General features: G+C 50.0%; 1 protein-coding gene across 1 annotated transcript; it reads right to left on the bottom strand.

Annotated features, from left to right (window-relative positions):
* Positions 1–50,321: 50,321 nt before the first annotated feature.
* NCK2 (NCK adaptor protein 2) lies at positions 50,322–190,857 on the bottom strand. The gene is made up of 5 exons (XM_036263158.1): positions 190,801–190,857; positions 115,654–115,831; positions 91,719–91,960; positions 69,107–69,825; positions 50,322–51,814 (listed from the first exon to the last, which is right to left on the bottom strand). Exons 3-5 carry the CDS (start codon positions 91,942–91,944, stop codon positions 51,620–51,622), a joined length of 1,140 nt encoding a protein of 379 aa, XP_036119051.1. The 5' UTR covers positions 91,945–91,960; positions 115,654–115,831; positions 190,801–190,857; the 3' UTR covers positions 50,322–51,619.
* Positions 190,858–288,358: the final 97,501 nt, after the last annotated feature.

Here is a 288,358-nt window from a genome sequence, read left to right on the forward strand (position 1 = left end):
AGACCAGGGCCGGCTGCCGGTCATCAGCGCGGGTCCTCGACACAGGCTGGAGCAGCTTTAGAGGTCACTGTGAAAATGTTGACACCTGTGAATTATGTCTTCGAGAACTTATCTTTATATGGTAGGGGAGGGAGACTTTTTTCAAACAGGAACACTTTGGTTGAAAGGAGCAGATGTGTTGCTAAGATTTAACCCCTTCAACCATCATTTCCTGAACACAGTTTCCGCGTTTAGGTTAGAGACGGCAGGGCGTCGGTCTCGGCAGTGCGGTGGGACGCAGGCTAGGGGCCCGGTGGGACGCAGGCTAGGGGCCTGGTCGAATACAGGCTAGGGGCCAGGTGGGATGTAGGCTAGGGGCCCGGTGGGACGCAGGCTAGGGGCCCGGTGGGACGCAGGCTAGGGGCCTGGTCGAATACAGGCTAGGGGCCAGGTGGGATGTAGGCTAGGGGCCCGGTGGGACGCAGGCTAGGGGCCCTGTGGGACGCGGGCTAGGGGCCCAGTGGGATGCAGGCTAGGGGCCCGGTGGGACGCAGGCTAGGGGCCCGGTCGAATGCAGGCTAGGGGCCTGGTAGATGCAGGCTAGAGGCCCGGTGGGACGCAGGCTAGCGGCCCGGTGGGATGCAGGCTAGGGGCCCGGTGGGATGCAGGCTAGGGGCCTGGTCGAATGCAGGCTAGGGGCCCGGTGGGACCAGGCTAGGGGCCCCCTCTGCGTGTACTCCCGTCGTCGAGAGGGTGGCGGCCTCGAAACTATCCCCATGCACCACTGTTAAGTGACGTTCTAGCCGCCCTGTTGCTCCTGAGCAGCGTCTTGCGTTTCCAATCCAGTCTCATTTCACACCCAGTATCACTTTTACATGTTTTATCTTTCCTCGTAGTCCTAGAAAGAGCTTCATTCCTTCGGATGGAGTTTGGTGAAAGACTTTTCCCTCCCAGCCGATGCCACGTCCCTGAAGTCACCGGGGAAAGCCCGCCTGTCTGGGAGGCCCCCTCCAGAGTGCCGCCCTGCGACTGCGGTTTCGTCCCCATGTCAGAGCGCCCCCTTTCTGCAGCGGCATGTTTGCCAGCCCTGCAGACACAGGCCTGGCGCCAGGAGGGCCGACCCCAGCCGCAGCTTCTCCGCCAATGAGCCCTGTGCCGCGGGACCGTCCCCTTCGCCCGTCCCCGTAAGGCTGGTGAGGGGCCAGGCGATGATCCCCCAGACTCTGTTCTAGCTGTGAAACTTCTAGAATGCCCAGTTAGCACCTGTGAGGTTCCTGGAGGTTCTCATACCACCTCCCACCCGAACACCTCTGCTTTTCTTTTTTTTCCTTTATTGATTTTTAGAGACAGGAAGGGAGAGGGAACAATGATTGGTCGCCTCCTGCATGCCCGCCACTGGGGATCGGGCCCACAACCTGGGCAGGTGCCCTGACCGGGAATCGAACCGGCGACCTTTTGTTGCATGGGTCGACGCTCAACCACGGAGCCACCCGGCCGGCACCTCTGCTTTTCTTAATGACGAGGTCAGCTTCCGCAGAGGGCCAGGCGGCGGGCAGCAGGGCCTGGCGGAGAGCTCTGTGTGGGATGCCGATGGCTTTGTAAGACAAGCGGAAGATTTCTGAAAACTTCCTGGGGTCCCTGATTTTTCCTTAGGCCATCATGGACCAGTCCTTCCTGAGTTTATGTCCAGGTGTTAAACCGGAAGGATCCAGGAGCTCATCCGCTGGCCCTTTCGCCTTAGACCTGGAGGCACAGATGCTGCCCCTGGCTCGCCTGCCTCTTGCTAGTCTCAGCATCTGGGCAGGACAGGGCGCCAACCACAGCCGCCGTTCTCCCCGCTGCCCGGCCTGCAGTAATCCCTCAGCGTGCGGCTCTTCCACCCCGGAGCAGAGAGGACTTGAACCGTTCCATCCGCTTCAAAGTGTGGGGGTCGCCAAGCTGCCTCGCTCGAGGCTCGAGAGCTGCTCCCTTCAGAACCCCCGATTGGGGGGTGCCGAGTCCCAGCGCCGCCCTCCCGGGACGGGAGCTTCAGAAGGTGGGCTCCGGCACTGCTCCCTGTGCCCAGCGCTGTGCTGACACGCGGTCACTCAGTGAGCAATGAAGGGGACATCCCATCACTTTTACCCCTCCCCCTTCTCAGTCTCTGTCCTAATCGCAGCACGTCTCCAAATCCAAGGCACGAGTAACGAGTAACAGTTTGGGTATTTTTGTTGCCACCAAGTAAACCTGTCTGTCTTCTCTGCTCTGGTCTGTGCCACCTCCACCTTCCAAGTGAGGACGGGGCCCTGCCGCAGGAGGGGCATCGGAGTCCCTCAGGTGGAGTCCAGTAGAAGCTTATAATGCCCGAGCCCACTTCCCTTCGACCAAATCAGCACACGGCCGAGTCCTTGCCTGTTCTCCCGCACCTTGCCCACTCGACCTGCCCCAGCGCCGCGGGTCGTCTCACGTGGTCTCACACTGACTGCTCCGTGTACCGTGTCTGCTTCATTAGTTCTGCAAAATCCAAGCCTAGTTCCTGAAGTTCTTTTTTGAAGGGTTCATGACCTTGGCATTGCTTTTCAGTGACACTCCCAGGAGCTTCGGAGACCGGAAGCATTTCAAAGCACACACTCCCTTTGGTGACCTCAGCAATGCCTTGGCCTGTGGGACCTCGGCCACCCCGGCAGGCACTGCGCCAGCCCGCAGGGCAGCAGGAAGGAAGGTGGAGGGACGGACACTGGCCAGCAAGGCCATGCGAGCCTCTTTCTTTTTTCTCTTCCGAAGGGGAAAATCCAAGATCCTCTTTCTTTGGCCACATGCTCTTCAAGAATGTAAACTCGTGAGGCAGAAGGGAAGTGACTCTGGGTCAAAGTCCACCAGTGGGTGCCAGACCTTCGGTGGGGGGAAGCCACAGGGTTTGTCCTGCCTGCAGTCAGCGGCCGGCTGGTCTCTCGGTCTGTGGTCTCCCGTTGCCCAGCAAGTCTCTCTCCCCAGGGACAAGAACCTCTGTATTTCCTTGGGGTGAGGTCACAGGCCAGGCCCGGGGGAACTGCGCAGGCAAAGCTCAGTCCCCAGCACCCATGGATTGGGGCCTTGGCCTGGTGTTCGTTAAAGGGAGGCCACCACTCCAGGCCCCGTGCTTTAGAAGAAAGGAAATCATAAAATGCTGGATATTGTGTTTAAAAAAAAAAAAAGCAGCAGTCTCCCCACAGAAATAACGGCCTTTCATAGTGGAAGCGTGAGAGCCGGTGAGAACCTCAGCCAGGTGCTGAGGGCGGGGCCCAGCTCCTGCCCCTCCCTGCCTGCCGCTCGCAGGTCCTCACCAGGCCCCCTCCAAGCCCCCTTCCCGTGGCAGTTATTCGTGGCCACACAAGCCAGGAGCACCCCCTTCCCAGAGTTCCAGCCGCGGTTTGGTCCCTCTATGATCACTTCCACTACATTAAATTTTTTCAGGCATTAACTTTACACCTCTTACTCAACAAACTTTTTAGGCTTGTTAGCAGCAGTTTCCAGGTGTCCCGTCTCCCCCTTTTCCCACCGTCCTTTTGGAAATCTTGTTAAAAACAACAAAAGCAAGAGAAAAGCCCCAGGCAGGGCTGAGACAGGAGGCAGGTGGGACCTGGGCGAGCCCCAGGGGCAGAGCTGGACCCGGACTGTTGAGGGTGGGGGGGTGCTGCAGTGGGAGCTGTGAGCATCCTCCGTGCCCTGGAGCCCTGGCACCGCTCTGGCAGACCCTGCTCCTCCGGCAGTGAGCCCACCTGGCGCCGACGCCAGGCCGCCCGAACTCAGAGCTGTGGGCTCCTGGCTGGGCCTCCTTTGGCTGTGGGGCTTCTTGCCTGGTGCTTTATTCTAGGCTCACAGAGTGGGGAGAGGGGGCCAGGACCCCCACTCCCTCCCAGGCCCCACATTGGAAGGAGGGGCAGGCATTCTCCCTCCTGTTCTAAAGGAAACCCAGAAGTAAAACAGTCAGCAACTGGGTCTGTAGTATGGAGGTGGCGGGAGGTGCATCTTGGCAGAAAACTGTGGGCAGGAAATGGGGAGCATGGCTGGGTGACCCCACACCCTGAAGCAGTCGTGAGTTTCTGCTGTCCGCCTAGGAGCACACCTCAGGCCCACAGAGACAAGCGTGGTCCCCTGCGGGCGCCCCTGCAGGAAGTGAGCTTTCGGGGGTTTGGGCTCCCTCCGGACCCACACAGGGGCCTCCTGCCCAGCCCCTGCCTTCCCCGCTGTGCCTGAGCAGGGGAGAGCACGGCAGAGTTCCGGGGCTTCGGGGGCGGGTGTGCACGGAGCCGTGGAGAGGACCCAGCTTCCCTTCAGGTCCGGGAGGAACCAGCATCGGCCTGTCCCAGCCCTGAGCCGGGGGGAGGGGAGACGGGGAGGCCACTGAATAAGCGACTGAGGAGTGGACGAGAGCAGTTTCTGGCGGTCGAAAAGTCCCCACTGTGCAGCAGGACTTCAGTCCTGGTCTGTCCCATGCTCAGCGTCCTCTGTCACACTGAAAACTCCTTGACGCTGCTTTAGCAGACAGGGACCCCCTGCTCCAGACAGGCCAGTCCTGGCGCTCCAAGGTCATTCCCGGGGCTCCAAGGTCATTCCTGGTGCTCCAAGGTCATTCCCGGTGCTCCAAGGTCATTCCCGGAGCTCCAAGGTCATTCCCGGGGCTCCAAGGTCATTCCCGGAGCTCCAAGGTCATTCCCGGGGCTCCAAGGTCATTCCCGGGGCTCCAAGGTCATTCCCGGGGCTCCAAGGTCATTCCCTGTGTTCCAAGGTCATTCCCGGGGCTCCAAGGTCATTCCCGGAGCTCCAAGGTCATTCCCGGGGCTCCAAGGTCATTCCCAGAGCTCCAAGGTCATTCCCGGGGCTCCAAGGTCATTCCCGGGGCTCCAAGGTCATTCCCGGGGCTCCAAGGCCAGCCCCTGTGCTCCAAGGTCATTCCCTGTGTTCCAAGGTCATTCCCGGGGCTCCAAGGTCATTCCTGGAGCTCCAAGGTCATTCCCGGGGCTCCAAGGCCAGTCCCTGTGCTCCAAGGTCATTCCCGGTGCTCCAAGGCCAGTCCCTGTGCTCCAAGGTCATTCCCTGTGTTCCAAGGTCATTCCCGGGGCTCCAAGGTCATTCCCGGAGCTCCAAGGTCATTCCCGGGGCTCCAAGGTCATTCCCGGGGCTCCAAGGCCAGTCCCTGTGCTCCAAGGTCATTCCCTGTGTTCCAAGGCCCAGAAGGCAAAGGGAAGGGGTGGCTGAGGCTGAGGACAGGTGAGGGACAGCATGGATAGAGGCAGGGATGTGACGGGCTCGGGGAGGAGACAGATCACAGGACACTCTGAGACTGAAGGGCAGAGGGAGCGCAAGCATCTGGTGAACCACATGCGGACTGAACGCGGAGGCCTGGAGGGTGAGGATGAGCCTGAGTCCTGACACGCAGGACTTCCCGTTCCAGGGGGCACTGGCCACGTTCTGCAGGAAACAGGACCCGCAGCTCAGGTGTGCAGAGGCATGGAGATGGCTGAGAAGTCCAGCCATGCGCTGTCGCAGGCAGGGACCCAGGGGAGTGGCGGTGGGATTCAGCCCCGTCCAGGGCCTGAGAATCAGGGGCCCACGGTCAGTCCAAGGGCCCGCGGAGCAGGAGCCACCTCCAAGCGGGGAGAAGAGGGACGTTCCAGCTCCAAGGAGCACATCCCCTCCCGCTGCGGTTGTGTCCCATTCGGACAGGACCGTGCCCAGCTGCACTGGGGAGTCCTCTTCACTCCGTGTACAGGTTCAAATGCTGACCTTGCCCGGAAACACCCTCACAGACATCTGGAAATCACGTTTCTGCTCAGCCTAGTCAAGTCGACCCCAAATTAATCATCACAGGAGAAATCAGAACCGAACCCTACCGCTTCCACCTGGCAGGATAAGCCTGGGTCCCGGCCCCCATCGGGGCTGAGGCGGCGGCCCGCCCATCCGGCTGGCTGTCCCGCCACAGGGCTGCCCAGCACTGGAGCTGTGGCCGGCCTGGGCTGTGTCCCGAGTGTCAGCTACACACCGGGTTGCCCCCCTGGCGTGGCTCAGGAGGCTGGGGTCATCCCCGGCGCCGTGAGGGTGCTGGTTGGATTCCGAGTCGGGCACGCACCTGCCCGGGTTGGGGGCTCCATCCCCTACCAGTTGGTTGCTATTTCTCTCTCCCTTCCTCTGTCTGAAATCAACAAAAACATATTTTAAAAAGTACACACTGGATTTCAAAAACATACTTTTAAAAAATCTAAATTTTTATGTTGAATACGTGTTGAAATAAAAATATTTTGATATATTGAGTTAAAATATATTATTAAAATTTGTTGCAATTATATGTTGCTATTGGAAACTTTTAGGTTACATTTGTGGCTTATGTTATTTTCTATTAAACCAACACTCTCTAGAAGGAAACGCAGATCCCCTTGCACACTTTTTAAAATCCTAGACCCTAGGAAAGGGCCAGAGGAGCTTCAAGAATTGTCTTTTTAGGGCTCCCTACTCTGAACCCCAGGCCCTCTTGGTTCTCAGAGTCAGGTGCCCCCCAAACAGATGCTACCGTCATAAAAAATATGTCTCCTAGAGTGATCCCTCCAAAAAGTTCCTTGGAAAATGGACTCCTCAAATGGCCTGGAGAGATGGCATCAGAGACCCGCCCCCCAAACAGAGACACTGGGGTTCCTCCTCCAGCTGGGTTCCCCCTTTGGGGCCTGTGCTGGGGTGCAGAGCGAGGTCACCCCGGGGCATGCTAGTCTGATGCCTTAGCTTTTCCTGTCACAGGAAATCTCCGAGCTTTTGTATATTAATAGGCACTGTGACTTCTTGAGACAAATGTTTCTGTGACTTTTTATGTTTCTTGAGGATGGATTCCTCACGCCTTTTTGAGCATTCATGAAACATACATCAGAAAGGCTGTGTGGATACTGATTTCCGAATGTTTCCTAAGGGTCCTCTCTGTCCCCTCCCCTCCTCCCCTGCCCCACACTCCACCCCATCCTCTCCTCCCCTGCCCCACCCTCCACCCCCATCCCTCCTCCCCTGCCCCACACTCCACCCCATCCCCTCCTCCCTGCCCCACACTCCACCCCATCCCCTCCTCCCCTGCCCCACACTCCACCCCATCCCCTCCTCCCCTGCCCCACACTCCACCCCCATCCCCTCCTCCCCTGCCCCACCCTCCACCCCATCCCCTCCTCCCTTGCCCCACACTCCACCCCATCCCCTCCTCCCCTGCCCCACACTCCACCCCATCCCTCCTCCCCTGCCCCACCCTCCACCCCATCCCCTCCTCCCTTGCCCCACACTCCACCCCCATCCCCTCCTCCCCTGCCCCACACTCCACCCCATCCCTCCTCCCCTGCCCCACCCTCCACCCCATCCCCTCCTCCCCTGCCCCACACTCCACCCCCATCCCCTCCTCCCCTGCCCCACACTCCACCCCATCCCCTCCTCCCCTGCCCCACACTCCACCCCCATCCCCTCCCTCCCCTGCCCCACACTCCACCCCCATCCCCTCCTCCCCTGCCCCACACTCCACCCCATCCCCTCTCCCCTGCCCCACACTCCACCCCCATCCCCTCCTCCCTTGCCCCACACTCCACCCCCATCCCCTCCTCCCCTGCCCCACACTCCACCCCATCCCCTCTCCCCTGCCCCACACTCCACCCCATCCCCTCCCTCCCCTGCCCCACCCTCCACCCCATCCCCTCCTCCCCTGCCCCACCCTCCACCCCATCCCCTCCTCCCCTGCCCCACCCTCCACCCCCATCCCCTCCTCCCCTGCCCCACCCTCCACCCCCATCCCCTCCTCCCCTGCCCCACACTCCACCCCATCCCCTCCTCCCCTGCCCCACCCTCCACCCCATCCCCTCCTCCCTTGCCCCACACTCCACCCCATCCCCTCCTCCCCTGCCCCACACTCCACCCCCATCCCCTCTCCCCTGCCCCACACACCACCCCATCCCCTCCTCCCCTGCCCCACACTCCACCCCCATCCCCTCCCTCCCCTGCCCACACTCCACCCCATCCCCTCCTCCCTGCCCACACTCCACCCATCCCCTCCTCCCCTGCCCCACCCTCCACCCCCATCCCCTCCTCCCCTGCCCCACACTCCACCCCCATCCCCTCCCTCCCCTGCCCCACACTCCACCCCCATCCCCTCCTCCCCTGCCCCACACTCCACCCCCACCCCCTCCTCCCCTGCCCCACCCTCCACCCCATCCCCTCCTCCCCTGCCCCACACTCCACCCCCATCCCCTCCCTCCCCTGCCCCACACTCCACCCCCATCCCCTCCTCCCCTGCCCCACACTCCACCCCATCCCCTCCTCCCCTGCCCCACACTCCACCCCCATCCCCTCCCTCCCCTGCCCCACACTCCACCCCACCCCCTCCTCCCCTGCCCCACCCTCCACCCCATCCCCTCCCTCCCCTGCCCCACACTCCACCCCCATCCCCTCCTCCCCTGCCCCACACTCCACCCCCATCCCCTCCCTCCCCTGCCCCACACTCCACCCCCATCCCCTCCTCCCCTGCCCCACACTCCACCCCATCCCCTCCTCCCCTGCCCCACCCTCCACCCCATCCCCTCCTCCCCTGCCCCACCCTCCACCCCATCCCCTCCTCCCCTGCCCCACACTCCACCCCCATCCCCTCCCTCCCCTGCCCCACACTCCACCCCATCCCCTCCTCCCCTGCCCCACACTCCACCCCATCCCCTCCTCCCCTGCCCCACACTCCACCCCATCTCCTCTCCCCTGCCCCACACTCCACCCCCACCCCCTCCTCCCCTGCCCCACACTCCACCCCATCCCCTCCCTCCCCTGCCCCACCCTCCACCCCATCCCCTCCTCCCCTGCCCCACACTCCACCCCATCCCCTCCCCCCCTGCCCCACCCTCCACCCCCATCCCCTCCTCCCCTGCCCCACACTCCACCCCATCCCCTCCTCCCCTGCCCCACCCTCCCCCCATCCCCCCTCCTCCCTGCCCCACACTCCACCCCATCCCCTCCCTCCCCTGCCCCACCCTCCACCCCATCCCCTCCTCCCCGGCCCCACACTCTCACCCCCCCCTCCTCCCCTGACCCCACACCTCCCCCCCATCCCCTCCCTCGCCCGCCCACCCTCCCCCCCATCCCCTCCTCCCCTGCCCCACACTCCACCCCATCCCCTCCTCCCCTGCCCCACACTCCACCCCATCCCCTCCCTCCCCTGCCCCACACTCCACCCCATCCCCTCCTCCCCTGCCCCACACTCCACCCCATCCCCTCCTCCCCTGCCCCACCCTCCACCCCATCCCCTCCTCCCCTCACCACACTCCACCCCCATCCCCCTCCTCCCCTGCCCACCCCTCCACCCCATCCCCTCCTCCCCTGCCCCACACTCCACCCCATCCCCTCCCTCCCCTGCCCCACCCTCCACCCCATCCCCTCCTCCCCTGCCCCACACTCCACCCCATCCCTCCTCCCCTGCCCCACCCTCCACCCCATCCCCTCCTCCCCTGCCCCACACTCCACCCCCATCCCCTCCTCCCCTGCCCCACCCTCCACCCCATCCCCTCCTCCCCTGCCCCACACTCCACCCCATCCCCTCCTCCCCTGCCCCACACTCCACCCCATCTCCTCTCCCCTGCCCCACACTCCACCCCATCCCCTCCCTCCCTAGGAGAAATGGCCGAGGTTACAATGACACTGATGCTGGATCTGAGAGAAACCAGAACTGCTTCCACTAGTTTCTGGAGTATTTTCTTCACTGCTATTTGGCAAAATGGCACTTGATTTAATAAAATGAATTTGCTGGTATTCAGCCAGGTGAGACCATTTTTCTCTGCCTGGTTTTGACATTCTCTGCTCCAGATCTCAGAAGAACTAAATTGCCCTCTGATTTATATGACTGTAGGAGATCTCAAAATAGATAGATGTAATGTGTGTACTGGGAGTCAGAGAGAGCACGTTATATCAATGCCTAATTCATTTAACTCGGGAGAAAACACAATCAATTTCCTCAGACAGCTTTAAGATTTGCAAACTGTTGGATTAAGGCCCTTATTCAATAATCATTTATATCCTCTCGCATGCGGCTCCGACTCTCCGGCGTGTGGGCGGTGCGGGAGCCCGGCCTGGGCCTGCTGCAGGGAGCGGCCCGCAGGCTGAGGTGGGCTGGAAGGACGCCAGGGCGCCGTTTCCTTCAGTCCATGCTGCTGACACTGCTGTCTGCGGCCCATCTGGGCGCTCTCCCCTCGCATCTCTATTCCGAGACCCCGCCGAACCCCATTCCGCCGCAGCTCAGCTCTCCGCTCCTGTACCAGCGGCCCACCCGGCCCACTCTAAACACAAACAAAGGTCACCTGCAGGCTGGTCTCGCCACCCCAGGCATTTTCTGCCTCTGAGTCCAGTCTTGTCAGTTTCCAGGTCACTGGACACCATCTATTTTTTTTTCTTCTTTTTTTATCCTCACCTGAGGACATTTTTGCATTTATCTTCAGGTAGAGTGGGAGGGAGACAGGGAGGAAGACAGAGAGAGCAACATCGATGTGAGAGAGACACATCGACTGGTTGCCACCCACACAACCCTAACCGGGGCAGGGGACAAACTGCAACCGAGGTACTTGCCCTTAGCGGGAACCAAACCCGGGTCTCGCTGGTCCACGGGCCGACGTTCTAACCGCTGAGCCAAGTCGGACAAGGCTGGACAACCATCTATTAACCAGGACGCAGCTGCACTGTGCCCCGTGTGGGGCTGAGCAGGCAGAAAGGGGTTCCTACCGCACCTGTGTGTACAAGGAAGTCGTCGATGTGTTGCTGTTTTTTTAAAGAAGTCCTGGCCTCATTGGGTTGAATTCATTATTTCTCTTTTCTTTTTTAATCTTCATGACAACTAAATTAAAGTCTGGTCCTCACTGGCGCTGGACCACGTGGGCCGCTGCCTTTGGAGCCTTGCTCCTGGCCTGTGTAAGCTCCTGGCACGGCAGCCGGGCCTTCTGGGGACCCGCCTTTCATCCTGCAGACACTCAGGGCCCCCTCAGGGGCCATGCACGGGCAGGGCCACCGCAGGACACCCCCGCCCCTGAGCGGTGCCGCTGACAATCTCATGTTGCAGGTCAGGGAACAAAGGAGCCTCTCAGTTCCCATGAAAACCTGCCAGGTTTCTAGTCAACGGTTTTCCTTCTGGAAATCACTTTCTGTGTTTCCATCCCAGAAGTGAATGCGAAGGAAAATGAGTCGTTGCTGGGACTCCGCACCACCGGTCTGCCACAGGCAAGTGCGTTCCTGCACGAATCTGTGCACGTCCAGTCCCGGGGCTTCCAGCTGCAGAACAGATGTTGCTGTAACGCACACCGCCGCTCGGTGATGACCTCACAGGCTGCGGCCCGGCTGGCGAGGCAGTGCACCGGTCCGTGTCCATCGGTCCTTAGGAGCTGTCCTTGCATTTGTTTGACACATGGGGAAATGACTGCAAGCCTTTTGTAAGGTTTCCTGGCTGCTGCTGTCCCCTGAGTTACAATGGCAGTACCCGCTGCTTCTTGGTGGCCCCACCACAGTGATCACACCCAGTAGCGGCTCAGTGCACCTGTGCTTAAAGAGGGTGAGTGGGGGGGGAGTCTGCAGTTCTGAGTGAAATATATCCCAGGCAAGGACCATTCCTGAGTTCCTACGCAGCGCCATTCTGAGCAAGTCGACTAAGCACTTGTGTGTACGAGGAGCTGGTCACAGGGTTTCAGATGTGGGCTCCGTGGCAGGGAGAAACCACAGACCCAACACGCAGTCGCTCCTGGTGAGCCCCACCAAGACTTACACCTCGCCTGTCGCAGTCGGGAATTTCCTGGCGGGCACAGTGACCGGTCTGCCTGAGGAGCCCCACCTCCCCCACGAGAAGGTGACGCTGCCTGACATCCCCTCGTAACGTTCTCGTCCCTCCATGGCTGCCTGGAAAAGCCTGCGTTCTGCACAGCGCTCTTCTGTTTACTGGAGGGGCTGCTGCCCCCTTCGTGAATGTCCAATACAGCGAATTCGATGTTTAAATCTACGTGGTTAAATTACGTTTCTTTAACATCTATAATTCTGAATATGTGATATTGCCTACTTTCTTCTTCTGCAAAGTGGGGAGGTTGGACTCCTGCCAGGCCTGGTGACAGAGACGTCACTACTCACTCACAGCCTGTAGGAGGCCTGGATCAATTCACAGCATTGCTTCCCTTCCTGCCCGATTCTTTCCCCAGACCCGAGGCCTAGGCCACGCGGAGCAGGGCGCCCCTGCTCCCAGTCCCCGTGAGTAGGCCCCCTGGCCTCTGCCGTTCGGACACCGGGTCTGCTCCTTAGTTTGCTGAGAGGGCCCACATGCACCTGTGCTCATCAGGGTGTTCACTGCAGAGAAGAGAATCCACTTGGGCTACTTGAAGCTTCTAGAAAGGGGTTTATCACAGGCTGCTAAATGGCCTACACAATGCTTGGGACAGAAGAACAGACTGTAGAAGGAGCTCCCTGGAGCTCCCCTCAAAGCTGCCCATTAAGCAGAACCAGGTCACATTCATGACAACTAAGGAGGGGCCTTCAGAGTCATCGGACAGCCCCACACCGACTGGCCTCAGAACCACTCCCCTCTGCTCCTCTCAAACCAGCAAAGCAGATGTCCCGGGCTCTGCTTTTCTGGCCGCTTGACCGCTTCCAAACTGAAGCTGCCATCTGCTCAGGAGGTGGACCCCGAGTGACTGTCGCCCTGCTGGCAGGGGGCTGCAGGGAACTCACCTGCCCCTCCGCAGTCGGGAGGGTACCAGGAACCAGAGTGTCGGGAGGGCTGCTGGGTGAACTAGCTGACCCTCAGCCTGGTCAGTTTCCCGAGCAGTAACTTGACCCCCGTCTATATCCATTTTTATCTCCAGAGTCTGCTTAATCCACCAGGGCTCAAGACACCGTTTCTATTGGCTAGGAACCAGCCACCTGCTGGCAATCCAACCCCATGACTGCTTTGTGTTAAACACTTCCCTGCGCACAGTTCCTCTTCCCCGTGACGCCTTTTCTCCCCGCTCCTCCACACAGTTCCCATTTTCTGACGTGATCCCTGCCCACCACGGCCCAGTTCGCCGCTCTGGGAACAGGCAGCTCCCCGACCTGAGCTGATCAGAGATCTCCTCTTGAATCTACGTGCTCGAAACCAAGAGGGCTGAGTAACAGCTTCTTCAGTGGCTGAAGCGTGGGGGGTCCCGGGCGCTCTCAGAGGCCCTGATTTCTGCCTTGGGGACTGAGGACAGACCTCTCAGCAGCGCAGCACCGCTGGTCTGTCCGCACCCCTGGCACTCTCCTGTCGGCCTGCAGGACCCCGTCAGCCTGGCCTCTTTCCTACCCCCAGTTGCCCTGCCCAGCCTCCTTGTTGGCCCCTCCTCATGTCCCTGGCATCTTGATATTTGTGCTGTTTCTTGACCTCTTTGCTTCCATACGGCTCCTTTGCCCTTTATCTGTGCTTCTCTGTATCACAGGAGACCTGGCTCTACCGGGCTCGGTCCCCAGATGCCCCCCAGCTGGATGCCCGGCTATGGCCAGTGCGGGCTCCGTCCCCAGATGCCCCCCAGCTGGATGCTCGGCTATGGCCAGTGCGGGCTCGGTCCCCAGATGCCCCCCCAGCTGGATGCCCGGCTATGGCCAGTGCGGGCTCGGTCCCCAGATGCCCCCCAGCTGGATGCCCGGGTATGGCCAGTGCGGGCGTTGGAGGGAGGCAGGCGGGAGCCCTGAGTGTTCCCTCCTGAGTCAGTGTCTGTCGGAGAGCCCAGCCCCAGGCTCTGTGACACCATTGTCTCTTTGTCCCAGGCAGCATGATTGTCCACGCAGAACTCATGGAATCTAAAAGAAGCTGTTAGGATTAATGAGTTTAGCAAAGTTGCATCACATAAAATCAAGATACAAAAATCAATCACTTACCTATATACTAGCAATAAACAATCCTAAATTAAAATCAATATAATTTAATGTCACATCAAAAATATTAGATGAGTCTGACGAAGATGAGAGGGCTGTGCTCTGAGCGCTGCAGGCCTGGCCGAGAGGAGAGCAACGAGGCCGATGGAGGCTTCTCCCGGACCGGTCTACAGATTCGAACTGGTCTGACTCAAAGTCCAAGCAGACCTTTACTGTAAAAGTTAGTGAGCCGATTCTAAAGTCTATCTGGAGATGCAGCATAGGTACAATGAGTTTGAACAAAGTTGAAGGATTAACTTGCCCGATTTCAGTAACTGTTGCAAAGCTACCGTAACCAAGGCACCGTGTCACTGGATAAACACTGACAACCAGGACTGAGTCTGGAAATAGACCCACACGTATATACAGACAATTGAGTTTTTGACAAAGGTGCCAAGATAATCCGTGAAGAAAAGACAGACATACAGTCCAGTGGTACTGGAACGGCTGGATATTCATGCACAAAAAAAAAATATGTGTAACTCATTACTTGCACCATATAGAAAAATCAACCCCAGAAGATCACAGTCTTCGGTATATGACAATAAAATTTCTAGAAGAAAGCATAAAAGAAAATCTTCGTAACTCTTAGTTAGGCACCAGATTTCTTAGTTACACACCATAACAATGATCCAGAATATAAAAAAATTAACCTTTCTCTTTGAATGACACTATTCACAGAATCAAAAGACAAGCCACAGGCTAGGAGAAAATGGTTATCAATCATATCAGAATAAAGGACTCTAATCAGAATGCAAAATTTGACAACTCAAGAAAACAAAGAACTCAGTTTTAAAAAGGGGCAAAAGATTTGAATAGATACTTTCCCAAAGAAGATATTTAAACAGCAAATAAGCCTGTGAAAAGATGTTCAACATCATTAGTCATTAGGGAGATTCACCTTAACCACAGTGAGACAGCACTACACACCTGTTAGAACGTCTGACATCCGGAAGACTGGCCTTCCCCAGTGCCCATGAGGACATGGAGAACTGGAACTCTGGGCCGGGTGGTGGGCCTGGAAGATGGTACAGCCACTTTGGAAACAGTTTGGCCGATTCTTAGAAATTTAAGCATACACTTATCACATGCTCCAGCCTTCCCACTCGGCATTTACCCAAGAGAAAAGACAACGTCTACTCATACAAAGACGTGTACACAGATGTTTACAGCAGTTTAATTTGTAATAGTCAAAAACTGGAAGCGACTCCAATGTCCACCAAGGGTAAGTTTCAGGATTCGCCTACAGGGCGCCCTACTCTGTTAGAGGAGGGGTGACCCGCGGCTCTGGGACGCAATGTGGGCGATACAACATAGACACTGGCTGAAGTAAGCCGGACAGGGGAGCGCACGCTGTGTGATTCTAGGAAACGCAAATCCATCTTCTGCAGCAGAAAGTAGGTCAGTGGTTACATGGAGGAGGGGTGCAGAGGAATACAGAGGGGCATGATGGATCTGTTCATCATCTTGATTTGGTGATGTACAGATGTGTCAAAACTTAAAATATGTGCATTTATGGTGTAGCAATTATAGCTCAATAAAGCTGTTATAAAAACAATGAAGTCTGACCATGTCTGTCTTCTGTCAATTTCCCCAGACTGAAAGCCACAGTCCTCACGGTGCCCGCGGGTCCCACTCCTCTGGGGCGCCCCCTACAGCTACTCTGCCTGCTTTCTCAGCTCTGGACAGGCTGGGGCTGTGCTCTTACACACCTGCTCAAAGAATCACACGCGTTTCCACTTTAGGGACTTTTAATGAGCTGTTTCATCGGTCTAAAACATTTGTTACCAAAATATCTATGTGGCCAGGTCTTTCCTTTAAGCCTTTGCTAAAATGTTAACTTTGCAATGAGACCCACCCTGACTATGTTATTTAAAATTAAACATCCGTAAGAAGTACAAATAGGCAGTTTCAAAATAGTCACAGGGATGTAAAGTACAGCATAAGGAATATAGTCAATCATATTGTGTTAACTATGCCTGGTATCAGATGGGTATTAGACTTAGATGATCACTTTGTAAGTTATATAAATGTCTGATCACTATGCTGGTCACCTGAAACTAATATAATGTCAAATGTCAACTGTAATTAAAACATAAAATTAAAAGAAAAGAAAATTACACACCCAACACCACAACTATCACTCTCTACAATCATCTTTCTTTTTTTTTTTATCCTCACCCGAGGACATTTTTCAATATTTTGTTCAGAGAGAGTGGGAGGGAGAGAGAGAAAGAGAGAGAGAGAAACATCAACATGAAAGGGACACATCGAGTGATTGCCACCCACACGACCCAACCAGGGCCGGGGACAAACTGCAACCGAGGTACGTGCCCTTAGCAGGAACCGAACCTGGGTCTCTCCGGACCGCAGGCCGACACTCTAACCACTGAGCAACCGGCCAGGGCTCATTTTTTTTCTTTTCATAGCACTTACCACTCTTTAATAAAATAGGTAACTTGCTTATTTATTATGTTTATGATTTAGTGTTTGTCTCCACCCACCCCCACTTGAATATAAGCTCCATGAAGGCAGAGAATTTTTACTGCTTCCCCTCTGATGTATCTGAAAACATAGCACAGTGCCAGGCACACAGAGGGCTCTCGGTAAATGTTGAAATTGAGGGTTCTGGACAGAGGACAGACATGGTCAGACTTCACTGTTTTTATAACAGCTTTATTGAGCTATAACTGATACACCATAAATACACATATTTTAAGTTTACTTGTTCAATGGATAAGTAAATGAATGAAGCTCTAATACATAGACAGCACTCACTAAGGACAGAGAGAACCTACACAGATAGTTACCAACTCCAGCTCAGCACATGCTGACAAACCTCTGACTGTCATGTTCAGAAAGAGTCTCATAATCTTACATGATTGTGTTTTGAGCAGTAGTATGTGCAGCTATGAATAACGCCAAAAACATTCAAATGTTTGTTTAATGTGGATGATTGGAAATACATTTTGCTAAATTTCTTAAATCAAATGTATAAATAAAGACTCCCCTTTGGTGGCTTTTCCTAGAATACACTGAGCTAGAAAACAGTTACTGATACCTCCAGAACGAAGGCTCATATTGGGCATGTGTTACCCTCGGAGACACTACGGCAGCTTGAGGGATTGAGGACAACAGGCCATCTTGTTGCCCCAGTCAAATCTGCGTTGCTCTGCTGAGATGTCACGTTCACACGGAGAGCACGCTGTTCCATGCAAGCCGGCTTGTAAGTAAGGCGTCTCCGAAGCAATTTCACGACATAAAAGTGTACACGTTCTTTTGGATTTGCTATTTCAAGTTCATTTTTTGTTGTTAGAACAACTCAGCAAAATAAAATTTCAGTTTATTGTTGGACAACATTGTTTCACACATACATCAAACAGGCCAAAACAAACCAACAAAAACTTCATAGACAATAAAGGGAAAAAAAGAAAGCTTTTTATCTTTGGCCTTTTTCACCATCTCATATAAACCGACAGTTTCTGCACAAGAATTGTCTACAGCAGCAGTTCTCAAAGTTCAACGACTCTTACAAGTGCAATTTCTCAGATCCCTCCCAGACCTACAAATCGGGAGTTCTGGGGGCGGGATCCAGGATCCCCACTTAACAAGCCTCTGGGCCTTCGGATGCCGGCTGAGCAGAACCCGGAACACGGCTCTACACACTCAGGACGTTTGAAACAAACTCACTCGGCTTCACTTCTGCCGCCTGGCCTGACAAAACTCAGCAGTGTTCTCTACTTTTTACAGTTTCGTTCTTTCTTCATTTTCTTTATTTTATATTTTTTTAACCAGACAACTTTTTCAGGAGGCCCATTAAAATTTAGATACTAAACTACTTTATTCATTTCTAGTAATCAGCCAAGTTTCAAGTGTAGAGTGAATAAGCCCACTTTTGTATGTTAACACAATAGAATTATTTCCTGGTAATAAAAATGAAGGGCTCGTGCACCTGCGCTCACGTGCACAAACATACACACACACATACACACACCAGCGTTTTTATTCATATAATGTGGAGGGAAAGAAGCTAGATGCAAAAGAATACAGTATAATTTAATTTCATAATGTTTAAAACAGGCTGATCGGCTGTGCTGTTCACGGCCGCACGCGGGGTAGACGGTGAAGAGAGCGGAGACGGGCTGCTGGGAAGGAGGCTGTGAAAGGGCAGAGGGTGAGGCAGGGGCTTCCGGAGCCCCCGCAGTGCTCTTTCTGCTGACCTGGTGGCAGTGTGCATATGAGCGTTTACGCATTTTGTGTAGTTATAGTATATTTCACAATTCCAAAATGTCTGAAAAAGAAAGACAAGTAAAATAGAGCTCAGCACCCACCTCAGCTTAAGAAATAAAATGTTACCAATACAGGTTCAGGGCCTGTGGGTGTCTCCCAGATGACATCTCCCTTCAGCCACAGTAATTGTTCTGCATTTTCTAAAACATTCTGATTTATTTTATTTATTTTTTATATATGTGTGTATGCATACATAACCTTCACTAATATGTATCATTGTTTTACATTTTAACCTTCATGTAAATAATCTTACACTGCATATATCCTACTGAAAACTTTCATCCAAATTGCAAATTTATGTGGATATTTATGACTATAATCATTATTAGAGTTGCATCATATTCTTTTGTATGAATACATTACACTTTAACTAGTGTATTGTTGGTGGACATTTGGTTGTTTACAGTTTTTGTTATTCATTATAAATAGTGTTGCTAGGGACATTCTTGTGCCTTTTTGAGTGTGTGTGTGAGTGAAGTATATATATTGCATATACCAGAAAATTCCATCTTTATGTATAAAGGATATTTTTATGCCATCATAAATTATGGAAATGTATGTATATACATCTACATACATCTATGTAGATGCCTATCTATCTATCTATCTATCTATCTATCTATCTATCTACCTGCCTACCTACCTACCTATCTATCTATGGAATTTCCCGGTAGAAGTCTAGCCATGGAATTCCTAGGTCATACAGTGTGCTCACATTCGACTCGATTAGACAGTGTAGCTTTGTCCCCTTGGAACTTGAATCCATTTGCCTCCCCGCCGGCGGTACACACCGACTCAACCCTGCAGACTGCGAGTGTCCGATGGGTGCGCGACAGAATGGAGATTTGGTTCTGGTCTTTTCTAATGGCCATTGATGTTCGCTCCTCTGCGTGTCGTCTGTCCACACCTTTTGCTCATCTTTATATTGAGTATTTTCCTTTTAAAAGCTATTACTGTCAGGAATGTGCTGAAAATATTTTCTTCCAATTCATAACTTGTCTTTATAGTCTCTGTTTGGTGTCTATGGAGAAATGGAAATTCTGATTGTTCATGGAGTTGCACTGTCGATTATTTCCTTTTGAGTTTATGCTTTTTGTGTCTTCTTTATTAATGTTTTCCCAGCTCAAATTCATGAAAACATTGTTTATGGCGTCCTCTACATGCTCTGCTTTTCACATTTATGCTTTTCATTAAGCTGGGGTTGGTGTTCCTGTGATAGGAACCTGGTCAGGACCGCGACCGTGTGGGTGCTCTGCCTCTCCTGCCGGCCGCAGAGGCCCGTGTGCACTCCCGGACCACGCAGCAGGGGGCGCTGCACTGCCCTGTCTGTCAGTCAGCCGCTCTCTGCCCCCTTGACTTTGGCCCTGCCCTTGAATCTCCTCTCTTCTCCTTCCCAGTACTTTTGATCATTCTTCTCATCATCGTCTCCCCTTTTCGTGGGATGGAAATTGCTAGTAGTTGATTGTTAGTTCTTGTGTCTCCTATAACTTTATCTCTTCTCTCCCTTTTGAGAAGATTGTCTCAAAAGTATTGCCCAACCCTTTTAATAGGTCTATTAATAGGGCCATCTCATTTTTAATGTCCAAGAGCTCATTTGTGTTCGCTCATTGTTCCTGTTGTATAGCATCTTATTTTCTTTTTACAGATACATTGTACTCTGGGCCGGAGTTGGAGGTGTGGGATGAACAGAGATAAGGGACCCAGCTGGGAAAACCTGGGAACTGAGGCAAGAAGCCAGCCCAGAGCAGCACTGTCTCAGAAATATAATGTGACCCAGTTATGTCATTTTAGATTTTATAATAGACACATTTTAAAAAGTAAAAAGAAAGAGGCTTCTGAAGCTAATTTTAATAATGTCTTTGTTTAACCCCAAATACCCAGTATATGATCATTTTAACATGTCCATATAAAACCTGATTAATGAGCCATTTTTTTGGTGCGTCTCACAATTTGGTATGTGCTTGAGACTTGTGTGTGTCTTCATTCGGAAGCCCCACATTTCAGGTGCTCAACAGCCAGGTGCGGGCAGCGGCCACTGTGCTGAGAACTCGGGTCCGGGCAGCTGGACGGAGCCTGCAGGCTCATTTCTAAGTGGCCCGGACGGCCTCAGGAGCTTTCTCTCCAGCCTACCTCCTGTCTTTCGGGAACTCACCCTCTGGAGGGTGGGGCCGGGCACGTTGCTCCATCCCAGCTGCCCGACTGGCACATGCCCACCTCTGCACATTGCCCCTCTCGGACACCATCTGTATTCTTGCCCAGTTCCAACCCTTGGGAAGTGCTGGATTCCCCAGGGCTCACCTCCTGTCCACAGGCCCTGATTTGTGACTGTCGTCTGGGCTCCACTTAAGACCCCAGCATCGCCATACCAGTCTTGATACCACAGGCTGCTGCCCAGCTGACTGGCCTCTGACTGGCTAAAGGGCAGCCTGAAAGGGTCATGAAAGGCTGGAGTCTTCCCTGCTCTGGTGAGTACTGGATCCCCCGGGCAATCAGCTCATCTTCAACACAGACACAGCTTTATGGCCAGCCCTGGTCACGCTCGGCTCTGAACGGCACGGGGCTTGGGGCTGCAGTGTCTCGGGCCTGGGCTCTGGGCCTCTGCCGGGTACAGAGAAGGCCAGGCCGGGAGAAATGCAGCAGGGGCCAGCAGGAGGCAGAAGAGATGCCCGTGTTCAGAGGGCAGGGACCTGGAGTGAGACCCAGGCTGCAGGGAGCCCCGCCTGCCCTGGAGCCCTGAGGGCTGGGCTGGGCAGGTGTTCCTGGTGAGTCAGCCCTGGGCCCCTGCTGCCCTCCCAGTGACTTACAGTTCATACAATAGCCCAATTGTGTCACTGCTTTTAGCCGTGGCTTGGGTTCCAACCCAGGGACCTCTAGGGACAGAGAGAAACGGGGATGAGAGAGGTCTTTGTGCAAATCTATCCTGTAAGAAGGGGCCGCCGGGGGTCATGGAGAGCATGGCTGTGGCCAAGGAAGGACAGTGTTGGACAAGAGGGGATGGTCTCAGCAACTTGCTTGGACTGATGGCCTGTGGGTGTTGGAAAGTGACAAAAGAAAAGCTTATCAAATCCCTGTGGAACTGCCTGCATTTTAAATAGGTTTTCAAAGTACCTTGAAAGTCTGAAGTCCAAGAGAGGGTAGCAAGGTCTCAAGATATTGCAATGATATTTAACCAAGTGAATAATGTGAATTCATTTACCTTTTTTCTATTGTCATCAAATGCAAAGACCTATTTGAGACTCTTTGTAATAATAAATTAAGGGTAAATTAGGGCAGCCAAGAATCTTGGCTCTCTTGAGGCCAACAGCTCAGTCTCCCCTGGAGACAAGTTCAAACCCATTTTTGCAGAAGGTGAAGCTTCTGCACAGTTATTACTTGCACTACTTGACCACAGGTGTGTTCTCACTATACCATGTTTAGAAACAAGACTTAAGGAGGCACCAGCCTATTCGTGTGAGACAGGAAGTTAAAATCGTGCCCAGGCAGAGATGTGGTGCTAAGACGAGTGGAGCCAGCTCTTTCGCCCAAGGTGGCAAACAGTGGCATCTCTTCATGGGCACCAGTTGGCAAGAAGTGCCCTCCAGGTATTAACAGCTTTTTGGCTAAAGGAAACAGTTACAGGAAGGATTTTTAACCCCACACTGTGCTAAAATTCTAAAAGTATACCTTCCCGAAGATTCCTGGCCCTGGCAGAGGGGTCTGACCAGTACCCCAGCAGTGCATGAGGGACCTTTATTCTCTCAAACTTTCGGCAGAGAGCAGGATGGGAGCCGGACAGTGTGGCCCAGGAGAGGATCAGTCCTGCCCACCTCGAGAGCAGGGGAGGCAGCCTTCCCCCACCTGTGGGATGGCGAGTTCTGCCAGGCCCAGCTGTGACCCGAGGCAGGACCGAGTGCTCTGGGCTAGAAATCTGTGCCCGTGCTGCTGGGTGTGGCAGCGCAGGGCACTTGGACATTTGGTAGCTTGGGTGGAGGACCTGCCCAGTGGAGGTCAGCCACACTGAAAGATCAGAGTGCCAAGTGGGGCTGATTAAAAAAAATTGTTATCCCCTCCTGTTTGGGTGGTAATGAGGGGGTGCCTGCGAGCCAGGCGGAGCTGAAACACTGGAAGGAGAGGAAATGCCCGCCTCCGCTCCAACAAACTATGGGTACCGCCCCCGATGTAAGTCTTTTAAACCATCCTGGCCAGGACCCAGATTTGTGGGGAAAGGGAGCACAGCTTATAGAAAAGGCACATTCAGGTGAGAGACCCAAGAGATCCAGCCTCTGAGCAATGGAGGCCTTGTCCAGTGGACTACTCGGGCTCTGCCCTGCCAAGCTTCAGTGAGGTTGCTCGGGGCCAGGCATGACAACTACGCATATTGGCTTGCACCAGAGAACCTCCCAGGAGGCCTGGGACCAACACACCAAGGAGCCAGAATCATCATTGGAACAAAACACAGTGAGCTTCACAAATAGCAGATAAAAAGGTTATTTTTTCTCTCTTCTCTTTTTTCTTTTATATCTCTTATTTCTCTCTTTCCATTTATTGTTCTTTTTTCTCTCTTTTCTATTTTTATTTTTAATTTTTTTCTTTTCTAGTTTTTCTTTTCCTACTCTATATTTTATTTTTATTATTATTACTTTTTAAAATTATTATTTCATTTTTTCTTTCTTTTCTTTTTTATTCTTATTCTATGTTTTTCTCCTTTTATTCTTTCATATTCTCTGTTTTCATTTCTTGTTTTTCCTCCTCTAATTTTTTCAGTCTCATGTCTTTAAGTATTCTTTTTTTATTCAGTCTTTTGTTATTGTTGTTGTTACCATTGTTATTATTGTTGTTTTTTTTCATGCTCGTTGTTTTTTTTTTGGCCTGGTCTTGTTTTGTTCTGTTAGCACCTCTGTAACAGTCGGCATGACATGGTTGGAGTTGAGCCTTAGAGTCAGCAAGACTGAGGGCTGAGCTTACCCTCGAACAGGACAACAGCAATCAAGACCCAAATACAACAGTGGAGCCACACAACTCATACAAGGGACATTCCTAGAATATCCAGCTCAAAGAATCAAGGAGACTACACCATGGGGTCCCACAAGAGGGCCACCACACCAAGACCAGGAGGCATAGCAGTCTTATCAGATACACAGAAACAAACAAAGAAACAGCAAAAATGGAGATGCAAAGAAACAGGCGCCAAATGAAAGAATGGGCGAATCTTCAGAAAAAGAGCTAGATGAAATGGAGGCAAGCACTCCGTCAGAAACAGAGTACAAAATAATAGTTTTTAGAATGTTCAACAGTCTAAAAAATAACAGAAATCATGAAGAATAACCAGTTGGAAATGAAGAATGACATAGCTGAAATAAAGAATACACTGGAAGAGTCCAGCTGGTGTGGCTCGCTGGTTGTGTCAACCCATGCACCAAGAGGTTGCTGGTTCGATTCCCAGTCAGGGCACATGCCCAGGTTGTGGGCCCAATCTCCAGTGAGGGGCATGCAGGAGGTGGCCAACTGATGTCCTCATCATTGATGTTTCTCTCTCTCTCTCTCTCTCTTTCTCTCTCTCCCCCCTTCTTCTCTCTCTAAAATCAATAAAAAAAATATTTTTTTAAAAGAATACACTGGAAGAAATTAATAGTAGGTTAGAAGAAGCAGATGATTGAATCAGCAAATTAGAAGACAATGTATAAAAATCATTCAATTAAAGCAGCAAAAAGAAAAAAATACTTAAAAAGCATGAGGACAGCATAAGGGAAATATGGGACAACATGAATGGAACAACATCCACATCACAGGAATACCAGAGGGAGAAGAAAGTGAGCAAGGGACAGAGAACCTGTTTGAAGAAATATTGACAGAAAATTGTCCTAACCTGGTGAAGGAAAAAGTTACACAAGTTCAGGAAACACATAGAGTTCCAATTAAGATGAACCCAAAGAGACCACACCAAGACACATCATAATTAAAATGGCAAACACTAAAGTCTCTTAAGGGCAGCAAGAGAGAGATAGTCAGTTACCTACAAAGGAGCTCCCATTAGGCTGTCAGCTGATTTCTCAACAGAAACACTACAGGCCAGAGGGAATGTCATGAAGTATTCAAAGTAATGAAAAGCAAGGATCTGAAACCAAGACTACTCTATCCAGGAAAGCTATCATTTGAAATTGGAGGTGAAATGGTTTCCTAGACAAAAAAGAAAGGCTAAAAGATTTTATTATGACCAAACGAGCACTGTAAAAAATGTTAAAAGGAATGCTATAGGAAAGAAGTGAGAGGAGAGAGAGAGAGAGAGAGAGAGAGAGAGAGAGAGAGAGAGACAGAGGAACATAGGCATGAAGAATAAAAAATGGCAATAAATAAGTACCTATCAATAATAACCTTAAGTGTAAATGTATTAAATGCTCCAATCTAAAGACATAGTGTAGTTGAATGAATAAGAATACATGGCTCGTATATACGCTGTCTACAAGAGACCCACCTCAGAACAAAAGATTCACGCAGGATGAAAATGAAGGGATGGAAAAAAATTATCCATGCAAATGAAAATGTAAAAAAAACACACAAAAACAAACTGGGGTAGCCATATTCATTTCTGATAAAACAGACTTTAAAACAAAGGCCATAACCAGAGACAAAGAAGATCACTACATAATACAAAAATGTTTGACCCAACAAGAGGATATAACCCTAGTAAACACATATGTACTCAATATAAGAGCACCAAAATACATTTTAAAACTCTTGGAGGACTTTAAGTGGGAGATCAACAGCAATACTGTCCCAGTAGGGGACTTTAACACTCCACTGACATCACTGGATAGAACTTCCAGACAAAAAAATCAACAAGGAAATGTCAACCTTAAACAACACACTAGATCAGATAGATTTAATTGACATTTACAGAACATTTCATCCCAAAGCTGCAGAATACACATTCTTCTTAAGTGCACATGGAACATTCTCAAAGAATGATGACATGTTAGAACACAAAATATATCTTTGCAAGTTCAAGAAGATTGAAATCATATCAAGTATTTCTTTTTTCTTTCTTTTTTTTTTTTTTATCCTCACCCGAGGACATTTTTCCATTTTTCGCACAGATAGAGTGGGAGGGAGAGAGAGAGGAAGAGAGAGGGAGAGAGAAACATCGATGTGAAAGAGACACACCGAGTGGCTGCCACCCGCATGACCAACCAGGGCCAGGGACAAACTGCAACCGAGGTACATGCCCTTAGCGGGAACCGAACCCGGGTCTCTCCAGACCGCAGGCCGATGCCCTAGCCACTGAGCCAAACCGGCCAGGGCTCAAGTATTTCTTGAATCACAGTGGCATGACACTAGAAATCAACTACAATAAAAACTTTCACAAGCATTCATATACCTGGAGGCTAAATAGCATGTTATTAAACAATGAATGAGTAACCAATGAGATCAAGGAAGAAATAAAAAACTTCCTGAAACAAATGAAAATGAACACACAACAACCCATAATCTATGGGACACATCAAATGCAGTCCTGAGAGGGAAGTTCATAGCATTACAAGCCTACCTCAAGATACAAGAAAATTTCTAATAAACTGTCTAATTCTACAACTTAAAGAATTAGAAAGAGAACAAAAGGAAAATCCCAGAGTAAGTAGAAGGAAGGAAATAATAAATATCAGAGTAGAAATAAATGACATAGAGACTGAAAAAACAAAAACATAAGATCAGTGAAATCAAGAGCTGATTCTTTGAATAGATAAACAAGGTAGATGAACCTTTAGCCAGACTCATCAAGAAACAAAAAGAGAGCCCTGGCACGTTTTTCTCAGTGGTTAGAGAGTCGACCCACAGACCAATGAGTCCCAGGTTCAATTCTGGTCAAGGGCATATACCTTGGTTGCAGTTCATCCCTGGCCCTGGTCAGGTTGTGTGGGAGGCAACCAGTTGATGTATCTCTCTCACATCAATGTTTCTCTCTCTCCCTCTCTCTCTTCCTCCCACTTAATCTGATGATAAATAGAAAAATACCTTCAGGTGAGGATAAAAAGAAATAAAAAGAAATAAAAAGAGAGAACTCAAATAAATAAAATCAGAAATGAAAGAGGCAAAGGAAAAACTGACATCTCAGAAATACAAAGGACCATAAGAAAATACTATGAACAACTATTTGCCAACAAAACGGACAACCTGGGTGAAATAGACAAATTCATAGAAACATACTATCTTCCGAAACTTAACCAGGAGAATCAGAAAACCTGAATGGACTGATAACAACTAATGAAATTGAAACAGTAATGTAAAAACTCCTAGCAAACAGAAGTCCTGGACCAGATGGCTTCACAGGAGAGTTTTACTAAATAATAAAAAAAGACTAACACCTATTTTCTCCAAACTATTCCCAACAATTTAAGAAGAAGAAAGACTTCAAAGCTCTTTTTTATGAGGCCATCATTATCCTAATTCCAAAACTAGATAAAGACACTACAAAGAAAGAAAATTACAGGCCAATATCCCTGATGAACATAGATGCTAAAATCTTCAACAAAATATCAGCAAATCCAATCCAGCATCACATTAAAAAGATCATACACCATGACCAAGTGGGATTTATTCTAGAGATGCAAGGCTCGCACAATATTTGCAAATCAATAAATGTGATACATCACATAAATAAAATGAAGAATAAAAATTACACAATCATATCAATACACACAGAAAAAGCATTCGACAAAATCCAGCACCTATTTTTGATAAAATCTTTAAGCAAAGTGGGAATAGAGGGATCATACCTTGACATAATAAAGGTCACATATAAAAAAACCTACAGCCAGCATTATACTCAATGTGCAAAAACTAAAAGCATTTCCCTTAAGATCAGGAACAAGATGGGGATGTCTGCTTTCATTACTCTTATTCATGATAGTATTGGAAGTCCTAGATGCAGTGATCAGACAAGAAGACAAAATAAAAGGCATCCAAATTGGAAATGAGGAGGTTAAAATCTGTCATTATGCATAGATGACATGATATTGTACATAGAAACCCTAAAGACTCCACCAAAAAACTATTAGATTTAATAAATGAATTTGGCCCTGGTTGGTGTGGGTCAATGGATAGACAGTCACCTTGAAAACCAAATCCTGGTCAAGGGCACACACCTGGATTACAGGTTCGATCCCTAGCCCCAGTCAGGACATGTGTGGGAGGCAACCAATCAATGTGTCACTCTCACATTGATGTTTCTCTCTCTCTCTCTCTCTCTCTCTCTCTCTCTCTCCCCCTCTCCCCATCCCTCCCTCTCTCTCTAAAAATCAATGGAAAAATATTTTCAGGTGAGGATTAACAAAAAGGAAAATAAAATAAAAATAAATAAATTTGGCAAAATTGCAGGATACAACACTAACATCCAAAAATCAATGGCATCTTCATACTCCTATTATGAACTCCCAGAAAGTGAAACTAAAAAAAAAAAAAAAAAATTTCATTTACCATTGCAACAACAACAAAAAAAATAAGATACCTAGAAATAAAATGTCATGTCAGAAATAAGGAACATATTGGAAGATCTAAAAAGCAGAGTAGAGGAAGTTGAGGACCAGATCAGTGAATTAGAAGACAGGGTAGAAAAAAATCAACCAATTTGAAAGAAAAAAATGATTAAACAACAGGAAGATAGCTTAAGAGAACTGTGGGACAACTGGAAATGTAATACTATTCGCATCATAGGAGTCCCCAAAGAAGAGAATGAGAAAGGGTTAGAGAATATATTCAAAGAAATAGTGACAGAAAACTTCCCTAATTTGGTGAAGGAAGAATGCATTCAAGTTCAAGAAGCACAGAGAGCCCCAAGTAAGAAGAACCCAAACAGGCCCACACCAAGACACATAGTAATTAAAATGTCAAAAATTAAAGACAAAAAGAGAATCCTAAAAGCAGCAAGAGAGAAGCAACAGGTTACCTACAAAGGAAACCCCATTAGGCTCTCAGCTGACATCTCATAAGAAACACTACAGGCCAGAAGGGAATGGCATGAAGTAATCAAGGTCATGAAAAACAAGGATCTGAATCCAAGACTCCTCTACCCAGCAAGGCTATCATTCAAAATAGAAGGTCAAATAAAGAGCTTTCCAGACAAAAAAAAAAAAAAAAAAAAAGGCTAAGGGAATACATTAGCCCCAAACCAGCACGACAAAAAATGTTAAAAGGACTGCTCTAATTAGTAGAAGAAATAGGAAGAAAAATATAACCAAACTAAACAAAAGTGGCAATAAGTAAGTACATATCAATAATCACCTTAAATGTAAATGGATTGAATGCTCCGATAAAAAGACACAGAGTAGCTGATTGGATAAGAAAGCATGACTCATTTATATGTTGTTTACAAGAGACCCACCTCACAACAAAAGACTCACATAGGTTGAAAGTGAAGGGATGGAAAAAATTTTCCAAGCAAATGGTAAGCAAAAAAAGCTGGGGTAGCAATACTCATATCTAATAAAATAGATTTAAAAATGAAGACCATAACTAGAGACAAAGAATGCCATTACATAATATTGAAAGGATCTATTCAACAGGAAGATAGAACCTTGATAAACATATATGCACCCAATATAGGAGCACCAAAATATATTAAAAATCTTCTGGAGGACTTCAAAGGAGAAACTGACAGCAATACAATCATAGCAGGGGACTTCAACAACCCGTTGACACCATGGGATAGATCCTCTAGACAAAAAATTAGCAAGGAAACAGAGACTCTAAATGAATCACTAGACCAAATGGATTTAATAAATATCTACAGAGAATTAAACCCCAAAACTACAGAATTCACATTCTTCTCAAGTGCACATGGGACATTCTCAAAGACAGACCACATGATAGTACACAAACTAAATCTCTACAAGTTCAAGAAGATTGATATCATATCAAGTATCTTCTCAGATCACAATGGCATGAAACTAGAAATCAATTGCAACAAGAACATGCAAAGACATTTGAACACATGGAGGCTAAATAGCATGCTATTAAATAATGAATGGGTTACCAAGGAGATCAAGGAAGAAATTAAAAACTTCCTGGAAACCAATGAAAATGAACACACAACAACACAAAATCTATGGGATGCAGCAAAAGCAGTTCTGACAGGGAAGTTCTAAGCAATACAGGCCTACCTCAAGAAACAAGAAAAATTTCTAATTGACTTTCTAACCTCACAACTTAAAGAATTAAAGCAAACAAAAAGAAAACCCCAGAGCAAGTAGAAGGAAGGAAATAGTAAAGATCAGAGCAGAAATAAATGACATAGAGACCAAAATACAATTCAAAGGATTTCATTGGAAACAAAGAGCTGGTTTTTCGAAAAGATAAACAAGATTGATGGACCCTTAGCTAGACTCACCAAGAAACAATGAGAGAATCCAAATACACAAGATCAGAAATGAAAGAGGAGAAGTAACAACCCACACCACGGAAATACAAAAGATCGTTAACAGCTACTATGAACAACTATATGGCAACAAATTCGACAATCTAAGCGAAATGGACAAATTTCTAAAAACACACAGACTCCCAAAACTGGTCTGGGAAGAGATAGAAAACTTGAACAGACCAATAACAACTAAGGAAATTGAAGAGGTAAACAAGACTCTCCCAGCAAACAAAAGCCCAGGCCCAGATGGCTTCATGGGGGAGTTTTATGGAACATTCAAAAAAGAACTAACACCCATTCTCCTCAAACTATTTCAAAAAATTCAAGAAGAAGGGAGACTTCCAAACTCGTTTGATGAGGCCAGCATAATTCTAATTCCAAAACCAGAGAAAGACACTACAAAGGAAAAAAACTACAGGCCAATATCCCTGATGAACATAGATGCCAAAATCTTGAACAAAATACTGGCAAATCGGATCCAGCAATACATCAAAAAAATTATTCACCATGACCAAGTGGGATTCATTCCAGGGATGCAAGGCTGGTACAATATTAGCAAATCAATAAGTGTGATACACCACATAAACAAAATGAAGAATAAAAACCACATGATCATTTCAATAGATGCTGAAAAAGCCTTTGACAAAATCCAGCATTCATTTCTGATCAAAACGCTCAGCAGTGTGGGAATAGAGGGGTCATATCTAGACATAATAAAGGCCATATATGAAAGACCTACAGCCAACATCATACTCAATGGGCAGAAACTAAAAAAATTTCTCTTAAGAACAGGAACAAGACAGGGATGCCCACTTTCGTCACTCTTATTTAACATAGTACTCGAAGTCTTAGCCACAGCAATCAGACAGGAAGAAAAAATAAAAGGGATCCAAATTGGAAAGGAGGAAGGGAAACTGTCATTATTTGCAGATGACATGATATTATACATTGAAAACCCTAAAGACTCCATCAAAAATCCACTAGACTTAATAAATGCATTTGGCAAAGTAGCAGGATACAAAATTAACGTCAGGAAATCAATGGCATTTTTATACACCAATGATGAACACACAGAAAGAGAAACTGAAAAAACAATCACATTTACCACTGCGGCAAAAAAAATTAAGATACCAAGGAATAAACTTAACCAAAGAAGTAAAGGACCTATTTGCAGAAAACTACAGGGCATTGAAAAAAGAAATAGAGGAAGATATAAAAAAAGTGGAAGCACATTTTTATAAAAAGAAGTGTTCATGGTTTGGAAGAATTAACATCATTAAAATGTCCATACTACCCAAAGCAATCTATAGATTCGATGCAATCCCCATCAAAATACCAATGACATATTTCACAGAACTAGAACAAATACTTCAAAAGTTCATATGGAACCATATAAGACCCTGAATAGCCACAGCAATTTTGAAAAAGAAGGACAAAGTAGGTGGGATCACAATACCAGATATCAGGTCATACTACAAAGCAACTGTAATCAAAACAGCCTGGTACTGGCACAAGAACAGGCATATAGACCAGTGGAACAGAACTGAGAAACCAGAAATAGACCCAAGGCACTATGCTCAATTAATATTTGACAAAGGTGGCAAGAGCATACAATGGAGTAAAGACAGCCTCTTTAATAAATGGTGTTGGGGAAATTGGACAGCTACATGCAAAAAAATGAAACTAGACCACCAACCACCATACACAAAAATAAACTCAAAATGGATAAAAGACTTAAATGTGACTTGTGAATGAATAAAAATTAAGAAGAAAATGTAGGCAACAAAATTTCGGACATCATACGCAGCAGAATTTTCACTGATACATCACCTAAGGCAACAGAAACAAAGGAAAAAAATGAACACTTGGGACTACATCAAACTACAAAGCTTCTTCACAGCAAAAGAAACAATCATCAAAATGGAAAGGCTACCCACTGTATGGGAGAACATCATTGCCAATGATACATCAGACAAGGGGTTAATTTCCCAAATATATAGAGTACTCATACAACTTCACAAAAGGAAGACAAAGAACCCAATTAAAAAATGGGCAGAGGAGCTGAATAGACACCTCTGCAAACAGGACATACAAATGGCCAAGAGACAAATGAAGAAATGCTCAACATCACTAATCATCAGAGAGATGCAAATTAAAACAACAATGAGGTATCACCTCACACCTGTCAGAATGGCCTCCATCAACAAATCCACAAACAGCAAGCGTTGGCGAGGATGTGGAGAAAAGGAGACTCTAGTACACTGCTGGTGGGAATGCAGACTGGTACAGCCGCTGTGGAAAACAATATGGTGTTACCTCAAGAAATTAAAAATTGAACTTCCATTTGACCCAGTGATCCCGCTTCTAAAAATATACCCTAAGAAGCCTGAAACACCAATCAGGAAGAATATATGTACCCCATGTTCATAGCAGCACTATTTAAAATAGCTAAGATCTGAAAACAGCCCAACTATCCATCAGTAGACGAATGGATAAAAAAGCAGTGGTGCATATACACAATGGAGTACTATGCAGCTGTAAGAAAGAAAGATCTCTTATCCTTTGAGACGACATGGAGGGACCTGGAAAGTATTATCCTAAGTGAAACAAGCCAAGTAGAAAAAAGACAAATACCACATGATCTCACTTATATATGGAATATAATGATTATAACAGTCTGAGGAATACAGTAGACCCGGAAACATGGAAGTAGGGTACAGACTGACAACCCTCAGAAGAGGGGGTGGTTGGGGTGGGAAGAGATAAACCACAGAACTTATATGCATGTGTACATAACCAATAGACATGGACAACAAAACCGGGGATGGGGCAGGGGGAGGGGGTGAGGGGGATGCCAATGGGGTAAGAAAGGAGAAACATCTGTAACAAAAATAATATTAAATAAATTAATTAATTTAAAAAAAAAAAAAAGAAAGAAAACTATAGGACAATGAGAAAAGAAATAGAGGAATATACCAACAACATGTGGAGGCATATACTGTGTTTATGAATTGGAAGAATTAGCATCATTAAAATGTCCATGCTACCCAAAGCAATCTATAGATTCAGTGCAATTCTTATTAAAACATTATTGGGATATTTTACAGATCTAGAACAAATATTCCAAAAATGTATATAGAACCAAAAATGATCAAATAACTTCATCAATCTTGAGAAAGAACAAAGTTGGAGGCATCACAGTACCAGGTATCAAACTATACTACAAAGCCATTGTCATCAAAACAGCCTGGCACTGGCACAAGAGCAGACATGTAGACCAATGGAACAGAACAGAGAGCACAGAATCTACACACACCATTTTGGTCAATTAATATTTGACAAAGGAGGTGAGTATACACAATGGAGTAAAAATAGTTTCTTCAATAAATGGTGCTGGGAAAACTGGACAGGTGCATGCAAAAAAAATGAAACTAGACCACCAACTTACACCATACACAAGAATAAACTAAAAATGGATAAAAGAATTAAATGTAAGTAGTAAAACCATGAATATACTAGAAAAACACATATAGTAAAATCTCAGACATTTCAAGTAGCAGAATTTTCACCAATACACATCCTAGGCCAAGAGAAACAAAGAAAAAAATAAACAAATGGGACTACAGCAACAAGTTCTGGCAAGTATGTGGAGAAAAGAAAACCTTAGTACACTACTGGTGGGAATGCAGACTGGTGCAACCACTATGGAAGCAGTATGGATTTTCCTCAAAAAATTACGAATGGAACTGCCATTTGACCCAGTGATCCCACTTCTGGGAATATACCCTAAAAAGCCTGAAACATCCCTAAGAAAGAACATATGCACCCCTATGTTCATAGCAGCGTTATCTACAATAGCTAAGCTCTGGAAACAGCCCAAGTTCCCAACAGTAGATGAGTGGATAAAAAATTTGTGCTACATTTATACAGTGAAGTACTGTGCTGCTGTAAGAAAATAGGATCATTTACCCTTTGCAACAGTGTGATAACCTGATTATTAACGTAAGCTAAATAAGCCAGTCAGAGAATGACAAACATTACATGATCTCACTTATATGTGGAATCTAATGAGCAAAATAAACTGACAGGCAAAATAGGTGCAGAGTGACAGATCTCAGAGGGGCGGGAGTCGGGGTCGGGGGAGAGGGGGGACAGGAAGAGCTTAACCAAAGAACTTACATGGATACAGACTATAGCATGGGGAAGGTCTGGGGTGGGGCGGGGCTGGGTGGAGTGGGGGCAAAGGTGGGGGAAATGGGATACATCTGTAATACTGTCAACAATACCAACAATAATAAAATAGAATTATAGCCTCTATTGTCCCAGTTTTCACCAGCCTGTAGGCTTCACCTTGTGCCGTCCCAAGGATAGCTCTGGTTTCTCTAGCTTCAACCCATTCATTAGTCCTGGGCTTCCGGCCCCACTGTTTCCCCGAGTTCTTCAGAGGGTACTGGGTGAATCTCACCTGGCACCTGAGCAGACCCAGCTCCTTCCAGGGAGGCCTTTCTGGTTGACGGCCCCGCCTGGACTCAGTGCTTCTGTAGGGATGGCTTTTCCTCAGCTCGTGTCCTCCGCGGGGTCACATGGACAGCCATGGTGTGGGGCGGGGACCATTCTCAGACAGAGGACGTTCTCCTCTTCCTTGTCCCCCCTTCCCTCCCCCATGTATTCCATCGTTCTTGCCAGGTCAGGAACCCTCGTGCGAACTCCCTTCTCCCTCACCTCCTGCCACACGTTCACAGAAAAGTACAAACCTTAATTGTAACTTAAATGTGGGGCCTTCGCTCCTAACAAGAAGCTCGGCCCTGGGGAAAGCGGTATGAGGGGTAACAGGATGCAGAACCTGGGCTCTTTTTATCCTGCATCTTCAGCAGGGGTCCCAGAGGCTGAGGACAACATGTAGGTGCCACCTCCTAAGGCAGTCCGATAGGTGTCCTATCCTGAAGCTAAGCACATGGAGTTCATGGAACCAGCTTTGTGACACCCTCATCAATGCCGGGGAGCAGATTTTGGTGGAAGAGGTGAGGTGAGGAGTATATAGGGCGGGGAGAAAGGGCTCCGCCCTCCCCTCAAGCAATGTGTTTGGAGGTCATAAGGGCCACTTGGAGAGCTGGACTTCCTATCCCCTGGAGTCTGGGGAAGAGAGAGATTTTTGATTCCCACCTGTGAAGCCCAGCGGCTGGAGTCTTCTTTCCCGGGTGGATGAGGAGCACGGGCCCTGCTGGCAGCGATGGGCACCTGCTGGAGGTAACGCACACAGGAGGACAGCCATCCCTCAGAAGGGAGCCAGCCTGGGCTCGTGGCAAGAAGGATCCACCCGAGAGGACTGCCAGGGGTGAGGGAGCCTCCACAGAGGGAGCTCGAGACTCCAGGAAGAGACGGCAGAGGACAGACATGGCCCTCACGTCCCCGCAGGGGGACTCCAAGAATGCTCCGAGGTGCCCTATGGGACAGAGCCCGCAGTTCTCTGTCCCCGGATCCTGATCCTGCTGGGACCTCCTGCAGGCCCGGCCCTCCTGCCCGCGCCTCCCGCTGCCCTGCGGATGAGGCGAGAGGGCGCAGTGAGGAGCAGGGACGAAGCCGCCACTGTCTTCTTCCACGGGCTGCCCCAGCTGCGCCCGGCCTGGGTGCTGTCCCTGGGACCAAATCTTAGAATTCCACTGGATGGGAATTTTTGATTATTGAAACAAAACTCATTTTGTGACTGAAAGGGCCAAAATGTTATGAAACTTGTTCACTATTTCATGCACAAATAGGAAAGAAAGAAGAGTAAGTTGGAAGGAGTCATGGAAGAATGAATCAAGTTGTTTCTTTTTTATTTTTATTTATTAATTGTTTCTTTTACAGATGTTTCTCATTTTTCCCCCATCGACACCCTCTTCTCCTTCACCCCCGCCCCACCCTCAGCTTTGTTGTCTATGTCCATTGGTCATGCATACATGCATGTAAGTTCTGTGGTTTATCACCCTCCCCTTCCCCCGAGGCTTGTCAGGCTGTATCCCACCTCTATGTCTCTGGGTTAATTTTGTTCAGCAGTTTGTTTAGTTCATTATATTCCACAAATAAGTGAGATCATGTGATATTTGTCTTTCTCTGCTTGGCTTGTTTCGCTTAGCATAATACTCTCCAGCTCCTTCCATGCCGTCTCAAAGGATAAGAGATCTTTCTTTCTTACAGCTGCATAGTACTCCATTGTGTATATGCACCACAGCTTTTTAATCCACTCATCTACTGATGGACACTTGGGTTGTTTCCAGATCTTAGCTATTGTAAATAGTGCTGCTATGAACATAGGGGTACATATATTCTTCCTGGTTGGTGTTTCAGGCTTCTTAGGATATATTTCTAAAAGTGGGATCACTGGGTCAAATGGCAGTTCAATTTTTAACTTTTTGAGGTAACATCATAGTGTTTTCCACAATGGCTGCACCAGTCTGCATTCCCACCAGCAGTGTACTAGAGTCCCCTTTTCTCCACACCCTCGCCAACACTTGTTGTTTGATGATTTGTTGATGGCGGCCATTCTCACAGGTGTGAGGTGATGCCTCATAGTTGTTTTAATTTGCATCTCTCTGATGATTAGTGATGTTGAGCATTTCTTCATATGTCCTTAGCCATTTGTATGTCCTGTTTGGAGACGTGTCTATTTAAGTCCTCTGCCCATTTTTAATTGGGTTCTTTGTCTTCCTTTTGTTGAGTTGAGTGAGGACTCTATATATTTAGAAAATTAACCCCTTATCTGATGCATTATTAGCAATTATGGTCTCCCATATAGTGGGATTCCTTTCTGTTTTGATGGTTGTTTCTTTTGCTGTGCAGAAACTTTTAAGTTTGATGAAGTCCCATGTGTTTATTTTTTCCTTTGTTTCTGTTGCCTTAGGTGATGTATCAGTGAAAATTCTGCTGTGTATGATGTCTGAGATTTTGTTGCCTACATTTTCTTCTAGGATTTTTATGGATTCACGAGTTACATTTAAGCCTTTTATCCATTTTGAGTTTATTCTTGTGTATGGTGTAAGCTGGTGTTCTAGCTTTTTTTTTGCAAGCATATGTTCAATTTTCCCAACACCATTTATTGAAGAGACTGTCTTGACTCCACTGTATGCTCTTGCCAACTTTGTCAAATATTAATTGAGTATATTGTCTTGGGTCCATTTCTGGGTTCTCTGTTCTGTTCCATTGATCTATCTGCCTGTTTCTGTGCCAGTACCTGGCTGTCTTGATTACAGTGGCTTTGTAGTATAACCTGAAATCTGGTAATGTGGTTTCTCCTACTTTGTTCTTCTTTGTCAAAATTGCTGTAGCAATACTGAGGGCAGTGGGTGCTGTTGAATATCTAGGACACCGTGTTTCACTACAACCCTGACCTCTAGGCATCAGGGTCAGTCTCGGTGTGAGAAACCGCAGGGCCTGGGACGAAGAGCAGGGAGGGCGAGCTCCCTTTGCCATCACACACTCGCTCCCAGCGCGCTCCACGCCTGCCCGGCAGCGGGTCCCCGCACTTTGTGACTCAAGTGTCAATTCTCTCATTCTTCTTCTCGCTCTGTGCTTGCATTTCTGTGGGTGGTAAGGTGTGTATACGGCAACTTCACTTTTATTTCATATATTTTTGTTTATTCCTATTGTTTAGTATGAGAAGAACTAGACATACCGATACATAGGAAGAAGCTCTTGCAAATCCCTGCCTCTCAAAGTCCCCCCCTTGGCTAGCAGGTACTTACAGGTCTTTAATTAATTGCACTTTGCCACAGTTTCTAGATAATCGGTTTTAGACTCTGTGAGACTCCTGCTGAGCTGGGGGAGGATCAGTTTGCTGGCCCCCATCTTTTTGCTACTTCACGTCACTCTTTGTTTCTCTGTGGGTTAACTTTGTGACTTCCTGAAATCCCCACTTTTAACCCTGTCTACCAGCTGGTGACAGATCTCTCGTGCCTCCCTCTGCTCTCCTCCCCTGGTCACTCATCGGCGGGTCATCTGTAAGTTTACTTGTACATTGTCCAAGTTGGCAACAGCCCACGATGTCCAGAGCCCCTACACTGCTCATGCCGTTTCCGTTCCCTGACTGCAGTGTTCTCTCGGGCCTGAGAATACTGATTTTGCTCACTTTAGAGTACATGTTGAATTAGCTCTGCTTCTGTAGTTGTTAGTTCCACTTTGGGACCTCAGCATTTCTTTTTCTTTTTTTTTAATCCTCACCGAGGATATTTTTCCATTTATTTTCAGACAGAGTGGGAGAGGGGGAGAGAGAGAGAGACAGAAACATCGATGTGAGAGTGACACATTGATCGGTTGTCCCCCTGCACGACCCCAACCAGGGCAGGGGACGAACCACAACCAAGGTATGTGCCCTTAACAAGAATCGAACTTGCGACTCTCTGGTCCGTAGGCCAGTGCTCCAACCGCTGAGCCAAACTGTCCAGGGCAAGACTTCAGCATTTCTTATCATGTATGTTTCCTTTAGTTTTTGATTGATTGATTGATTTAGGTATTGGTTGTTGGTCACCTATCTGTTGAATGCTAGTTTTGCTTAGCCTATCCCGCCTCAGATTATTGGTAGGAAACCTGGAACTTATCATTCCAGAGTTGGGGATGCGTCCACTAGGTACCCCACAGAGGTTTGGGCACCCCTACATTCCACGCTGTGCTGAGCACCAAGGCAGTGGAGCCTCTGGGCAGGCCCTGTGCCATCAGGAATGTGCTGGACTCTGACCCGGCCTGGGCCAGTCTGGAATGCAGGAGCTAGCAACCAAGAAGGGCAGTTGCTGACATTCAGGGAAGAGCTTGACCTTATAAAGTAGTCATAAGTCACCAGGAAAGACGGGACCTATCTCGGACCATATCCTCCCGTCCCCCAGCTCCAGGCGGACCCCATGCCATCAGACTGCATTTGGGAGCTGGTCATTCATTAAATACTTATCGCGCGAGTATCTTACAACAGACCCTGCCTTAGTCCATTCAGGCTGCTCTGACACAGGAATTTATTTCTCACAGTTCTGGAGGCTGGAAGTCCTGCAACCGGGTGCCAGCAGAGTCCACGTCTGGTAAAGGCTCTCTTTCTGGTTGGCAGACGGCGGTGCTCACACAGTGGATGGGGGGGAGGGGACAGGTCTGTTTTATGAGGCACTGATTTCATCCGTGAGGGCTCTGCCCCTTGATGTCATCACTGCCCAAGGCCCCATCTTCTAGTACGATCGCATGGGCTCGGTTTCAACATATGGGACTGGGTGGACACAGACTTCGTTCAGCCTGTAGCAGACCCTGCGTTGACCTCTAAGGTTGCACAGACAAGGCACGCTCTGCACGGCTCCCATCTCACGGGAAGCAGGACGTGAGCGCAGTGCGGACATCGCCACAGGGAGGTGGGCACAGGTCCCCCTGGGGTCCCGCATGGGGGAGGGGCCAGTCCACACCGGGGAGCGCGAGTCCAGATCCCAGCCTCGAAGACAACCTGGAGTTAGGTGAGGGAGGGTGGCAGCTGGGGGAGGCAGGGTGAGCTCCCGGCGGAGGGGAGAGCAGAGCCGAAGGTAAGGAGCTCGAGGGAGCACAGCAGACCAGGTGTGCAGGAGAGACTGTAACAGGACCGGCTGCAGAGGCGGGGGGCTGAGAGGCAGGGACAGCAGCTGGGGGGCCGCAGCTGGACAGTGCTGGGTTCCCAGTGCTCTGGTCTCCATCATCGCAAAACAAAGCACCCAAACAGTGGCTCAAAACAATAACAATTGTGTGTGTTGCTCACGAATCAGCAGTTTGAGCAGAGCTCATGGGGAAGGCTCATCTCCGCTCCGTGTGGGATCAGCTCGTGGGCTGACGAAGGGCCGGAGGATCTGCTTCCAAGAACACAGGGCTCCCTTCTCGGGTTCCAGCCGGTGCTGAGGGCCAGGAACCGCGGCTCCTTCCACACGGGCCTCCCGGGCCTGGCCTCCCTCAGCACCGCCGCGTCCCGGCCTGCGCGCCTCAAAACAAAGCGCGAGGTGGGAGCCCGTGGCCTTTATGACCTCACCTCCAAAGATCGTGCCGTGTCCCTTCTGCCTTATTCTGCTGGTCAGGATAGTCGCAAAGGCCGCCCAGCTTCAAGGGGAGGGACCTAGAGCCGTGTGATCAGGGCCGAGAGGAGAGTGGGGGGAGCAGGTATTTTTAGAATCCAATCTCCCCGTTCAGCCCGTGTGTGGAAGACGGAGTGTGAGGGCTGAGGCTTAGGCAGGACATCCATCAGGACTTATTCGAGCGAGGACGGAGCAGAGTGGCGAGATGACCACGTGCCCCAGAATCCCCTGGGCCTGGGGGTCAGAAAGGGGGGCTCGGGATGAGGGAGCAGCAGTCCGTGTGGGCGGGCGCTCGCCCGAGGCTGGGGTCCCGTGTGCTGTCTCCACCTCAGGCAGGGCGGGGCCCCTGTGGTCCGAGACACCCGGGGGCCACTCACAAAGGCCTCCTGTGTCGCTGATCGACAGTGACACCAGGGAGACTCCCAGCACTGCAGGGCCCACGGAAAGCCCCCCCCCCCCCATGCTGCAGAGGGGAGCCAGGCCTGAGCTTTTAGAACATGGAAACTCAGGTGACCGTGCAGGGAGCAGCGAGCCTGACCTCCGAATGCCTGGCCACCCACGTGGTAGAGGGCCGAGAACATTCAAGAATATTCAGCATTCTTCTTAAGAAAGTGCTTGTTTTCAAATATTAGCTTCAGATTGCCCTTCAATGGTCAGAAACTGAAAGGTGAAAATAATACTCATAAGCTTGACTGGGAAAGGTGAGAAAATCACTGGGGAGTCTCCTGCCTCCTCTTTCCCAACAGCGACAGCTGTGTGTCTCTTGCTCACTGACCAGCACACACCTTCCTCTGCACCAACCTCAGAGCACACCTGTGCTCTCCCCGGTGCAGGGCGATGCCTTTACCTGTCACTGCCGCCAGCATGGCGCGGGGCCCGTCCCAGGCTCAGACCTGTGCCTTAGCTTGGACCCCGTTATCTTGGTGCTGCAACTCGGTGGCCGCCAGCAGGATTCCAGCACCTGGCAGACCGTGGACGTGCACGAGGACCCCGAGACACGCATGCTCTCAGGAGCCTCCACTGAGCCCCAGCACGGACACTGGCAGGCAGGCCTGCCTTGTGCCTTTTCCTGCTGCCAGGAAGACGGAGTCTTCAGGATCTCAAGTGGCCCTGGCTGTGGCGCAGCCCAGTGGGAAGGTGGTCGAGCCAGTGACAGTCCGAAGGGGCCTCTGACTGCTTTGCACTCCCTGTAGTTTGAATGCTCTTCCCAGGTTGCTCCCACGGTGTCTCCAAGCCTCAGTTCCGTTGCTTGTAACGCCCCTGATGCGCTCGGGTGATATCTACGGTTCCTCTGGCTCAGATGCTCCCAGGGTGTGCGTCCACACCTTTCCAGGGGGAGACGCAGCGGGGCTGACTGCCAACGAGAGTGCAGGAATCGGCCAAGGTCATCCAGATGAAGCCGCTGTCCTGACGTTCTGCTCTTCAGTCCTCAACGCCGTTTCCTCCTCCCTGTGCGCCCCACTGCACCCCCTCGGACGTGCAATTCCTAAGTCCTGTTTGCAGCCACACCAGCTGTTCCCCCAGTTTGTGGCCCTCCCAACGCAGACACCCACATTTCCCTCTGTCTTCAATTCCTCTTTACTTTCTCCTTTACCAATCTGTAACTATAGTAGAGGGCTTTTTATCTCATGTCATTTGGTCTGGCAATTGGTACTTTAAAAAAAAATGTTTAAAAAGTAAAAAATAATTAAGTTAAAGTTGGGAGTTCTAAAAAATTATATATATGCTTTTGACCATGTTATTTTAGCTTCCGACATCTAAATGGTATTAATTCCGCAGCCTGTCCCCCCTTCCTTTGCGAACGGGTGGCTGGTTGGGATTCTGCACTGTTTTCCTTGCATAAGTCACTATGAAGCCGCCTCTACAATTTCCAGTTTGGTTTTCTTTAAAACTGAGTGAGCACCAAATGACACTTGAGAAGCGATTTGAGCGCAATTGCATTCTTACAACAACGTGTAAGCCTGGAATAAACAGGTGCTAGAACAGCTGTGAGCCCCTAACAAACAAAACTGCCTCTTGTCACGGAGAACAGTGGAGGGCAGGCCCGTCACTAGTGCTGGCCGCCTGGGGTCCCCGGCGCTTCTGAAGCCACTGCACTGCTTCGTCCCTCCTCCAGCCCCTCACCCGCGGCCTTCTCAGGCTGTCCCTTCCAGCTGATGGCCTTGCCTCTGTCACTGGAATGACCGTGAACCAGACAACCCCACGAGGGATTCAGCTGGAGGCCGGATGTGGATTTCAGAGTTGCCGCTGTAGCAGCAGGATGAACATGAAAAGAATCCGGGACAGAATGAGCCACTACGCAGAGTAGCTGCATCTGGTCAAGTGGAAGCACGCAGATACCCTTGAGGAGCGAGCCAGCAATGGGCCCTGGGGGAGGGCGTGGGCTGGGGAGCACCCGCTGTCAGGGGACAGCCGGCCCTAGGCAGGGCTCAGACCGCCTGCCTCCCAGAGACCCAGTCATAGTCGGAGCTGGGACCTCTCTGATCGTCTAAGAAATCTCCCAGCTGAGAAGGCAAACCCTGAAAATTATGTCAACACTATTGGGGTGACAATGATTTCTTTTGTAGTAAATATTTCTTAATCCTGGGAAGATTTTGAATTAACTATAGAAATGTTTAAGAGAATTAAGCTAAGGCACTAATATTTTTGAGATAAGAATATTTGTGCATAGTGAGTAGTTTCTGCACTTATAATATTTATGAGAATTTGGTGTGTTAATTTAAAATATATAACTGAATTTAGACTTTTAAATTTAGGTTGTAATCTTTTAAACACATAACAACATCAGAGCTTTTAAGAGGGCCTAAGACTCAGCATAATTATAATTCTAATTTATTAGATTTCCAAGCATTACTTAAGTACTTGGAAAGGTTTGTTTGCTAATTAGATAACTTAAGTACTTAAATAAGAAAATTGAATTAATAGACATAAATGTAACTTAAAATACTTAATGGGGTTATTTAATACATTTAAAATGAAACTAGATATTAATCAAACTAATGAAAAGTGTTGTTAAATGCTGGGTTTATACATAGAATTAAGAGGACTGGTAAGCTGCCCAGCCGGTGTGGCTCAGTGGTTGAGCATCCCATGTACCAAAAAGTCGCTGGTTGGATTCCTGGTCGGGGCACGTGCCCCTGTTGCAGGTTTGATCTCCGGTAGGAGATGCGCAGGAGGCAGCCGATGAATGTTTCTCTCTCACATGGATGTGTCTATCTCTCTCTCTGTCTCCCTTCATCTCTCTCTAAAATCAACTAAAAAACACATTTAAAAAAATTGGTAAGCTGAATTAAAAAACTTAAGGGAGAACCAGTGATTGGTAACTGTGTTTTTTTAAAAACTCTCTTTTAGATAATCTTTTCTATATTCAAAAGCTATCCTTGAGGACACAAAATCTACCACTGACAGCCTCCCATTCTTGGGGAGACGGAGCCATCAATCAGACAGGCACCCATCCCCGTCCGGTGACCAAGTCTTCACATACCGACTCCATCCACCTCCCTTCTTCCTTCTAGGTAGCAACAGAATCTTGCTCATTCCATCATTGCCTAGTCAACCTCCTCGTCCCTCCCTCCTTTGGGTGTCGCTTTCCCACATCATCAGCTTTGCACCAGCATGTAAGCAAACTAGCACAGGGACCAGCATCTGGACCTGGTTGAAGGAAGAGCTCCCACACGTGTCAATGAGCAAGGTGTCCACGGCGTGCAGGCAGATGTGTAGACCCTCTGGAGTCAAGCTACACCACTTGGGCTGGGTGGGCGGTGCGGTGTGAGTGGGTGAAGTTCATTCAAGTCGAGAGAAGTAGATGGGACAGTGATGAGTAGGGAGACAGAATTGCCTTTTTATTGCTTACCTTGGCTGACTTTAAATGTTAATTATTTTCTAGGATCCACTTCTTGTTAAGACTAATCTCTAGTTTCATGATCACTTGCTTTCAGATTTAGGCTTTTCTACATTAGTGTAAACTATGCATCACACGTATGGGTCAAGGGAAACAAAAATTAACTTTTCAAGGCAGTGTAATATAAGTTGAGTGTACTTGTTGATGTCATGACATGTGTGGGTTTGAGGCTCTGTGGTGACACACAAGCTATCACACACAGTTATAGATGTGAGCTCGAGTTCTAATGGTGTGACATTCTCCTCTAAGTTTTATAAAAATGTCACCATAGTCATGGCCATCAGGATGGCTACTAGCAAAGAAACAGAAAATAATAAGTGTTGGCAAGGTTGTGGAGAACAGGAAGCCTTGCGCACTGTTGGTAGGAATGTACAACGATGCAGCCATCGTGGAGAACAGTGTGGGGATTCCCCCCAAAATTAAAAATAGAACTACCATGCGATCCAGCAATTCCACTTCTGGGTATATGCCCAGTAGTACTGACAGCAGAATCTTTTTAAGAGTTATTTTTAGCCCTGGCAGGTTTGGCTCAACTGTGGATCGTTGGCCCATGGACCAAAGGGTCTCAGGTTTGATTCTGGCCAAGGGCACATACCTCGGTTGTGGTTCCGTCCCAGGCCCTGGTCAGGGTCATGCAGGAGGCAACCAATTGATGTGTCTCTCTCATGTTGATGTCTTTCTTCCCTCTCTATCTGAAGATAAAAAAATGGAAAAAAGTGTCGTTGGGTGAGGATTAAAAAAAAAAGAGTTATTTCTATACCTATGTTCATATCAATACTACTTACAATAGCCAAAAGGTGGAAGCAACTCAAGTAACCATCAGCAGACAAATGGATAAACTAATGTGGTCTAGCCATACAGTGGGACAGTATTCAGCCTAAAAAGGAAGGACATTCTGACACTTGCTACAGCATGATGAACCTTAAAAACATTATGCTAAGTGAAGTGAGCCAGTTACAAAAAGATAAATGCTGTAGGATTCCACTCACGTGAAGTACCTAGAATAGCCACATCCATAGAGACAGAAGGTGGAATGGTGGTTCCCAGGGGCGGGGCAGGGGAGGAGGGAGTGTCCGATGGGGACAGTTTCAGTTCTGTGAGGTGAAGGTTTCCGAAGAAGGATGGTGCTGATGGTTACGCCATGATGTGGATGTAACACCACTGCACCATACAATCGAAAGTGACCGAGATTAATTTTATTACGTGTATTTTGTTACAATTTTTGTAAAAAGGTCACAGACCACATGTGGAGTCTACTTTGAGCGATTTTCCAGAAGTTCTGTGGTAGATTATTTAGTAAAGCTAAGAAATAATAGCTCCACTGAATGAGACCCTGGCTCGTTTTCGGATGACGTGGTCTGACTCAGGATGGAGATGGGAGAGCCAGAGGTCTGTCCCCTCCAAGGCTGTGGGTGCAAACTCAGGTGAACCAAAGTTCCACTGGGACCTAGAATATACTCTCTTTTAAAAACAATTATTAATCCTCACCTGAGTATATTTTTTCCATTGATTTTCAGATAGAGTGGGAAAGAGGGTGGGGTAGAGAGAAGCATCCATGTGAGAGAGACATGTAGATTGGCTGCCTCCACACCACCCCGACTGGGCCAGGGATCGAACCTGCAACCCAGGTACATGCCCTTGACTGGGAATCGAACCTGAGACTCTTCGGACCAAGGGTCGACACTAACCACTGAGCTCACCTGCCAGGGCAGCAACCATGTTTTTAATTGGCATTTCTGACGCAGGCACTGACTAAAGACAAAGTGTTTCCTAATACCCCCGGAAACCAAGCAGAGTTCACAGCAGAAGCCCTTCTCCTAAACATTTCACAACAACCAGTACAACCAGTTGAACACTGGCTCTATTCACTCGGTTTTGCTCCACACAACTTATAATACATAGACTTTTTTTTCATGTATTCTTCATTCAGATAATCCATTTCCACTGTAGAAAATTTGGCAAATATAGTAAGTGTGAAGAAAATAAAAATGTCTCCAATTCTTCGAAGTGATTTCCAGATAGTTTTGTGTCCCCTACAGTGTGGGTAGACTCTCAGTGAAGAACTCAAACACCTGCAGCAAAGAGAGGTCCCTAACCCTCCAGCACCTAATGCAACAACCACTGTGAAACACTGGTGTGATCTGGATGCTATTTCGATGTCTACATGCTAGTCGGGATATATTTTAGTTGGTTCCATTATTTCCAGGTCATGCCTTATTTTATTGTTCTCTACTCTTCATGGCCCTGGAAGGGAAGGAACCCTTTGTTCTTACAGAAATGAATACTGTCAGCACCTGAATTCCACCTGTGACTCGACAGAGTTCTAGGTTGAAATCATTTGAATACAGTGTCTGTGGCTCCATAAGCCCATGTAGTCTGCAGACTCGGATTACTGGCATTATTTAGGTAATAATTTAGCATAGTAATCTATTTTCCCCTTTTCATTAAGATCATTTAAGAGCTGTAAAAAGGTTCCAAGCGTTTTGCATTAGTGTGCAGAGCAGTTCACCTTATCTGCACGGATGACAAGGACTGACCACTGCAACATCCTTAAACAGCTGTGCCGAGTGCAGTTCCCACCAGGTCTGAGGCCACTGCGTTTCAGAACTGGGTGGGGTCACAGGCTGGCAAGGGACAGACCCCCAAGGTCGACGGGCTCCATGACCATGAAGTGGGACCACTGCCTCTCCACCTGTGCTTGCCCTCACCCATCAGTGGGAGCTCGAGTGGAAGGCTCTGGTTCTCTGGTTCCCAGCTCTGGCTGCACAACCTGCTCCCCAAGCTGAGGAGACGGCCGGATGGCCAGATGCCCACCCCCTGGGTAGGAAGCCACGCATTTAAAAGAGCTGTCCAGCCCTGGCCGGTTTGGCTCAGCGGTTAGAGCGTCGGCCTGCGGTCCGGAGAGACCTGGGTTCGGTTACCGCTAAGGGCATGTACCTTGGTTGCAGTTTGTCCCCGGCCCTGGTTGGGTCGTGTGGGTGGCAACCACTCGATGTGTCGCTTTCACGTCGATGTTTCTCTCTCTCTCTCTCCCTCCCACTCTATCTGAACAGAATATCGAAAAAAAAATGTCCTCTGGTGAGGAATAAATAAATAAATAAATAAATAAATAAATGAGCTGTCCAAGTTCAATTTTATATTAGCTGTTGGGCTCCATCTTCGGTAACAACTTACTGTCCAGTAACAGGACCCTCCAGAGATGGAACATGATGAGTCTTTCCAGTTAGCGTGTATGGGCTGGTAGCTACGATATGAGAAATCCAAATAGAGGTGAAGGCAAATGGCTATTTAAAAAAAAGAACCACCTTAGGCATTCAAGATCAGACACTCTCTGTAGGAGCCACAGAAAGGGCTGTAGGGTGGGCGCGGGCGGTGCTGAGTGAGCAGTGTGCATGGGAGGTGCGGGCCGGCGGTGGGCGCAGGCGGTGCGGGGCGGGCAGTGTGCACGGGCGGTGCGGGTCAGCGGTGGGCGCGGGCGGTGCAGGGTGGGCAGTGTGCGCGGGCGGTGTCCTCACGTTCCAAGGACACTGCACAGCACCCCAGTGCAGGCCCCAGCAGCGCGCCAGGATCTCCAGGGAGCGTGGTGACAGTGCAGGGGTCTGCCCCTGGCGCCCCCACGTTGGGACTGGAGCGGCTGAGACCCGCAGAGGAGCGTTTGCACCCCTGGCGCCCCCACGTTGGGACTGGAGCGGCTGAGACCCGCGGAGGAGCGTTTGCTCTCGGCTGGAGCTGGACCCCGCTGGGTCCGACTGCGCGTCCAGGCAGCAAGGGCCGCTCCCTCCGCCGAGAGACCGCCGTTGAGAAGAGCATCTTAGGAACTGAATGTGCCCCCAAATTCATGTGTGGAAACCTAATCACCAACGTGATGGTTCGGTAGGTGGGGCCTTCGGGAGGAAATCGGTGGCGCCCTCACCACTGAGACCGGTCCCCTTAGAAAAGGCCAGGGAGCTAGCTGGCCCTCCCCACCATGTCGGCCGTCTGCATGGGACAGGGTTCTTGCCGAACCAGTCTGAGCTGGCACCCCGATCCTGGGCCTTAAGACAGGGGCAGAGGCTTTCTGGACGCCAGCCGCCTTATTCAGCGTTCACACGATACTTACAGGCCACCGTGGGCCAACTCGGTGAGAGGCAAGGGCTGCGCACGCGAAACATACAGGTCTCCAACCCCGGCCCTCCTCACAGGTTCCTGCTTTAGGAGAGGTCACTGTTAGGGGTGCACGGTGAACCCCTCAGCTACCCGAGGTAAGAATGTAGGGTGAGCGCTTTGAAGGCTCAGGGTGACTCCGGGTCTGGGCTTCTCATGGAAGATGGGACACATATTTAGAATGAATTTCTTGCAGCAACACCTCTTTAAATACTTCATCTAATTTCTAAAAAGCAGCGTGGTTCAGTGCTGACTGCGGGGTCATGCCACACTGCGGGTCATGCCACACTGCGGCCTGCCGGAATCCCAGCTGTGGCGCCCGGGAAGCCCGTGGAGGACGGGGCATCCCTGGGCTCCAACGCAGGGGGAAGAGGTCAAGCAGGCTCCGTGCCGCACAGGAGGCCGGACTGGCACGGACACAAAGCCCACGGTGCTCCACCTGCGGACCCTCAGTCCCGGGAACCACGTAGGTGCAGAGGAGCCCCAGTGACTTGTGAGCAAACCTCCAGAGAAGCTGAAACATTGCCTGAGTCCCAGGGTGATGACCACCCGGCACCCCCACCCTGCCTGGCTTCGCGGAGCTGCCATGGTGGGTGAGGGGTGCTGCTCCCGGGGCAGCAGCTGGCACCAGGCTCGGCGCTGAGATGGAAGACTGCATTACTCACACTAACAGCAGATCAACAGCGCTGGGTTCTCATGACAGATGGCCAAAACTCGACTCATGTTTACTGAAATGTAATAATTTAAAAGAATTCTTTCAAGCTTTTCTACCCTCTCAGTTCTGAACTTTGGTCTTAAATGATGTTGGCATTCTGGCACAGGGCAGCAGAAACAGTAGGAAACTATATTATAAGCCAGTCAGCACACAGAAACCAAAGGCAGATCTGTACTATTACCAAGAGCGCATCTTTGGAAATGTGTTTCACTGGATACAAAGGTTCTAATTTAAGATGTTAGTTTGTGATACAGTTTGGGACACAAGATCAAGATGGACAGTTTCTAGCTCTCTAGAAACATGATTTAACGGCGTTGGGCGTAAGCCCTGTGTGAAGGGCCTGGCACTTCTGCACTGTAATTAGGGGGCTGTGGACTGACCTGTAATATCCTTTGCTGTCTGTGCACAGAGGCAAGGGGACAGCAAAAGATCTGTCAAGGAAATCTCTGGACATGCAGGAAGGTGATGGCATTAGCCAGCTGGGCAGAGCACAGGCAGGCAAACGCCAAACCACACAGGACCTGTGCCTTCCCCCGCCTCCACCCCACCAACAGCTTCGTCCTGGGACTGTCATCCTCCCCCCACTGGTCCCAGGACGTCCCCGGGTGCTGGATGCTGCACAAAGAGTCATTCTCTACCCTAGGCAGCTGGAGGGCTCTCACGGCAGTTTGGGACACGACTGAAAATAATTACAGTTACAAGCCTTCAAGTTCCTGAATTCAAAACACGCATCTGTATGGTGTCGTTGGTGTCTTCCAGCACTGCCGCGTAAGACCGCCTGGTGTCCCCGGGTCGCCGTCCAGGGCAGCGACCTTCAACCCCTTTCACCTCAGGCACACAAACACTAACGACTAAAATTCTGTGGCACACCAAACAATATGTTAGTTTTGCCAATCTGACAAAAAAAAAAGGTATCATTTTGATTATTTCACAAAGAAAAAAATAATAGTAATTACCTACCCTTTTTGCTCCAAAGCGACCCTTTAAAAAATCAGGTGCCTACACTTGTATATGAGGATTTCTGGTACCATTAACCAATCAGAAGCAAACTTGTTATGTGATGTGACCAGTAAGATACAACTCTATTCTATGACCTATATATTTATGGTTCAAGAAAGGCATTCACATGGAGTGGCTGTTGGGTTGGCTGATGTCATTTTTTTATTTGACAATCTAAGGGAAAAGACATCAGTACCCCTGACTAAAGAGTCAGGTATTCATGTTTTAAAAACTTGCAGCAGGGGCTGAAAAATGTCTGATCTAGCATAAGATAAAAATGAAATACACAAGAGTGAGACTTGAGAGTCAGGAGGGTTTGTCCCTTCCATGGAGAAGGTGTAGCACCGATGTATCGTCTAAGGTCCTGATCTAGACATTCACCTGTATGTCTATTCTCATATAACTGGGTGGCCCCAACCAAAGCTACCAGATACCAAACTTCGAATTTATCATCAAATTTCTAGTATGTCTAAGGCAACGAAAATACATAAATAACTCAGAAATGACAGAGCTCGGGCAACACCTTATTTCTCCTGGACACCCCCTAGGCTGGGGTTGGAAGGGTGTGGACATCTCTGAGTTTGCAACCCTACCCTACCCTACCATGTAGCAGCCATGTGCCCTCCTGCATTTACTTCGTGCCTCATTTTCGCCACCTGTATCATGGGGAGGACAGAAGCACCCGCCTCCCGGGTGTGACGAGGAATAACAGGATCCCCCAGAGGGCGTGTTCATTTCATCCGCTCTCATTGGCCCACGAGGCGCACACGGCCTGCACTGCGCCTGGGGCCCGAGGCTGCTGCCTTCAGCCGGTGCTTCCTGCTCGGGAGGGGAGAGGGGGAGGGGGGAGGGGGGAAGACGCATGGAGGGGGGGGGGGCAGCGGCGGGAGGGTCTGGCTGACAACAGTTTGCTGAACCGATTTCTAGCAAAGTTGAGACCACACTTGAGATTCTGGTTTCTCTTGGAGTTTCACTAATTAAAATTTATTACTTCAATATACAAAAATGCAGTGGTAGAAAAGGAAACGCAACGATGACTGCGGACCTCCTCTCGGCCTGCCCCGCCGGGCTGAGCGCCGCTGCAGGCGCTGTTCTCCGGCAAACACACGCACCAGCTCAGCATAACACTTTTTTATTACAATATCCAAAAACTGAGTATGCAAGTTCAGGAGGTCTCAAGACCCCTTCTTCGACTGTAGGAATGTGCCATCTCAAGATAGTCTATTTAAACTATAAAGAAGTTCAAATGTAAAGAAAAGAGAAAACATAAACATTCTGTGTGTCTCTTACTACCAATTACATATTTTTGTGAACCCTGAAAAACTTCCCTGTAAAGCAAATAATATATATATATATAAAATACATATATATATATATATATAGTGTGGGGGTGTGTGTGTGTGTGTGTGTGTAACATGTTGGTAGCTCCCCTTCCCCAAAAGATCAGCTGTTTTCCTTAATCATCTGTATTAGTGTCAACAAATGGCTACAGATACATATTACTTTGAGAATTAAATACATAATTGTGAATTTAAAGCCAAAGGGCAAGAGGGAAAAGCACTATGTGGATGGCACATCTGGGGGTAAATCACCAGAACACCTCTTTCCGAGTCACCGTCCTCCTGCAGACTGACCTTCAAGGATGTCCTCTTATTGCAAGCACAGCCCCAAGGCACTGGGCAGCTTCCCCACTGCTGTGTCACCTGCGGTTGCAGTACTGCTACCAGCACACGTGTGCACTCCCTGGACAGTCTGGGAGCCAGGTGAGGGCAGGGACCAGACGCGCGGCTGGGACGGGACCTCTGCCTGTGCTGCCTGGGGGCGAGGGCCCAGCACTCTCCTGAGCGGCCACCTTGGGAGTGCACCACAGGTCACGTCATCAAGGGCCGCTTCGGGGCATCCCAGCGGCACCCAGTGTCTTCTCACTGAGACGTGCTGACAGTGTGAACGGGTTGAACAGACTGAAGCTGTTTCCAACTGAGAAGAAATAAAGTGAACACACTCGCCCCCCACCTCCCGTTCGGGAGCGAGTGGTCTGGGGCCTGGAGTGAGGGCCTGGGCTGGCAAAGAGGGCGCAGACGGAAACAAACAGCCTGGACAGAGAGACCAGCCAGGCAAAGGAAGCCAACAGGGACAGGCCACTGGGCAGAGCGCCCCGGCAGAGGCGCCGAGCCGACCACGTCTTCGTGGGCCATCCGCGGGCTCTGGGGAAGCGAGTGTGGCACGGGGCCTGGAGGGCAGGGCGGCGGGAGGCATCACTGCAGCGCTCGGACGAGGTAGAGCTTCTCCCCGTGCTCGCTGGTGAAGATGGGGGCCTTTTTGTAGTGCTCCACCAACTCGTCCATGGTGGGGAACCGCCGCTGCCCGATGCAGTACACACTGTCCACGAGCTGCACCTTGAAATGCTTGTTCTTCCCTGATGCTTTGAGAGACACGGAGAAGTCACTGGGCTGGGGAGGAAACAGAACACACGTTAGGACCGGGCCCCACACCGGACTCCGCGGCCACTGGCGAGCAGGCCTGGAAGCCGAAACGCTTTGCCCTGGCGAGCCTGCGTGACCAGGCCCAGCTCCCCTGGGAACGACCGCCTGAATCTTCCACTTACCGGATCCACACGGCCTCAGAGCCCAGCAGCCAGGCCTCTGTTCTAGGGTCTGAGTGCAGAGAGGAACAGAACGGCGTCGGGGACTCGGAAAGACCCCAGGCGTCCACGGCTCTGCTGCTCTGAACAGCAGAAGAGTTAAACTTTGCTCCCCAGTTTCACTGCTGAATGTTTTAGCTGTTTCAGGAGACTCGTTACGGAACGTTCGACACCAGGTTTAACCTGGATGCTGGAATAACGTGTTTTCCATTTCCCAAGCTATTTTTTATAAGCTGGGCATTTTAAAAGGGGGTTTGTACATTGGCAGCAGCTAAAAGCTTTTCTTTCAACTTCTGTGACTATCAGACATTCAACCATGAAGATCTTCTAATTCTCGGCTATTTAAAAAGAAAAACTTTAAGAGGAAAATTCTAGTTGCATTTTAAACGTGGTTCATAAAATCCCAGCGCGGCTGGACAACGGTTCCAGCACAATTTTATGGAGACATGTTTAAGTCTGTGATTCTGCCACTGCCTTACTTAAGAAAGACATAAATATTTTTATTAAAATTGGTCTTTTATCTCATCTGTTGAAAAACATGCCGAGAAGACACTGAATTAAAAATATTCTTTAGTGAAAAAAGTATTGATTAGTTCGATAAAGAACAACTGTTCATTGAATATGAATGACGCAGCAGACAGGCTGTGCCGGGGATGTGCACGTGTGTGCACCATTCTCTGCACGTACCGCAGAAGTAGCCACCCAGTGGGCACGACAGATACATAGAAGTAAAAAGGTTGATACATGTACAGTTGCAAACTGTGGTGGTTCTATGAAGAGAAAGGAGAGAAGAATACAGGGCAGGGTAGGCTAATTTAAATACGAGTGTGGGGGGTCGGGAAAGGCTTCTGAAGAAGCTGGAGAGGAGCCGGAGCTGGGCGAGGGGCGGGGTTGGGGGGACAGAGGCGGAGGGATGCTGGCCTCGCCCGCTGGCCTCGCAATGAAACCCAACCGCCCGCCGTGGCTGTGTCACCGGCCCTGCCTACAGTGAGAGCCGCTCAAGGAGACGAAAGTATGTGCCAGCCGCCCCATTTTCACTCCTGTTCATGTTCTTTGAGTCCGGCTCCCCCCACCTTGGTCAACCATCCCTACAAGGCTCAGCGCACAGGTTCACGGACGCAGCCTCGGCACTCCCAGACAAGAAAGCTCTCCCGCCCCCGGCCTCTGAGGCGCAGGTGCCAGCCTTCCAGGCAGGACCACGGGGCGTTCCAGTAACTGCTCTGCGTACACGTCTTCATGACGCACGCGCCAGGGAGGGCACAGCCCCTCCATCGCTGTGTCCCACAGAGAGCCCTGCAGATGCGGAGCCTCACACTGCCCTGAACCTCCAGGCCAGGGCCCGCCTCTCCCAGCGGCCGGAGCTCATGCTGCTGAGGACGCGGCGCGGCCCCCGCCTTGCCTCCCTCCCGCAGCAGCGGCACTGAGCGTCCTGGCCCCGGTTCGTTACTCAGACTTTACAGACATTTCATTAAAAGGGTGCAATTTTTGTAGAGCAAGAGATAACCACATAAACAAGCGAATGACAACTCAAGGACACAGTGTCTCAGAAAAGTCAGCTCTGGAGAGGGCTGCCAGACTCCCACCACTCACCACTGTTGGCATAAAAAGCGTCAGAGACCATTATATGCACAGTTTGCACTCATGTAGCCCTCTGCCCAAAACAGACCAAATAAAAACAAACCTTTGAGGTACCGGGTGGGATGGAACTCCAGGAAGGCTTATCTCTGGCTCAGGCCTCAGACTATGTCTCAATTTCAGAATCGTGGCCACTAGAAGGTGGGGGTGGGGCGGCAGGGAGTGGGGAAGAGAACACAGATCTTGAAAATGATTTCCCCCATTCAAGACTCTTAGAAATGAGTCATCATGAACCTTGATGTCACAGATGACCCTGGGGCCCAGTCCCACCCACATAATATTCTAACGCACCGGCATTCTGAGCAGTTGCTCAATTACAGTTCTCAAATGGTGAGTCTTCTCCCGGGCTGCACAGACGGAGGCCAGCCGGCCTCGCTGTCCTCAGCACAGCCATCAGAGGGTTGCCGTGTGGTTCTGAGAACAGAGCACACTGACAGGTCCCTGCACAGGAGCAAGGCCCTCACCAGCGGCATCATCGCTGTCGCTATAGTTACCGATTCGGAGAACGTCCCAGCCAGTCATTGCGTCCACAGGACGCAGCAGCCAGGACTGCTCAGCCCTCTCCGGAGGGCTCCCGGTGCTCCGTGAAGCTACCTGTCGTTTCAGGCCTAAGTACATCCACTCTGTGCCAGGAACATCTGCCTTCTTAGATGAAAATGGAGGGCACTCCCACTTTAAAGTTTGGCACAAGCCAGGCACCGTGCTAGTTTTATAGATACTTTAATGAATTCTCAGCTAATGCGGCACTGATGTGATGAGTCAGTCTGAGTCTATGGTAGACCTAATAGACCTAATTCTCATTAAGCCGAATGATCGACAGATGACTTCCTGGACAGGGAAATTTGCTTTTAACTTCAGCTCCTTCATTTCCCATCGTGGGCAGCGTGTGCGCCACAGCCGTGAGCCAGTGGTGCAGAGAAGGGGACTTTAACTCAGGGGCTCCTGACAGGAACCTCAAAGTTAAGGACACAGAACCAACCCAGCGAATGTGCGCAGGTGTGCCAAGTACATGGGGACTTCCCACGTCAGCCCGAGCAGACTGTCCCCACACAATGCGGGTCCTGGGCTGCCACGAACAGCCCCACTCCAGGCCTGAAGATGGGGTGACCAGTGCTCCTCCGGGTGCTTCCAGACCAGCAGCAGCAGCATCGCCTGGGAACTGTCTGGCCCCATCCTAGACCCCGTGAATCAGAAACTGTGTGTTTTAGCCCCCAGCACTGTGTGCTAATGAGTCCGCCAGGGGGTCCCGACACAGCTGCAGAACAGAAATGAAATTTGGGCCAAACACCAGCAGTGTTTTCACAGGTTCAGGGCACGAGGAAAAGGAACGTGATTTATGGGCTCTGTGGCCCGGAAAGAGGATGTTCCACGGCCAACCTCAGCCCGGCGGCGGATGCCTGTCTGGTCCCGTCCTCAGCAGACACTGCTGGTGGGGAATGCCTGTGCGGACAGCTGGGGCCCGTCGCTGCCCTTCGGACTGAGCCAGTCCCGAGTCTGACCAACTCCGCTTCCAGAGACAGCGCAAGGCGGGGTCATTCTGCAGAGGGTGGCGCCACAGCCCTGCCCACGCCGGCCGTGGCCCTTCCAGGCCTGGCTTCCTGAAGCAACTTGGGGGAACTGATGTTTTCGGACCACGCACACTCACCTCTACCGGCAGGGGTGTGCTGATACTAGGACTCAGGACTTTAAATTTAAGCTTCTCAAAACATGTTTTAGCTTGAGCATCTACAATGACAAAGGGCATCAAACTGAAGACCAGCTCAGCATTCCCCCTCCACACCCTCTGGTGTTGGGGTGCTGCTGATCTGAACGCACGGGCCCCTACGAGGCAGCTGACGAGCTCTCCCCATGGGGGCACGGAGCGGAAGCCTGGCGAGCGCCCCTCAGGGGCAGCCACCGTGCCACCCGGGTTCCTGTGGTGGCCAGAGCGCCGGACTCGGGCAGTCCTCCCGGCGGGCGGGGCAGAAGCAGACCGCGGCTGTGTTCGAGTTCCGCAGTGTAGAGAAGTTGGAAGACGGGCATTCTCGGGTGTGGACCGAAAGAAGACAATGGAAAAAGAAGAGCTACAGTATTGGCCACCTACAGAATTCTGAAACAGGCAACACTACACTGTACCGTTTAGGTCTCACACACAGGTTAAAACAGTACAGAAAATGCTTCCCACAGAACCAAAGGCAGCAGCCCCTCTGTTGGGAGGCGGCAGTCAGAGGCCGATGTGGGCTGCGGAGTCGCTGCTGCAGGGCAGACAGAAGTGTCCTTTCTTGACCCTGGCCTGGGTTAAACAAGTCCTTTTTAAATGAAACTTTCCGTGTGTTGTATGTCACAGCAGAAGGGTGTAAAGGTGCGGACGCTGGAGTGAGACGCCTGGCTCAGTGGCCAGTCGCGTGGCACCGGTCACATGCATGTTAAGTGTTTCCCTTGGTCCTGTCCACCTGGGTCAGCTCAGGCTGCAGAATGGATTGCCATGAAGTGGGTGTTATTTCTCGCAGGTGTGAGTCCAAGATCAAGTAGCTGGCAGATGAGGCACCTGGCGGGTGTTGTGTACGGCTGTCCTAGCTGCTTCCAGCAGGAGGACTCGTCCACATGACCAGGCTGGGAAGCGGTGGTGTGCCACCGGACAAGTCGCACCTGCCCACACTCAGCTGTCTGTCACAGCTACATGACCGAGAAGCGGGAGGGCTGTCTGGATTACAGGTTCTGGAAGAGGCTGCCCGGGCCCACGTTCCGGCTCCTTTGTTTACGAGCTCTGTGACCTTGTGCAGAGTGTCTGCTTTCCTTTCACAACTGCGAAACAGAGATACTTTCTGAAGCTGGGGCGAGGCTGAGACAGTTCAATAAACACCATAACGTCAGGAGGGCGTCTTTGGGGACAGCCAGCAAACACTGTCATGTGGTGGCCCTTCTTCAAGTCCCTTTTAAGAAACTGTAACGGCAGCAAACAGCATCGCATCAATTTTTTAAGAGATTTCTTTCCAATAAAACCTCTAGAAAAGACTCACTTCCCAAACGACTGGAAGAGGTCTCCATCCTTGTGCAGAACAGCACCTTTTACTCCACGCATGGTCACACTGTCAGCGTTACGTGTTTATATCCGTCTCTCCTGCTAGACTCACCTTCTTGAGGCTCATTTCTCTCTCATTTGTATCTATTCTGAAGAAGATCAGGGCCCGTACATAAGCACACAACAGGTGGTTGCTGAACTGACGGGCAAGGAATGACAGACGCTCACGGACCCGTTCTATGTGCCACGGGCCTCCGCGGCCGCCCGACCTCCAGTGGGCCACGAACGTTACCGACACGGTGCCACTGTGTGCTCTCTCTTTAAACAACAAATGGGAAAGCAGCATCTCCTGAACTTTAATTTTCCCTTCCCACGGTGGCCTCCCTTATTAGAGCCCCATTTTCTATCTGGGGCACTGTACTATTTGTCTATTGCTGTGTTCAAATTACCCTACAACTCAGTGGCTTAAACAACAAACACTGGTAATTGCAGTTTCTGTGGCTCAGGGCTTGGGGAGTTCCTTAACCTTGAACGAGAACCACCTGACTGCCACGGGCTGTGGTTAACACACTGGCTGAGGCTGCGGTCACCTGCGGCTCTGCGGGGACAGAGGACCTGCTTCAGGAGTGGTCCCTCACGCAGGAGGTCTCCCCGCGCCTCGGGGCCCCCGTGGGGCTGTCTGCGAGTCTTCACGCCACAGCAGCGCCTCCCCGTCACGCGGTCCCAGAGGGTGATGCGGAGCCCTGGACGAGCCAGTCTGGAAGTCGCCTCTGCTCCCCAGTGCCGAGTCATTCAGGGTGGCCCCTGCCGAGGGGGCGGTGACCGGGCTCCACCCTCTGAAGGAAGGGGCATCACAGAACTCGGGGACATCGTTTTGGGCCATCACAGGCACCACACTTGGTTAAAACTTCCCTTAGCTGGACTCAAATCCAGCCAGAGGCAGTTCTGAAACCGGCTTCTCTCCTCCCTCAATCCCTAAAGCCCTGCCTCCCCCTCTCCAAGCACCACAGGTGCTCGGTGTAGCTTCTCTTTGCTGAGACCTGCGCTAACTTTCAACGATCTAACATCAGACCACTTCCCGTCATCTCCTTCTGTTCTCTTAGGAATGATTCTATTCTCACAGTTTCTGAACCCGGAGGTTCTGAAGAACTGTCAGTATAAGTCACTCATTCCTCCCTCCTGCTTAGGAAGTCATTCTCCAAGTGGAATGTGAGGACAGTTAATAGGTAGAGAACCATCCTCTCTCAGGGTTTTAACTTCCATTTCGTCACTGTTATTGTTTAGGCTCAGGCACCCTATTGGACAGCAGTCCCTATAAGTACAAGAAGCTGGCTTAGCTCCACAACCCACATGGGACCAGGAGGCGGCAGCTACGCGCTGACGCTGGATTCGCGATGGGCCTGTGTCTCCACTCGCTGGCCTTATATCTCCCTCTCTGCAGTTTCTGCTCACAGGCGAGTACTTTTAGAAAGAAAATCGAAGAGGACCCTCTTTGACACTATATAATTGAGTAAGCCACATGCCCTGATCCGGTGTCTCTCTCCTTCACCGAGGTTTTCATCACAGTCTCCTCACTGGTAGGAGACGGAGCTGAGGACAGAACACCCTTCATTCCTCCTCCATCCGCCCGTGTGAGTGCGACTAGGACTTTCTTCCCCTCTCGTGGCCACGAGGAAGCACCGGGACGAGGGACCCTGCTCCCTGGCATCCTGACCCGTAACAACCGTCACACTTCCCTCTAGCTTTGCCTCGGACTGCGGGAAGACGGGCGTGGAAATGCCCTTTGTGGGGTTCGCCCAGTGGCCTGGGGAGTCTGGACCCAGTTCTGCTCATGCTGCTCTTCAATCACCAGTGTATACACGTATTTAACCCTCTTCCTGTCCCCAAAGCCATATGATTATTTCCTTTTAGTTTGGTAAATAGGTATCTTTCTGTCTTTGTTACTTCTTTAAGTACTCCTGATCAATGTTCTCTCTGTGCTTAGCTCAGATAAACGATGTTCAATCCAGCATCTTCCCATATAACACAACGCTATCCAAAGGGCCAAACTGGCTTCACCTGCCACGTTCAGGGGCGCTCAGATTTGAGCATCAGGATCACTGGGAGGGCTGTTCAAACTGAGGTTGCAGGGCTCCACCCCACAGATTCCGATTCAGTAGGTCTGGGTGGGGCCGATAGTCTATTTCCAGCAAGTTCTCTGTGGTTCAGGAGCCACACTTGGAGAACTACGGCCACGGAGGCTGAAAACATTTTACACGCGTGTCTCCCACTCGTTTGCGGGACTACCTGGGCTTCATTCTGATTGTTCCCAATGACGGTAAGACAGTGGGACCTTCAGAAAGATGGAACAGACTGCGAAGGACGACGGAGTGAGCAGGCCGCTCTGCGTTCACTCCCGCTGCTGGGCCTGCCCACTGGGTGGCGAACAATGAACTGCTTTTGGCGCCACACACTCCGAGGGGGCTCTGCTTTCTCACTCAGTGGCTCCAGCCACACCCCAAGGCCATGCCAAGGAACTGCTTACTAACAGAACGACGAGAGACATCCCCAAACACGCAAAAGGCGAAGCTGAGATGAAAGTTATACGTTGATGCAAATCAAAACTACACGGACTGCTCCTCAGCACAGAGAATGCCCTTCTACCAGCCTCTTGTAGTCACCCTGCCCCCACCCCTTACCCCTGGAAACCACTAGTCTGTTCCCCATCCTTACAACATTCTCATTTCTGCAATGTTAATAAATTGAAGCATACAATAAAAACAAACCAACAGACAAAAACAACAACACTTCATACCCTAGTTATTATGAAAACAAAACAAAACTGAAAAGCAAACACAGTCGGTGTGGATGTAAGAAACTGGAACCTCATGCGCTGCTGGTGGGAACGCAGACTGTGTGAGGCCGGAAAACACGGCGGTTCCTCAAACGCTCAGACAGCGAATTACCACTTGGTCCAGTAACTCCGCCGCTGGGCACAGACCTAAGGGAACTGGTATGTGTACCCCCATGTTCGTAGCAGCAGTACACGTAATCGTCCAAAGGTGGAAACTATCCAGTGTCCATGGAAGGACAAATGAACAAACAAAATGTGGTCTATACACAATGTAAGGAATATCATGCAGCCTTAAAAAGGAAGCAAATTCTGACATATAGCATGAATGAACCTCGAGGACATTATATTACATGAAATAAAGCCAGACACAAAAGGACAAAGACTGCATGATTCCACCCATACTAGGTACTTAGAGTCCAAGTCCCAGAGACAGGAAGCACAGGGCCGGGGGAGAGGGGATGCAGTTCGTTTTTAATGGGTGGAGAGCTGCCATCGGGGAGATGGACAGTTCCGGAGGTGAATGGTAGTGATGGTGGTACAACAGTGTGAGTGCACTCAATGTCACTGAGCTTACACTTAAAAATGGTAAAATTTGATATATTTTGCCACAATAAAAAAACATTTTAAAAAAAGTTTGTGCTAGTGGAAAAAGATGTGAAATTCTGGTGGAAATGTCAGAATCATGACCGAGGAAACCCAAGTATCAGGATGGGCGAGGACACCTGCTCTTCCTGCGGTGGCTCAGCGCGCAGCTCCAGTGCCTCCTAGCGCGGGCGCAGCCGGTAGAAGCCACGCCCACTGCCCCCGCAGCGCACTGTTTTCCTGGGGGGCTGGCAGTCCAGACTCAGTTCCTGAACCAAAACAACGTGCTCCCCTCTGGGTGGCGCCAGGCGGCAACGATCCCTGTATTTTACATTCTTCTGGGAACCACTATTTTTTCTCGACCTTTCAAAAATGCTACCATGATAATTGACTGGCTCTGAGAATACTGGAATATTGGTTAGTAAATACCTTAGAAACCATCTCTGCTGGACAAGTACTTTCCTTGTACACATCTGGAGACTAATGTAAACGTTTCCCGGGGAATTCCTTCTACAACTTGCAAAGAAACTGTTTCAAAGGACACCTGGCAGCGGCCCGGCAGGGGCACAGGACCCTCCGTGGAGAGGCGAGCCTGCCTTCCAGGCGCTTGCCTGCGTACAGGAGAAGTTTACCAAGTGCCAGCCAGAGCTGAATTCAAACATTCCTCCATCTGCTCAGGTCCCTGAGCGTCTCCACCCTCTTAAGGCTGGAGGCGGCAACAGCGCCGAGAAACCACCCTCGCAGCACGGACACCCCTGTGCGCCAGCCTGCTGGGCGCAGCTGCTCCCCCACCCCGGGATCTCTGCGCCCCTGTGCCCTGTGTGTTGTTAAAATAAAACAAAAAGCACAGTTCAAAGAAATCCTAACAATTTCCATCATTTTCTCTCATTGCCAGTCCAGGGGAGTGGTCGTCAGACTCCTGGGAGCTAAGTCTAACTTCTGCCTCTTCTATAAGATAAAGGGAGGTCTCAACCTAGAGCGCAAACACATTCACAGGTATATCTGTAGCGACAGCTAAAAACAAACCAAGCAGAGTAAACAAATAACAAAACAAAACAGGGTTGGCACTGGAGCTGCACGTTTTAGCCACACAGGCCTTTCTAATAAATCAAGTGCTAAAAACACTTTACCCGGTTCTTGAAAATGTACATTGCAGCTTTAAATGTTTTTGGGGGAAACATTTCTAAAAGGTACTCGCAATTTTATGTGAGAACAATATAAATACTTAGGTAAAGGGCAGCTAATGATCTGAGGAATTTCGATGAAATAATTTCTATAGATAAAGTATTTACTTTGACATATTTTCTTTTTCAGTTGAAAGGGCTGCTCTTCAGTTACTGGTGACCACTCGTCTCCCCGTGGTGTGCCGGCCTGGAGGGGTGGCCCCCGTGGCAGCGGCTCTGAGGCAGAGGCCAGCGCGTCTGCCCGAGCTCACTTGTGCGTTCCCACAGCCCAGGGGGAACGGGACAGACGGCCGCCGGGGGTTCACTCCTGCGTTCGCACAGCCCAGGGGGAACGGGACAGACGGCCGCCGGGGGTTCCTAGCACTCTGCTCTGGTTGCCTGCCGGTGCCCACGCTGCATCCATATGCACGTTCTGGATAAATCACTCATCAGTTAACGTGAAGAACATTTCCTGGAGCCCATGAAGGCGGCAGGGATTCGGGGACCAAGATGTTGACATAACATGCACTGTCCCTGCTGACTCGGCCTCTCAATGGGTAGCAGTGGTGACTGCAGGGGAGCGTAAGGCTGCGGTGTGGCCCGGGAGCAGCGGCCAGGGCTGCCTGGCAGGGAAGGCTTCCCAGACGCAAAGGTGACTAGAATGAGACCCGAGGATGTGTGTACATTAGACTGGTGGGGGTGGGGTGGAATGGGGGAGGGGAGCTATATTCTAGACTTTTCCAAAGGTCTGGAGGAAGAGAGCCAAGTCCTAGAAGCTGGGGCGGGAACACAGGCATAGGAGGGAGAGGGGGGTGAACACTGAAGCCGGAGAGATGTAAGATGCCTACAGAGAAGCCACCAAGCTGCGGTCGGCTACACAGTGGGCCCAGCCAGACACCAGCCGTCACCGTCAGCCGGGACTGGACCGCTCAGCAGACCTGTGCCTGCCGTGCTGACGCGTGATATCAGGTGAGTTTCAGGTAACAGACTGCTCTCCATTCTGCCTTCCACATTTACGTCCCCCGCAAGCAGGCTTAGTTACAGGTACCCCACATCACTTTACTGAAGACCTACATGAACACCCGTCTTCGCTAACCAAAGACTCCGAAGGGAATTTCTGCTCTCAGGAGGGAAAGCTAAAGTGGTGTTCAGGGGCGGCTTTGCTGCAGCCGCCACAGGGCGCGGGGAGGCGGAGCAGGAGGGGCCGCGCCGAGCTCCTTCGCCAGAACCACACTCATCACGGCCCCTCGGCGTCCACCAGAGCCGAGCTGCGTCTGGGCATCTGGGCCTTATCCCCACGGATTCCATGCCTCCCTCAGCAAGCGTGTCCCAGGCAATCAGAAAAGCCCAAGAGAGCTCGTAAGGGTGTTTCGTTTTAGCGACAAACTGGACATCCTTAGGGTTTCGAGGGTGGAGAACAAGTAGATGTGGTCACCGACCCCGCCCGCATCCGCCACTCACACTGCTGCCACCAGAGAGACAGGCTTGCCAGTGGCCAGCGTTGCTGGGCTTTGCTGGTCGCCCAGTGGTCTCTTCCCCGCACCAGCAACGCGAAGTCCTCTCCTGTGGACTGATGGGTGGACACAGCGTGGGGTCTGTCCAATCACCTCACACTCACGGAGAAATCAGTCTTTTTAATAAATGAAATGTGTGATTTTTAGCTGTTGAGCTGTCTGGTACGACCTAGTAGGTTATTGTGGGGTCTGGGAACGCTCACTCGTTTTCCCACGTACACTTGGGGTACACGCTTCTTCCCTTCCACCACTTGGGCTCACAAAGGTTTCACAGGAACCTCTACCTTCAGAGCATTAAACTTGTATTTACTTTCTTATATTTATAATATAGCAGGGAAAATACTCCAGCCCAAGTCCTTCATAGTAAATGGTGGTGTTGAGGCTAAAAAGCCAAGATGCCCAAGTGCCTTCGTGTTACTGACAGGCCAGGTGTCCCTGCCAGTGACACAGTTTGACGGCCCCTGTGATGAGGGCCCGCAGCCCGGCCCCCAAGGCCCATTCGGAAGTCCCCTGGGGGCCTGAGGAACTGTGAATAACATCTTGGGCAGGTTCCTGACTGATTCTATTTTAAGAACCAGCTTTAAATAAGACTCTTGTCTCTTTTCCCATATCCCAGTAAATGGGGTGGGTTTTTGGGTTGTTTTGAAAGGCAAGTACTGCGGAGCCAGCTAGGGTGGAGGCGGCGGGGGTCACTACGGCTGAGGCCCCGGGAGTCAGGTGGACAGATCAGGTGAGGAGGGCCTCCCACACAAGGGCCTGCACTAAAGGATCGTTTAGGTCCTTTCTGTTTTGAGAATTAGATGTTTCACATTAGAAATCCTATAAAAGTCTAGGCTTAAAACTTCCATTAGCCAGTGAGCAACAAGCCTGGCAAATAAATAAAACTCATTTTTATTTTTGCAACTGGAAAGGTGCTCACAGCAAGCTATACTTTTTCTTAATATTAGCCCATTTACTAGGGAACATCTAGAAATCACTGTGCCCAACTATGGATTTCGGAGGCTGGTGAGCAAGTCACAGCAGGGAGACCTCCCCCCACGGCCCGTCGCCTCAGGTGCCCAGGCAGCCGCTCTCCTCCGACAACCGAACTCCTTCCTCTTCACAGAACACAGAGCAACTAGTTAGTGACCTAACTCTAAATAGCTCAAAAAGAAACAGGAAAACGCTTTATGAGAAGTATATCATTCAACAAAAGCTGACAGACAGGTCTACATAAAAGTAACACTGACAACAGAGTTATAATTTCCACCTTTAAACATGTGTATAGTTCTAAGAAATGTAGTATTCTACAGAAACGGAGTTTAAATTGCTACTTAATGTTTGTAAAATCACTGAGCTTGCATAATAGACACAGTGGTTTTCAAAGTGTGGTCCCTAGGTCAGCATCACCAAGGAAGGTGCTAGACAGGTAAATGCTGGGCCCCAGGTCTCCTGGCTCTGTGCGGAACCGCGTGCGGAACCGCGTGTCTCCTGGCTCTGTGTGGAACTGCGTGGCCGGCACCCAGGAACCTCTACTGTGCAAGTCCTCAGATTCCGGGACACTTACCGTTTGAGCATCACCGACCTGGAGAGACAGTGATGAAACTGCCTGAAAACTGAGTCCTGGTTAAAATTAGGATTTCTATAAGAAATATACAGGTGAGGCCAAATTAGGTGTACAGTTGTTTGTATGGAAAATAATATAATATTTAATAAATAATAACACAAGAATAAACACTGTGTTTCACCTACAACTGTAAACCTACTTTTGTTCCACCCTGTAATTTGAAAAATAAGGCAAGGAACTACGCTAATCTTTTATTCTGTTCTTTCTGATCAAATAATTTTATTTTTTTCCTTTTTTTTGTCCTCACCCAAGGACATTTTTCCATTTTTTGTTCAGACAGAGTAGGAAGGAGAGAGAGGTAGAGAGAGAGAGAGAAAAACATCGACGTGAAAGGGACACATCGAGTGGCTGCCTCCCACAGGACCCAACCAGGCCGGGGACAAACCGCAACCGAGGTGCGTGCCCCTAGTGGGAACCGAACCCGGGTCTCTCTGGACTGCAGGCCGATGCTACAACCGCTGAGCCAAACCGGCCAGGGCTCAAATAAATTTAATAGATTAGAAAAGAACAAGAAGTCTGGCCGGGTGGCTCAGTGGTTGAGCGTGGACCCATGCACCAAGAGGTTGCTGGTTTGATTCTCGGTCAGGACACATGCCGATGTTGTGGGCCCGATCCCCAGTGGGGGGCATGCAGGAGGCCGCTAATCGATGTTCTCTCTCATGGATGTTTCTGTCTCTCTTTCCCTTTCCCTTCCTCTCTCTCTAAAATCAATAAAGGGGGAAAGAAAAAAAAACAAGGAATGAAATACAACTATTAGTGTAAACACTATGTGCATTAAATTAAATCTGGCAAGATAGTGTTTCTCTATCAGAAACAATGTGTTTATGACAAAACATTAGTATCTGTACACTGCTACTGTGGGACACAAAGATGAGGGAACAGGCAAAGTCCTGGGATCTTTCAGATTTACAGAGGAACTGGCTTCCTAAACTGCAAGCTGATGCTACAAACTAGTCACCTCTACAGACCTCCTCCTCACACCCTGTCACTTTCTGAATAACCTTTCCAAAAATGGAGGTTGTAGCAACTGCAAAAAAAAAAAAACACTGATGACCTACACAGCTGGCCAGAATCCGAGTTCTCGTCGTTCCTGATCGTAAGTACAGACTTCTTAGCACAGCCATGGGACAGGAGTGGACAAACACCCAGGATCTGTGATGGGCATGCAGAGGACAGGTAGGACCTGTGAATTTCCTAGATTTAATGGGTTATAGATTAGCAGGTAGTGGTATGATCATTAAATATGGAGAACAAGAAATGATGTTATTTCATCTTTACCTGCTAAGGATGTGTGACAACTGTAGATGAGAGAGGAGAGCAAGGGAGGAAGAGAGAGAAGGCAAAGGAAATAACAAACAATAGGGATTGAGATTCAGGAGGGAAAACCATGCCAGGGTCATTTGGTTGGTTCCTTCATTTGCTGATAAAACATGTGTCCAGCAGATGCCACACCCACGCCACTGACACTGGAGGTCAAAGGATGTGGCAATGTTTTTTATTGTTTTTCCAAAATATGCACTTCTCCCCTCAAAAAACACGCATTTCCTAGGACTCAGAGTTGGGTATATTTTTAGTTTTCAAAATAGAAAAGTATTAAATACTTTTAAATGCAAAATCCCGCCAAGCAAGGGTCGAGCTTATTTGTACGGGAATCACTCAGGTACCCTGAAAAGTGACACACATCTGGGACATGCACTCGGGCGGCCGTGGCAACCTCAGTCAGGGGAAAGTGCCAGGCCCAAAAGCTGCAAGGGAAAGGGTATTCAAAGAAGATGCCTCTGAGTCCTGCAGAAATGCTGGGCCATTCGCAACCCCTCTGGCCGGCACACTGCGAGTGCTGTTAGATTTTGAACTTAAGCCCTCATGTTGGCCTGGTGGTGACTTTGAAAGCCAGGCTCTCATCTTCGAAATGCAAATGAACAGGAAAAAAGACAAAGGAGGAGAGGAAAGGAGATGAGAGACCCTGGCAAGAGGCAGAGGCAGTGGTCAGCAGAAAGGAATCGATGGGTTCGTCCATTTGTCCATCTGGACAGTTCCACAACAGCCGCAGACTGGGAGCAAACCTGGTTAGGAGCAAGCAAGGCAGCTAACCTGGTTAGGAGCAAGCAAGGTAGCTAACCTGGTTATGAGCAAGCAAGGCAGCTAACCTGGCTATGAGCAAGCAAGGCAGCTAACCTGGCTATGAGCAAGCAAGGCAGCTAACCTGGCTATGAGCAAGCAAGGCAGCTAACCTGGCTATGAGCAAGCAAGGCAGCTAACCTGGTTAGGAGCAAGCAAGGCAGCTAACCTGGCTATGAGCAAGCAAGGCAGCTAACCTGGCCTACTTCTGCCGTCAGGAGAAAAGCAGCAACATGCCTCAGCCCCCTGCAGCATCACTTTGACATAAGGCAGGCAAACGACAGCAGAGACGCCACATGTCACAGCAAGTCCATCAGGACAAGCAGCCCTGCACGAAATTAGGCCACACGGCAGTCTTTAGACCGCCGGTGCCACTGCGGGTGCGGAGCTGACCAAGTCCCAGCGAGGCGCTTTCTAGCCCCACAGCCCTAGAACGGAAGGCCCCAGCTCGCTCTTAGAGTGTTGTGGCTCGTTATAAATTAAGACGGAACGCAAACAATTTGGAAAGGCCCCCGTGTAAAAGGTTAAAATAAAATGTAAACAATAATGTTTCAATTATGCAGAAAGTCAGCTTATTCTCTGATAATGTGAGACAAACAAGACACTGGAGCACATCTCAGTTCTGAGATGGAGCCCACGCAATGCAGATACCTCCCAACCCAGAAGGACTTGGTCTCTGAGTTCATCCTGTGGACTGTCCCACGGAAAGCAACAGATCCTCCCTGAGGCCAGCAACGCGCAGGACGCTGTTCTCACCCACCCCTTTCCAGGGACTGTCTTTACCCCGAGTCCTAGACAGAAGCAGCAATGAATGGGGCTAATGTCTACACTGTGGGGTTGCTTCAGCCCCTCTCCATTCTAAGAAGCTCTTCAAACGGAAATTTTCTAAATCAAGATCATACTTTTTGACTTTGAATTATATTTATCCCTTAAGGGCTCTGGAACAATCACTTTATATTATAATTGGTTTCCAGTACTCCCTCTGAATTTCTGCTCAGAAGAGTTAAACGCGCTGCTGTATTTAATTCTTTTAAGCCTCAAACATGATCTAAAGAAGCTACGCACAGAGCTTACGTCACATGAAAACAATTCAATGTGATGTCTTGCCAGGAATGATAAACTCTGGCGGCTGGATAAGAAAATCTCCGAGTTCAGATTTCAGAGGTAGTTAACGTCCAGGCCTGCTGTGCTCGCCCAAACACACCCAAGGCGGCTGCCAACCCCACGAGCTGCTGACCTCGCAACGGGGTCTGATTTCCACCACTAAGGGGCTCCTCCTGCCTGGAAAAAGAACACATCATAGCTGCCTCTTGAGTCTCCGAAGGGGACAAACATTTATGTGGCCTTAAATCCTCGCAGGTTAATCAACAGGAGTCTTGACTATGCGCTCACTTATTGTAGCATCAACCTTTTCAGAGGACAATTACAGTACGTAGGACATACTTACTCGTTGTATAGTTTGTATTAAAAACTGAAACTGAAGCCTGTCAGAACCAATACAATGTAATCACAATGAACTCTTGTTTTTGATTTTTTTGGGGCGGGGAGGAGGTGTCTCACTATATGGAAGGTGTATTTGCAAAGAAACCTACAAAACCTTTGAGTAGTTCCATAACACTCATGCATGTGCATGCACACACATGCACACACACACACAGGCTACTTCATGTGATCCTGGCCCAGTTCCTCCACATAGGCTCGGGCACATACACAAAACACAGACCCCAAATCTGTCTACTGCTGCAAGTCAGATGGCTTCTGACTTCTGACCGAGTTCCCACACAAACTCATCTCTCTAGAACTGCCCTTTTCAATTTTCTTCATAAATGCTTCAAAAGCTCTTCAGCAGTGCTGTCTGTGGCAGAGATGACCTCAGGCTGATATCTATTACAAAGAAAAACCACCCAACCCACGCAGGGCTGTGCCAGAAACCAGGTGCTCTCCGCCGAGAGGCTGACATGCCTGGGAGCCAGAGGGAAACAGTTAACCAACAGGCTGGGAGGGGTCACTAACAGAACAGGAAGCCAGGAGAAAATGATGTGCAGGTCTGTGGAACAGAAAAGGGGAAATCTTAGTGAAGAGGCAAACCAACCTTCTATGAAGTAAGAACATTTACTTACCCTTCATAAAAGAATACCTCTCCTGCTCTGGCCGGTTTGGCTCAGCAGTTAGAGCACTGGCCTGCGGTCCAGAGAGACCGGGGTTCCGTTCTGGCTCAGGGCATGTACCTCGGTTGCATTTGTCCCCGGCCCTGGTTGGGTCGTGTGGGTGGCAACCACTCGATGTGTCCCTTTCGCGTCCATGTTTCTCTCTCTCTTTCTCCCTCCCACTCTATCTGAACAAAAAATGGAAAAATGTCCTCGGGTGAGGATAAAAAAAGACACCGCTCCTGGGGAGTAAGTGGCCATGGTGGACAGGGGAGTCACTACACTCAAAGCCGAGGTAGTATGCTACAGAGCTGCATCTGGTGCAGGTGACACAGGCCCATCCTGTTCCTCTATCTTAATATGAGCCCCAAGTATTCTTTTGCTATTTCCAGTCAGTTCAGACAATTTGAAAAGGGACCACACCATGCAGTACACACACACACACACACACACACACACACATTTCCTGCTTCCTGGGCACCTCGCGGCCCAGGTCACTTACCGAGGACTCGCTGTCCCTAATGAGGAAGTCACCCTCGCGGCCCCGCTCGTTGAGGGCGCACTCGGCCTGGTGGCGCGTCACGTTCCCGTAGTACCACTCTCTGCCCGCGAAGCGCCCGCTGCCCGCGGGCCCCGGGGAGCTGATCTGCGGGGCGTGCGCCGGAGGCAGGGCCGGCCCGTCGCTGAGGACCACCACATAGTTTTTGGGGACAAGGCCGACCTGGCCCCGGGCGTTTTTGCACTTCCACCACTCGGGGTCGTTCTCCGGCTTCTCGATCACCTCCATGGTCTCCCCCTTCTCGAAGTTGAGCTCCTCCTCGGTGACGGAGCTGAAGGGGTACAGCGTCTGGACCACGTGCAGCACGCGCGCGCCCTGGCCATTGCTCAGGGGCGCGCCCCGCCGCAGGCTCAGGAAGCTGGGGGACTCCGCGGCCGCCTCGTCCACCTCCTCCAGCACGTAGTTGGAGGGGAACCAGCCGATCTGCCCGTTGTAGCTGCCACGCCACCAGCCGTCGCTGCACTTCTCCATGACGGTGACGCGCGACCCTTTCACCAGGGACAGCTCGTCCTCCCTCTCGGCCACGTAGGCGAACTTGACGAAGGCGGGGATGTTGAGGTCGTAGATGCGGTCGGCGCCCCCGTTGGCGGGGTACTCGGCGTCCGTGCTGGGCGTCGGGGACGCGTCCCTGGCGCTCGTCTTCCTCTTGGTCTTGCCCAGGCCTGTGGAGACACAACAGGGCTCAGTGGGCACCGGCACCCGTGGCGGGCCGCTGGCACGGTCAGGACCCTGCCGCCACCTCCACCTCCCTGCCCATGGCACTCAAGGGGGATCCACCCTGGTTGCCCACCAGGGTCACGGGCAGGAGTCACATGTTGCCAAGTGACTACAAGCTGACAATGACTAAAACTAATCTCTTTCCGTTACTCTGAAAAAGACGCCAGAGCACCAGCAGCACAAACAGTAGATAGTTCCCTTCTGAAACGATTCAGAATTCCTGTCACTCAGAACAGCAAGGCACAGAGTCCCAATGTCTCCAGGGTCTTGCACTGGGCCGGAAGCTGGACTAGATGAGCTCAGACCTGCCTGCTCCCGCCCCCCCCCCCAAGTCCACCCTCTCCTCCACCCCCAGGTCTGCTGGGCAGAACACCATACCCCTCTTTCTCCTCATCTGGCAATTCTTGTCCTTCAAAACAGAAGGCTCATTTCCCACAAGAGGTTGTGATGAATGAACAAGAAAAAATTCGCTGATACATGAACTCTAAGGCAGAAATTTTCTTACTGTGACTAAAACCCACTAGTGGATCATAAACCCTTTGAGTGGGTTGTGACCAGCCTGTATGTATGGATAGCTTTTTTTTAGGGGAATAAAATACAAAATATAAAAGTGCATCAAATACAGTATTGTTGCTTCAGTTACGTGTGTGAGTGAGGGGTTGTAACATGAGACTTATTTCTTCCAGTGCACTTGGAAAAGTTTGAAAAGCCCTAAGGCAAAAATGCTTTAGCCTGATGAGAAAGCACAGAATTCTGGAACCTTCTGGAGGAGCCTGGAGGAGGAAGGATGTCAGCCCCAGCGCTGAGGTGTGCCACTGGAGGGGGGGGGGGGGGGCCGGCCATGCCTTCAGTCTTTCTGGGTAGGGGCTGCTCGCCCACCTCCTAATTTAGTCAGCGGGGAGATTATGATGGCATGCAAACTGCAGCCGTTTGCAGATTTTGGTTTTATTTTATTTTCCCAAGTGACACTAAAGCACGTTAATGGGTAGATTGTGCCTCTCTCTTTTTATTCTTTAAACCAGAGTCAAGACAGAAATGATCCTAAGAAGGGCCTTTGCTTCTGCTTCCTTGCCCAGCAGGAGGATCAAGAGGAATCGGATGCTGCACCGTGATCAGCCTCCACTGTGGACGCTGGGCGCTGCCTTCCAGAGCAGACCGGCCCAGGTCTAGGATTCTGCTGCTCGGGGACCCGTGCCCAGTTCAGCGCCACCAGCGGAGCGAGGCAGATGGAAAGGCACTCAGATGGCACATATGAGGGGATGGCACACAGACGTGAAGTGGTTTTCAAGTAAATACACCAATTCCTGAGGCTAACGGCTCCACTGTTCCTTTTGTGCCACGGCAAGTGCACGGGAAATACAAGAGCAAGCCAGGGTATCAGACCAAGCTAAAAATTCAGATTTCTATTTAAGTGTTAACATGCTGTCCTGGATGGCATTGCTCAGTGGTTAGAGCGTTGGCTCACACCAGAGGGTCACAGGTTCGATCCCTGGTCAAGGGCATGTACCTGGGTTGCAGGTTCCATCCTGGCCTTGGGTCAGGGTGTGTGTGGGAGACAACCAATCGATGTGTCTCTCTCACATGAGGTTTTCCACTCTCTCCTATCGATGTTTTTCCCTCTCTCCTCTCCTCCTTCCCTTCTAGCCTCTAAAAAAAATCAATGGAAAAAATACCCTCGGGTGAGGATTAAGAAAACAAAACAACAACAAAAAGAGTTCACTTGCTTTACATGAAAACATGAATCTCTAAATCTCAGAATGAATCCTTTCAAGTGATTTCCACCTGGGATGGTTTATGCAATGAGGGCACTGCACAGGGTGACCCCACAGCTTCGCAATCGAGGCTTGGCCGCTCACACCTCAAAAAGTAGTCTGCACATAGAAGCAGCAATGACTAGGTACCGACCCATTTTCACTGGTAACAAAGATGTCAAGACATAATATTTAAAAATGACTTTTTAATAGACCTTTCCAAACTTACAACAAAAGCCATTTGAAAAAAAAATCCGCAGACTGTGGATGAAAAGGGGCCACATGCTAACCTGACGGGCCACATGCTAACCTGACAAGCTCAGGGGGGCCTGCGCAGTGGCCTTGCAAACTCAGACCTAGAGTGACAAAGGAGGGTCTGAAATTAACACTCTTTAACTAAAAGCAGTTTATGGCTGGTAGTCATGTCCTAGGCTGGCATCTTCCCTGACAAAGGCCCATCTTTACCTTAACTGAGCCTGTCTATTGTCTTTTTGCACTTACGATAACGTATCTTTAGACTGTCAAAGTGATTTTCCTTTTCCCGGACTCCTCAAAGCACAGGCACCTCTCTGTGGAGACCACAAATCCCCCCATTGTTACCGCGTTCACTGTTGACTGTTACTATCCTGTGCCTACCTATGTAGATGGACGTGTCTATCATTCTACTTTTCATCCAATCCCAGAGGTTTTCCTGCTTTGCTTTCTCCCACCTCCCTACTGTATCACCAATGGATTTCATGTAACTCGCATCTTGTCTTTGGATCATCATGTATAAAATAAGGTGCAAAACTGCCATACTCTGGGGCATTATCTCAATCTGTTGAGGTTTTATTTCAGGCAACTGTTGACCATTTTGGCTCAAGTACACTCACAAAATTCTTCACGGGTTTCAATGTTTCTTATGCTGACAAGAAGATCAAGCTTTAGAATGTTCACCAGGACACAGAGGAGTCATCATCAGCACAGCAGACAACGACAGACCTTAGCATAACATTGTCGGAGACACTTTGCAACGGCTTTACGAAGAGTAGGCTACTTTGCTGACTTTTTTCAAACACAAAATAATTAATTACTTCAGCCACCGAGGTCCTGGCGGACACCGTCCTGAGACTTTGGGGGAGGGAAATGAACGAGGCAGGCACACGTTCCCTGCCCATACGGAGTTTTCTCTTCTCTATCAAGACCAGAACATTCTACATAGCAACCACACCATGAAGAACTGACCTGTTTTTCTCTAACGTGATCTGAACAGTCCCTGAGGCAACTCTGGGGTAGTGGGGGTTACAGCAGAGTGACAGGCACAGTCCCAGGGGAATCCCTGAGCAGGTCACTTGTCAGCTGTGTGCTCCTGGAGTTACCTACTCTCTCTGTCTTCATTTTCTTACCCATAAAATGTGGATGAGGATGGATCAGGTGCATTTTTTCTCTTACAATTTTATGTATTTTCCCAAAAGAGAGGTAAATCCTCACACCCCTTTTGCAAAGTCTCCGGGCAGCTTTATCTACTGTAAGTAAATAGAAACTGACCCCAACTTGGCAGACCAGAAGAAGCCCTAATTGACCAGCTGTACCTGCCCCCTCTCTGACCAGATTTTGGAAGGAGACACTTTCCCTTGGGCCTTGCCACCTTGGCCCCATCATGACTTCCTGTGCACCTGGGCCGTGGACGGGAACTCCCCGGAGTGGGCCCGCATGGCCTGGCCATACCCCTACCCTTCACCTCCACCATCTCCTCTCTCCCAGGTGCGGGGGCCCAAACCCTGCAGGGCCCAGGAGCTCCAGCCCCCGCCGCACGGGACTTACTGAGCACGGGGGAGCAGTGGTGTGTTTTAGCAAGATTTGGGACTTTAGATGACGTGCTTTACATTACTTCTCGAGGTCATCATAAAATCCAACTGCACGGTTGGAGCTTTTGCTGCAGCGGCTTTGGGTAAATCATATCATGAATGAGAATATCGACAATGCGGCCATTAGAAAACCTTTGCAATTGCTGACACACTGTATCAGGTGATGGCAACACTGTTTGAGAAGTGATATTTTACTCTACAGTCTGTCCAATTATGTATAAACTACAACAGCTTTACTCGATGAAAGAAGAACAAAGGACTGTAAATCACTGTTTAAAAGAAAAAGACACTGTCTCATGTGGCATGAACGCAGGAGTGACCAGGATTTTAACTTCTACACTGAAGGTCAGGCTCTGAAAGCATTTCAGTTTCCTCAAATCTATAATTATAAAATTGTGCATTTAAGATCTAGAAGAAATCCTATCTTGCTCAGCTGTTTCAGGCTATTGCTGTAGGGAGTGTTCTGGGGTCCTGTGCATGTGCTGCCCAGGAGACTGGCAGGACAGAAGAACCTAAATCCCTTGCCCCCAACAAGCCCCCCAGCAGCTCCAATGATCTCCGCTCTACCATGGGTGCAGGCAGGAGGGTGCTGGGCAGTGTGCGCCACAGAGGAGGTGGGTACAGTCTTGGAGAGGCCAAGAGCTCACCCCAGGTCCCCAGGCTAGTCAGCAGCCAGGCCGGACAGTAAAGGTGCGCACCCCTGAGGATGGGCTGCCTGGAACGGACTAGGCTTGTGGCCAAGGGAGCACATGAACAAGCTCTTTGACGGAGCTACCTCCATAGCTGTCACGTCAAAGACCAGCCACAATGTGTGTAATGCACTTTATCTGCATATAATAATAATAACATGTGCACCATCAAGAATGGTATTTCTTACTCTGTGAGCAGACAACATAATTTTAAGTGGCAAATAGCTGAGATGGATTTAAAAGGCATACCTCATTTTATTGTGCTTTGCTTTACTACACTCCACAGATGTTGCATTTTTTACAAATGAAAGGCAAGACCCTCCACCGGCAAGGAGACCAGGACCACTCGCTTTATTGCGGTGGTCCGGAACCAACCTGCAGTATCTCTGAGGTATGCTCGTATACTTTTCAGCTTTTATGACAATTTTGTGGCATCAAGCTACTGAATCTCTGATCCTGAGTTACATTTTCATTGACAATAATAAGCAGATTTTAAGTTTCTTGAATAAAATTACATACATTCAAGACTGAGTTCTAATAAAAATCTGACTATGTTATACATTATTAATGTTAAGTGATTTTAAAATCAAAATCTTTTATATTCTCCTTTTAAGAGAAAGGCATGTTATAACAGATGACTTTAAAATATGCTCTGGCACCTTCCAGCTGGAGTTCTGCAGATTTAAGATCAAGTCAAACAAATTTGATCCTTCAGAAACATATTCAAGCCAATTCATTTAGATATAATATACTGCGCACGAAAAAGGGCCACATTCTCCCTCGGCCAGTTTGGCTCAGGGGTTAGAGCATCAGCCCGAGTACCAAAGAGTCGAGGGTTTGATTCCGATCAAGGGCATGCACCTCGGTTGCCGTTTGGTCCCTGGCCCTGGTCAAGGTCATGCAGGAAGCCACTAACCAATCAGTGTGTCTCTCTCATATCGATGTTTCTCTGTCTCTCTCCCCCTCCCACTCTGTCTGAAGATAAATGGAAAAATATCCTTGGGTGAGGATTAAAAAAAAAAAAAAAAAAAAAGAGGGGGCCGCATACTAACCCTGACAAGCTTAGGGGAGGCCTGAATGGTGGGCCTTACAGATTCAGAGGCCGAAAGTAACCACACAGGATGGTCTGAACATAATTCCTAACTGAAAGGGAACCTCAGTGGGTGGTCATGTCTGCTGACCGGAGCTTCCCAGACAAAAGTCAATCTACCTTAATTGAACCTGTCTCTTGTCTTTTGCATCTAAGATAAGTACCTTTAGAATGTCAAGGTAACATCCTCTTCCAGACTGCTCAGGGCACACCCACCAGTGCAGGAGACTGCAGAACCCTCCTTGTTACCTTGTTCCCCACACCATCTCCGTGTGCTGTAAATGTTACCTGTTCTGTACCCACCAATGTAAAAGGAGTACATGTCTCTCCATTTTACCCTTTCTCCAGTCCTAGAGACTTCCCTGCTCTGCTTTCTCCTGTCCCCTTAATCTCCCTCTGTGGATTTCCTGTAACCCTTCTTATGTCTCCTTCTTTGATTCTGATGTTTAAAATAAACTGCAAAACTGCCGTTCTTAGGAGCATTTTCTCAATCTATTACGATTTTGCTTCCCAGCAATTGCTGTCAGTTTGGCTCAAATTAACTCATAAAAATTCTCTACTACTGACTTATGTAGGCAGTATCCAAGTTTTAGGAGCTCTATGGCAAAGAGATTTTATTTTTGTTACTAATCAGATCTGTAACATAAACCAGATTTAACTAGAAAGCTTTCTTGTACTTAAAATGCCATTTATACTAAGTCAACAATAGAGGTTATTAATTTGTGGGGGTTCCCTCTTTAGAGTTAGGACCTATTATTAAAGTCAACTAAAATTACGAAAGATTTTTGTTATTAAATGCTAGGGAGAGCTGACAATATTTGATTAAGGTAAAAAATGACCGAAATAAGTTTTCATATAAGAGTTAGAATTTAATGTTTGACTTCGAATAGCTTTTCATATTAGTATATGTGCATATAATTTGTATTTAGTAAAAACTAGATATACTGGTAAGATTCAGAGAATATCCAGTTTTAACATTTATGATAAAAATGCCTCACACCTGTGAGCGTGGTTATTGTCAACAAGACCAGTAGCGCGTGTTGGAGAGGTGGTGGAGAAGAGGGAACCCTCAGCCACTGCTGGGGGAATGTAAACTGGTACAGCCACTACGGCAAACAGGCTGGCGGTTCCTCAAAATATTAAGAATAGAGTTATCGTATGATTCAGCAATCCCTCTCCTGGGTATATACCCCAAAAACTTGAAAACATGTATTTGCAAAGATATATGCACCCCTGTGTTCACTGCAGCATTGTTCATGGTGGCCAAGACACACACAACCAAAATGCCCTGTGACAGAGGACTGGATACAGAAGATGTGGTACATACGCACAACAGGATTCTACTCAGCCATAAGAAAGACCAAATACTGCCGTTCGCAACAACATGGGCAGACCTTGAGAATATTATGCTGTGTGAAATAAGTCAGGCAGAGAAAGCTAAGAACCATATGACTTCACTCATATGTGGGCTATAAAACTGAAACCCTTGGACACAAACAGCAGTGCAGTGGTTGCCAGAGGGAAGGGGTGGGGGGATGGGGGTGAAGGGGCCTAATACATGGTGATGGTGACAGAAGATTATTTGACTTTGGGTGCTGGGCACACGGTGCAATATACAGCTCTCGTATCATAGACATCCACACCTGAAACCTATATGATCCTATTAATTACTGTCCCCCCAATAAATTTTTTAAAAAGAAAAGATCAGTGCAGTGATTTCCATCTGCTCGGCAGCCTTCTTATTCAACAGAAGTCCTCTTCCGTGGCTTCTGCAGGGCTCCTCCCCACCCGCTGGAACATGGGGGCACCGAGACTCAGACTTGGCCGAGCTGCAGTGCGGGTGGGCCCTGTCTCTTGGCCGCCCACACTTGCAGGGGTCCATGTGAAGAATGAAGGAGACCAGGGAGAGAGAGACAGAACCCACATGACAGGAGTTGAGTCCCTCGCGTCCCAATGATGTGAGATAAAGCTCTTTAAATTTTCTCCTTTTCCTCCTTCTTTTTTTGCTGCATCTGCTTTTAAATTGACTTCCCATCACTTCAATTAAGAGCTCTGGGGGGAAAAAAACTCCCCTCCCCCAACTCGCACCTCTGTCCCATTCCAGCTCCTTCAATATGCCACACTTTATTCCCACTTAGAAATGTGACAGGCATTTAAAGTGGCATCCCCTCTTATCCACAGGGGGACACGTTCCGAGATGCCCAGCCGATGCCTGAGCACAGAGAGCACCGGACCCTGTGTTATTGTTTTTCCCTATACATGCATACCTATGCTAGAATCAAATTTATAAATCAGGCACAGTAAGAGACTAACAGCAGTAATAAAACAGACCACTTTTAGCAACGTACTGTAATAAAAGTTATGGGAATGGCTTTGGGCCCTTAGTGAGTGAAATAAGGGCGACCTGAACAGAGGGTGGGCACCGCCGGCTAACCCAGACGGCCCCTGGGTGGCTGCCGCACAGGCGCGGATGCAGCGTGGAGGGCTCCTGTCCGCGTGGGACGGAGCAGGACACACTACTCAGAACAGTGCACAATCTAAAGCTTATGAACTGTTTATTTCTGGAACCTTCCATTTAATATTCCCAGACCACAGCTGACCCCAGGTAAATGAAACTGTAGGAGGCAAAACCGTGGTTGGGGGTGGGGGTGGGAGGGCTCATACATTTGGGTAAGTTGAAAAGAACATAGGAATACAAAAAAACCTCCATAACGGACTCATGCAGGCGAGGGGGTGTCTGGTAAAGCTGAAAGTCCGTTATATAATAGGTGTGTTTTCCAAATGCATATGTTAAAAAATCGACAAATTAGTTTACCTGTTTTTACTTATGTAGATACGTTTATGTAGTTAAAATTAAGTTACAAATAAAAGTTTAATCTCACAGAAAAGTTTTCTATGTGTATAACTGTAACTTTAAATTTATACTGAACAGGTCTAGGAAATGTGTGCATTCACCAGGCACCGTGAGTATACATGCACGCGGCTGGGGCGTGGCTGGGGCGTGGCTGGGGCGTGGCTTAGCGCACGTGGGAACATGCAGCACCGTCACAACTCTGCAGAAAGTCACCCCAGGAGCCAACAGAACCAGCTACCGTGCGATGCGGTGTGATGATCACTCCTCAAACACTGTTTAGGACTGGTGCGCTTGGACTTAAAAAGGCAGACTTTGGTTGTAGGTATGTAGTATTTCTTTATGTCAGCAAAATTACTAGTTTTTCCACTATATGGCCTATTCACTAAAATTCGTTAAACATAACAGTGAATCAATAACAAAAAATAACCTGTTAATTTAATTATAAGCAAATCTTGGTTAAACGCATTTTAAAATTAACAGGGTGTTCATTTTCACATATGGCACATGGACTGAAATCGTGTGGTAAATCCGAAGTCCGTTAAATTGAGGTCCGCAAAATTGAGAGTTTTCCTGCACTTTGTGAGCCAGGTTTGGGGTGGGAGTGAGGTGGGGTGACGGTGAGACAGACACCACCACCTGCGATGACTAACCGCTGGGCTGGCGTACTAGTTTCCTACCCGGAGTCTTGGGTTTAGAATGTTTCCCACAAGAGCCATAATGAGAACTCTGTGACACTGCACGGCCACAGACAGCAGGCCTGACCCAACACCTCTGACCTCAGTTTTCTGGAGGCGCTCAGATTTGACTCAGGATGGACCCAAGTGACTTCACTATGTCGTTTCTTAGGCACGCTTGTCAGAGAAGCCCCCGGCGCAGCTCACGGGAGGGGCAGGCTCATCAGTATAAACCGATTTCAGACAGGCCGTGAGCTGGGTCGAAACAGACTCGAGCACCTGCTCCGTCAGCCTCTATGCCTTCTGCCTCACAGGGGCTCAGGCCACCAACTGCTGGACTCGAACCACCTCAGGAGAGAGTGTGTGCCGAAGAGAAGACAGGCCACAGGGGCTGTGAGTGACCTGTGAAGGAGGCATTGGGGCCACGCCCTGGAGCTGGGACATGGGGCCTGCCCTGCCCACAGCCAACAGCTGTCCCTTTGGCTGGCAGAACTGCATCAGGCAAAGCAAAAAGCTTGTCACCTGACTCTTCTGCTGGTAGAAAACACTCTCATCCGGCACCAGGGACTCAGCACTAGGAACTGGATATGCTTAAAGAAGAAATACCGAGTCCCAGCCACTGCAGAGACAGAAAGGACTCAGGCAGCCGTGACAGGTTTCGGTCTTCCGCGTCCCTCTGGGCACCAAGTTCATTCCCAGAAACCCCGCCCGTGCGGGGCCACAGCAGTCCCACCCACACGCCAGGTCCTGACAGCACAGGGAAGAACACACTCTCTGACAGCCAGGAAGTCTAGAACCAAAGAAGGATGGGCATCAAGATGGGCCTGGAAACGTTCTTCCTCTAGGAGTTTAAATCTAGCTTCTAGAAAGGAAAACCAATGTCTTTTCCAAAAGCTTAGTCCATCGGCGTGTCCCTGACGGGTCGCAGGCCATGTGGCCAGTGGGAGGGCAGTCGGGCTCGCGAGCAGGGCTCCGGCGTTCGGTGACTGCCACTGCGGGCCCTTTCCTCCCAGGACAGGGTCGGTCCCAAGATCCGCTCAGTACTGAGCAGCAAACCCCCCAAGTACCTGTGACACCAAGCCCCTACAACCCTTCCTTCCACCCTTCACCAGAACTTCGACGCCCTCCTGTGTGCCGGACCCTCACACACCCGTGAGGCCAGTGGCCAGGCCGGAAGACCCCGCTTTAGCTGGGCTGTATCTGGGGGTCCGAGGTACACTAGCTCCTGAGGCACCTCTTCTCTGCTCACCCCCAAACTGGAATAAATGGAGGAGATGGACTTTCATTGTTCCTAGGCATGTGCACATCAGGTGTTGACCCCTTACCCTGTGAGGGGGGAATCTACTGTGTGCCCGACAACATTCCCGAGTCCCGGAAGGAGGAAGGAAGGAGACCCCTGGGCTGGAGGGAGCTGCTCTCCCCGAGGCAAACCCACGAGGACTGGGGAGAGGCCTCAGAGGAACAAAGGAGCTAGTCACCATCCCCGAGCCCCCGCCCAGCAGGCAGACATCGGAGGAGCCAGATCAGAGGGCCGGGGTCAGGGGCACAGGGTCACCATCACACAGGTCTCTGTGTCCAGGACTCTGCAGTGCAATTTCCAGCCTTGACTGAATACTTAAGCCTGAACAAAATGGGTTAGGAGTACAGGATTCTCTATCAAATGTCAAAGTCAAACGGTAACACAGATGCCAATGAAAAGTTAAAAAAATTTTAATTAACAATACATATTTAGTACCTCTCAACACACATACCCGGATCCATTAGCACAAGCATTTTTGAATATGCAAAATGGCGTATGAGACGTGGCAAGGGTTAGATGTGACATCCTGCAACGTTACCTAAGGTGTCAACACTGGCCAGAGTTGAGCACCTTTCCAAGACCATACCTAAATAAATGAAATGTGGTCCCTAAATGGACAGCACGTTCATGCGGGTGGCCAGTGGCTGGCAGGCAACTGACCCAGACTCCAGCCCATTCTCAGACCAGGTTCCACGCCCAGCCTCTGCGCCTCTGGCTTTCGACCTGGCCATTCTGCACCATCTCCACTCCTCAGTTTCTTCGCTTGTAAAATAAGGACACTAGTGGCACTTCACAGGGCTTTAATGAGGGTCCAACAACTGAGGATCACACTTAGCATAGTGTCTGGTGCCCAGCAAGAGCCCAAATGGTAGCTGCCACTGTGTTTATTGCCATTATTACATCATCTAAGTGTTTCCGTTCTCCGTTGAGGACAAAGGCAGGGTCAATGGAGACGAGAACAGGTGGTGCTTTCTCAACAGAGACGCTGCGCATCTGTTCTTTCCCAGAATGTGCCTGGGCACGGGTCTCACCTCACTGCTGCTCTTTGGGCTGAGACATGGACATGGACAGGCACAGAGGGACGCTCAAAACTGCAAAACGGGCCTTCATGTAGACAGTGCACAAAGAGCCCATTTCCAAGTCAGAGTAGGCAGAAAGGCTTGAGATCACATGCTGCTTTCAACAAGGCAAACGCTGGTCGCCAAGATGCAGGTCCTACGGAGGTCGCGGCTGGCTCCCTGCCTGTGCGCCAGGAGGGCCTGGCGGCAACCGGGCTCCTGCCTGCAGCTCCTGCCCATCATCGGTGGCTTTGCGCACAGCGCCCGGCCAGGACTCAGGCCGGCTCCCGCCTTGGCTGTGAAGAATCCTTGCCGCTTGGACAAGTCACTCCACCTGCCTGATCTTCAGAGAAAAGCTCTGGACCAGGTTATCTCCAGGGCCCTTTCCAGTGTTCTAAAATCTAGGTATAGCCCAAACTACCAACTGAACTTCACTTTCTCAACTGAACTGCACGCACGTGGCTATGACATAGGAAGCCAGGAGAACCACAAGCGGCCCTCTGCACCTCACAGACATCTGTGGTCACTGCTGCTTCTTAGCACATAGACTGCACACTGCAGACTGAGTCCACTTCAATCCGTAGCATAAGAACAGCCGCGGTTTCCTACTAATTCACACTCTACTTCTAAACCCCCACTGGTAAAATTTCCAGCTTAGACAATCAAACCAAAAATGCAGGAGGGCCGGCTTCCACGAGGAAACCCCGGAGGCCACAGCCTTCAGATGTTGCAAAGAGCTGCCCCCAGGTGGCTCCGGCTCTGAGAGCTGCCGGGGACACCTGTGTGTTCACAGAACCCGAGTCCAGGGGCGCAGAGGGGCAGTACTGAGCTACGGGCAGAAAGCATCGGCAGCGTGAAGGGGCTGCTCACCCGGACCGACCTCCAGACAAAAGAGGACTTGAGTAAATGCAGGCAGACATGCAGAGAAACACCCAGCCCACCTGGCTAGGCCCCTCGATTAGAGCTGTCCGGGCAGGAGCCCTGCAGATGCCCACACCCTCCCGTCCAGGCGGCAGTGGCGCGCCGGGCAGGGCTCAGGGAGGACGTCCAGCAGGTGCCCACAGCAGCCTGGGCTCGGCACAAGCATCACAGCACATGCCAGCAGACACTCCCTGTGCCCGCGGGCCCGTCCCCAGGGACAGACATGAAAATGTGAGAGAGGAACATTCGAGACATATGGACAGGGTCTAAACCAGACAGCCTGCCATCTGGGAAAACACAGTCAGGAACTGCACAGTGGAAAGACTTCACTTGAATTTCTAGGCATTTTGAGTTTGTGTCTCTATTCTGAACTGAAGGCTACTTGAGTAACTTTCATCAGGAAAGGGTGTTTAGAAAATCGGAGTGAGTATGATAACTTTAATAAGCAACCAAGAAGCCAGGTGCTGGGAAATACCTTGCCAAAGATGCCTGTCTTCCTCAGGACACAGGGATGAGCAGTTTGGTTCACGCATCCACGTAAAACTGAGCACCAGCTTCCCTTCCCTTCCCAGGGGCGCAGACCCCTCACCCCTTCCCAGCCCCTCCTGGGAAAATGGGCTTTTCTCCCATTACTATTCCTTCTAACAATATGCCTCTGCTTCCAATTATCCTCCCACTATTCTGTTGTGAGTTGGTTTACATTTTTGGTTCTAAATACTTGGAAGCTTATGATATACAAAAACAAATCCTAGTTTATTTGGTGGCTGGCACCACGATTACTGTAAAAGTTTCCGTATTATGTGGGCAATACGTTTGCCAGGTCACGGCTCGGAACAAACTCCCAAGACAGAACGCTGCAGGACCCTAAACCGTGACACCTGGTTTATGATTCACGTCCTGCAACGGTGGACCACAGGACAGAGAACCGAATGGTACACTGGAAGCGTGACGGCGGCTCTGAGAACCTGGGGTCCCTGTCTCCACATGCGAGAGGTGACGGGCTGTTTAAGGCAAAGGTGTCAAGGCAAACAGACCAAGCGGTGAAGCTCTGCTTTGGCGCTGCGGGGGCGGGGGGGGGGGCGCAGGGCTGTGGGTAGAGCTGCGGTGTGCCAGGGCTGCGGGCTGCGGGGGGCAGAGGGCAGGGCTGCGGAGGGTGGGGGGCTGGGTGGGGGCAGGGCTGCGGAGGGCGGGGGGCTGGGCTGTGGAGGGCGGGGGGGCTGGGTGGCGGCAGGGCTGCGGAGGGCGGGGGGCTGGGTGGGGGGCAGGGCTGTGGAGGGCGGCGGGGGGGGGGGGGCTGTGGAGGGCGGGGGGCTGGGTGGGGGCAGGGCTGCGGAGCGCCCTGGAAGAGCCAGGATTCGCAGCCACTCTTAGTTCAAAGTAAAATTGTCTTTTAGTTTTTATCAGAAAATCCACTTTTTAAATTTATGGCTATAACACCCGAAGGAGGGTCAGAAATTGTCAAGGTCCTATTGATATATTTGTTAGCATAAAGAAACAAATAAAAAATTGAGGTATTTTAATCTTCTCACATGCGACACACTCTCCACGGGCGCTCTGGCTCTATTCCTTTGTGACGTGAAGAACCAGTTGCTTAGAGATGCTTAGAGAGTGGCTCGGTTTAGGAAATTTGTTTAAGCAACATGCAGGCAGATGAACAGTCCTTTTCTCTTCTTGAAGAACATCCAGCCCAGGAAAGCAAACCAGTTCTAAGGCAGACGCAGCCTAAGGACTCGATCCTCTCCCGCGGCTGATGAGACACACAGAACACTGCACACCTGGGGAGCGGCCCACGCAGGAAGAGCCGGATCTCGCCTGGACTAACTGCCCCTGACAACTCGCAACCACTAACAGCAAGAAGCCACCTGCCTGTGTGATGTGATCTTGATCATTTATGTGTATAAATACTGATTGCAGACACACTGAGTATTTCTGGGTGATGAGATCACAGGTGATTTTTTATTCTCCCAATTTGTTTATAAGTACGCCCGTCCAAATGAATGGCTGTCTAAAACCCGGGCACTTCAGAGAGCACCACTCTGAGGCACAGCTGTGGGCAGCCTGTGTCATACAGAGAAGCCCTGAAGCAGAGACGGCTGGGCACTGCGGGCCGTGCCACGGTGCGTGTCTGCTGTGGACAAAGCGGCGCTGCAGTAAAAATCAATTTATGAGAAAGGAGATATGTGCCTGGGACATTTTAATCAATGGCTCCTGCTCACCTCCCAGGAAGGAACCAGCCAAAGCCATTAACAGGTGACCCGTGGGGCAGGGGGCACGATGCTCCCTGCAGGAGCTGGTCCCCAGCATTCGAGGGGCCACAGCAAGCTGGGAACCAAGACAGCCACGCGTGTGGAAGCCAGGGGTGACACCACACTGATAGCAAGGCCAAGCAGCTCTCATTCCCACCCCCATCGGGATCCCCAAGTCTGACAGCAGTCGACGAGGATGACAGAGTGGAAGTCAGGCAGACTTGGTGTGAATTCTAACCCCATCACTCACTGTGTTCCTGGGCACATCACTTACCACTGAGTCTGTCTTTTCTCGTGAAACATGACTATGTTCCTTGCAGGGCTACCTGAAGATTAAACATGCATGTGGGCACTCAGAGAGATCATACTGCTGCTCACTCTGAGAAATGCACATAAAACCAGCCTAGGAGTCTTGATTTGCATGTCTCTGCTGCATTAGCTCTTGTTTGGCTTCAGGGTGTGGGGGGCACATGACTTTGCAGGGAATGTGGGCCGGGGAGCCTGCGGACCCCTGGGCACGGCCGGCACCGGGCTCCCCAAGGGCTTCCTGCCAGGGACGGCTATGGGGACGGCTCTCCAGAGTGGATGGAACTGAAAATCTGGCCGAGGTCATACCAAGCTGCGTCAGAAATGGAAGTCCTCACTGTAGACCTTAAAGAAGAGTATTTGTACAGAGGTCCAAAAATGAAAAGTCACTTAAAAATAGGAAGTACCTTATGACAAAAATCTAAATTTTGTGTCTCCTAAAGTTGAGATTCATGAACATTTTCACTGAATGTCCAGCCTTCACCTCCAATCAAGTGGGTCTGTCCTCAGGGCCCAGTTTCTCTTCCTACTTCCCTGATTCTTAGTCACCTGCTGCCATTCACTCAGGCTCAACACTCTTCCCAGGTAGCTCAGCAGGTTAGAGCATCGTCCGGATATGCCAGAGTTGGGGGTTCGATCCCCAGTCAGGGCGCATACGAGAATCAACCAATGAATGCATTAATAAATGGGACAACAAATCGATGTCTGTCTCTCTCTCCAATCAATCAATAATTAAAAATCTGAAAACCAGAAGTTCAAAAAAAAACAAACCCTTCCTTGAGTTACTTGTGACTAATACTTCCAACTATTCCATATGTAGTAAACACAGATGCTGGGTTTTTCCTTCAAAATCCCCCAGATCTTCACCCTCGGTTCCCACTGCGGAGCTCAGGACTTATGTCACCCTGAGTCGCTCTGAGCTCTAGTGCCCAGCCTCCTGTTGATCGACTGGCTCCCTCCAGGCCCTTCCTGATGCCTGGGACCAGGAAACCTACCAAACACCCTGAAGGTCTGCTCCTCTGTCCACCATGTGGGAAAACTTGGGGCAGGGTCTTTCTTCAAATGCCAGCAGGCCCAGCGGTCAGGGCCTTCAGAGTGTGGCACACCCCGATCACTCAGGACGCCCCAGTGTTCTCCTTCACTCGGCCGGCTGGCTCGGTGCCCTTCAACAGGCCAGTGGCTTCCAGTCTATCATCACACGTGCTCTCCCTCCCTCCTCGCTCAAGTCTCTACCTGGCCCAGCTGTTCTTTACATGAATGACTACATGCAGTTCTCAACAGTTTCACGACACAAGGACTCACTTGTCCCACTTTACAGATGACGCAGCCGAGGCTTCGCTTTCAATGGCTCAAAGCCACTCATCCAGTAAGGGCAAAGCCTGGACCTGAACGTGCCGCCTCCCTCAACTGCCAGGCTGTGCTGCTTCCCGGAGGGTGGGAGAGGCTGAGCTGCATGATCCAGCCCAGTTCTCAGTGGGTTGGCAGGGACGGTCCCTGTTCCAAGGAGGTCTGCTCATGCGTGCCTGTGTCCTTTTCCTAGACAAGCTTCAGAAAGTCAGGGATAAATCTCATGCTTTCTTTCTTTTTGTTTTTTTCTGTTAATCCTCACCCGAGGATACTTTTCCATTGATTTTTAGACAGAGTGGGAGGGAGGGAGGGAAAGAGAGAGAGAGAGAGAAACATCGATGTGAGAGAGGCACATGGATTGGTTGCCTTCCGCAGGACCCTGACCAGGGGCAGGGATTGAACCTGCAACCCAGGTAGGTGCCCTTGACCAGAAATCGAACCAGAGACCCCTTTGGTCCATGGGCTGAGGCTGTAACCGCTAAGCCAAGCTGGCCAGGGCTCATGCTTTCTTTTTACCCTACCAGAGGAGGAGAGTTGGCCAGGCTCCCACTTCTGATCCGAACATGCTGTTACGCCATGCTGATCCCCACATAATGTGCATCTCTATTTCAAAGTCTTTGGTTATTGCTTTCAAAGGTCACTTGGCAGCGAATAAAGTGGCTCAGAAGGGATTTCCAAGGGACGGAGAGAGTAAGAAATAACAGATTCAGACCCCCACAGTCACAGGCTGTGGCACTGAGTACCCACATTTCATTCGCGAATTACTGCCCAGGTTCAGACCTGCTGAGGACATTTATGATCACTGCAAAGACCCACGACCCTGCAGTGTCTACATGAAAATCCCCCGTAGCCCGTACAGCCACACAGGCTGTGAGCAACAGGACATCGTTTCTGACCACCATCTCCCTGTCTCTGTTATGACAAAAAGCACGGATTAAACTGGCTCCGAGCTGTCCGGGCTGACCCAACATGCGAGCTGGTGATCCGGAGAGAACGTTCTGAGTCAAGTTCGGGGGGAGCTCGTTCTGATGGAGTACCAGTTGGACATGTCTGTACCCGGTGTTATTCTGTTCCAGGTCTGATCTCACAGGTACTCGGGGACAGCTCTCATCTCTGAAGGGCTGATGCCAAATTTCAGGCACTGTAACACTGTACTACGCGGACAGAGCTCAGAAGCCTCTGCTACAAGCAGCTTTGTATCCTGGGGTGGTCTCCACACCACTCTTACGTGTTTGTTTTAATGTACAGAAAAGTTACGAGAGCAGCTCAGAAACACTGTCTTCCCCGGACCGCCAGCCAGTAAGTTGTCAACAGGATGTCCCATCGCTTGAATGTTTTGTGTGTATTTCCACAAACAAGGACATTGACCTCCACAACACAACCATCCACATCAGGAAATTAACACTGATACATTATTACCTTTAACTCTGGGACCCCACTCAAATTTCACTAAGTTTTCAGCTATAAAATAAAGAACTTATCACTAAAGTTTCCTCTAACATTCTAAGTGCCTGTCTCTGCCAGAGTCCTAGCAAATGCCCACCCACTAAATCCTGATATTCAACTTGGTATAGTCAAAAAAACCCTTCAAGTTTGAGTTGAAGTCCCCTCTCTGTCTCACACCTACGACTGACTGGCAGTGCATTCCTGGGGAGGTCACGTAGCCACTCCAAAGTCAACCTTCACGGACAGGCCTCTAGGAGCCCTGTGAATTTCACCCAGAGGAACCAACCCTCCTCGTCCAAAGCATGAGCTCAAACCAGTGCCATGCGAGGGCTGATTCAGTCAGTCGGCAGTGAGCCTGGCCTGGTCACTCAGGTGGGTTTCTAATGCCAGGTTTCTAATGGCCTAAGGTACGGTCACACTGGGACAAGTGCTCAAGGAGCAGACCTGGGGGGCAGGTCACTCTGGGCTCCAGATACCCAGGAAGTGGTCAGCAGCGGGCCCGTGTGCCTGGAACAGAGGTGACGGAAGAACCGGATCGTTTTGTGTGACTCAGCACCGGGACTTCGACTGAGCACACTCCCGCTCAGGCTGTGTGGGCTCCTGCTGCATCATGAAGTAGGCTGAAGGGAAATCTTTGGCAGAGACCTCCCTGGGAGCGGCTTCCTCATTTCCGAGATTCGGCAGCGTGCTTTAACACACCTGACCCACAGGACTGTGTGAGGCAGGCTGCACGTCCAGGCCAGACGGCAGCCCAAGAACACTCACCCCTGAGCGGAGAGCTGTGCCCTCGGAGCCCTTCGAAATACCCTCTGGGCGCTGCCGGCAGAAGGCTCTGAACAACTGCCCGTCCTCTGCGGCTAAGTTCTCTCGTACCAATGAGCACGACAAAGGAGAGAACTGACAGAGTTACCACGATCTGCAATTGCAGATAGAAACACATTTATAACACGGCACCTGCCAGGGAAATCTCAGCGTGGATGCAGGAGTTAGGAAGATTTCCACAGCAGAGCAAACCACGAAGAGGACGACACCACAAGGAGCTACCAGGAGTCAACATCTGCAGTGTACTTTCCAACGTTCCCACAGAGGTAACACCGGTGGGTAAGTTCCGCCGCCTGCACAGTGGGTCTAACTCAGACTGTGATCCTGACAGCACACAGGTGACGTCAGGCACATGCGGCTGTAAACACGCGACTCCACTCCTGCAGCGCCAGAGACCGCTGGGAGGTGGGGGCTGCAGAAAGTGCTCCCCCTCCTCTGGGCAACGATGCCATGTCAAGCCTGGCTGAGGAGACAAAGGCTCTCCACGTGGTGCTTCTCGCCAGGATGCCTCCTCCTCTTTGATTTTGCTCAAGAGGGCGATGAAAAACTCACGCCGAGGGAACAAGGCAGGGCTTTGGGGGAGCACGACAGACACATCAAAACAAACAAGGGGGCACAGCGCCGCGGTGACGGAAATATCGGCCTTCAGACTGAGTGTCACCTGGGACTCATAGATATGGATGTTCAACATACTATTTCATTTGTGTCTTTATAATACATATTGCCCAGTCCAGGCGTCTGCAAGGCCACGAGAGCCAGGCGGAGAGCTGTCCCCCTCGGAAGGGCGCTCTACCCGCAGCTCTGGAGGGCAGTGACAGCCACGGGAGAAAGCAAAGAGAAGCAAACTCTGAATCTATTTAAGGAAGAGCTTTCTAACAATCTGTGTTCTCCAAAAATGGAACTGGCTGGCTTAGAAGTAGAAGTGTTCCGGCAGAGCGGGGTGGCCATCTGTCGGGGCGGGCACTGGGCCCAGCACCCAGCACCAGGACAAGGACAGGCGGGGAGCCGGGCTCCCCGCTCTGAGAGCCCGCAGTGCGCGACCTCGCTGAACTGGCCACGCCTCTCGTCACAGCTCATGAAGAAACTAACTCCGGGTCAGATGTGGTTAACAGTTTCCATTTGAGGCTTTGCCTTCTCTCCTTCTGGAAACCGAAGGAGAAACGACAAGGCATTCTGGGAACTCCTGGCCATTCGGAGTGCCCGCTCTGCCTGCCTTACTTCTTGGTGTTTCATTCCATTTCTGCCATTTCATTCTGTACTGGGATCTCGAGAATATATTTTTTTAAAAATGAATAAGAAAGAAGACAAAACAAGTCAATAATGTTTAGTAGCTCCAAATTTTTTTTTTTTTAATCCCCACCAAAGGACATTTTTCCATTTTTTTGTTCGGATAGAGTGGGAGGAAGAGAGAGAGGGAGAGAGAGAGAGAAACATCGAAGTGAAAGGGACACATCGAGTGGCTGCCACCTGCACAACCCAACCAGGGCTGGAGACAAACTGCAACCAAGGCACGTGCCCTTAGTGGGAACCGAACCCAGGTCTCTCGGGACCACAGGCCAATGCTCTAACTGCTGAGCCAAACTGGCCAGGGCCCCAATTTTTTTTTTTTAAAGGCACTATGGTGAGTGAAAAGCTGAAATGGGGAAAAATAAAATTATGCTCAGGCACTTTTAAAGTATTTATGTATTCATGCTACCTACATTTCTTTACCATAGTCATTAGGAGTTATAAGCACAGGAAAACAGTGTTTCTTTCCAGTGCCTTGCTTGGAAAACAAAGATGAAGGGATGTTAGTTCAGTGGAGGAAGAATCATTGCTCGTGGAAAATGGACTCGCTACGCCAGGCTCAGAATCTCTGGCAGCTGGCGAGCCGCTTTGACTCCCACACGGGCCTGTGCTTTGTGTCTCCCTCCAGGTCACGGGCAAAACCTAATCCACAGCATAAAACACTACCCCCTGACGAAGGCTTTAAGTGGTTTTGAAGAGTTAGTAGACTTTTCAAGATTGCATTGAAATGAAAAACAAATATTTTGCAAAACCCACTATGTTCAGTGTATAATTTTCTTTCTAGCTTCCCACCTGTCACCCTTTCCCCTAAATGGGGAAAAACAAAAGGTCCTCTTATTAGAGATAAAAAGGAGAAACTCAAGTAAACATAACATGAGTGATGACACTGACTTATTTCAACAGCAAACTTTACGTGACGACGAGCAGCCTCACACAAACATGATACTCACATAAAGCAGCAGCAATTATTCTTTAAATGGCAGGTCAGGCCCGGCCGGTGTGGCTCAGTGGTTGAGCACTGCCCATGCAGCAGGAGGCTGCCAGTTTGATCCCTGGTCAGGGCACATGCCCAGGTTGTGGGCCCGATCCCCAGTGGGAGGCATGCAGGAGGCGGCCAATCGATGTTCTCTCTCATCAGTGTTTCTCTCTCTCGCTCGCTCTCCCTTGCTCTGTCTCTAAAATCAATAAAGAAAAATAAAAAAAATGACAGGTGATTTCAGTTATTCTTTTTTTTTTTTTTTATCCTCACCCGAGGACATTTTTCCATTTTTTGTTCAGGTAGAGTGGGAGGGAGAGAGAGGAACAGAGAGAGAGAGAGAAACATCGATGTGAAAGGAACACATCGAGTGGCTGCCACCCACACAACCAACCAGGGCCGGGGACAAACTGCAACCGAGGTACATGCCCTTAGCGGGAACCGAACCCGGGTCTCTCAGGACTGCAGGCCGACGCTCTAACCGCTGAACCAAACCGGCCAGGGCTCAGTTATTCTTTAGAAAGGCTCTCAAAGCTATTTTCTGAAGCAGTAATTACGCTAGTAAGTCTGATACGCATACAAAATACAAAGGCAAGGTTGGCCCTCATTAGCTTCAGGTGATTCAAGGTGGTCTTTCCCATCTCCCCCGACAATGGAGCAGAGAAAGGCACGTGGGGAGAAAGCTGGTTGAGAGGCTACCAGAGTGGAGCTCCCCCGCAGTCGCCACTGAGTGACCTCGATGGCCTTGGACAGTGCACTGGTGCCCACCCAACTGCCAACGCAGCTCACTGTCCAGGACTGGGGCACGATTGCCCCGGGCTCAAGGGCTCCTCGCTGTCCCCTCTGGGAGGAAAGAGCCGATGGAAGGACACAGGCAGAGCTGCTGAGACGTCTGGAGGTGTGACTGCACTCCGGGACCCTCTCAGGCTGTGCCAGGAGGGAGGACCGTGGGGGGTCCAGACATGCACGAGTGTCAACTTACATCCTCCTCCAAATTCGACATCTCAGGACATGACAAAAATGCTCTCTCTCCACCCTGGTTTCTTAATTTTCAGAGATTAAAACAAAACAAAACACTCGAAGGATGTCCACATATAAAACAGATTTTTTTTTAAACAAACTGTAAAGAGGAACACTCTCTCCCCCAAGAGCACCGAGCAGGTGTCCTTGCTCTCCACCGGGAAGCGGAGTGGCAGGACCTGGTCCTCTGCAGCGGGCACTCACCGAGCGTGTCCTTCAGGTTCTTGACCAGGGAGCCCTTCTTCAGGCTGTTCTTCCTCTCCACGTAGTTGGACGGCACATAGCCCGTCCTGTTGGCGGCATTCCGCACCCGCCACCACGTCTTCGAGTCGTCCAGCAGCCACAGGCGTTCGTTCTTCTTGATGTCGAGCTCCTGGTCCTGCTGGGCGGTGTAGTCCCACTTGGCTATAACAATGACTTCTTCTGTCATCTTTCATGGAGTCCTTCTGCCAGCAAAACATTTGGAGATGCTATTAGAGAACCAACCAAACACTTTATCCTCTGCATCAACTTGAAGTATTATCAACTGACAGCTCTTATTACAACTTGGCAACCGGCTTTCTCCTGCGTCTTGAAATACTCAACCCTAACATGACCTTCTCTCAATAAGCTTCACTATTGTTTAGAAACAGCAACCTTATAAAACAAATCTTAACTTTGCACACTGGGACTTCCGCATGCTCTGCCAAAGACAAAAACAAGCTTCCAAAAAAAATCTAAGCAACAATACAAAATGAAATGGGTTCATCGATGAAGCAGCACCAGCTCCTTATAGCTGAAAGGTTTATATCCACTTTCTTAGTATATGTTGAATTTTAAGAACGTATTTAATTTAAAAAACACACACCTGAACCCTTCCCATAAATTAAAATGAAAATAAATGTGGTATTAATGCAACATGGTACCTGCACTGGGTTCTGAAACACTGGTGAAAGGCAAACAAAGTCTAGTTACTGGCAATGTGCTAATGTCACTCTTAGTTGTGACCACTGTGCCATGCTTATAGAAGATGCTACTGTACTGGACGAAGGGTCTAGGTACCCAGCAATGCTGTCCACCTTTGTGACTCTCCTATGAACATAAAGTATTCTTGAAACCTGCACATGGGTGTTTATGGCAGCTTCCTTCATAACTGCCAAAGTTTGGAAGCAATCAAGATGTTTTTCAGTAGATGAATGGATAAATAAACTGTGGTCTGCCCTGGCCATTTCTGCTCAGTGGTTAGAGCATCGGCCCACAGATCAGAGAGACCCGGGTTCAATTCCACTAAGGGAACCTCGGATTGCAGTTTGTCCCTGGCCCCAAATGGGGTTGTGTGGGTGACAACCACTCGATGTGTCTCTCTCACATCGATGTCTTTCTCTCTTCCCCCCTCTCTCCCTCCTGCTCTATCTGAAGATAAATGCAAAAATGTCCTTGGGTGACAAAAAAAGAAATAAACAAACTGTGGTCCATCCAGATAATGGAATATTACTCAGTGATAAAAGAAAGGAGCTACCAAGCCCTGAAAACCCACGGAGAACCCTTCAGTGCGCACTGCTAAGTGAAAGAAGGCAATCTGAAAAGGCTGCACACTGTCTGATTCTCACAAAGACCCTCTCTTTGACCAAACTTGAGTCAGGCTTCTCTGAATCGCTTCCCTAACGAGGCCTTCACTTTGTACTTCCATATCCGTATATACATTGCTCAGTTTTTACAGGAATCATGCTAAGCTGGTTTGGCCAGAATCCTCCGCCCTCACCCAGGTGCAGCCTGGTCCCCTGGCCAGCCTTCAGGAAGAACCTGTCAGGTCAGTGCAGCCAGAATGCCCCCTATAAGGCTTCCTCCTGGGGACTGTCCATCCACTTGCCCCACTGCTCCTGGGCTGCAGGCTCCCACTGCTCCTTCCTGTGTTTGGGGTTGAGCCCAGCCTCTCTCCCCGACCGCCTGTGAACAGTCTGCCCTACCGTGCTTAACAAGTACCAAGGCTGACTGGTGGCATTCTGGAAAATGGCCACAGGAAGTTTCCAGGGGCACTGGGCTGGAGGGGGAGGGGTAGCTGGCAGGGCACACAGACCACAGGTCAGGGAAACTACTCTGCGTGGCACTCTAACAGTGAATACGATGTCATCCCACATTTGTCAAGACCCATACACAGTACAGTACCAAGAGTGAACTGTTCATGTACCTATTCTAAAATTAAAAGTTTACTAACACCAACAGGTAAACACAGCCTATCACATGTCCCGTGAAGTCAGATCTGAAGGCAGTAAGTAGCAGAGGTTTACCTGAATGACACCTGAATGATAACTGAATGTAACTACCAACGGTCTCAGCAGCTCCATGCTTCCAGGCAGAATATGGGCTGTATGTTTGTTTGTTTGTTTATTTATTTATTTTTTGTGGTACGTGCCCCTAGCGAGAACTGAACCCAGGACTCTGGTCCAGAGGCTGATGCTCAACTGCTGAGCCAAACTGGCCAGGACTGTATGTTATTTTATAGGGATGACTTCAAAATCACGGAGGCAACCTATGCACCTTGATGCTATGACGGTGTGAGAACCATTTAAAAATAATATTCTGCTAGATGCCATAGAAACTGATAAATAGGGCATGTTCTCCTCTTTCGTAAATTAAGTTGAAAATTTAAAGGTAATAAACCTTTCGTGAAGGAGGCCACGTTAATAAAGCTCATGTATAATGTATACAACAACCATTCTCGAAAGGTAGACAATTCTGTGATCTACTTCCAGAGAATCCCCAGTCCATACACGTGGCTCCATCCTGACCAAGCTTCCTGTCACGTTAGATTTGGAAAGTCATAAAGGTAATTTAAAAAACATAATAATGAGAGCAATAAAATGGGATTCAGAGATTATCCCATTTAAAATCCGGGTTTGTTTCTTAATTTACAATTTTTAAAAGAGTTTTTAACATGAACAGCCCAATCAAAGCAATGTGTTCGTTCCCTGCGTGACTTGGGGGAGGGGCTGGCGGCGTCTGCTTCCACGCACTCGGACGTCACGCGGGCCGTGGGGAACACCGAGCCTGGGCTCCCACAGACCCATGAGCAGCACCCCGGAGTGGCCTGCGCATCAGTTCCCACAGCCTGTGATCCCAACAGCCCTGGGAAGAAGGGAAGAACCCAACCAGAGGGAACTGAGGCACAGGCTGCACGCCTGGTCACCAGACCCGTGGCCTGGAATGAACCCCACGTCCAGTCTAAGAAAGAAACGCTGCGTGTGCGCCGGTAGCTGTCCCCGTGCAGGAGACAGGGTCACAGAGATGGCGGGACGTGGTCGGCCAGGGCCGGGATCTGAGCCCAGGCCTGCCGACTCCCACGCTGTGCTGTGCTCGCTCTGGGTGGGCGGGCGGTGAGGGTCAGGTGCGGCCGCGTGGTGACAGACTTATTCCAACCCAGGGGACCTGTGATTGCAGGACAGGTGAACGCTGAAAGCTCCTAGGAAAGAACGGTAGCTCCTTGGCCACAGCAATGGGTTTTGAACCTATTCTAAGTGATTTACGGCGGCTTCCCATCAAAATTAAAGCTTCGGGGGCCTGCCACCAACCAGCCCTCGCTCCGGGGAAGTCGGCGATCACCAGGCGCTTCACCCCAGTACTAAGGACGACGAGCGGACAACAGCTCCCACCCCAATACAGCCACCTATCAACACCCGGCTCACTTCTGCACTTCTAACCGTCGGCCAATCACAGCCACCCACTGCGTAACAGGTCAACCAATCCACGGACACTTCCGCTTCTGAAACCCAACCAGTACCCGACCCCGTATTTCCCCTAAGCTCCCCGCAAAGGAGCACGTGTGCAGGAGCCTGGGGCAGGAACACATTACGTAGCAGAACTAAGAACACAGGACTCCAGAGAGTAATTTTAAGTTAAAAGTAAACAGGATACTATTTCTGGATGTTTGCTTCTTTAAAGCCATTTCAGTGTGAAGTAGAGCACCCTCCCCTCGCCCACACCAGCACCCTGTATTCCTGCTCACACTTACTCTTTCTTCTCTCCGCCAACAGGGGCTGGAAAGGCTGGGGAGGCCCCCTCTGGAGGGAGCTGCATGGCGGGCAAGGGGGCGGATGTTACCCGAGACCTTGGGAAATGTTTCTAGCAATCAACTTTCTTTGTAAAAACCACCCTGTTAACTGCATCTCGCCAGGTTATGGCTGGGTTACATACTCCTCATACTAGCTGGTGTTCCTACAACATCCAGAAACGGTCCCAGATACTTCCACAGGGGTCTCGGGGGTCAAGCTGAACCACTTGGTCGTAATAACAAATGCAGGGCAGGAGTCAAGAATCTGGGATTCTAAGCTGAGCTGAACCACCTGTGTGTCCAGCTTGGACCCCAGCTTATTCTGTGACATGGGACTGACCATTCTTGCATTGCCTAGCCTCCCAGGGGCTCAGGAGCCACGTGATGACGAGGTGCTGGAGGGGGTGGGGTTCGGTGTCACACAGACACGGTTGGAGCCCTGTTATGTGGTCTTAGCCCAGCCGCCTTCCATCACAGGGGCAACTGCACTCCGTGAGGAAGGCCCTGTGCACACCACCCCGCACAGAAAGGACGCAGGATGGGAACCACAGTCCTCACTGACCCCTCTGCACTCACAGCCACTTTATAAAGGTGAGTGGGCTGTGCCCTACAAACCCTTCCTCCTGCCGGGGTTACAGGGCACTGACCAGCAGCAGCCAGTCGTGCGAGGCACAGGGCTCCGTGGGGAGTGGGACGGCCAGGTGTGCTCTCTGTGACTCCAGCCCTAGGCGAGGGAGCACCTCCCTGTAGACACCAGGCTGGTGGCAGGTGGCTCCAGCAGCAATGGGCCACGGATGAGGAATTATGCCCAGGCCAGTCCAGAAAGGGAATCCTGTCTGGCCTTTCCCTCACTATGACAATGTTTTCCTCTCTTGGAAATATTTACTTATAAATGTTTTCAAATAGTGCATTTGCCTTAGGAGATATCAAAGAAGCAGTCTCAGAAGCGACTAAAATACCCTACACGTTCTTTACTGAAGTTTCCGGTTGTGTGGCAGGTGAAAGGCTGCCAGATGCCAACGAGGTGGCAGGAGTTGGCAGGAACCCGTGGCTTCCTGTGGGGCACACCGAGGCCAGCTGGTGGCTCTTCACAAGCAGAGCCACTAATCACAGCTGATACACTTCTGTAGGACACGATACAGAATCCAGTGGCCGTTCCAGCGCTGAGGATGCTCAGTAAGCTGTGACAGCAAGGTCTTCCTACTCCCGAAGGCACCAAGATACACCACACGTAAAAGAGAATATAAACCTTAGTGCTGGGCTCAACACAGGACTTTTCCATAGAGAGGGAGGAGCCAACACCAGCTGCTGCCATGGGGCTCGGGGGCACCCGGCCACACACGGGAAACCAACATTCACCCGGTGTCCTGCGACAACTGTCTACACGGGTTAGCGCATCGGCTGTTCACCACAAACCTCTGAAAGAGGAATTACCCAGATACTCTTAATAAGTGAGGAAACGGGTGAAGAAATATTAAACAGCTTGCCCAAATCCACAAAGCTGGAAAGGGCCTGAGATGGGATCCAAACCCACTAGAACTGCCTGTCACAAAGTCGGACCTCATCTGTCACCCTCCACGGCCGGGTAGCACCCTTGGGAGCAGAATTCTGTAGCACAGCTAAGAAGAGAAACCCCAAAGGTAAGGTCGATACACATCAACAAGACTGAACTCGTTTCATTCTGATGAACTGTTAAGTGGAAGTACTAAGGGAGGGACAGCAGGAGCTCCGGTTCTCCAGGTAGATCCAGGAAGGGTCTTATTTTTATCCTCACCGGAGGATATTTTTCCATTTTTTGTACAAATAGAATGGGAGGGAGAGAGAGGAAGGGAGAGAGAGAGAGAAACATCGCCGTGAAGGGACACATCGAGTGGTTACCACCCGCACGACCAACCCGGGCCGGGGACAAACTGCAACTGAAGTACGTGCCCTTAGCGGGAACCGAACCCGGGTCTCTCCGGACCGCAGGCCGACGCTCTAACGGCTGAGCCAAACTGGCCAGGGCAAGGGTCTTATTTTTAAATACGTCATCAGGGGAGGGGAAAGGAAGCCTAGAATAACTGAAAGGTAAACACAGGCCACGTGGGGAGCAGGCCTCTCCATACGGCTGCTGGGGGCGGACCGCCACCTCTGCAGCCGCTCCTGCGAAGGGTGCTCGTGGTACAGCAAGGCTGACTCGCCAAGACCCTCGACCTCTGCTCCACGGGTTATTTGGGAGAGTATCTTTTTTATGATTTGTTTTCTAACTTTACCAGATAACAGTCCAAGCCTGTGGCCTGTAAAGCCTCTTCGTCTCTGAGTTTGTGGAGGTTGTTTGTGGCACCGACGCGACCCCCTTCTGTAAATGTTCCTCTCCAGTCGCTCAGCCCCGAGGCGGGTGACCGTGGGGGAGGTGCACTCCAACCACCATTTCTGTGTCTGTAAATGGGGTCAGGGCTTCTGTGAGGATGAAATGCAACAACGGAAAGATCAAGTTCCGGACACCTGGTCTGTGCAGGGTACATGTTGGACGTTCCTACATGTGGAGGACTCACTGGCCTTGAATGACGCTTTTATAGGGGTTCAAAACCGCAGTAGATCATTTAAAACCAGGAAACACAGAATCACCGAAGACGAATGCTCGAAGGCAGCGCCATGCAGATGGGGTGCCACGCACTGCGAATCCTGTTCAGGAAGGTAACAGAGACCCCGGCTCTCGGGTGACCCCAGCTCCCACGGCAACAAATACTAACGGCACAGCTTTTCAGCCCAAGAGACGTTCATGTGTCCACAGCACTGACCAGGATGTGTCAAAGACAGGAGGTGTAGGCGAGTTATTTTCAAAACAGAAATTTAAAGTATCTGTTGATGCTTATTCCAGAGAACCAGCCAATGAAACCCTCCTGCCCGCCTAGTCCTGAAGCTCTGGGGCTCTGGACAGAGCACTCCTACCTCTGGGCTCCTGCCAGGCCTCTGCTCCTCAGGCTGCTGGTTCCCCTGCCCATCAGACACCCCAGTATCCCAGAGCAGCACTGGCCACTTCTTTTTTGAATCCTCAGACCTGAGGATATGTTTTTATTGATTTTAGAGAGAAGAGGGAAGGGAGAGAGAGAGACATTGATATAAGAGAGAAACATGGATCAGTTGCCTCGTGTACACATCCTGACCAGGGATTAAACCTGCAGCCTGGGTATATGCCCTGACCGGGATTGAACCCACAACCTTCTGGCAAATGGAACGATGCTCCAATCAACTGAGCCACTTGGCTAGGGCCGTTTATCACTTTTTGAAGAGTGATTACAGGACGTATTAGCAGAAGCTCAAGCACACAATATACCACATGATTTCTTTTTTAAATTGTGGGAAAATATACTTAAAATTGGTCAGAATGGAAATTTTTTGGTGTATATTCAGTGGCATTAAGTGCATTTACATTGTTATGCAACCATCACCACCATCTGTCTCTAGATACTTTTCATCTTCCAAAACTGGAACTCTGTTCCCCAGTCACGCCAATGCCCACCCCTTCCCCTGGCACCCACCTCCTACTTTCTGTCTCTGTGAATCTGACTATTCCAGGGACCTCACAGCACTGGAATCATCCGGCATTGCCCTGCTGTGTCTGGCTTACTCCCTAGCATGATGTCCTCAAGGCTCTTCCACACTGCAGCACGTGTCAGAGTCCCTTCCTTTTGAAAAGCCTGGACGATATCCCACTGTATGTATGTGCACATCGTGTCTGTCCATTCATCCATCCAGGGCCGCCTGGGCTGCCGCACCTTCGGCCATCGTGCCTAGTGCTGCCATGGATACAGGTGTGCGAAATCTCTCCAGGGCTCTGCGTGCGATTCTTCGGGGTACATACCCAAAAGTGGAGTTGCTGGAGCACAGGTAGTTCTAGTTTTAATTTTTTGAGGAATCACCTAACTATTTTCCATAACAACTGCACACCTGACATCCCCACAGGCAGTGCACAGGGTTCCAGCTTCTCCACAGCCTCACCAGTGTTTTTATTTATTTTGTTTTTTTGACAGCAGCCATCCTACTGGGTGTGAGGCACATATAATTTCTTAGGTGAACCTTCTTTTTACTGAATCCTGAACAGGATTTGTTACTCAGTGGCAATTCTCAAGAAAAACCAAATGTTATACTTGATAATAAATCTAGGGTTTTCTGCGATCCTTTTTTTTTTTTTTTAAGTGGATACCTATTTTTTTTTATCCTTACTGCCAGAATCAGGCAATAACCCCTCATTAAACCACATTAAGAAAAATATCTGCAAATGTGAGTTTATCAACCAGTTCTCGAGAGTTAATCACCAAGGCTCATATTACTCAGCGCTACAGAGCGAAATGCCCGGGCACACCGTATTCCAAAGACGGGACGCCATCCGTGGCCCCAGCCATGCTGCGGGCGTTTTACAGAGACGAAGCCGGGAACTCTGTTGCTCAGCTAACTGCTGGGAACGCTGTTTTCTACACATCATTTACCCCTCAAGCCATAAGAGCATCCATGCTGCTGACCTCTCTCAGTTTCCTCATGGCGTCCTAAGACATCCATCACACTGGGAAGGAGGCTGAGGAAGGTAAGTGATGCCTGAGTACCATCATTTTGGAGAATCACTGTCAATTTTATTACACAGTATTAATGGTAAAACAAGTAAAACTCAAATAACTACCCTGGAGCTGAAGTCGACACAGCCCACGCCAACCTGGGACACAGCACAATGATGAAGTCGCGAGACAGACACCAGCAATGGGGAAAAAAAATAGTCCCCAAAGTCAAATTCATAAAACAGAGTAGACAAGCGGCTGCCAGGGACTGTGGGGGTGGGGACGTGGGGAGAGGTTGGTAAAAAGATCAGTCTCAGCAATAAGACCCGAGGATCTGGGTAAGATAGGCTGACTCTATAGCTGATAACAGCATTCCGTAACTGACACTGACTCAGAGCAGAACTTAAGTATTCTCACGAAGAGAGAAATACATGAGATTACGGGTGCATTAATGAACTAGAGTGGGAACCTTTCACAACGTACAATATACCAAACCACCACGATGCGTTCTTTAAATACCTTGCAACTTTAGTGATCAATTCTACCTCAATAGAGCTGAGCTTAAAAGGAAAAAGGAAAAATACCCGTTTATGAAAATGAACACTGATGTCTGGTGAAACTGACCCTCCTCTAAAACGCTGAGCGCTGTCAGACAACGCTGCCCACGCCCACGGAGCACAGATGGCCAGCACTCACCACAGTTAGGGGCTTATCAGGCATATTTTTTTCCACAACCAGAAAAGTAGTTGTAACTTTTATAACTCAAGCATCTATTTCATAAACATTAAAATATAAATGTCACAAGCTTCTTCAGTTCTTACTAATGAATTCATCTACATTGATCAATACCTGACCTTTGTCCTCACTACCTGCTATTCACCGTTCTCTGCCCAATTCGGAAACACACAAGGGTGAAATAGGAAGGCAGTGATCAAAACACATTTCTGTATTCCTGGGTCTGCTAATTCTCAAATATGATTAAGCTACCAAGATCATTCAGATCTACATAGCTGATGTCTACATTCCCAAGCATTCTATGGTTTAGATTTTCCAATTTAATGGAAATTACAGAAAGCCCCCCTGTGCCTTGCCCTGGGGCTGGGGACCCTCACCCCTCATGCACAGCAGGGAGCCTGGCCCAGGGCAGGCGGGGACCCGTACATGAGCGGGCACAGGGACTACTCTGCACTTAATCACTACTCAGGGACCGCTACAATGCTTTCGGAAAAATAAATGCTGATATCTATCCCAAGTGTACCATTCTTTAAAGGAAATCTTCCCTATCATTCAAGAACGCCAAGTGAGGAAATAAAGATTTCTAACATATGTCCTATTTTTTACAATACATTTTATTTCTTACAACTGTCTTAGTTTCCCCTATTAATAACCTCTTACATCAGTGTGGTACATTTGTTACAATTAATGAACTAACAGTGATACATCATTGACTAAGTCCCTATTTTACTCAGATGGCCTTAGTTTTTCTCCTAATGCCCCCCCACCTTTTTATCCTGGGACCCCCATCCAGGATACCACATTACTAGTTGTCACCTCTCCTGTGGCTCCTCTTGGCTGTGACAGTTTCTTAGACTTTCCTTGTTTTAATGACCTTTACAGTTTTGAGGGCTATTGTCAGGTGTTTTGTAGACCGTCCCTTAGTTGGGATTTGGCTGATGATTTTCCCCTCTGAAGACTGAGGTTCTGGGTTTGGGGGGGAGGAGGAGCACAGAGGTCAAGTGCTACTGCCGCTGCATCCCAGCAAGGGCACCTGCTGTGAACATGACCCAGGTGTTATGTCACCGGTCGCCTGGTGAGGTGTGTCTGCCAGGCTTTCCCACCGTGAAGTCATTGTTCTCCCTTCCCACACTGCTGTGCGGAAGGACATCTCCAACCGCACCCACGCAGGGAGGGAGCTGTGCTCGCCTCTTGAGGGAGACACCTGCAGAAGGGCTCCGCAGTTCCGCACAGGTGTGTCTCCCCTCCTGTGCTTAAATTTATCCCATCACTTACGTCAGTATGAAGTTACTGATCTTCATTTTATACTTACAATCCAATACTTAATTATTTTGTTGCTCAAACTGTTCTAACATTGTCTATTGAGTGCACTTGCAGTTGGGTGCTGGGTCCCTTTGATATACCATCATTGTAAGTATGTGTGAGTGTGTGACTGCGAGTGTGTGTGAGAGTACGTGTATGTGACTGCATGTATGAGTGTGTGTGACTGAGTATGTGTGTGTATATGAGTGTGCATGTGTGTGGCTGTGTGTGTGTATGCGAGTGTGCATGTATGTGCCTGTGTGGCTGTGTGTGACTGTGTGTGTGTGTGTGTGAGACTGTGTGAATGCAGCTGTGTGTGTGACTGTGTGAGCATGGCTGTGAGTGTGTGTATGTGACTCTGTGAGTGTGGCTGAGTGTGTGCGTGACTGTGAGTGTGTGTGTGTTTTGAGCACATCCTTGCTCTGGCACACAAGACACTGCAGGCTCCCTTGCATCTCTTCTGCTCTAGTCCCAGAATCAGTCTGGCTGATTGGACAGTAACCAGTAGTGTCTACAGCCCGCTATCGGCCCATGTTACACGCGAGATCTGCGTCACTCTGGTCCAGCTCCTGGGAAGCGGCATCGTCAGAGAAGAGGCTGCTCTGTGCGTGTGCTGGTGCCTGATTTCGACTAGCCTTCCCTCCTGCTGAGCAATGTCTGTACGCATGCCTTGCACAAGTGACCTAACTTCCCCCTGCAGTGTCCACCCCGTGCCTGTCCCATCCCCTCATAACCACGGCCCCTCTCCCACCACCCGCTTCTCCCGGAGCCGACTTCCTGGGGCGCGGTCCCATGCCCACCTCCTCACTGACCTGTGCCAGAGCCTCCGGGTCCCACCTACAGTCTCTGCTGCCAGCAGCACTTCACGTGCTCCAAGCCTATTTCCCCTTGACCTGAGTGAGCCAAAGCTAAGTAGCACATGGCAAGAGCACTCAGAGATCTCAGCGGCTCTACACAGTCTCTGAAGAGACTGCCAAAAGTTCCAAGGGGGCGTTCACACCTAGCCCACACTGGCCCGGGCAGCCGGCCATGCAGCGGAAGCACCCACAGCCCGCTGCCCAGCCTGGCTCAGACTTCTGACCGCTGGCAGGCCAGCCGCTGGTGCTGGCTTCCCACTCCATGCCCCTCTCCCCCTCTGCAAGGGTCTCTGTCACACCTTTCTTCTCCACCTGCTAAACTGTCCTCTCTTTTCTGCAGTCTCCGCTGGTCAAAACCAGAAGCGGTTAGAAGGAAGCGTCTACCCATACCTGGGGCACTGTGCTGTCCCTTTTATTCCTGGGCTAGCCTCTGGGTCACCCAGGCCTGTCCCTGCATACTGGATGCCACCCCCTCTTGCCTCCTGAAGGAATCCGCTCCTACAGTTATCTGCCTGCTCCACTGCGTCAGGAGTGTTTCTCTTCCCAGCCATCCTAGCTGCTGGGTGACAGCTGACAGGCCCGTCAGCCTTTCCTGAGCGCGCCCTGCACCCGATACCTCCGTCACACAGCCCTGCTCCTGCTCAGGCTCCTGACCGCCCGATGCAGGGGTGGCGGCTGTCGGGGCTCTACGCTGTCCTGGCTCTGAACCATCTCCACGCAGGCTGCTCCCAGACGCAGGTCTCACTGCTGCTCTCTCCCTGAGCACAGCCTTCTGCTCCCACCCACCTAGCCCACACCTCCACCTGGACGGCAGGGTGACTTCAGGGTTAACACGTCCACACAGAACTCTCCCTTCTCTCCACCAAAAATGAGAGACAGCAAACCAAATAAATAACAACAGAAACCTCCTATCTCCCAGTGTTCCCGTCTGAGCGAACGACAGAAGACAGCCATTCACCCCGGTGTTCATCCGGCCAAAAGTCTCAGACTCCTCTCTCACTCGCCACCCACTTCATCGCAACCCCAGAGGCTCAAATGCGTCTGGAAACCGACCAGGCCCCGCCCTCCACAGCCCTGCCCCAAGCCAGCAGCACCTCCGGCCTGCCCCCGCCCTTCCTCCTCCGGTCTGTTTCTATCCCAAGCAGCTCCAGCCGGTCTCCCCAACAGCATTCTTGTGACACTGTGAAATGACAGTGACTTGTGTCACTACTCTGCTCCCACCTCCCGGTGGCTTCAGCTTCCCAGTCACCCCCGCCACACTGGAATGCAACCCAGAGGCAAAAACAACACGGCCCTGGGCTCTGCCCAAACTCACACCCCTGCTGCGCACACCCAGCTGCTTCTCAGAGCCGCCAGGTGGGCTCTTGCCTGGGGCCCTCACACCCCTGCGGCCTGCATGCTCTCCCAGACCTCCCGGCTCCTGCTCCCTCTGTTCAGGCCTCTGCTCAGATGTCACCTCTCCTGCTCCTCCTCCCTTTCCTATCCCACTCGACTACATCCCAGCCCCCCACCAGGGCTGCAGCCTCCCCTCCACACCTCGGTCTGTCTTCTCCCCATGACGCTGCCCAGTACGTCACACATAGTGTACTGACTGCCGGTCCACTCCTCCCCCAGAGTACTTCTTTGAAGAAAGGACTCTGACTCCCCGTGCACAGGGCCCTGGGAAGGTGTGAGGTACGCAGCAGGTAGGTGCAGGAGTGTGGGTGGGCTGCCCAGGCCTCCTCCACAGGAGCCCCACGTGGCGCCAGCCATCTGTGCTGAAGTCCTCGTCTGTGACCGATCCCAGCGTCAGGCTTCATCTCGCCCCATCTCACCTCTGGCCCCTGTCACTGCTGTTCTACACAATAAGGGCTCCTGACTCATGATGGAAGCCATGGAGTGTTCCAGTTAAAATGCTCAATTTCAGCCCTGGTGGTTAGAGCGGTCCTGAGACCTGGGACCCGGGTTCGGTTCCCGCTCAGGGCACGTACCTCAGTTGCAGTTTGTCCCCGGCCCTGGTGGGTCGTGCAGATGGCAACTACTCGATGTGTCCCTTTCACGTCGATGTTTGTTTCTCTCTCTCCCTCTCTCCCTCCCTCCCACTCTATCTGAACAAAATATCAAAAAATGTCCTCGGGTGAGGATAAAAAAAATTTTCAATTTCATATGTTCAGCCACTTTGAGTAAAAGGGTGAAAGTACATGAAATATACATTAATATTCATGAAATGCAGATCGATAGCGAACGTGAACCTCCCAGCTCTTTCTAGCACTCGTGCAGCGGCAGATAATAAAGACAAAAGTTTGGCAAAGCTCATTAAACCACTGAGAAGCACCATCTAGGACTAGACCCTGTACCTGGCAAAAATAAGCACTATCAGTAAAATCCCAGCATTTAAAAACTTTGTACTTATATTTACCCCCAAATTTAAAGAAAAAGGCTGCTGAGCACTGAAACCACAGATGGACTTGGCCCTTTGGCAGCGCTGCGGGGCACAAGGCCCCTCAGTCGACGGCACTCAAGCTCACAGTGGCACCCATTGTCCACACAGCAGAAGGCTGCTGGAGCTGAAAGACAGTCTGGGTTCTCAAGTGGGCGTCATTGATTTGCATAGAGAAAAACATAATGAAACACCCTTGCAAAGAGCTGGCTGTCAGCAGCCCCGTGATGCAGACCGGGATCTGGACTACCAAACACTACAGTTCAAGGAGGGAGACCCACAACTCAACTGAAAAGCAGGCAAAAGACCACTGCACAGAAGGGCACCAGCGGCGAAGGAACAAAGGCTCAGCCGCATCCGGGGGAGAACAGAAGCGAGACACCCCTACCCCCGACGGGACACGGAACACGACTGAGGTGCAGGCAGGCGCGGATCGAGGGGGGCAGGGGACTGTCACAAGGCAGGCACCGCAGGAGAGGACTGGCCCTGTAAGCCGGGCTGCACGCTACTCAGGACAGCGCTGCTCCGACAGTCAAAGGACAGAACAGGTGACCAGCAATGGGAGGGGCAGGCGGTCTTAAGCCCTCGACCCGGCTGCTCTGCAGTGCAGTGTAGACAGCTTCCCCAAGTGAGGCCTGGCGACCATGCCGCGAGCAGACAGGCAAGGGCTGTCCACACAGTTCCACGTCTTCAAGCCCCAAAACGAGCCATCGACACAACCGTGTTTACACGTACGTGGTGAAGCTAAGTTTGAAAAGGAGAGAAATGGGGGGTTGAGCCAGGTGCCCCAGGAGAGTTCTCAGTAAGTTACGCAGACTCCCCACCCTGAGGGTGGGCTGCGCCTAGAGCCTTGCTCCTGAGGAGGAAATGACTTCTGCGAGGAGAACCCTGACAGCATGGCCTCCGCGAAGTGACCTAGGTCAACAGCACCCAGAGTCAGGTGGCCGCCGTGAGCCCTGATATGAGAGGACATGGGTACTTTACCTGGGATCTTCAACCCCAAACCCATAACCCTAGTCTAGTGATTTCCAACCCGTGAGCCCCAAGGATTTTTAAAACACGCTGCAGTGGACTATGCAGTCCGGGCACTGGCCCCTTTCCCTTAGACTGGCAAAGAAAAAAGTAACAACAGCCAACACAACAATAGCCGTCTGGTGTGAATGAATCAAAGTTATACCTATTTTTTTGTCAGATCGACAAAAAATACATTTTTTGGTGTGCCACAGAATTGTAGTAATTAGTGTCTGTGCCATGAGATAAAAAAGGTTGAGAATCACTGCTCTAGTCTAATGAGGAGATGAACGCCAGACAAACCCCAAATGTGGGACACCTGACAAGTGCTCCTCCAAGCTGTCAAGGTCATCAAAAGCAGGGACGGCCTCGGACGGGGCCTGGGGACCCGCAAGCAGTGCGTTCTCTGCTGCGGGCAACACTCCTTGCTCTGCAGTCTGTGCCTGGTGTGAACGTGGCCACCCCTGAGCCTTCATTATGACTCATGTTTGCACGACATATCCTTCCGCCCTTCAACTGCCAACACACTATGTACACACAGGCCTATGTACGTGCATCTGAGTGTGCCAGGATGGGACGGCGGACACAGGCTCCTCGGAGGAAAGGTACTCAGCGTTGGAATGTGGGAAGTGGGGGAGGCATCTGCAATGACCCACACTCAGGGGCCTGGATGATACCAAGGAGTCAGAGCCTGTTACCAGAATCCCTTCGGAATCTGCCTCTAAGTTGGGAATAAGAAATTTCTGGTCTATTAGTCATATTTTTGCATTAAAAAGCCTGAGTGATCAAGTATTGCGTATAGAAGCCTCTGTAAGTTTCCCATTCCTAAGACAGTCAGAATGACAGGCCTCCCCACAAATCATGCACATGGCCAGGAACACGGCCAAGGGGACAGAGCTGGGCGCCAAGGTCAGCCTTCAAGGGACAAGCGCTCCTAGCACCCAGCTCTGTTCTAGGGGATGTAATGCAACCCTTTCCTAACCAGAAGGCCCGGGGTTCTCACAGTGCCAGGGACTCCAACCCTGGCCGACAGGAACCGAGACCAGGAAAATGTCCTCAGGGTGTGACGCGACTGATGGCAGGGCTGGCGCGCGTGTTGCCTCTGCAGTCACAACCGTGTCCCACTCCTCGTGTCTCTGCAGGTGAGCCGGACGTTGGCTCCCGGGGCAAAGGGAAGGGCTCTGCAAAAGTCCCCACGAGAAGAGAGGTGATTTCCCTTCCACACAAACAACAGACTGCTGGGGGTTTCTCTCCTGAGCCTGAGGAGCCCACCGCCCCGAGTGGGCCCCAACGCGGGAACACGAGGCGTGGAGAGGCAGTACCAGCACTCTCATTTCGGGATGTTCTTAGCACCACGATGCCCAGAGATGCGTCCTGTTTCCTCCTGGTATTGTGTTAGATTTCTGTGCCTAAGATCAGTTTCCCTTGAGGCTTAGCTCACCAGAAAGATCAAAAATCAGAACTGCCAATAAACGCTACCAATTAGTTGTGGAATAAAAATGTTTTAAGCCTCATGAATTGTCTAAAGTGTGAACATATGAAATTCTCACATGGAGAATGGCAGATTGATGCAGACACACAGATGTCCAGGCCCTCAGCTCCTCCCGATTCCTCAAGAAAAACGTGCATTTCAAAGTGGCCCTGAGCAGAGAGGGGCATTGGCACCTTTGGAAGACGGGAACACTGCACGCGAGTCACCTTCCCCGCCGTCCCTCTCCTGACCTTACCTGGCTCGCTCTCGAGCATGGAGGGGAGATCAAATCCAGGGTCCACAAGAGCAGGTTCCAAACTGGCAGAAGAGAACGCCTGGAGATGCTTTGAAAATAAGCACTTTGCCCAGGCTTCCCTGCACGAGGAGGAGGAGGAAGCAGATCCAGGACCAGCGGTTCTCACCCGCATCACTCCCCTGAACCTCGGGGGCATTCAGCACCAGCTGCCCGGGCCCAGCTGCCGGTGCCAGGCGGGGGCTCCGGCACGCAGCCCGTGGGCGCTGACTCACAGAGCTCCCGAGGCCTGTGTGCCGGCTTCTGGAGAGTGAGGAGTGAGGCAAGGGCCATGCTCTCCATCTGTCCCGGGCAAGCGATCGTGTGTCCCGCTCTCTCCATGCCTGGCCCCACTCAGCTGAGAGAAGCCAGCAGCATCGGCAGCTCGTTGCCCGGGGAAATCCTAGTCCCCTGTCCTGGAGTCGAGACTAAGGGGACAGATGAGCCCGGTGTCTACTGCAGTTGAGGGAGGAGGAGGTACAGTGGCGTCTCCCACACCTGAACACTTCCCCAGAGAATTCTGGGGGGTGTAGCAGCCAGGGTTGTGGTATCCAGCTGTCCAAGCAGTCTTGTCCCTGAATTCCAAGATCACAGATCCGAACTCCTCTAGTTCCTCCATGTCACTAAGAGACCTGAGGTCAACACACAGCCTTGAAAAGCACAAAGAGACATCAGTTCCTCCACTGCGCACCGCATGTACACACACACACACGGCACTCTCCAGAGACCTCTGTTCCAGGCACACGCTGAAGAGGTTTGGGATGTGACCACTGGGAAAATATGACCAATATTTTACACAACTGTCTTGAACAGGAGCTTCTGGGTCATAAGATGTCATATGAAGATGACCTGTATTTAGCTTCTCCCACAAAAGAGGCCTCCACCAGACCCAGGGGAGGCAGTCCTGTCCCAGGCTCCGGGGATCAACGCTGTCTCTGCTTCTTCTGAGCTTAACATGGGACGTCCCTCTTCATCTTTTGGGGGCAGAGTCTCAGACCTGACGCATTTCCCACTCACGCTGCCTGAGTGCAGGGGTGGGGAACAGCAGAAAGCGGCCTTCTATGGAAACAGAGCGCTCTGCTCCCTGCAGGGGGCGGGGCTGGCCGGAGCCCACACAGGAGGCGGGAGAGCCAAGGTGGATAAACAATCAGGGTCCCCCTTACTTCTTCCAGAAAGCAGTCAAGCGGAAATCCACCCAATTCACTTGTCGGTGTTACTGCTCGTCAAGCTCAACTCTTTGAGGCTGAGAAGGCAATGTCTTTACACAGCCAGATGCCCGGTGGGCCGGCAGCCACAGCAGCCACGGCCGCCACGGCAGGCACAGCCACCTCCCCCTCAGCAAGGGGAGGCACACTAGTTCCCATTCAAATTTGCTTTGGTTAATATCTGCTTGTTAACACAGTGTCGGAAACCATTCCCCTTAATCTGTGATCTTTTGTGGTCTGATTTATTCATAATGTTTTCATAACCATTTTAACATTTTGGTGTAGGTATTGTTTCCAAAGAAAACATTTACAATGTTATCATAAAAGTTGACAGGAAAATCGATTCTGAGAGGCAGAAATTTAAAATTAAAGATGCTTTCTTGCTCTCTCCACTGAGGCACACCAGTGACAGGAGCAGGTGGAGGCCAGAGGCTGGGGGCCACCAACCCTCCCCCACGTTCCAGGACCACCAGGCACGTCTGCTGTGGAAGGCAGCATCCGACGCTTTCCACACCCACCCTGCCCTTCAGATCAGCACACGCTGGTCATAGGGCCATAAAGTGTTCTCAAACTGCCACAGCCATTTATTTTTTCAACTTTATTAAGGCGTACTTAATACGTAGAAAGTCACACACATTAAGTGTGTACAGTTTGATGAGGTTGGACCTATGCACATACCTTGGTATCATCACCACAAAAAGGTGATAAACATCCATCACCTCCGAAAGACTGACCTGCCCAAGGTCTCAGCTGCTAAAAGCCCACATCCCCTACCCTGCAACACACACGAAGCAGAGATACACTTTTGGGTTTTTTGGAGGAGGGAGCTCAAGAAAAAATGCTTTACGTTTCTGAATACTGGAACTGCAGCCATGCTCTCAGTGGGCGCTCGGTGGACCTGGGTCCCAGGGTGGTCCCGTCACATCAGCATCACCAAACGCCTGCCCCAGGGACGCACAGAGGGACAGGCAGAGCACTGCCAAGTCAGCGCACCTGCAACCGTGCGCACAGCATCACGGGTCACATTACACTGTTGTGCCCAGGGTGGCCAGTAAAGTAACCTCTCCTGGCGCATTTCCTCCTCTTATAAAAAGGTGGAGGCCTCTGCATCACCTGGTTTTAAAGAGAATTTATGAAAATTCCTTTGTAAACATCAAGGCACAATTCGAAATAGTGGAGAATGACTGGGATGTTTAGCTGCAATTTTATGAAGCTTCGCTCTGCACAGAGGTGCTGTGGGGGGAGAACGAACTCAGATGGATTCAAGACTTGACAGTTCAAGACCCAACACCGTAAACTCCTAGAAGAAAACTCCTTGGCACAGGTCTTGGGGATGATGTTTTTGGATATGACACCCAAAAGCAAAGGCAACAAAAGCAAAAAGAAACAAATGGGCTACGTCAAACCAAAGAGCTTCTGCACAGCAAAAAACTACCAACAAAATGAAATGGCAACCTATAAAACAGGAGAAAATCCTTGCACATCATGTATCTGGCAAGGGGTTAATATCCAACATACATAAAGGACTCCTACAATTCAGCAAAAATCCAAACAACCCAGAGCATCGGAACAGACATTTTTCTAAAAAAGACACACAAAAGGCCAACAGGTACATGAAAAGATGCCCAGCGTCACTACTCATCAGGGAAACGCAAAGCAAAACCGCAGGGAGATGTCCCCTCGCACCCGTTACAGTGGCTACCATGAAACATACAAGAGGTAGGTGTGGTGAGAATGTAGAGAGGGGAGAACCTTAGTGCACTGTCGGTGGGAATGTAAACTGGTGCAGACACCATGGAATACAGTATGGAGGTTCCTTTAAAAATTAAACATTGCCCTGGCTGGTTTGGCTCAGTGGTTAGAGCGACGGCCCGTGGACCGGAGAGATCCAGGTTCGGTTCCCGCTAAGGGCACGTACCTCAGTTGCAGTTTGTCCTCGGCCCTGGTTGGGGTCATGTGGGTGGCAGCCACTTGGTGCGACTCTCTCACACCGATGTTTCTCTCTCTCTCTCTTCCTCCCTCTCTCCCTCCCGCTCTATCTAAAGATAAATGCAAAAAAAAAATCCTTGGATGAGGATAAAAAAAAAATTAAAACTAGAACTAGCACAGGACCCAGCAATGCCACTCCTGGTTATGTATCTGAAGTAAATGGCAGCGTGTTTGCAACAGCCAAGGCGCAGAACCTAGGTGTGCAACACTGGAAGAGTGAATGAAGATGGACTGTGTGTATGTACATATGTACATACACATATATGTGTGTGCAAGGATGTGATATATGTGCACGCACATGCATGAGTGTTACTCAGCCACAAGGAAGGACATCTTGCCATTTTCTACAACATGGACGAACCTTGAGGGCATCATCCTATGAAAATAAGCCAGACAGAGAAAGATAAGTACTGCATACTATCACTTATCTGTGAAATCTAAAAAATAAAAAGCCAAACTCGTAGAAACAGAACAGTGTAGTGGTTCCAGGGCCGGAGTGCGGGGCAGTAGGGAGAGGTTGGTGAGGGGGTGCAGACCTCCAGCTACGATGAGTGGCCCCGAGGACCCCAGAGCACAGTGACTGTAGTTGTCAGCACCGCTGAGCAGAACTTCGATGTTCTCACAAACTAAAGGACAGAGGCAAGGTGACGGTGTGCTAATAACCAGATGGTGGAAATGGTGGAAATTTCCTCTTAATGTATGCACGCACCAAGTCTCCACGATGCACACTTTAGGTATCTTACAGTTTCACTGTCAGTTATCCGTCAGTAAAACTTTAAAAGACGATCCATGTGGCCTCCTGCCAACGTCTCCACTCTGGATATTCACCCCAGCATCCGACAGTGTGTGAAATCCAGGTCTTCCTTAGCTCACTCGCAGGAGTCCCGTCACCTACGCCACCGCCTGTCCTCCCCCACAACACCAACACCCTCTGCGCACCAGGCCTCTCTCCTGGAAAAGTCTCCAGGCAGCTCGGAAGGAAGAAATCTCGGGCGTGGCGCACGCTGCTCTCCACGGGCTCCCTCGGCCGGGGCGCCAGCCAGCCTCTGACAACAGCGACTCCCGTCCATCTTCAATCACACGTGGGCAGAGGTGCGTGCGGAAGACCCGTCTGTTAACAGTCCCAGTGAAAGCAAGATCTGCGCCCCGCTCTTCCCATCGTCTGCACCCCGATGGGCACGGGGCAGGGCCAGGGTCTTCGGAGGACTGGGGCGGGGAGGCTCCTGCAGGAGAGGAGAGTGGGGGCGGGAAAGCAAGGGCGCAGGGACCCCACAAGGCCCCTGAGACACCGCTTTGACGTCCCCACATTCAAACCACTTCGCTCAGCGGGGCCCCAGGTGTGGGTCCGGCCAGGAGAGCAGGAGCCTGGAGCACCGCTAACGGGAGCTTCCGGGCGGACGTGCCGCCCCCGCTTCACCAGGGCAGCGCCGCGGTCCTTCCTTCCCAGACTTTCCTGCTGGCTCCTCAGAGACCACCAGCCAAAGCACGTGCCTGGTCTGAGACCCACTGCTGCTGAAATGACTTGGGGACTCTCAGGCCTATCGCCCAGCTGACCCACCAGCCTGCCAATGCCAAGAAGGACCCACATCCCCTCCTTCTTCAACAGCCACTTAAAACACAGCACCTGGCGTTTCCAGACCCCCCCAGGGTCAGGTCAGCCTGCCTCGGGCACTAGGCCTCGGATACGGACACCAACTACAGCAGCTGCCAGAGGGCTCAGCCGTCAGGGTCCGGCCCACCCCACGAGGCGTCATGACAAACAGCGTCTAGAACTGTATTTTATCTATTTTTGTAGCTGCTAAAACAGTCACTGCAAGAAAAATAGCCCAGAATTCAGTGGGTGCTCACAATACATATTTATTATATCAATGAACAAAGCTAATGATTTCCCACTGAACATTTTCCTAAACCACAGAAGTAATTTTTAACAAGTGGATCAAGGATTTTGGTGTGGATCTCATCGACGTGTAAAATGCCAATTCTTTAACATTATACAGGTATAAGTACTTTTGTAAGCATGGCCTCACGACAATGTACGCACGGCTCCGCAGGCCGCCCCTTGTCTGCAGAGTAGGAACAGACCGGCTGGCGCTTGTGCAGAAGATGCCGCCCTGCCTCACACTCTGGAGGGACCCCGACAACAACGCCCAGTCTGTCAGAGCCACTGAGATGAAGCACCTTCTAAAGTAGTGTCAGAGTCCGTTACTGATGAATTACTAATGAATTCTGATGATCAGATTTGAGGATTTGCCCTGGCCGGTTTGGCTCAGCGGTTGGAGCATTGGCCTGCGGTACAGAGATTTGAGGATTTGCACTAACTTCTAGCTTATATTGCCACAAAATACGAGACTGCGTTTATAAATGACTAAGCTTTAAGAGGTTCCTCTGCAGTGACTATTAGAAGAACGGCGTCCCCACAGGCCAGAGGTTCTGTTGTTGTTGTTGTTTTAATGTAAGGGGGATCTCGGCCTGGATGTGAACCACCACGTAAGGTCTGGGAGAGAGAGCTGGGAGCTCCCGGTCAGTAGGGAGGACAGGGGTCATGCTAGTGAGACCAACAACGTCCTGAGAGAGGAGGGCTGGGAGACAGCGCGGGGACAGGGACAAGCAGGAGGGGCCTGGAATCAGGCTGGATCACAGCAGTGCCAAGCTCTGCTTCCAGACCAGGGCCCAGACCTGGAAATCATGGCAGACAGCACCCTACACAACCAGGACAATGTGTCATTTTCTGCAAAAGAATCATAAAGGTTAATGAGGTGAAGACATCCAGGCACTGAACCCTACCCTTATGAAATGCTACATATTAGTTCCGTGCCGTTCTGCTTAGCACACATCAGAGGGGACATGAGTGAAACTAAGGAACACCCACCCGCCCTGGCCGGTTTGGGTCCGTGTTAGAGCGTCGGCCTGCGGTCCGGAGAGACCTGGGTTTGGTTCCCACTAAGGGCACGTACCTCGGTTGCAGTTTGTCCCCGGCCCTGGTTGAGTCATGTGGGTGGCAGCCACTCGATGTGTCCCTTTCACGTCGATGTTTCTTTCTCTCTCCCTCCCTTCCACTCTATCTGAACAAAATATTGAAAAATGTCCTCGGGTGAGGATAAAAACAAAAAAGATTCACCCTCCCCAAAATAAAATGTTCATGGAGAAAAAACCCACTGACAAAAATTTTTATAGTAGCTTTAGACCAAATAAAAGAAAATTCTAATTTATAGAAATCATAAAAAAGAGATTTTATAGTCCAAAGTTATAGATTCCAGAATAATTTAAAATAATATGTGAACAACAGAAGTAAACAAGGTTTTGAAGGAAAGCTCATGATTTGGGTGTCACCCTACCGTGGTGAGACGCTGATCAGGAGGTGAAGCCACCTCGCCGGAAGCTTCTTACTGCCGGCCAGAGCCCAGAGGCGGAACCCCACATCAGCCAGACCACTGCCCAGCACCCCTCACAGCCTGAACCGAATGTCCCAAACAGCCTGTTAGGGCTAAGAAATCCCTGTTATCCAGGGTATGACACTGTCTAGTACCTGCTATTATTGGGACCCTGGATCTCAGAATCCACACGCTGTATTATAGATGTGGTTTTATCTTAACATGTACAAGTAGGTTTCTTATACAAACAGGTAACTTTCCTCAGAATCCTTTATCTGTTGGCATTCTTTTTTTAAAAAAAATGTTTTTATTGTTATTTTAGAGAGAGAGGAAGGGAGAGATAGAAACATTGATGTGAGAGGGAAACATCGGTCAGCTGCCTCCTGCATTCCCCGTACTGGGGATCGAGCCCGTAACCCGGGCATGTGCCCTGACCGGGAATCGAACCGGGACCTCTCAGTCCTGGGATGACACTCCATCCACCTAGCCACACTGGCCGGGCCTGTCAGCATCTTTCGATGTAGACTTCTCTTCCCAGCATCAAAGTTGGAATGAAAACTCTGCCAGACTGAAAGTGTCCCAAAGGCAGTTCTATCTTGGGGCTCCCAATGCCACACCCAAGACGCCTCGACCTGTACAGATGCAAGAACTGCCTGTTGGACTGAAGAGCTGAGCATGAGGGTGTTTTACAGGTGGGAGTTGCTGGCGCCTGCTTCCTAGCTACTCACGGCATCACACCCTAAAGCAGGGACAGTGAACGCGACTTCTCAATCAAGTCCCCTGAGAACGAAGGTATAATACAGCTCAACAAAGCAGGGCTGCATTTATTGCCACTTTACTAATGTACAACCTATTGTGCAGCTTTAGTATTTCAGGCGAAAGCAGCGACTGCTCCCACCAGTGTTAAAGCAGAAAACCGTGGTCTTACCTTTGGGCTCAGCGACGCAAGATGCCGAAACGGAACCGCTCCCAAGGTGACCGTCTCAGCTGGTCACACCGCCGCGGTGACGATGCTGCAGGAATTCTCCCAGCTCTCGAGTCCAGCTCCGATCTCAACAGGGCATCTCGGCCTGGGAACTCTCTTGTAGAAAAGGAACATAGAAAATCTGAAAAGAAACCCATAATCATATGTTAGGACTCCTGCTTGTTTGGTTTTAGTAACTGCTTGAGAAATACCGTTTATTTGCCTGAAATACGTATTTTGATAAACCTCAGGAAAAAAGCTGCTTTGTATCTACTGACATCTCTACCCAAACAAAACGCTCCCACCTCTCACCATCTAGCCCCAGACCAGCCCCAAGGCCTCGGTCAGGGAGGCCACCACACACTGTGGGGAAAAGGGACGGAGAGTGGGGCCAGCAGGCCATAAACCAGAGACCCGAAGTCCCCAAGTCTCTTCAGACTTCCTACCTCGCCGCTCCCCACCCGCCCCTTCGAAGTCTGCCGGAAACCAAAGGGAGGCGGCCAAGTGGGAAGGAAGCAAGTCTGCAGGCCTAATTAAGGGAGACCGGTTGGAGAGAGCACTGAAGGTATTTACAGACTTGTCCCTGTTGTGGAGCCTCTTCCACTGGTCAGAGAGAGGCCACCTACCGGACCCACAGCCTCGTGCCAAAAACACCCTGCAGGATAACATCCCAAACACCAGGAAGTGGGGCCGAAGCCGGCAGTGATGCAGCCCTCTCCCTCCCAGCGTGGAGCCTGCTGTCCCCTCAAGTACTTTCCGTTCCTGCCTCTCACTTTCCAGGGGACCCTGAAGGTCTGTGGACCTCCAAGTGAGTTCACTGACATGTTCAATTACATTTCAAACCCAGGGGGCATCTGTCCTGACAGCTCACTCAAGAGAGATCGATTAATTCACCCCTTGCTTGATTAGGACCCAAACGTTAAATACCCCATAGAAAAATCGAATTCTATTTTAGTCAAATAGAGAAAGATAATTCAAGTAGGACTATCATAAAAATGTTATAAGACAAGTTCATAAATTTTTATTAAAAACTTCATCCTCGCCCTGGCCGGTTTGGCTCAGCAGTTAGAGCATCGGCCCATGGACCAGAGAGACCAGGGTTCGGTTCCCGCTAAGGGCACGTACCTCGGTTGCAGTTTGTCCTGGCCCTGGTTGGGGTTGTGTGGGTGGCAGGCAGTCGATGTGTCTCTCTCACATTGTGTTTCTCTCTCTCTCTTTCCCCCTCTCTCTCTCCTGCTCTATCTGAAGATAAATGGAAAAATGTCCTCAGGTGAGGATAAAAAAAAAACAAAAAAAAAACTTCATCCTCTTTATGTATTCTCTAGCATCATTTTAAAGGGTGCACATGATTTTCATGAAAAAATATGACTTAATGCAAGAGAAAGGTGATAACATAACACAATGGGAAGACTTTCTGGGCAAGCTGCTAAATGTACCCCAGGATGACCACACCCTTCCTTCTGCTAAGTGTTTACAACAGATGACAGGTTCTTTTGAAATGGGAGTTGGGTATCTGGACTCCCATCGTGACCAAGGATTCGCATTTCTCACCTATGGTTTTACATATGCCACTTACTGGAAAAAACACCCAATAAACACAGCCTCCATACTGCTACATTCAATGGTTCCTTTAGACGTAAGTTATACTTTTAAATTTTTAATTGAAAAGTGAATTTGCTAGATGTCCAATTCCCCAAGCCCAAGCTCTCTGGGCTGTCCCCACACGGGTCTCCCTCTGCACTGTGCTCTCGAGAGCGCTGTGTTCAAACCTCCCAACCTGCCGAAGACATAAACACCCACTTTTGCACACGACACGTTTCTCAGGGAGGCTGCAGTATTCGGAACACAGGCCTTCAAAACGCTCCATCCACCACACCCACAGCAAACTACTGAGAGCCACGGGTCCACCAGCCCAAAGCAAAAGAACAGTGGCCTAGATCTCTGGCCTGGTCCTTAGATACTGGTGGGCAAGGCGGAAAAGAGGGATGGAAAGAGCAGGATCTGAACTCATGAAGGAGCGTCAATTTAAGTGACACCCTTTTAAGTTCATTTAAAGGTGCTGATGGCTACCTGGGACTCAAGTGTGAAAAACAAAGGTTGCACTGTTTTCCTTGAAAAAAGCATTTCACTTGCAATCTATCAATGTACTAAGCTTACACCTTAAAAAGAAAAAACACAGCCCTGGCCAGTGTGTTCCGTGGTTAGAGCATTGGCCTGCGGTCCGGACAGACCCGGGTTCGGTTCCCGCTAAGGGCACGTACCTCAGTTGCGGTTTGTCCCCGGCCCTGGTTGGGTCATGCGGGAGGCAGTCATTTGATGTGTCCCTTTCACGTCGATGTTTCTCTCTCTCTCTCCCTCCCTCCCTCCCTCTCTCCCTCCTTCCCTCTCCCACTCTATCTGAACAAAAAATGGAGAGATGTCCTCGAGTGAGGATAATAAAAAGAAAAGAACTGATTAAAACCTTACCCCTTTTTGGGTTTAAGTGAAGTCTCCCATCTGTGTGCAGTGTGGGTTACCCGCTTATTCAAAACCTCTTTTAAGGACAAGCACTTCAAATCAGGCCTCCAGTACAAGCTGTGATCTAAACTCATCAGAAAAGCAAACACTTCTGTGCAAAACACACACTCAGACAAGCACGGTCAGCTACAAGGTCACTAGGACTGCAGGAGGCCTTTATCCAAGAGCTAATTCAAGAAGGCTTGACACGGCGCTGAGGCAGGTGGGATCTGCCCCACAGCGGGGCCTCCCTGGAAGGTATTTCCCACAAGCACCAGGTACATCGCTCTCCCTTTAGAAAACAAAGAGGAGGAGGATGGAGTGGAAAGGAATGAACTCACCAAATGTATCTCTTTTTCTACATTAATTTGGATGCTTAATAATACAAAATTTTACCAGTGCAAAATGCAAGGGATTATCTAGATTCTCTGTAACACAGATTTTCTTTTTCTCAACTGTGTTTTAAAACACTGGAGCCACAACCAGGGGCTTGCCCTCATCTTCTGGGGGCACCAAGCTACAGCGCCTACTTCACCATGGTGGCGGCTCTGGGACTGCGGGGCACGGGCCACGGGCCACGGCACCTGTCCAGAGCTGGAGCACGCCCTGCCTGGGCCCAGGGCGTCAAGGACAGCGGTCCTCGTCCACATCCCCAGGGCCTGCCACAGGACCAGACCCCGCGTGGGGTGCTGGCAGTTTCCTCCCAGCCTCTGTCTGCCGTGGGTCCAGGGCTAAATCCCACCACTAACACACTTTACTCCACTGGGGCCATTAAGGGCTAATAAGAGGGTGCGCCCCATTGTGCTGATGGCACAAAGCCTTTTGGGCAATTGGTTCCATCTACTTTGGAGCTGGCAGATTTGCCCATATGATGCGAACGCCCAAGGTTCACTTCCAGAGAACTCAGGTGATCCTAGCTCTCCTGCCCACAGACTCAGGCGAGGACCAGCAGAGAGGAGCGGAGCCCTGGGACATGGCGCACATGGAAGGTGCCTCACCTTCCCTGCAGCCTCACTGACCGTCTCAGCCACTGGGGGATGCAAATCGTACTATTCAGCTCAGGAACCAAAGCACCAGATACCCCACAGCCAGAATTTAAACCCACGCTTGTCTGATTCCAAAGTCCAGAGTGCTTTCTCCCACAGTCACCACTAAAGGTGACTTCAGTCGAGACTGGGGCAAAGACCGGGTGCCACTGCCACCCGAGTGGCAGCTGCCGTGTCAGCCTCTCCTGTCAGGTGGGGCTGCACTGAGCCGTGGCGGAGAGGTCAGCCCGTGAACGCACACACCACCTTGACTTCCAAAGGCACCGTTTCCCTTAGATGATAACGCAGCAAGAAATAATCACCAAATAACGTTCTCTGACGGGGCTAGTCCTGCACACCACCTGAAGAGTCTCTTTGAGTGGCGTGGCCGAAGTTCAACCCTGGTTTCCTCCCCATGTGGACCGACACCCACAGCTTACAAATGTTTATCGATCTGCTACCCAAAGGCTTCCGGGACATGATCTCAGCTACCTGTTACACCCCGCGCCCAGCGGTCAGGCTGTTACACCCCGCGCCCAGCGGTCAGGGCTGCCTGTTACACCCGTGCCCAGCGGTCAGGGCTGCCTGTTACACCCGCGCCCAGCGGTCAGGGCTGCCTGTTACACCCGTGCCCAGCGGTCAGGGCTGCCTGTTACACCCCACGCCCAGCAGTCAGGGCTGCCTGTTACACCCCACGCCCAGCAGTCAGGCTGTTACACCCCGCGCCCAGCAGTCAGGGCTGCCTGTTACACCCCACGCCCAGCGGTCAGGCTGTTACACCCCGCGCCCAGCGGTCAGGGCTGCCTGTTACACCCCGCGCCCAGCGGTCAGGGCTGCCTGTTACACCCCACGCCCAGCGGTCAGGCTGTTACACCCCGCGCCCAGCGGTCAGGGCTGCCTGTTACACCCGTGCCCAGCGGTCAGGGCTGCCTGTTACACCCCGCGCCCAGCGGTCAGGCTGTTACACCCCGCGCCCAGCGGTCAGGGCTGCCTGTTACACCCCGCGCCCAGCGGTCAGGGCTGCCTGTTACACCCCGCGCCCAGCGGTCAGGCTGTTACACCCCGCGCCCAGCGGTCAGGGCTGCCTGTTACACCCCGCGCCCAGCGGTCAGGGCTGCCTGTTACACTCGTGCCCAGCGGTCAGGGCTGCCTGTTACACCCCGCGCCCAGCGGTCAGGGCTGCCTGTTACACCCCGCGCCCAGCGGTCAGGGCTGCCTGTTACACCCCGCGCCCAGCGGTCAGGGCTGCCTATTACACCCCGCGCCCAGCGGACAGGGCTGCCTGTTACACCCCGCGCCCAGCGGTCAGGGCTGCCTGTTACACCCCGCGCCCAGCGGTCAGGGCTGCCTGTTACACCCCACGCCCAGCGGTCAGGGCTGCCTGTTACACCCCGCGCCCAGCGGTCAGGGCTGCCTGTTACACCCCGCGCCCAGCGGTCCGGGCTGCCTGTTACACCCCGCGCCCAGCGGTCAGGGCTGCCTGTTACACCCCGCGCCCAGCGGTCAGGGCTGCCTGTTACACCCCGCGCCCAGCGCTGCCTGTTACACCCCGCGCCCAGCGGTCAGGGCTGCCTGTTACACTCGTGCCCAGCGGTCAGGGCTGCCTGTTACACCCCGCGCCCAGCGGTCAGGGCTGCCTGTTACACCCCGCACCCAGCGGTCAGGGCTGCCTGTTACACCCCACGCCCAGCGGTCAGGGCTGCCTGTTACACCCCGCGCCCAGCGGTCAGGGCTGCCTGTTACACCCCGCGCCCAGCGGTCAGGGCTGCCTGTTACACCCCGCGCCCAGCGGTCAGGGCTGCCTGTTACACCCCGCGCCCAGCGGTCAGGGCTGCCTGTTACACCCCGCGCCCAGCGGTCAGGGCTGCCTGTTACACCCCGTGCCCAGCGGTCAGGGCTGCCTGTTACACCCGTGCCCAGCGGTCAGGGCTGCCTGTTACACCCCGCGCCCAGCGGTCAGGGCTGCCTGTTACACCCGTGCCCAGCGGTCAGGGCTGCCTGTTACACCCCACGCCCAGTGGTCAGGGCTGCCTGTTACACCCTGCGCCCAGCGGTCAGGGTTCACAGAATAATGAAGGCCACAGGCTAGGTTTCCAAATTATTAGTTGATAAGAAGTTGTAATAAAATTGGGGGAATACCAATTTCTAACTCTCTGACAGCCTCAGAGACATACATGTAGCTTCGGAGGGTGCTGGGGAGGAGGTAACTGGTCAGATGCTGTGATCTGAGGGAACTATGCTCACGGGGGTCCAGGCCCGGCTCAGCCCTAAATGCCCTCATCCATGGCCAGGCTCCCTCACTCCAGTGCCGAGGCTTTGAGGCACATGGAACAAACTTGAACATTATCGAAAATTGATGATGTGGTGCTAAATATGTACTAGAGCTCATCTAAAATACCATGACAGGAAGGTCACAATGCAAATCTTAGTAGGGACTTACATTTTAGAGTCTGCCACCTAGAAATTCTAACAGATAGGAACAGGATTAGTAACGCCATTTCCAATGGTTTGTACAATGTTTGTGTATATCTTTGATACTAACCTCCTAAATATCACAGCACTCCACTCGCCAAAGGGCTGATACAGTGCTCCTCCTAAGACCTTCCCACTAGGCCCTGGCCGGTTTGGCTCAGTGGTTAGAGCGTCAGCCTGCGGTCCAGAGAGACCCGGGTTTGATTCCCGCTAAGGGCATGTACCTCGGTTGCAGTTTGTCCCTGGCCCTGGTTGGGTCGTGTGGGTGGCAGCCATTTGATGTGTCCCTTTCACGTCGATGTTTCTCTCTCTCTCTCTCTCTTCCTCCTGCTCTGTCTGAACAAAAAATGAAAAAATGTCCTCGGGTGAGGATTAAAAAAAAGACCTTCCCACTAGTCCAAACTATGAATTTTGGAATCAGTACCAACACCTTGCTACACACCTCAACACAATAACTAGACAATTGAATTATGCAGAACATTTTAAAAGTCCACCAGCATTTTCTATTAAGCACTCACAGGATTTAATTGTTGTTGAGGTAATCACACCAATAAAAAGCTCAGTGACAAAAATAAACCTTAAACCCTAAACTGCACTTACTGAATGAAACTGGTGCTAACCCCTTTTTTTGAAAAAGACAGACAGAAGGAAAGACAGAGACAAAGAAGACACACACGCAGAGACGCTGAATTCTCCCGTGAGACCATTAGACACACTGGGTGACCCAAAGGCCTCATCTGCCTCTGCATTTGAGCATCGTTTAGACTGTTCTGCTGAAGTTCATGTCCCTCACCTTGGGAGACAAAGGAGGGAAAGGAGGGGCCTGCAAGCAAGGCCCGGGCACCGCAGAACGGGGTGAGCACGTCCTGTTTTCCCGTCTCCTCGCTCACCTACTCCTCCCTCTCACACTTCTTTTCCTTTTCTTTCTTAATAGAATCTTGAAACGCGGGCAGGAAAGCCAGGTACAAGTTGTTGTTAACAGTGGTTACAACTAATAAAGTTATTTTACTTTTAACTTTATTCTTTTCTGTAACAGTTTTACATGTTTTCTTGAGTGACAAAGACAGACAGCTTTTGGGTAAGACTACGTCTGTCCTGCGATTCTCTTCACTGAGCAGGGCTGTGAGCAGGTGGCCGGGCACAGGAGACCGCTCTCCCTCCCAGCAACTGCGCCCTCGGCACCCCTTTCCCTGTCTTGTCTTTAACTAGGATCCCCCTGAAGTGGCTGCTCACCACCTCAGCCTGGGAAGCCCCCCCTTCTTCAACAGTTCACCTCTGGCAACTCCCTTCTACTCCCTGCCCCGCCCCCCACCCGGGCTCAGTGGGTGGGGCGAAGTCCTACCCCCTTCAAGAGGCTGGTCAACCCCTCCAATGAGCACGCCCAGAGGCCTCCAGGGTCCCTCCAACACTTTTCCTTCCGGGTTCCTTCAGCAACTTAGAGCTCGTTCCTTAGAGCTGTGTGCATCCCATCGGTCCCAGTCTGAATTGTGTCCCCCAGATTCAAATGTTGAAGTCCCAACCCCAGTACTTCAGAATGTACCAGTCTTTAGAGACAGGATCTCTGAAGAGGCCATTCAGTTATAATGAGGCTGTTGCTAAGCCATCTGACCGGTGTCCTTACTAAGAGGAGGAAGAGATACCAGGGGCGCACCAGCACAGAGGCACAACCGTGTGAAGAGGCCACCAGAAGGTGACCATCTGCTCTGTGAGGCCAGGAGAGCAGGCCAAGAGAAAACAAGCCTGATCTGGGATTTACGTGCCTGTTGTTAAGCACCCAGCCTGCGGTACTTGGCTATGGCAGTTCTAGCAAACCTACCACACTAGGCCCTTCACCAGGCTGTCGGCCCACAAACAACATACAGCAGTAACCTGAAAAGCATGTCCTCAGTGGAGGCAAGAGGAATGAATGAAGGGAGCACTAACAAAACCCCAGGCAACCCAGTGACTCTCCCACCATCCTTTCTCATTGCCAAAAAAGGAACAGCGACTCCAGTTTTTGCACACCCACTGATTGGTGCCTTTTGCTTCATTGTATTCTGAATCAATGGTTTGCTTCTTGGCTTCACCTACTCTATTATTGATTCCCTGTAAATTATTCCTGTATCAGTTAGTGCCTCCTTCATTTCTGACTGGTCCTTTATTATGCTCTTGAGGTCCTCACGAAGTTCCCTGAAATTCTCACTAAGTTCATTGAGCATCCTTATAAGCAGTGTCTTGAAGTCTGTATCTGTTGGATTGCTTATCTCCATTTTGTTTAGTTCTTTTCCTGGAGTTTTGTTCTGTTCTTTCATTTCGGACATGTTTCTTTGTCTCCTCATTTTGGCTGCCTCCCTGTGTTGGTTTCTATGTATTAGGTAGAATTGCTATGTCACCTGGGCTTCCTAGGGTGGCCTGTTGTAGTAGGTGTCCTGTAGGGTCCAGTGGCACAGCCTCCCTGGTTACCTAGCTGGGCCCTCGAGGTGCACCCCTAGTGTGGACTGTATACGCTTCTGTTGTAATTGAGTCTTGATTGCTGTTGGCATGTCAATGGGAGGGATTTACTCAGGCTGATCAGCTGCAAGGACTGGCTGTGCCCACTGACCACCGACCTCTGACCACCTTGGAGGATCAGCTGTGCAGGGCCCACTACACAGAGCAAGACACACTTCAGCAGGGCTCTGGTACCCACTGAGTCCACTCCTTGAGTGTGTCACTTGTGGAGATGGTTGGGTAGTGATGCTTTGATGTGGTCTGAAGCTGTCCACTGGTTGTGCTGGCTCTGGGGCAAGGTCAGCTACTGCCTGTGTTCTGTCCAGGGCCACCAGGCATATGTACAAAGCAATGTACTTATGCTGCTTCTTGTGCTGGGCTTGGAAGTGCCCAGGTAAAGCCAAGCTGTGAACCAAGGCTGGCTACTTCTGCCAGGCCTGGGCACTTAGTAAGAGGTATGAGGCTCGCTGTGTCAAGATGCTACTTGTTTGACAAAATTTAGGAAAATCTGAAGCAGGAGCCAAAACAGGCCAATCCTATGGTAAAGCCACTGGCAACAGCTTGGGTGGGCCTGAAAGTTGGGTGGGGCAGGGCCTCAGGGAGTCACCAGGGCGGGGCTACCAGTGTGAGCCAGGTTGCTGGACTCCCAGATGTGGCGACTGTCTGCCGCCCCAGGGAAGGGCTCACCAAAGGAACAAAGGCCTCTGACAGCACGTTTGTCCAGAAAAATGCTGCCTCTCCAGTCCTTGCCACGATAACAAACAACTCAGTTTTTTCTCATATTTCTCTGGTGCCTTTCAAATTGTCTCCCCTCCAAGCTCAGAGGGAGCGAGTCTGATAAGTCCGTACACAGGCCTTTTAAGGAGCTGCCTGGGGCTCCAGCCGCCTCAGCCTCCCTGAGCCTCAGTTCCCGCTGTTTTTTCCAGCCAGAAGTGATGGGGATTCTCTTCCTGGCACTGGAACCCTGAGCGGGGCGCCTGGTGTGGGACGGGGACTCCTCAGTCCTCAGGGAGGACCTTCCCAGCCGAGGTGTCCTCCTGATTTTTATCCGCCACATGTGGGTGTGGGACCAGCCCGTCCACCTCCACCGCCTCCGCCCCTCCTACAGTCTCACGTGGCTGCTGCTTTAATTCCGCAGTCGTAGGACTTCCATCCAGCTCGATGTCAGGCGGTTCTGAATGATGGCTGTGCTGTAGTTTAGTTGTAACTTTGATGTGGTTGTGGGAGGAGGCAATACCTCGTTACCTGTGCCTCCGTCTTGACCGAAGTCTGCAGGTTGTGTTTTAGTGGAAATGTTTAACCATGTGCAAAGGCAGAGAGGATATTCCCCCCAGGCACCTAACACTCAACCTCAACAATTATGGACCTAAAAGCCAACTCCCCACAGCCCCAGCCCTCACTACATGATTTTAGCAGTGGTTCTCAACCTTCCTGATGCTGCGACCCTTTAATACAGTTCCCCATGTTGTGGCGACCCCCAACCATAAAATTATTTTCGTTTCTACTTCATAACTGTAATTTTGCTACTGTTATGTCTTAGGTGACCCCTGTGAAAGGGTCATTTGACCCCAAAGGGGTCTCAAACCACAGGTTGAGAACCGCTGCTTAAAGCAAATCCCATACAAAAACCACTTTATCTGTCAACACTGGTGTGTATGACCAGCAGATAAGCACAACTCCATCATTACACCTAAAATAATGGTTTATTCTTAATGTAAATCTCATATCTAGTGTTCCAACTTTCCCAATTGTCTCATAAATGTATTTTTATAGCTGATTTATTTAAATCAAGAGTCAAATAATGTTCACAAATTATAATTTCTTGTATGTCTCTCTCATCCACTTTAAACCTGCTTTATTTTACTCACAATTAGGCGAGGAAACTGGGTGCCCTGTGGTGCAGAACACCAGCATTCTTTCACCCCGGGCTGCGTCTCACGTGTCCCCATCCCTGGTGTTTCCAGAAAGGGGCAGAGGATACTAGGGCTCCCCACGTGGAGGCTCTGTCTAGGGCAGGACCCAGCACTGACCACAGGCTCGCACAGAAGCAAACCCATTCATTGATGGCTTCGTGAATGGTAAACAAACTGGAGATGCTCAAGTACCAGCGGATGCAGCCCTCCTCCTCCCTTTCACTGTTCCCGCCTCCACTTTTTTTAAATAACCAAGGATTTTTTCAAAGTCATTTTTTCTTTACTGATTTTAGAGAGAGAGGGAGAGGGAGAGAGAGAAACATCGATGAGAGAGAACATCAATTGGCTGCCTCCTGCATGCCCCCCGATAGGGATCGGGCCCACAACCTGGGCATGTGCCCTGACTGGGGTTTGAACCGGGGACCTCTTGGTGCAGGGCCCATGCTCAACCACTGAGCCACACCAGCCGAGCTCCACTACTCTCACTTTTAAACAGGATCCTTCCTGCGGTACAGGGCATGGTGCTTCCCTCACTTACCTTCCAACTGGGAAACGTTATGTAAGATTTAAGGCTAAAAGATATAAAATCATCTAAGCATTGAATGATGTCATGCTTTTCTAAAACTTGAATTTATTGGGGTGACACTGGTTAATAAAATTACATAGCTTTCAGGTATACAATTCTATAACACATCATCTGTATATTATATTGTGTGTTCATCCCAAGTCAAGCCTCCATCCATCACCATTTACCCCCTTTCTACCTCCCCCCCACCCCCTTTCCCTCTGGTAATCACCATACTGTTGTCTGTGAGGGTTTTTTTTTGTTAATATGTTTTTATGGATTTTTTAGAGAAAGAGAGAGAGAGAGAGAGAAATATCAACCAGCTGCCTCCTGCACGCCCCCTACTGGGGATTGAGCCCGCAACCCGGGCACATGCCCTGACTGGGAATTAAACCAGGACCTCTCAGTCCATGGGACAATGCTCAACCACTGAACCACGCCAGCCAGGTTTTTGTTTTTGTTTTAATCTTTTCATCTTTCACTCTGCCTCCCAACAACCATCCACTCTGACAGAGTCTCTATGAGTATGTTGTTGGTTTATTTTGTCTATCAGATTCCACATATTAGTGAAATAATGTGGTATTTGTCTTTCTCTGACTGACTTATTTCACTTTTTATAATACTCTCCAGGTCCATCCATGTCGTCACATGCTGTCACAAAGGGTAATTTTTTTTTTTTTCTTTTTTACTGAGTAGTATCCCATTGTGTTAATGTACTACAGCTTTTTAATCCACTCATCTACTGATGGACACTTGGACTGCTTCCAAATCTTGGCTACTGTAGATAACACTGCTATGAACATAGGGGTGCATATATTCTTTCAAATTAGTGTTTCGGGTTTCTTTGGAGATATTCTCAGAAATGGAATCACTGGGTCATAAGACAGTTCTATTTTTAATTTTTTCAGGAAACTCCATACTGTTTTCCAGAGTGGCTGCACCAGTCTGCATTCCCACCAACAGGGCACGAGGGTTCCCTTATCTCCACATCCTCACCAACACTTGTTGTTTATAAATTTATTGATGGTAGCCATTCACTCAGGTATGAGGTGGTATTTCATTGTAGTTTTAATTTGCATTTCTCCAGTGATTAGCGACATTGAGCATCTTTTCATATGTCTATTGGCTTCTGTATGTTCTCCTTGAGAAAGTATCTATTCAGATCCTTTACCCATTTCTTAATTGGATTGTTTATTTTTTTGGTGTTGAGTAGTACGAATTCTTCATAAATTTTAGATATTAAGCCCTTATCAGATGTTTCATTGGTGAATATGTTCTCCCATTCAGTGGGTTGTCTTTTCATTTTACTGATGGTTTCCTTTGCTATGCAAAAACTTTTTAGTTTGATGTAGTCCCATTTAAAAATTTTTATTTTGTTTCTCTTGCCTGAGGAGATATATCAGAAAAAAAATTTTGCGCCCTGGCTGGTTTGGCTCAGCGGTTAGAGCGTCCGCCTGCAGTCCGGAGAAAAAAAATTTTGCTACCAGAGTGTCTTCCTGCTTTTTAAAAGGTTAAAAAAAAAAATGGAATCATCTCATGGGGTAGATAAGCGCTGAGCAGGGCCTCCAGGTGGCCTGGTTTGACAGATGGACAGGTTTACATACCCCAGGAAGGTAGCATTTCATGCTCAAACCACCCTATTGCAAAAAACGATGCCATTTGACACTAATTGCATGCGGATATTAACTATATGGTACTAAGCAATTTTTTCCTATATTTTTCTATAAAATAAGTTGTCGTTTTCCTATAAAAGAATACTCCTATTGGTTTATATAAACTAAAGATTTTCCCACAGCAAAGTTTATCACATCAGAAGCCTTATTCCCTGCCCTTCAGATACAACAGCTCTGCTAGTTTAGAGCCACACGTCAGCTTACGAGAAGGACACTACACCTGCTAAGCCTGCATTTGACTCACATGTGAGTCACAGGATAGAACCTTCCAGAAGGAGCTGCCTTGTCCCCATGTGGGCAGGCTACACCGACAGATGCAGATGTGAGGATCCCTGGGACGGGAAGGGTGACTGGGACCCCACCTCAGTTCTAGCTCCCATCACCGCTTCAGGACACCAGGAGAGAGCTCTGGACGAGGGCAGACACTCTCCAGCTATCGGACAAAGGTGATGGGATAAACAGGCCGGGACTAGCCTGTGGCCTTTGGCATCTGGCAGCTCCTGGGGTCACAGAGAACAATCGAGCTCTGGAGAAAAAGACTGAAAAAGATTTTGTGGGAAGGTTGTCTGTTGTTCATTTTAATTTTGTAAATTATTGGTAACTGAAGCCCCCTACAGAATGCACTGGCTTCTCAGAAGCTAAAAAAAATCTCAGCATATTATCCTATTTTGCTTCTGATGGGTGCTGAACCAACCTGATTTGTTTTGCCCCCTTTTTTCTTTAATCCTCACCCAAGGATATATCTCACTGATTTGAGAAAGGGAAAAATGGGGGGTGGGGGGGAAGACATCGATGTGACAGAGAAACATTGACCGGTTGCCTCCTGTATGCACCCCAACCATGGATCAAATCCGCAACCTAGGTATGTGCCCCAACCAGGCATCGAACCCCCAACATTTTGGTGTACAGCATGACACTCCAACCAACTGAGCCACTTGGCCAGAGCTCTTCCACTCTTCAGTAAGGGTGATGTTCATAGACATTCTATAGTATCACACACACGTATTCCATAAAATAAGGAATGAAAAGGGAGTTGAATACATTCACTGTTTCCATTGAAAAAGGCTAATAGTTATAAAAACTTAACGTACAGAGATCAAATTTATAATTATTCCAAGTGAATAGAAATTTTAATGTCACTGTTTTTAAGGACATTTAGCTGCTTTGGAGTATTCCAAACATGGTCCATGTGTGCTCACCCACAAATACCGGACCTTTCACAGTTCTGAGCCTGTGTCTGCTGTTTCTTCCCACAGTGGCAACAGCTTTACCCCTCCCACTTCCAACCCATCGTCAGCCAAATCCAATCTGTCACTCAGGAGTGGACTCCAGCGGGCCGTCTTCGGGGACTTCTACAGGAACGCCCTCCGCTACTGCAGCAGTCACTCTTTCGTAACCCTAACTCTGCACGGGCACGGCTGTCAGGGCGGCAGAGCCTCCGGAGGGGCCTCCAGTGCCGGTGCTCTGTGGCTGGGCATGTGGCCGGCTCAATACGCGACTCCCATCCGACGTTCACCATCAGCACACTTTCCCTTCTGTAAGTACATGTCCGCTGCAACTGTCCAAAGCCCGGCAGCATCCGGTGCCACAGTGCCCAGAATCCTCTTCCCAAATCTCAATCCAAGAGACCCCGAGAACCCCTTACATGACTGTGCCCAAGCCAGCCTATAAGTATAAATATAGTGCCTTAAATACAGATAATAACATAACTATACCAAAACCACTTACAAACCATATTTCTTAATTTTACTGCTTTAATGTTTCTCCCTTGAGTGTTTCATTTGTTGAATAAATGAGCAATGAGCCAAAGAGAGGGACTGAATCAAAGAGCACTTCTAAATTGTAAAGCTCAAAAACATGTATGACTTCCTATGGCAGCAGCCCAATTAATGCCATCCATAAAGACATTCAAATGCAGTGTCTGGGCTGAAATCCAATTAAGCCATTTCTGTCTGAATATCCCCAAAGAGCCTCTGACTAAGCTCAAAACGGAAATAATCATAAATGCCAGATTAGCTGTGTAAGCACTTCCAAAGCCAAAACCAGACAAGAGCATGGAAATCTACATGCCCAGCCTTCTAACTGGGCACACACACACACACACACAGAACGTGTCAACGCCCCAAGCCCATTGCCCGGTCTTCTCGATAATCCGCGCCCGGTGGAAGAGTCGGAGGAAAGCTCCGATCCTTCATTTACACGCAGTGCGAAACGACAAGCTTCAGTTCCACAACGCAGTTCTGTGCGCAGCAGACGGTCAGGAAGAGGTTTAAAGCTTTCTCTGAATTCACCATTTTACTCAAGCAAGCCTGAAGAGTATACCCTGGAACTAGTAAGTCCTGAAACCCCCGACCGCCTCCATGTATAATTAGTGCCCTAAAGCTGCCAGCAAAGCCAAACCTCTCGGAGAGGCTGAGGAACAGGACAGACGCCTAACCGGCTGCGCAGCCAGCCCAGGTGAGCCACCACCGTGCAGAAGAGGCGAGAATGAAGAAAGGCCCATCAAGAAACCCTTCTTCTCTAAACCCCACTGTGCCCACACGAGGGTCCGAGAGCCGGGTGAGTAGGTTGGCTGCATCTCTGCATATGATGGGAAGGACACAAAGACTTTGCTTTAAGCCGGATGCAAGTCCCACGCTGCACCTCAGTCTACCTGATGCGGAAACTGCTATTTAACCTCAGAGACGAAGTTTCCTTGGAGATGGTATAATCGCCTTTGTACAATAAACTCAAGTCTCACTTACTCAATGAAAACGCACGGCACACCTGCTCGGTGCAAACACGACTGCTGTCCTTCGCAAGGGGCTCGGGTGGGTGAGGGTCCAAGTCACACATGAGATGGCACAGCAGGGCTGCTTTACTGGCTACAAGAAAACTTACCCATAAAAATAATAATAATAATAAATAAATAAAATATATCACCCTGGCTGGTTTGGCTCAGCGGTTAAGAGCGTTGGCCTGCGGACTAGAGAATCCCGGGTTCGTTCCCGTAAGGGCACGTACCTTGGTTGCAGTTTGTCCCAAATGGGGTCGTGTGGGTAGCAACCAGCAGATGTTTCTCTCTCTTCCCTCCTCTCTCCCTCCTGCTCTATCTGAAGATAAATGCAAAAATGTCCTCAGGTGAGGATAAAAAATAAAAATCAACTAAACTTTTCTTGGTAACTTCCAATCGGATGTGTGCTCTCCAAAATATCTAACATTTGCCTTAGAATTTAAAATTTCTGAGACAAGCAAACTGAGTATATATATTAACATAATAGTTTTAGGTAAAAGATAATATTTGATTAAATAAAAAGTAGATCTGCCCTGGCTGGTTTGGCTCAGCAGTTAGAGCACTGGCCTGCAGACCGAGGGGTCAAGGGTTTGATTCTGGTCAGGGGCACACACCTGGGTTGTAGGTCCCCGGCCCCAGGGGAGGTCCCACGGGAGGCAACCACTCTACGTGTCTCTCTCAAGTCTATGTTTCTCCCTCTCTCTCCCTCCCTTCCACTCTATCTAAAAAGCAATGGAAAAATACCCTGAGGATTAAAAAAAAGAAGAAAGTAGGTCTAATCTCATTTTCCTGTGACTAAACTTCTAACAGAGAAACTACAATGTCCCCAACCAAAACCTCCCTTACTTGGAAAATAAGGCTTCCTAACCTCCCCCCATCCCAACAGTGCTCTCCCGCCTAGAGAGCCAACAAGGATATTCTGAACCCCTATTAGCACTGTGCTGGGTGCTGGGCACACAACAGACAAGATATGTGCTTCACCCCACAAAGGAGACAAAGCAGGCAACTGGACAGTAAGAGCCAAAGAGGAATTTGGGGTACCATGGATCACCACCCATTACTTCTGTATGTGACCCATCTAATCAGACAGGGGTGTCCACTGCAGAAAATGGAAATGCTGCCGCTAAGTGCCCGTTAGTGATGCCTGAAACTGCCACACCTTTCAGGCAGCATCACCCCTGCACAGTAGGTCCGGCCTCTCCTACTGCATCCGGGCAGGTGATTTCAGAGGGAAGCAGAGAGCTTGGGCACTCACTAGTCACCCAGTCCCACTTCACCATGCCAGTTTCAGTCCATCATTTTGCTTCTCAAGAGTTCCAAGTTCTGGTTCGGCCACAGACGACCCCTCCCACTCCACCCATCATGGACTGCGGATCTGAGGCACAGGTTCCCAGGCATGCCTCCGGGCTGCTGTACAAACCATGGCCAAGGGCAGTGTGCACCTAGATCTTCCTCACGCCCCTCTGTGGGTGCAGCCACCCAACCAGCGCCCAACCCCCGAGCGGTGCTGTAGGCAGGAGGCTCCTGCTCCCTGATGCATCGAACAGCACCGGCCGTGGACTGAAAGGCCAGCTTCGCTTCCTATTGGCTCAGTCTTTCAGCCAGAGACTTACCACCTCTACAGCTGTTTCTCACCTATAAAATGGATGATAAAGATCCCTGGCCTGTTTGGTTCAGCGGTTAGAGCGTCAGCCCACGGACCAATGAGTCACGGGTTCAATTTGTCAAGGGCATGTATCTTGGTTGTGATTCGTCCCTGGCCCTGGTTGGGGTCATGCGGGAGGCAGCCACTTGATGTGTCCCTTTCATGTCTCTCTCTCTCTCTCTCTCTCTCTCTCTCTTCCTCTCTATCCCTCCCACTCGATCTGAACAAAAATGGAAAAATGTCCTCAGGTAAGGATAAAATAAATAAATAAATAAAATGGATGATTAAGAGAAAAGAATTATCTTGCAGACATGCTATATACACTAAACAGCATAAAAAGAACCCAGAAAAGTTCCAAGTACGTAACATGCTCAAAGAAACCACAACTGTGTTCCCTCAACTACCCTCTCACTATAAAGGGGGAGTGAGCAGAGGGCCATCCTGCCCCCAAACACCCAACCTGCCAGGAAGTTTAAGAACAACCAGCTCTCACCACAGAGAAGACAGGAATCCAAGGGAGAGATGAGAGGACAGCAGGTGGAGGCCAGAAATGTCCCTTCCACCCACCTGCTACTCAACTACCTTTCCTCTGTGTCCTGGGCCGCTCGTCCTCCACGCAGCGAGCGCCAGCTCAGGACAAGGGTCTCTGCTTACCACGCCCCCTCCTCCTCAGTTAATGTACACTGCCTTCTGTGTAACAGACGATGAAAGTGAAACACAAAACTGCCCCCCATCTAGGTGCTGTGTGTACAAGATGACACGGGGCGAGTGGAGCAGGGGCCCATCCAGCATGGCGGGAGCAGATGACCACAGACGCATTCCCAAGGAGACAATGGCCCAGAGGCTTCTAAGAATGACCGCAGTCAGAGGGTGGGCCCAAGGAGAGAAGGTACATTAGCACTAGAGACTGAAGGGACACAGTGTAAGAGGCCCAACCTTTGCTGAGATCAGCCGCACTGATCTCCATGAGGAGAAGAGATGCCGACAGCTTGATGCCCAGCTTTCCCCTCCACTTAGTCATCTGTTCAACAGTCTCTTCCTGATTCTGTGTTTTCCTCCACCTAGAAAATGAGAACATTTGCCTGTCTCCAGTCTTCTGGCACTTCTCCTCCCCTTCAAGGTCACTCAGAGAATATCAGCAGGGATCCCCATCCACCAGGAAATGCCCACACCTCGGCTGAACCTGGAGCTCTGGGTGTGAAGGGGCAAGGCGCTCGCCTACTAACTTTTCTCCATTTCAGCGTCAATTCCTTCTAGTTGACATTTGTTCTATATGCTCTATTTTGAAGATTATTTTTTGGACAAAACAAAAAACTAAATACATGCAAGCTGATCAAGCCTGTTCCTGCAACTGGTCGTAGCTGGCAGCCAGCACCAAGCCCACACAATGGGTACATCTTTCTCAAACAGACCAAACACAGAAAAGACATTTTTTTCTTAGGCCTTAGATCACTGTGGCCAACCTGAGCGTCAGCCTTCGAGGTGCAGTTCACACGTGTATGCCCCTCTCTTCCTTAGTCTATGTCAGTCACAGCCCAGCTTCCTTCACCTTCAGCACAGGAGTTCAGCAACTATGGGCCTGGGAGTTTCATGCACTCACGAAAGGGACCAACTTTTACTCAGCACTGACTGGGCGCCAGGGACTAAGTGCTTCGCAGGCTTCTTCCTCTCAATAATCCATAAATAATGTTTTGATCTAAGCTACACAGATCTTTGGGAACCCGCACTATTCTATCACATCTGACCATATAAAGATAAAAGCATTTCCCCCATCATTTCGCTCTAAATCAGTCCCCAAACTCTACACTTACTTTCTATTAAATTGAGATGGTATAATTTACATACCATAAAATTCACCAATTAAAGTATGTAAGCTAGGGGTCTTATTTTTAAAAAATAAATAACAGAGAGAGCTCTTCATAGTATAAGAAAAAGGGAGAAAAGAAGAAGAAAACAAAATGATTCAAGTGACCCAGCACTTGGATGTTCCCGGAACACTGGACATGCGCACAGGACACTGTGAGCCTCTCTCGGTGGGGCCTTCGGGCGCCGGGACTGCAGGGAGGCCTCCCTGAATGGTCAACTCAGCAGCCGTAAAAACAAAACAAACCTAAGCATTACTCTTCCAAATAAAAAAAAAAAAAATTCAACAAAATGATAAATAAAAACAAATCTTAAAACAAGCTAACCTTAGCTCATAATATTAATTCTATAGATACTTATATTCAAAAACATCTTCTGGAGGTAGGAGATCATTTAATATTGGCTCCGAAGTAGATGGATCACAACTGTAAATTAGCAAAAATGTAGTTACAATTGTGTCCTCCTAGGAATGAACTGAATCAGGTTAACACAGCTCGTCACCCCCAGTCTGACCTGATGCAACAGCCGGCACACCCGCAGCCAGCCCGGCGCCCCGAACCGGACCACAGGTGGAGCGTCCACACCCAAGTGCGGGCTCCCCGGCGCCACGAACCGGACCACAGGTGGAGCGTCCACACCCAAGTGCCAGGCTCCCCGGCGCCACGAACCGGACCACAGGTGGAGCGTCAACACCCAAGTGCCGGGCTCCCCGGCGCCCCACGAACCGGACCACAGGTGGAGCGTCCACACCCAAGTGCCGGGCTCCCCGGCGCCCCACGAACCGGACCACAGGTGGAGCGTCCACACCCGAGTGCGGGCTCCCCGGCGCCCCACGAACCGGACCACAGGTGGAGCGTCCACACCCGAGTGCGGGCTCCCCGGCGCCACGAACCGGACCACAGGTGGAGCGTCCACACCCGAGTGCGGGCTCCCCGGCGCCACGAACCGGACCACAGGTGGAGCGTCCACACCCGAGTGCGGGCTCCCCGGCGCCCCACGAACCGGACCACAGGTGGAGCGTCCACACCCAAGTGCGGGCCCCCCGGCGCCCCACGAACCGGACCACAGGTGGAGCGTCCACACCCGAGTGCGGGCTCCCCGGCGCCACGAACCGGACCACAGGTGGAGCGTCCACACCCAAGTGCGGGCCCCCCGGCGCCCCACGAACCGGACCACAGGTGGAGCGTCCACACCCCAGTGCGGGCTCCCCGGCGCCACGAACCGGACCACAGGTGGAGCGTCCACACCCAAGTGCGGGCTCCCCGGCGCCACGAACCGGACCACAGGTGGAGCGTCCACACCCAAGTGCGGGCTCCCCGGCGCCACGAACCGGACCACAGGTGGAGCGTCCACACCCGAGTGCGGGCTCCCCGGCGCCACGAACCGGACCACAGGTGGAGCGTCCACACCCAAGTGCGGGCCCCCCGGCGCCCCACGAACCGGACCACAGGTGGAGCGTCCACACCCAAGTGCGGGCCCCCCGGCGCCCCACGAACCGGACCACAGGTGGAGCGTCCACACCCGAGTGCGGGCTCCCCGGCGCCACGAACCGGACCACAGGTGGAGCGTCCACACCCAAGTGCGGGCCCCCCGGCGCCCCACGAACCGGACCACAGGTGGAGCGTCAACACCCAAGTGCGGGCCCCCCGGCGCCCCACGAACCGGACCACAGGTGGAGCGTCCACACCCGAGTGCGGGCCCCCCGGCGCCCCACGAACCGGACCACAGGTGGAGCGTCCGCACCCCAGTGCGGGCTCCCGCGCCACTCTCGGAGCTCCTCCCTCCCGGAAGCATTCCGTTCCACAGAACATGCTAGAATCGAGACTTCCGCCTCGGGTAGGAGTCGCTGCAAATCCGGTGACGCCTCACTTCCTTACCACCGGCCTCTCCCACGGGCCTGACAGGGACCCCAACAGGACGCGCACCCAGGCTGCTCCCCATCAACCCCCACGTCCCGAGCCGCAGTGCCGGCGGGTCTCCCTCGCGCATGCGCAGGAGTATTGAGCCCGCCCGCCCGGCCGGCGGCGTGTCCTCCGCAGGAAGACGCCGAGCGGTTGTGCCCCTGCTCTGCACCCGGCAGCCGCTCTGCTGGGGTCCCCGAGCCGTGACTTCAGCACCCACCACCCGGGAAGAGCACAAACTGGGTTTTATTTCTGTGCAGAATAAAAAATGACCCAGGCTTCAGAACCTTGTCAGTACTTAAGGGTCTCCGCCCAAACTGTTACAAAGGCTGAAATAGGTGTATTTTCAGAAGCTATATGACTTTGGTGAGGGCAAAAAGGCATATAAATCAACATCAACGTTTTCCTTGGGGGAGCAGGGGAAGGTGCTGAAAGATGTGAGTCAAAGGCCTAGAAAGGATAATACATTTTTGTGTTAGGGCCATAAAGTTAAAAATCAAAAAGGGACTTGGATGACTTAATCTATTTCTGAAAGACCTGCAGCCACCCTACCACACTGGCAGCCCTGTGAATGGCACCAAACCAACCACAAACAAGGGCTGGAGCTCGCTCACAGTGAAATGTTTAATAAAATGTTTCCTGTCACACCAAGTCCTAGGAGAGCGGCAGACCTATGAACTGTCAAAGTTCGTATCTGTAACTATTCTGATTTATATAGTCCCTTTCCATGGAATCAAATTTGTATTGCATTCACTTGTGTCAAGCAGTGCTGATCATTTTCCCCAATTCGTTTAATTTACCTGGTGGGAGAGGGGGAAACCCAAGGGAAAAGAAAAGAAAAGTAGAGCGGTGCAGTTAGGAACTTCTGGAGTAACACTCGGCTGCTAGGGCCTCTCCTATCATGGGCGAAGGAAAACCAAGATCCAAAGTCATCAAGCTCACATCACAGAACCAGACACTGTCCACCTGGACACGCATCTCTCTCCAAATGACCAAGTGCACACGGTCGATACTCCAGCAGGTGGCCCCGGTGTGAAAACCAGAGCGTGTCTCCCAGTCATCCATTTCACGTTAAAACTGCAGTGAAATGAAATGGAGTACAGTGATACCTTGGTTCTCGAACATAATTCGTTCCAGGAGGACGGTCGAGAACCGAATTGTTCGCGAACCGAAGCAATGAAACCAATAGGAAAGCGCGACTCCACAAAGCGTGACTCTCTCTCTGCACTCACACTGATGACGCAAGCAAGGCGCGCTGGGCCGAATGAACGCCATTCGGCTCAACTCGGCTCATCTCGGAAGTTCGAGTTCCAAATATTTGTTCGGATTCCGAGACAAAAGTTTCTCGAATCTCCATTTGGTCGAAAACCAAGGCGTTCGAGAACCGAGGTATCACTGTATTTCGTAAGATGTAAGAGTAAGGCAATGGAAAGACAGACGAAAAAGTCACGCTATCCCCAGAGTTACTCTGGATATCACCAATGACAAACACTTCTAAGAGCAGCAAAACTGCTCACCTTCCCACCCATCACCTACACTCGTACGTGCCTTTGAACGAAAGCCTTTCACAAATGGATAGTATGCCAAGGTCAACCGTGAAGCCAAGGTGCCCACCATGCCTCCAACACATCAAAATTCAACTTCCATCACTTTCAACCACCCAGCTGGTGTTCCGTGTACATGCACCCAACAAGAATCCTGATTTCTCGAGACTTGTGATCACACAAAATCTGCTTCCCCCAAATACTGGGTTGCACACAAGTTATACCAGAGTAAAACTAGAGTAGAGATTTCTAGTGCGGAATTATTATTCTCTTCAGACAAGCCTGGAGAGAAATTTTGTTGAAATTTTTCTCTTTAGCAAGCACAGTCACTTATGTGCTCCTGTCTTTTCATTTTAAATGATTTATGTTTTCCTAAAGTCCTAGATGTAAATATCTAGTTTCACTGCAAACGAAGGGAGAGAAAGAGAGAGAGGACGGATGGAAGAAAGGAGAGGGGAGGGAGGGGAGAGAGATGACAATGCCTGGTTGAAACTGTTAGGGTTTCTCACCAGGGACACACAGCACGGACACCTGGGGTCCGAGAATTCTTTGCTGGGGGTTGTCCCATGCTTCGTAGAAAGGTTAATAGCAACCCTCACCCTCCCTTGGGTTGTGGGGATCAAAAATGTCTCCAGACATTGCTAAATGTCCCTTGGCAAATGAAGCCACCCTGTTGAGAACTATGGTACTAGAATACATGCAAATTAAACAAACCAAGTTTTTCTTTTTTCTTTTTCTTTAACAGCAAAAACAAGATAGGAATATTAATGTATTTTCTAACTACTTTGGAATATGATTAAAATGTTTAGGTGGCAGTTGCTATAATTACCCCTTCCAAAATAACCGAATAAATAAGCACATTCAGTTTCACTCAATGTCATGATTACTTAAGTTACAATATACCGTGTAATTAGAAGACAACCTTTAAACTGTAGTTTGGAAACGTGTGTAGAGTATGCTATTATTTATTTTTAAATGAAAAGTGTTAAAAATAAGTATATAACTACAGATATATGTATTTGCTTGCATTAATAAGTAATAAGTAAAAGGAGGAAGAAGAAAATCCTTTTAAAAACAGTGATGAAAGGAGGGTGGGGAGAGAAGATAAATTTGCCAAATGAGATTTCTCTAAGGACATTTGGCTCTGGAACCATGTAAATGGTTTCAATAATTATAAACCAGTGCTGATTGTTTTAAAAGTCTCAAAAAAATCAAAAGCTGGATGGAAACACATTAACCAAATTATGTACTGAGTTCATGGCATAAATAGAGAATCATCCGAAAGACTCTGAAACCACAATTGGACTGTACTCTTTCCCTAGCGGGATAAACCCTAGGAGAAAACATCTTCAGCTACTTTCGGCTGTGGAATTGTTGGTAATATATTGATAGAGTTATTCTAAACACATACGTGTTGTGTATAAATAACACAGGATAATCAAGCAAGTAATTATGTTCATGTTCATTTTCAGCATAAGAGAAAAGAGATTCAAATATATAATCAAAGAGGTTAACTATATTGTCCTTTTGAATTAGAAGTATCAGTGTGAACTTACAATAGATTGCTAAAAACGAAAACCACCGTTGTCGACCGAAACGGCTCAGACACAATGACCACCTCAAGAGCCATGAGCGTCCCTAACTCCCAAACCAAGGTCCCCAATTCCACTTCCCACAGCAGGGACCAGAGTCTTTGGAGAGCCAGGGACCTGGGGCTGGGTGGGCACAGACCCAGGCGTGTGCAGGTGGCACTTGCTGCAGCCACAGCCCTGGGCAGCAATGAGGATGTCAGCTGCGTGAAACTCCCTCAGAAATACCTTCAGTCACTAGCTCATCATTTCTCCAAAAACAAACAAACAAACACCTCCCTGCAGCTATGGAGAATGCTGAGGAACAGAACTTTTCTTCTGAGAACTGCAAACGAAGGGCAAGACTGCCCTGCGTAAACACAGCCCAGCATATGGGCCTGAGCACTCTCCTCCGCTCGACCCTGGAGCCCTCATGAATTCCGGGGCGGATGCTGGCTCGGCAAGGCTGCTGCTCCTGCCGGAAAATTCAAACCAGAATGGGCTGCGACCTGACCAGGATTCACAGAACACAAGGGCACAGACTAGCATGTTCCACCCGGTCTAGTTAACAAACTTCAGCTGTGGGAAACCCAAGGGACAAAAAGACCTGGTTACCCCAACAAATCAGTCTGCAATTTTTACACGTAAATAAAATAATTTAAATAATAAAGAAACAATATAAATAAGAGAGTGGAGAAATAAAGGTCATCCAACTGCAGTGTATGGACCTTATCTGGATCTTGGTTTCACAACCCAGTTTGAAATAAGATTTCTGAGAGAGGTGGGGAATGAAAACACTGAAGACATATTTGACAATATTCAGGAGTTACTGTTACTGAACTATTTCCTCTAATATTTACAGAGGAAAGAAACTGGTATGGGACGTGCCTCAAGCATCAGCTGTCGGTGTGGGCATTAGAGACCGGCCCTAACTGACAGCTGGCGGGCAAGGTGCCCTGAGGGCTGTCCACGCTTCTCTCTGCCTCAGAAACCTGTGCTGGGTGGCGGTGCTGGTGACGAAGAAATCTCATTTTACCACGAGGCCAGAGCATGGAAGAAACGTGGCAGCTTGGGGCCGAGAGACCCGCAGGCCGCACTGCCCGTCCAGGAAGGCGAGGGCGAGGCCTCGGGGAGACCGAGCGGGTTCCCAGTGTCCTCTCTGTCCATCGCCGAGGGGCCGCCGGGCAGAGGAGGGCAGGGACGGTCTGGCAGAAACCAGATTCTCACATACACCTGAGCGGGCTCTCACAGTAGCTGCCTCTTCCTTTTGCTTCTGAATATGGCTCCAGAGAAAATCTTGAAGTGTTTTGGTAGTTTGAACCCCACCCCACAACACACACACACACACACACACACACACAGAGAAATAATCAGTTCACTTGATAAAATCTTGAGAACTTATCAGCTGTTAAATATACAACAGATATTAACCTTCGGGGTCCTCTCCAGGCCATGAGGACAGCAGCCGTTTCCACAGCCCCAGCCAGGTGCACCCGCCCTGCTCCCAGGCTGCAGGGAGCACTGGGGTCAGTTCCATTCCAAAGGGAGTCCATCAGACATGTCCTTCCTCTGGAGAAGGCGAGCGACAGGAAACCGCACTGTCAGACGTAAAGAACGAGGCGGCCCAAGGACAGTGAGCAAAGACAAACGTGCGGGCAACGCTGGCTGGTGAGGACTGGGAGAACATGAGCTCGCGACATGGCTGTGGCACCCAGAGACCTGTCCTGCCAGCTCCAGGCTCAGCCGTCCTGGAACTCGGAGCTACTCGGCCCGGTCGCTCTGCTTCTGCGGTGAGGACAAAGGTGGCACAGGAGGCTCAATGGAAGAAGGGACGAGAAAGGCCAATGTTTTTTTTTTATCAGTGTGGCTTTACATCACTTCCCTGGCCTCCAGATGAAATCAACATTCTCTCACTAATGACTAGAATTTAAATCCTGAAGGGGAGAATTAGAGGTCCTCTGCTCTAAACCCTTCATTTAACAAATGAGAAGATGAAGGTATAGAATGGTGGAGCCCCAGGCCAGTTTCAGGGGGGCCCACACAGGCATGTCACTCTTTGTTATGCTACTGAAGGGCATTTTCCTGAGCTGCAGGTGACAGACCCAAGCCTGTGGTCCAATTCCTGTGAATTTCTAATGACAACAAAGCAATTCTAGTGGTTTGTAACGTGGAAGGGAGGAGGTTGGGCTCTGGCTGATTCCCTATGAACCCCTCTGGGCAGGAGCTCCCCTCGAAGCCTGCATGGGGCATGGGCTAAAAGGTCAAAGCAACGAGACCGAATGCTCCCGTCTTGCCCGTGCACACCATCTGGCCACAAGAGGCCCACTGGAGAGTGAACAGCCTTAGAGAAAGAGGCTGAGCCCACTGAAGACAAGCTCCGTCCCTGTTACCCTTCTTCCCCAGGTGCGCTGAGAGCAGAGGCCGCAGGCCAGGGCTCCAGAAGCCCACCGTGGTGCTGAGCACCGTCTCCTGAGGCTGGGAGCAGGCTGGGAGCTGGGAGATGCCCATCGAGTGGTAAGACACCAGCAGCACCGCCGGTGCACTTCCCCGGGCCTGGGAAACGGGCTCCCGCGTGGAGAGGCAAGGAGGGGACAGAGGAGGTGACCCGACTTCCAGGCTGCCTGCCCAGGGACCCACTTACCAGCAGGCCACCTCGCGCAGCACCCAGGCAGGTAACCCAGCCCGTCTGGATGCCCGCCTGCTCATGGCTCTGGAAGCCCGCTCGGCAGGGTCACCACTTTGGGTCGGCAGCGCAAGAGCTGCTAAAAACAGGTGGCGAGCAATCACGCAGGCCGGAGGAAGTGCGGAGCTGAGAGCCTGCAGCTGTGATCCAACCAACAGGTTCTCCTGACTGTCTACTCTGCAGGTTGAGGTATGGGCTCTGATGAAGAAGAAATAGTTTGCTGTATTTTTATCTCAGAAAACAACTTTTCTTGTTGTTGTTGTGAATCCTCACCTCAGGAAATTTTTCCATTGATTTTTTAGATAGAGTGGAAGGGAGGGAAGGTGAGAGAGAGAGAGAGAGAGAGAAACATCAATTGGTTGTCCCACACGGATGGAGACTGCAACCCAGGGACATGCCCTTGACCGGGAACTAAACCACAGGCCGATGCTCTGACCGCTGAGCCAAACCGGGTCCGAAAACAACTTTTGATTCTACCCATTCCATGAACCAGAAACAACCATTCACAGAGCAGAGCCGTAAACTTGGGGTGTCTGGAGGAGCAGCCCCCCTTGCACGCACCGTCGAGGTGCTGCCCCGGGGGCTCTGGCTCGTGCTCCTCTGAGCTGTGACGGAAGGCAAGGCCACAGCCACCTGTGGAAATGTTGTTCCTGCTGCTCATGTCCATCTGCCCTTGGCCATCTGGTGGCCAGGGCTGACCAACAGCAGCCATGTCTGGGAACATCTTAGAAATGCAAATTATAACGGCCCACCCCGATGGTTGAGGCCGAAACACTGGGGGTGACAGGAAGAGGAAGCAAAAATGCCCTCAGGGTTAAGGTGGCGTGAGCTCAAATTCCAGAACCAGCAAGCACAGGGCTGGACCCTCACAGGACAGCACGACAGGCAGCAAACGCCTGACATGGTTTCTCCGCCACGTGTCGCGTTTCATCGCCCGAATTAGGCTGTCACCTAGCAAGAGAGTCACCTTCGTCAGAAACACTCAGGGAAACGTTTCTTCATTTTCAAAGAACTCTCTTATTTGGATCAAAAGAAACAGGTTAATGTTTTCTCCATGAAAAAAATTATTAAACACCTGGTTTCAAGTGTACATACAACCGCAACCTGAGCTGGTCACCACCCCACGGAGCCCCGGGTCCTGGTCAATCAGGAAGGGGGGGCGGGGGGCTGGGCTCTGGGCTGCCTGAGCCTCTGGGACCAGGGAGGGGCAGTTGGCAGGACGTGCGCATTCCACAGACCTCAGTCAGCATGTATCTCAGCAGGAATCTGTCTTTGTCCATTTAGAATCCTGAAAAGATGAACTCGAGGAGAATAAATGTTTAAGAACTCAAGCCAGTGAATGGGAGACCCACTGCCCTGACGAGTCTAAGTCTGAAAAACAGAGCTAATGCAGACCGGTTTTGTCTTAAAGCAGGAGTACTGAACTACTATGACTAAAACTGATTTAAGCTCTTTAAGAATGAAGAAGCGGAACAGAAGGAAACTAGGGAAAAAAAAGTATGCATTCAATGGATAAAGAACACAGACAAACAGAAAGTGGGAACCCCGGGAGAAGGACCCCAGGAAGGTCAGTACATCCCACGTGGCCTCCAGGGCTCACTCCGCCCACCTCCCACAGTCACCACGTATACGGATGGCTGAGGAGCGTTACTTGTCAGGAGGGTTAAGACAAGCAGTAGTAGTTTCAGAATACCTACCCTGTTAATGAGAAACGTTAATTTACATAAAGTGTGATTATAAGTATATAAAGCAGAGAAGAATAATCTACGCAAACAGAAAAGACGGAAAAGTCACGTCCAGGTGGAGCTGATGGGCAGGGCGGCAAACAGAACGCCCTCCTGCCACTCACCCCTCTGCACACGGCTCCTTTAAACCAGTGACAGCAACAGCCCCTGTCTTCCAACCTTTATCGCCAACTCACATACCTGATTAGAGGCTCGTTTTATTCAAAACTGATCACCTTCCTCCCAACCTTCCACTTCCAACCTCCAAAATGCAAATAACAGTGAAAAGAAAGTCAATACTAAGAACAGTTTTTAAATTTTATTTTTCAATTACAGTTCACATTAAATATTATTTTGTGTTAGTTTCAAGTATACAGCAAAGTGGTTAGACAATCATACACTTTACAAAGTGTTCCCCCCCAAATTTCCAGTACCCGCTGGGCACCGTACCTAGTTATTACAAAATTATCAACTATCCAGATGTTGGCAAAAGTCAGTTTTCAGTTCTTATGGAAAAATATCATAATTAAGAATTAATTATATAAGAATTAATAACATAGCCCTGGCCAGTTTGGCTCAGCGGTTAGAGCGTCTGCCTGCGGTCCGGAGAGACCTGGGTTCGGTTCCCGCTAAGGGCACGTACTTCGGTTGCAGTTTGTCCCCGGCCCTGGTTGGTCGTGCGGGTGGCAGCCACTCGATGTGTCCCTTCACATCGATGTTTCTCTCTCTCTCTCCCTCCCACTCTATCTGTACAAAAAATGGAAAAATATCCTCGGGTGAGGATTAAAAAAAAAAAAAAAAAAAAAAAAAAAAAAGAATTAATAACATAAGAATAAAGTGTGTATTGGGTACTCACAACTATAAACATACTTTTGCCCACCCCGGATTCCCCGTGCTGCACTTTACATCCCCGTGACTAGTTTGTAACTATCCATTTGAACTTCTTAATCCCTTTCTTACCCAGTCCCCTAACCCTCCCCCCTCTGGCAAGTCTGTTCTCTGTGTCTATGACACTGTTTCTGTTTTGTTTGTTCCTTTATTTTGTTCTTTAGATTCCACATATAAGGGAGATCATATGATATTTGTCTTCCTCTAACTGACTTTTTCACTTAGTATAACCTCTAGGTCCATCCAAGCTGTTGCAAATGGTAAGATTTCCTTCTTTTTTATAGCTGAGTAGTATTCCATTGTGTACATGTACCACAGCTTTTTTATCCACTCATCTACTGATGGACAGCTGGGAAGCTTCCAGATCTTAGTTACTGTAAATAACGCTGCAATGAACTTAGGGTGCATATATTCAAATTAGTGTTTTGGGAATTGCTGGGTCATAAGGCATGTCCATGTTTTATTTTTTGAGGTAACTCCATATTGTTTTCCACAGTGGCTGCACCAGTCTACAATCCCACCAAGAGTACACGAGGGCTCCCTTTTCTCCACATCCTCACCAACACTTACTGTTTGTTGATTTATTGATGCTAACCATTCTGATAGGTGTGAAGGGAGAGCTCATTGTGGTTTTAATTTGCATCGCTCTGACTATAAGGATGATGAACATCATTTGATATTCTACTGGCCATCTGTATATCCCCTTGGAGAAATGTCTATGCAGGTCCTCTGCCCACTTTTTAATTAAATTGCTGTTTTGGTGTCGAGTTGGCAGACATTTCACACAGCCCACGCCCTCACTGTCCCACCCAGGCTCAAGCACAGCCACTCGAGGAAGAACTCGCTCCCAAACTGGGTGAGCCCCCGGTGCGGGGGGAAGGAGCACAAGAGTCCTAGGTCTGTTCGGTCCTCCGAGAAGCCAGTGACCTGGAGTCAGGGATGTGCTGTGGTTCCATCACAGAGGAGCCAGGCTCACCCAGAAGTACAAGCTCCTCAACCAGCACAGGTACAGGTCTCAGTCTCCCCCTCCCACCCACTCCCTGCCATCAAGGGAAGAGAGCAGGTCCCTGATCCTACATGAAGGGGCCTGGCTGGCAAGAAGCCCTCATGAAAGGGTCTTCCTCCTGCACCCGCAAGGGGCATCTCCCCTCAGTGAGGGGCCAGTGAGGCTCACTGCATTAGTCTGCTCCAGCTGCCGTAGGAAACACTGCAGAGTGAGTGGCTTAAAGAACAGAAATGGATTTTCTCATAGTTCTAGCGAACTGACGTCCCAGATCAAGGGGGCCAGTGATTTGATTCCTGGTGAGGGCTCAGCTCCTGGCTCACACACCTTCTTGCTGAACCTGTCTGGTGTTCTTCTCATAAGGACCCTAATCCTACTATGTCAGGGCCCCACCCTTATGTCCTTATTTAACTTGCCTTAATTCCTTAGAGGGCTCATGCCCAAACAGAGCCACAGTGGGGTTAGGGCTTCAACATATGAATACTGGAGAAGCCATTTCAATCCCCAACATTCCCAGATGGGGAGCTGACCCAAGGTAACACGAGCAACTGCCCCAGGGCTGGGCCCAGAGCTGCACACTTTCCACTGCACTGAGCTGGCCTACCCGGGGCGGGGCGGGGGGGTGTCGAGAGCAGCACAGCTGGCCTCTGGTATGGGGGGGCTGGGAACAACCCCGGATGCAGCAAGGCCTGCACCAGGGAGGGTGGGGGACACAGGGAGGGGTAGGGTGCAAATCCAAAGGGGCAGAGGCCAGGACTGGAAGAGGCAGGACAATAAGACAGCAGTTGAGCTGGACCTAGGCAGGTCAGGCCAGGCTGCAGCCGCCGAAGGCAGACTGTACTCCCTAAGCCTCCCAGTGAGCTGGCAAAACTAGGGTTAGTTCATGTTCACAGGGTTAGTTCATGTTCACAGCCCCAAACTGAAGGAACCTCCGAGCATCTTGAGTCTAGAGAGAAACAGACACAAAGACCCTAGTGGAAGTCAAGGCCAACCCCAAGCCTGGAGGCAGTCTCCAAACCCCGAGACCTTTCTAGACAGGGCCGGCCCTCCAGCCCTGTACCCAGCCTGCCTGTGTGCTGTTCCAAAGCCGGATGCAGTCACTGCTTAGAGCCTGGCACACAGCAAGTGCTCAGTTAGTGCTGTCTGTTCTTGTAACATGGATGCAGAATACGTGTTATTTCTGTAGTATCAGAACTGTTTGTATACATACCTCTTTCTTCCTTATACTGGGTGCAAAGACCGTAATTTACCATTCCCTGCACAACACTAATCATGGGGCCCGAGATGGAATGATCAATACAAGGTTGGAAAAATGGATTAATTAATTGATAGAGAAATATACAATGAGAGAGACATGAGAATAAGGCAAATAAGGCAGAGGTAAATGAGAAAACTGACATATGGGCAAAGAGTGAAGAAACCCACATATATAAAAAGATGCAAAAAAAAGAGAGAGAAAAGATAGTAGATACAGGAAAAAGACAGTAGGGCTTAAATCACTGTGTCTCCCTGGACCAGAAGTATTTCACTGCTACCAGCTGTAACCATTTGTTCTCCTCAGCACACCAGATAAAAACAAATAAATAAACAGACATATCACTTACTGTGAATTAGGCATCCTACACCCAACTCCACTAATTCCAGAGTGGGCTGCACCCCACGCTCACGGGGGGAGCAGGCCGCAGTGCCGGGCGGCGGGGCTGCACCCCACGCTCACGGGGGGAGCAGGCCGCAGTGCCGGGCGGCGGGGCTGCACCCCACGCTCACGGGGGAGGGGGCAGGCCGCAGTGCCGGGCGGCGGGGCTGCACCCCACGCCCACGGGGGCGGCAGGCCGCAGCGTCGGCCGGCGGGGCTGCACCCCACTCTCACGGGGGGAGCAGGCCGCAGTGCCGGGTGGTGGGGCTGTACCCCACGCTCACGGGGGGAGCAGGTTGCAGTGCCGGACGGCGGGGCTGCACCCCACGCTCACGGGGGCGGCAGGCCGCAGTGCCGGGCGGCGGGGCTGCACCCCACGCTCACGGGGGGGGGGCAGGCCGCAGTGTCGGCCAGCGGGGCTGTACCCCACGCTCACGGGGGGAGCAGGCCGCAGTGCCAGGCGGCGGGGCTGCACCCCACGCTCACGGGGGGGCAGGCCGCAGTGTCGGCCGGCGGGGCTGTACCCCACGCTCACGGGGGGAGCAGGCTGCAGTGCCGGACGGCAGGGCTGCACCCCACGCTCACGGGGGCGGCGGGCCGCAGTGTCGGCCGGCGGGGCTGTACCCCACGCTCACGGGGGGAGCAGGCCGCAGTGCTGGGCAGCGGGGCTGCTTCGGAAGATGGGACACGTGTGACTGACACGGGCTGGACAGGGGAGACGGACGGCTCCCACTGTCCTGTGCGGCTGTAAACGTAGCCTCTGCCCTCTGTTCCCACAGGAAAAGCCGTGTGGGGCCGTCTGGGTTATGAGAACTAAACCAGGCAGCATTCAAGTGTGGTCTTCTAGCGGTTGTTTTGGTTGAGTGAATTGACTGCTTTAATTTTATCTTTTGAAGAAAAGGGATTTCTCTCTTATGTTCCTCTACATGACAACATCATGACTAGTTTTTCCTGGGGTCACAGGCGACTCAGGAGAAAGAACCTTCCAACCAGGCTCTTCGGTGGGAAGCGGGAGACGCTCCTGGATTCCCTCCCCAGGCGGAGACAAACACCACGACCAGGCTGTCCAGCTGCACTGCCCACTGCCGCCCCACCCACGGCCTCGCCGCCCTGACTCCGTGTCTGCTGTAGAACACTGGGACGGACAATGTCAAAGCCACCGTAACCGGCCACTCAGCCTGCGGATTCCTTAGGTCCTTCCAGGGGCCACACTTTGCTTCCCTTTGTTCAGTTTTGATGGTGCTGTAGTTTCCCCCAGATTACATAGGGATCGTTTATGGAAAGCATTTATAACGGCCGGACCAGAGATGTGGTCAATTTAAATGTCAGTAATCATTATTATTAGAGGAATGATAAGAGTACACTTACGCTCACCCGTGTTGTGAAAACCTGAACATGTCTCTCCACAGCATACCCCACAACCTTCCCCCGGGGACGAGGAGGCGAGGACAAGCCACTGCCCCGTGCAGTCCCCAGCACAGCCCTGGTCCACGGTGGAGCCACCAGTGCTCCTTGATTTGACCACTCCCTTCAATAAGACCAGCACCAGCACTCACGGGCCTGAAAAGGCTGCTGCAGACAGCTCTGTACGTAAGCAGATTAATCCCTCCTCTCCCCTCACCCCAAGCTCAATCAGCCGGTGGAAACACTTCTCACTGCCTCTGCCATGGGCTAGGAACAGGGACCGCAAAGCTCTATTAAAAGTAACATAGTAAACACTCTCCTGAATAAAGACGGGTCGCATCACTGTCCGATGCCCAGGATGGATTTCAGCGCTCGCCAGACGGCGCTGCAGGAGCGAAGGGCGCCTGGAGATTGCAAGGTGGCCCTGACTGCAGTGAGGCTCTACCTTCCGCAAGGGAAGAGGGGCTGCATTTTGTCCTGCAGATTCCAAAAACATTTCAATTTCTGGCGGTTACAAGGCCATAATAGAAAGGGAGAAGAGAATGACTCCTACTTTCTGGACAGAAAAATACCTGTTCCCGAACCACCTCTCCATGAAACCACGTCACCGGCTCAGGGGCCAGGCCACCTTGCTTTCCACTCCACAGAAAGAGTTGGAGTTTTCACTTTTAATCTTTTACTAGAGAAAAAATGGAATCCGAACATGTTTATGTAGGACCGTTACCTGGGATATTTATTGGGTTTGTTCGTGCCAACGCATTTTACAATCCTCCAAGGAGCAAGGTGGAAAAAATACGCCATTATTCTCCACTCAGGGTTGCCTCCCTCGTAATTCCACCCAGTGGGGAACTGCTACGTCGTAACACACGCCACGTGGGTGCAGCCAGCGCGGCCAGCTCCGCGGTCACTCCGCACCAGGCTGCTTTCACCTAAATAAAAAGCATGTTATGTGTGAGGTAGGGGGGGAATCCCAGAACGTGGGCTCCATTTAATCGCTCACTCTACCTTTTTTAACTTAAACTGTAGCAAAGGTAACTCAACTCAACCTGCAGAACAGTTAACATCTAGGTAACATCTAAGCAGGAACAAATTAATACAGAGACTGCCAACCATGCCCACACCCCTCCCATCTTCTAGGCAAGAGCGCAAAAGTCCATTTAAAACTTTGTTCTTCTCCCTCAAGTCCAGCTAGCCAATCCCTCAATCTAACATCTTCTTCCCTTTCCCCCATTGCTGGTGTCAACCTCCTCGATAACACTCACAGCAGTTGAGACCATACACCCTCATGAACAAGAGTATCAGCCAACACCGGGGCTCAGTGCCCACCAGGCACTGTTCTGAGTGCTCTGTGCATTAACTGTTGCATCTCATCCTGTCACCGAGACCCATTTTCCTGACGGGGAAAGCAAGGCTTGAGCGGTGCTAAGTGGTGGAGGGCAAGGAGAGCCTGGCAGGGGTCTGGTCCCGCACCCGCACCCGCACCCTGAAGCCACCCAAGCTGTCGGTCCCACTGAGACCACCAGGTCAGGAACTGGGGTGTCCCCTGGACTCTCCCCAAACACTCCATCGCTTCCTGCTGCTCTCCCATCTCTGCTCCCATTTCCCCCCGTGTCCTCCCCAAATGTCCAGACTCGGCTCGGGCCACCACTCACAAGACTCCCGCACGACCTCAGCCCACCTCCCTCTCCTTTGCTGAAGAGGTTCTCTGCCCCGAGCCTGGGTCACATGGTACACAGCAGGCCTGATGCTGGCAGCCGGTGTCCCTAGTGAGAGACAGACACTGAGGAGAAACGGCACCTGTGTCGTGAGCTGCCAGGCCACGGAGGTCACATGAAGAACACACAAGCCCAGCCCTGGTGGTTAGAGCGGCGGCCCACGGACCAGAGAGCCCCGGTTCGGTTCCTGCTAAGGGCACGTACCTCGGTTACAGTTTGTCCCGGGCCCCGGTTGGGATCATGTGGGTGGCAGCCAGTCTATGTGTCTCTCTCACATCAATGTTTCTCTCTCTCTCTTCCTCCCTCTCTCCCTCCTGCTCTATCTGAAGATAACTGCAAGAATGTCCTCGGGTGAGGATAAACACACACACAAGCCCATCACACTGTGCTCAGCGGAAACCCACAGACATGGGGGGAAGGGCGCAGGGGGCTCCTCCCACCCTGCACAGAAGACCCCTCTCTGGGGCCCATCTCAGAGCTGTCCAGGACTACCTTCAATGGACGACCCTCTTCCCTTCTGTCCCTCAAGGAGGAACTGTCCCCACGTACATTCCAGGTGACTGCTTAGCCCACCACCCTGCCCCCCAGCAGGCCTCATCCCACCAGCACCTGTGAGGCAGCAGTGAGGGGCCAGCCCGTGACCAGAGCCGGGACCCTCGAGGCAGACACCACGGCCGGTGTGTGGATCCTCGAGAGAGCGCTCAGAAAGGCCGTCTCGCATCCGTGAGTGCGGGCGGCTCTGAAGGCCGGAGGGCTGAGGCGGGACCAGCAGGCCTCTCCACGTGCGCTGCCCTGAGACCAGAGGAGAGACCACCCGAAGCCCCGTGAGGTCGGCTTCACTGTCGGCGTCCCTGTGGGCGTAGGGTCCAGAGGACGTGACCGTCCTCAGTGTACCGCATGGGCTCAGCCTCCAGAAACCAAAGGGGGCGACAGGAGCCCCAGTTTTGTTCTGATGCCCACCAGTCAGCACATGCAGAGTCAGCTGGCCGGTCCCAGGCAAACCTGGCAAATGACATACATTCCCGGTGCTGGGGCAGCCGTGTGGCCTGAACAGAACACCAGCCCAGCCCCAAGGACAGAGGAGCCCGTGCTGGGAGCCGACGCTCCTCTTCATCCCACCCACCTGATGGGGACCTGGGCAGAGGGTGAGACGCAGCAGCCCGTGGGCCCCAGGAGCAAGGCACGCCCAGCACAGGGCAGCAAGATGGACCTGAACCGGGGCCACGTCCACCTGGTGATCACAGGCCCGTCAGCCCCCTCGCAACGAAAAGCACCCGAGCCTCACTAAGTAAAACTGCAAAGACACATAACAATCTAAATGACCCCACGATCCCCTTTCACTTATAAATAAGCCTTTTAGCACCTTGTGATCAGCAAGGAAGTGCTGACATCGCCTAGAGATGTGACCGGAAAGGGCTGTTTCCGAAGAGCAGCCTCCATTTTCAACCTAATCAATGAGCAAAGTGCGAGTTCACATCTAAAAGTGCTTTTTCAAAATCTCTAGCAAGCCTGCCTTGAGCTCTTCTCGCGCACGCACGCCAGAAGTCCACGATGGGCGGGACGCAGGTGCGTCTGTGGAAGATCGAATGCTGCGGATAGGGCGCCCCGTGCGCCGTGAGCACCGTTCTCCGCGAACCTCTGCAACACGACAAGGCTCGGATCGGGGGACACACCACCAAGGCCGAGGGTACAGGAACGCATGGCAGTGTGCACACAGCTGTTACTGGAAAGTAAAACGAGTCGAAACTGTTTTTGGCTAACTACGTTATTTTTATTCATAGGAAAAGGATTTATCTGAGGCCACTTTGCAATAGATTCGCAAACTGCTGACTGTCTTCCCTGGCAGATGAGGCTGGCCTTCCGGCGACACGCTCCATCTGCCTTGGCCCCGCAGTGACGGCTCTCTGAGCTCACCTGTCACACAGCAGCAGGACCAGCCTGTCTTGAAATAAGCTGCACCGAACAGGCCGGCCAAGGCAAAGCCAGGGTGGCCACAGAGGAAGTTGTGATTCATGTTTTTTTCACCTCCCACTCCACCCACAACAGCACAGTCGGTGAGCGCCTGATCCTATATGACTGTGTCCTTTAAAAAGATGGCTGTGTATGTTAGGACTCACAGGGAAATATAATTCTTTTTTTATTTTATTTTATTTTTTCTATTTATCTTTAGATAGAATGGGAGGGAGGGAGAGAGAGAGAGAAACATGGATGTGAGAGAAACACATCGACTGGCTGCCTCCCGCATGACCCAACCAGGGCCAGGGATGAACCCCAACCAAGGTACATGCCCCTGACCGGGATCGAACCCATGACTCATTGGTCCCCGCCCAACACTCTAACCACTGAGCCAAACTGGCCAGGGCACAGTATAATTCTAATGGCCATTTTGTAAGCTTCCCGCCACAGGAGAACCAAGACCAGAAGGACTTGACGGGCAGGAAACGCCAGACACCAGGAATCAAACCACACAAGGAACCAAAACTGCCAAAGAAGCACCTATCACACACCCACATTCCTGCAGACCCAACCCCTGCCCAAGCCCACCAGCCAAGCCCCCAGGCCCACTAACGATGAAGGCCGCCCACCAGTGGACACGCATGCGGATGGGACTCCAGCCCCCGGGGCTGCATCACTGCCCACCCTCGGCTGGTGCTGTGCGGCCCTTCCCTTTGGGTGTTCCCATCCCCCGCCCCTTTTCTTTTTAATCCTCACCTGAGGATATTTTTCTAGTTATCTTCAGTTAGAGAGGGAAAGAGAGAAAGAAACATCAATGTGAGAGAGTCACATCGACTGGTTGCCTCCCACACAACCCCGACCAAGGCCGGGGATGAACCTCAACTAAGGTACGTGCCCTTGACTGGAATTGAACCCGCGACTCATTGGTCTGCGGGCCGATGCTCTACCACTGAGCCAAACCAGCCAGGGTGCTCCTTTTCTTGAAATAAATACAATTCTTCTTTATGCACCGTCTGGGATTGCTGTTTAGCCTGCCCAAGCACCACCAACTACCTTTCAACGTGAAGATGCAGACACATGGGGTACGCCAAGGCACCCCAAAGACATGGCAACCAGAAGCTAGGCAGAGGCAAGAAAGGGTCGTCCTACAGGTTTCAAGGGACTGCGGTCCTGCCACACCCTGACCTCACCCTTCTGGCCACCAGAGCTGAGACAACGCGTTGCTGTTGCTTTGAGCCCCCAGTCTGTCCAGCAGCCCCCGGCAATGAAACACGGGGATGACCCCCAAGGCTAGACTGTGGATATTAGAACATCATCCGAGGGCCATACAAAATTATCACCTTAAAAATTACCCTGCTATCTCTGGTCAGGTTAATTTGGCAGGCGTGTGATGTGAGTGGGTACTGATTTTGTGGGCCTATGAAGCCTATGGGCGGGACAGTCCCCACTCCTGCAAGGTCTAAACAAAGGAGTGACTCTCTTGGCTCCCCTGCACTTGCCCATGTGTCCCACGCCACGTGGAACCCCCACAATGGACTGATGGACCAGCCTGACGTGGTGCTGGACCCGGCTCCGCCAGGGAACGGAAACTCTGGACACTGGCTCTGCTTCTAGCTCCGGAATCTCCAGCTGCACCTCTTCCAGGACTGGGCGAAGGGAAATGGGGCTTTGGAAACCAGAGACGCAATTCCACGCACATAAAAACCAATCACCCTCCCGTGCAGGTCTCAGAAAATTCTTTCTCAAGATACCAGCATACTCCAGTTCCACTGATAACACTTTCATAACCCTAGGGAGAGAAATGCACTGTGCTCGTCACCAGACTCAACAACCACAAAACTATATTCTTTGGAATGTGTGATGCTCTGAAAACACAGCAAAAGGAACTACTTAATCACTTACATAAAATTAAAATCTTTAGCTCTGGCCGGTTTTGCTCAGTGGTTAGAGCGTCGGCCTGCGGTCCGGAGAGACCCGGGTTCAGTTCCCGCTAAGGGCGCGTGCCTTGGTTGCAGTTAGTCCCTGGCCCTGGTTGGTCGTGCGGGTGGCAGCCACTCGATGTGTCCCTTTCACATCGATGTTTCTCTCTCTCTGTTCCTCTCTCTCTCTCCCACTCTATCTGAACAAAAAGTGAAAAAATGTCCTCAGGTGAGGATAAAAAAAAGAAAAGCTTTAACAGGTGATCACCTCCAACGGGTATGTGTTAAAATCAACAGGGACAAAGCAATCGTGCCATGACCATCAACAACCACGACACACACAATGTCAGAACGCAGACATGAAGTGCACAGTACACTGACAAGTGACCAAACACTCTTCAGAAACAATCGGGGTCAAGGCAACCTCAGTGCGTCCACACAGGCCCTGAAGGTCATGACGGAACACTGCAGCCAGGAGCTGGGCGACCCACGACTCCAGCTTCGGCCCCTTCACCACCCGGCCATCTGCACCCACTCCGCCCACCTGTGGAGACAGATCCGGGTGGGGCGGGGCTGTCCCAGGACGGTGAGTATCTTTACCGTCTGCCCTCTCTCTATCCTCATCCTCGGTAGGTAGAAAGTACCAAGCCCATGACTGGCTCATGAAATTGTGATAAGAGTTCTTGCAAAGCACAAACCTAGGCTCTTTTTGTAAGACTCTATCACAGTCCTCTATCAGCAGGTAATCCCTAACGTGCCACTAGCATTTCTGATCACACTGTACATACACCCTGGGTCTCTGGAGATGCCTGCCACCTTCCTGGTTGTTCAAAACAAGCACACATGCAGGCAGGACCTTCAGGAAGGCTGCTCTGTGCAGCCCCCAAGGCAGGAGGGTGGCCCACCACGCTCGGCCGGGTCTCAGAGGCTCCTGCTGCTTCTAAACGTTCTCGTTGCCACTGCTCTTGGTTTAGATGGCTGCACGTCGCCCTGAAGGGAACCCGCTGCCAAGGCATGCCGCGCCATCTGGGTGCGAACTGAGCAGCTGCGACAGGCTCCCCGCTTCCCGGCGGCTCCCCCAGAAACCAGCACGGAACTGGAGGATTTCAGAACCGCCTCTCGGGCTCTTCTGTTCCACTTACTGGCTTACATGCTCTGAGGTCCGAGAAGGCAGCGTTCCGTCCGCTTGTTCGGCTCCTACATCCCAGATACCCAAACGGCCCGGCGCGGAGGAGCGGCCGGTGAGTGGGGCCGGTGAGCGGGGCCGTCACAGACCAAGTCCGCTGCACCCGGGACCTGCTCGGACCTGAAGGGGAGAGGCACACAGCCCAGGCAAAGCCTCGCTCAGGCAGGACCGGCAGAGACAACGTGCGAGGACGGAGCCCTGGAAGTCAGGTCCGGGACGCTCTGTGGCCACCAGCGCTGAGCAGAGGCAGGACCGCCGGTCCCTCCCCACGTCTCTCCTCCCCACACAGCACAGCCCTGTCCAGTCCGTCCACGGGCAGGAGGGGCCCTGGGCTCTATCAGGTCGTCAGGTTATCATCCGACAGCCTCTGAGTGGAGCTAAAGTGACCGTGAAATGAAACCGTCCTCACAAAGGAAAAGAAAGGCAGTGTGAGAACCAGACTCCGAGTGGGGCTCGGGCGTGGGGGGCGGCACCCAGGGCAGGACACAGCCAGCACTCCTCAGGTGGGTTCAAACTAACCGAAGAAGAAGAAAGTGCACAGTACACAGGACGACTCTCCCCACGTTCTCGAAGGGCTCCATCATAACCCTCCCCAAGTGGAGTCTGAAGGGGATGTGGAGGCAAAGGGAGAGGGCAGAGGGTGGTCCCGGCTACAGGAGGCACTGGGGGCTGTGCCTGGTGAACGGACCAGGAGGCCTCATTCGACCCCAGGCTACCACCCTGCCTGCTGATGGCCCGACCATCTGGTGAGGGGTTCCCACACTGGGAAGCACCCCAAAGCAGCTTCTCCCAGCCAGAGGCTAACCTCACAACCTGTGAGCTCTACGCAGGCTGTTTATACACCAGTGGGTGGGGGCTCGCCTGCGGCCCCCCCCCCCCCCACAGTCCTCCTTTCCCTAGGACGGAGAGTGAGGGGGGACGGAGCTCAGTCCTGGGCAATCAGGAGCCCCCCTCAGCCTGAGGGGCAGCAGGCGTCAGGCCTCCAGGTCACCTGGACACGCTCATGTTGATACGGAAGACGCAGGCAGCTGTCTGTATTTAATCTTGGCATTTACACTAACAAGTAAACAGGGAACCGTATATATTTACACACACCACTTCATTCGGCAAACACTCAGTGGGCCCAACTCAGAGTCCTTATCCTCAGACTCCGATTCCGCGGGAGAAGCAGACTCCTATGCAGACCTCCTGCCACAGGCGTGCCGCCGGCTGCCGGTCAGACAGCGCTGACCGCGGGGCTATCACCTGCCAAGCACAGGCTCTTCTGAGACATTAATTACTTTTTATAAACTCAATGACTATCCTCAGAGATAAGTACTACTATTGTCCCATTTTTCAGTTGAGAAAACTGAGGCACAATGAGCCTTACCAGCTCCAGTCACACAGTGCCCAGTGGAAGGCCATGACTCACGCCAGGGACCAGACCCTTAGCACGTGGTGGGTGCTCGCAGGACAAAGCGCATGAGTACCAGGAGACAGATGGACAGGAACTAGGATAGGAGGGAGCCACTCGGTGCAGCTTCAAAGGAGAGATGCCACTTCAGTCCTGCAAGGTGGCGAGGAGCGGGCGGTGGCGGCAGCGGGGCAGCCCGCGCCAGGCACAGGGAGTGATGAGCTCAGCCTGGCTGGGAGCAACCCGGCGACAGTGTCTGTGACAGTACAAGGGCTAAGTGGTCGGAGATGAAGCAAGTCAGGCTGTCAGGCCTTCTAACAGCACTGAGGAGCCCCGGCCGTACCCTCCGTGCATGAGGGCCCAGGGGTCTTCGGGAAAGAGGGGACACGATCAGATCTACAATTTAGAAAACCGCCCGGTCACAGTAACAGAGGCTGACGGGAGGGAGGAAAGTCTGGAAGCAGGCAGACAAGAGGACTGCAGCCAGGTGAGACAAAGGCTGGACCCAGGCAACCAGAAGAGAGGGGCTAGGTCCCGGAGGGCCGCGGCGACATCACCACACTCTGGACCGTGACCGCTGTGTCGGCGTAGCTACCACAGCACCCCTTTCCAAACTCAAAGGCACCCTGGTGTGGATGACGAAGCCCGGTGGCCTTACTCCACACCCTTCGGATATGATGTAGGAGCAGGACTTCAGGATGAGCATCAGAATTTTAACCCAGGTACCACATAAATGTAAGGTGGCTGGGTATGTGTCCTTTCAATATATTTACACATATGAAAACTGTATTATGGAAATGTGGTCACAGGTATCTGAGCATTTATGACAACCAGGCCCCAGCTTAATCCACATGCTGAGAAGCAAAGGTTTAATACTGAAAACCTCACTTTAAAATTATTTCAATTACTCTACAATAAATATTTATTATTTTGGGTTAATCTTGCAATCAGAATTTTTCTCCTATTAAAAAATGCATGCCTCATTTCTAGTGCATGAAAACTATGCTTAAAATCATGCCACATCCTAAGGAAAAGGCAAAGCTAAATAAATGGGAGGAGGACGGGTTTGCAGAAGAACAACTAAATCAAATAGGGGAGGAACAGCAAGCGCGCAGTCAGAGAGCTCGGCCAGCTGTCCGGCAGCGGCTGCGTCTACACGCTGCGCAGGGCCGCAGGCGCAGGGATCTGCTCTCGCACTTCACCTAGGCGGCTGTACCCTCATGTCAGTTCCTCCTTTCGTACTCCATGTACACCTGTACATAGTGAAAACTCCATGTACACCTGTACATAGTGAGTGTGTGTGTGAAACACGTTTGTATTACCGACTTCAGAAAGAGAAGGCAGAGGGAGAAAGAACAAGGATGAGACAGGGGCACATGGACCTGCGGCCTCCTGCGCGACCCCCTGGGGATCCAGCCCGCAGCCCTGGCAGGTGCCCTGACCGGGTCAAAGCCTCAGTGCAGGGACGACTCAGCCAAGCGAGCAGCCAGCTGGGTGCGCTCTGAGCCGCGGACCAGCCAGGAGGCACAGTTTGAAAGCCGCACTATTTGCATGATGCAGCTCCGGGCTCGCCTCCCTTCCCCCACCTGTGCCGCACCCCCAGGCTGGGAGACCAGCTCTCTTCCCTCCTCACCAGAGGCTGGTAGGAGCAGTGTGTGTGGGTCCTCCTCCGCGCCTGGACCCTGGTGGCGTCCTGTCCCAAGACACCAAGCTCAGCTGTGATGCTGCCCCTCTCAGCACACCAAAGAGTGGTGGGTTCGATTCCGGTCAACGGCGGTACCTGGGCTGCAGTTGGTCCCAGGCCCTGGTCCGGTCGTGCGGGAGGCAGCCAGTCGATGTGTTCCTCTCACATGGATGTTTCTCTCTCTCTCCCCCTCTCTCCCTCCCTCCCATTCTATCTGACGATAAACAGAACAATATCCTTGGGTGAGGATTAAAAAATAAAGGCAGATCAAATTGAAAAATAAGTAAGAGCCCCAAGCATTGGTCTTTTCATTCTTTCAGAGGAAATTCTCATAAGCACATTTTACTAACCATTCCTAATAAAATTATTCTCAATAACTGCTCAAATTCTAACAAACCAAACTTTTGAGTTTACAGAAATATTTTCTTAGAGCATATTCGTAAAGTCTTTGTGAAATAACCATTGTCCCAATTTAGACACACCACCAGCAGTTACAAGAGCATCGCATCCCAGAGGGAGGAGCACACGGGGCTCCGGCAGCCAGCCCAGCTGCAAGAAAGCAGGGTCACTCGCGTCCACTAGCCAAAGCCGGCATGCTGACCTTCCTGTTTGCGTGTTCCGTACCTAGCAGGTGAGTAGTCTGCATGACTAGCATGTCACCTGCCGAAGGTCCGTTTCCATTGATCCAAGCAGGGAGGACTAGTGACAGCTCCCTATCTGCCCACTGCAGGCCAGGTGGCACCAGGTCCCCCTCCAGCCGCTCCTGAGATCCTGGTGCCAGAACAGACTGCAGGTGCCGGGCCACAGCCATCCAGCCACGCTGTCCTGCAGCCCAGGGGCTGGACACCAGAAAGCTGTTTCCCAGGCCCTTCACAGCTGGATTCTTAGACTTTGCCAAAGAGAGGCCCTGGTACAACATTAAAAGGCCGGGGTGGCTCAGTGGTTGAGCTCGACCCATGCACCAAGAGGTCGCCAGTTCCATTCCTGGTCAGGGCACATGCCCAGGTTGTGGGCCAAATCCCCTGTGGGGGGCAGCCAATCAATGTTCTCTCTCATTGATGTTTCTCTCTCTCCCTCTCCCTTCCTCTCTCTCTAAAAACCAATAAAGAATAAAAATTTTTAAATAAATAAAATGAAAGGCAGGAGAAAGGGCAGAAACTTGCCACCCCTCTGCAATGCCCACAGCCAGGCGATGCTGTTGCAGCGGCAGGACCCTCCGCCCAGGCTTCCTGCTTGGGGGAGCGGTGGGGAGCTCCTGCAGGGCTCTGGGACTTGCACGTTCCCGTTCTGCTTCTCCAGACCAGGGCCGCAGTGGCGTTCTTAGTTTCTCACCTTGGATAACATCTTCTCCCTGTGGCCCCTCTGCCTCCTCACACTGTGTAACCATCCCGATTAGATCCCTGTCTGAAATACCTACAAGGTTCCTATTTTCCTAACCGAGGCCCCGGAAGGGGTGCAGGAGCAACCCCACAGGCTGGGTACGGCAGAGGTCATCTGAAAAATGAAGCCAGCAATAGTGGCTCCCAGTTGAGTCAGAACAGAAATAAACCAGAGGCTGTTGCGCTCCTCGCCACCTGTCACCTGGTCTGATTTACTGAGGGTCCCTGGAGCCCAGGCACAGCTGGCATCACCCTGCCGGGACGGCCAGCCAGAGAAGGAACACAGCTAGCTCGCCCGCGCCAGCCCCTCCGCGACCAAACCCAGCAGAAAATCCACAAGTTCCTTTTTCTGGTCATGTTCGCAACGTCAAGAAGGTCCTCGCTGTGCCGGGGCAGCCAGGACCCTCGAGAGCAGCCGTCCTCGGTGGGAGGGAGGCCTGCAGGCAGCCGGCACCGGGGGAGGCCCTGAACCACAGCTGAGTGATCCGCACCAGCCAGGCAGATGGCCCTCTTGTCCTGCTCAGTGACAGAGGGTCCTGAACCCCTCCCCTAAACTTCCTTTGGATGTTAAAATTTCAAGATATTCGGGATGCTTATGGAAATAAGGGATAAAACATAGGAAACTGAGTTTGTTACAGAAAACCCAGGCTGTATAGTTGCCATAACTGGAGCAAACGCTGGGGGTCTCCCGCCCCTACCCAGGACATGAGAGGGAAGTGAGAGCTGCAGGTGACATCAGACGGCATGGCCCACCTCCGGGATTATCTGGGCAGGGTCCCCGAGTGCACTCGGCCTTCTCCACACCTACTTCTCCCAGGGGTGGCCTGCCGTGAGGACCTACTTGGAAGTGTGCCAAAACAGCCCCACCTGAAATACGATGGGACCATTTGCTTCAAATCACTCCCTCCGTGGAAGTCATTAACTCTCCAAGCAACTGACGGCCCACAATCATGCCTAATACTGCTTTCTTTTATTTGGTTTTTGTAACCACAAAACCAAAGGGAACTTTGACAACCAGCAATTCCAAGCCTCCCAGTTCCCGACGAGGAGATCATGAGCACGATGAGTGTGCAAAGAAAAGATTCACATTAGAAGAATCTGAGTGACTCAACATAGAGCCTGAAACTCACAGGTCAGGAGGTGTATGCTCTCAGTTATGCAAACCAGGTGCTGAGGTCAAAAGGAAAAGAACAACTAATTTTCAAAAGGGTATAATTAGCTGGTTATTTTTTCCTTGAAAGGCAGTGTGAGCCAGGCAGCTCCTCTGCCTACAGCAGAAGCTATTTAAATCAGCCACAAATGCATAAATAACGTCTAAATCCCAAGGGACAGGAGCAAGCACACAGGAAGGCACGACGATGACAACTGAGAAGAGTAAGCAAGTCGGAGGAAAAATGAGTTTAAACAAACCAATCTGAAGATAAATTTAAAAACGGTTTAATTCTGGTACAAAATAACATCAAGAAAGGGTCCCTATCTGTGATGTGCTTTCCAGTAACCTAGGGGGCTACCGGGAGGACAGGGGGAGCAAGGAGAACAAGCCTGGCCCCGAGCTGCTCCTGAAGCTGGTGACATGTGCCACAGCCCGGGACACTGTCCCTAGACTTCCAAGTCCTCCGCTACCAAAACTCAAACCCCAGTTCCCACCACACAGGCGCCTGTGCACACGAATCACTGAGCACAGCACTGACGCCGCCGCTCGATGAAGGTCACTGACTACTTTTCACAAAATAAAGGTAAGGTATTCAGACAACATGGCAGGGCTTAATTTCTAAATGGAGCGATCTGGTGACGATTTTAGACAGCACTTTTTTTGCAATTATACCTCATGTAAAACTTCTTATGACATATTTGTTTTTTGTGGGTTTTTTTTTTTAATATTTTTTTCCTTTATTGATTTTAGAGAGGAAGTGAGAGAGAGAGAGAGAGAAACATCGATGAGACAGAACATCGACGGGCCGCCTCCTGCATGCCCCCCACTGGGGATCGGGCCCACAACCGGGGCATGTGCCCTGACCGGGAATCAAACCGGCAACCTTTCGGTTCATGGGTCAGTGTTCAACCATTGAGCCACACCAGCCGGACTTATGACATATTTCATTAGAAAAACATAAAACTCAAACTGCCTCAGAGAGGACACACTGTGTATTTCTTACCAGTGTCCCATGATGCCTCACACAAGTTGCTACATAAATGTGAGTTTAAACAGGAACTGCTGTGGGCACCGTTTTCTGTGATGCCCAGGGAGGCCCCAGACAACCTGAGACCCCGCCAACCTCCCCAAGACGGGGACGGGCCTGCAACTGTGTCTCCACCCCTGGCCACAGCTGACCCTACTGGCCCTGGGCACCTGCCCTAACAGATGACGGGATCAGCTCTGGGCCCAGACTCACCCAGTGGGGACTCACACACCAAAACACCAGTGCAGCACCCACTCTTCACAGGTGGCCCCAGTTCTGACCAATGCGCCGGTTCTGTTTTTGTTCAAACAGAAAACACTGCGATTCGGTTGGACCATCATCACCGAGGGCAGAGGCCCTGCGCTGCGTGTGAAGGGCTCAGGTAACCTAACGCACCTGCAGCAGGACTTCCAGATGAGCACGTCACTTAGTGGCCCTGACGTTCTCCGTGTGACCCGAGTGGAGGACCTCTTTTCCCCCGGACCAGCTAAATCAGTTACGGTTATCAGACTACCCAAAGGAGTAGACACTCAACACAGCCCAAGTCCTGCTGTTCCCCGGGAAGCCCTGGGCCGCCTGGTTCTGGCAGGGCGGCCAGGCCTGGACAGCGCCTGGCACCGAGGAGCTGCTCAGATACACGCCGAACGGGGCCTGAGCGTCCAACCTCCCAGGGAAATACGCTGTGCACCGAGCAGCCACCGCGTTGAGTGACGAGCCAGCGTGCCAGAGGGACCTGCTGCAGTCTGCATGCTCGTGCCCCCAAATTCATGCTGAAATCCTAACCCCCAAGGGAGTGGTATTAGGAAGTAGGGCCTTTGGGGTGATTAGGTCGTGAGGCAGGAGCCCTGATGGATGAGATTGGTGCTCTCAAAACACTGACCCCACGGGGCCCCCTGGCCCCCTCTCCACCACATGAGGATGCAAGGTGTCTGTGACCGGAAAATGACCCTCCCCTGACCTTGCTGGAACCCTGACCTCAGACTTCCAGACTCCAGACTCTGCTGTTCACAAGCCCCCGGTCTGTGGTGCTGGAGCACTGCAGGGTTCGGGGAGGGAGGGCAGAGACGCGATGTCTGAAGTGCCGCCGCCGCCTCTTTCTATGGAACCTGAGTTACTGCCCAGCAGGTCACACTGCAGATGGGCACGGGCACGAGGGGCGGTCCAGGAAGAAATGGCATGAGCAGGGCAGGACGGAAGCTGGCACGTCCTGGACAGTGAGAGAGCAACCAGCCAACTAAATCAGTCCCACAAATGGTTCTAAACTGCCCGGAGGAGCACAGACTCGCAGACTCAGGAGCCCCCAGTCCTGCTGGCGCAGCAGCTGGAACCCGGTTGGGGGTGGGGGGTGGGCAGAAGCACACAGGAGCTGAACCAGGGCACACACAGGAGCTGAACCGGGGCACACACAGGAGCTGAAGCAGGGCACACACAGGAGCTGAAGCAGGGCACACACAGGAGCTGAAGCAGGGCACACACAGGAGCTGAACCAGGGCACACACAGGAGCTGAACCAGGGCACACACAGGAGCTGAACCAGGGCACATACAGGAGCTGAACCAGGGCACACACAGGAGCTGAACCAGGGCACATACAGGAGCTGAACCAGGACACACACAGGAGCTGAACCAGGGCACACACAGGAGCTGAACCAGGGCACACACAGGAGCTGAACCAGGGCACAGGTGCAGGGAGGCACCGGGAGGGGCGCTGGCTCCACAGTGACAGGACGGGCTCTGCTGTGGAAACGGGACGGGAAAGATGCCGCTTCCAGAAAGAAGAGGTCAGAATGCCTCCAAGCTCCCGAAAACCAGTGGCACCAGGTTTGCTGTTCTCCTTCCATGTGCTCTACAGTGTGGACCCAGTGCTAGGCCCACGGTGACACTCAAGTCCCAGCTCAGCATAGCTACGGGTCCAATGCTGGGGCAGGGGTGCCAGGGGTAACGGGGTGCAGGGCCCCGGGCCCGGAGATGCAGTCACTGGAGAACCAGGCACAGGACCAGCAGTCGAAAGGATGGAAGTGAGGTGGACAGGGCTCAGCGAGAACCAGGCCCAGGCCCACACCCTGGGGACGAAGGAGGGGTGTTTTACCATCCCTGGCTCAACTCTCACTACACAGGCAGATGAGGCAGGGCGTTAGTTCCAGTCAGTCCACTGGGCCAGGAGGTTCCCTCTGGGCTGAGTAAACAAGCTGAATGTTTGAACTGGGACTTGAGAAAGTTAAAATCAACAGTCTAAACCCATGGTTCTCAAACTCAGGGCCAGAAAGGTCAAGAGTTCCCAAGGGGCGCAGAGAGGCTGTTGGGAAGCCGCCGAGCAGCAGCAGCAGCAGCAGCAGCAGCAGCAGCAGCGCTCACCATTTCCCTCACACCCCACGCCACCCACTCTGCCCTCAGTACACAGGACCCCTGCCCGTCCCGGCGGTCTGCAGGGGGCAGCTCGCATGCTGTGGCTCCCAGGGACTGGCCGCAAAGAGCTGTCTGCAGCCCTGATCCCTGCGGGGCGGCGGGGACAGAGCGGGGACCTGGCCCCCAGCCGCCCTGAGAGGGAGGAAGGCAGCAGAGAAAGCCTCTGAAAACAGCTCGGAGTGATGGGAGCCTGACGGAGGAAGGGAGGCCCGGACACCAGAGGGGCTTTTACTTCAAATAGAAAAACATTAGGTTAGAAATAGTGTTAAACCAAGATACGTGCTTTTTCCTAGAAGGTTTGTGAAGTCAGAGCAGGTCTCAGTAGCTTCCGTCACTGACTGTTTGCTCCCCCAAATCCCGATGTTGGAGCCCTAAGGCCCAGGGCTGATAGCGGGAGGTAATTAGGGTCTGGGTGAGGGCACGGCAGTGCAGCCCCCGACGGGAAAGTACCTGTGAGATCAGAGCCAGGGCGCTCTGCCTCGCTATGACACCTCCAGGACGACCGCTGTCTCCAGCCCAGCAAGTGGCCCCACCAGGAACGGGGTCACCTGGCACCTTGATCCTGGACTTCCCAGTCTCCAGCACTATCAGAAATAAACTCCTGTTGTTCAAGCCCCCAGCCCACGGTATTGTTATAGCAACGGGAGCTAAGACAGCATCTACTTAAGAAACAGTAGCTTTAAAAAAAATTTTCCTTTAATCATGAGGAAAAAATACAAAGTTTCACCTAAGCTATGTGATGGCAAAGAATGAGAAACTTCTCTTGAAATATATGTTTAAAATATAACTTAGCTTCACGTTTCTTACTATAAATTCAAAATGAAAGAGGACAGAAATAGTGATATTAATATCAGATTTGTCAACATTGAAAAGTGAAACTGTAAGTAATCCAAAACAACTATTGAACGCAATAGAGCTTACTTCTCCAAAATGACTTTCTTGAATATCTGAAATATTAAAAGACTAAAATATTTTCAAAAATACTTTTTGAAATATTTTTTGACCTGTGAAAGATGTCTGAATGTGAAGTAATGAAAAATAACCCAGCCTAGCCCTGGCTGGTTTGGCTCCATGGTTAGAGCATCGGCCTGCAGTCTAGAGAGACCCGGGTTCGGTTCCCACTAAGGGCACGTACCTTGGTTGCAGTTTATCCCCGGCCCCGGTTGGGTCGTGCAGGTGGCAACCACTCGATGTGTCCCTTTCACATCGATGTTTCTCTCTCGCTCTCTCTCTCTCTCCCTCTCCCTCCCACTCTATCTGAACAAAAAATGGAAAAAAAATTTCTTGGGGTGAGGATTAAAAAAAAATGAAATAAAATAACCCAGCCTATAAATATCACATGCTGGGCAACATAGCCCATTGTGACTCGGTGCAGGATCAAACTCTCCATCCTGACCTCACTGTGTCACAAATCAACAGCTGTGTTGCTGGAGCACACCTACACCCTTTGAAAATGACAGCTACCCTAGCCTTCTGTTCCTAGGGAAATCACTTTAAATGTGACCATCTGTGATCATACACACACCTGACAGTAAGTTTCAGCACTTCTCAGTTGCAGAAAAACACTATTTCCTCTCTGATGTATATGCCTCAGAAAGATAAAAGCCATACAAACACCGCTCTTTAAAAAGATCTTTAACATCAGACAGAGCTACTGAGTCTGCTTCTAACTGAAGCTACACTAGCAGAAATTTTCATCATGCCCTTAAAGTTTAAAGAATCTTGAGTAAGCCGTGTCCAAAAGATCACATTTTTAACAATTCCAGTTCTCAGAGATTCCTTTCGTGGCCTCGTCCGACACACAGCTCCCGGGCATCCTCACCGGCCCCTCTTACTCTCACACCTCTTCCTTACTTACTAGTTAGTGCTTTACATCATGTGAAACACATGCAAACACGCGTACACAATACCACGGGCCAGGCACCGTTCTCAATGTTTTTTTACTCATTTTAGTCTTCATAGCAATACATTTTCCAGTAAAAGCTTACCGAGAGGTAAGCCAACTCGCCCAACTCACAGATGAGCCGGGATCTGAACCTATGCGCTCAGATTCCAGAACCCTGAATTTAAAATTCCAGAAGACACAAGCTAAAAGTAAACATTAAGAATACAGAAACATCATGCAAGGAAGGGAGACCAAAGCCCACGTGAGGAATAAACATCCTCATTTTTCTCAGGTTTTCCTCCTGAATTAGTTTTATTGGCAAGGCCTGGACGCACACATTCAACGCCTCGTGGTGCAGAAAGAGACAGCCTGGCTCCCGAGGGCTGGAGGTACGACTATGGGGTTTTCTCGGCCACATCAACTCTACCCATGATTCACAAGGCGGGATGGTGCAGCAGTTTCGCCACACACCCCATGCAGTAGAGACCTGCAGCAGAGGTGTCTGCCTCCCACAGCTGAGCTCTTCTGCAAGGCATCACAAGCAGTCACAATTTGTGTGCCACATTTAAACAGTTTGTATCTCTAAGCTTTCTGAGAAATGTTACTCTATTTTTCCTACATTTGCTTCCTGAGAACTAAGAACTGGGGGAGTTACCAGCAGTGAGAGTCATGATTAGTCAACAGAGGGTAGAGAAGAATGTAAAATAAGAATGCATCAGCTGTTTTACAGAACAGGAATGTTCTTAAATAGGGCACAGCCAGCTGGGGAGGGGAGGGTGGGGCCACAGTCTAGGGCTGTCCTGACACGGTATAATAAAATATATATTTGGTCTCGGTCCCGAGTTCCTGGCACAGAGCTGCTAACACCCTCGGAATTTCCTAAGTGATAGGAGCTGCTTTTGTTACCATAACCAGCCCCTTATGACCACACCCAAGTTTATGCTAATGAAGTGGCTCAGGGTGGGCCCTAAAATAGCTCAGGATGGGGCTGGCCAAGGAAAGACTATTTTGGGATTAGAGGGTGGAAACTTTCAGCCCTGCCCCTCAACTGCAGGGCAGGAGTGGAACTGGAGATTGAGGAGGGTGGCATGCCCTGGGAGGGTACCCAGGCTCTGCATCCCCCTCTCCCCAATACCTGGCTCTATGGCTCTCTTCTGTCTGTCTGTTCCTGAGATGCCTCCTTTGTAATAAACCACCTGATTCTGTGAGTCATTCCAGCAAATTATCGAACCTGATGAGGGGACCATGGAGACCCCCAATTTGTAGCTGGCCAGTCAGAAGTACAGGTGGGCCAGGACTTAAGACTGGCATCAAAAGTTAAAGATATAGCCCAGCCGGTGTGGCTCAGTGGTTGATCACTGACTCATGCATCAAGAGGTCGCTGGTTCGATTCCTGGTCAGGGCACATGCCCAGGTTGTGGGCCAAACCTCCAGCGGGGGGCGTGCAGGAGGCGGCCAGTCGATGTTCTTTCTCACTGATGTTTCTCTCTCTCTTCCTCTCTCTAAAATCAATAAAGAAAAAAAAATTTTTTTTTTAAGTTAAAGATATTCTTGTGGACGGAGTCCTTCACCTGTGGGCTCTGTGCTAACACCCAGCAGTGTATCAGACCTGAACTGAATTGAGTCAGAGATGGAGCTAGTCCAGCTGCCCCTACTATAAGGGTCAACACACAGTGGACTCAGAGACTTATGCAAAAAAGGGAAAAATGTCAATCCAGTATCTCACTGGTAATTTTTTATATTGATTGTATAAAATGATACTGGGTTAAATCCATTACTAAAATTAATTTAATTTCTGTCTTTCTACTTTTTTAATGTAATTACTAGGAAATTTAAAGTTATACATTTAGCCCACACTTGTGACTTCACTCTATGAATGGCACTATTTTAAATAGGTTCATTTTCTAAAAATTTAGGGACCGAAACCCACTTTTCATCTCAAATGTTCACATGCAGAAAGCAAGCAACTACCTGAGGATGGGGTGAGCAGTATGAGTAACACAGGGGAGAAGGAATTCATATTTATCACACGCCGATCTCATGCTGGGAACAACCCAGGACCTGGCACAGTTTCACCCTAACAACCCCCAGGGATGGGCGCCCTCCTGCTGTCTCAGAACAGGCGCCCAGCCTGGGGCCAAAGAAGCGGCAGGACGAGGACTCCCATCCCTCCTGCACACCAGGGACGCCGATGTTTTTTGGAAAATGGCCAGGTAAATGTTTCGGGCTTTCTGAGCTGCACAGTTTCTGGGTAATGACTCAGCCTTGCCCTTGCAGCATGAGGGCAATCACAGATCATATGCAAATGAACAAGCCTGGCTGGGCTCTAATAAAACATACTCACAATGGGTTGGGCTGGGTTTGCCTGTAGGCTGTAGTTTGTCAATCCCTGCTCTATACTATAATACAAACAAAAATAACAAGACAACAGGCCCAAAATGGAGTCACTTGCGCTAAGCTCCAGGTCACCAAAACAAGACTTCATTACAGTTTCACCTTTCCAAGAAAGAGAATTTTACCCAGTCAGTACCCACCTGACCAGCACTAGTGAGGCAATCTGCCTGATGGACCCTAAAGGAAAGTGACCTTTTAATAGTCAACCCACCTTTTTGCTGGTATAACTTCCTTGTCCTGCTCCCTCTGCCTAAGTCTTTCCTTTTGCACAGTTCCTTGAAGATCCTTTCTTTTTTTTTTTTTTTTTTATCCCCACCCGAGGACATTTATTCCACTCTTTGTTCAGATAGAGTGGGAGGGAGAGAGAGGAAGAGAAAGAAAGAGAAACACCGACTTGAAAGGGACACATCGAGTGGCCGCCACCCGCACAACCAACCAGGGCTGGGGACAAACTGCAACCGAGGTATGTGCCCCCAGCGGAAACCGAACCCAGGTCTCTCCAGACCGCAGGCCGACGCTCTAACCGCTGAGCCAAACCAGCCAGGGCTGAAGATCCTTTCTAATACCAGAATGCTGACTGTTTCATGAGTCGTCGAATAAAACCAGTAAGATCTTTGAAATAAATATTACTCAGTTGAATTTGTTTTTTTAATAAAACCATGAAGAGAAATAGATATTGCTAAATAAATGATTCTATCCATCATCAGGGCACCAAAATATGACATTTAGAAAGGATTATCTTTCACAAAATGCTGATTAGGTTTTAACTAAACGAGTTACTGGGAAGCCAAGTTCTGCAAGCTGGCTTACTGTTAGGCCTCTAAGCTGTCCTTGGACCTCACAAGTAGGCCATCTAGGTTTTGTCACTGGAAGTTTTAACAGCAAATTACACTTGGTTCAACATGTATGATGCATATGACAAAAATAAAATTAAACACATATATCAAGGGAACACACAGCGGAAAACATGAGATGAAACACAGAGAGTCTAGCCTCCCGGCCAGAGTCGGCCCTGCTCTCCAGTGGGCAGGGGTCAACGGCGTGACCCTGGCACGAACCTGTGCGAACTCGACATGGGGTGTCACATACCTGGGCAAATGTCCCTGGGGTGGTAGGGGTGGCTCTCTCTGTGGCCAAACCCACCCTTTCTCTCAGCTCTCAATGTTGACCAACATTACAGGCAGCAGGAAAATGGAGCAAAGGCTCTGGTAAGTTATTAGACTAATTTAAAAACTTTAAAAAATATTAACTCATAAATCTAACATTACTCAGTACAGATGGAAATAGTTTGGGGTGGGGGGCTGCATGCCCACCAGGAGGAGGGAAATGTTGGGGGATTTAACTGGGGCTGGCCAGGCGGTCACCTGGAGCACCCCGCTTCCCAGTCTGTAGAGGGGCCTGCTGGATAACTGCAAAGGGGAAACACACCACTCGATGAGGTGAGCGGCGGGGAAGCAAACATCAAGTGTGTCCCACGCTGCAGTGGCTCCCAGGGCCCACCACAGGGCAGACACCTCTCAGTCTGGAAGGGGCCCCCATTTCCTGCGCCTCCCACTACCATCCCTGAGCTTACCATGCTCCCCTGCCCACTCCCCGCCCCCACTCTCACTTCCCTCCATCCTTCCATTTCTTTCTCTTCCCCACCTCCCACCTCTTCCCTCTAGTAATCACCACACTGTTGTTTGTGTCTATGTGTTTTGTGGTGTTTTTTTTACTTAATCCTTTCACCTTTTTCACCCAGAAAATTCTTTCATTTTCTTTAAAAATCTTTTTAAAGGGTACACTAAGGAGAGGAAGAACAGGGGAAACTTGCCTGTGTTCAGTCCCCTGCCGCTGGGCATCCAGTCACCAGACTTAGCAGCTGAAAACGACTCATGGTGGTCATCTCATTCCTGCTGGTCTCCTGACTGATGCCTCAACCACAGAGAGCTAATAACCCAGCCAGACAGAGACCTACACACACACACCATTCCGGCTGTACCTCTGGGAGGTCTTCTACCTGGTACAGGCGTGGCAAGTTTACCAAACATATTTGCAACTCTTTCTGAAAACCTTTAGAGATCAGATTACCAACTTGAAGAGTAGTGGCCCATCGCCTCTGGCTCACTCGGCCAGAGACCAAAAAGGATAATCCCGTTTCATCACTCTTCTATGTCCCAAACACGGCTCCAACAACAATCTATTATTAACAAACACTAAACTTGCCCTTAAAGGGGAAAGCAGTGTGCTGTGGACAGTCCATACGCTATCAGGGGCCCTTCAAAGAACAGGCCCCCAGCTGGAAAGTCAACTCTCAAAGGGACAGCAGGGCCAGCCCGAAAGTCACCAGCACTGGCAGAGCCCCTGAAACTCAAGCTCTGTTCTAAAGGACATGGTCATCACGGCGTGTACAAATTCTACTCGATCTGTTGTTACAACAGCGGTGACACTGTTTTATAATCACTGTGAGATAAGGCCCTCCAGAATACATTACTACAAAATGCCTTTGGGAGGGGCTGCTCAGACTGGCTCGCAGAAGCAGTGTAATTCAGGTGAAATTCATATCTGCACACCCCAGAAAACTGGTGTTACCTGGGAGAAGGCATTATGGCCACATCCATCAAGAACCATCACGAGGTCCGCACCACTGAGCTCTGCAACCCCCTGGAGGAACTTGTGCTGAGGAAAAGACTCAGCAGACAAGAAATACCCTGAAAGATGGACACAGGCGCTTCATGTGCTGGAGCACACACGTAAACGACCAAGTCAGAGATGCTGCTGCAACTGCCGAACCAGGCGACACCACGCAACGAGAAAACGTAAAGACTACTTACTACCAGAGTGAAAAAATGCTCATATTAAAAAGAATATAAAACTGTGCAAATGATTACAAATATAAGAACTAATTACAAACATGAAGTTTCTCTTGTAGGATGATAAGGTTACAGGACGCGTGTTCCCTTAACACTATCCCTTTTTTAAAATCTTTATTGTTGAGAGTATTACAGATGTCCCCCCTTTGTGTCCCCCTTGACCCCTCCTCCCTTTCCTGTCCCTCCCAGGCCTTCACACCCTATAGTCTGTGTCCATGGATAATGCAGATCCGCATGTAAGTTCTATGGTTAAGCTCTTCCCACCTCCCCACCCCCTTCCCTCTGAGGTTCCCCAGTATGTTTTCATCATTTAAAGAAACCACACACAGGAAACAGGGAGGGAGGAAGGGAAAGAGGGAAAGAGGGAAGAGAGGGAGAGAGGGAGGGAGGGAGGGAGGGAGGGAGGGAGGGAGGGAGAGAGGGAGGGAGGGAGGGAGGAAGGAAGGAAGGGCCCAGAAAGCCTGTCTCCGAGAGCTCAGTCTCAACACAACACGCGGGTCACCGTCAGACCTTTTAGCCCGCAGTGCTGAGGGTCACCCTGCTCCCTGCTCGCGCATCAGAAGGGAGCCGCCCAGGCCGCAGGCAGCAGGGCGCAGCCCGGGCAGAGGCAGGCTGCAGGGTCCCGCGGACGCAGCCCTGGGCGCTCAGAGGGCCACGCAGGAGGCACGTCCACCCACGCTCAGAGCTGGAGCCGAGGGGGTGGGAGTCCACCCGCGCACGCCCATTAGCCTGCACAGAGAAGATGCAAAGCCAGCAGACTCCAAGGGTCACTGCACACGTGTGCGATGTCACGCGAGGACGCGAAGACCCTCCAAGGAGAAGCTGTCCTGACTAACACCCGGATACCTTAGTTTCTCTAAATCGCTGACCTCTTCTGTGATGGGGGAAAGGCAGCCTGTAGGTTGGTGGCGAAGATCAGATTAGGCAACGCACATGAGATGGCAGGCGCTCAGTCAGGATCAGTGCTGATGCGGTCAGCACACTCGGAACGCCCGCCACGCGCCCATCACCGAAGGAACTCCTGCGGCCGCGTCTGCAAGTCCATGTACTTGGAAGCCCAGAGCAGCAAGGAGGGCCCACTGTCTGCCCACACTCCGCTACTTCACAACTCATTTCTGCTCCCTGCGGGGTCAAAGACTCCAGGGGCCCTTTTGCATAACTTCCCGAGAACCAAAAAAGTCCAATTCTTTTATGTAAGAGATTTTTAAAAGTCACTGACATTTTCTTGATAAAGTTATGATAAACTCCGAAGTACCAAATCCACAACCTAACCTGACCACTAGTTACTAATCACAAATCCCAGAACATTCTTTACATAAGTTATTTTTAGCTAATAAACTGAACATATATGTTCCCACAACCATCAGAGCTCTTTATCCAATTTAAATAAAATTCTTTTTAGAGTTTTCTTTAGAGAACAAATTTTGTTTTATCTACTTGGGCGATGTTTTGTCGTCACTGCACCACTAGGTACAGTCCTGTGAAGCAGCAAGACCACGTGACTTCTGCGCTGCCCGCAGAGACCATCAGGGGCCGGGCCCAGGCTCGATCATCCGCCAGGACAGCACCCAAGTCCCAGGCGGGCCCCTCCTGGACCGGGACATACAGCAACATATGCTCCTTTATACATGAGCACACCAAACAAGAGGCTGCAGCAGAAGGTCTAATAACAACCATAATTTCAAAGTAACAGTGACAAGTAGTTCGAATTTCAACATACACAACCACCGTGATGTGATGTGAAATGACTGGTCATTTCCCTGATGACTGTGGCCACCACATTCACAAAGGAAAGAAATACTAAATTTCAGTTAAAAGCTAGTGAAATGTGAAATAAAACTATAAGTTTTCGCCACCCCCAAATTCATGGACCCCCTGGAACTCATCCACTCCCAGCAGGGCCCCTGGGCTAAAGACTGTGAGTTTGGAGAATTGTTCAGAACTTCACGGTAGATCATGAACCTGGGCCGTCAGATTGAACCCGGTCCAGACTCCAGACTGGGGGCCGCAGGAGGGGCCTTTCAGAGGGGGCTCTTGCGGTGTGGGTCACAGGCCCACTGCTGGGGTCAGGGCAGCCCGGACCCGCGCCGGCTGCATGGCCAAAGCTCTGCCTGCTCCGCTGTGCGTCCTGGGACAGGGCCGCCTCCAACGTGAAGCTGGAAGGAAGCCAAAGGGATCCCCTGTCCAACCCCACTCTCGTGGGAAAACTGTGCCCCAGGACCAGCTAACCCCAAACCCTGTTCCCAGGTGTCTGTTTCCCAGCAGGGTGGAGTCCCATGTGCAGAGGGCTCTCCCACACAAAGCCATCAGAACTCACATGGCAACTTCGTCAGAAAAACAAAAATTTAGGAAAGAGACAAGACTTTTAAAACAATTATCAGCAGTCTGAAGGTCAAAGTAGAAATCATACATTTTACTTTAACCCAGAGCCATGGAGGTAGCGAGACCAATGTTCAACAGCCAGTGTGGATGTTTGTATTCGGTCAGTTTAATACACGAAACGCACTGATACAAACTACATTCGTGGGAAAGAATACACTGAATCTCTCTCGCCTGTGGCGCTCTGGGGAGGGTGGAACAGTACGTAGTCTCCCCACAAGGGGCCTTCCACCCCCCCCCCCAAATCATACCAGTGTTGGGGGCGGAGATATAAACAGGAAAGTGAAATAGGTGACTGACCTCAACTGTGACCTTTCCATACCCAAGGGAAAGGTGGAGGACTCTCCTCCCTCTGGAGAATGAGTCCCTGGAAGCTTCGGTCAGCACTGGAGAAAGGGGGCCTCCCGACCCCCCCCAAGCCAGCTCCCACCTGGCCCAGACCTCCCTCAGGCACACCTGGGGCTGAGCCACACACCCTGCAGGTCTCGAGGGCCACCAGTGCCTGCGTCTGGAGGGAAGTGCTCCTCCCTGGGCTGACACCCCTTCGGGATGTCACCATCTGCGCTCAGGCCGCTGCCCCTCGCTCCCCAGGGGAGCTGCCAAGGGTCACTCCAAAGCAGGAAGCGTCAGGCACGTGAGGAAACCGCGGAGATGTGCTTGGTGGCTCCTATCTGCCCAGACTTGGACAGAATCCACGGGACGCTGCCGCACCCACCCGCTCTTTCCCACACACGCGGCAAAGCCACTCTCGGACGAGCCTGGCATTTAGCTGACCTTGCACAGCAGAGTCCGCAGCTGTCACCTCGGCTTGTCCCCTCTACTAGAGCTCTGAGGGTGTCGCACAGAGGAAGAGGTTACCCAGAAAGCAGAGGATGACCTTGGGCTTACACAAAGTAAGCCACTCAAACGAGACATCAAGGTATCAATCAAGGAGGGGTTACAAGTGTGGGCAGGGTGTCGGGGCAGAGGCCTGTTAGGGGGAGACAAGGGACTGGATGCTACTGGCAAGGGAAGGTAGACAGCTGGGGGCTGACTCGGGACACATCCACGCATCCAGGAGGAAACAGTCAGGGTTCAAACGGAATAGAGAAGTTTTCTCAGCCTTGGGAAGGCATCAGGACCACCTGAGCAGCCTGCTCCGCGGGAAGTACCCCACACCGCCCTCCCCGGGAGACAGGTCAGGAGGTCCACAGCTGACCCCAGGGCTCTGCAAAGCCTCTGGTGACCACGAAAGCCTCCCTCCCACACGGAGCACAGGTGAGTCCCCCACGGGGAATCCCAAACACAGTGTCCTCCTTATCCACGCCAGCCCTCATCCACGGTTTCACCTTCCATGGTTTCAGTTCCATGCAATCAGCTGTGGTCCAAAAACATGAAATGGAAAACTCCAGAAATAAACAATTCATGAGTTTTAAATTGCAAGCTGTTCTGAGTAGTGTGGCGCAATCTCCCGCCCTCCCGCGCCATCCCTCCTGGGGCAAGAATCCTGTTTCTGTTCAGCATCTCCACAGGGCAGGTGCCCCCCACCTGTTAGTCACCGGCTAGCTGTTTGGGGTTTCAGACCCACCGTCACCATATCAGAGGGCTGGGGTGTAAGTCACCCTCGTTTTACCTAACGGCCCGAGGCGCTGGCCGTTCAGGCGGGCGAAGAGAAGTGGAAAGTGCTCCCAGGAGGTGAACAGGTGAGGACAGCACAGTGACATATTCGGCGAGAGAGACCCCAGTCACATAGCTTATTACAGCTACTGTTAGAACGGGCCCGTTGTATGACTAGTAATTGCTGTTCATCTCCTACTGTGTCTAATTTATAAAGAAAACTTTACCACAGGTATCATGGGTGCGTATACACAGTGTGTGTAGGGTCCAGTACCATCCGAGGTTCAGGCATCCACGGGGGTCTTGGAACACCCTGCTGATAAGGGGGACAACTGGAACTAATGGACACTAGATTCAACTCCCTAGAAGTAGCAGAACATAAGCCTCCCTCTGTAAGTGACTCCCTGCCAAAGATACTGTTCAGACAGGAGAGCCAGCTACCCTCCGGCGGAGCTGCTTCAGCAAGGTGGCCGAGCGATGACACGCCAACATGTGTGCCCTGGACACTATGCAAGGAAACGGCACTGACCTCTGTGGTCCAGGACCCCAGGATCATCACGCGAAAAACATTAGACAAACCCCAACGAGGCACACCCCGTACAACCTGCCTGGCACTCCTCCAAACCGCCACGGCCAAGAGGGCCCACAGGAGACATGACAACGAATGTGACGCGGTGTCCCGCGCGGGCTTCCCGGACCTCAGGCACAAATTAAGAAAATTCAAATAAAGCGTGGACTTGAGCTTACAATCTGCGTTGTGCCAATGCAACATTGTAACATACACGCTGACGACAGGGACAGCAAACACTGGGCATGCGGGAACTCTTCACACCAACTCTGAAACTGTTCTGTAGATCTAAAACTATTCTCAAATTAAAAGTTTATTTAAAATATATATGTATTACATATACATAAATACTTATCTATAAAGCATAATATGGATAACTTTCAACACTTACAAACTGTACTTTGGAAAAGTAAGTAAAAACTATTCGACAAAAGGAGATAAACATCATTGATTAGGTTAACGCAAGAGAATAAGGTTATTACATGATTGAAACAGTACAATTTTTACTGATCTTCAGATAACACACTACGTGTACTTCCCATGTAAAACAATAAATATACAACATGAATTTGTAAACAAAAGGAAATCTCGTTCCCCTGAATGAGACCCAAGATAAACTTATTTAACCCACGTTAAATTCTCTCCTACCAAGGTCCCTGAGAGCCAGGAATCAATGAATTCCAATCAATCTTTAAAACTGCATCACAAAACTCATATTAAAGTCTCATTTTTCTCAAGTTAATTTGAACACGAAGCATTAATTACAGTGTACCACAATTTAATTATGTATATCACAAAAACTATTTTACACTAATCCACATCATCAAAAGTGAAAGGCAATGGAAGCTGGTTCAGTGTGAAATGGAGGACAAATCACTAATTATGATTCTAATTGTTTGAATGACTAAAAAGAGCTGAAACAGAAACACCCAAATCGGTCATCTTTGGAAAAAAACTCACTGTCAAAATGGCACAATGACTGGGTACTAGATTAAGTAGAAGTCAACTATTTGAAACACTGCTTTTAAAATAGTGTTTTAGGCCCTGGCTGGTTCGGCTCAGTGGTTAGAGTGTTGACCTGAGGACCAAAGAGTCTCCGGTTCAAATCCTGGTCAAGACCACGTACCTCAGTTGCTGGTTAAATCCCTGGCCCTGTCAGGGTCAGGGTCATGTGGGAGGCAACCAACCAATGTGTCTCTCTCACATCGATGATTCTCTCTCTCCCTCCCTCCCATTCTACCTAAAAAAAAAAACAAACAAAAAAAAAAACAGAAAAATATCCTTGGGGGAGAACACACACACACACACACGAACATCTATAATGAAGTAATAGACAGTTTAAGTTGCAAAGGAAACACTTCAAACTAGATGATCAGTAGGACAATAAATAAAACTGTAAAATGTCTGGGCAGCACTGATTTCCAATAGAATTCATTACTAATCTAGGCAAAGAAGTCATTTGACAAAATAAATCTGTTTTACATTAAAATGTGAAGGCATAAAATAAAACATTTATGCCATTATTGACTTAACAGGGGGATAAGGAAGCCCTGGTGTGCCACCTAACGCCACAGTCCCATGCAGAACACCAACAAGGAGTCTGACTCATGTTTAAGACCTCAGGGACTTCAGCAAATGAACAACATACAGAGAGTTTACATTATCTTAAAATTATGGAGTAGCAGACTCCAAAATCAAGTGCTCGTCCTAAGCAAACTGAGAGCAGGACCCTCACGCCGGAAGACAGTGACAACCCCGAGAAGCGAGCACAGGGCACTGGCCCCAGGTCTGGTGGTGAAAGAGGTTGGCAGCCGGCAAGTGGACCCTCTTTGCTCGGCGGGCACTCCACTCCCTCCAGGGTCCCCTGCACACTGAAGAGCGTCTCAAGATCCTGGAGAAGACAGTACTGCCTTTGGGATATCCGAGATAAATTCCACCTGGCCTTGGGACTGCGCACGTCCCCTTGTGTCTCCCACCAGACCCCACACGGAGGTAGTGAAGTCATTCTGTACACTTGTTAGATCAGAGTTGACTGTGACCCTGTAAAATCACACTGGTTTATAAGCTCCCCGAGGGCAGGTCTCCGTCTGGGCGCACTTCCACAGCCCCTGGCACCCCGAAGTATGACCTGTGCGACAATTTAGTTAGAGCAAAACTGGGACGGCAGTCCGGCTTACACGTCGGATCAGGGGGAATGATGCAGCCTTTTCTGCATCTCACAGACGCTCGTTCAGTCCTCTGACTAGAGTCACGAGAAATAATAGCAACACACATTTACCACCTAAGTCGGTTCCTGCCACTCTGCTTCGAGGAAACGTCTCTGATAAACAACTGCACAGTTCAGGCTTCAAACGGGAATGGCAGAGCGATCGCGGGTCTTTTAAAACATCAGAACCAAGCGCTTTTGAATGTTCATGACTACAATGTCTTAATTTTGGATTGTATATTTTATTAATACAAATAATTTTGCCCCGTTAAAAAAAAGAAGAAATAAGCCTTTGTTTCACCGAACACAAAGAAGGTCAAGAAGGTTAAACATCAGCGGTGCAACTTGAGCCAAATTAGCAGCAGGTAAAAAGGAGAACCCAGCTCTCTACTCCTCCGCACCTGACGCAAGACATTGGACATTCAGATTCGGAGTAGCAATTAATGAAGTTCAGAATAAGACTGTTTTAATCCAGCTCCTATTATAATCAAAAGTCAAGAAGTTACACCCGGCCTGTGTGGCTCAGTGGTTGAACATCGACCCATACACCAAGAGGTCACCAGTTCGATTCCAGGTCAGGGCACATGCCTGGGTTGCTGGTTCCATCCCCACTAGGGGGCGGTGCAGGAGGCAGCTAATTGATGTTTTCTATCTCTTCCTCTCCTTTCCTCTCTCTCTAAAAAGAAGTCAATAAAAACATATTTTTTTAAAAAATGTTTTTAAGTCAAGAAGTCACTGCGGTAAAAGGCAAACATTTTATTTTGAGAAAGGAGATTTTAATAACAAATCCAGGGTCTGCAGCTCCAGATTGGGGCATGTCACACACATCCTAGGCCTGATGCGCCACTGAGGGGGCCTGAGGCCTCTCCTGGCCAGGCACCAGGACCCCTGTGGGCGGCACCGTCCCTGTGACCCACAGGTGCCTCCCCCTCCAGTGCTGTAAGCTACAACGCAGGCACAGGTGACAACTGGAAGTATGCGTCGTTCTTACCCTAACTCCAGAATTGTACATCTGTCCCAAGGGTCACCATTCATTTTTCAGAGGTCTTTCCCAGTCCACTTGAGGATTGAGACAAAGAAAAGAGTAAATACACTTTTAACTACCACCGTCAAGATTAGTTCAAAGACTTACCAAGTGTTGATTCGTAGTTTATCCTGGTGGAAAAGAGGAGATAAGAAGCAACCAAGTGGAAAGGAAGGACTCTACAACAGGAAGCGATGGAACAGACTAGATGTACAGGAAGCCGAGAACCTCGAAGTGACGGCCCCTCCCCGTGCAGCGTCCCGACCCCCCCGTGACGGCCCCTCCCCGTGCAGCGTCCCGAACCCCGTGACGGCCCCTCCCTGTGCAGCGTCCCGACCCCCCGTGACGGCCCCTCCCCGTGCAGCGTCCCGACCCCCCGTGACGGCCCCTCCCCGTGCAGCGTCCCGACCCCCCGTGACGGCCCCTCCCTGTGCAGCGTCCCGACCCCCCGTGACGGCCCCTCCCTGTGCAGCGTCCCAACCCCCCGTGACGGCCCCTCCCCGTGCAGCGCCCCTACCCCCGTGACGGCCCCTCCCTGTGCAGCGTCCCGACCCCCCGTGACGGCCCCTCCCCGTGCAGCGTCCCGACCCCCCCCCCCCCCCGTGACGGCCCCTCCCCGTGCAGCGCCCCGACCCCCAGTGACAGCTGCTCGGAAGAGCGGCCGTCAGCGCCCCGTCCAGGCTGCTCACAGGCACCCCCAGCCCCACGCTGGGGTCAGAGCCTGACAGCCAGATTAGCGTCGTCCTTTCCTCTTTCCCTGGAAAAGGTCTCATTTGTGGTATTTTTGTTTTCTCTCTTCTACAGTTTATTTTTTAGAACTATACAAAGAAGGAAACATGTCTGAAAGCTACCAGATGTGACCAACTCAGATATCAGGCTGAACAGAGACTCAGAAGCTTTAGTAATAACAAATTTTTTTCTATAGACAATCACCAGTTGTCAGGTCTCTGCACTAAGTAGACAGATGTCTTTGATTAGACCAAACTCTGAAAATCAATTACTTATTAAAAGCAAGTTATAAGGGACCCCCCCCATTACTTCCCTGTAAATGAACATTCTAAGGGAAATGAGTTTTTATCGGTTTAGCCAGATGTCAAAATGTTCCCTACAAATCAACATTTCGTATTCATATCACCCAAATATGAAGTAGGAAAATAAAAATAAACAATGTATGCCATACTTTATCACTAACAATATTACAAACCATGGTGAAGTCAGTTATAGCAAAGTGTCTCCTTCACACTTAACTACAGACATGTTAGATAAATTGAACTTAGCTCTCCAAATAGGTATTGTTTCATGTGTATAGAATGGAAACAGAAACCATCTTCAAAGGGCGATGGTGTGGGAGCACACATGTGTACAAGTTTCAGCAGCATTCAGACATCGAGGCTGCAGATATGGTGACATCTGGGGCCAGATAATTCTCTGTTGTGGGGCAGTCCCTACGCTACCCCTACCCCTAACCCTAACATCTCCAGACATGCTCCCAGCTGAAAACCACTAATCTACATACAGAAGTGGAGGTTCAAGTCTCAGTGAAGCTTTTTAAAATGTTAACATTTAGAAGGATATTCTTGCATTTGTAAAAGCAAACTAATTTCTTTCCTTAATCCAAACCTAACAGCCAGTAAGATCCAAAAATAAATGGGATTGTGCACTTATTAATGAGCAGTATGTCGAAATATATTTCTTCCTTGGACTTGTAACCCTCACTGAGACTTTTCTCTTCTGAAAGGTGGACTCAGCGTTCCTGACCGGGGCCGAGTACGGCCGGTGCGCCGCCTCCATCCAGGCACTTGTCAGAACAAGCATCCGACAGCAGAGCGCCTGCTGTTGAGAATGGCATGGTTTCTTTAGAGCCATCGCTGGGTCCTATCTACTGAACCAGGTAAAACAGACCTACCAAGGAAACTTCGAGAAGGGAAGACAGATGGCATAATAAAGGAGAACTAAACACAAGTTAGGACGGTCCAAGGAGGGCAACCACTAAAATGTGTAAAGGGAAAACCACGAGTGCAGGTAATGAAGACCACTGGAAAACAGATGACTTGAAGACAAACGGGGGCGTGGGGGGGACCCGCACACTGAGTGAGTCACCTACAAATGTGAAACCCTGAGGGGAGACCCAAAAGAAAATTCTGTTTTTATTTCTGTCTCTCCAGATTCTGCTCCTAAATGTTTCTTTAAAAAAAGTTTGATAAAAATTCACTATTCACCTATATCAAATTTCCTGAAGTTGTTTCTAAAATAACTCCGAGTCCCTGTTATTTCTTGCTCTCTTAAAAATACTCGAGCAGCTCCCAGATTTTATGTTGGTGTACCCAAGCTGGCACCCATCACTCAGAGCAGTAAGAAAGAAGTTGTTTATCACGAATCCAAGCTCCCTCCCAACCCAGACTTGAAAACAAGGCTACAGCTTTCACAGTGACTGTCCTGAACACGAACACAGCCCGCAAGCGGGAAAGAGAAAGAGCCAGCCTCGCGAGGGACAAACTTCAGATATGTGTTGACTTGCGGCCATCCTTAAGTCTTCCGCCAAAATTCCTAAGATTGAACTGAGGCACGTCCGTCAAGGAAAATCGATGTGGACGCTGACGGCCACTGGCGCCTTCATAGGCTTTTCACTATGACCTCACCTTCTCCTAATATTTCTCACCAGCTGGCTGCCCCACCATTGCTGGGGGAATTACTAGGCTCGCTTAAGTAAATAAATCTTTGCTGGAACAGGCTCCACATATCGAGCTGACCACATGAAAAGCAGCTGGGCTGCAAATCTAACCTGTCGACTGAACGAAGCTGCCCAAGGGGTGGCCCATCTGAAAACCAGTGTCCCTGAGGCTTGGGACATAAAGCAGCCTCCCCCCACAGAGGCACCAGACTCGTAGCCGTATTCCGGGTCCCTCTGCTCTGGGGAAGGCTGCCCGACACTGACGGCCACGAGACTCTCCCACGAACGGAAGGGTAGGTGTAGGACGGTCGGGCTCCAAAACTCTCTTGGAATGGCAGCCAGTGTCGAAGGTCCGGTTGGAACCGTGTAACAGCAGTCTTGCAAAAATCCAGACTGAGGCTTGACCTGGCCTCTCTCCTGACCTGAGGTACATTCCAGAGCCGCCCGGGGATGCAGCAAGACCTGCCCGGGCGTCTTAACAGTGTCAAGGAGAAGGGTCCAGTGTGCTGGGCTCCAGGTTTTCTACGGGCACCGGCCTACAAATGGCCTCCCAGAGGGTCTCCGACACGCCCTCCTGCTGCCTCAGGCCCCAGGGTGGCGGGGTCAGGGTGGGAACCCACCCAGGGCTCTTTATGAAGGGGCACAGTCACACAGACTCATACGCCAGAACCTGCACAGCGGTCTGCAGGCCCTTCTCAAATTAAATGCTGTTACTACAAACCAGAAAGCCTCTTTTCTCCCCCACTCACCCTGCAGATCCCTCAGCAGTGGTTCTCAGTGGGTGGTGCCCATCCCACACAGGGCACGGAGAACTCATCACAAAAGCAAATTCCCAGGCCCCACCCCAGACCTCTGCATCACTCATTCTGGGGTGCGTCCAGACACTGGCCGTTAAAGGAGCCCTCCAGGGGTGTCAATACCCATCTCTGAGCTGGAGAGTTCGCCCCTTTGAGGACCACTGGCCGAGGGGGGACAATAGGACGGCTGGGAGAGAGCAGCAGCAAGGCCGATGGTGCTCAACGTTCCTGGGACCCTCCATGGCGGGGCCTCCAGGCCTACGGCCCAGCCTCGTTCCTCGTATGACCTTCCAAGTTCAGGGCCTCCTCCACCACAGCCGGCAGGAGGGGTCCACTCCTGATCAATGACTTTCCATCCGCATTTTCTGAAACCTTGCACCATAATAAAAGTTTATGGTGCTATTTATGTATTTTCAGACACATCTTAATGAAGAGATGGTGACCTAGCTTAGTGATAGGAGGAGACTCAGAAGTCAGAAGGCCTGAGTCTGATACAGATCTGCTACGTAACCTCACCAGCTGTGTCTAGGGCGCGGTGACCTGCTGGATCCTCCCATATCCTGATCTATAAAGATAAAAACAGAAAGTAACCACACTACATTTTTTAGAGGATTCGATTTGTTATTATTTTGTGTACAATGTTTAGAGCAGTCATTACAATGGGTGATAGGATGTGTGTTAGGGGAGAAGCTAATGATCACTAAAAAAAAAAAAAAATACGACTGTAGCCCTGGCCGGTTTGGCTCAGTGGTTAGAGTATTGGCCTGCAGTCTAGAGAGACCGGGGTTCGGTTCCCGCTAAGGGCGCATACCTCGGTTGCAGTTTGTCCCCGGTCCTGGTTGGTGGTGCGGGTGGCAGCCACTCGATGTGTCCATTTCGCATCAATGTTTCTCTCTCTCTCTCTCTGTCTCTCTCTCCCTCCCGCTCTGTCTGAACAAAAGATGGAAGAGTGTCCTCGGGTGAGGATAAAAAAAAAAAAAGAAAATACAACTGTAGCTTCTGTACTTGTAAACTATAGATATCAGAAATATGTTGAATACTAATACCCAAGAATTATTTTACATTGGTAATTTAACCTCTAGAATTCAAAACACATTTTTAAATATTTATACAATGTACAAGGAATTTTCATTATATGAAACCAAATCGGATTTTAGTTCTCTAAAATTGTTTGAGTGCACAAAATATTACATTATTCTTCACAGGTACATAATTATACCTTTCCCACTAGAGAATAATAATAATGGGCCCTGGTCAGTTTGGCTCAGCAGTCGGACCAAAGGGTCATGGGTTTGATTCCTGGTCAAAGGCATGTACCTGAGTTGTAGGTTCGATCCCCGGCCCCAGTTGGGGTCATGCAGGAGGCAACCAATTGATGTGCCTCTCTCACATTGATGTTTCTCTCTCTCTCCCCCTCCCTCCCTTTCACTCTATCTAAAGAAATCAATAGAAAAATATCCTTGGGTGAGAATTAACAAAAAAAAAAAAAAAGAAGAAGAAAAATGGTAATTATTATTCTCAGTTAATTCCACTATGTCTTGTTAACTATCTCAACTTTGGAAAAAGCGAATACACGAGGCTTCAACCATGCAGAATGCACAGACCTGCCGCTGCAGCTTGGCAGCCCCCAGCCCTGTGCGGCTGTTCAATGCACGCACGAGATTGGGGGGGGGGGGGGGACATGAGGTTTGCTGTGGAAAGTGTACCATGTCAAGAACTGCACACAAAACAACATGAATTACCGCATTAATGACGTTTTATATGGATTACATGTGGAAATAGCATTTTTAGATCTATTGGGTAAAATAAAATAAATTATGAAAATTGATACTTTTCTTTTTACATTTTTAATGTGGCTACTAGAACATTTAAAATCACATCTGTGGCTCACATTGGCGACTCTCATTACACTTCAATACGACAGCTCTTGACAAACAAGCACGTCGAAGCGCACCTGCAGGGAGAACCGCACACTGAAGCAAACACACGCAGCATCTTCTGCGCGGCCTCGCTCCTCCCAGATCCGTGCACAGATCCGAGGTGCACAGCCGCAGATGTGTTGTGATGCCATCATTACAAGGGGCAAACACTGAATCAGCCCCAATGTCCAGGAGACTTTCAAAATAAACTGATTATAAACTCTGGCATTTTGTTATCACAATTAGCAAACTGTCATTTAGTGTATAGCCACGGGTGATGTAGTTGCTCAGTGCACATTCAGCAGCTGGGGAACACTGAGGACTTGGGACACTGACCTAGGGGCAATGGAGAGCCACTGATGTGGATGATGGCCAGACTTGAGTATTAGGGTGCATTGGGCAGAAAGAATCGGCAAGAGGTCAGAAAGGTATTTTACAGTCCGAGTGAGAAGACATCAAATGCACTCAGGGCTGAGACATAAGAGATCTTTCGGAGATAAAATCAATGCGATTTAGGTTTGGAAGGTGAGGAAGAATTTAAGGATAAGCGAGCGAGCTGAGTCGATGACGGCCCATTAACTGAGACGACAGGCAAGTCGGGAGATGGTACATACCACTTGTGACATTCAGCCTTCTAGATGGAAATGATCAGCTAAAAGTTGGATAATTTGTATGACTGACTGAGTGAATCATGAATGAACATGCAAACTTCGAGCCGGAGAGCTGCCAGTCACACGGACACGCCCCCAGCTCGCTCAGGGTGCCCTTTAGGGAGACACCAGGCACAGCCACGAGGGTCGAGGCTCCATGGCGAAGACTGCAGCCAGTGACAGCAGCCTGAGCGATGGCCTCTCTGCCCCGGCTGCCACCAGCCTCCCCTTCTCACTTTGCTCTGTTCATCCAAGACCAGGGCACTCACTTCCGTACAGAAGCCAACACTTTCCATAGATCTGGTATTGGATCATGACCCTAATCCAAAAAATGCCTGCAGTTGAGCCCCCACACACTGAGGGGCAGCACCCACAAGTGGAATTAGGTCAGCGCTGTTTTCTCTCCATCACTCCACCTAAAGCCTGACCGGTGTCTGGAAGCCCAGTGCCAAGGCGTCTTCCCTATTTCGAGGTTCTCCGCTAGCCATTCCCGCCTCACTCCCGACTGCTGTCACCATCCCTGGCAGGTGTCCTCAAATATGCAGATTCAGACCTGGGTGAGGGAAGCAATAGGACGTCCTCAAATAACCAGCCTTGTTTTTGAATACAAAGCTACACTCTGTTATGAAACTGTCCCCCCAATATTCATATGTTGAGGTCCTAACCCCAATGTGACTGTATTTGGAGACAGGGCCTCTAAGGGGTAGTTTTGGTTAAATAAGGTCATATGTGTGAAGCTCTAATCCAATAGAACTGGTGTCCTTGAAAGAGAAGGAAGAGACACCAGACATAGCGCCTGTGGGGACACAGCAAGAAAGTGGCTATGTGTAAGCGAGGAAGAGACTCACCAAGAAGCGAATCTGCCAGGCCCCTGACCTTGGACTTTCCAGCCTCCAGAACTGTGAGAAATACATTTCTGTTTCCCACCCAGTCTGTAGTGTTCTGAGGGCCACCCAGGCACACAAACAGGCATGCTGAACAGGATGAAGCAGGGACAAAAGTTCACTGAAACTGCTCCTGTTGGCTTCCCTGAAATGGCTTATCTTCAAGAGTCAACTCACATGTAGAATCAGCTGCCACCACCGTCTGCTCACATCTGCCACAGCAAAGGCACGGCACGAGGTCCAGGACACTGGGTGCCCGCAGTGCATGCTGGCAGATCAGTAGCTCCATAAAAACAACTCCGTCCAGCAACGTTGGTGTTCCTTACCCGCTGCCTGCTTAGCCGGGGTGCAGGGCACCGAAGGAAAGGACTTACACCCAAGTTCAAGATCGGTCATCCTTGGCCCGGCCCCTGAGCTCGGCTCCTCACGCTAAAGTAAGAACGGGAGCCCATTTTGCCATGTTATTTCAAATATTCAATATGATGGCGTATGTGAGGAGCAATCTGCAAACTATAAATGACCATACAAGCATTAGGATCTTGAATATTTCTCTATGGCATTTTAGATCTTCATTAACCACTGACCAGCAAAAACCATCCCATTTTCCAAACTATCTCAAAAGAGGAAATTGCAGTATTTAAATTCTGAGTGCACTTTACGCTTTGTTTCTTAAAACCATTCATTAACACCACAAATGGCAGGACAAAGTGAAGTGGTACTAAATAACTAACTTACCGGGCCAGGAAGGCAAGACTTCGCCCAGTTTCCAGTGCAGGCTGACACGGCCAGGCGGCGCATCTACTGCGAAGTATTTGGCAAACCCACCAGCTGGTTATATAGTTGGGTTTGCTTTTTGTTGTGTTTTTATTTGTTTTTTGTTTGTTTTGTTTTTAAGTTTTGCTGAAGGACTATAAGTGATTCATTTGCTAGAGAATTTACCAAATAGAGAGACCACCAGACCAAATTCTCCCACTGTCTGGACATCTGGAGACAGATTTTCACCACGTCAAAGAGGTTCTGACTGAGGGACAAGGGTTCTGGAGATCACTCATTATTCCTCTCAGTGGGAACGAAAGCCCTACTAGGTCAACAGGCCCGGAGTATAATATTCATTCGCTCAATCAGCATTTGCTGGGCATCCATGTGAATAAGGTACAAACACAAAGAAGCCTCAGGGCAGATTGTGATAAAGGCCTGTGTGTTTGTGTGTGTTGAGGGGGAGGGTTTAACTTGCTAATGTTGATTACATTTTCATAAATACACATACTTTGGGATCTGTTCAAAATGAAACGCAGGAAAAGAAAAAAGTCTAATTTTTAAAATTGAGTTACTAAAGTGGTCTGAAGAAATAAACTATTTTTACTGGAGCTGCATACTTTTGATAACCCATGAAAAGGCTGCCTTGACCTCCTTCTATGTCGCCTTAACTCAAGCATTCAACAACGTGCTACATGATATCATTTCAGCTTAGGCCCTTTGAAAACATTCCATGAAGGGTTTCCATCACTCATGTAAGGAAAGTGAAACAATCTGGAAGTCCCATTTGCAATTCCTCCAGATGAGAAAACTAATTTCCTAAGCCTCTGGGGTGAGTTCTGGGGAGTTTCCAGTTCATTTGTGAAAAAGAGTTAGCGGACCAGTTTTCCCAAACATTGTCCCTGCCCTTCCAGCAAGCAGTCCAGCTTTTCAGCCAGTCAGTCTCATTTGTTCAAGGAGGAGATCTGTGTCCACGGCCCTCTCCCCAGCACACACTGCAAGTTAGTCTGGCAGCTGAGAGCATGTGTGTCCCAGAGAGCAACAAGGCTTCACCAGGGCAAAAGACCCCAATGCAAGGAAGCAAGTAAAGGACACAAGTCACCTCGGGCAACCAGGGAGTCTTTAGGGTATTTTAAAAAGTTATCCAGCCCTGGCCAGTTTGGCTCAGCGGTTAGAGCATCGGCCTGCGGTCCAGAGAGACCCGGGTTCAGTTCCCGCTAAGGGCACGTACCTCGGTTGCAGTTTGTCCCCAGCCCTGGTTGGGTTGTGTGGGTGGCGGCCACTCGATGTGTCCCTTTCACGTCGATGTTTCTCTCTCTCTCCCTCCTACTCTATCTGAACAAAAAGTGGAAAAATGTCCTTGGGTGAGGATAAAATAAATAAAATAAATAAATAAAGGTTATCCAGTTTGTGCACATGCAAGAAAGGTTTCTGGTGTATTTAATGTGGATGTTAACACATTTCTCAAATACTGTGTACATATGATCTGTTTGTTGGAATACCTTGATAATCCCTCCAAGCCAAATGACAGAGGATGGGAACGTGGCAGGGTCCAAGGGATCGGGATGAAAAGAAATTAAATATGTAGCATGTAACAAAGCCTGCAAACTGAGCACCTCTACCTGTAATGCACCTTAAACCAGTCCTGCCCAGTTTCTCCACAAGTGGGCAGAGGCAGTGATGCAGCAGTCAGTTCTCTGGATGGCGACTGGCCACCAGTTTCATCCTTTGTTCCATGATCAATCCTGGTGAGTGTTTCTGTGAGAAGCTGGGAGCCCAGGTGGGGCCTCCAGAAGCTTCCCACTGCTTCAAGTTCTCAATTTCAGCCTCAAGTAGCCGCAGCCAGGACACCACTAAGATCCCGCCACTGTCTTCCACCAAAACTACCTCTAACCAACCTCAAGGAGAGAATTTTTAGGGAGGATTTTCCCTGTAGTCACTACTTCACAAGCATGGTTAGCACTGGATCCCAGAAATCCCTGTTCAAAAACCTAAAACTGCACCTCCAGCCCAATCTCTGCGGTCAGACCATTTCCATACCCCATGGCCACTGACTGCCACTCTCTTCATACAGGCGCCGCAGGTGCCTGAGTCCTGTTACTAATTTACCAGTTTATCTAGGAACACTGGGTGAGTGAATTAAGGGAGTGTTCACGAGCAAAGTTGAGGTCTGTCATGATGAGTTAAAGCAACTCAGGTTAATTTTATTTTCAGTCATTTTAAGGCTTGAAAAGCACTGTTGCTAATACTACCAAATGCAATGCTAGGAAAGACACCCCAATTACTTCCGTTCCTACCAAAACTCCCTTCAGAGAAGCGGGGGAGCAGCCGGGGCTGGCCCTGTACCAGGAAGGGCCTCCCCTACCTGTGCAACCTGGACAAGCCACGCCCATGGGCCTCCCTCAGTTCGGTTTCCTTTTGGGTCCGCGGAAGGAGTGGGCCGGGGCCTGAGCAAGGGTTAAGGCTCCTCAGTCTAAACACGGGGGCCTGCTTACCCCAACTTGTTAGCAAAACAAACAAAACCAAATACAGGGGAAACTGCCAACTGAACTGTCTTGAAGAGAAAGGCGCCGACTCCACACACGGTCCAGCTTTGTCCCTGAAACTGTTACAATGCTAAAGTCAGGTCCTGACATTCATCTGCCAGTGACCCCAGCACCCCTCGCAGACTTTGCAATGCGAACGTTGACAACAAATTAAAGCGTTTTGCAAATTAACCCCCTCCCCACAATGACACGCTAACTGCACTCACACGGGAGTTACAGTCAATGTCTTAAAAGTCACACACCAATTTCTCCCATAACCACTTGGTGGTTAAATCGCCCTGAATAAGCCGAGAGGGCAGAGCGTAATGAGAAACTTTGTTTCAGGTGGCTGTGAGTCCTGAGACCGGGCACAAAGCGCCCTCGCCCAGGCGAGGACCTCCTTGATGCGATGTGACAGCAGCTTTGTGAGGGATCATAAATAGTTCCAATAAGCACAGTAAGTTCTGCGGGCCGCGCTCGGCCTCCCGCGTCCCTGCGCTGGGACCAGGCGATTCGCGGCTATTCTTCCCCAGGATTCGCGCCCCGGCCACCCCGGCCACTGCACGGTCCCATGCAGGCCCCCGGCTCCGGGCCGCCGCCAGCCCGCAGGCCGGGCGCACCCCGCGTGCCCGGGGGTCTCGGGTCTTGGGAGCCCGCCGCCCAGGCCCCTGCCCCCACCCACGCCCTTGGCGGCGCCCCTCGTCCCAGCACCCGCCCCGGAGGGTGGGCGCCGGGCCGGCAGGGGGAAGGTGAGTCCGGAGGTGCCGGCAGCCCGCGGCCATGGGGCCAGGCCGCGGCGGGGCCGAGGGCACCGTGGGGCGCGGAGAGGACCGGTCCCCTGGCCCCTTCCAGGGCGCGCCCCGCCTCGCGAGCCCGCCGCGCTCCAACTCCGCCGAGCGGCCCAAGTTTGCGGCCCCCGCCCGGAGCCCGCCGGCCGCGCTTACCTCGCCTCCCGCCGCCCGCCGAGGCCGGAGGGCAGCGGCGCGGGTCCCGGGGTGGCGGCCGCGCCCGCCCAGGCGCCGCTCTTTGTCTGCGCCGCTCCCTCCTCCCGCCGCTCGGCGGACGATGCCGGCCCGGCCGGACCCCACCGGCCCGGGCGCCGCGAGCTTCCCGCGGCCGAGCCTCCCCGCCGCCCGATCGGCCCCGCGGCTCCGGCCTGACGATCCCGGCGGCGGCGGCGGTGGCAGCGACCCCTCCCCCGGCGCGCGGCGCCCGCCCCTCCGCGCTCCTCCTCCCGCCGCTCCTCCCCGCCGCGCCGTGACACCGCCCAGGGGCCTGCCGCCCGCGCTCCGGTGGGGGCCCAGACCCACCTGGGGGCGCTCAGGCGGCTGCGGGCCGCACGCGGCCGGGCTGGGAACCGCACCAGGGCAGGACCGCTCGGGGACGCTCAGCTCGCGGGGCGCGCGGCCGCCCGGCCTCCAGGAGCGCAGCGCGGGCCCAGCGGCCAGGGGAGGAAAGGGTCCCCATTCCTAGAACAACTAGCACGGGGAGTGGGGGCAGGGTGGGGGTTGAGGGGCAAGAGAGGAAATAGAGGCCACAACTTCCAGCCTCCGGTGACCGGGTGGTCTCGCCCTCCTCTTTTTGTTTGTTAGGTTTTCTTATCACAACACTCTAAGTTGTTCGACAGCCCCCCTCCCGGAAGTGTTCCCACGGCCAAGCAGGCCTGTTGTCCATCAGAAAAGTGACTTCCATAAAAATGTCACTTCCTCTCTGTAATTGCTTGTGGGCATTTTTATTTATTTGCCTTCTATCTATTTACTTTCCCAACCAGACACTTTTTCACTCCATCATTCTCGTCGGGAGCACTTCTGAAGAGGAAGAGAGGAAACCCAACCTCTGCTGCCTCACAGGGGTGGACTCAAGCACAGCCAGGGTCCGAATCCAGCAAGGAGCTGCAGGAATGTGGGCCCCAAAGGAGTTGTCACTGGTATTGTCACTAGTAGTGGGACTGGTCCAGGCCACCTTGCCACAGGTAGTGGCTTACCTATAAACGAACTTGGAATATTCACCCCAAGAGGAAGGGGAGAGACACATGTCTCTTTCACAGGCCTATGCAACCAGATGTCTGTTCTCCAATCCCCTTCCCATATGGGTTCCCAAAAGGAAATCCTGCTATTCAAATGACTCTGATTTCCTGGCGGGATAGCTTGGATTCTTGTTAATGAGATTCTTTCTTAGGTTCCTGGCTTCTCATTATTATTAAGGCAGTAACAATTTACCCAGGGTGCCATCACGGTGACCTTGGACTCACTATCCCCTGCCTTGACCCCAAAGGGAAGTACCAGAGGAGGGTAAGTAGAGCCATTATAACTTTGAAGTCACAGTTGAATGACTATCTGCTTCTTCAGCTGTGGAACCTTGCAGAGGTGTTTCTTAACCTGTCTGTAAAATTTTCAGATGAGGAGATAACATTGACTCAGCTCCCGTTGTCAGTCCTTGACACACCCCCTGGCAGTAGGGAGCACTCCACAGGTCATTAGCTGGAGGGAGGCCTGGTTTGGAGCAGGGGTGGCTCCGAGGTCAGGGAACTGCGGCAGCCTCCGTCTTTGTTTTGACTTTGGGAAAGAAGCAACCTCACTCAGTTCATCCTTTTATGAAAACCTTTCCTACTGATAAAGAAAGCAGAAGTATAGTCAATGGTCTGGTCCATTAAGTTTTAAATTAGTTTATTCAAAATAAGTGTAACAACATTGACCCAGTTTTTAACTTGTCTGCTTTGTAAACTTTCATTGAATCATGGTTCTTGAACTGCTCTTCCTTCTCTGATTCTTTGTAAGAGTCACCAAAGACATTTTCTATCTAAAACCCAAAGTGTCTTTTTCAATCTTTATCCTACGAAGTTTTCTGAAGCATGTGGCATTTCTGCCATTTCCTGAAACTCGGTCATCTTTCCATTTATCTACCTTTCTGACCCACCCATGTCGGCCTTTCTAGGGCCCGTTGTCCTCCCAACCTCTAACAGTAATATCTGAAAGCGGACTGCGGCCCTTTGATTTTTATTCTGATATGTTGATATGTGCTTTTGTTTTTTTAAGAGAATTGATCATGTTTTGTATGCTTCCAGTCTGGTTGTTTAGTTATTACCTCCCAAATCTGTAGCCTCGCGACTCCCCAGCTTACCTGCCTTTCCTCTGCCTGGCTCCTCAGCTCTTCAAACTCACCACATTCAAAATGAAACTTAATCTCCTTCCCAAACTGGCTCTTGCTCCCAGTCTCAGGCTTGGCACAGAGTCCACCAGCACCTCAGCTCCTGGGAGAAACCACATTACAATTAGTTTCTTCCTTCCCTCTCTCCAAGCTCTCCCCAAAGACAATGAGGAGAGGGCTCTACATTACCTTGGGATCCCTCTCAACCTAAATCTTTATGATTCTGACTGCTAGTGAGTCTTAAACACCTCTTTGCACCATCTTTCCCATCTCCAATACCACATTCTAATTTTTACATAATTACTAACAATGGTTATAATGTGTCTCTTTTAAATTCTTTGCATATATGGGCTCTAACTCACACACAATCGTATTATTCTCATTTTATTCATGGAAAAAAACCAAACCAAAACAAACGGTAAGTGAAGGAGCTGGGATCAGAACCGCACATACTCGACTCCAAACTCTGGTACCCACTGCCTTCCACTCGGTCTCCTGTTCACTCACTTCCTGCCATCCCCCACATTCATACTGGATATCAGGGTCGTGCTCACCTTCCTAAAAATTGCTTGTCTTGTACCTCCCCTGTTCAGGAACTTCCTGTGGCTCCCCATTGCCCACACAGTTCCTCCGAAGTTTTCCAACAGCAGAAAGTTTGAGCCTGCACTTGTAGGGAGGCTGAGGAATTGAGCCCCGAGAGGCCCGTATTCATGCGTTTCCCAGGGCCGCCTTAAGTTACCTTCACCTGGGTGGCTTAACACAGAGAACTACATTCCCTCCGCGTTCTGGAGGCCAGGAACTGAAATGTCCAGATCAGTGTGTCAGCAGGATGGTGCTCTCTCTGGTCTCCAGGGGCCATCCTTCCTGCTTCCTTCAGCTTCCGGTGCAGCTTCCGGCAGCTCCAGGTGTTCCTTGGATTTGTCAGTATCCCTCCAGTCTCTGCTTCTGTCTTCACATGGCCCAGACCCCCATGTGTCCGACCCCTTCCTCTCTTCTTATAAGGACACACTGCTTTTAGGGCCCACTCAAATCCAGGGTGATCTCATCACCTGAGCCTGCCTCATAACATCTACAAAGACCCCGATTCCAAATATGGTCTCACACTCACAGGTTCTAGGTGACACATCTTTTTGGGCCACCATTCAACTCACAACAACACCCAGCATAGGGAGACATTTACTTGAAGGTGATGTTTAATCTAAAAATGTATGTTTTTGCATTCTATTCCATGAGTATGTCCGTGCGTATTTTACCATTAAAATGTCTTCACTAATGAGGTATTGAAAGAACCAAAAGCATAAACCTTTCCTCCAAAATCACATCAGCATTAAATCCTGAGATTTATCTTCCACAGGCCTCTTGCACTTAGTCCTACCATAACCATCTCTTTGCTTCCCCTGCCCCAGGATAAGCTGTCTGCTCCAGTCACTCTGCTGTCCCCGCTGTGCCCCACTTGGTCACACTTGTTTCTGCCTCCGACAGTAAGGCTTTCCTGTCCCCTCCTCTTCCTTCAGAGCTCCACTCAGGCCCCTGCACCTCTCCTGGGACTCACGGAAAACAAAGGTGAGGTTGAGGGCACCGTGTCAGTCCAATGTAAGAGGCCCGGTCAAGGGCATTTACCTGGGTTGCGGGTTTAATTCCCAGCCCCAGTTGGAGTCTTGATGTCTCTCTCTCTCTCTCTCTCTCTCTCTCTCTCCCTCCCCCCTCCCTCTCCCTCTCCCTCTCTTCCTTCTTCTCTTCCTTCTTCCCTTCCTTCCTCCCTCCCTCCCTTCTACTCTCTCCCAAATTCAATTGAAAACTATTGTTGGGTGATGATGAACAACAACAACAAAGATTAAATGAGATAATGTAAACATGTCTCAGCTGTGTTTTTGGCACATGGTAAACACATGTCCTATGACCTCCATTCAATTAAACATACAGTGTTGAGTGTGTTTCTATTTGTAGCACATAAGAACCAATTCAGGAGAAATAAAGATACATTGAGTTTTAATGTTGGAGGAAAGATAAGAGCGGTAAACAAATAATTGTAACATAAAGCTAAATATGAAAAGTATCAAACAAAGCATGTTCTGAGAATCAGACATGACTTTAGGTTTTAGGTGGTGGCATTAGAAGTGGACCTTGAGAGATGACACGGTGGGAAGTTACCATAACTTGGCTGCCCGGCCTCCGCCCTCCTAACCTGGGCAGGAGACAGAGGGCCCTCCACCTCCCCTCCCTGCTCTCCCAAGCCCCTTGACAGGGACGGCCTGGGCTTGGCCAGTAGACCCTCCCACTCAGGACTCTGAAACTGGAGAGGGGGCACAGAGGAGGGAAATGAGCTTCAGTTTGCTCTTGCTGGAAGGGTCCCAGAACGTTCCTTAGGAGGTCATGAACAGGCTTGGTTCCCCCTTCTCCCAGCTTTTCCAGCCCACCGTCCAACACACACACACAGGATACTCGATATCCTTCCAGCAAATTCCTGTCCTGCTTCAGGTAGCCAGACGCACTTTCGCTTCTCGCAACCAAAACCCCTGAATAACACAGACTACGGGATTTTGAAATGTGGAGACAGACAGGAGGACATTCCCAGTGGAGGGAGCTTAGAACCCTGAGGCAGACGGGGGTGTGGGAGGGCTCCATGGAAATCAGGAATGAACCATTTGCCTCACTGGAGCAGAGGATGCTGGGAGAGGGTCCTGAGGAGACAGGAAAGTGTGGGCATCTCCTGGGCTTGGCAGCAGGAGAACTCATGGGGTGCACTCACCAAAGAACACCTGAAGGGCCCTGGCCGGTTTGGCTCAGCGGTTAGAGTGTCAGCCTGCAGTCCAGAGAGACCCGGGTTCGGTTCCTGCTAAGGGCACGTACCTCGGTTGCAGTTTGTCCCCGGCCCTGGTTAGTTGTGCGGGTGGCAGCCACTCGATGTGTCCCTTTCACATCGATGTTTCTCTCCCTCTCTCTCCCTTCCACTCTATCTGAACAAAAAATGGAAAAATGTTCTCAGGTGAGGATTTTAAAAAAAGAACACCTGGAGGAAGGAAGAGCAATTAGAAGTTTGCAACACTTAGGTAACAGCCCAAAATAGGGTGGACAAGGGTTTAGGAGAAATTGAGATAAAAACATTCACGAGGAATTGACAGCTGATTGGATGTGGAGAACAAAGGAGAATGGGCATCAAATATAACCAAAGGGTTCTGCCCTGGCCAGTTTGGCTCAGCAGTTAGAACGTTGGCCCGTGGACCAAAGAGTCTCGGGTTCGATTCCAGTCAAGGGCATGTTCCTTGGTTGAGGTTCGTTCCTGACCCTGGTTGGTCGTGCGGGAGGCAGCCAGTCGATGTGTCCCTCGCACGTCGTTATCTCTCTCTTTCACTCTATCTGAAGATAAATAGAAAAATATCCTCAGTTGAGGATTATCTATCTATCTATCTATACAGATATATATATCTCTCCTAAGGGTTTGGATTTGGGTATCTGCAAAGATGATGGTGCCAATCTCAGAAACATGCAAGTGGAGTTATGTATGTGCAGTTAGATTTCATGAATTTATTGCCAACCCACCAGGCAGAGTGCTCTGCAAAGGCACAGAAAAGGGCAGGTTGTGGTTCCTGCCCTCAGGTGGCATTCAGCTCCTTTTCCTGCATACCCAGCACCAGAATAGACCCTTCCAGGTCCTTAGAGATGGCCCCCAATTTCACACCTCTTTGAGCTGCCAGGGGCCCGGAGATTTAGTGCAGAGGCCTAGACGAGGACTTCATGTACTTGCTGTAAGAATTTCAAACCAACCGCGGTGGACTTGCAGGTTTCAGGATTTCATTTTATCTGCCTCAGCACACTGAGCTTCAGGGACAGAAACACGAGTCTAAGACAGTGCGATAAGTCTCGCCCAAAGCTGCAAGTACCTTCTCATCACTTCTTGAGAGTCAAAAAGGAACAGGCTAGAAACCCATGAAATCCATCTCTCAGTGGCTGACAGGATTAACTTGTTTTTATTTTTATTTAATTAATGATGCTACAGCCCTGGTCGGTTTTGCTCAGCGGTTAGAGCATTGGCCTGCGGACCAGAGTCCCAGGTTCAGCACGTACCTCATTTGCAGTTTATCCCCAGCCCTGGTTGAGATTGTGTGGGTGGCAACCAGATTATCTGTCTCTCTCACATCGATGTTTTTCTCCCTCTTTCCCCCTTTTCTCCCTCCCACTCTATCTGAAGATAAATGCAAAAATGTGCTCAGGTGAGGAGAAAAACAAATTCTCCTTCTCCTTCTTCTTCTATTACAGACGCCCCTCGTTTTTCTCCCACTGACACCCTCCTCCCCGCTCCCAGGATTAAGTTGTTTTTAAACCACAGATACAAAGGGTAAAGTCTGTACACCCCCAGGACTACAAAGCCGGGTGCCGTCTAGGGCCCAGGAAACGGGGAGCTGGGTGGTCAGGCCGCTGGCTGGGGGAGGGCGCTCACGTGACCTGTAAGCCCGAAGACGAAGACGATCACACTTTTCATTGGTTTTGATGATTAGCCGCAGGGCAGAATTGATTTTAGACAGAAAAAAAGTTTAAGAAAGCTCCGTAACCTGAGACAAACTGAGAGGCTTTACTCACATTTTCATTGTGAAGTGAGTCTGCCTGTGAGTGAACATATGAACCCCTCAGTTAATCAGGGTGCCGCCGGATGGAGCTGTTCTAAATTAAATGTTCATTTTGGTTAAAGATTAACCAGAAAGACTTGTTAGCAGGAACATATATTGAAATAAAAAAAAAGTACCTTGCAAGCTGATGTCTCACCTTAAAAAAAAATTGCCGAGATTCCAAAATGGCGGCGGAGGGAACGGAAGCTACGCAGACCGTCTCCCAGGACCAAACTGGAATCACAACTATAACACAGACAAAGCGACGGGAAAAACCAACAGAAAAGCAACTGGCAAGGACCATATAACCAGGGACACTGACTCGATCCTGGTAGGACTGTGAAGGCGCGAGACAGGGGCTGGGAGCCCACAGACAGCAGCGGCCTTAGCTGGGAGCAGCGCCCACGGGTCACACTCCCAGGCGGCCCCACAGCGCAGCCGGGACAGAGGCTAAAACAGCCACAGCCACTCACCTTGGGCTCCGGCACAGGGAGGGCAGACTGGACTGGAACTGTGTGGGGACACTCGGGATTTGGAGGGTGCTCAGAGCTTTTGCTGAGTTGCAGCCACACAGGACGGAGGCCATATTGCTCCTTCCCAGGGCTCTGGGGAGAGGCAGCCCCTCCCATGGAGATTCAGCCCCACCCTGTGGGCCATTGAAATGCTAATTGAGACCCATTAACAACCAGCATCTGCCCCACCCTCAGGAATTCCCCTTAGGCTGAGCACCTGAGGGAGTTTCTCAATCAACTAACAACCCAAAACTCTTCAAGTAACCTGGACTGCTAGCCTCCAGGCAAAAAGCTAGAGGATAACAGTACCTTTCCTGGGTTAGCAACTCTAAACAGGAAAGTAAGACTTGACAGTGGTGTTTAACATGGGTCCTCCCTCACTCATCTAAACCCAGGAGAGGGAGCCACAAACAGCAGAACACCAATACCCACAGGGAAAACTTGGCAGGCTCCAAAGCCCACTGCGATAGGCAAAATGGTAAAACAGAGAAACAAAAGCCAAATGAAAGAACAACAGACCTCCACCAAAGATGGTATCACTGTGGAGCAGTTAGGCCAGTTAACAGAGCTAGAATTCAGAGCCATGATCTTGAGGAAGCTCAACAGCATGAGTAAAGACATAGAGATGCTGAAAATAAATCAATTAGAAATTAAAAACCACCAAGACGATATCAAGAGTGACATATCAGAAATAAAGAACACATTGGAAGGTCTAAAGAGCAGAGAAGATGAAGCTGAGGACCAGATCAGTGAATTAGAAGACAGGGTAGAAAAAAATCAACCAATCAGAAAAAGAAAAGAAAAAAACGATTAAAAAACAGGAAGACAGCTTGAGAGACCTGGGGGACAACTGGAAATGTAATAATATTCACATCATAGGAGTCCCCGAAGAAGAAGAAAATGAGCAAGGGATAGAGAATATATTCAAAGAAATATTGACAGAAAACTTCTCTAATTTGGTGAAGGAAGAAAGCATTCAAGTTCAAGAAGCACAGAGAGCCCCAAGTAAGAACCCAAACAGGCCCACACCAAGACACATAGTAATTAAAATGCCAAAAATTAAAGACAAAGAGAGAATCCTAAAAGCAGTAAGAGATAGGCAACAGGTAACCTAGAAGGGAACCTCCATAAGGCTCTCAGCTGACTTCTCACAAGAAACACTACAGGCCAGAAGGGAATGGCAGGAAGTAATCAAGGTCATGAAAAACAAGGATCTGAATCCAAGACTACTCTACCCAGCAAGGCTGTCATTCAAAATAGAAGGTCAAATAAAGAGGTTCCCAGACAAAAAAAAAAGGCTAAGGGAATACATTAGCACCAAACCAGCAAGGCAAGAAATGTTAAAAGGACTGCTGTAATTAGGAGGAGAAATGGGAAGAAAAATAGAACCACACTAAACAAAAATGGCAATAAATGAGTATATATCAATAATCACCTTAAATGTAAATGGACTGAATGCTCCGATAAAAAGACACAGAGTAGCTGATTGGATAAGAAACCATGACTCATTTATATGTTGTTTACAAGAGACCCACCTCACAACAAAAGACTCACATAGGTTGAAAGTGAAGGGATGGAAAAAAATGTTCCAAGCAAACGGAAAGCAAAAAAAAAGCTGGGGTAGCAATACTCATATCTGATAAAATAGATTTAAAAATGAAGACCGTAACTAGAGGCAAAGAAGGCCATTACATAATATTGAAAGGATCTATTCAACAGGAAGATAGAACCTTGATAGACATATATGCACCCAATATAGGAGCACCAAAATATATTAAAAATCTTCTGGAGGACTTCAAAGGAGAAACCGACAGCAATACAATCATAGCAGGGGACTTCAACACCCCGTTGACACCACTGGATAGATCCTCTAGACAAAAAATTAGCAAGTAAACATAGACTCTAAATGAAGCACTAGACCAAATGGATTTAATAGATATCTAAAGAGAATTACACCTTAATAGATATCTACAGAGAATTACACCCCAAAACTACAGAATTCACATTCTTCTCAAGTGCACATGGGACATTCTCAAAGATAGACCACATGATAGGACACAAACTAAATCTCTACAAGTTCAGGAAGATTGAAATCATATCAAGCATCTTCTCAGATCACAATAGCATGAAACTAGAAATTAATTACAACAAAAACATGCAAAAACATTTAAACAGAATGGAGGCTAAATACCATGTTATTAAACAATGAATGGGTTACCAAGGAGATCAAGGAAGACATTAAAAACTTCCTGGAAACCAATGAAAATGAACACACAACAACACAAAATCTATGGGATGCAGCAAAAGCAGTTCTGAAAGGAAAGTTCATAGCACTACAGGCCTACCTCAAGAAACAAGAAAAATTTCTAATTGACTGTCTAACCTCACAACTTAAAGAATTAGAAAGCAAACAAAAAGAAAACCCCAGAGCAAGTAGAAGGAAGGAAATAGTAAAGATCAGAGCAGAAATAAATGACATACAGACAAAAAAAAAAATTGAAAGGATCAATGAAACAAAGAGCTGGTTTTTCGAAAAGATAAACAAGATTGATGGACCCTTAGCTAGACTCACCAAGAAACAAAGAGAGAGAACCCAAATGCACAAAATCAGAAATGAAAGAGGAGAAGTAACAACCGACACCACAGAAATACAAAAGACTGTTAACAGCTACTATGAACAATTATATGGCAACAAATTTGACAATCTAAGCAAAATGGACAAATTTCTAGAAACACACAGTCTCCCAAAACTGGTCCGGGAAGAGATAGAAAACTTGAACAGACCAATCACAACTAAGGAAATTGAAGAGGTAAACAAGACTCTCCCAGCAAACAAAAGCCCAGGCCCAGATGGCTTCACGGGGGAGTTTTACCGAACATTCCAAAAGGAACTGACACCCATTCTCCTCAAACTATTTCAAAAAATTCAAGAAGGAAGACTTCCAAACTCGTTTTATGAGGGAGCATAATTCTAATTCCAAAACCAGAAAAAGACACTACAAGGAAAGAAAACTACAGGCCAATATCCCTGATGAACATAGAGGCTAAAATCCTGAACAAAATACTAGCAAATTGGATCCAGCAATACATCAAAAAATTATTTACCATGACCAAGTGGGATTAATCCCAGGGATGCAAGGCTGGTACAATATTCGTCAATCAATAAATGTGATACACCACATAAACAAAAAAAATAAAAACCACATGATCACATCAATAGATGCTGAAAAAGCATTCGACAAAATCCAGCATCCATTTCTGATAAAAATGCTCAGCAATGTGGGAATAGAGGGATAATATCTCGACATAATAAAGGCCATATATGAAAGACCTACAGCCAACATCATACTCAATGGACAGAAACTAAAAACATTTCCCTTAAGAACAGGAACAAGAGAGGGATGTCCACTTTCACCACTCTTATTTTTATTTATTTTTTATCCTCACCCGAGGACATTTTTCCATTTTTTGTACAGATAGAGTGGGAGGGAGAGAGAGGAAGAGACAGAGAGAGAGAAACATCGAAGTGAAAGGGACACATCGAGTGGCTGCCACCGCACGACCAACCAGGGCCGGGGACAAACTGCAACTGAAGTACATGCCCTTAGCGGGAACCGAACCCGGGTCTCTCCAGACCGCAGGCCGATGCTCTAACTGCTGAGCCAAATCAGCCAGGGCTCACCACTCTGATTTAACATTGTACTGGAAGTCTTAGCCACAGCAATCAGACATGAAGTAAAAATAAAAGGGATCCAAATTGGAAAGGAGGAAATGAAACTATCATTATTTGCAGATGACATGATATTATACATAGAAAACCCTAAGGACTCCATCAAAAATCTAGACTTAATAAGCGAATTTGGCAAAGTAGCAGGATACAAATTAACGTCAAGAAATCAACGGCATTTGTATACACCAATAATGAACTCACAGAAAGAGAAACTGAAAAACAATCCCATTTACCATTGTGGCAAAAAAGTTAAGATACCTAGGAATAAACTTAACCAAAGAAGTAAAGGACCTATTTGCAGAAAACTACAGGACATTAAAAAAAAGAAATAGAGGAGGATATAAAAAAGTGGAAGCACATACCTTGTTCATGGTTTGGAAGAATTAACATTAAAATGTCCATATTACCCAAAGCAATCTATAGATTCAATGCAATCCCCATAAAAATACCAAAGACATATTTCACAGAACTAAAACAAATACTTCAAAAGTTCATATGGAACCAAAAAAGACACCGAATAGCCACAGCAATTTTGAAAAAGAAGGACAAAGTTGGTGGGATCACAATACCAGATATCAGGTTATACTACAAAGCAACTGTAATCAAAACATCCTGGTACTGGCACAAGAACAGGCATATAGACAAGTGGAACAGAATAGAGAACCCAGAAATGGACCCAAGGCAATATGCTCAATTAATATTTGACAAAGGTGGCAAGAGCATACAGTGCAGTAAAGACATCCTCTTTAATAAATGGTGTTGGGAAAATTGGGCAGCTACATGCAGAAAAGTGAAACTAGACCATCAACTTACACCATACACAAAAATAAACTCAAAATTGATAAAAGACTTAAATGTGACCCATGAATCCATAAAAATGTAGGCAACAAAATTTCTGACATCATACGTAGCAGAATTTTCACTGATACATCACCTAAGGCAACAGAAACAAAGGAGAAAATGAACACATGGGACTACATCAAACTAAAAAGCTTCTGCACAGCAAAAGAAACAACCATCAAAATGGAAAGGCAACCCACTGCCTGGGAGAACATCATTGCCAATGATACATCAGATAAGGGGTTAATTTCCAAAATATATAGAGTACTCATACAACTTAACAAAAGGAAGACAGAGAACCCAATTAAATAATGTGCAGAGGAGCTGAATAGACACTTCTCCAAACAGGACATACAAATGGCCAAGAGACATATGAAGAAATGCTCAAATCACTCATCAGAGAGATGCAAATTAAAACAACTATGAGGTATCACCTCACACCTGTCAGAATGGCCACCATCAACAAATCATCAAACAAGTGTTGGCGAGGGTGTGGAGAAAAGGGGACTCTGGTACATTGCTGGTGGGAATGCAGACTGGTGCAGCCACTATGGAAAACAATATGGTGTTACCTCGAAAAATTAAAAATTGAACTTCCATTTGACCCAGTGATCCTGCTTATAGGAATATACCCTAAGAAACCTTAAACACCAATCAGGAAGAATATATGTACCCCCATGTTCATAGCAGCACTATTTACAATAGCTAAGATCTGGAAACAGCCCAAGTATCCATCAGTAGACGAATGGATCTTATCCTTTGAGACGACATGGAGTGACCTGGAAAGTATTATCCTAAGTGAATGAAGCCAAGCAGAAAAAGACAAATACCACATGATCTCACTTATATATGGAATATAATGATTATAACAGTCTGAAGAATAGGGTAGACCCAGAGACATGGAAGTGGGGTACAGACTGACAACCCTCAGAAGAGGGGGTTGGGGGTGGGAAGAGATAAACCACAGAAGTTATATGCCTGTATGCATAACCAATGGACATGGACAACAAAGCCGGGGATGGGGTTGGGGGAGATGGGGAGGAGGATGTCAATGAGGTAAAAAAGGAGAAACATCTGTAACAAAAAAGAAAATTAAAAAAAGAAAAAGAAAAGTAAAAAAAGAAAAAAAAGTGCCCATAGTGCCTGAGTCATCGTTCTGAACAGCAGTCTTCACCCCAGAAAAGTCTGGGTGGAGTCTGCACCCTGTCAGAGCCAGGTGCTGACATTATCTTTTAAGTTAATTAAGCTCATGTGTTTTCCTTTTTTTCCCAAAAATAGAGTACTGAGTTAGGAGATTTCCAGTTCATGACAATTCCAATTTCTTGAAGTCCAAGTACTTCAGTGTTTTACAGGCATGTTTTACAAGGGAAGCCTTCTAAAACACACAGAAGCGTTAGCCGCAGGGAAACATCAGGGCGCCTCTTTACGGACACGCTCTCCACGAAGGCACAGATAAGGTAATGAGAAAGCGTGTCTCAGACACGCTGTGATCCACGGTGCCTTTGGTGTGCACTGCCTGGAACAGCTATGGTCCGACTTGCTGGGACCGCTGCAACTGGAAGTGGGCTGCGTCCGAGGAGAACGCCTGTGCAGTGTGATACTTGGTAGTCGGGCACCTGCCTTTGGAAGAGCATCCTCCGTCCAGCGCTTGGTCACTCTCCTCCCTGAGCTCTGCTCACTCTCCACACCTCGTGGCCCCAAATGCCTTGATTTGCAGCAATTTGTGTCCATCTGACACTTAAAGATGACAAACTGATTATGAGGAAAGGTTAGTTCTTTGAATTCCCCAGAGTATCTCATACAAAGTTGGCATTTACTAATGGTTTTTTTGAAGGTATGGCATAGGATTAAAAAATCAGCTGTTTAGAAATATATACATACATTTTTTTATCCTCACCCGAGGACCCTTTTTTCATTTTTTGTTTGGATAGAGTGGGAGGGAGAGAGAGGAAGAGAGAGAGAGAGAAACCTCAACGTGAAAGGGACACATTGAGTGATTGCCACCCGCATGACCCAACCAGGGCCGGGGACAAACTGCAGCTGAGGTACGTGCCCTTAGCGGGAACCGAACCCAGGTCTCTCTGGACCGCAGGCAGACGCTCTAACCACTGAGCAACCGGCCAGGGTTATTTAGAAATATTTTAATGCAAATATAGTCAGCTATGAATGTTGTAAATTATTATTATTAACGTTATAGTTACTCGTTCATTGTGTTCTTACCACTTGCCAACTTCCTTGCCTAATCCTCACAGTTCAGTGAGGGAGGCATGATGACCTTGTTTTACAGTTAAGGAAACCGAGGTTTAACAGGCTTCAAAAACTTGTCCAAGGTCACAAAGCTAGCAGGTGGTTGTGATCTCACATACAAATATTGGTTCACAAGGTACCTGAGTAATACAATTAACATGAGCACATTGCATATGTTTTAAGTTGTCGTTAAATCACTTCCATGTTGATTTCCTAACAGGGTTCCCACTAGTGCTCCATTTCACTCTGATTTCATTAAACGTGTCTGATGTCTGCACCGGGCCAGGGCCGTGGGGTGTAGGGCAGTGTGAGGCGTACTCACACCTCCCCCACATGGACGCAGGCCGGAGAAAGCTCGCAGCTTCTGAGGCGGGTCTCATCCACCCTGGATGCAGTAGTGGTTTCCTGCAGCTGCTGCAACAGGTTACTACAGAATCGGGGGCTTCACAACACAGATTTATTACCTACAGTTCTGTGAGTCCGAAATCCAAACGGGTCTCATTGGGCTAAAAATCACGGCATTGGCAGAGCAGCATCACAGCATCGCCTCTTGGAGACCCGGGAGGCAGTCCACCGGCTCTCCCAGCTCCAGCCGCCCACTTCCCTTGGCCCGCGGCCCCTTCTCCATCTTCCAGGCCAGCAGTCATGCCCTTTTGGGCCCTCCTCCCTGTTCTGTCTCTGTCCCTCTAGCCAGGAAAGCTATCCTCTCGTAAGGACTCTCGTGATGACATCGGTCCACTGGGAGCATCCAGGATCGTCTCCCCGTCTCAAGGTCCACACCCTTAACCACGCTGCAAAGTCTCCTAGCTGGGTGAAGTGATCTCCTCACGGAGTCTGGGGTCAGGGCGGGGCATCTTTGAGTGGCCATTATTCTGGAACGTTGTTTTGGAGCAGACATTAAACCTTGTAGGTGTCCCGTGAGGGTTTCCTGGAGCTTGGGGCAGGACGAGGAAGCCACATGCTGCAACGAGAAGGGAGCGAGGGTGTTCTCACCTCAGAACCACCGGGAGAGAGATCACAGGGAGGGAACGAGCGTGCCACATACACGACGTGAAAACGCCTTCCTGCGTGTTTCCTGCGTCCCTTTCCCCGAACCAGTCCCCGTGTGTGGACGTGAGACCCTTGCTTAGCCGGCCTAGGCAAAGCCCACCTGCATTCAGGAGTCACACCCTCCACCTCGGAGCCAGGTAAAGAAGCTTAGGGAAGCCGACAGTGTCCTGAGCAAGGACATGACATGAGTGGAAAGATGTTACATCCAACCACTAGGTCACAGGAACTGGAGGAAGCAGAGAACATCCCATTACATCAGGGATGCGATCGGCAAACCGTGGGGACCGCAGGACAGGAGATCTGGCTTCTTCCACCTATTCGCTGAGCAAACAAAGACAGGGAGACTGTCAGCCTGTGAGGCGAAAGACCCGAAATACAGTTCTTAAAAGAACTGGCCAATCCTAGTATTAGGGATGCATGTTTGTACGCTAAAAAAGAACAGACAGAGAGAACTCAAGAGAGGGGATGGTGTTTGAAAGGGGCACGGGGTGGACTTGGGGTGCCAACAAGGACTGTGGCTACAACAGTGTTTGCTTTATAATCCTGCATTAGGCCATTGATCAACTTCATGTGGTTTTCTGTGTGGCGGTATATTTATCAGTAAAACGTTAATTTGATCATGTGCTTTGGAAGACTGCTCAGGCAGTGGCATGTAGGCAGAGGGGACAGAGGGTCGCGATGGAGGTCACAGTGCTGGGGGTGCCCCTGATGGCCATGGGAGAAACTGCCGCAGGAGAGGGATCTGTGTTGTCCAGAGGAGGGGACACGTGACAGGACGCAGTGACTGGGGTCGAGAGAGATGGGTATGTCCTCTGTGCCCCAGTCCCCCCAGAAGAGCAGCTCTGACCCAGCCAAAGGCCTGGCTCCCAGCTCTGCCTCCTCACCGCCCGTCAGCAGCTTCCTCGGGTGTCCTGACATGGGTTTCCCAAGAGGAGACCCGAGGGGGCTCACATCAGGTGGACGATTTGGGAATGAGGCCAGCATCGAGTGGAGAACGGCAGTGTGCGGACCACGGGAGGGTGGACTCTGGGACCTCAGAAGATTCCTCCTGGGTGTTGGCCCCACGGCGTCTCTCTGACTCCACAGCTCTCGATGCCTCAGACCAAAGCGCCCACCTTTTCCTGAGTGTTTCTTGTTGTCTCAGCTAGTCCAGACGCAACCTGGGCATCGATTCAAGCGAAGAGGAATTGCACCGGCTTCGACCAGGGGGAACAACAGAGCTGACTACCGTCAGACGTGCAGCCCACGTCCGGGGCTCCGCAGATGCTGGCGGAGGGGCCGTGGACTGGGGAGAGGGGCTGTTCTTAACAACTTTTGTGGGAGGTCCCTTGGGGTGGTTTGTGTGAGTTGCTCACCATGTCTGAGCACCCTGGGCTGCTGGGCTGCTGGGCTCGCTCCCGAGTCAGCAGCCCAGGCTCCTCCGCAACCGGGGCCCTGGGTCCCAGCTGAGCCCGGTCGCTGTCCGTCAGGCCTCCCCGAAGCCCGAGGCCCCTTTGTAACTTCTATTCCAAGCTGCCCTTGAATACCATCGAGACCTGAGGTTAGCGACACACACATGTTCCCGGTGTGATTTGTCTGAGAACTTTCAGCCTCCAAACGCCCCGTCATTGGCGGGCTCGTGTCCAAGGCGGAGCAGAGCCGAGCTGGCTGCTCCGCAGCGAACCGCCTTCTGCCCAGTTAGCACAGCAGAGGGGACCTGTGAAGGTGCTGAAGAAACGGTCCAAACTCTCCACTCACTCATGATCACCGAAGGGACCTGGGAGGAAATACTGTTGTTTAATCCAGGTTCTTGTAGCCGACACTGCTATTGCCCCACCTCCCTGAGGGCCACCTGCAGCTACACTGGACAGGTCTCCTTCCTCCCCGCAGGCCCTCCTCTTGGGGGCAGAATGTAGGGTGTGAATGCCTCCCTGCAACAACCCAACCCACAGGGAGGTGCATCTGTAGATAGACCCCCCAGCTTCTTCAACTCTGGTTGGGACGATTCTGGGGGCTGTGCACAGGGGTCTCTAGCAGGAGTGTGCCCCAGTTCCCACAGCAGTGGCCCACGGGTTACTTTCCTGCCCTTCCCACCTCACATCCCTATTCCTTCCTGGTGCTTCTTAGGGCTCCTTAGTCTGTCAGGGCTGCCATAACCAGACCCCACAGACTGCGTTCAAACACAGAAGTGCAGGCCTCACAGTTTTGGAGACTAGAAGTACACGGTCGAGGTGCCCACAGGGGTGTTCTCCGGAGGCCTCCCCTGGGCTTGCAGATGGCCACCTTCCAGCTGTCCTCACATGGCCTTATAAGGACACCGTCCTGTCGACCCTTTTCACCTAATTACCCCTGTGAAGGCCCTATCTCTACAGTCACCTGGGTTAAAGTCCTAACACGTGAATTCGGGGTGGGCAATTTGATCCATGACACATACCGAATAAATTACTTCCACTCAAATCCTTACCTTTGAACCCAAATTAAGAAAGTCATGTACTAATCCAAAGTTGTTAGAAAGAGTACACACACACACACCCCCTTCCTGGCTCCACCGTGACCCTGTTGCAGTGCTCAGTCCCGTCAGAACCCGATGTGCCAACTTTCTGCATATCCCTTGGCAGGTCCTCAGCCTCTTCCATCAGCTAGGTGCTCGGGCTGGTTTGTTTACTGCTCCTCTATACTTTTCCTGAAGGGGACATGGAAACCTTTATGAATCACAGCAAAAACAGAAAGCAGGTAACTTTTAGTATTTTGGTTACTCTAATAAGAAGCTTTCAGCGAAGTGAATATTTGGAATGATGAGCTGGGGCTGTGGTTTCCATGCTGCCGTGTCGTAAACCCGTAGGAGGAAGGAGCCGGGGACCCTGTGTCACACAGTGGAAATGCTGTCTGTGATCACGTGTCCTGCCCCAGGCTGTGTATTCATTGTCTCATGCTGTGAAACAAATTACGGATGTTTACACCCAGAGCAACATCCGTGATCTCATAGTGTCTGTGGATCCGAATTCCTGGTGCTGTTCAGCTGGGCGCTTCCGCGTCAAGGACTCTCGTGAGGTGGCGGTCGGAGCTGTGGTGTCACCGGAGGCCCCGCTGGAGCGGAGGGTCTGTGTCACAGCGCCCCGGATTCGGTGCCCCCGGCTGGACTGAGGGCCCAGTGCTGCTGGCCGGACCTCCCTAGCCCCTCCCCACAGGACCTCGCCCGGGGCAGCGCACTCACGCAGCCTGCTCTCCTGTGCCCGAGCAAGAGGCCGGACAGAGAGGGCGCCCGCGACAAAGGCCACGGCCCTCCTGTGACCTAATCTTGAAAGTGGCATCTACCACGTTTTGTTGTTGTTAATCCTCACCTGAGGATATTTTCCCGTTGATTTTTAGACAGAGTGGAAGGGAAGGAGGGGGAGAGAAGAGAGAGAGAAAGAGATGTCTATGTGAGACAACACACAGATTGGCTGCCTCCCGCACGACCCGGACCGGGGCTGGAGATCAAACCTACAACCGAGGTATGTGCCCTTGACCAGAATCGAATCCGCCACCCTTTGATCTGTGGGCTGATGCTCTGACCACTGGGCCAAACCGGCCAGGGTGATCCTATCACATTTTTCATATTCTGTTTATTAGGGGCAAGTGACTAGGGCCCGCCCACACTCAAGGGCATCAACACCAGCAGATATCTGTCATCAGAGGTCACCTCAGAGACTGCCCACCACAGAGCCGTGCAGAACATGGGTGCTCTTTCACAGTCCCCACGTCCCCAGAAAACCAGCCCGCCACGTGGAAGTCGGCCTGCGTGGCTGGCCGGCATCACTGCCCCGAAGGAAAGGGGCTCGGCAGCTTCTGTCTTCACCTCGCCAGCACCTTGTAGCCTTCCAAGTCAGAACGTGGGACGCGGCAGTGGTGGAGGGCCCAGCCCTCCTGTCCTCGCAGACTCCGAACGTCTCACGTGTGCCCCCCAGAACCAGGGGGCAGGCCACCTCAGCTCGTGCAGCCCGCGGGCACGTCCCCGGAGGCCGGAGCGCCTCTCTGCCTCTGTAGCCGTGTGTCGTCTCTGTCAGATCGTTACTGGGCTCCACTGCATGTGAAGTGACTTTTTAAGGTTAAAAGAATTCTTTGCCCAAATCGGGGCTGACGTGCGGCAGGTACACGAGCTGGGCCTTGGCTGCCCTGCCGAGCTGCGCGGCAGCTCCGGGCTTGCTAATTGCTGCGTGCCCGGGTTTCCTACCACGCTGGCTTCAGCCGCGCCCGAGAGCCGCAGCCCACGGTGCCAGGGTCTCTGCACAGCCCAAGCCTGCCTCGCCCACGAGCAGCGGCTGCACCGGAGCCACCTGGGGGACTCTCGGTGGCCTGTCAGCTGTCCCTGCTGATGAAAATAGCATCCTCACCTGGGGGTAAATAAAGCTCTGGCTGTGTGCGTGGCCCGTGTTTTTACCTGGAACAACCTGTGCGATGAGTTAATTCGTATCCTGAAATGCCGAGGAGATGACAGTCTCAATTTGGAGACAATGTGGAGTGTCACTCCCCTGAGAAACACCCCAGGAGGGTGACATGAAACCGTGAGAAGTGAAGCTCTGGTTTTCATCAGTCAGCATTACAGCTCAAAACCTGTGTTCCAGCTCGTGCCCAGTGCAGATTGGTTTTCGCTAAAAGCACCATCAGGACGGCAGTCTCTTCTAGGGCTCGGGAGCCCGGGGGCGGGGACGGAGCGCGGGCGGCAGTGCCAGTGCCGGGCCTGCGATTTCCGCTGCCCCTCGCCGTGCGGATTGCAGGGGACGAAGGAGTGACCCCACGAGCGACTCCAAGGCCATGTACCTGGACTAAAAAGGCATGCATGTTTTTAGCCCAGATGTATAAACTTTTATTACCTTTAACCTAAAGCTGATGTTGAGAATAATTTGGTAGTCCTTCTCTTCCATCTTATGCATTCTTTTTAAGTCTTTAGAAACCATCTTGACCTCAAAGTCCGTGACTTCTGAAATAGGGTAAATAGCTGTTCTAATGCAAACGCCTGCGGCGTGTCCTCACCAGAGCCTCATCACAAAGATCAGAGACACTAGAATTCTCTCCACGCAGCTCCGCAAACACGCTCTTTCTGACTCGTAAACTTTGCCAGCACAGAGGACACAGCAGCTCTCCTAGTCCTGGGTCACGACGCAGGAAATGTATTTTCCACTTTGAATAAGGCTGCTGATGCCAGCTCCAGGGAAAAGCCCGGCGGTGAAACCAAAGCGGGAATGCAGGGCGGACGGTGGTGACGGCAGGAGGGGCACCCGGCGGGCAGGTGCGGAGCCTGGGTTGCTCCCTTTACCATGAAAGTGATCCCTGAGGGTCTCCATTCTCTGTCTTCAGATTGCAAAATATTACTAATAAATAGTGGTAACACAGGCTTTTTTTTTTTCATTGAATACAACTATACTCCTTTTTAGTAAATGTGATGTGCCAAACTTTAAATTTTCAGGATTGACAAAATAAGGGATTAATGTTTTTCTAACTGACACCTTCTTGCAAAATTTTCAGGGTGTAGCCTGTCATCTGTTTACATCTAATGTAGTCTTTCCCACCAATGCCTTCCACTCAGTATTCCTGAAGGTGCCTCTCCGTGGAAACACCTCTGGATTCTGGGCGGAGATGGAAGAATAGCCTACAGGTAATGGACACTGGTTCCAGGAGCTGCTGAGGTCGGATGTGTCTGACTCACGGCAGGAGAGGGGACAGGCAGGCACGTGCCCACAACTGCTACCACAAGTCGATCACAAGTAGGGCCCCCCACTCTCCCCGTTTCCTTGCACCCCCCACTCGGAGCTGGGGGGCATCCACGTCCCCGGCCTCTGCAAGGATCAGAGGGCAGAGCACAAGGCAAACTGTCAAAGCTGAGGCCACCCAGACCAACCCAGTAGGTTTGGAAGTTTTTAGGTAGTTTTGGTCCCCAGCAGAGAGGAGGGTAAGAAGACGTGAGAGAGGGAGACTCCTGCCCGGCCTTTCCTGAGCTTGGCCCAGCGCCGAGAGGAAAACCCCACAGAAGTGCGAGGATTTGGAGATAAAGAGGTCATGAGCTCCCTTTGTTGGGTAGATCTCCAGGAGGCGCCACGACCCTCCATCTGGGGTCAGTCTGATGGACCCTAGGTGGCTTCTAGATCTTCGCAGGGCCGGAGTGCAGAAGCAGCCCGCTGGCCCAAGCAGCCGGGGCGGCACAGACACCACACATGGGGCACACGAGGCCCTGCGGGGCTCCGGGAGGGTCCCCAGCAGCCGGGGCGGCACGGACACCACACATGGGGCGCACGAGGCCCTGCGGGGCTCCGGGAGGGTCCCAGCAGCCGGGCGGCACGGACACCACACATGGGGCGCACGAGGCCCTGCGGGGCTCCGGGAGGGTCCCAGCAGCCGGGCAGCACGGACACCACACATGGGGCGCACGAGGCCCTGCGGGGCTCCGGGAGGGTCCCAGCAGCCGGGCGGCACGGACACCACACATGGGGCGCACGAGGCCCTGCGGGGCTCCGGGAGGGTCCCAGCAGCCAGGCGGCACGGACACCACACATGGGGCGCACACACATGGGGCGCGCGAGGCCCTGCGGGGCGCCGGGAGGGTCCCCAGCAGCCAGGGCGGCACGGGCACTCACATGGGGCGGACGAGGCCCTGCGGGGCTCCGGGAGGGTCCCCAGCAGCCGCCGCGGAAGAGGAACAGCCAGACTGGGTCCCTCCCCTGGTCTGCCCCAGGCCCTGGCGCCACATGTGCAGACAGACCTCAGGAAAGCGTGTGTGAGGGACACTGAAGTCACTGAGGTGAAGTTTCTGTCACCTGGGGACATGCCCTCCAAAGAAATTTAAGTTTGGTTACAGAATAATGAAGACTCCCTTGGGTTTCTGGATGCAGGTTTTCACCTGCTGTTCCGCTTCCAGTAGTTCTCAACCTTCCTGATGCCACTGCCCTTTAACACAGTTCCTCACGTTGTGGGGACCCCCACCCATAAAATTATTCTTGTTGCTACTTCATAACTGTAATTTTGCTACTGTTATGAATCGCCATCGGAAATACAAGTTTTCCGATGGTCTTAGGTGACCCCTGTGAAAGGGTCGTTTGACCCCCAAAGGGGTCACAACCCACAGGTTGAGAACTGCTGGGTTAGAGTGTCGCCCCCCGGACCAGAGAGACTGGGGTTCGTTTCCCGCCAAGGGCACGCACCTTGGTTGTAGTTTGTCCCCGGCCCCAGTTGGGGTCATGTGGGTGGCAGGCAGTCGATGTGTCTCTCTCACATGGATGTTTCTCTCTCTCTCTTCCTCCCTCTCCCTCTCGCTCTATCTGAAGATAGATGCGAAAATGTCCTCCGGTGAGGATGAAAAGAAAAAAGGAAAGAAAAGAAAAAAGACAAGGAAAGCCTTCGGCATCTACACTGACTAGAAGTGGTGACTGAATGACGACCACCTTCTGTGGAAAATGACCTTCACACATGTGACTGTTAGAGTGGACCTTAGATGCAGTCACACGTATCCTGGTGAGCGAGGCAGAGGCGTCCGACCAGAGGCAGAAGAGAGGCCGTGTGACGGAAGCAGAGCCAGGGAGAGGGTGCTGCGTGCGGCTCCGAAGGCACCGGGAGCCAAGGAGAGCAGAGAATGAAGCTCAGGCGCTGCAGGGGCAAGGACACCGGCTCTCCCGGAGCCTCCAGAGGGAGCTCGGCCCTGGTGGCCTGCAGGCCTCTGGAGCGTCAGAGAGCTCGTTTCTGTTATGTGAGCTGCTAGACGCATGGCCCTCCTTGCCCCGTTCCTGGGAAACTAACACGGTAGCTCTCGATTCATCTGAAATAACATTTATAGCCATTAGATTCGATCTGAAGATAGAATGGACCAAAGACATAAGCTTAGAGACACCGAGATGTCCACCCAGGTGGTCCTCCCAGCCCCAACATGCTCTGATGATCTGAATGACCAGCACCTGGGATTTCCATTTCTCGAGAACTCTACTACCCAGGTCTGTTTGTAAAACGTCGCTGTCGTATAAACGTACACAAAAAATACTGAAAATAGAGTCACCCTTGCATCATCCCGTGGCTACAACCCAGCCGTTATCATCTTTTTGGCATACTTCCTCCTGGGCTTTTTTTCAAATGTGCATTTCACTTTCATAGTTGGTTGCACTTTTCAATGTCTATACAATTTCTCACAGCTTGTTGTACTCAATAATATTTTCTCTGTGTTGCATTATAAATCTTCACCCGAAGATACTTTTTTTTTGAGAGAGAGGAAGATGGGGGGAGAGAAGAGACAGAGAAACATCGATGTGAGAGAGAAACATTGATCGGTTGCCTCCCGTATGTGCCCTGACTGGGGATCAAACCCAAAGCCTTTTGGTATATGGGACAACACTTCAACCAACTGAGCCGTGGCCAGGACTGCATTATAATTTTCATAATTATTTCTTGCAACCTACAATGCACCCCTGAGGGAACATGCCAGAATCCAGCTGCTGGACTTTTCTCCACTCTTTCATATAAACACTTTAGTAATTGTCTTGATGTACACATGTTTTTCCATATTTGGTAATATTTCCTTAAACTAGAATTTTATAAATGGGATTATTGGAACAAAGAAAATACCTCTTCACTCTTTAGACACATTTCCAAATTCCTTTAAAAAAATGCAATACAGTAACATTGCATGTATAGATTTTACTACACTTTAATCAGATTTGGGTAATATCTGTTTTAAAATTCAATTTTCAAAGTGAAGAATGTGTCTACTTTATTGTATTCATTTACATAATTTCAGTTACACGTGAGAATCACGGTGTTTTCCCCGAATGTTGGTCGTTAATTCCATTTCCCTGCCATACACTACCTGCCTGTGTTCTTTTATGTTTGGCTGTCAAGGTTGCAACGTTCTTATTTACTCACATAATCTCTTTAAGAAACACATCGAGCATTTTTCTACCATATTTGTCTCAGTCTGTAGTTTTCCTTCTTGTCTTAGGTTTGCCATGAAAGTCTAAAAGTCTTTTTCTTTTTTAATTGTTGGTTTACTACTGTTTTATTTCTGTGCAGAGGAAACTATTCCTCCTCCAGGGTTTTGATACATTCAGGGTGTGGCAAAAGTGGGTTTACAGCTGTGAGTAGTGAAAGATTGTTCTTGTATTATGGTTTATTAATTATTGTATTCTTTTTCCATATGAACAACTGTAAACCTAGTTTTGGCCCACCCTGTACTATATTCATCATATTGAAGGTTTTCCTGTGCTTAGCTGTTTAAATTGTCTGAAATAGCACATACAACCTGAAGCAAATGCAAACTGATTCTCTCGGGGACTCACCTGGGTCCCACCCTCGCCCACGCTGGTGGGCCCGGCCCTGCTCTTCGCCGGCTGCGTCTTCCAGACGAGTTGGGGAGAGAAGGGCTCGTGGGTGCACTTTTCCTTCTTGGTGCTCTCTCCAAGGCGAAGCTGCTCACCCTGGCCGGGTCTGCAGACCCAGAACGTTCTGCACAGGCACCCACAGACTAGGTCGGCACCCTCCCAGCTGAGGAAGAGGGAGGGAGGGGAGTTGCAGCTGCTCTGTGTCCAGCCTGGAGTCAGCTCCGACCCCGCGGGAAGAACCCTGCTGCCTGCCGTGGGCGTCACGTGCCCTCCTGGGGCACCGCTCTCAGCCCGGGGTGCCCCCTTCACTGAGGGAAGGGCCCGCAGAACGCCCTCCCGGGCTTCGGTGCGCCCTCCTCCTTTCCCCGCCCCAGCTGCGGGAGCGCGGTGCCCCCCGGGGTGCGGAGCGCTGTGCCAGGCGGCAGCGCCTCACCGGAGCCCTGCAAAGAAAGCAGGTGCCATTCTCCGAGTTTAATTCCAGTCCCGCCCGAGGGCAGCAGGATGAATGGGATGGCGTCTCCCAGTCTTTCTGAAGCCGTGATTTGGGGATATCTAAAGCCATTTGTCTAGGCTAGAAACAAGGACGTGGAGAAAGCCCACAAAGTTACATTTTTCAAAATGTTGCTTCGTTCATGGCAGGAAAAGACGCACTTCTGAAGCCTGTCTGGCGGCCACCGCAGCCTGTGCCCCAGGGCTGAGTCCCGGGCCTGCGTGCGAGCACAGGGCTGCAGGAGCTGCAAGGACGCGCTTTGGCACGAGCCCGGGAAACCAGCCCCGCGGGGCACTCAGGACAAACACTCTTCACTTTTCTATTGATTTTTTTTGTCTCCCTTAACACGTTGCTACCAAAATTTCAAATCCTATCACCTTTGCCATTCAGTCACGATCACTTTTAGTGTGAAGGGAAATGAGACTTCTATTCTCTCACATTGTGAAATGCGTTCAGACTGTTCATGTCATTCTTTGTTTAGACTCCAAACATAGTTTTTCTTCTTAAATCAAGGCTTGAGTAGAGAACCTAATACCTACCCTAAACATGGTCTTACATTTATTTATTAATGTTAAGTTTTTCTTGGCAAGACCAGTTTGGAACCCTAAAATGCCCGCAGAGCCGGTATCATCACCCACTGAGGCTAAAAGCATGCTTTGCTTTGTTAATGCCTCTGTGTAAAGAGATAGATGCTCTCTCCTTGGGACCTAAATAATTTCATTTAGGTGACGACAGTAACATGCTTATGCACAATTTGATAAGCTGACAAACATTATACCCCTGTGATTGATACATTTAAAAAATAATTACAACAGTGTAATGAGGATACGATCCAAGGAAACCCCAATTTCCTTGGAATAAATATTATGTCAAGAGAGGGTCATCCCTAAACAATGGAGAAAGTTGTGCCTCGTTTAGTAAATGGTGTTGGGTTGTGTTTGGCAGATTTGGGGGGAAATCTACTCAGCAGTTGTAGCAAAGGCTGGTTCTCCCCCTCTGGCTCCGTTCTCCCTGGGCTCCTGAGGAAGCACCCCTCTGGGCCTCAGTGGAGCCTGAACCCGGCTGGCTGCCTCCCCAGGTGAAGGAGTAACTGAATATTAAAAATGGAGACCAAACACAAAAGGTACAAGAAGTTCACAGGAGAGAAAACATGAGTAGCTCCTAAACATATGAAAGAATGTTCAGTGTACTCCTAATAAGAAAAAGCAAATTAAAATAGCATTTTTAACCTGAGGATTGGCAAAGAATTAATACAAATTGATAAAACAAAAAGCACACACACAAAAAATCCTACAGAAAAGGAAATTCATATCGAAAACAATGAGCCAATATTTTTACATATTAATTGTCAATGTTGCCGATATAGTGGTGAAATATGTACATTCCTACAATGTTGAAACTGGGTACAACCCTTATGGAGAACCATATAATGGTATTTTGCTAGCCTTTGTCAATCTATTCTAATGAAACGATTCTAAATCCACCAAATGTTATGCATAAAGATACTCATAGCATTATCATTAATAGTGAAAAATTAGAATCAAGATGCCCAATGAAAGGGAGACAGTTACTACGTAACCACTCAGTGGACTGGCGCCATCATTTTGAATGGTATGATGGCGAGCAAATGGCGAGAAGAGTGATCTGTTTTATTAAGTGCAAAAACAAGATTCAAAGTGGATACACATTCCTTTTGCTGTGGCGCGTTCTGTTCAGGCCGGACCTGTCTCTTCAGCTAATCCTGGATCCAGACGGCTGTCTCTACCTGCACACTCCTTACGCTTCTCCAGTAGGTCTTCCGCGCTTCTGTCAAATTAATTCACTCACTGCTGATTCAACAAATATGCACTGAGTGCCAATCACGAGCCAGGAACCGTCTCCGAAGCATGGGTACCCCAGTGAGCAGAGCAGAGGGCCTGGGCCGTGCAGAGCTGGAGCTGCAGTCGGGACAGCAGCAATGTCTACGTGGACGGGCGAGGCAGGAGGCGAGTGCCGCGGGGAAGGGCGGCTGCCTGCGAGACGGGGCGGGCTGCAGTAGTAAGCAGACTGCTCGGGACAGGCTCATTCCGAAGCAGAGATTGGGGCCAAGACGTAAAGGGAAGGATGGAGTAAGCCAAGTGGATATTTGGGGCAAAGCATTTCCAGCAGAGGGAACCTCTGAGTGGGAGGCGCGAGCCATGCCGGCGGCCCGCGGTGGGGCTGCGTGGGCCAGGTCGCGTGAAGAGGCAGTGAGAGGGGGCCGGCGGGTGCAGGCCTGCAGAAGGATCGAGACTGATCTGAGAGCGACAGGGCGGCATTGCCCTGTCTGAGCCGGGGAGGGGCATGCTCTGACTTGGGTTTCAGAAGAGTTTCTTCCCTGGGCTAAGAACGGAGGCAGTGCTAGAAGCAGGGAGACCGACTGGGGGACCCTCCTGGAGGTGACAGACGAGAGTGGCTCACACTGGTGGTGAGAAGTGATCCGATTCTGAGCCTCTGTTGATGGCAGTGCTCCAGGGTTTCCTAGTGATATCTGAGTGGGAGAGAAGAGCAAGAATGACGCCAGGTCTGTTACCTTGAGCAACTGGGAGGATGTGAGTGCCGCCAACTGTGGTGCACGTGTGAATCTGATGTCTGCTGGGCACCCCAGTGCTGGTGTCGAGTAGACAGGGGAACACGTGCGTCTGCAGTGGGGAGACACAGCCACACTGCGCTGCAAATACACGTTAACATGGACATTTACCTGTTGAAGGATTGAGGTGAGTTGCTATTGACTACTTAGAATGATCTTATTCACTTTCATTGAAGTTTGCTCCCTATTTTAGAGCTAATAATTTTCTTTCAGGTCTCAAAGGCCCTGAAAAGTCCAAAGGCGTTGGGCACTGTGTCTGTGACCCAGCATTAGATTGGCTGGCAGAGTGGACAGTGAACCCCGAGCTACCGTTTTCCAGCTCAGTTTCTGCCTCTGTCCCCACCACACCCTTGCAGCTCCTCCAGGCCCATCTCCCCGATTTTCCTCTAGGCAGCCCCTCACTCTGAACCTGTGATTACACTGTGCAGGCTACCCCCGTGCTGAGTCCCTCCTCCCTGTTCCTATTATGTTCGTTGATTGAATTACTAAAGTTAACCCGAGAAGGCAAATATCCCAAAATGATTGGAGCTGTGTTAGGGTAACTTTATTCGAGAAATTCTGTAGTTGCATTATACTGTTTGAACGACTTTTCAATTTTGGGAGTCCATTTCTTTCTTCAAAATTAACCTCATAAAAATTGCCACATGGGCAATTTTTAAAAGTACCACATGGGCCCGGCCAGTGTGGCTCAGTGGTTGAGCGTTGACCCATGCACCAAGAGGTCGCTGGTTCGATTCCCGGTCAGGGCACATGCCCAGGTTGTGGGCCTGATCCCCAGTGTGGGGGCATGCAGGAGGCGGCCAGTCGATGTTCTCTTTCATCGATGTTTCTATCTCTCCCCTCTCCCTTCCTCTCTCTCTAAAATCAATAAAGGAAAAAATATTAAAAAAAAAAAAAAGTACCACGTGTGTTGGCTTTTCATAGAAGCACCGCTGTGGCCGCCTTCCAACCGTCACCTTCTTGTTGCCTTTGAAAGAGCTGGTCCCAGTCCAACCAAAACAGTGCACTTTCTGCGAAGCGATGGCCTGAGCGGGGCGTGAGGGTGAGAAGCTGGGTCCCAAGTCTGACTCAGGAGGTCACTGACCTGTTTGTTCGGGCACACGCTGAAAAGAGGTCTGAGCCCTGGGTAGTTCACACGTCCGGAAGCCCGGCGGGCCTGGGGCTGGGGAAAGGTGGGCGTGGGGACTTTTAGGGAAGTGCTGGCACCTGGCGAGGGCTGGCACGAGCGGTGTGGCACGGGGCGGGAGAGCCTGCACCCTGGCCGAGCCTCGCCTCTGCGAACCCAGACGCTTCTCAACATGGGACGTCTCTGTTGCGTATCTGTAACAGGGGTATAGGAACCGTGTCGCAGGGTCAGCATGTGGGCAAGGACTCTGGAAGTTTGGAACACATGACTGCAGTACTCTGCTCTCGGTGAACATTAATTTCCCTTCTTTTTGCTGAGCTAGTATAATATTTGAGGCATTAGTGATCGAATAGAGCCACATGCTGAGGTGACTTGTAAAGACTTGGCTGATATCCAAGCTGCCTTAACGCAGCCCGGTCCGCAGACACCCCGGCGAGGATCTGTGATGACAGCCGGCAGCTGCAGCGCGCCAGCCCAGGCCGGGCACTTGGAGTGCATGGACACACAGCGTGGGCGGCAGGCCTGTGACGGCCATCCTCTCGTACGGTGAGAAACCAGAGCTGTGAGCGGGGAGGCAGCACCTTCGAGGGGCAGGTTTTGAACCCAGGGCGCCCGGCCTTTAACCACCACACCACACTACCTTTCTGCAGGCGTCTATCTGCTGCGCGCAGAGCAGGAGCGTCCCTATCGTAGGGCTCCCGTATCCTAAACACACACCAGCTCCTCCCGGGTGAGTGCCGTTGGCCGGCAAAGACCTTAGTTCACTGTGACTGGCACAGCTATTTCCACCCTTCCTGTGTGATCACTGAGCTCACAGTGACACTGGCAAACCTTGCTGAGAAACGAAACAAAGTATTCCTGGAAGCTGGGTTCACAGCAGGACTGTCACTGTCCCCTGCTTCCTCTCATCGCCCCAGGAAGCCCCAGCCCTACTCAAATGACTCCAGAAAACGATTTCCTCCACATTTCGTCACCTGCACTCTGCCAACCGGCTCACCAGCTCACGTCCTGCTGCTTTGGCTCGGTCAACATGAGCAAGTCCATACCTTACTCCTTCAGCACAGACCGTCAGGGTGTCAGTCACCTACCTCGGCTGGGAGGTGTTACATTTCAGTGCGTTCCTGTAAGGACAGCTGTCAGATCTTGAAGGCCCCGTATTCATCTGTTTTACCATTGCTGACATCTGAGGGACTGAAAATTGCCTTTGAATCTTGTTCAAACATTTGAACTCCATCTTAGTGTTTCTGGTGCTCAAGAGAAAGTTAACAAAAAGCAAAAACTCAGTGGCTATGCTGTCAATGTGCAGAGGGAGAGAAAAGCAAGGATGAGTCTCCTTCGCTAGGAATCTGCCTGGAGCTCTGTGCATAGACAGAACCACAATCTCTGGGCGAGAATCCCAGAGTGTGTGAGCACAGAGGGCGGCAGGAGAGTGTGCTGATGAGATTGACAGGGCAGTGTCCACTCAGTACACGCCGGGCGCCTGAGGACTGCAGGGCAGGAAGGGACAGCGGGGGCGGGAGAGGGGGAGGAGGGTAATTGGCTAAATTAAAATTTAGAGCAGAGTTAACCCTCTTACACTTGTGAAACTCACCACAAGAGAGTTCAGACTCTTTGGGATAAAATACTGTCAGGCCTGTATTTGAGTTCCACTCTCCAGTTCCGATCCTTGCCATTTTCACGCACTTGGCGTTCGGTTACCTGGATGAAGTGAAATACCAGACAGCCCACTGCTCCCCTCCGAGGGAGTCTTCTGTCCAGGGGCTCTCACTGGGGTCCCCTGGGGGCTTATTAAAGCACAGATTGCTTGGTCTCCCCCAGAGTGTCTGAAGCAAAACTTCACGTACATCTGAGAGTTTATGTTTATAATGTTTCCCAGGTGATCCTGATGCTACTGGGTCCACAGCCCACACTTGAAGAGCCAATGACCGCTGTGACGTGGAATAGTAATTTTCCTAATTTCTATAAATCCAGCAGAGCTGGAGTAAGGGTGGGGAAAGAATTGCTTTTGAATGAAGACATTTGGGCTGCAGCCACAGCTCTGCCAGTTGCCAGCCGTGTGGACTTAGACAGATGACTTAACCTCCAGGAACTTAGTTTCTTCACCTGGAATATATGGCCGATGAGAGCTACCTGGCAGAGTTGTCACAAGAAAACAAAGGCTGTATAGATTCTACGGATATTGGCCAATAGGACCTCTGCTACCCCAGACCTGAGTCTCTGCATAAGTCTTGATTACTACATGTAATGAAGTCTTCCAAAACACTAACCTTCTAAGCATTCATTTGTACCCCATTAAACAGGACTGTCTTTTCCGGGACACGTTGGCTTCTAATTTATATTAATACTGCCTTTTTGCTTCGGTCCCTATTTAACCAGACCACAGCATGGGAGGTTTCCGTTGTGTATTGAGTCTGTCTTTTAAAAGAGAATAGGAACCCTTGCCACAGTGGTAAGTGGCTTAAGGTCACAGTAACAGACGCTAAGCATTTCGTATCAGATGTCACTTGCTCAAATCGATCTGCAAGAGCTCAGCCTCTGGCCGGTGGCGATGTGGCCATGCCTCCACAGTTTGTTTCCGGCTGGTTCCAATATTTGCTGGTGTTGCACCAAGCTCTGTGGGGCCTCGTGCGCCGCCCACGAAGAAGCCCAGATAATTCCCCCTGTGATTATTTCCAAGAGAACACCGGGACCGGGCCAGTGATGAGTCAGCCACACGGCCTGAGAGCAGAAGCCGAGGAATGTGGCCGAGCCCTTCCCAGGGCCCTATGGACTCAGTCGTCTTCATGTCCCGTTTGGTTAAAGACAAGTCACTTTAATGAGTTTTTCAAATGCGGTTTGAATTCTTACTTATCTTCACTCGGAGCTAGGGGGGCATGTTCGTAGCAGCATTGTTCATGACGGTCAGAAGAGGGTGTAACCCAAGGGTTTATTGAGATGAATGAATAAGCAAAATGTGGTATATATGTATGATAAAATATTCAGTCTTAAAAAGGAAGAAACGCTGATACATTCCACATATGGATGACCCTTGAGGACATTATGCTCAGTGAAATAAGCCAGTCACGAAAAGACAAATACTGTGATTCCCCTTATGTGAGGTCCCTAGAGTAGTCAAATTCAGAGGCAGAAAGTGAAGTGGTGGTTCCCAGGGGCTGGGGGAGGGGCACGGGGAGCTGGACTTTCAGTTCGGGAAGATGAGATGGTTCTGGAGCTGAATGGTGGTCATGGTTGCACAACTACATAAATGTACTAAACGACACTGAACTGTACACTTAAAATGGTTAGATGGTAAATTTAATGTTATGTATATTTTACTACAGTAAAAAAAATTGAACAAAAAGAAACTCCGGTGCGTTCAGTTCAGGGTGGGGTTGTCACTAGATAAATTCTGAGAAGAGCGGAGGCTGGATCCACTGGCTTCGCAGTTACTCTCTAACGTGAGGGCTAGTCCATCGTGGTGTCTGGAAGCCGCCTAGACCCTGCTCCCACCCCGAGAGATCCACACCCAAGCGAGTAGCAGAAGGAAGTAACTTAAGCGAAGGAAAGGTGTTGTTCAGATGCAACCAAGGGGCTTACAGTATAGGTACGGCCAACGAGGGCCCCAGAGTTCTCTCCAGTGTTGCTGAAACACAGTAGCTGTTGAGAGGCAGTGGGAATGACATCATTTATTCCCCGGCAGCCCTGCAACACTGTTCGTACATTCACCAGCAGATTCTGTGTCATATAATTGAATCTATGGGGAGTCCATGGACATTCCATAAAATGAACTTTACTGACAAATTCATTGTGCAAAGTGACAGAAGAAGGTCTGCTGCCGCCCAACCCCCCCCCAGTTAAGCAGAACGCACTCTCACACAGGAGGTGGGGACCCAGCAGCCTCCCGTTTTCTGAGCCACGCTTCCCTTCGGCACAGCCCTGTTCCCCCACTTTTCTCTTCTCGGACGTGCTCTTTCTAACTTACATCAGTCTAGGCACAGATGAGCTCAAGAATGGCAGTAAGCACTTAAAGAGTTGCAGGGCGCCCTGGCTGGTTTGGCTCAGCGGTTAGAGGGTCGGCTAGCAGACCAGAGTCGCGGGTTCGATTCCAGCCAAGGGCATGTACCTCGAGGTTCCTCCCAGTCAAGGTCGTGCGGGAGGAACCAGTGGAGGATGCCCCCCCCCCGCCCCTCTCTCTCTCTGCCTCCCTCCCTCTCTCCCACTCTATCTGAAGATGAATGGGAAAATATCCTCAGGTGAGGATTTAAAAAAAAAAAAGAGTTGAGGGCTGTGCCGCTGCACAGAGGGGACACTGAGGGGTTTGTAGTGTCAGGCTGTGCGCAGAGACATGGTCTCATTTGTTCCTCACAACATTCCTGCATTGTTGTTACCTTTATTTTCCAACTGAATAAATTAAGGCCCAGAAAAGTTTTTTAACTGCTCTAAATAAGATCCCATAGCTAGGAAGTGGGAGAAGCAGGTTTGAAACCAGAGCCTCTGCATTTCTTATTACTGCTCATGGAAAACAACCCCTGATCTGTTTCCCGTTATCATCTCCGATCAGCTGTGAATATCTGAGCCACTGAAAGGGACAGACTGGTCAGCACAGCAGGTGCTCCCGCATTGGTTCTTCAGGGCGACGAGGCACTTAAGAAAGGCGGAAAAAAGTATTTGCAAGAGTAGTGTTTCTACAAAATTTACTAACTTGATTGTTGTAAATTTAAAATTGTTTCTCTTTTTCCCCCTTATTACCAAAACATTTCTGAAAATAACTATGTATATATATATATAAAAAATTTGTATTTATTTCTTCAGGACACATTACTATTAGAGGAACTGTTTGGCCCAAGAAATTCAAAAGCTAAGATGACTGATACTGCTGGCCCTTAACAAATAGCCAGCTATCTGTCCAGCAAATGGGTTTATTCGGGACGATAACAAATTGCAGTTTGGGACACGCGCTCTAACAGCAGCCACTGCAGGTCCACAGAAGCCAAGGAGAAGGACGCTCTTTAGCCGACTTGGAAGGGGCTGTTGTAACCAACAAGTCCATTGGAGGAAACGGGAAGTTTGAAGTACAGTGGCTTTTCATTGGCTGAGTTATGGTAGTCCCCCATTGGCTGAGCTGTTACTGGGCAAGGAATTATGTTTCCTTCCTCCTGCAGAGGTAGGAAGGCAGTACCACTTCCTGTTGAAGGTACGAGGTAGTCTCGTCCTGATGGGGTCAGGCAGGTGTGTTGAATGACACGTGCACGTTCTCTTCTAGCCTTCTGACTTTGTTGATTAATTTCGCAGTTCAAATGGTTAAAATATGCTCCAAAAGTCTGTGCTGTTTGCATCCCCATCAACAGGGCATGAGAAATCTATTTCCATACGCCCGACACTATTAACATCTCTAAACACCTTGCCAATCTTATAATGGACACATGGTCTATGTTTATTTTATATTGTGTGTATATAAAATATATATGGTATTTTTTTCACAAACAAGGTACATCAACTAGTTCCACACTAGTAGGTTGTATACATCCACGTGTTTGTGCAATTGTGTTAGTGTATCTGGAATATAAGTTTCCACAAGTGGAATTACTGGGGCAAAAGGTAGACATTTAGCCCGGCAGGTGTGGCTCAGTGGTTGAGCGTTGACCCATGCACCAAGAGGTCGCCGGTTCGATTCCCAGTCAGGGCACATGCCCAGGTTGTGGGCACAATCCCCACTGGAGGGCATGCAGGAGGCGGCCAGTCGATGTTCTCTCTCCTCAATGTTTCTGTCTCTCTCTCCCTCTCCCTTCCTCTCTCTCTAAACTCAATAAAGAATTAAAAAAAAATTTTTAAAGGTAGGCATTTAAAATGTTGACAGCTTTTGCTTCTCACTGGCTTATTTAATGCTCACAGCAGTCCTCTGAGGTGGCTGTTGTTGCTGCCACGTGGAGACCAGGAAGGGAGGCCCTGGTGGCTGCTGGCTCGGTGCCCGCTGGTCATCGGAAGAGCCCAGGATGGAAGCCAGGCCGCTGACACTGAACCGTTATGTATACTGTCTCTGGTATATTCTGAAAGCAAAGAAAACCTTTATTCTCAAGTTCTCATGCTTTTCCTCCACCCGAAATTAGGATTGTAGGGGTCAAATTAAACGGTTTATTTTAAACATCAAAAGAGAACATGACCTAAGTTAGGGAAGAGAAATCTAAATTTGCTGCCAAGTGATGGTCTCGGCCCTGACGCCTGCTCAGCATCTAATACATCACGTTGCTGAGAATAGGTACCGAGTTCTATTTCTAGGGGATGGCCCCTCCGTGTCGAATCACAGAAAACACATTCCTATGTCCTCAGTATTTTTAAAAATGTCTCTCGGTATTTTAGAACTGATGGGAAATCTCACAAGAAAAGAATTGCAGGCGTTGAAAAAATAGATTTTCTATTATATTCTGCACAGTAAAAAAAAAAGTTTAGATGAAAACAATTGAACCTAGAAAATAATTTCAGCTTGTGGGTAACATGAGACTGTATGCAATATTATTTATTACTTTTTTCCAACCGAGAAACGATGTGGCGTTTCAAACTGGTATAACGTAATGAACTTTTCTGCCACAGTAAAAAATTTTACTACTGTCATTGAAGTCATTGAGTATTTCAGAAAAGGCCCCAGGAAGGCTGATAGAGGACACCAAGGAACTTGACTATTTCAAAGACAATGTTGTCTTCTAGTTCCTTGACTGTACATGACAGGAGCTTCTTGTGCCAATAAAAAGAAACGTGCACCTCTTAAAGAATGGAAGTGACCTAATAGGATATGAGAAGGGGGAAAGTGACATAGCCACAGTTAAGGATCATTGATCTGGGATCAAGGGTCCACTGTGGACAATCACAGGACACAGAAACGGGAAGTATGTGCAGCCCAGGGAGGAAGCGGTGATATTCTGGAACGCCCCGTTTCACAGATTCTAGGGTATGCATCTTTCCGCATAGTAGCACCTCTGACATTGGGCTGTGTGGTACAATGAATGGTATCTCACAATCAACAGCTTGCCACAGTTTACTTATCAGGGATTTTTCTTCCTTAGCAATACAGAAAGGAACAGCACATCTCTCAACCGCTGGTGACCTAGACTCCACGAGGCAGGAATACTTATGTACAAGTGTGCAAGGCACAGAGGCCCTCATGGGGGAGCAGTGGCCCTCTCTCACGCCCAGTCACTGGGTCACTGTCATACAGCATCTGGGGCTAGCTCAAGACTTCAAAGCAAGGTCAAAGGGATGAAAAGTGTTTGGGAAGGAGAAGGAGCATGAAAAAGGATGATGGAGCCGCTTATTCATTGGTGGAATGAGTAAGGCTATAGCCTGAACCCAGCGTGAGAAATTGCGACATGACTTCATCTCCCCGTAGCAGAGAAGCAGTTTATTTCTAAGGAGTGCATTCTGTGTATTAGCATTAGAGTCTGAAGTCCAAGCAAGTCAGAGTTTTCATAGAAAAATTGGGTTGTTTGGAACACAGTGTTTGTATCTATTGATTGTGATTTGTAACAATTAATTAATACTCAGAGGGAACATCTAAACCAAACACTGTGTTCTACACCGTGATTATAAAATTGATTTTCTACAAAACATTGTAAAGTGGAGTTACACAGCCAGGAAGGTGTAAAGAGAGTAGGTTTAGAATTTAAACTGGGTCAATTCCAGCCTTTGTAGTTTGGAAAGTGGTAACAGGACGCCAAGCTGTGACCCCTGGGGCCCTAGGCCCAGCGTCGCCTGAGCCTTGCCCCCTCACGCTCAGGGAATTCAGACAAGATGACTGTGAGGTCCTTCCCACACACACAGTCACTGTGCCACAGGCCACCTGGCCGAGCAAGGGTCACGTAAGGCTCTAGAGGGGAAAGTCACAAGGAGGAATAAATACCACGAGTGCTCAGTGGACTGAGATGTCAGCCCAGGGGTAGAGGTCGGGAAGGGCTTTGCGGAAGAGCTCATCTGAGATGGGCTTTGCACGTGGGGTTTCATGAGGTGGTGATGGGCAGGGACAGTGGCATAGTCCTTAGTGATGGGGAAGCACGTGCTAAGGCAAAGTGGCAACATTTGGGACAGGGCTCTCAGTCCTGGCTGTGTATTAGAGTCACCCGTTTAACTTGCAGCAAACCGTGCCTGGGCCCCGCGCGGCCCCCGCGCAGCCGGAGGCGTACAGTCTGCTCTGCCGGCTGCAGGGCCACACAGTTCTTCCCCACCCAGGTCAATGAAATCACTTTGAGGCTGGAGCCCAGACAGGGATATTTTAGGACACATTTTTTTCAAGTAGTTCTGACGTGCAGTCAGGGTTGAAGACCTTTGGGTTTTGGTGCAGGAGGTAGAAGTTTCCCCGAAGTTCAGGCTACCAGTTAGGAGGGTCAGGGAGAATGGAGAATTCGATCAGGGTCTACAGAGGGCATCTGTGCCAGTTCTAGTCTTGGCAGGACAGTCTAAGTCAGCCAGGTCAAGAGGCTGTGGCAAGGCTGGGACTCAACAAGAGACTCGAAGGCATCCTGTGGGTGTCAACAGAGGGAAGCCCATCACCCCTAGATCTGGGGACGGAAGGAGCCCAGCGAAAGCCAGTCTGGAGGAGGGACCAGTCAGCAAGGGCTGGAGTCTCGGAGGGGCTGTACGCAGGAAGGGTGTGGAGGAAAAACGCCACCTCTCTCCTCCGATCTTTCAGTCTCCTGCTGCTTCTTCCCATGGTCCAAACCCACGCAGAAGCCACTGCGCCAGCCTCCCAGAGCGCAGAGCCCGGCATAGGATGGGGGGGAGCTCAGAGGGAGATGGCAAATAGAATACACTCGTCAACAGTTTAGAAGTTTTGCCTCAAGTGAGTAGGCCAAGTGCACACTGGAGGCTTCTGATGAGGAAATAGATGACTAGAACCACGTCTTTAAAATGTTTAAGCTGCCATGCTATTAAAAAGTAATGCGGGTGGGAACGCACTGACATGGAGGTGGATGAAGGGCAGAGGGAAGCCAGGGGGGGCAGGTTCTCCTGGGCTGGCCGGTGCTGGCCGCCGGCTGCCTGACCTCGGCCTGCCGTGCAGTCCTCGCCTGCCGCAACTCCAGTCTGCAGAACAAAGGCCTGTCTGTTCAGGAAGCTAAATTATGGGATTGATTCAGCCCATGTCGACATTCAGGGACCATGAAAACGTCGGGGTGAACACAGAGAAGCACGTCAATCCTGAATTTCTGCGTGGGACTTAGGAATGGATAGTTCCTGGTGGGTGCGTGGGAGGGAGGAGAGTTATCCCCAAGTGCAGCCACCCTGGGAAAACAGTGGTAAGAGGAGATTCCTGGCCCAGGAACGGCACGCTCCACTTTTGCAAGAGAAGTGACCTCTTGATGAGGTTGTCAGAACTACGTGTTCTGCAGTGGGATCCAGTCAAGTCACTTCTGTTGTCTGCTCCAGGTCAGCCGTGAAGTTGAGACTATCTGCGAATGGACAGCGACAGAGGGTGCAGACCTTCTGCCCTGGCTATTCCTGGAGCAAGAAGGGCGAAGGAGAACATTACAGAATGATTGTTTCAGTTCAACACGGGCAGAAACTGTGACACTCAAAATTGCCCAACAAAGGGATGAGTTGCCTTGTGAGGTGGTAAACCCTTCATCCTCACAAGTGCCCAAGCAGGTGCCTGGCAGCTACATTTATGCTGATGTTTTGGAAGACATTCCTCAGAGGGACCAGAACCAAGGTTGGATTAGGTGACGTGTTATGGGCGGAGTGTATTTCCCCAGAACTCGGGTTGAAGTCCTAACCCTCAGGATCTCAGGATGTGAGGTATTTGAGGACGAGACCTTTAAAGAGGTAATGAAGTCTTAATCCAGTATGACTGGTGTCCTTACAAGAAAACGAAATGTGCACACGGACACGCACACGGGGAAGGCCAGCTGCAAGCCACGGACAGAGGCCGCAGGCGAGACCGACCCGGCAGCACCTTGGTCGTGAACTGCTGGCCCACATTTCTGTTGGTTAAGCCCCCAATCCGTGGTACTTGCTTATGGCAATGCAAGCAAACTAACACACCCTCCATCTTTCTAAAATTCTATTATCTGATTTGAAAATTAAAAAAATAATAATTATTCACTAGAGGCCAGAAAAACACTCAGGATAGCAAGTGTTGGCAGTTAGTGAAACAGCAGGAGCCTCAGGCTGCTGCACTGACTGAGCTTAAATGGCTGAAACGGGAGGAGATCACAGAGGAGAGACAACTGCAGGATGTATGCCTTCATTCATGAGTATCTGCTGAGGGCTTTCCGTGTGACATGGACAGCACAGCGCCGAGCAGCAGCGGGCCCGGTGCAGCGTGCCAGGCTGCTGCAGAGCGGCGGGTGGAAGGTGTGCCGGTGGGTGGACACGGAACTGGGGACCTGAGGACCAGAGGGCGAGAGCAAACCGCGTGCTGCGGCAGAGACTCGACTCCCTCCGCACTCCTGTAACTAAGAGCACAGGTGGACGTTTCCGAGTAGATCTGAGGCAGTGTTAGGAGACCTAGCCAACGTTGGTGTTCACAAAGCTGACCTGGGTTTCCACTAGGAGAGAAGGGCCTCCCCACATCGGCTTTGCCGTCGTGTGTGGGGTGCTCCAGCAGGGTTCCCTCGTCATGAGAGAGACGATCTAATAGCATAGGACCTCCAGCCCTGACCTCGCAGATGTTTTAGGGGAAGGAGCATCACAGTGGTGTGCTGGAGAAACTGACGTGGGAAAGCGGATTAGGCAGCTACTGAAATAACAGCAGTGACAGCCTGTGTCCTGAGGCTTCACCGGGGCTGGAGAGGAGGAGCCAGAGGAGAGAGGGCAAGTGTGCGGGACCATCTCTGTTCCTGGGGCTCCATCTGCGCGGTTATCCTGCTCTCTTCCTCAGGAAGCTGCTGTTTAAACTGCGTCAGTGAGCTCCCTTGCCCTTTGGAGTCTGGTTGGCTTTCCACTGGGGAGCCCAGCAGGAGATTGGAGGGAGGGAAGAAGAGAGGATCTGAGTATTGACTCTCTGGGTCCTCCTTCCACCTTAACAGAAGTCGTCGGTCCTCTCAGAGTGGCCCAATCTATGACTCTCTCCCTTCCTGTTCTCATTACCTGTCCCTTCTCCCTCCAGGCCTAGGAATGGTGGCGGTTACACGCCGTGGGCTCGACTTCCTGCCCTCTCCCTGTGGTTCCCTGCGCTGGGCCACAGCTTTGGAAACAAAACCTCCTCAAAGTCTCCTAACTTGGGTGTGCCACCTGTTTTCTTCCTTCCTGTCCCTGACCCTCGAAAACTGCATACCTGGGCTTCATCAGTGACGAGCTTTCTGTAAGTCAGTGTATTTCCAGATGCATGTTAGGGTGGGGAAGTGCTCCGTGTGTGGCCAACCAGAGAAGCAACACTTACCTCCTGAGCTCCCCCCAAAATTTTGTTTGTAGAAAGGATTTCACAACTCAGACTCATTTTGAAAACCTCTGGGGAAAATAAAATGATGCCTTAATTTTAAGCACGAATCAAAAACTGGAGTTCTCATCCAATCCTCGCCACAGGACCCAGGCCACCGGGGTCCGGTCCATGTCTCCGGCTGTGACTTTGGTGCAGTGTCAATGGGGTGTTGCGTTTTCCCATTTAATTGGATGAACACACCCGCCAGCGAGGTGGGTGCCAGAGAGCCCACCTGGCAGTCCAACTCATTCAGACGGCTTAGCTGTATTAGCCCAGGCAGCTGGATGATTGCCAAATTTCCCTTTTCTATTTTTAGGGACAAATGGGATGACAAAGTTGGGGGGGTGGGATGTGAGCGCTACCTACATTACCATGAGAATGCTGTGAGACAGAGCTGCTCAGACATGTTCACCAGGCCTGTAGGAGTCGGGCAGCAGACACTTGTTTTTAAGCCCTGGCCTGCTTGGCTCAGCGGTTAGAGCGTCAGCCTGCAGACCAATGAGTTGAGGGTTCAATTCCGGTCCAGGGCACATACTTTGGTTGCGGTTCGCCCCGGCCTTGGGCAGGGTCGTGCTGGAGGCAACCAGCCGATGTGTCTCTCTCACATTGATGTTTCTCTCTCTCTCTCCCTCCCACTCTGTCTGATGATAAACAGAAAAATATCCTCAGGTGAGGATTAAAAAACAACTTGTTTTTCAGACAGCTTCACAATGTGAGCCTCGACCAGCTGTCATGTGGGCACCGGCACTCGATGCAGAAGCCAGAAGGGAAGTGAAAACGAGGGGAAAGGCAGACCCCAGAGTGTGGCTCACGTGGAATACGGAGATGACGATCGTTTGAGGACGAGGTCCGGAATCTTAGGTTACTTGGAACTGTTTGGTTCAAAATGAGAGTTCTACTTACAGAAACAATTACTGGTTCTGTTTTACTGGGTACCAGACTGGGGAACGAGGCACAAGGGCGGGAGCACACCTCCGCCAGCCCCAGACAGTCGCGCCGTGTGTGTCTCTCGGTCGTTTCCAGGATGTGGAGCCCAGAGCGCCCCCGGCTGTTGAAGTCCGCTCCTTCATGCTTCCGAGCCTGCCTGTACCTTGCCCGCAGAACGGCGGTTTCAAAGGGGACTGTGTGGGCTGCAGAGGAGCTGGGCGAACCCACCCTCCACGCACCAGGGTGAGGCGAGGCCTGATGCTCCAGCGGGATCTGTGGGCAGGCTCTGTCTGTGGAGAGCTCAGTGTGCAAGCAGATCCGGGCATGGAGGCAGGGTAAGGCCTCTTCCCAATACCGGCCCTGTTCCCATGGGCCTCACTGGGCTCCTCCAGCGAGGAGGAGGGCTCGGGCCAAACAATTGTCTTTTCTGCGTTCTTAATGCTTCGGTTTTATATTCATTCATCCATGGAGCGCCGATCCTTTTCTCTGCACTAATTGCTCAGAAAAAATTAACGGGGTTCTTAACATACTAAATAATCTTTCCGTTTCTTTTATAAAAAAATAGAAAATTGAACTATAGACGACTGGTTTTCATATACAACTACTTTCAATTTAAAAACATTTTTTGACTTCCGGTCAAGATGGCGGGGAGGTAAACGCGGTGTCCGTCCTCCCACAACCACATCAAAGTTACAACTAAACTACAGAACAACCATCATTCAAAACCGCCTGAAATCAAGCTGAATGAAGTCCTACAACTACGGAATTAAAGCAGCAGCCACATGAGACTGTAGGAGGGGCGGAGGGGACGGGCTGGTTCCACACCCACGTGTGGCGGATAAAAATCAGGAGGACACCTCAGCTGGGAAGGTCCTTCCTGAGGACTGAGGGGTCCCCGTCCCACACCAGGTGCCCCGCTCAGGGTTCCAGTGCCAGGAAGAGAATCCCCATCACTTCTGGCTGGAAAAACCAGCGGGAACTGAGGCTCAGGGAGGCTGAGGCGGCTGGAGCCCCAGGCAGCTCCTTAAAGGGCCCGCGCATGGACTTATCGGACTCTCTCCCTCTAAGCTTGGAGGGGAGGCAGCTCGAGGGGAACCAGAGACATACAGGGAAGAACTGAGCTGTTTGGCACTGGAGCGAGGACTGGAGAGGGGGCTTTCTCCGGGACAAACGTGCTGTCAGAGGCCTTTGTTCCTTTGGTGAGCCCTTCCCTGGGGCGGCAGACAGACGCCATATCTGGGACTCCAGCAACCTGGCTCACACTGGTAGCCCCGCCCTGCTAACTCCCTGAGGCCCCGCCCCACCCAACTCACAAGCCCACCCAAGCTGTTGCCACTTGCTTAACCGTAGGATTGGCCTGTCTTGGATCCTGCTTCAGGTTTTTCCTAAATTCTTTCAAACAAGCAGCATCTGGTCTCAGCTAGCCCCATACCTCTCGTTAAGTAATACACAGAAACAAACACAGCGAGGCAGCCAAAATGAGGAGATAAAGAAACAGGTCCCAAATGAAAGAACAGAACAAAACCCCAATAAAAGAACTAAGCGAAATAGAGATAAGCAACCTAACAGATGCTGAGTTCAAAATACTGCTTATAAGGACGCTCAATGAACTCGGTGAGAACCTCAGCGAACTTAGTGAGGGCCTCAAGAGCATAAAAAAGGACCAGGCAGAAATGATGGATGCACAGTCAGAAATGAAGGAGGCATTAACTGAAATAAAGAATAATTTACACAGATTCAATAGTAGAGTACGTAAATCCATGAAGCAAACCATCGATTTGGAATATAAGGAAGCAAAAAACGCCCAATCAAAACAGCAAAAAGAAAAAAGAATCCAAAAAAATGAGGATAGTGTAAGGAGCCTCTGGGAAAACTTCAAGCATGCCAACATTCGCATCTTGGGGGTGCCAGAAGGAGAAGAGGGAGAACAAGAAATTGAAACCCTGTTTGAAACAATAATGGCAGAAAACTTTTCTAACTTGGTGAAGGAAACAGACATATAAGTCCAAGAAACATAGAGAGTCCCAAACAAGATGAACCCCAAGAGGCCCACACCAAGACACATCATCATCAAAATGGAAAAGGTTCAAGACAGAGAGAATCTTAAAAGCAGCAAGAGAAAGGCAGCTAGTTACCTACAAGGGAGTTCCCATTGGACTGTTAGCTGATTTCTCAAAAGAAACTTTGCAGGCCAGAAGAGAGTGGCAAGAAATATTCAGAGTGATGAAAAGCAAGAACCTACAACCAAGATTACTCTATCCTGCAAAGCTGTCATTTAGAATCGATGGCTATATAAAGAGTTTCCCAGACAAAAAAAAGTTAAAGGAGTTCATCACCACCAAACCATTATTATATGAAATGATGAAGGGTCTTTTTGAAGAAAAAGATGAAATATATGAACAAACAAAATGGCAATGAATACATATCTATCGACAATGGAATCTACAAACAAAATGAACAGGCAGGACAGAAACATTCTCATAGACACAGAGAACATTTTGTTGGTCGCCAGATGGATGGGGGGTTGGAGGAATGGGTGAAAAAGGTGAAGGGATTAAGAAGTACAAATTCATTGCTAGACTGACAAACCTCAAAGGGAAAGGGGCTGGGGGTTGGGAAGAAATAAACCAAAGAACTTGTATGCATAACCAATGGACACAGACAATAGTGTGGGGAAAGGTGGGAGGGGGGCGGGAGTGAGGAGGAGGGGGTCAATGGGGGAAAAAATGAGGAACATCTGTAATACATTCTACATTCAACAATAAAGATTTAAAAATAAAATAAAATAAAAACATTTTTTTTTCTAACCAAACTTAATGTGTAGCTTTGAGTTGCTTGTGATCTAGAAAGCAGTCTTTAATGGGTGTTGCTTCAGTCCAGATACCTTTACGCTGTGGCAGTTCTACGAACGATGGAGAAACCCCAGTTCTGTGCTGGGCCGATCAGATCTAAAGCTTGGAAAGTCGAAACTCACTCAGAATCCTCAGGTCCGGACCTCTCTGTGAAGGTTAAAAAACAAGCCCACCACCAGGTGGAATTGTAAAAAGAAAACAAATAGAGACTGTTTCACGCTTTCTCACAGGAATCTTTCCAGGACGAGTCCAGCCGAGTGTCAGTCCAGGGGCTCGCGCTTCGACCCGCAAACACAGTTCCCTGTTTTCCGGGACCGGGAGCCGGAAGGTGAAGGGGACGACTTACACGGTGGTGAGCACTGGGCTCTCGATCTCAGAATTCCAGTGTCTAAGTTAGAGGCCAAGTCAGGAAATTCAGAGATTTCTCCTAATACGACTGGTAAAATACAAAGCAGAATCTTCAGTAGAGAAAAGTTCATAGCGCAGGGAATTTAAAGTAGGAATAAAAACTGCCCCCAAATCTACAGGATCTGTTTTTGCGTCTGTTTTTTTTTTTTTTTTAATTCTTAAAGTTTAGAGCTTCCCCGGACATGCTTTTCCTCCTGATCACGGGGAGACAACGGGTCTCAGGCAGGAGAGACGCTTCGGTGGAGCACCAAGGGGACAGCAGAAACTCGCAGAGCGACCGCCGAGATGCACCGCTCGTGGTGTGACATTGATGCCACTGGGGCGAGGCTCCCCAAGTCCGGTGCAGTGACCTTGTTTCCTTACTGCAAGTGAACAGCCAAGCCAAGGCTATGTCAAGTCCTGAAGAGGTGACATGATCGAATGGTCTCTCAAAGGACGGTTTATCATCATAATATGAAGTGACAGCAAGTCATGCTGTTCCAGCCGGAGCAGGGCCCGCGGCCTGTCTGGGGGCCTGTATGAAGACAAGCTGGGACGGAAGCTCATCGTCCACGGAGTGCATGGTGGCAGAGTCGGGACGGACCAGTGGAAAGCACAGACCTCGCGTCTGTTTGGAAGCTTACCTGATCAGCCGAGCAGATGTTATTGGACCTTTCTGCCGCTCGCGGTGAGGCCGTGCTTTGTTTCATTCCCATCCACACGAGGAGGAGGAGCTGGGGAGACCCTGCAGGTTCCAGACTCCAGGGCCAGCCTGCTGGCCGGTGCAGATGTCCTCTGGGCAGAAGTCCGCATCCTTCTGAAGTGAGTGCTTCTCAGAGCCGCTGGCCCTGCCACAGGCAGCTTCCTGTTCCTCGGGCTCAGGTCCTTGCCCTCGGCTCCCCAAAGCGGAGGTCATCCCTATGGGCTCCGGTCCAAGCAGCCAGCAGTGTAGACCGAACACTGACCACATGCCCGGGTCCTGCTAAAGCAGATGAATGGACAGAGGCAGGGACCAAAGGCTGACGTTTCTTCACACAGAGGCAGGGGCAGTCACTCCACACTCTGACCACTGCCTCCTGTCTTCCCAGCTTTCTCCCTCCTTAGAAAGTTCCAGAAACCCTCTGACGCACCAGGACCTGCGATCACGCCCTGCACCGTCCCCACCCCGTGATGTCCTCCCCTGTCCTGCTGCCTGGCTCACTCCTCCTTGGCTCTCCACCTGCCCACCTGACTCAGGCCGCTGCTGTCACCTGGAGGACTGCCCTGGCCCACAGCTGCCGCCACTGCTCCGCTCTGACCCACTTCTCACAGTGTTCTTTCAACACTATCTCCTAACGCAAAAGCTCAAGGTGTCTTTTGTTCTGTCTACTGTGGTTGTTTGCCCCGCCTTCCAGCCAAAGGGAAAGCTCCGTGAAAGACCAGGGTTTTCTGCTGCACGGACACGTTCAGACGTGGAGGTCAGCGCCAGCCCTGAGCGGAAGCGCGCGCGGGCCCCGCAGGGACGCGGGGGCAGCTCTTCCTCCGCCCGGTTCTAGACAGAGCTGGACCCGGAATCGGGTCTGAACAGCCCGCGTGAACTCACCCTCTTCTTGGTGAGCACACCTGACTGCCCTGTCTCAGAACGCCAGTTGCGTCATTTCACATCTGTTTCACACCTATTTTGCTACGTGCAAAATCAGGTCCAGACTGTTCTCAAGGGTTGGTCACTTCCCACTGAGCCATAAATATCAGCACGTAAATCACTGTCCGGGTCACGCCGCACCAGCTCCCCTGAGAAAGGGGCTCGCTTGACGTTTGTCCTTCGTGTCGGATCGCCGTGGAGACAGGAGGCCAGTTCCGCACACGGTCGATGAGTTCATACGTGCTCGGGTCTGTTACGGCCCCGCGGTCGCACCTGCTGCGAAGAGAAGGTGGCGTTTAATGGGATCCCAGCAAACATGTCTGTCAGGCAACAAGCTCAATGTTTCCAGTTTTTACAGAGAGAATTAGCGTTCCAGCTGCTGTAAGCCTCAAGTTAAGGTTAATTAGAAAGAGATGAGCGACCTCACTAATCCAAAATCTACTGTGAGTGCGGTGGCCAGGCACTTCTGGGGGGAAAAGGCAAAGCACTCATGTTGTCACAGATTCAGTGTGAGCTATTCGATAAGGCAATTAAAACATATTTTATCAAAATATACCATAAAATATTTATTTCAATTACATAGTTATATCTTTGAATCATCATGAAATATATAAAGGTTAGAGGTTTTTGTTTTTAAAAACCCTCAGGATATTACATAATTTTAAAATAAAATAGAATAAAAAACTTAAAATAAAATGTAATATTTTCCTGGGCCACTTTTGTCCAAAATAAGTTTTAAGACATTTATAGATTTTAGGTACAATTATTTTTGGAATTCCTAACATATATCACGTCAAAAATATTATAATGCATCCACATCCTATTAAATGTAATTTTTGGCTCTAAAAATTAAAATAAATTTTATCTTTCTACTTTTAAAATTATGTATCTTCAAATGACTCAGCAGTCATGGCCCCTCTCAGGGGACACTTGCAAAGCGAAACACCAAAACTTGTTTCCCGTGTATTAACACTTCTATGTATATTGAATTGAATAATTAATGGAGTTGACACAATGACATGTTTTTTGGACATTTGATGAGTCATTTATATGTGTTAATTTGGCTGTTTTCGTCTTGGTTTTGTCTTGTTTGGGGTCTGAGAGCTGAGCAGCCTGGGCTCAGACCCCCACGCCCAGTCTCACTGTGATGGTGCCCTTGGGCACTTCACACCCTCTGTGCACCTCCACTTCATCATTTGTAAAGTGGGGACACTAACATCCTCCAGTTCCTCATCTGTCACTTGAAATACAAAGCATTTGAAAGCAGTTTTCTGGAAAAATCTGGCCCAATTCAGCACGAGGCTGGTTCTTGGTTGTTTTTCCCAGTGAACTTCACGTTTCAGTCCCAGAGTCTGAGGTGCTGCCCCAGACCCTACTAAGGGTTCTGGGAACCATGTGACATATGCGCCCTTTTCTATTCCAAAATCAGAAAAATTCTGAATTTTGAAACATATCTTGCTCCAAAAAGCTTCTGGTAAGGAGAGTGCAGTGCTCGACTGTTCTACAGGATCACTTCTTTATTCTCCTCGAGTCTCAGAGCTTCCTGCAGGCTCCTCAAAGCCCCTTCCACCCCACCCTCTCTCCCCACTGTTAACTCTTCTACTTTTGGTTATTCGTGTGGCCACCAACACATCTCTGAATTATAGGCTTGGACCAAGACTTCTCTATTTACCAACCTGAGACTTACTGCTGATGCCCAGCTAGAATCTCAAGGATATTGCTCACTTCTGAAACCTGTCCTTCCTCCCCTCCTCCCCCAGGAGGGTTTGTCCCTATTTCCTTTCCTGTGTTGGTATATTTCTTGTCCCATCTACCACAGATATTATCTCCTGTCACCCACATGGTAAGATACGGAATTGGTGATGTGTCCCTGTCATCTCTCCTCCAAGGGTGAGGTCTTAAAAGCTAACTGTGGGTTTTGTATGACTAGTTGTTTCATTTCTCAATAAGCAAAAAGTTAAACATGCTGGCACCTATGTGAGCATGAGGCCCAGCCACCAGCATGTGTATGAGATGAGAAAGAACCAGGAACCACAGAGAAGGCTACAGGACAGTGCTGTCCCCGTGCGCAATCTCAGTAGCAGTGACAGATTCAGAAGGTGGGTTTCACCTTATGAGTGAAGCAACTAACAAGAAAGAACCATGTGGCCTGGAAGAGGAAGTGACCACTCTCATCTCGTAAATAAGAAAACTGAAAGTCAAAGTGATAAATTGATTTGGCCCAAATCATGTAGCAAAATATTGATAAGAAGTGACTTAGGGGTGGATGCCATGTCTCCCAAAGGCCAGTTGTAATAAACCGAGTCCCATCCTTCCCCTCCCCGCTTGCAAGAACAATGCTTGTTAGCTGGTAAGCTGATCATGTGTGTTGTGAAGCACTTGTCCTTCAAAATATGATCACAATGGGACCCCTTTTTTTATGACCTTTCTGGCTACACTGAGGGCAAGCCACCATCATTGTCCTGCAGGGGATTATTTTGATAGCTTCCTAAGTGGTCCCCTTGTTTTCAACCTTGCTCTCCAAGGTATATTCTCAATGCAAGTGGTACATGTTGTGTCCAAAGTCCTGCAAATGACTTCACATGGAGTACGAAGTCCTTTCTGTGCCTGCAACACTCCCAGTTCCACTTGACCTCACTTCCCACCACCCCAGAACTTATCAGTTACCCTGATACATGGAAAGCACAGCAGGCAGCTCAGTGGTCCTGCTCCATCCCTCAGGTCTTAACAATGGGGGCTTTTCACAGCCAGCTTCCACACCTGCACCTCTCGGCCTCATGTCTTTATCTGGACTCCAAGAGCCCCAACAATCAGAAGAGGTAGCAAATGAACAGCTCCCCCATCCAACAACCTTCAACCACTGACCCGAACTGATAGAGAAATACTCCAGCTCCCTCACTCCCATGAGGCACATGTTCCAGAATGTCTCTCAGGTCCTCTCTCAGGTCCTTAGATGAAATGAGCACCAGCTCCCATTAATGGTAACTTGCTTAACAACAACAGTGTCTTAGTCAGCTCGGGCTGCTATACCAGAAACACCATACACTTGGTGCTTAAACAATAGACACTTACTTCTCACAGTTCAGGAGGCTGGGAGTCCAAGACCAAAGTTCTGGCCAATTTGAGTCATCCAGGTCACAGCCCTTTTTCTGGCTTGTAGAGGGATGCCTCCTTACTGTATCTACCTGGCAGAGAGAGGATATCTCTCTCATGTCTCTTCTTATAAGGACACTGATCCTATCATGGGGGCTCCACCCTTACAACCTAATTACTTCTCAATAACCCCACCTCCAAACACCCACACACTGGAATTAAGGCCTCCACAGATGAACTCAGGAGAGGACACAAGCATTTAGTCCATTGCACACACACTTTATTGGCTTCCTTTTCTCTCTGTCCCATTTCTGTGGTTTTCCCCTGGGACTGCCTCCTTCTCTGAGGGCCACCTCTGGGGAAATCCCAACCAGACTTCCAGGGTTCTATTTATGAAGATCAAGGATCAAAGAAAAAATGTTCAAATGTAAAAGGCCGTGTTTTAGTTAGATGCTTTGTTCTTCAACAATGATAAAACAAGATGTCATAAAAAAAAATACCATGTGGTCTATTGCCGATGAATTAATCAAGTTTCTAGGAAGTACTTAAGAGTTGTTTGATATGGAACCAAAAAAGACCCCCAATAGCCACAGCAATCTTGAAAAAGAAGAACAAAGTAGGAGGGATCACATTACCAGATTTCAGGTTATACTACAAAGCCACCGTAATCAAAACAGCCTGGTACTGGCACAAGAACAAACAGATAAATCAATGGAACAGAATAGAGAACCCAGAAATTGACCCAAAACAATATGCTTAATTAATATTTGACAAAGGTGGCAAGAACATACAGAGGAGTCAAGACAGTCTCTTCAATAAATGGTGTTGGGAAAATTGGACAGCTACTTGCAAAAAAATGAAGCTAGAACACCAACTTATACCATACATGAGAATAAACTCAAAATGGACAAAAAACTTAAATTTAACTCGTGAATCCATAAAAATTCTAGAAGAAAATGTAGGCAACAAAATCTCAGACATCATACGCAGCAGAATTTTCACTGATACAACACCTAAGGCAACAGAAACAAAGAAAAAAAATGAACACATGGGACTACATCAAACTCAAAAGCTTCTGCACAGCAAAAGAAACAACCATCAAAACAGAAAGGGATCCCACTATATGGGAGACCATAATTAACAATGATGCATCAGATAAGGGGTTAATTTCCAAAATATATAAAGTGCTCATTCAACTCAACAAAAGGAAGACAAAGAACCCAATTAAAAAATGGTCAGAGGACCTAAATAGACACCTCTCCAAACAGGACATACAAATGGCCAAGGGACATATGAAGAAATGCTCAACATCACTAATCATCAGAGAGATGCAAATTAAAACAAATATGAGGTATCACCTCACACCTGTCAGAATGGCCGCCATCAACAAATCATCAAACAACAAGTGTTGGCGAGGGTGTGGAGAAAAGGGGACTCTGGTACACTGCTGGTGGGAATGCAGACTGGTGCAGCCACTGTGGAAAAACACTCCGGTGTTACCTCAAAAAGTTAAAAATTGAACTTCCATTTGACCCAGTGATCCCACTTCTAGGAATATACCCTAAGAAGCCTGAAACACCAATCAGGAATATATGTACCCCCATGTTCATAGCGGCACTATTTATAATAGCTAAGATCTGGAAACAATCCAAGTGTCCATCAGGAGACGAATGGATAAAAATCTGTGGTACATATACGCAATGGAATACTATGCAGCTGTAAGAAAGAAAGATTTCTTATCCTTTGAGATGGCATGGAAGGACCTAGAAAGTATTATCCTAAGCGAAACAAGCCAAGCAGAGAAAGACAAATATCACATGATCTCACTTATTTGTGGAATATAGTGAACTAAACAAACTGCTGAGCAAAATTAACCCAGAGACATAGAGGTGGGGTACAGACTGACAAGCCTCAGAGGAGGGAGTGTTGGCGGGGGGAGATAAACCACAGAACTTACATGCATGTATGCATGACCAATGAACATAGACAACAAAGCTGGGGAAGGGGTGGGGAGGAAGAGGAGGAGGGTGTTAATGGGGAAAAAGAAGAAGCATCTGTAACAAAAACAAATTAATAGATAATAAATAAATAAATAATAAATAAATAAAATAAAATAAGAAGCATGTTCACCAAACCAAAAACAAACAAACAAAGAGTCGTTTGAATGAGCCATTCAGGAAGGCCGTGTAGCAGACTCTCTGTGATCGAGGGCAGGGCTGCAACACTGGGAGGCAGAGCTGGCCCACCTGAGGTGCTGAGGCTCCTCCCTCCCACAGCCGGGCTCACCCCAAGGGCTCCCAGGTGATACATGGGCTCAGGAAATGCTTCTTGTGTTTAGCAGTCAGGAGCTCGAGTCCATGTTCCTGAGTTTTGAAGCAAGAGACCACAGGATCCTGTTTTCAGACCTTCTAGGACCTGCCCTGCTCAGAGTAATGTCAACACCATGGAGACAGCATCTTCAGGACATGCACCCTGTCCTCACCCCAAGTTCCTAAGCTCTGTCGAGACACAGGCATGTTCCCATTGGCTGGACAAGTGGCATGGTGTGTTTGGGTGGACAACAGACAGGAGAACCCACTGAGCTGCACAGGGCTGCATACGTGTCCTTCCATGACTGGGACAGGGTAGAGATGTTCCTGGCCAGAGCATTTAAGTACAACCCCTGAAAGACGGAGTTCTTCACAGGAAGAAAAGAGGGGGAAGTCTGATCAGTCTGCACACAAAGCGTTTATTCACTGTGGTGGGGCCGGAAGTCAGCAGCTGGCAGGGCAGGGTTCATGGCCGGAGCCGGGGCCGCCTGCTGATGGCCAGGGTCAGCTTACACAGACGGCCCTTACCCTACAGCAGCCTTTTTTCATTTCATGGCACACAAAGCAATTTCTAAAATTCTGCGGCACACCAAAAAGTATATTTTTTTGTTGATCTGACAAAAAAAAAATAGGTATAATTTTGATTCATTCACACCGGACGGCTATTGTGTTGGCTGTTGTCATTTTTGTATTTGACAATCTAAGGGAAGAGAAGGCAGTGCCCTGACTAGATAGTCAGGTGTTGCGTGTTTTAAAAATCCCTGCGGCTCACGGTCGGGAAGCACTGCCCAAGGGCTCAGAGACTGGGAATCCCACTGACGGGCGGCAGGCAGTCGAGGGCGGCACTGTGCCCCGTGCCCCCGGAGCCCCTGCGGGCTGCCCAGGCCGTGGTCTCCTTACAGCCTCGGGAAGGAAAAGTGGGCAGAACACAAAGAGTGAGCTGGCGTTTTAAATGTACTGATGCTGCTGATGAGGAGTATGGCTTATTTGCACGGCTCTCCCTGGCATTTAGAAAATGATTAGTTGAATATTCAAGAGTGAGCTAAAGTCAAACGGAACTGTGTGCCTTAAAACTCCTCAGAGGAGCCCTGGCTGGTTTGGTTCAGCAGTTAGAGCGTCAGCCTGCGGTCCAGAGAGACCCGGGTTCGGTTCCCGCTAAGGGCACGTACCTCGGCTGCAGTTTGTCCCCGGCCCCGGTTGGTCGTGCGGGTGGCAGCCACTCGATGTGTCCCTTCACGTCGATGTTTCTCTCTCTCTCTCTCTCTCTTCCTCTTTCTCCCTCCCACTCTATCTGTACAAAAAATGTCCTCGGGTGAGGATAAAAAATAAAATAAAATAAAAAACTCCTCAGAGGAGTGGGGGGGGGGCAGTCCCGGGACTGAACAGGCGGTTACCACTTACTCCTATTCTAGAACAAACGATTTAAAGGTATCTCTCCTCTCACGTGGCCGCGTCATTCGGCTCCACATGCTTCTGTGCGAGTGTGGTCCCAGGTCGCCCGGGAGCACCCCCACCCCACTGGTGGCTGGCGTCCACACCCAGGGAGAGCCTGTTCCGGGGACACTGCCCTGGTGGCCTGGAGAATTCAAGACAAGACCTCGTTGGGAGACGAGCTGCTCCACTCTCACACTATAAAATACCGAAAGGCAAACTTTACACGACCAGAAAGAGTGACCACTCACAGTGTCCTGCAAACCCACGTGGGCAGCACCCCGAAGAGCAGTAACGCCTGTGAGAGGTCACGGGGGAGCCAGCATCGCAGGTGGACAGCAGGCCAACGAGGCAGCGCCCGGCTCAGCGCCGAGCCAGCAGGAAATCAATGGTGTGTGGGTGTGGGGCAAACAGACCCCGAAGGCGTGGCACGTGGGAGACGAGACAGCAGGTAGAAGTACACACGGGACGGTTAGGACGTGAAGAGATGGACTCTACACACGCATGCAGAAGCTCCCCGAGCCCCCCACACCCTCGGGCCGTCCTCATGACGCAGGCCATCCAGACCTGACGTCAAACACCAGGCTTCGCCATCTCCTCTTTCACACAGTTTACTTCCCCTGCGGTTACCGAGAAATGTGGCTGTCCTTCCAGTCACCTGCACCTGAAACCGAAGTACTAACTCCCCCCCCCCCCCCACACACAAGCCTGCCGGCCGACCTGCGTCCCTCTCTCCTCCCTCCACCCCCGTGTCCAAAACTCAGGATTTCACATTTATTCCGTGCCTGGAACAGGCCCATGGATGGTCCTCAGGCCTCCCGAAGTGGTTTCCTGCTGCTCCCGCATCTGTGTTTCATCCGGTCACAGTGAACTATTTGCTGCTGGGGGAGGAGAATCGGGGTGTCTTCACACCCGCCCCACTGTCCTCTCGTGCACCTTGAAGGCCAAATGTCCTTTCTGTGTCTCCTACGGTGTCCCTGTCCCCCAGTACTTCCTGGGCCTAGAACAGTGTTCACCAGGTCAGAGTGACTAGCCCCTCACCCTCTACCCCCCACACCTCCACAGGAACTTGTCTTGGGACAGTGTTTTATACTGAAGATACAGTTTTGGAGACAGATTGACTTGGACTCTATTTTTGTTGTTGTTGTTGCTAAAAGGATAAAATATTGTCATGTCAGTAAAAGCAGATAACACCCTTTCAGGCGAGTGGGGTGTTGAGTACAGTGTTTCACCTCACAAGGGGCCAGGAGATAGGAGCTGCTGTTCTTGTCTTTGTTCTCAGCACCCAGCCCAGTGCCCGACGCCAAGTGCCCACTCGGTGCCCGTGAAGTGGAAAGTGGGTGCTGGTCAGACTCGCCACTGGTCCACCCAGTGTGGATCCCCCTCCCGGGTGCTCAGAGCAGTGGCCCTTCAGTGACAGTGCTCCCTTCGGGGGTAGAAGTTCTAGCCACAGAGTGGGGCTCTCGGGTAAGCCACAGTTTTTTTCTTTATTGATTTCAGAGAGAGAGGAAGGGAGAGGGAGAGAGACAGAAACATCGATGAGAGAGAACATCGACTGGCCGCCTCCTGCACGCCCCCCACTGGGGATGGGGCCCACAACCTGGGCATGTGCCCTGACCGGGAATCGAAGCAGCGACCTCCTGGTGCAGGGTCGTCGCTCCAGCACTGAACCGCACCGGCCAGACCAAAAGCCATGGTTTTTCTCTAAAATCGGGCGGACTCTGCTGGCACCGCCTTTGGTCTTCGCAGTCCCTCCTGTTCCCGGCGCTGGCTCGTGGACACGCTGCCCAAGGCTGAGGGAATCCAGTGACCACCAGGCCGGCGGTGGGAGAGAGACGGTCTTCAACAGCAGTCCCAGACTTCGGACATCTGGATTCCTTTTTGTGAAACAAGAAGCCCCTCGTGTTGAAGGGGTCCTTTGTGGGTGTCTTCTGTTAACGCGGTCGCCCCGAGTGGGAGGAGCAGTTTGTTAACGCGGTCTTCCTGAGTGGGAGGAGCAGTTAACGCGGGCGCCCCGAGTGGGAGGAGCGCAGTTTTGCTCCCCAGGATGCCCAGCATCTCAAACTGACTGGCTCACGTCGAAGTCACCGTGGTCCTCTCCAACCCCGTCTCGTGCCTGGTCCCTGTGCTGGCCTGCAGGCCCCTCCATGGCTCCCATGCCCCTTCCTGTCTTCCGTTCCCTCCTCCTCGTGAAGTTGCCCCTCTAGCCATGAAGGGCTTCTCCATTCTGAACCCCATGGCACTTCAAATCATGCTGTGTCCCCTGAACTACTTAATACTTCAAATCATTGTCTCCATATATGGATAGCTTGGTTTTCTGTGCACATTCCAAACTCAAGATAGTGACCGGCTAAGACGCGTGTGTCCGGCTGTGAAGGCTCCGCCCTGAGCTAGGTGACATCCTCCGGCCCACTCTCTGGTGTCTTTTCCATGAGCAAGCTGCGGTGGCAGTCTGGCCTGGGGCTTCTCCGGGGGCATCCATCAGCAAAACCACCAGCACCGGACCCAGGGCCAAGCAGCGTTAGTCTTCGGCTACACACCCTCTGTTTGCCGAGATCCGAACCTCTTTCCACCAGCGTCACTTGGGTCATAACCTTCCTCAGAGCAAATGTGGCTCCGCAGGTCCTACTGCCGAGCATGCGCAGACACTCAAGTTGAGCAACACATCCGTGCTCCACCAGGAGGAATTACCGTCCCCTCACATTCTGCAGTGCAACTCATCTGTGCATCTGCTCGCGCGGCGGAGACCAAGCAGTGGTGCTGGGTGCGGCCTGGGTAAGAGCCCTCCACCTGGGACGGAAGGAGTCCTTCACTGGAGAAGAAAAGGCTGTGATTAAACAGTATGAGTGAGGGAAGCGGCAGGCGCACGGCGGACCTCAGGCCAGCACATCCCCTCTGTAGATGGCGTGTTCAGAAAGGCTTCCTTGAATCACATGTGCTGGCACAGCCCCCCATCTCTAGACCTGCCCTGTGGGACGCAGGAAGCCTCTGCGCACAGCCCCCCATCTCTACACCTGCTCCGTGGGACGCAGGGAGCCCCTGCGCACAGCCCCCCATCTCTAGACCTGCCCTGTGCCCCCATCTCTACACCTGCCCCGTGGGACGCAGGGAGCCCCTGCGCACAGCCCCCCATCTCTAGACCTGCCCTGTGGGACGCAGGGAGCCCCGCACAGCCCCCCATCTCTAGACCTGCCCTGTGGGACGCAGGGAGCCCCACACAGCCCCCCATCTCTACACCTGCCCCGTGGGACGCAGGGAGCCCGGCACAGCCCCCCATCTCTACACCTGCCCCGTGGGACGCAGGGAGCCCCTGCGCACAGCCCCCCATCTCTACACCTGCCCCGTGGGACGCAGGGAGCCCCTGCGCACAGCCCCCCATCTCTAGACCTGCCCTGTGGGACGCAGGGAGCCCCTGCGCACAGCCCCCCATCTCTACACCTGCCCCGTGGGACGCAGGGAGCCCGGCACAGCCCCCCATCTCTACACCTGCCTCGTGGGACGCAGGGAGCCCCTGCGCACAGCCCAGACGGTTGGTGTGACCAAGCGCACGGGAACCACCACAACCAACTTGGCGGTGTCTTCAGGAAGCTCAAATATATATTGGCAAGTCCTGTTTGTCAGGGTAAAATACATTAACCTCTCCTTTTGCAATGAAGAGGAGGCAAGGCCTTGGGGATGGCTGCTATGACCATGGTCGTGTGCCGGAACATGGTGATCCCCAAACTGGATTTTGATTTTCCCTCTAAAGTTTTCTCCAGTTGTGGTTGGGGGACATTTGCCTTATAATTACTTAGGGTGTTTGAGGTGCCGATGCCTGGGCCCACCTGCCCAGGAAGTGCGCTGATAAACAAATCACATTCCCCACACATTCAAATTGGAGAAACTCTCCTCCAGGCCGTACTTCCTGGCTTTCAGGTCATCTAGGGACATAAAATAAAAGGATATCGGGAGGCTCTGGTGGACAGAGGGATGGGGTGGGAGAAGCTGGCACTGAGGAATACCAAAAGAAGAGAAGTCAAATTCCCCGCAAGCATTTCCTCTCAAACAGAACATGTTTTCTAGTTAAGACACCTCTGGACATGCCGGGTTCCGGGCCACCAGCAGACACACTGCCCGTGGCTGCTCTGGGATGCTCCAGGCCTGGCCTGTGGGCTCGTGCCCTGGCTCCTTCCCTCTCACGGGTGTGCACAGCCCAGCCCCGCGAGCCCCTGCGCACAGTGTCCTCCGCACGCCCTCCCTGGCAGCCTGTCGTCTCAGTCATACACGTTAAAGTGACGGGCAAGGTCTGGATGGTATAAAGGGTGCTCTCCCTGCTCCCTGCAGGTATTCTCCTGGAGACCCTCGTAGCTGCTTCCCGGCTGAGCTGCTCTCGTGGCCTAGGGTTAGGGTTAGGGTTAGGGTTAGGGTTAGGCCACGAGGGCAGCTTAGCCGGAAAGCACCAGTGAGTTTCTTTACTAAATGCCCTTCAGCACCAAGCGCAGCCTTTGCTCTGTGAGGCTGGGGCTGGGACTCGGCTGAGCATGTTCTCCAGACCCCTTTCCAGTGGCTTCCAGGCGCTTCTGCCAAGGGAGCGCGGCAGTGGGCGTGCTGGAGAGACGGGACTTCCGGCTTCCGTCCTGTCTGTGCCCCCAGCCTGCCCAGCAGGAGACGGGGCCTCCATCCTGTCTGTGCCCCCAGCCTGCCCAGCAGGAGACGGGGCCTCCGTCCTGTCTGTGCCCCCAGCCTGCCCAGCAGGAGACGGGGCCTCCGTCCTGTCTGTGCCCCCAGCCTGCCCAGCAGGAGACGGGGCCTCCGTCCTGTCTGTGCCCCCAGCCTGCCCAGCAGGAGACGGGGCCTCCGTCCTGTCTGTGCCCCCAGCCTGCCCAGCAGGAGACGGGGCTTCCATCCTGTCTGTGCCTCCAGCATGCCCAGCAGCAGGGGCAGAGACAGCTGGGCCTCGTGTCTCTCAGCACCGCCAGCACCCGCCTCGCCAGGTCCCCTCAGGGCTGCCAGGACACAGGGCCATGTCCTCTCACTGTCAGTCCTGCACCTTCCTCAGGGTCCCGATGCCAGCTGCCTGGACGTCCAGCCCTGAGCCTGGGCCCCCACATCCACCACCACCACCCTTACGCACAGGGAGCTCCTCCCGAGGTCATTGTATCTGGTTGCTTTTGCAGCCTTCCAACACCCGTGTGACCAGTCCCGTGTCACATCCCCAGGGTTGAAGTGTCTAGTGCTGTCTGCTTCCCTGAGTGGTTCTGACCGATGCTGATGGCGGATTGTGTGAAGTCAATACAGATAAGATGGTTTGATTTTGCGAGCGCGGGACTGTGTTCCGAGCACGCGCCTGTGGGTGTAACGAGGGAAGGCCCTGAGAGACCGAGCGCAGAAATGGACACGGGCCGCCACGTGTAAAGTCAGAACTCCGACTCAGCCGCGCACCAGCAGCTCAGAGCTGGTCTAGCACCCGTCCGGGAAGCCGCACAGTAACCCCCAAGATAACGAGTCCCACGTGGCCAGGACTTGACAGCTGCCCTGAGTTTGCTCCTGCTCCCAGCTGAGGACCAGCCAGAGAAAGCTAAATATGCCCCCAACCGACCCCACAGGACACCCCACTGGTGCCCACCTCCAGCTTCCCCAGGCCCGCAGCCCCCACGAGGGCACCCCTAGCCCTCCCTTTCCCCCGTAAAGCTTTCCCTCTGCCTGCCTCCGTGCCTCTGCCAAAACCAAGCGGAGGAGGCCGGCTCCCTCGCCATAGCACTGAGTAGTAGTGCTGCTCGGCCTTCACTTGCTCCCGCAGCGGAAACCGTGGCGTCTGCGGCCGAGCCACGGAGCAGAGAGGACTGATGGGCTCAGTCGTTTGGTCTCTGTAAAGAAAAGGAGGCAAGCGCGGCCACAGGAAGATGGGGCGACACACTGAGGCGTGAGCAGTGGGCCCCTGAGAGGAGCCTCCAGACCACCTCCCGCAGAGGCAGCCCTCCGGGAGGAGGTGGGGACTCTAGATAAGCTTGGGGCATTGCGACCCCGGAGGCTGCAACCTTCGGAGGAATGTCCCACCCACCATGACACCTGCCAAGTGTCCATGTGAACAGGCGTTTCCTAGGGCAGCCTCCCAGGCTTCCCCGTGCGGGACGGGGCCTGAGCCGGGTGCTGTGAGGGCCGTGCAGGCCGGGCCACGGGCGGGAGGGACGGTGACCAGGGCAGACACGCACCGGCACCATCCTCCATGCCCAGGCCACACACGACAGCTCGGGAACCTCAGCCACCCCGGGAGGAGGAAGGAGAAAACACGGAGAGGGAGAGCCAGGACTTCAATGTAAACCTCGAGCTCCCCACGTCTGAAATGGGCAGACTCGTCTTTAGCCACTGACGGATTGTGAGCTGCACTGGGCCCGTGAGGTGTGCAGAGGGCGCATTTCCGGCCTCTATTCACCAAAAACAGCGTAAGTTGTATGTGTTATGTGGAATATATATATATATTCTTTTCACCTGAATAGAAGCATACTTAATATTAAATGTACATTAGTATTCTACAAGTATGCTAAATATTAGCAATAATAATCCTTGAAAGCAATTTTTCAGTTAAAATATTTTAAACATTCTTTTTGTCTTAGTAGACTGAGTATGAAATTATAATTTATGCTTTATTTAGCCAGCTCCCAAAGAGTGAGCATTGGGGGTGTTTTCAATTCTTTGCTGTTGTAAACAATGCTGTAGCGAACACTGCAGTAGGCAGGATTCTAGAGGACCTCCAAGATCCCCACCCAGGTGTCTACACTGTGTACAGTTCCCTGATTAGGTCACTTATCAGGTGACTCTGAGTTAATCAGACAGGAGAGTATCCTGCATGAGCCTGACCTAATCAGGTGAAGCTTCAGAAAGATGCTTTCCTCTTGGCCTCAAAGACGGAAGCTGCTGCCCTGGCTGGTTTGGCTCAGCGGTTAGAGCGTCAGCCTGCAGACTGGAGAGTCCGGGTTCAGTTCCCGCGGCTAAGGGCACGCACCTCGGTTGCTGTTCATCCCTGGCCCCGGTTGGAGTCATGTGGGTGACAATCACTCGATGTGAGTCTCTCATATCGATGTTTCTCTCTCTCTCTCTCTTCCTCCCTCTCTCCCTCCCCCTCTATCTAAAGATAAATGCAAAAATGTCCTCGGTTGAGGATAGGAAAAAAAATAAAAAAAATAAAAGATGGAAGCTGCTGTCAGAACGATCTGAATGGGCTTCGAAGGGACTGCAGACCCCAGAGAACTGCGCCCGGCTGATGCTTTGGCTGAAACGTGTGAGACCTCGAGCAGAGGACCAGTTACAGCCCAGCCAGCCTAGTGACCCAGAAATCAGGAGGTGACAAAGGGGGTTGTGCCTGGTGCGGTAGCTTGTCGTACAGTGATGGAAACAGAAGGCAAACACCCTGTGTATTTCTATCTAGATATCTCACTGCATGCTCAGGTGGTTTTATAAGAAAACGCAAATTAATTTTCAAATGATAAGATGTACACCTAAGTGTGGGGAATATACTTATTTTTGAAATGTGTGTGTAAACTGACTTTCTGTAAATTGCATGATACTTTGTTTCCTGAGGATTTTGTGCACACACATCCGCATGATGGCACGCTGTGAAAGTCAGCATCCCGTGTGCGCTGGAGGAGGATCGCGGACCAGCCCTCCTGCAGGTAACAGTTATAAATATTAAAAACAGCAATTATTTGAAGACACTAGCAAGCAACCAATATAGGGAGAAGCTGGAGGCGATTTCAGTTTTGAAAGAAGGGAACTGCACTTGGTGAGATTCATTTTATAGAGATCCTTTCTAGGGGCATTCCCAGCCCATGGGTTGGGAGGGGCAGAAAGTCACAGTCTTGGCTACATATTTGCTTGCTTTATCAGGGCTGCCAGAGTACCAAGAATGGAAAAAAGAATGGTGGAAAGAAGGAGCCTTAAATTCTGCACATAAACTCCCCTCTAATTCTTGGCTCACTACTGCACTGTTCATGCTTGTGGGAATCTCCCAAAAGTCCTGTAGAAGCAATAGCTGGACAGCTAACAGAACCGAACAGAGGTTTTAATTGCTGCCCTCTTAGAAGAGACATTTGGGGTTCTAGTCCTGATAAGTTGGAGAGGTGTGGTAAACAGCTGAGCTCTCCATTGAAATCCAGGAAGGTCATACCTTAGGAGAAAACTCTGAGTCCCAAGACTGAAGGATTTACCCTAGTATCAGGAGAAAAGCCATACTCGGGCTACCCCCAAAAAAGGATGAAACTGAGTTTCAGCAAATTCAAGGTGATCAGCCACTAATGTCATTGCCTGTTACAGCAAAGCAAACATTCTTTAGATTGCAGCTGTTCTCAACCTGTGGGTTGCAACCCCTTGGGGGGTCGAACGACCCTTTCACAGGGGTCGCCTAAGACCACCAGAAAACACATATTTCCGATGGTGATTCATAACAGTAGCAAAATTACAGTTATGAAGTAGCAACAAAAATAATTGTATGGCTGGGGGCCCACAGCATGAGGAACCGTATTAAAGGGTTGCAGGATCAGGAAGGTTGAGAACCACTGCTTTAGAGCAAGAGCGAAGAAAGCAGAATTTCTGTAAGGTATCCTCTAGAATGTTAAGTACAAACATTTTTTTAATTACTTAGTATATAAAGAAACAGAAAAATGTGAACCATGGTCAAGAACAAAAGTAGTCAGCAGAAAGAAACCCTGGGATGGCTGAGAAAGTGGAGTTAGCAGCACATGGCGTTAAAGCTGTTAATATAAAGAATTCAAAAGAGGAGATAGTCTTAAGGACTGAACAGAGGGAGAATCTCAGTAGATAAATGAAAATTTTAAAAAGCAAAACAAAAAATTCTAAAACTAAAAATCTAAAATAACTAAAATGAAAAAATTCAATGGATGCTATTAGCAGCATATTATACACAAATAATAACTATTCAATCTATTTAACAGAAGGTTAAAAGATTGAAAAAGTAAGCAGAATTTGTGTTATCCATGGGGTATAATCAAGAAATTAAACTCGCGTCCAGCCAGTGTGGCTCAGTGGTTGAGTGTCGATCCCTGCACCAAGAAGTCCTGGTTTGATTCCCTGTAAGGGCACATGCCCGGGTTGCAGGCTCAATCCCTGGTGGGGGGCGTGCAGAAGGCAGCTGATCACTGTTGATGTTTCGCTCTCATCAATGTTTCTATGTCTCTCCTTCTTCCTTCCTTTATAAAATCAGTAAAAACATATTTTTTCAAAAAAGAAATTAAACATGCATGTAACTGGAGCCTCAAGAGGAGAGAAGAGAGAAAGTGGGCCAGGAAATATACTTAATGAAATAATGGCTAAAAATATCTTAACTTTGATTTAAAAAAAAACCCCAAAAAACCATCAACTTTGAGTTCCAAGAATCTATTGAAACCTAGGCAGGATTAACACACAAAAAGCCCATGTAGCCATATATTTCACAGTTAAACTGCCAAAATCTAAAGATAGAGAGAAAATCAGCCCTGGCCGGGTAGCTCAGTTAGTTAAAGCATTGTCCCAATATGCCAACATTGCAGGTTCAATCCCCAGTCAGATCACATACAAGAATCAACCAATGAATGCATAAATATGTGGAACAACCAGTTAACGTTTCTTTCTATCTATCTATCTATCTATCTATCTATCTATCTATCTATCTATCATAATCTTCTATCTCTCTCTCTCCGTCTCTCTTCCTTCTTCTCTCTTTCTCTAAAACCAATAAATAAACATTTTTTAAAAATAAAGAGAACATCTTGGAAGCAGCTAGCTGAAAGGATAGTACATTACATGTAGTTGATTTTTAAAATCAGAAACAGTAAAGAGCACAAGACAATGAAACAACATCTATAAATGCCAAAAGTAAAAGGTAACCGTAAACTCAACATTTTTTAAAATCCCCACTTGAGAATATGTGTCTATTGATTTTTAGAGAGAGAGAAGAGGGAGAGAGAGAACCATTGATGTGAGAGAGAAATATGATCAGCCACCTCCCGCATGCACCCTGACTGGGGATGGAACTTGCACCCCAGGTTTGTGCCCTGACCAGGATCTGATCCCACAACCCCTTTGTGTACTGGACACCGCTCCAACCAACTGAGCCACCAGGCCAGAGCTCAACATTTTACATCTAGCAAAAAAATTTCTGTTATAAATTAGAATAAAATATAAAATATTTCCAGATAAATGAAAACAGAAAGAAGTTGTCAATAGATTTGTACTACAAGAATTAACAAAAAGGCCCTTCAGGCTAATCAGAAATGATATCAGGTAGAATTCCAATTTATACGAGAGAATGAAGAACACTAGAAGTGGTGGACATGTGAGTAAATTTTTTTAAAAAGACAATTTTTTTTACATCTTAATATTTTTTGAAAATACTGACTATTTCAATAAAAAATTATAGTATGGCATTTTGAGTTTATTTTATGTAGATGTAGAATATACGACGGGGACAGCACAATTATATCACTGAAATTTTCTCACAGCTTATGACAAGGGGTACAATATGAGCTCTGTATAGATTGTGATAAGTTAACAATGTATATTGTGCTCTCTAGGGCGACTACTGAAAAGATTATAGAAGGTGATGTAACTAAAAAGCCATCTGAGCAATTAAAGTCAAAGATGAATCATATTTAATTAACCCAAAAGACAACGGAAAAGGAGAAACAAAAACCAGAAGAAACAGTAGAAAATAAATAGCAAAATGGTAAAATTAGATCCTGTCATATAACTAATTATACTTTAATTATTTGAACTAAACACCCTAATTCAAAAGCAGAGATTGTAAAAATGATAAAAAAACAAAATAAGTAAAAATACTAGTAGACTGAACACAGAAGGCTGGAAGAAGATATAGAGTGCAAGCAATAGGCATAGGAAGCATGTGGATATACAAATAACAGACAAAACAGACTTTAAACAGGATTATCGCCAGAGATAAAGGGGTACACTTCACAAATATGTATGCTTCTAATGTGGTAGTGCCAAAAAACGTGATTGAACTGAATAGAGAAACAGAAAATGCAAGATCACAATCGGAGATTTTAACACTAATCTCAGAAACGAAGAGAGCAACTAGGCAAGCAATCAATATGGATATAACAGATATGAACAACAATATCACCAACTTGACTGAAATTGACAAGTGCAGAATAGTCATTCCTTTTAAGTGCTCTCAGAAAGTTCACAAAGCTAGATTGTATGCTGGGCTATAAAATAAGGCTCAAAAGATTAAAATTATTTCTCTAGCCATAAAAGAATTAAGTTAGAAATAAACAAAAGGGAGATATATAGAAAAATACTAAATATGGAAATTAAATGACAAACTTCTATATAACCTATGTGAAAAAGAAGAAATCTCAGGGGAATTAGAAAATACTTTGAAATGAACAATGATGAAAACACCCTATCTAATTTTAAGGAAGAAGCTAAAGCGGTGCTTAGAGGGAAATGTATAGCTTTAAATGTCTGTATTAGAAAACTAAAAAGGCCTAATATCAATGATCTATGCTTTAAGAAGCCATAAAAAGAAAAGAAAATTAAAGCCGAAGTCAACAGAAGGAAGGAAATACTAAAGATAAGAGTGTAAATCAATGAACTAGAAACCATAAAAACAGTACTGAAAACAATGATGCCATAACTTAGATCTTTAAAAGTTTAATAAGTTTGCCCTGGCCAGTTTGGCTCAGCAATTGGCTCGTGGACTGAAGGGTTGAAGGTTCGATTCAAAGTCAAGGGCACACACCTCGGTTCAATCCCCAGCCCTGGTTGGGGTCATGCTGGAGGCAGCCAATTGATGTGTCTCTCTCTCTCACATCGATGTTTCTCTGTCTCTCTCCCTCCCTCCCTCCACTGTATCTAAAAAAATCAATGGAAATATATCCTCAGGTGAGGATTAACCAAAAAGAAAAAAAGTTTAATAAGTTTGATAAACCTCTAGCAAGAATAATCATGATGAAATCATATAAAACACAAATTGTGAATATCAGAAATGCTACCTTCACAGAACCTGCAGGCATTTGAAGAATAATAAAGGAATATTATAAACAGACTTATGCAAATAAACTAAATATGAATGAAATAGTCATTCTTTGAAAACACAACTTAAAATAACTGATACCTGAAGAAATAGAAAAATCTGAATAGTCCTATAACGCAAGAATCCAACAATTTGAATTTATAATTAAAAATTTTCCCACCCTCCCAAACGTGCAGGCTTTGATAATTTTATTGATGAATTCTACCAGACAGTTAATGAAAAATAATGCCAATCTTACACAAAGCTTCAGAAAATATAACAGAAGGGAACATTTCCTAACTCTTTATAGGCCAGTATAACCCTGATACCAAAACTTGACACATAGATTACATGAACAGAAAATTCCAGACCAATATCTCACATAAATATAGACGAGAAACTCATTAACAAATACTGGTGGATCAGATTCGGCCTTACACAAAAAGAAAATTTATCATGATCAAGTGGGGTTTGTCCCATCAGGTCTTAGCATCAGGAGATTAATCAGTGTAATTCATCATATTACCAGACTACAGAACAAGAATATAATCATCACAAATAGATGCAGAAAAACCACTGAACAAAATTTAACATCATTCATGATAAAACTTCTCAGCAAACTAGGAATAGAAGGGAGCTTCCTTAAACTCATAGAGGACATGTAAAATAATCCTAGAGCAATCATATTTAATGGTGAACGTTAAGTGCCAGGGAACAAGCCTACATCGTGTTGCAGGTCCTAGCCAGTGTGAGCACGAAAAAGAAATGAGAGATTAAAAAGGAAGTTGTATAAAGCTGACTAATCACAGATAAGTGATTGTTTTGTCAAAAAAAATTCCATGAAATTTACAAAACAAAGACTAGAACTAATAAATAAATTTAGCAATGTCACAACATATAAGGCTAATATACAAAAATCAATTTTATTTCTTTTCTTTTTGGTATGTGCCCCTAGTGGGAACTGAACCCGGGACTCTCTGGTCTGCAGGCCAATGCTCCAACTGCTGAGCCAAACCGGCCAGAGTCAATTTTATTTCTTTTATAATAATTTTTTTATTATAAATATTCCATTTTATTTCTATATTAAATTTCATCCCAAAAAAACCCATAAAATACTTTAGACTAGATTTAACAAAAGACATATAAGATCTCTATACTGCAAGCAATCATGTATTGCTAAAAGAAATTAAATGTAATCTAAATTAATGGAAAGATATATCATGGTTCTAACAGACTCACAGTGGATAAGATGACCATTCTCTTCATGGTGATCTATAAATTCAGCTCAATATCAGTCAAATTCTCATGTACTTCATTGTACAGTTTGACAAGTTGGTTCTAGACATTGGGATTAGAGCGGTCAAATTCTTGAAAACAAGAACATTGGAGGACTTACACTATTTGAATTAAAAACTTTCTATAAACCAACATTAACACGGTAATATTGGTATAATGATAGACAAATAAATTACTGGGACAGACCAGAGAGTCTTAGGTAGTCACTTGATTTTTGACAAATGTGTCAAAACAATTTAATGGGGAAAAATGATGCTGGAACAACAGGATAGATGTGTGAGTAAGCAGGGGAGGGGGAGGGGTGGGGTGGAGGGTCTTGGCCCCTACCTCACACCAAACACAAAAGTTTATTTGAGCAGAAGAAATCTAGACCTAAAATCTAAAATTCTAAAGCTTCTAGAAGAAAACAATAGGGAACTGTTTCCATGACCTTGGTATAGACAAACACATTTTAGAAAGGGTACTAAAAGTGTTAACCATAAAGGAAAGAAAAATAATAAATTGAATTCCATAAAAATTAAAGACCTCTTTACAAGAGCATTGAGAAAATAAAATGCAAGTGATAGACTGGGAAGCAATATTTACTATACATATATTTGACAAAGGAAATCTAGAATATGTAAAGAACTCCTTCAAATTAATAATAATAAAAGACTAACAACTCAGAAAACGAGCCAGTGTTTTGAAGAGATACCTCATGAAGGAAGACATATGCATGGACAATAAGCTCATGAAAAGATGCTTAACACCAAAGAAATGTAAATTAGAACCAGCCTTTCACACCCCGTGTACAGCTGAGACGGAAAAACCTGGCCACACCAGTGGTGAGAATAGGCAACTATGATTCTCAGGCTTTGCTGCTGCCAGTGTAAAATGGTAAAAGGAAACGTTTCAGATAAAAGAAAACATACACCTATGCCATGACCAAGTAATTCTTGTGTTTTTCTTAAAGAAATGAAAACACGTTTCCACCAAAAGACTTGTACAACAATGTTTACAGCAATGTATTCACAATAGCTAAAAACTGGTGAGAATTCAACAGATGAATGGATAAACAAGTTGTGGCCTAGAATGAATTACTAATTCATGCAACAGTGAGAATGAATCTCAAAATAGTTATGTTGAGGAAAAGAAGCTAACATGAGAGTGTAAATCCCACTTATGGGAAGTTCAAGTGTGGGCAAAACTAATCAATGGATCAGCCACCACGGATCCACTGTATGTCATTACAGACTAGGATTCACAGGAAGGGGATACAGAAAATCCATTAAACATACAATTTAAGTGAATTACAGAATGACTTAGACGATAGTTCAGATACTGAAAAGCACAACCCCAGTGAGGGAAGGATGAAGGCGTGGACCCCGCTGGGCTCCGGCATCCCTCTCTCTGTCAGAACCGTCACATGGACCCCATGCCCTAGCCCAAGCCTACCCTAGACAGCAAACTCCTTCATGCCTCAAAGTTCCATTGAGTCTGCTGTTTCCAGTCGATACTTTCCACACTGCCATAATTTCTGCACATTTATGATATTTGTGGAACCGAAATATCAGTGGAATTAGGTAAATCATATTTTTCAAAGTTGTTAAATATCAGAATTAGAAGATCCCTTCTAAAATTGTTTTGCATCTCACCCATGGTGAGGCCCATCCTCTTAGGGAGCTGAGCCACTTAGCTTGGGGAATGGGAGAAATGTCTGATTGAATGAGATCATGTTTGTGTACGAATGGCTGCAAACCAACCCGTACCTAGGTATCTGACCTTGTATGGCTTAACTGTCTACATCTGAGGTCTCTGAAATATGCTCCCCTCCCTCCTCCTCTCCAGCAACTCTCAGTTACCCATCCCCCATCTCTACTTTCTAGAGGTAGGAAATTCTGAATCTTTAGAAGGGACAATTTCCTTGAAACCTTGACTTCAAAAGATCAGATAAAGCATCTAGACAACATTCTTGCTCATTCTGCTCTGCCTTTGGACTTCCGTCTGGTCCGGGCTTTGAGACCAAGCCCAGTCACAGGATTGCTCAGCTGTTTCCAGTGACCCGTGCTCCACTGGCCTCCCCTGTGCACAGACAGCGGGCACTGAGTCACACTGGCCAGGCCACCCTTCCGCTAACGGCTCCAGCGCCCTGTGCAGACTTCTCATGTTTTCAGCTTCCAGACTCTACAACATCCACAGCTTTCCCTAAGCCATTTCTATTTCCCTAAAAATTCAAGACACGTGCACATGTACACACACACACACACACACGCACACCTTGCTCAAACATTTCTTTGGCAAGTTTCCTAGGGAGTCTGTTGGTGGAAGTGGGTTAGGAGGAGGAGTAGAGATCTTTTAAAAGAGATGAATTTTTGATAAGTAGGAAGTTTCAGATCAGACACAACCTTTCTTGAGATACTGATCTGGATTCTCTGGTGATACAGGACATTTCTGGGCCGAGCAGCCTGGCCAGGCTCGCTGGTGGCAGCTGCTGGAGTACCCAGGACGCTCATTTTCTCTCTCTGGTTTTGTGCACCATCTTTGGGGCTGCTACTGCAGCCTTGAGAGCCCACATGACAGGGGCCGCGGGTGGGCACATCTTGCCTGAGACAGACACCCCAAATCATGATGAAATGCTGGCCTTTTTGGTAAACATCCCTCTGGGCCCCCGAAGACCACTGCATACCAATTTTCCCCCATAACCAGTCTTGGGGGCAACAAAGATGGACTTCAAGCTTTCTCCATCACACCCATTTATTTAGTGACTTGGAATCAGCGCGGGCTTTAGGCAGAACTGCTCAGCAGCCGCATCTCGGCGGGTCCTACCTCGCTGTTCACCAGGTTTCCTCCTTGGGCACCTGGCACTCTGGCTCCCGTCCTCTCCAGCTGCCCAGAAAGATCCCACCCTGGCTCCACTGGACACAGCCTAACCCCACACGCAGCCATAAACACACATACAGGGGGAAACATTTGGAAAACAATTGTTTAGTGGAAAAACAAACAAACATGCACATCCACAATGTAGATATCTTACAATGATCTCTAAAGTTATATGCATGCAATGAAAAAGATGGAGAAAATATGTGAAAAATAAACTCTGGGATGACAGGTTGTTCAAGTTTGAAAATATTTTACATACACAATACATGTTTGAAGTTGCATTTTTCAAAATTGGAGTAAAATGCACATACTATAAATTTTACCATCCTAACCTTTTTAAGTGCACAATAGTGTGAAGTACATTCACACTGTTTTGTAACCAATATTCAGAACTCTTTTCATCTTGCAAAACTGAAACTCTGCACCCAGTAAACAATAACTCCCCATTTCCTCTCCCTCAAACCCAGCAACTACCATTTTACTTTCTGTCTCTGTGAGTTTGGGTACTCGGGGATCTCATACAAATGGAGTCCTACAGCTTTGCCCCGTTGTGACGGGTCTTTACATGTAGCATGATGTCCTGAAGGCTCATCCACGCTGTAGCCCGTGTCCACCTCTTTCCTTTGAGGGCAGAATAGCATTCTATTGTATGCACAGACCACCTTTGTTATCCATTCATCTGTCCACAGATAGGGTCATTTCCACCTTTTAACTGTAGTGAATGTGCTGCTCTGGACATGTGTGTACAGATACCTCTCTGAGACTCTGTTTTTAATTCTGTGGGTGTATACCTAGAAGTGAAATTGCTGGGTCACATGGTAATTCTACTTTTTTAAATGTTGTTTTAAAAACTGATTTTAGAGAAGGGGGAAGGGAGAGAGGGAGAGAGATAGAGAGACATCAATGTGAAAGAGATACATCGATCGGTTGCCTTCCCGTACCTGTCCCGACCTGGAATGGAACTCGAAACCTGGGTAATGTGCCCCAAAGGGGAATCTAACCCAAGACCTTCCGTTGCATCGGACGGACTGAGCCACAGCAGCCAGAGCATGGTAATTCTATTTGTAATGTTTCGATGACCCGTCATGCTATTCTCCACAGTGGCTGCAGCATTTTATGTTCCCATCAGCAGAGCACAGGGCTCCGATCTCTCCACATCCTCACCAATGCTTGTTATTTTCTGTTTTTGTTTTTTTGATCATAGCTATCCTAGAGGGTGTGAGGTGTTATCTCGTTGTGGTTTTGATTTGCATTTTCCTACTGGTTAATGATGCTGAGCATATTTTCATGTGCTTATTGGTCTTTTGTATATGTTCTTTGGAGAGATTCCCATTCAAGCCCTTTGCTCATTTTTAATTGGGTTGTTTGTGGTTTTTTTGTTGTCTGGATATATATAAAAAACTCAGCTATGGGCTTTTTCTATGTTGCCTTTAATACGTTGAAGAAGTTTCCTTCTATTCTCAGTTTGTTGAGTGTTTTGCTTTATCATGACAGGATGTTGGATTTTATCAAATGCTTTTTCTGCATCAATTGAAATGATCATGTGGGTTTTTTTTTCCTTCTCTCTATTATTAGGGTGTATTACATTGATTGATTTTATATGTTAAACTAGATTTACATTCTAGGAATAAATCTCACTTGGCCATGGTATATAATAATTCTTTTAAACTTAGATTTTTTTAAAGAAAAAAGTCTTTCGTTGAAGGCAGTAGAGTAGTTAATGAGACAACAGACTCAAAACAATAAGAAAAAATATGACTTCCCTTCTAACTAAAAGGCTGCAGTGAGTACTATAGTGAAAACATATATTCTATCGCCCAAATATGGGATGCGGTGCCCCTGTTTCTAATATTTGGGGTGCATGTGACCCCTTTAGCTTTCTTTGTAGAACTTACATCTCCTCAAATTAACTCCTGTCCTTTCAACTTCCGTCTTAGGTGAGGAAAGTTAACATCTAACAAGTTTAACATGTATATAAATTCATGGATTAGAACTTATTTCCAGTTAGGTATTGGTCTGCAACTAGGTGCACCCTATTTATTCCTAATTTCAAATTTTGTTTCTTTTAAAGTAGAGTTGAATTTTATCACTGGAAAGACCCTCAGGGACCACTTTACAGGTTATAAAACCAAGATTCCCAAGGAGTAAAGTTCTTGCCCAAAGTACTAGAAAGGGGTCTAGAAACTTCTGACTCATACTGCACTGCTGTTCCCAGCTGGCCACTTTCTATAGCCAGTTCCAGTGTGGGCTCACCTCCTGCCATGGAAGAAGCTGGCTAAGACCTCAGGATTTGCAGAGCTTCGGCATTCTGGTCAAACCAGCTCTATTGACGCTGCTCCCTGCCTTCTGCATTGTCTGGGGCTGGTGACAGAAACCACAGCGTCTACCCACCTCTGCCACAGCCCAGGCCATAGCAATGACACAACAGGGCCTTGTTGATTGCTGGGTTCCCTCATCACATTGGAGAGAACTTCCAAACTCCTATCTGGGGACAGAGAGATTGGGGATGATGCCGTCTGATGTCATCCTACACCCACTCCTTTTCCAACCTGTTTCGAAAAGACGCAGGTTTCTCAAACAAGTAACTCCAGAGCCTGTGGACTTGGATCTTCTCTCCTTTCACAACCGAACACACACACTAGTACTTACCATCCACCTCTATTTGCATGATATTAAGAGAAAAATGTAAAATTAAAATACCATTTTAGTCCATCAGGCTCCTGAAACCAAGCACCATAAGCTAGGTGGCTCATCAACAACAGAAGTGAATTTCTCACACTTCTGGAGGCTGGAAGTCCCAGATCAAAGTGCCAGCAGTGTCCATCCAGGGAGAAGCCACTTCCTGGTCCACGGACTGTCCTCTCGCTGTGTTCTGCGGGTGGGAGGGGACAGCGAGCTCTCTGGGGTCTCTTTCAGGAGGGCACCGACCTCATTCAGGGGGGTGTCCACCCTCCTGACCTAATCACCTCCCCAGGGCCCACCTCCAAGCACCATTACATTAGGCTTTAGGATTTCAACATACAAATTTTAATGGGGCACAAGCATTCAGTCCATTGCAAATACAATTTACATACAATCCCTTGAGTCATTCAATTTATTTTTGTTCCTGTAAGTGTTAGTCATTCTTTCCGTGGCAACAATTTTCTGTAATTATATGATATTTGCTTCCTAGGAGTTTTAATTACCATGTTAAGGTGAATATTTTTTTAGTGAGAAGGAAAAAGGACCGGACTATCCATGTAATTATGATATTCTACTAGCATGAAATTCATGTAAAGTAGATTTGAGAAGATACTTTTAAAAAATACATTATTATGAATCTCAGAGATTTATTTTATTAAAATGCATTCTATATTTAACCCCTTATTGCATTAAAACATGGCATTCCTTTTTTAAGTACCCTTCAAGGAAAATGTGGCAGGATATTTATGAAGACAATTCTATTGGTTATTTTTATGAGTCATACCTATTTCCAAATATTTAATCATATGTTTAAACAAACAATCCATATTTAATTGATTTTAAAGCATATGTCAAATTTGAGCTGACAAAGGGAACACGCCATAGAGAACTTCATTTGTCAGATACTCAGTCCAAGGGCCATCAGCTCTAGGACAAAGGATACGGTTTGCAAGCGGAGAAGCGCAGTCGGACTGAGCTGCAGCCTCTCCCACGCAGGCCCACGCTGGAAATTTGAGGTCAACATTCCCACGGTCAGAAGAAAAGCAAAGGCTCTCCACAAAGACCGTCTCTAAGATTTGCACAAAAGTATAAATTTTAACATTTTAGTTTGGAGCCTCTGGCCATAATGTCACATGACTGTCTCATAAGCCAATTCGATCCGTGTAAAGAAAGCTGGGTTTCCCCTGAGTCTTCCTCAAGGTGGGTCCTGTCACTCCCCAGCCAATAGACTGGTTTCAGCAGCCAGAGTTTCTTGACATTAGTCACCGAGAACAGATTTGGCATTTGCAGACTTTCTTTTTGAAAAGCAAGAGGAATCTCTACAAATAGACATTACAAAAATTAAAAAGTAAACAGTCATACATGAAATATCCTCTCGCTCATCACTGACCTGCTATCATTGCAGGGATATTTTCTCAATCTAACTGTGAAGTCTTGCTTTTGATAGCACTGTAAGTTGGGATGATGGAAAATACCCCCTAAAACCTGACTTAAAGGCAACACAAGGTTCAGACGTTTACCGTCGCTTAGGCAGGGGCTGCGGACTCGGGCCACCTCTGTCCTTCCTGTGTTCCTAAGGCAACTCACTTTCCTCTTCTGCAGATTATCTCCCGGCGGCCATCTCGTCAGGATCATTTATCCACAGAAACCCATCTGCTTCCATGCGATTGGTTACCCCAGAGCATATTCTCATCGACACCTTATCTTTCTAGGCCTTAGGACATTGCAATTTTCTGCCAGACAGAAGTCTCAGGTTCCAGCAGAGAATCTGCTCTCAATTAACAGAAATCCACTTCCCAGGAGGCTGTGACCCAGTCTTATATCCTTTACAGAAGTAGCCACTACCTAACGACCGGCATCACACACACATTGTATAAACTATGACACTCACATAAACACACTATACTCACGCTGTATAAACTATATTACAGAATCACTGGTTTCTCCACTTGTCTCTGTCCCCTACCACAGGGACCCATGCAAGTCAGAGAGCCTCGTGGGCCCTGGTCTCCTCTGAGAAGTGAGACGCACAGACCCCGGTCTCCATGTCCCCTCCTTCCTGGGCTCTGAGGGCCACCTGGAGGCGTCGGACCCTCCCCTTACACTCCCCGTGGCGCCCTTCTGGGGCCTGGGCCTGGATGCATGCCCAAAGTTGACTAAAATCAAAGGAGTGAATAGGATGGTACACTTTATCCACAATGTTTTAAGAATTAAAAAAAAAAAAAAAGTGGAAAAGAACTCCCCAGAACAACTGGAGAGAACATCCAAATGCCAGAGCATACCAGGTAACACACCTCTCAAGAATAATGAGGGGGAAGCTGAACCGCCTCAGAAGCTGTTTACCTAAACCACAGGGAGAAGCAGACAGACGGTGCAGAAAATACAGGTTAGGTCTGGGGGGAATGGAAAACCTAGCTCTCCACTGCGCTGAGGCTGCGGCGGCCGCAGAGTCCGGGGTTCACCGAGCGGTGCCTGCTGATCCGTCTCCACCCGCTGCCGCCGTGACTCACTGTTTACTGATGGCAACTAGTAGATACTTGAGTCTTCTGTAATGACAGTGCAGTCAGCCATGTGTCACACACAGAGAGCAGCAGAAAATGCTTCCAGAACCTTCTGTCGTCTCAGCCCTGGCCCAGGGATCATTTGTAGAAAATAGTCCACTTTTCCAGGGTGGAGCCAACACTTTCTGTGTGACCTTAAAGAGGTTTCTAAACCTCTCTGAGCCTCAGTCTTCATATTTGTAAAACAGGACTACTAATGGTGTCCATCTTACAGTCAATGTTGTGATTAAATGAGGTAACATATGCTTAGTGCTTTATATGAGGATGGAGGAAAGTCTTCAATACATGTTAACTACCATCTAATTTCTAAAAATTTAGACTTTAGCCCTGGCCAGTTTGGCTAAGCGGTTTGAGCATTGGCCTGCAGACCAAAGAGTCTCAGGTTCAATTCCAGTCAAAGGCACGTACCTCGATGTCAGTTCAGTCCCCGGCCCCGGTGCCAGAGGCAGCCAGTCGATGTGTCCCTCTCACATCGATGTTTCTCTCTCTCTCTTCCTCCCACTCTATCTGAAGATGAATGGAAAAATATTCTCGGGTGAGGATTAAAATACATAGATATAGATATGGATATGGATATAGATATATAGATATATAGATAGACTTTATTTTCTACAGTGGTTTTAGGTTTACAGAAAATTGAGTGAAAGGTACAGAGTTCAAGCACAGCCCCAACACAGTGACACATTTGTTACAATCTCTGGCCTATATTGACACATCGTCACCGAACTATCATCCAAAAGACCCTAACCTTTCTCAGTTCCTAAGTATGCCACAAGCAATGCTCGCTTACAGGAATGAGAAGGATTCCCGACCTCAAAGACCAAGGTGCTGAGTGCAAGAGCCAAGATGGCACCCTGGCCGCTCTGGCTCTGTGGGCAGAGCATCGGCCAGCAGACCAAAGAGTCATGGGTTTGATTCCGATCAAGGCACGTACCTTGGTTGCTGTTTGGTCCTCTCACATGGATGTTTCTCTCTCCCCCTCCCTCCCACTCTGACTACAGATAAACGGAAAAGTATCCTCAGGTGAGGATTTAAAAAACAAGCCAAGAGCAGTGGGGCACCCTGTGCAGAAAGGACCGTGTGCAGAAGGGCAAAGCACTACAGAAGGACAGCCACCCTGGCCTAAAAGAACTTGGTCCCTCCCCACCACAGCCTGGAGATGTGGGAGGCTCTCTCCTAGTCCGGAGAAGGTGCCCGAGTGCATGAGCTCACCTTCTCCATTCCTTGATCAAACAATACAGTTTCAGCTCTGCTTTACCAAACTCAGGTTTGTTCCATTGGTGGGAACAGCGCCGGCAGAGACGCCTTGGCTTGGCTCTGACCTGGAAGGCTCAGTAACATCATTATCACCCAAAGTCAATATTTACATTAAAGTTCACTCTTGATATAGTCTATGGTTTTTGATAAGTGTGTAATAACATGTATCCATCATTACAGTATCAGATAGAGTAGTTCTACTGCCCTGGACTTTCTCTGTGCTTTGCCGGCTGGTCCCTCCCTCCCCCACACCTCTGGAAACCTCTGATCTTTGTACTGTCTCCGCAGCTGAGCCTTCGCAAAATGTCATACAGTTGGGCTCACAGAGTAAGCAGCCTTCCCAGATTGAATATATTCCATCGCCTGGATGTACCAGTTTCTCTACCCAGTTATTACATTTCTTCTTTCACATTTGTGCTAGCTCTTAGAAAGTATAGCCCTGGAGGGACTGACAAACCAGTTGGTTAAGTAAGACGTACACACACGAATGAGACAGTGACTGTCCATCCGCCTGATGTCACCGTGCCTAGAACCAGCGCCGGACCGCAGGCTCCCTGGGCAGCGCAGAGACATGGAGAGAGCCAACCGGGAGGGAGGGGAGTGGTCCTGGTGGGCCGCGGGAGGAGCTTCTTCCCAGGGAGCACCGGGCTCCGGGTGATGAGGGGCGTGGGAGGTGCCGGCGGGCACCCGGTGCAGCGCATGCGCCAGAGGAGCGCAGGAGCCCGGGGGGCAGTGGGCGGAGGGCCCTGCGGGGAGACAGTCGGCCGGCTCAGGGGCAGGGGACAGCTGGGCAGGGGGGAGTCAGGAGACCCCTGGGGACGCCACGCCTGGCCTTGCAGGTTCAGGTGGGCGTGGGCAGTGTCTGCTCCAGCACACAAAGCCGCGGGTGCTTCAGGAGCGGGGTGGACATTGTAGTTTAGACTCCTCGAGGTAGATGTGGTCATGACAAATGAGGCTGAAGTATTTACAAATACAGCCTCCCCCTGGAGAGATACGCACACAGATATAGATAGAGGATGGACAGATAGCCGACACACACACACACACACGCACACACACGCACGCACGCCAGATGCTTCCATCGGGGGGCAGGCCGGTGATGAGACCTACGTGGAGAGGGTGATAGGTGGGCGGGGGCGGGGCCATGCTCCCTGGCCCTGCAGCCCAGCCCCCACCTGTTGTCACCTCCGACCCTGGCAGACTCTTGAAGTTCCTGCGTCCTGAAGGTTAGTTAGCCCAGGGGCAGAGGAGGCTCCTCGTGGTCTCTCTGCTGCTCATTAACAACGCCTCTCTCTGGAGCTTCTCCATAAGGCCCAGTGCAGGCCGATGTTTACATGAAGATGGTGACTGACTCGCTTTTTCATATGGAAAGTCCCGCTGGCTCCCCATGCCCAGTCCCAGGTTTCACTGCACAGCTGTGGTTCACAGTTGACGCCCCTGGCGGGTCCCCCTTCAGGATGCGTGGAAAAGGGTTTGTAAATAAGTGGACAGGTATGGAAGGCTTTGCCTGTGGATAATTCCGACTATATGCTGAGGTTCACCACAGGCCCCTTGCAAGGCGCTTCCCAAAGGCTAGGAGACAGGGAGGAGTCTGGAGCAGAGCCTTTCTCTTTCTGTGCCGCTACTGCCGACCTTCGGTGACCGGCCCCAGGTGGTCTACTTTGGAGGCCCAACCAGCTCAGTGGTAAAGGCAGAGGCTCTGGAGCCAGGCCTGCTTCTGCCACTGTGGCCTCAGGTCACCCAGCCTCTCGTGTCCCCCTTTCCTTGACACGAAGTCAAGGTAATAAGATGGGCCTCTTTTGAGGGACTAATGAGCTAACAACATGTGCAGAACACCATATGGAAGACCAGCAGGCCAAGGGCGTGGCAAATGCCAAGGTAAGTTGTGTATCTTCAGTCGGCCTATTTAGGCCTCAGTAAACTTCGACATCTCTCCACACCCAGGAGCTTGCTAATCCGGTGCCCAGACAATAGTAAACACGGGAATATTCAGGAGGGCAGGAGGACGTTGCAACAGTCTGCTCCAAAGGCCTGTGTTAGAGCAGGCGACACTGCTTGTTGACTTGGAGAGAGTGTGGCTTTCATCTATTTCAGGTCCAGCTATTACTCTCGAATGAGGGTCCCTCTGGGGGGGGCTGTGGTGGCGAAGGCTTAGGAACATGGCCCTCCCCCCGACATTCTTCCACCTGCAGTTCTCATTTCCCCTCCTGTAGGTCCCTGTGTCCCACCAGGTGCCCCGTTCCTGTCACATAACAACCAGGTGCGCTAAGACTCTGGGGAGGCGGCTCATTCAGTGCGAAGGAGTCTTCAAATAGACCCGGTAACAGACGAGTAACTTTCAGTGCTGGTTTCTCCTCCCTGCCCGCTCCCATCTCTCACCCACGTTATAGCAGTACCTTCTCCCAGCCATTTGGAAAATGATTTTGGTGGAACTTATATCTGGACTATGAGAAGGCCCCTCTTTGAGAGGGGCACTACGTTTTGCACATAGTAGGTGCACAATTAAAGAAGCATGCTGACTGCTGCAGTGCTTCCTGCCTCTTGATTGGCAAGGATGTCAGCTTGCCCCTGTTTGGATTCTGTCTTTGTTTTATAACAACAGTCCTATTCACCCGTGCACCCTGTGGAGCAAGCATGTGCTGGAAAATGGACACCAAAGGAGGAATAAGACTCCTCCACACCACTCACCCTCCAGGAACTGACAATCCAGAGGGAGCCTGACCGGTGACCCTGGCTCCACGCGGCAAGGAGAGGAACGCCCACCAGCAGACACCTGTGTTTCCAGAGCTCACTGCAGTCCCCCATTTGACCATGATTTCTTGTGAGGGAGGCGGTCAAGACCACGATGCTGGTTTTAAAGACAAGAAAAAACTGACAAAAAGACAGTTTTTCCCAATGAGATCTCTCCAGCAGCCTTTACAGAGTGTGAGGACCGAGCTTCGCTGTCTGACTAATGTTCTCCCTCCCCCGCTGCCGAGAGGTGCTTGCTAAGATGCAGGTCCCTGAAGACACTCCGAGGGCTGGGTGACGAGCTGCTCTGTGGAATGTGTTAGCCGTGGTGACAGGCTTTCTGCTTCCAAAATAGACTCTGTCGGGGCTCAGAGGCACTGTCACAGTTCCTACTAAAACAGAGGGTGAAAGCAAGGGGAACTAAATGTCCCAGGTGGTGCTGAGTGGGGACAGGAGGGAGCGGCCCCTCATTCCCTGGGGTCCGGTGGCTGTGAGAGTGGGAGGCCTAGAGACCATCCTGACCAGACTTCTTGCCACAGTGGCTCTTGTGTCCTCAGGCCCTCGCACACGGGCAAGGTCGTTTGAATGACGTGGTGACCTCAGTATAAAGGGGCAGAAGGTGGAGAAGAGAGCGTGTCTGTGGCTGGCCTGTCCTCCTGAGAGGCCACAGGCACGAGCAGAACGTGTGCTTTTCCGCGAGGGTGACCGCGTGAGCTGGGTGTGCACAGCAGGTCAGAGAGCAGAGCCATTGCACACGGGCCCGGTGGCCTCGTGGGCCTGTCTGGGAGGGGATTTCTATCCCCACTTCAGCCAGCCGGGAACAGGGCCAGGCAGATGGCTCAGCACAGCTGGACAGCGGCAGCGGCAGCTCTGAAGGCAGGTTTGCTCCTAATGACACCAGAGACCTGTCAGAAAGTGGGCAGCACACGCCCGGCCCCGGAGGAGACGGCGCGTGAATCAGCCCTGTGTGCCCAGACTGGGAAACGCTGACTAGCAAGGACCATCGCTCAGGAAGGCAGCGAGTCTTCGAGTCACCTGGTTTGGTGTTTGTTTTTCTCTAAAAATGTGGCTCTATGCCTTCTCTGTGGACACTGTTTTGTGTGGCAAACATCCGCTGTGTGCCAGGCACTGTTTTGCATTCGGGTTTTTGCCGCCAAGTCTAGTGAATTCTTCACGTGGGCACAGATGTCTCCGTCCGCTGCCTCGCTCTCTGCCCTCCGGTCCAGTGTCTCCTGCCGTCGCTCCTCCGGGCAGCGAAGGACACGGAGCTGGCAGGAGCTGTCTGTGTGTGAGCAAAGGGTCCCTCTCAGGGCCCTGGGTCCCCTGACGAGGACGGCCCATCGGCACGAGCAGACGCGCTGTGACAAACACGTGGCGAGGACAGCTCCTCTCTGTTGCCCGCTGTCCCAGGCTTGGCAAGCAGCAACCTGCTGGCAGACAGATTCACTGGCAATAAAGGGACCTCACACCAGCCCTGTCTGATCTCCAAAACTGGAAATTTCCTTTTCTCCGGGTTGCAGAAATGTCAGTCTCCAAAGTCATTAATCTCTTGTCAGAGCAGCCGGGCGTGTGGACAGGGAACTACAACAGAGCTCTCTCTCCCTGCAACTGGGACCCTTTGGAAACTGCACTTTCGATTGTCACTGAACAAACCAGCACTGTGTCATTGGGGTTACACACAAACCAGGGCGTTGAGACAGAGAAAGCGCCCTCTGCGCGAGCCCCAGAGTCCCAGCGGGCCTTCCACGCCGCCCGTCAGGGACCCGCGGGGAGGAGTCAACAAACAAAAGTTCCCCAAACTGAGAAAACCACCTTTCAGGAAGAAACCCACGCTCGTCTGCACACCTGGAGTTGTTTGCCCTTCACTTGCCTTCTAGAATCTCCCTCCGGCGCACAGCTCTCTTAGCGACACCCGGGTCACCTGTCCTGAAATCGGCGGCCATGTCTGCAGGGAGCTGCCGGGCCAGTCGTTACTCCTGATGGAGGGCTGGGATGATCACCGCCCCCCTCCGTTTGGAAGAAGAAAGTGTGAGAGAGGCAGCTTCTGCGGCTTCCAGCGCGCTCTCTGCTCTCCTTCTGCACGTTCAGAGGAAGAGAAACGCCGGCAAAGGGGCTGGGCAGTTCCTGGCCACCCGGCCTGAGTGCCTTGACTCCCAGACTGACTCACCCCCTCTCCGGCTGACCCAGGCTGGCGCACTGCCTTCCCGTGACTGTGCTCCGTGTCCTCGGAGGCACCGCAGTTTTGCTAGGAATAGCCGAAGTGTGAATTCGAGCTTCCGAAGCCCCATAAAAAGTCCTGCAGAAGTCCCTTTGCAGAGGCCTCAGACCCTCTCTCGCAGCGGCACGAAGCAGGGCGGAGCGAACGTGCTCCCGTGTCAACCCTGGCTCTGACTGGCTCACTGGGCTACATGGACACAGCTACCTGTGGGCCCCAGGGTGTCCTGGCCTGCTGACTAAGCCGTCCTGGTGAATATGTCCGGGGTCTCATCAGAGCAACCTGGGAAGGGGCTGATGTGGAAAATGTATGGTGGGGTACGCCCACACTGCTGTGTGTACTGTGAATTAACTACTTGCTAATGAGCACTTCCAACTAGTGACCTCAGGGCTGTTTATTAAGAGGCTCAGAAAGTACTTGCAGTGCGGCGCACAGTGGGCTGCCTCTCTGCACCCCTCTCCTGTGAACCCCGCTCCCTCACCTACTCTGCATCACACTTGGCCTTCAAGTCCTCTCTCTCCTGCTCCAGCCCAGCCTCTCTTTCTAGAGGCTTGGCATCCAAAGCAACTATTTGGCTCTTATAAACTGCCTTGCAGTGTGGTTATACCCACTTGTACGCCATCTCCTTCTTCCCGTCCGGGATAAAGGCTCCGGTGGAGGGACTGGCGTCATTTCTCCACCGTTTGCATTTCCGGCCTGAGCCATCGTGCTTTGCGAATAGTGGGGACTCCAACAGAATCCACGCGGCTCCTGGCCAACCCACCTCGCACGGAGCGTCAAAGTGGAGACACAGTGTCCGTTTCTGGGGACAGTGAGCTGCCAGGCTGCTTGGCCACGCCAGCCACTGCGTTAGCAACCAGGAAGGGGCACCAGTCTCCGGGCTCCCTCTGTGACTGCTGGTGTGTCACCTTGTCACAGCTGCCCAGGCCTCCCTACTCCTATTTGCAAGGGGATTGTTTCAGATGACCTGTAAAGGTCTCTTTCAACACGAATATTCTGCCGATAAGTACTTGTATTTCCTTTCTTGTAAAAGAAAATGCTCTAAAAGAATCTAAGCACCTCAAAATTGCAATGCTGAAATGCCACCCCCCCACCCCCCCCTCCCCCCCCACCCCCCCTCCCCCCCACGGATGGCGCTCAGCCCTTCCCTGCACGCGAAGGTCAGAAGGCCTGGTTACTGGAACTAAAATTTTCCTCCTTTAAAATTCCATCCTTTGGTTTTTAATTCTGCCTTTCAAAGCCACACACTCAATGAATCTGTCCTTCACACAACTCTTCAGATGTTGGGACACAAATGTCACATGCTACCCCACTCCCTGTTGGCCTTCTCCGGTGCTCTGATCTGCTCATCTGGGCATGATTTCACCTCCCAGCGCGCCGGCCGCACCTGGGCAGGCCTCCCAGTCAGAGCTGGCTCCAGGGGCCCAGATGGGCTGTGCTCCAGCAAGTGCACAGAACAGTGGGGCTATTATCACCCTTGTGAAGGACACTGCACTTCTGTTAATGCAGCTTGAAGCTGCATTATTTGACAGCCATGACCCATTTTTCACTACAAGTACACACGCGGTTCCCTAAAACCCTATGCCTGCTCCAGAGAAGAGGCCACGGGCGTCTCCCCGGTTCTCTGGACAGGCATTATTTGTTCTCATTTAATGTTTTAATAAGTTAAATTTCCTGCTTCTATTGATTATTTGATTTACAAGGGTGGTTCTTTTATAATAGAAATTTTTCTTAAGAGTTTGTAATTTTGAATATCATGTTGCTTGAGTAGTATTTTAACTTAATAAAAAAGACTAAAATTTAGTGCTCTGTTTCTAAAAACAATGTATTTCCTGAATATGCTATATGGAAAGTGGGAGTTGCACCCTTTGGACCTCTACATGGAAGATGGGTCTATATCTATCCCTCTATTCCTCATTCTCCAGTGTGCAGACTAACCAAATATATCTGAGTGCGGTTCTGGAAAAACCAGGATAATTTGAACAAAGGGACTCTGACTGATGTTGATTGGATCAAGGTGCTTTCTGGGTTGCTTAATTAAACAAAATTAATTATTAGCTTTGTAGATGAAGTTTTGCAGTTATTGAACTTGCAGACATTTTCAAATCCATCTGTACTCTTTGGTAAATTTCTTGTTTGGGGTTTGTTGGGATTGAAGTAGAAACAAATCATCTTAGTACTTTGTTATTAATTCTCGGCTGGACTGAATTTTTTTTTTTTTATCCTCACCTGAGGATATTTTTCCATATTTTGTACAGATAGAGTGGGAGGGAGAGAGAGGAAGGGAGAGAGAGAGAGAAACATCGACGTGAAGGGACACATCGAATGGCTGCCACCCGCACGACCAACCAGGGCCGGGGACAAACTGCAACCGAGGTACGTGCCCTTAGCGGGAACCGAACCGGGTCTCTCAGGACCGCAGGCCGACGCTCTAACCGCTGAGCCAAACCGGCCAGGGCTGGACTGAATTTTTTAAAATCCTTACCAGAGGATATGTTTCTATTGATTTTCAAGAGAAAGGAAGGGAGAGAGAGAGAGAGAGAAACACTGATGTGAGAAATATCGATTGGTTGCCTCCTGTATGTGCCCAACCAAGGATGGAACCTGAAACCTAGGTATGTGCCCTGATGGGGAATCGAACCTACAACCTTTTGGTGCACAGGACAATGTTCCAACCGAGCCACTCAACAGGCTGGACTGAATTTTGAAAAGCGTGCTGAGGCCTTCTTACTTAAATGGCAGGCTGATGTCATTAAGACCACAGATGTGATGGTGTCATTGACGAGGAAAAGGCTTGAGGTACAGGGAGTCCAACCAGGAGAGTCTGGTAGAATTTAAGGCCACAATGCCAATGAAGTATGAGACAGCCTCAAATTATTCGACCATCCAATAAGTGACTTTAAATGTGTTTTTCTATATACCCCAAGCATAGATATTTTTCTTCATGGAAAGTGAAATCAATCTAGAAAAAGGCCTTTGAACATATTTGTGAAATCCTATGGTCACACAGATTAAAGCTACCAGCTTTCTTCTGACACCCATCTCTTTGAACGACAGGACTGGGTTTTGGATTAGGAAACATCACTCAACTATTTCTAAAATGTGTGTGTGTGTGTGTGTGTGTGTGTGTCGCATTTTGCTTCTTGTTAACACCTTTTAAGGACAAAATATACTTTTCTTGTAAGTGGAATATATATATATATATATATATATATATATATAGTCACTGCAGAAAATTAGAAAAATAAATAAAAATATAAAAGAAGAAAAATCTCAACATCCTAGTCAAATTCTAGTGTATCTCCTTATGACTTTTTCTAAAATTCATAAGTATGAATATATAAGATAATTTAAAAATAAAAAATGGCATTATTTTGTATACTTATTTTTTTTTGTCTTAAAATTATAAAGTGAGCCCTGGCCGGTTTGGCTCAGCGGTTAGAGCGTCGGCCTGCGGTCCGGAGAAACCCGGGTTCGGTTCCCGCTAAGGGCACGTGCTTCGGCCCTGGTTGGTCGTGCGGGTGGCAGCCACTCGATGTGTCCCTTTCACATCGATGTTTCTCTCTCTCTCTCTCTCTTCCTCTCTCTCCCTCCCAGTCTACCTGTACAAAAAATGGAAAAATGTCCTCGGGTGAGGATTAAAAAAAATTTATAAAGTGAGAAATTCCACATATCACTTACTGTTGTTCAAATACCCAGTCTTTAATGGTATGTAATTTTCATGGATACATTTCTCTTAATTTAGTACATTGATGTGGCTTCAAACCTTTTGCAGTAATAATACTGTATTGGATGTCTTTGTGCATACATCTGTGATCACATAACTAATTATTTAGGATAAATGACCAGAAATTAAAGTAATTAGTAGCTTTAGGTCTCTTGATACATACGAACTAATTGCTTTTAAGGAAACTTTTTCCAGTGTCTACTCATTTCAAGAGTGAATGCGGACATACAAATGGCAAGTAAACCTAGGAAAAGATGCTCAACATCACTAATCATCAAAGAAATGCAAATTAAAACCACAATGAGATATCACCTCACACTTGTCAGAATGGCTGTCACCAATATATCAACAAACAAGTGTTGGTGAGGATGTGGAGAAAAGGGAACCCTTGTGCACTGTTGGTGGGAATGCAGACTGGTGCAGACACCGTGGAAAACAGTATGCAAGTTCCCCCCAAAACTAAAAATGGAACTACCTTATGATCGAGCAATTCCACTTCTGAATATATCTGAAGAAACCCACAACACTAATTTGAAAAAATATATGCACCTCTTTGTTCATTGCAGTATTATTTACAATAGCCAAGATATGGAAACAGCCCAAGTGCCCATCAGCAGATGAGTGAGTAAAAAGATGTGGTACATATACACAAGGGAATACTACTCAGCTAAAATAACTACTCAGTTAAAAAAAGAAGGAAATCTTACTATTTGCGACATCATGGATGGACCTAGAGGGTATTATACTAAGTGAAAAAAATAAGTCAAAGAAAGACAAATACCTATGATTTCACGTGGAATCTAAAGAACAAAATAAACAAACAAAATTGAAAGAGACTCATAGATACAGAGAACAGTCTGATGGTTGACAGAGGGGAGGGGTTTGGGGGTTGGGTGGAAAAGTAAAGGGCTCGAGAAGCACAGATTGGTAGCTACAGAATAGCCACAGGGATGTAAACTACAGCATAGGGAACAGTTAATAATATTGTGATAACTACGTACAGGGCCAGGTGGGCACTTGAAATATCAGGGGACACTTTGTAAAGTATATCATTGTCTAACTGCTGTGCTGTACACCGAAAACTAATACAAAGTAATATTGAATGTAAACTGTAATTGAAAAATAAATTTTAAATTAAAACAAAAAGGAATTTAAGTACATCATCGGTTATAGCACTGAGTCTTATTTTAGGTTTCATCTGCCAATTTTAAATGGAACAGTACATTCCAGTTTTAATTTGCATTTCTTTGATAACTTGTTGTGATGAACTTTCTATGTGTTATGTATATAGGCTTCTTTCATAAAATGACTCTTCTTTTTCTTTCATAAAATGACTCTTCTTTTTTTTTTTTTAATCCTCACCCGGGGACATTTTTTGATATTTTGTTCAGATAGAGTGGGAGGGAGAGATAGAGAGAAACATCAATGTGAAAGGGACACATTGAGTGGCTGCCACCCACACGACCCAACCAGGGCCAGGGAAAAATTGCAACTGAGGTACATGCCCTTAGGGGGAACCAAACCCGGGTCTCTCCGGACCACAGGCCGACGCTCTAACCACTGAGCAAAACCGGCCAGGGCTACAAGGACTCTTCTTGTCATTTGCATATTTTATGAATTTTTTTTTTAACCTTAACCTCCTTTTAAGAGATCTTAACAGTTGACCTTTTGAAAAATGGCTCGGGACTGTGTCTGTTTGTAATGTATTGTACTTGTAAATGTGAGTTAATTTGGGGTTAGGATGGGTCCGGACTAGTGATTCTTTCCAAAGCATTCAACTCACTTTTCAAACAACCATTCTCTTTCCTTTTGTCTCATATTTCATTTGTTTAGATGACATTCAAACAAATTATACAATGTTCAGAACCAGTTTGAGAACAAACACAACTGGCTTAAGGGGCATGTATGATGCAAGTAACACGGCCAGACATACTTGGGGGACTTGAGGGCCTTCAAGCCGTGAGCGCCAGGCAGTGTACCCGTGCCCGCGCCAGGCAGTGTGCCCGTGTCCGGGCCAGGCAGTGTACCCGTGCCCCCGCCAGGCAGTGTACCCATGTCCACGCCAGGCAGTGTACCGGGGCCCGCGCCAGGCAGTGTACCCGTGTCCACGCCAGGCAGTGTACCGGGGCCCGCGCCAGGCAGTGTACCCTGCCCGCACCAGGCAGTGTACCCGTGCCCACGCCAGGCAGTGTGCCCGTGTTCGGGCCAGGCAGTGTGCCCGTGCCCGTGCCAGGCAGTGTACCCTGCCCGTGCCAGGCAGTGTGCCCGTGTTCGGGCCAGGCAGTGTACCCGTGTCCATGCCAGGCAGTGTACCGGGGCCCGCGCCAGGCAGTGTACCTGTGCCAGCGCGGCTCACGGGAACGGATCGCAGATCCAGCCAGTCCTCTGTGAAGTGCAGACGGACTAAGGGGTCCCCTGTCTTTCACCGGGAAGAAGAAGTGACGTGCAGCAGACCCATGCGGCTCTGTTGTAGGCAGAACAAATGAATTAAGGATGGCTTCCCAATGTGCTGATCTAAAAACCACACCAATCGCCCCGAAGACTGCCGTGCAGGCTTTAATGAGGGAAAAAAGTATCCTTACGGAAGGTGAAGTGTATCTCAGAGACCCTTGGGCAGTGTGTGGAATGATGACGGAGGAATTTCCTCCAGAAGGGGCCATGGAACAATAGTGCTGTCCTTGTAGCACTTGGTGGCTGAACGAGGCATGTGGTTGGTTGTCCATAATTTTGGGTTGCAGGTTCATGTACTTTTGAAATGAAGAGGACTTTGTATAGCAGGGACATATTTAAAAAACAAAAGGCAGAACAAATAATTCCTGAGCACAACATGTCAGCAGTTATTTATCAAACACTCCCAGCCCACCGGTAACCAGGTGGGATGGGCACTGCCCAGCATAGGCGTGGGTGTTGGGGATACGGTTTAACTCGACACTCTACCTTCTAAAATGGTTTACTCTGAAAAATCAACTTTTATCAGATGTCAGGGAAGGTGTCACATGTCCTCTGTGACAAGCGGTTATTGTCACAAAGTTTAAGTATTAGGAATCCAACAGGAAGTTCCCAAGTATAACATCACGGCAGCAGGTGTTAATTGCTTAGCAAAGCAGACACTGCCGGCCTGTGAAATCTTGCTGCCCCTACACTAGCCCCTTCCCTCTAGGTTCCTACGAATGCCCAAAGCCCGATGCTCTCACTTATGAGCGGAGGGAGGCGTAAGACAGCCTCTCCGAAGCTCCGGGCGAGGCGGGCCCATGGGCTCACCGGGGTTCCCACGGGAGGAGTCTGCAGCGTGAGGAGCTGCCTCCGCCGGCCAGGCCACAGGCCTGGTGCTCAGGCCACTTCTCCACTCGAACGTGCGCACGGATCACCCGAGGGCTTGTGGCAGGCGGGTGCTGACTCAGTGGCCTGCAGTGTGGCCAGACCCTCAGCGCTCTGCAGGCCCCCGGGCTGTGGCCCCTCCGTGGAGCAGCGAGGCTCCAGGGACGGATCTGCACTCTCCTCGCGGAGCGGTGGGCAGACAGTAGCCAGCGAGGCGTCCGGGACGTGCCTCCTGCTGAGACGGATGAAACAGCGTGGAGGCTAACATCTGAGAGGGGAATTCTCGGGCGTCAGAGTGAGACAGCTGTGCCACTAGGCCAGCCCTGGAGCTGGCTGACATAACACAGTGAGCCTATTTCCCTGTCACATGCAGTCCAGACAGCAGTGGTGTGGGCTCGGGTCCAGGCAGTCACCCAGAGACTCAGGCTGAGGGAGACCTGCCGTCTTCAACATGAAGCTTTCAGGCAGCTCGGGTTGTCATGGTTAGTGACAGATGGAAGAGCCCAGGAGAGACCCAGCGGCTGTCCCAGAAGTGACACCCCTCACTTGTGCTCATTCCATTGGCAAGAGCTTGTCCCACAGCTTCCCCTCGATGTGAAAACTAGGACGTGTGTTCCCTGGCTGGGCAGCGACTTCCGGGGAGCACCTCGAAAAGGGGGGGGGCTGTCCCAGCCTCCTGTGCGGACACCGTTCGTCCACTCAAATTCCACTGTAATGGAGTTAGTTGTTGCTTCCCCCGTCTGCATATTCTTTAATGCCACTTGATCCTGGGAGAAGCCGACCGTTCCAGATAGAGTAAATCAGTGCGAAAATGCCCGCAGTTAGGTAGCGGATATTGGATATTGGTACAGAGGGCTTTAACCTAACGTGGCACTGTGAGGTGGGCACTCATAAGTACCCTGCAGAGGAGTGCCCACATTGGGGGCCCTTTCTCTGCTCTAAACTCACATGGCAGGGGGAAAGGGCCAAGGAGGAGGTGCGTTTTTCCAGGGGCCCCCAGACCCTTGGGGACAAGGGGGGATATTACTATACTACCTTTTTCTCTTGTTTGTTCTTTTACTTTTTTTATAAAAAAAATCCAACTTTGAGAATTTCCTGTTTACAATTTTGTGGCTGGCTGAAGTTGCTCTTTCCTGTGGGCGTGGCTTCGTGTAGGTTTAGCAGTGGGAATGTTCCGGCTTGCACCTTCCCTGGGAGGACTCGCCCATCGTCACCACGAAGCGCACGTCTGCGGCGTTCCCCGTGACAACAACGGTAATACCCTTTGAGAACCAGGGAATCAGGTGAACTCATCCTATCCAGTTAGCCCTGATTTTTTTTAAAAACATGCACTTTATAGATTGGATGGACTATTGTGCCAAAGGGACATCAGGACATGAGCATGACTTGCTTTTGGGTTCCCTTTGGGATACCAGGGGGCCCAGGGATGCAATCAGGGCACACAGGTGTGGGGGAAGGGTCCTGCCCCCTCTGCTGCTCGTCCACGTTTCTGAGAAAGAGTGGGGGTCCCGGAGCTGCGGCAGGACGCAGGGGTGGGCGAGAGAGTGACTTCGCTCTTTTGTCACAGGGGCTGGAGAGGCAGGACCTGGCTAGGGGGCCAATCAGTGGGCAGACACAGCCCTCTGAGGCCTGGACATGAGCCTTCCCCTGGCGCACACATTTTCAGGGTCCCCAAGTTCTACATTAGACGACAATTTGGTTACAATGATTATATGAGTCATAATTGTCTCCTTTTCAGTGTCACGTCTCACATTTTGCCTCGGAGCAGAGTCAGAGCAAACCTCCGAGAGGAGAGAGCAGTAGCTTTGCTCTGGCTTGTGTGTGGAGGCGTGTGCTGGAGGCCGTGTGCAGGATGCAGGAGGTTATGTGCTAGAGGCCATGTGCAGGAGGCCATGTATTGGAGGCCATGTACTGGAGGCCATGTGCTGGAGGTCTTGTGCTGGAGGCCGTGTGTTGGAGGCCGTGTGCTGGAGGCTGTGTGCTGGAGGCCGTGTGCAGGATGCAGGAGGCCATGTGCTGGAGGCTGTGTACTGGAGGCTGTATGCTGGCAGCCATGTGCAGGATGCAGGAGGTTGTGTGCTGGAGGCCGTGTGCAGGATGCAGGAGGCCGTGTGCTGGGGGCTGTGTGCTGCCTAACAAGGAGCAGAGAGTTGTTTTAGATTCTGCTTCTGAGTTTCATGAACCAGGGTCGGAGTGCTGAAAATATTGATGAGCAGCCAAAGTGATACCATCACGTTTGGCTTCCTGCGAAGCAGATGCTGAGACAAGAAATCAAAGGGGTTTCTTAGGGAGCATTCCCAGAAAACCCCAGTGTCCAAGAGTAGAGGTGGGTGAGAGGCAGACAAAGCTGCAGTATCCACCCAAGACCCATGGAGAGAGCAACATCTGCTCGAGGCCACAGGGAGCTCAGGGAGCCCCTCGGGATGGGGCGCTGCGGTGACACCCTCAGTGAGGGCTGGCTGAGTGGTGCAGGGCAGCCCTCTGGGGAGCGGGCACCAGGGGAAAGGCAGGGGCACTCATGTCACCTCCTACCCACGACATTTCAAGGTCAGGCAAAGTCATGCCTCAGTGTCCTCAGTGACATTCTGAGGGCTGGCTTCTGCTGGTGCCGGGTTCCCTCACTGTCATTCATTCACGAGGGCTGCACTCTCCTCCTCCTTCCCTACCTTTTACCACTTCTGTTCACCCAGAGCCTGACTTAGGGGACAAAAAGAAGTGAAATCTTTGCCACCTTCAGCCTCTCCCTGTCGTCTCAGGTCCAGAAGCACACGGTCATCAGCTCTGTCCAACCAGACCCCCAGCGGGGAAGGAGGGACGTGGCGCAGCAGGGTGGGAGAGCAGCCAGAGAGGCTGCTGCGTCCAGCGAGGTCAAGGAGGGCAGCCGTCCTCCCTCCCCAGCTCCTCCACCACCTCACCCACGTCTCTGGGCAGCCACTGCACACAAACCAGCCCCCTGCTGTGCCATTCTTGTCATCAGTGGTCGCCAAGCCAGGTCCGCAGTGGGGGGAGTCAGGGAGACGTGGAGGTGGGCATGGCTGGCCACCAGAAAACCCACCAGCGCCTCGGGTCTGCTGGGAGGCCATGGCCACTCCAGCCGGTCTGACACTCGGTGCCCAGACTTGCCCAGAAGGAGCTGACAGGTGTACTCGTGTACGAGCTGCGCTGAGCCTCCTGAGCCAGGAACAGTGCTCTGTACTGCTGCTTTCAGCTCGGGCTGATGGGTGTGATTTTTCTTTTAAGATTTTTTTTATTGATTAAAAAAATTTTTTTTCTTTATTGATTTTAGAGAGAGGAAGGGAGAGAGAGAGAGAGAGAAATATTGAGAGAGAACATCAATTGGCCGCCTCCTGCATGCCCCTCAGTGGGGATTTGGCCCACAGCCTGGGCATGTGCCCTGACTGGAAATCACACCGTTGACCTCCTGGTGCATGGGTCGACACTCAACCACTGAGCCACATGGGCCAGGCTCTTGATTTTTTTTTTTTTAGAGAGAGGAAGGAGAGGGAGAGAGAGAGAAGCACTGATGTGAGAGTGAAACATCAATTGGCCACCTCCTGTATGCACCCTGACCAGGGACTGAACCTGCAACCTGGGCATGTGCCTTGACTGGGAATCGAACCCACAACCTTTCAGTGCTCAAGACAATGTTCGATCAACTGAGCCACCCTGGTCAGGGCTCTGTGGGTATGATTTTAATGCGTCTGTATTTTTACTTGAAGAAAAGAAGAAAAGCCCCGGTAGTTTGGCTCAGCAGTTAAAGCATTGGTCTGTGGACCAAAAGGTCTCGGATTCGAGTCTGGCCAGGGGCAGGCACCTGGATTGCAGTTCCAGTCCCTGGCCCTAGTCAGGCTGTGCTGGAGGCAACCAATTGATGTGTCTCTCTCACGTCAATGTCCCTCTCTCTCTTTCTCTCTCTCCCCCTCCCTCCCCTCCACTCTCTCTGAAAATCAATGGGAAAGTATCCTCAGGTGAGGATTAACAACAACAAAAAAAGGAAAGAAGGGCAGCTGACTCATTTCATGCCACCTTGTACGAATGTATCAAGCCATCTGTTAATGATGTGCAATTGCCTATATTTGTTATGTTTCAACAAAATCCTGAAAAACTAACATAGTGTCACATTTTACACTCAGAGCATCACCAACATTTATGAAAACCTTGCTTGTTCCTGTCCTGCTCTTGAGCCAACCCAGACACACAAAGCGGCTGCCCATTGCCCACCCTTGCCGCTCAGATCGAAGCTCCCGGCTGCGGCCTGGCCCCGGGGAGCCCCGAGACGGCCTGCCTGGTTCCTAGCTGTCACAACTGCGTACAGCTGGCTGAGAGTACTTAGGTCACAGAGGAGGGGGACTCAGACAAACACAAGAAAATACTGTTGCTTTCCCGAGAATACGAGTCTTGGTTCTCACGAGAGTGATTGGAAGCCGAGCAGTGCTCACTCAATTATTTATGGTTCCTTTTCAGCTTGCTGGAAATATTTTGCGGTTTATAAGCAGAGCTAACTGAACCTTATTATGCTGCTTGTTTGCGTGGCCAACATGTTCTGAAACAGAGTTCTGAAAAAGGTTCTAGTGCTGAGCGAGGGGACGGAGAGGTCGCCTGTGCCTGCTCCCGGCCCCCCACGTATCGCAGGGGTTCTGACCTCTTCTCACGCCTAAATAGCCGTGACCTTGAGAAACGCCTCTGTTGAAAACTCCCTCACGTGTGAAAGCCTTTGAAAAGGAGATGCTAAGGAGAAATAGAAAAGCAGATGGAAAGGCGTTGTGTTTTCTCCACCTGGTAGAGGACCAGCCCTGACCAGCACAGCACATTTCGGAAGCTGTCGCCTTCTCCTTTCCCGGGGAGCTGTGCACGGATTTAAAATAAGTGAAATCAGCGCTTTCCTCTCCCCTGGACATACTTCTTCCCTCTGCCAGGGAAGGGCTTTTCCGAGGCGGATAGCTGCTAATAGGGGTCTTCTACCAGTTCGGAGCACTGTAATGATTTTTGTCTCCACAGGGAACATCCTGGGTAATGGAGGGCCTTCCAGGATGCCCTGCAGCAGGCGCCCAGCTTTACTCACGGAGGTCCCAGGAAGGCTGCAAGGAAACCTGAAGCTGCTGAACGCACACCGCTCGCCCTGGCCGCGTTGGCTCAGCGGTTGGAGTGTGGGCCTGCGGACCAGAGTCCCGGGTTCGGTTCCCGCTAGGGGCACGTACCAAAAAACAAACAAACAAAAAACACATACACTCAAAGGCTCAATAGGATACAAGTTTTAAATGTAAAACATTTCAAAAAATTATTCTGTGATAGAAATGGTATATATATTCAATTTAGAAAGGCATCAATGTGAGAAGTAAATGAACATCACTCATAATCTCAATATCTAGAGGCAATGACTATGACCATTTGGGGGTGTGTGTGTGTGTGTGTGTGTGTGTATGTATATATATGTATGTATATATGTATGTATACATATATGCGTGTATATATATATGCACATACACGCACACATATATATGTAAAATTCTATCAAATGTACTTTTGTATTTTCCCTTGTTCAGGTGATATTATATTCTATCTTCTCATATCATCACATATTCTTTTTAAACAGCATGCATTGTTAACAGAAAGCTAGGAAGAACATCAAGGTAGCCGTCTATCCCCCAGCCAAAGACTAAAATACCCTAATAAGCTGAATAGCCCCGTGTCCCCTCCCAGTTCTCACCACTCTTCCCCATTAAGATTTTGGTGATTGCTATTCTATACCTTTCTTTGTACCTTTCTTTCATCTATTTGTATTCTTAACTAAGATGTATATTGTTTTTTAAAAGAAATAAGTGGTGTCTTATTTTTATATTTTTTCTTAATTTTGCTGAATGCCCCTTGTTGCCCCATCACTTTCAGGAGACCATGTTTTTCTGGGAGAGTCACCGCGTGGCCTGCTGTCCCCAGGCCGCTGGCCTCACTGCTGTGTGGTGCCCTTGTAGGGAGGGGCTGCGGCCCGATGCAATGGGACGCTGCTCGTGGGCCTGTTGGCTGTTTCCAGCGTGTCCTCTGTGATAAACGTCACTGCCACTGCCATGCTCGGCCAGTGCTTCCCCCGGCGTGAGCGTGTCCCTGGGGAATACACCTGGAGCTTGCCAACAGGATCTCCAAGGTGGCGGCAGCAGCTTGATGCTCACAGCAGTGCCTAGGTCCCGGGTGCTCCCTGTCCTTGCTCACGCACAAGGTTGCCAGGCTTTTAGGTTTCTCCCAGTCCGATGGTGTAAAGTGGGAAATCACTGTGGTTTTGATTAACCTTGCCCATGGTTCAAACGCAGATTTCGGTGGATGCATAATGCTAGTCCATCCAACAAAGAGGCCACAGCTTGTTTCCCTTATTTTTGGACATGGTGTCCAAAAATATATAAACAGTGCTTTCTTGCATATCCTTGTACATAATTTTTTAGGCAAATGGCTTATGATCATTCCTTCTGAATAAATTGATGAAGAAATACATTACTCGGAGCTTAGGCGAGTTGCTCAGTAGCCCCTCAGAGGGACGTGCCCATCGCCCAGCACCTGGCGACTTCCGAGTGTGCCTCCTGCCTGCTGTCCATCACCACCGGTTTAAGATTGTTTTATAAGCAGCATTATCAACTTAATAGATGAACAACTGTAACTTGTTCAAACTTGCACCTTACTTTCTTATTGGTGTTTGGTCTTATTTTTATGTTTATTGATTATTTCTATTTCCTGTTGGAAATTACAACACATTCTCATTACCTGTATTTATTTATTTATTTATTTATTTTTATCCTCACCCAAGGACATTTTGCACTTATCATCAGAGAGTGGGAGGGAGAGAGGGTGGGAAGAGAGAGAAACATCGATATGAGAGAGACACATCGACTGGCTGCCACCCACACAACCCCAACCAGGGCCAGGGACAAATTGCAACCGAGGTACATGCCCTTAGCGGAACCGAATCCTGGTCTCTCTGGTCTGCTGGCCGACGATCTAACCGCTGAACCAAACCAGCCAGGGCTCTCATTACCTGTTTTTATATTGAGTATCTACAAAATGAGATAACTTGAATTTTAAAAATATTTAAAACAAATTTCACAGCAATATAACTGCAGGAAGTTTTCCCTCAAGCAAATGAGCTACTCTGTACAAAGGTGTATATTTAGAATGTAGTATTAATTATTAAGTCACCTGATACCATTAGGAGATAATTACACTTAATCATTATAAGCCTGGCATTGATCTATTTAATATTGAAGGTAAATGAAATACATGAAAAAACTATTTTCTGTAAAGCCAGGGTACGTATTTAGCTGAGACATCCCACCAGACCAGATGGCTCCTCCCAGGAGCCTCACCCAGAACCTCGTGGAAACTCCATAACTAAGTTGGTTCTAGATAAGGATGTGATTTTGGGCTGAGACTGTTTTTAAGAGGACACGGCCACAGGAAGAAGCTCACTGTAGCTGGGAGGGCGCCGGCAGCAGGCTGGTGGTGAGGCCCTCGTGCCGTCCGCAATGGAAATCGTGCAGGCAGCCTGGTGGGAAGGCCCGAGAGCCCCTCGGGGGCTACGCCTGTCTGTGCAGTCGCTCCTCCCCCTCCCCACGCTGGGCTCCAGGGCTCGAGATGTTGGCACGGTACATAATTCAGTGGCAAAAATTGTGTAAGTGTGCAAGAACTGTGAGAAAAGGGTTAGTTTGACGTGAAACGCAATAACCGCTATCTGAGAAAAATCTACTACAGAAACTAAAAGTCCTAAAACCAAGGACCTAAGAATGCCTACAGCCCACTCTCATGCACAGTAGTGACAAAGTCGCTGCGCGCACAGTTCGTGGATCCCGAGCGTGGCTCCTAGGGGACATACAGGGCCGGCGGCTGCGAGTTTCCGGTCACCTGATCAGCACAGACTCTGATTTCACACGCACTTCTGTTTAATTCAACATTGATTCGTTGACCTTGAACTCACGGCCAGTCAGCACTCTTCATGCCTGAACAGAGTGGTGTAACCACCCATTCCTCCGCAAGGCCCCTCACGACTGTCCTGTGCTTAGGGCCACCGGCTAACGCTTCCGCAACAACAAAAAGCACAAAAATGCAAAACACTTGGTGGTCCTAAACACACCGGGAGAGGACAGTTCTTGACAGCGAGACGGCGGAAATGAGAAGGTGGCGTTCCCTCGTGTCACCTGGGCCGGGACAGGCACCGTGGGCGACTCCGTTCTCCCTCTGCCTGTCTGTGAAGGACCACAGGGGCACCGAGAGTTTTGATTCGAGGATTGCAAATAAACTGCAGTGAGTTAGCGAATTCACGAAGCGGGACCGTGTGTGGCGTGCTGCTCGGCGTTGCCTTTCCCAGGCGGGTGAAGCGACGCCGTTGCGGGGGACAGCTGCTCTTCCGACCTCTACTCCTGCTTATACATCAGTCACTTTTTCCTGAGAAACTTCTCTTCCTCCGCAGCAAGCATTCTTGGTAGTGCTTCAGTCCATGATTCTCTTCTCTTATGACCAAGGGATGGACATGCCACCCAAGCCAGACAGTCTTGAGTGACAGAATAGAAGACGTTTGGAGCTGACTCATGCAGACAGCGGCATCTACAAGAGACAGTCTCTGCTGCCTGCACCCGGGGTCTGCACCTCTGCCGTGGGCCACGTCCTTCCAGCTCCTTTCCAGTACCGGAGACTCCCATCCTTCCTTTGGGCTCCTTTGCTGCTTGACTTACCCAGAGCAAATTTATATTGATTTGGATCAAAGGACCTTTATTAATACACATACTAACAATGTGTGTGTGACTATTCATTTGGGCTTCTTCCCGACTAGAGCACTTTCTGTTCATGGATTGGAGAAGAGCTGATTGAAAGAAGCAGGGTGCTGCTAGCTACCCACACATCTAAGGCCAGGAAATGTGGCCTTTCGATGAAACTGGGGATAATTTCCACACATGTTTAGTGCCTATCTTGGATTTTTAAAAACTGTAATAACTCACTGGTGGAAGAGGACATATAAATATGCAAACCAGCCGGGCCACCTGCGCTGCATCTGTTGGGAGTTAGCACGCAGCCGGCCCAGAGCGCTGAGCTCGGGTTTCCGCCCGCGGGACGGCGCACGGGCAGCAGCGTGGAGCGCAGAGCCCTGGGAAGCAGGAGCGGCCGTGCTCTTCCGCCCAGCGCCCCAAGTCCCCTGAAGAAAGTTTCTCCTTCAGGTGATTGCAAAACCCAACACACCAAAGTTTCTTCAGTTAAATAATTGGCCTTACTATTATTGCTGTTCAAGTGGAAAGTTGAGTTTATATTATAACATACCCAGATATTTTTATCTGAAAAGTGCTGACAAAATTAACCCAACTCCTTTAGAGGCAGCTGTTCCGAAGCTCCTTCTGAGTCCATCCACCCGGCCGTTTGATGGACATCTGCATGCACCTGCCACATGGCAGGCCCTGAGCTGACCAGCGGGGACACGGAGGCTGTCCTGGCACTCAGGAGGCCCGAGCTTCCGCCATGGGGATCTCCTTCTGGTGCGAGAGGGGAGCGAAGTGAATGAAACGGACGTCCCTCTCCTGCTCATCTTGTAGGCCATGCGGGTGTGCCTGAACCAGCGGCATCTCACCGCCTGGGAGCCTGTCAGAGACTCAGGAGAGGCCGAGGCCGAGGCTGAGGCTGGTCTGGAGGCTCGGGGGCGAGGGTCCTACTCTAAGCCAGGCCCAGGGTTAGGCCTTCAGGAGTGAAGCCCTTTGGTTTTCAGAAAACAACCCTGGAACCACACCCGCACGGCTACGGTAGGGAAATACATCTAGGCCGCCGGGAAGGCTGCGAACTAGACGGAAGACACGAAGCCCAGCTCCATCAGTCCCCAGTCGCCTGCGCCTTCCTGCCCGCAGGGCCGGTCGGCAGCTGTCTTCCTCGAACCGCTCAGACCACGGTGTCTCAGGCTCTGCGGGGGGCTCAGAGGAGCAGCTCACGGGTTTCCCCACACGTCTGCAGTCGGGTTGGGAAGATCAGAACGTGGGTGCGAGCTCACCGGGCAGTTACAGGCCAAGGGTGCGGGTGCCTGCTGGGACAGCGGGGCGCCAGTGAACGCTGCGGGGAGTGCCCCACTGGTGCTGCGGGAAGCTCCGGGGAAGGGCGGGCGGGACGAGCGTCTCCAGGGGCTTCTCTACCCGTCAATAGAGAACACTCTTAGGCTGATTGTTAACT

This window comes from Molossus molossus, unplaced genomic scaffold (genome assembly GCF_014108415.1).
Source record: "Molossus molossus isolate mMolMol1 unplaced genomic scaffold, mMolMol1.p scaffold_m16_p_15, whole genome shotgun sequence".
Classification (NCBI taxonomy): Eukaryota; Metazoa; Chordata; class Mammalia; order Chiroptera; family Molossidae; genus Molossus; species Molossus molossus.

Bases quoted from the DNA above. Each gene is read 5' to 3' on its own strand.
- NCK2 (XM_036263158.1), bottom strand. From the start codon at position 91,944: ATGACAGAAGAAGTCATTGTTATAGCCAAGTGGGACTACACCGCCCAG. The intron at 69,826-91,718 runs GTGAGTGCCCGC...GTGTCTCCACAG, and splicing joins GAACCTGAAGGACACGCTCG to GCCTGGGCAAGACCAAGAGG. The intron at 51,815-69,106 runs GTAAGTGACCTG...TTTCCTCCCCAG, and splicing joins TTAGGGACAGCGAGTCCTCG to CCCAGTGACTTCTCCGTGTC.